We start from the raw sequence: 239,498 nt of genomic DNA, 5'->3' as shown, positions 1-239,498 counted from the left end.
ACTTGTACCCATTTTTGTGTGTCTTCCCAGAGAAAACATGATTGCATATTACATAATTACATGTTACTTATAAATAGATATATTCTTTAATTTATACTATTTATTATAAGTTAAAGAAAAAAAACTAAAAGTATTTATCCCTTAGAGATTTTTCATTTTAGTATATATATAACTATATAAAGTTCAATTTAGGAAGAAATTTAGGTTAAGATGATTATAAAAAATCAAGTTAGAAATACCCAAATACTGGATTGGCAGTTTCATTGTTATCTGCCTAAAGGGACTTTGTTGAAATCATTGGAGTAGATAAGATTTTTCAGGGAGTATAATGTGGAAAGAAAAGCAATAGTTCAGAGGGAGAGTGAAAAAGCAGTACCAACAGTTGTCCTCTGTGAAAAAAGAACAGCAGTGGAGTTTGGTGAGACCAGAGAAGACTCTTAAGATCCTGACCCCGAAGTCAGAAGGCACATTTTCTTGGTGTTGTCACATTATCTCATATAATCGTTACATGACTATGAAATTGGCCTTGTCACAAAAACTTAGGTAGCTTTTCTGAGGCCATACTTAGCAAGTGGCTGACCTGGATTCAAACCCCACATTCTACTCCAGAATGCATTTGCTTTATTATTACATTGTGCTATTTCTCAAGTTAGTAAGAAAGTTTAACTTAGAAGAGAGCAGAGAGCCTTTAGGTAAGGAAACATCACCAGTTTATATCCTCTGAAGTTATATAGCTTTTGTAACTTTCAAGAATCTTGCAAACATCCATAAATTCTAAGTTTATTATAAAAAATCCTTAACCAGCTATGAACCACTAAAAGCATTCCTTAGATAAAAGTCCTCTTAGCAAATATCATTAGGCTATTTGCTAATAGGTCCCAGTTTTTAGCATGTTTACAAGGAATTTAGAACTAAAGTTTAGCTGTTAGCTTCTTTCCCATCTCCTTAGACAAGGTGAATGTGAGCAGAGAAAAACATAAAGGAATGATCATTACAATATAGTTTTTAGCATAAAAAATAGAAATAACCTGAAAATCCATTAACAGGAAAGAATCTTTTAGTCCACTAAAAGGAAATTAATACCTTTCCCACAAAACACCATGTATTGTCCAAGTTGGTCTTTTCCCTTCATAATTCAATATCCTGTAGTCTCTACTGAATCTTCCACTAACTCAATTTTTCATCTTGATCTTAATTTTTAAAGTGTTCATAAGTCCATGTGCATGAGCAAAACATGAAAAAATTTTTTAATATAAACAAATCAATCTGAAAACAGATTCCAAAGTCAAAGCATTCTTCATGCTGTTCCCAATTCCTTCCCATTTGCAACTTGGTGTGGTTCCCTCATATGTGCCTGTTATAGATAGTTTCATGTTGCACTGCATATCCCTTTTTTTCCCATAAATTCTGGAAAATATCCCAAGTTTTTATATATTCAGGCTTACTTCATTCTTTTTGATCACTACATGGTATTTTATGGGAAAAGTATACTGTAATTTCCTATTAATGTACTTAAAGATTATTTTTAATTTTCTTCCCTGTTGATGGATTTTCAGATTATTTCTATTTTTTTCTCTGAAATCTGGATGATAGGACCCAGAAGAGAGATGGAATCTAGAACCTTATGTCAGTGATCAATAATTGTCATGGTTAACTTTTTAAGTACTGCAGAAACAGGGTACCCAGGCAGCTGTGGAATGATCTGTAGGCTTTTCTCCTTGTTTATGACGGATGCTGGCCAACAGGAGCCACATCAAGGCAGGGGCAACCATAGTGTGGAAAACTGCAAAACTGCTTCAAAGTATGAAGCCAGGGCAAGGCCAGCCTTAGCCCCCAAAGAGACTCTGCAAAAGCATGTAGGTCAGAGATCTCTAATCTGTAAACCCTGAGTAATAAACCCTCCCATCATTACAGGAAATTATTTTTTTCTGGGATTTAAAATATTTTTTAGTACAGAATTTTGTCTGAATCTTCCTAGAAGACTAAATAATTTTTATCTGTTTGCTTAATTCTTGAGAAACAGTGCATTTCAGAGGTACCATTTCCACCAGTGAAAGCCACATTGCACTGAGGCAAGTTTTATGGCTTTTCATGAATTCACTTATCCTACACATCACTGTCCACCCTATCAGTCTGGTAAGTAGAAGATTGAGATGCTTATTTTTATTTTATTTAGAGCCAATAGTTTATCTTGAAGTTAAAATCATATTTAAATGTGGCATAAACTTTTTATATTTACTGAAAGAGAGTTTACAGTTTAGTAGGCTGGAAAGAAAATATTGCAAAAAGCTATGAATGGTAGAAGGTGTTCTTCAGAAATCAAAGGTGATTGTGCTTTCAGTCAATTTGTTGGAAGTAATTGAACTGGTAGACCTAAATATCAAAATCTATTTTTGTCTTTAAATTTTAGAAGTTTCATGTGTCTTAGCATGAGTTTCTTTAAAGTTGAGGTTTCTTGGCTTCCTATTTGAGGTTTTATACTCAAGGATAAACAGGCTTTATCCTGTTTGAGTTTTCTCAACCTCCTGAATCTATTTTGTGCCAAATTTGAGAAATGTTTAGCCATTATTTCCTAAGCACTTTTCAGGTACCACCTCATTCTCTCCTTCCTGGACTCTGATGACAGGAGTTTTCTTTCAGTATAGTACCACAGGTCCCTGATATTCTGTTTTTTACCCATTTCTTCCTATTGTTTTGATTGGGCACTTTCTTTTTTTCTGTCTTCCAGTTTACTAATCATACTTTCTCTATTCTCCATTCTGCTATTCATCTTATCCATGGAATACATTTTACACCCCCCCCCCACTACTGGCAAGTGCTGTACCATTGAAAAATTTTTATTTTTTGTTTTTAAGACAGGGTCTATTAAGTTGCCCAGGCTGGCAAGGAACTTGTGAGCCTCCTGCCTGAGCCTCCCTAGTAGCTGAGATTACTGATATGTTCCACTGTGCCTGGATATCAAGAGAGTTTTAAATTTGATTATTGCATTTTTCCTTTCAAATGTTCCCATTAGTTCTTTACATCTTCAATTTCTTTGACTTTCTGTTTTTCTTTTTGTTTTCCAGCATGTTCATAGTTGCTCACTGAGGCATTTTTATGATGGCTACTTTAAAATCTTCCTCAGAGACTTACAACATTTGAAGAGATTTGAAGAGGCATCTGTTGACTGTCTTTTGAAACAGAAAAATCTTAACAAAACTTCTAGTTTCCTTTGCTTTTAATTACAATTCTGAGGTCATTTAGCTAGCACTATACACCCTCCCATCAAATTGGCTATAGATAACATCTCTGATATATTGGTCAGGATGGTAACAGTTGCCTAAGGTGTCATTCAGGAACCCGATAGCCCCAACCTAGCTCCAACCGGTTGAAATTATTGCCTCTTCACTCGATGGGTGGCCTTTTGATATCAGAGGGTTAAGAACACCACCCTCATAGCACTCTAACATCACTATTTTCTGGAAGCACGTCTCAAGTGCGCTGGTTTGATCACGCATGCGCAGACCATTGATTACGTCATCTTTCCTTAACCTCCAATCACGTTTCCCCACGCTTGAGACCTTGGTGCTGCTGCTTCCGTAAATACCCCAAATGCTGTGGTCTAGGAGACAGAGTTGAGACGTGGAACTCCCATCTCACGTTTGCCACCCTCAGGAATAAACTGTGTCTTGCAAAACTTGTCCTTTCAGTGATTGACAGACTGTAGCGGGCTAAATGGGTCTGGGTCCGTAGCATTTTCTCATTCAAGCTGAGATTTTTCCCGGTTCTCTGTATGAGTGGTTTGTAAAATTGCATTATGGATATTTAATGTGTATGTTATGAAACTATGAATTTTAGTTAAACTTTCTTCCTTTTTAGTTAAAGTTCTCTCCTGACATAATTCTGGTGAAGAAAGAGATGCTGTGAAGTGGGGGTGACAGTCCGGGATCCTCCGTAGCTTCTGTTGACACTGGGGGTTCTCCTTAGAGCTGGCTGGGTCCTGTGTCCGGACTTCCACAGCCCTCTGTGACACCACTCTGGCTGGGAGGGGGCACTCTGTTCTGTTTCCCGAGGAATCTCCCTTGCCACTGAGGAGGGAAAAGGGAGTCTGGTACTATTTGAAAGCCCTGAATGTTCTGACTTCCCACTGACTTGCAGACACTGCCTAGATGGGACACTGCCTCCTAGCCACTAGGTGGGGCTGGAGGTCCAGGATCTCCACACGTGGCCTCTGGGGATACCGTCAAGGCACTCTTTACTGCTGGCCACGCACCGCCTAGGTACCTCACCTGGCTTTTGCTGGCGCAGGTCAGGGTAGAGTCAGGTTTTTCTGCGGTGTTTGTCCAGGATTAGATAACTGTTATCTAAAAGTTCTCTGTCTTGTTAGGCTGCTTCCTTTGTGGTTCTTTGGCTGATAAGTACACACTTTTCAGTTTTCTTTGGCATTTCTAGGCTGCTGGCTTCTCTAGCATCCAGTCCAGGATATACTACATTATGAGAAAACCCAGAGATCTCCGCATTGTGTTGTTCCCTGGGTCTCAAGGTCTCTAAATGACCTTCCTGTTTCCTTCCACTTTGTAGGTTTTTAAGTTTGTTTAGCTATACTTAGCAGGAGGAATTGGGAGGAGTTCATCTACCCCCTCTTTAGTCTTGCTGATTGTTCTTTAAGTCTATAGTTGCCAGGCTTCTTAAGTACATCTTATGGGGTTTAATTATATTAACTTAAATGACCCTTTCTATTCTGGAATGAATTTTTTTCCTTTAATCATCTCCTCCAAGATACTTCCTGAAGTCTGAGTTTTTTTTTTTTTTTTAATTGCCTTGGCAATTTTGGCAGCTTACTAGTGAGGTTGATTATCTTCTAGTGTGCTTTTTAGTCCTATGTGAGTTCGATATTTGTGTACTTATATCTGTTTTCCAATTGTCCTTATTATTTGATGTACAGTTGTCCGTTAGGGACATAAAGTTTGCTTTGTGGGATTGCATCTGCACTCAACTCCTTTATCACCTGTGCATTCTTTAGCTACGAATTGAATATTTTACTAGTTACACATAGATCTGTTGGGAGCATTAAATGGGACAACAAATGTTAAAGCTTCAGACAAGTATTAGAACACAGAGTAAATTCCTTATAAGTATTGTTTATTGTAGAATTAACTGCCCAAGAAAATATGGACTGAGGCACGTATACATTTGACCAGGCTAGTTGTGTCCCCCTAATAAACTTCCTGCCCTTCCTCTGAAGTAGAGGTTGTTGGGAATTTGAAAATGCCTAGAAATTTCCTTAACAAAATAAATAAATAAACAAACAAACAAATAAACAAACATAAAATAATAGCATTTCACAGAAAATATTAGTAATACTATAATTTTAGAGTTTCCTATTCTCATTAATGTCTTTTTCTTGATATCAGAACTTTCTTGAGAAGTTAAAACAACTTCTATTTCTATGAAAGGATGTTTAAAGTGGATTTAATCTGGCTTCTTCTCAAAGTTAATTTTTTATGTGATTGAAGTAATTTTAAAAAATAACATGTAATTCACAAGAGTCAGAGGTTTGCCTAGTGTATAAAGTTTAATAAAATGTGAGACTTGACTGGAAAAATGAAGACTTAGAGGACAGAAAATTTATTATTGTGGGCACACTGTAGATGTTGTATATTACTTATTATTTTGTTCACTTCTTGAAAATGTTATGTGCCCTTTGGGACAAATAAATGAGGTCCAGTTTGCTTAACTTCACTTCCTACTGTTCTTTGAAATAAACAGTATAAGGAGAGACAGCTTCCAATCTGCTGGTTACAGGTTATAGTAGGAAGTTGTAATGAAATCTTGAAAAGACACAAATCCCAAAACAATGTATTCTAAATCAAAGAAAAGATTAAAGTGGATGGGAAAGAAGTACAAGAGCTTTAACATACCAATAAAACAAAGGAAATTTGAAATGTAGGAAATCTTATATGAGAAATCTTCTGAGAATAAAAACTGAAGAAAAACCAATTGATCAAATCATTCACCCACTTTTTGGTTAACAGTTGAAAAAGGCATAGAATAATTACAGAAAACACTGTGGTACAGAATGGTAAGCTAGGAATAAAAAGACAGACTTGGATATTAGCTCTTTGCTACAACTTAATTCTCTTTTTCAGACTTCTTTATTACTCTGAACCTTTGGTTTCCTGATTCGTACAATAAAAACAAAACACTGAGAGTTTTTTTGTGATGTGAGAAATTCTTAACCTGGGCCATTCAGCTGTGAGTTCCTTAATGAAAGGAACTAGGTATTGCTCAACTGAGGAGAGGATCTTTGGACACAGTTGGTCCTTAATAATGTTTACTAAATGAATGCACATCAAGCCAATTAAAATCTACCAGTAATTTGAGTGGGTCTGGGATAAATCCTAGTAGGTAATACTAGCAGATCTTTAAAGCTCTTTTCACAGAGTTCTAGTGTAGCAGGTGTTAAAAAGAATTTATTTTATCAGGTGATTCAGAATGCCACTGGGATAGCAAATGTTCTCATTTTGGAAAATGCTTTGGAAGGCATGGATGGCCAAGATTGTAGTGATCCTGTTTCCCCACAACAATACAGCTTTTAGCAAAGCTCATGGCTGATCAGATTAAATATACTTCCCAGCCTCTCTGTGTCTGTGACTGGGTTCTGGCAAATGGGGCGTAAGCAGAAGGTTTATAGTAGCTTTGGGGAACCACCCCTAGGAGATGCTTGGCATATGCCTTTCACTTCTTTTCTTTGTTCTATTTTCCCTCCACCTGCCATCACCTCAGAGCTTGAGGAAGAAAGGCTTAGAGTGTGGAGATCTAGGTACCTGATAGTCTTGTGAAGAAAAGGTGTTTACCATTCCAGCCCTCGGCTACAAATATTCCAATTTCTACAGTGAAGTTGAACTTTGTGGCAATGCTATTTTGAGTTTTCTGTGGTAGGAGAATTTAATCCTCATAGGTGAAGCCCTAAGGGAATTGATTGGTGGGAAATGATAACAAAGAGACGTTTGTTTAACTCAGCATAAGAAGGAATTACAGCAGGGCTCCGGGAGAAAGTGGACAATATAAAAGACCTAAGATGGTTGGCTAGTGAGGGTTTTTAAGCTGGGACATCTCCCTGCAACCCTAAAAATGGTTCATAAAGCTGACTAAATTTCTTTCCTTCTTCCTTTCCTTTGCTTCTTCCTTTTTTCCCCCTGTTCCTATGACTTCATTAATTTTTTCCCCTCTCTCTCTTTTTCTGGGTGTTGAGTAGGAATCAGGGAAAAGGAACTAAATCCTGCATCCATATCAAGTAGGAGAAAAGTAAAGGCAACTACTTCAGATGAGAAGAAAAAATGAAGAGCCCATCAAAGGCAGGAAATTGGGTTCAGGGGTAGGTACCTAGAAAATTTAAACTCTTAGAAATATTCAGAGATCTTGATGAGGGCATTGGATGCTGGAACCAAATTTATAAGATAAGCAGAAAACTACAACTGACCACTAAACTTACATGAACAATTGTATCACTCCAAGTCTGAGATTCTTAGAATATCAACACACATCAAAGAAAGAATTTGAACAGAAATTTCACACACACACACACACACACACACACACACACACACACACACTGTCTCTCTCTCTCTCTCTCTCTCTCTCTCTCTCTCTCTCTCTCTCTCTCAGGCTCAAAGGAAGAGAAAGAGATTTTTTTCCAATGCATCAGAAATTTGCTTCCTAGAGTTAACTTTTTTCATGCCCCCATCTCCCCCTCAAACTCACTCCAGCACTTTTCAAACTCCACAGCATCTGAATGTAAGGGCTGGTTTACAAAGAAGGAATCTTTGGGACATATTTGTGAGGTGCTGCAGTCAACTCCTATTGGAAATTAAATGCATTTCCCACCCATCTCCATGTTTAAAGATGTCAACACCCACCATGAGAGGAGTATTTAAATCAAGGAAATTAGAAACCACCACCAATCAGGAAATCAGAACCCCTTTTCCCTCCCAGGATCTACCAGCACACAATTGAACAAATTTCTGTTCTTGATGGATGGTCATTTTAAGTCTTTACTACTTTCCCTCAAAATTAATTTTGTTACACTGTGAATTTTTGTTTGTTTGTTTTCAGAATGGGAGATGAACCCAAGAACATTCTACCACTGAGCTACATACCCAATGCTTTTTATTTTTATACAGGGTCTCACTAAGTTGCTTAGGTCCTCACTAAGTTGCTGAGGCTGGCCTGGAACTTGTGATCCTCCTGCCTCAGCCTCCTGAGTCAATGGAATTCTAGGTGTGCACCTCCACGCCCAGCTGCTACTGTGGATTTTTTAATGCTATTAGTACTCATGATCAGGTCAGGGGGAAAATTTTTTAGTTACCTCTCTATTTCTTAACCAAATATGTTTTATGTGGAAGAAATATATGCATATGTTACAAGATTCTAACATCAGAGAAGATGTCTTAGTTCATTGGTATTACTATAATAGAATACCCCAAACTGGGTAATTTATAATATGCAGAAATTTGTTTCTTATAGTTCTGAAGCTGGGAATTCTAAGATCAAGACACAGGCATCTGCTGAAGTCCTTCTTTCTGTGTCCTCACATGACAGAGAACAGACAGGAGATGGGTGCTCTGTCTTGACACAGCAAAACAGCAGCAGGGTGTGAGCTACATTTTATAATGGCATTAATCCATTCATGAGTGCATCCCCATGACCTAAGCACCTCCCTGTAGCCCCACCTCCCAACATTCTCATTGGGGATTAAGTTTCCAACACATGAATTTTGGGCAACACATTTGGACCGTAGCAGAAAGATATCAAATATCAAGTGAGGAGTAAAAGTTTCCTACATTTGGGGAAATATGAGGACAGAAGGAATATTTGGTGATATTATACAGTTAACTTTCTTAGGTATGACATTGATATCGTGGTTACATAGGGGATGCATCTTATTCTTAGGAAACCCATGTTAAAGTATTTAGAGGTGAAGAATTAGGATATGTGCAGTTTACTTTCAAATACTCAAATATATAAATTATATATAAGTATTTTTGAAGTGAAATACTTTAAAACTATTATCGCTAAAAAATGTAAAAATAAAAACATTATTGCTCATTCATTTGGGTTATATATAGAGGTTACAATGGATCTGGAAAGGGATCATCACTTAAGTCTCTGATCTTAGGAAGTTCAGGATACCTGCTGCCTGTCTCAGGTCCCATGTTGCTGACATCTTCAAATTTACTCCAGAGCCTTTGTGGTGTACCATTGTCCAGTTGAAATTACAACCTCCGTGTGCTCTTTCATTTTCTTAAAGCTGTGATGGAGAGGTGGTGCTGGCAGAGACTCTCTCCTTTTACTAAACCTAAGTACAACTCCTCTGAATCCTTTCTGAGGAGGCCCTGACTTCAGGCTTCCCTCTGTGTCCTTACTGTAGAATCCTGTTTGAACAAGAATCCTGCTAAGTCAATTTAGCAAAACTCCCCATCCTTGGTATCTGAGTACCTTCCCTTGGCCTGACTTCAGCAAGAATTCTGTTGAGTCTGTCTAGCAAGAATCCACCTTATCCTTAATGTTTCCTCCTAATAATTTTCCATTTGCTGCCCCTCCATTCTGCTACTTGGTTATAAATCCCCATTTGCTCTCTCTGGAGTCTGATTCAAGCCTGATCTGTCTCCTTCACCATGGTGGTCTCTATACCTATTGCAATAATTTCCTCTTGAATCCCCCCCCTTTTTTTGGCACCAGGGATTTAACTCAGGGGTGCTTAACCATTGGGCCACATCCCCAGCTCTTTTTATTTGTATTTTATTTAGAGACAGGGTCTCCTTGAATTGCTTACAGCCTTGCCAAGTTGCTGGTCCTCTGCATTCCTTATAGGAATTCTGGCTTTCAACTCCTGATCCTCCTGCGTCAGCCTCCTGAGCTGCTGGGTTTATAGGCATGCGCCACCAATGCCCAACCTTGAATTTTCTTTACCAGCTTTTATCTATCTATCTATCGTCTATCTATCCATCTATTTATTTATTTATTTTGAGGAATTGGTGGCACATGGTAGGCATGTGCTCGTCCACTGAATCATGTCCCCAGCTTTTTCTTTATCATCTTTAATAAGTGTCATGAGTACTTTTTTTTCTTTTAACAGTGCAAATCTAGTTCTTAATGTATCTGGGAGGATCTGAGGAGTTGCTGTTCCAGATGGAAGTAAAGGTCTTGAACAGATTACCCAAATTAATGTCAGAAAAATATTCAGTAGGGAACCTCTAGACCTCACAATGGAGATGAGGTAGATGCCTGACCGGCTGGTAGAAGACATTGTTGAAGACAAAGTGGACAAAAGACTTGAGCGTGTGCTATGGCAGAATGCATGTGGATCCTTGAAAAGCCCAAGAACTATTGTGTGACCTGTTGGGTTGGACAGCCAGCTGTGGACATTATGGTAACTCCTTTCCTGCTCAACTGAAATGCAGCCTTGCAACTGTGCCTGTCCTGAAAAGTTATCTCCCTTTTCTATGTGGCTCAACATGGCAGCATAAGCTGTATTTTTTTTCTCCTATTCTATATCAGGATCCCTGTGAGTGGTGAGCTTTAAGCTTTATGATGATTCATGTCGATTTCCCGAGTCTTCACTCACATGGCCATCCTGGACCCTGTTCACCCTGTTCTTCACTTACTGCTTCATCTGTTTATACCACTGCTAAACACTGTGACAATCTGAACTTTCTGCCTTGTTGAGCATGGCTTGGAATATATTTTCTCTCAGGGACTCCACAGAGTTATTAGAAGAGCTATTCTTGAAATTTGCTTTTTGTCATTTCCTCTACCCACCACTGTTGGGTGGAGGGGGGGAGCAGTTTTCTGTGGTTCTCTTGCACATGTCTTGCAAGGACAGCACTGACTACCTTTATTCTGGGCTATCTTTCCAAGGATATCTGGAGAGAGAACAGCCTTGGCAGACACAGAAATTGCCTTTGGAGTAGACAGCAGATTCACTTACAACCTTAGAGGATGGAGATAGTGCTTCTCTCAGGAGCAAAAGGCAGACTTACTGCTCGTTATAAAATATTCTGGTTCCTTAAATACAGGGTTCCTCTCCTGTATTGCAGCCCAGAGTGTGTGAAGGTATCATCTGGTCCTCTGCATTCCTTATAGGAATTGGGGTTGAGGAACCGGCACAAATGCTAATACTCTGACTACTCACATTGCTATGAATAATGTGGTTCTTTGTCTAACCCAGGAATTTTTTTTCTTTCTTTTTTTGTTTTTGGTACTGAGGATTGAACCCAAGGGTGCTTTACCACTGAACAATCTCCCCAGCCCTTTTAATTTTTTATTCTGAGATGCCAATCTCACTAAGTTGCTAAAGCTGTTCTTGAACTTGTGATTTTCTTGCTTCTGCCTTGTGAGTGTCTGGGATTATAGGTATGCATCACTGTGTTCAGCCTAACCAGGAATTTTGTCTTCTTCATTTTCATGAACCTCACAGGCCAAACTCTTAAACTACCTGCGTCTGTCTCATTTGCCTCATGCTGCTTCTGAGCCCCAGTGTTAGAGATGCTCCTCTGCTTTGGGTAAATATAGAAATGCTCAGAGAAAAGTCTGGGTTGGAAAGGCAGTATTCACTGAGGACGGATGAAGGGCATGCATCGCTAAATGTTACCCATGGCACATGTACTTTGGCTCTGGGACTTGTATTAATTGTGCTTCTGTTTTTTGCCATCTGCCGATTTTGATGGACATGATAAGAAAAAGTGATGTAAAATTTACTGTTGTATGTATACATCATTGGGGTATTTTCAAGGGCATTGACTGTAACATTATGCAGCATCTTCTTTGTAAGGACCCATGGGAAAAATTTGTCTCCAGTATTAGGAAAAGCTGCATTACTGTGGAACAGCTGTAGTGTTTTTGTCCTGTGGACACTATAAATCTTGTAACTGATTGTGTATCTCTATTGTCTCAGTATCTTGAAAGACTAGTGGCAAATTTGTGGTCCAGTTCTTAGAATTAAAGCCAGACAGTATGCATTTGAGAGTACTAAGTTTTCTCTGGTTTATTCTTCTTTTACTAACAACATTTCCTCATTCACTTTTACGTTTTGTGACACATATATTTTAAAATTTTGATTTAATCAACTTTTGAGGTTGTGATAATTTCTGCAGACTTCCCACCTATCTACGTCTCCATGCTCCCTGCACCCTGTATCTTCCCTTCCCTTGGTTTAAATTCTTGCTTTGGTGCCTGGAGACACATTTCATGAGAGAAAATGTGTCTGTAAATGTCATTAGTCTATCATCACACTTAATGGAGAATTTGCCAGTTGTGAAATTCTGGGCTAGACACAGCTTGTCCTTAGACCTTGGAAGGCCTCCTCTATAGGCCTCTAGGTTCAGAACTTCCACTGTGATGTCCAAAGCTGTTCTGCTGTGTCTGGTTGTTGGTCTCTGGAGGCTTCATCAGGTCTTCTCTCTGTTCTGAACATTTTTAAATTTCAGGAAAATGGTGTGCTTTTGTGGGTGTTTTTACACTCCCTATGTTGTGCATTTGTAATCTGGGAATTTATGTCATTCACAGGCACAGTTCTTCTCTGGTTGGCTCTTTGATATTCATAGTCTACCCAGGTAGAGATGCCAAACATGGCACTGTGCAACGGGCATAGAGAAGGACGGCTTTACAGTGGCTTCCTTCTAGTTTGAGGGAATTGGTGACAGCAGGATCAATTATAGTCTTTCAACAAAGTAAGGAATTACATGTGGAAACTGGGCCCAGGCAGCTGCCTGCCTGGCTTGCCCCTGGTTCTAATCTCGTCCTGTGCCTTTGCATGTGCTACCCTTCCTTCCTGGGGCCCAGTGTCTTGATCCTCTCTCCTGCACCCTATAAAATAGCTCTTGTGACTTCATTCACACCATGGGATTAAGTTTTTTTTTTTTTTTATTGATTGTTCAAAACATTACAGAGCTCAAGACATATCATCTTTCATACATTCGACTCAATTGGGTTTTGAACTCTCCAAATACATAATACAGACTCACTTCTGTTACATACTCACATTTTTACATAATGGCATATTAGTGACTGTTGTATTCTGCTACCTTTCCTATCCCCTACTATCCCTCCTCCCCTCCCCTCCCCTCCCATCTTCCCTCTCTACCTCCTCTGCTGTTGTTCAATTCTCTCCCCTTTTTTTGGGGGGATTAAGTTTTAACATGAGTTATAAATGATACAAATTCCTAGACCATAGCAGTAGCTTTGAGCTTTTTTTTTTTTTTTTTTTTTTTAAATGAAACAGTTCTACATATGAGTTAGAAAAGTGTTTTTCAGCCTCTGTACCTTTGCATTCTAAGGTGCTGGACAATGTCTGACTGGGAGACCTTTGTTCCTTAAGGGCAGGGCTAGGCTTCCTCCTGCCTAAATTTCCAACACCAGCCCTATACCTGATAGGAAGGGGATGCTCACCATAGTTGTATCAAATTGATTTGGAGGACAAAAAGAAAAACATATTCAGATTATTTTAATAAATATGAAGTATGATTGAAAAAATATGTTTGTTAAAAGATAAAATTATAACAAATCTAGTTTTATAGATTTTAAATGGCTTGCTTTAATTTGTGATTCTATAATGAGGCATCAGTTTAGACCAAAAATGGTTTAGAATTCTCTGCCATACCACATAGGCAGGTTATATCTATAGCCACAGGAGAGGAAGGGACATGTGGAACACAGGAGGAAGGTAGAGAGAACCTGATAGGTGACAGCTCTCATCTGTCTTATTTGAACATGGTTTGAACACTTGATCACTTGGGATTGGTTGAGACTCGGTTACTAAATATTAAGAGTAGGTTACATTTTGGAAATCAGTATGGAGGTTCCTCAAAAAAATTAAAACTAGACCATTTGATCCAATTCTGTCCCTCCTAGGTCTCCACCAGAAGGAATCCAAGTCAGCATACATAGGTATCTGCACGCCAATGTTTCTTGTGGGCCTGTTCATAGTAACCAAGTTATGGAATCAGGTGAGATGCCCATCGAGGGATGAATGGATAAAGAAATTATGGTGTATGTATGTGACTGTGTGTGTGTACTATTCATCCATAAAGAATAAAATCATGTTATTTGCAGGAAAATGGATGGAAATGGAGATTATCATGTTAAGCAAAATAAGTCAGACTCAGAAAATGTTGTATGCTTTACATGAAATCTAGGTGGGGTAGGAAAGAAGGAAAATGTGAAAATAGAAGCAGGATCACGAGAGAAGGAGGAGGGGTCCCAGGGAGTGGGGAGGGGAGAAGGAGAAAGTGATAGGAAGGGTAACCAAAGTACATTATAGGCAGGTGTTAAAGTGTCACACAAAAACCCATTATATTGTACAATTGATATACCCTAATAATTATAATAAGAAGAGTAGGTTACAGTCTATTTGCATGTCACATTAGGTTACTGTTTACTATGGACAGAGAAAGTTTTAGGCCAAACTTAAAAATATGTACCTAGGCAGATTTAGACCAAATTTGACACATGAAAACTGTAATTAGAGTATAGCATGATTGCAGGATGCAGAGAATATAGAAAGCAGATTCTGGTGATTCCCTTTGAATTTACTTTCTGTTCTTGTTTGATTAGATTGCAGTTGAAGTTACTTGAGTGAAGATGCAAAGATTGACCTTTCTCTTGTTTCACTAAAACCCCCAAAACTCCCGGGCAGAAACTAGTCTAAAGTTGCATGTTTTTACCCTGTAGAATGATTGTCCACCCTGCTTCTTTTGGATGGCACTTGCTAAGGGTGGAGGCCAGTTCTAGGAGCGACTTCTCAAGTTCAGAATCTCTGAGGATCCTTTGACCAGCTTCCCTTCATTCAAGTCAGTGACTGTTGTCACAAATGCATAAGAGCTGTCAGTAAACTCTCACTTAGGGACAAGGAAACTGACCTGTCTTAGATGGGTAGTCTCAGCAACCCTACAATACAGGCACAACATTATTACCACTTAACAGGTGAGGAAGCTGAGTTTCATGTGATCTTCTGAAGTTCAGCAGCTAATAGTAACAGAATATAGATATTTTAATCTGCCTTTCGAAATTTCTTTTATTTTCCATCAGAGACATGGTAATTGACAAAGCATTATTTTCAAGAAGGTAAAATCATAACTCTCTCATAAATATAAAATGAACATGTCAGAAATTTTTCTGCAACTCACTAATTAATGAGGGACCCAGTAAGACCCTAAAACTAAATAGTACTTGGAACAGGATATATATTAGTAGGAATGTCCCCCAAAGATCCATTTATTAACCGCTTGGTCCCCAGCCTATGGTGCTATTGGGAGGTCATGGGACCTTTAAGAGGTGGGGCCTAGTGGGAGGAGCTTAAGTCATTGAGGGTGTGTCCTTGGAGGGGATACAGGGACTGTAGCTGCTTCTGGTCTGTTCCTTTCTTCCCAGATGCTATGATGTGAGTGGCTTAAACAGCAAGCATTCCCACCCTTATGTGCTACATTGCCAAAGACTGAAAAACAACAGGCAGATCAAACACAGACTGAAGCCTCCAAAACTGAGCCAAAACAATCCTTTCCTCTTCATAAATTGATTATCTCAGGTATTTTGTCACAGTGATGTAAAGCTGACTCTCCCAAAGGTATTCAGGGGTAATGTTGGGACAATGTTAGTGCATTGGATACAAAACTGGTTAATGTTCAACAGGATGATAAATCTTTGGGATTTGCATCTACTGAAAAAAAAATGATTTACATCTCTATTGGACAAAAGTCTGCAAATTAACCTCTGCCCCCAGAAGATTTGTAAAATATCCTAGTCAATAGAAAGTCAAGAGCAGCACAGAATTATCTTATAGTTATTTTTGCCTATTTCCAATTATAAATAATAATCAGATTATTTTTTGGATATGAGTTGCTTGAGTTGGACAGATACAACATGTTTTGTTTCTTGAAGGAAGAAGGTACAGGTACTGATACCATTTGATTTATAACATATAGCTTCTTATGCCATATGTGATACATTAATATCCTTGTCAGTATGGCACATGCTAATTTAAAACCTTCAAAAATGCTATTATCTTTCTTATGAAAGATGAAGCTGTAAAAACCCTTCACACTTTGTAGAGAAATGACTTCCGAAACTCTATGATTCCTACCTGCTATGGTTCAGGCATGGTTTATGTTCCCTAAAGCTTCATGTGTTGAAAACATGGTCCCCTAGTGTGACAGTGTTAAGAGGTGGTAGGCCCTTTAAGTGGTGGGGCCTAGTGGGAGGTCATTAGGAGATTGGGAGCACTCTCCTCAGAATAGATTAAGGTAGTTTTCATGGAATCTTGGTCATTTCTCTAGAGAGGGTTTTTATCAAAGAGGAATACTGGCTCTTCCCAACTCTTTCTAGTTTCCGTGTATTTGTTTCCACCATGACTTCTGCCATGATTTCATGCCTGGAAGGAGGCTAAGTGTCCTTACCAGAGCTGTGAAGATATTGGTGTTATGCTTTGGACCTCCAAAAGGATGAGCTAAATAAATATCTTTTCTTTATAAAGTACCCAACCTCAGGTATTTTACTAAAGCAATGGAACAGACTCATACACTCCCTTCAAAATCTTATACTTTTACAGTATCTCACTGAATTCCAGATTAGTTGAAATTCCAAGTACAAAAATGGCTATTTCCCTATATTAGACAAATAGTGTTTTACTAATTAGTTTTCCTTGCTATAGTGAAAAGACAGACTAGAGATGGAATCTCTATGCCACACGGAGCAAAATATCCAAAATACAACTGGACCACTTTTGAAATAATTTTAATACCAATATTAGCATCTTGATTAATCTAAATTATGTGCAGTAATAAATATTCAAATTTAGAAATAATTCAAAATTATTGCATGAATTTTTAAATATCATGCTATTGGGATATAATTGGGTCGATCAGTTAGCTTTAGCTGATGATAGCCCATTTTTAAACTGCTTCATATTTTTTTTACAGCTCATGTTATTGAAAGCTGATATTGTGTGTGTGTGTGTGTGTGTGTGTTTTGACCTGCCTGATAGATATAACCTCAAATATTGTGGTTTTATTGCTCTATAGCAAGTTAATTGTTTTTACATCTAACTTGACATTCCCATTTCATCATGCATTTTCCCCATGCTTACATCCCCATTTCTCAAATCCTGTTCTTTCCTAGTTCTTTTGTCTTTCTGTTTGGTTCCCTCATTATATGGTTAAGTAAAACTTTGTCTCATGTTCTTGATTTGTAGAATTAGGTTTCACCAAATTGAGAATTAAGCTTTTAACAAAACAAATAGAATCAAAGAAAAACAACCACCCAAACCTGATCCCCAAATACAGTGGAGGTTTTTGTTTTGTTTTTTTTTGTTTTGTTTTTTTTAAAGAGAGAGAAAGAATTTTTAATATTTATTGTTTTAGTTTTCGGCAGACACAACATCTTTATTTGTATGTGGCGCTGAGGATCATGCATATCAGGTGAGCGCACTACCACTTGAGCCACATCCCCAGCCCTACAGTGGTTTTTACTGAATATTCCCAGAGTGCATGAGGTTGTCATATCATAACATCAAAGTGTGGCCTGTGAATTTCTCCCCAAAGTCACGGCCTCTTAGTTAATTGCCTAAATTCTCTGTCTCTCTCCTGAGTCTCCCCCCATCCCACAGGTCCTCAGAGTCTGCTCTTTTCTCCTATGCCAGCTACTCCCTAAGGTCACTCCCCAGTCCTCAGTGAATTAATTGCACTCTAGTATAATCTCTTCCCTGGTTAGTGTGGGAGGAGCCTGTGATAGACTTCTAACCAATAGAATACAGTAAATGTCAATGGGATGAGCCTCTCTCAGCATGACAGTGGTTCGTTATGACCCTTTAAGACTCTGCCTGAGATGTCTAAGTCTCTGTCTTAGCATTTTGGAGAGGGGGACTCTCCTTCTAGCCTCACAGAAGAAGTTGCTATCTCATGTGGCATCCGTTGAATGGGCCACACTGTAGGAAACCACAGAGATTCTCTGGGAGCTGAGGGCCTTAATCTCACATGCGTAAGGAAATGAATTCTGCCAACACCCACAGGAGCTTGGAAGGGACCCTAAGTTCCTTCAAAATCCCAGAAAGAAACAACCTGGCAACATTTGATTGTGAGACTATGAACAGAGGACACAGCTAAACTATGCTGGATTCTTGGTCTAGTGATGAAATTAAATGGGCGAGGTTTCAAGCTGTTTTTTATGGGTTAAATTGGTACATAGCTATATCCTATATTCTTCTTGGTTTCATTGATTGGCATCCCCATGGACCACCCCTTCTCAGTAAAACAAAAAGAACTCCCTTAGTATCTATGGTCTTAGAAATCAGGGTGTATGTGTGTGTGTGTGTGTTTGTGTGTGTTTGTGTGTGCGCATGTGTGTGCTTTTGCCCACTTGTGTGAGGTGAGCATGCATCATAAAGAGATTGTTAATTACTCATTCCCTTAGTAAAATCCATTGACCCACAACCTTTGGAGGCCACTGCTCAGAAATAGGTGTATGCATTACTGCTTCCACAAACAAATGTCAGAAGAGCCAATAGTGTTTGTTCCCAGATCTGATCATACCAATTGTTATTGCAAATGGCATATTGTAAATGACATATTGTAAAAGACACAGTCAAATATTACATAAACAAAAAGTCCAAAAGATATTTTTTTCCCTCTGAGAACTGTGGGATTCTAAAAGAAACTGCTGCCAAGAGTTTGTGAGGGGAAAGGGGGAAAAAAAAACAACAAGGGAGAGTATAAAAAGAAAATAATAGAAATCTAGAAGAACATGGTTTCTGAGATTTTTTTCACATGTGTCTTTAAATATTATCTTTAGAGACCCAGATAGTGCACATTGGTTGCTTATGTAAAAAAGAAGCTATGAGGTTGTATAACTCATTCTGCAGACACCTGCTCAAAGAAAGGCCTGTCCTTACAATGCATTTGATGAATTAAGTGGAATATTTGAGATGTATGTGCAATCTTTTATTATGCTTTCCCACTTTAATTGACTTTTTCAGTTAATTGATTGTGTTAGATAAAAGGGTTCCTTCTGAAATTTAATTTTAACATTTTACCCCTGTCACAATATGATTGCATACAAGAAATTCTGTTTTTAAGAAAAGGAATGTTTTGAGTTCTCTGGCTGAAAGTATTTTAGGAAAAACTCTTAAGTCCTTGTCACAAAGCTAACTCTTGGATTCTGCTGTTTGTCACTGAGTGGCAGAAAGCTAAGCTGAAAAGTTAAATGATAGGTTTGACAACAGAATAGAGAAGTCATCTCCAGGCAGCTCTTGACATGTTTTCAAATGAATAACATAACAGGATTGAAGATATGTCATTGTTGACCTTGACAAAGAATTACTGGCAAGGGGAAATGAATTTATAATAGGCAAAAAATAAACAACTTCTATGAAAATTTCCTCCTTCCTTCTCTCCCTCCCTTCTTCCCAGTCTTCTTCCCTCTTTTTAACTAACTTATAACCTACATATATCTTTAGGTATAATAAGATCCCAGTCCATTTCTGATGGCCAGTACAGACACGTGCGATGACCATCTTCCAGGCACTAAAAGTCCAGACAACTGGTTTACCAGTGGGTTAGACTAATTGAAAATGGGACATGAATTTCACTTTCTCCTATGGATTTATATCAAGAAAGGGTTGTGATTGTTTCTAAGAGCTTTAAGAATCTGAACTTGGACACTGCCTGAAAGGGGAGCTGTAACATTTCTATTCTGTTCCTGTGCAGGCCTTTGGTGATAAAAGATATCTTTCTTCTGAGAAAGTCTTTAGAATCCTTCTCCAAGATCCTCAGATAGGAAGCTGTTAAGAAGTGGGAAGAGAGCATCATGGGATTGTCTTCTTTATGAGGACTCAAGACAGTGGCTTCTAGACAACAGAATTCCTTGGACTTCAGGCCCAAATATCTACCTCTCTTTTTTTCCGGTCCACTTTCAAGCATGTGCCTCCTCTACAAGCCCAAGGGGAGGTATCCACCCACAGCCTGCATCTCCCTTTCTAGACCATGCTCCCGATACCAGGTACTCAAAATTCCCTGTCCAAATGGCTGGAGAGTTGAGAGTTGACCCTCTCCCTGGGTCATCTCTAGGGTCAGCCATCATATCTGTGCTTCCTTGACCCAGAGGGGTGGCCGTTCATTGGGCAGTGGCCAAAGAGCTTGTGAATGTGGCTATATTCTGATACAGAATTCCAAGAAGCCCAGGATTTCTACAGTCCAACCTGGACTTCCAGGTCATTATGAAGATGTGTTTATCATGGCATTTGAATAGAACACACACACTTTATATAGCAGCTTATTAGCTTAATATATAACTTTCATGTATACTTTATTTTTATGTAAACGGTATATGGGTCTTCATTGCACTGTGTCCTGGACCCTGCATATAGTTGCATAGATAGTGAGAAATACTAACTAGCTCTAGAGAAGGACTGAAAGGAGCTAGGGTCCCAATATCCCCTTAAAGGGCAAACCACCAATGACCTATCTTCCTTCTAATAGACTACCTCACTAGGCTCCCCAACCTCCCAATAGTGTTACTGGTTGGGCCTTTGCAGCATATCTGAGATCCCAACTACAGCATATAGCAAATTCTGAACAAATAGTCGTTGCCTGTTCTCATTTTTAGTTGTCTTTATTTCCACAATGGTTACAGCTTTTCAGAGCTTCCTAATTCTCATACTTGACCCAAAAACTAAGAATGATTACTCAAGGGGCTGGGACTGTAGCTCAGTGGCAGAGCTGCTATATAAAGTGTGTATTTTCCATTCAAATGCCATGATAAATGCCAGTGCCTGTGAGACACTAGGTTCCATCCTCAGCCACATAAAAATGAAATAAAAGTACCTACTTCCCCTCTCTTTAAAAAAATAAAAAAGAATGGCTACTCAAAACATTATTTTCTTTAATATTCACTCAATACATTCAAATGGTATTTAAAGTCTTCTGAGGATTAAATGTATTGAATATATAGATGTTTATGTTGATTCTTTTAAAAATATTTTAATAAAACATTTAAAATATGTTTTAACATAAACAACGACTATCTCAGTCTAATGGTATGAATCTTACTTTACTACTATTAATTTGTAGAACTGTTTATAGAAATTCGGGTAGGAAGTCAATTCTTGAGGAAATCAATATTGTCAATCACTAACTTCTTCCAGGTGAATTTATAATTTAGCTGAAAGTGGTACAAGTGTATATGCAGTTTCCAACTTTGCCACCAGATGGTGACAAAATCTTTTTGAATTTTGGCCTCGCCGCTTTGTGTCCTCTCCATTGGTATTTGAGAGATTGAAAATACTGGTTACTTACATTCTTAATGGAATACAGGTCTTTTAAAACTACGAATTCAGCATTAGATGTAGTTAAAATGTGTACACAAGTGTATGACATTCTTTAGATGTCAAAGAATTAAGCAGCATGAAATGAACGGAGAACTATTCATCTCTTGTAACTAACCCTACCTTTTAATTTATACAACTCTCAAGTACCAGTTTCCACAAGTTAGTGCTTTCAAAAAATTCCATTTGCTTGCCATCTGCTGCATCGTGGACCCCAGCCATTTAATATTTCTACTTGCTGTGGAGCTGCACCCTTCATGGAGTAATTTGCTCATCCTCTGCGTGGGCAGTGTGCACCTAAGCGGGAGGCAAAGTGGAAGTCACTCACCCACTGTTTTCCTGGTGGAATGGAGCAGGGCTCATGCATACAGATTCCCTTGCTTCCTCCTCCTCGACTCTGCTCATTTGTTTCACGGTGTCTTCCAAATAAGAGCAGTTGTAGTTTTTCCTCCTTAAATTCTATATCCTTGAGACACAGGACTGTCTGGAGGGAGCAGAATGCTTTGCCTAGAAACTGCACTTCTTTGTTGGAAAATGACCTCCAACTCACTGATATCAGAGAATCCACTCAAAAGCAACCATATCAGTTCCCATAAACTTTTAACACAAATTGAAATCATGTACAGGATGTAGTGAACTGGGTAAAGGGAATTTATAAATCATCAATAAAACAAAGGTGGATTCACAATCCCTTAGCTGAACTTCTTGGCGTCAGATCATATAGGATAAATAAAAATTAAATCGCCTCATGTCAGGTGAGGTCAAGTTTTGTGTCCAAATTAGTCATGAAACAAATCTTTGGTTGTCAGAGCTGCTTGGATTTTAGGAATAAGGATAAGGTATTGTGGACCTGCACTAGGTGCTTTTCATGTATTGGTTCATTTCATCTACATAGAAGTCTTATATTAAATATAAGGATATGAGAATATGGGGAAACTGAGGGCTGGGGTTGTGGCTCAGTGGCAGAGTACTTGCCTAGCATGTGTGATGTACTGGGTTCGATTCTCACCACCATGTATAAATAAATAAAATAAAGGTCCATTAACAACTAAAAAATATTAAAAAAAAAATGTGGGGAACCTGAAGGTGAGAGTGGTTGAGTAACTTTTCTGAAGTCACACAGCAAGAGCCAACACTCTAACCATGGTCTGACTGTAAATAGCAAAATATTACATTGCTTCTAATACTTACTAAAAATACCAAATATTCTAAAATGCCTAAGAATACTTTGACTTCCTTGCCAAAATTTGGCTTTTTACCCTTATTATACACTAGTATTTATTTTCTTTGGGATCCATGTGAAAGAACATGATGGCATAGTGAACTCTTCCACCCAGATGGCTGGAGGTAAAGCCTCTGACCTGCACCTTCACAGAGTGGCCTGGCCTGCCTGGAGGAGAGGGCAGGGTTACAGCACTGGAAAGCAAAGAATCAGCACCCCAAGTGTGGGATTTTCCAGTGGTTGGAGAGTCCTGTTGTGCACTGATCAGCCTTGATGTTCTCTGCAATATAATCTCACATCTAATTAATGTCTCTTGATTCCTTTTGCAAATTGTTAAGGGATTTGATTCTTCTTCTTTGAATGGGGACAGCAGAAGTCACTTAGCTTCATAAAATTGTCAGAAGGCCAGGGAGGAACAGTTGGCTTTATAGTGCACATTTTCTCAGGATGGGAATGAATTGAAGTAGTTTTATTTTAAAGTCGTGCTTTCAAGGTAATTCATGAACTTAATGATCTCCCTTGTTTTTTCTTCTCTCTTGTATTTTTCCCTCTTCCAAATTATAATACTGTTTATAGTCTAAATTTTAGCAAGGTACAATTTTCTTCCCCAGATATTTTCTTCTTGTAATTAAATCAATAACTTAGTAAAAGCATAAGACATAAAACTCTTTTTATATGCCTGTAAAAATATTGCAGGCCACAATAAACCATGTAACATTTTAATGGATTCTCTCAGTGACCTTTTATAGACTTTTGAGATTTGTAGAAAAATGATACAACTATAGGATACATATATCAATATGTCATTTCTAACATGCTAACAAATGTCCCCCTGGATGAAATTTGTATGGAGGTGAACAGCAGACATGGGTATTCATGCATTCATACATCTAACTTCCCATTGTCCATAAAATTTGCATACAATGAAATACACAAATCATAGGTGTTCTGTTCTCTGAGTTTTGATAAGTGCACACATCTGTACAGCTCAAGTTATTATCATAATAGTACCATCACTCCAGAAAGTTCTTTCATGTTTCTTCCCAGTCAACTTCCCTCCTTGTTCGCTATAGTTTTCTGATTATTTTCAACACAGATCAGTTTTGCCTATTCTAGAATTTTACATATATATATACATATATAAACATGTATGAATATATATTTACTCAGTATAATTTTGAGACTGATTTATGTTGTTGGAAGTGTCTGTAGTTTGTTTTATGTTGCTGGGTAGAATTTCAATGCATTTATTCTTCAGTTGATGGACATCTGGATGGTTTCCAGCTTTCAGTTTTTATGAATGGAGCTGCAATGAATGTTCTCAGGCAAGTCATTTTGCAGAAATATGCTAATCAATACTTAGGAGTGAACTTGCTGGTCACAGGATAGAGTTATAAGTAGTTTTATAAGAAACTTTTCAGAAGTGCTTAAAGGAGGCTGGACTTGTAGGTCAGCAAAAAAAAAAAAAAAAAAAAAAAAAAGCAAAGAGGACTTTCCCAGCATGTGTGATAGATACCCTGGGTTTGATCCCCAGTACTGCTCCATGCCAAGTGCTTTACATGAGAGTTTCAGTTGCTTTACATCCTTGTCAGCACTTATTGTTGTCAATCTTTTCGTTTTTAGCCATTCTGGTAGGCTATAATATCTCCTTCAGATTTTATTTTCATTTATTTGCCTGATGACCAGGATGTTGAGCATATTTTCAAAACAAAGCTTATTATGTTATTTCATAACAAAGCTTATTTTCATTTCTATTGGCCATTCATGTAAATTTTTTTTAAAAATTTTGGTCATGTGTATGTTCAAATCTTTTGCTCATCAAAAAATATTATTGATTTGTAGGGTTCTTTTTTTAAGAAAGTATCTTCAGTTGTAGATAGACATAATAACTTTATTTATTTTATTTATTTATACTTATGTGGTACTGAGGATTGAACCCAGTGCATCACATGTGCTAATGGTCACCACTGAGCCACAACTCCAGCCCATTTCTAGGAATTAAGTATGATTTGTGAATATTTTTTCCCCATCTTTGGTGTTTTTAGATGAGCAAAAGTTCAAAATTTTGTCCAATTTAACAGAATGATGTTAATTGTGTCTAAAGTCTAACATCAGTTGTTTTCATTTTTGCATGTTGTATCTGTGTCTTATCTAGAAAGTTCTATTTACTCTCAAGTTGTGAAGGTATCTTCTTATGTTTTCTTCTGGGAACTTTTCATTTTTGAGTTTTTACATTTAGATCTTGGATTCATCTGAAATTAATTTCTATATATAATATAATATAGAAGTGGAAGTTCATTTATCCATAGTAACATCCCAATACCACTTAGTGAGATTTTTTTTCCTTTAAATTTCTTTGGCATCTTTGCAAAAGAAAGAAATAACTATAGGCAGGACACAGTGGCACACACCTGTAATCCTAGTGGCTCCGGAGGCTGAGGTAGGAGGATAGTGAGTTCAAAGCCAGTCTCAGCAAAGGCAAAGCACTAAGCATCTCAGTGAGAACCCTGTCTCTAATAAAATACAAAATAGGGTTGGGGATATGGCTCAGTGGTCAAGTGCCCCTGAGTTCAATCTCTAGTACCAAAAAAAAAAAAAAAAGGAAGAAATGACTATAAATGGAGGTTTGATTCCATACTCTCTGTCCTATTCTATTGAGTTATGTGTCTCTCCTGATGTCAATAACAATATCTTGATTGTTGTAGTTTTACAAAAATGTTTTAAGTTAGGTAGTAAAATACCTCTAGTTTTTCTTTTTCTTTTTCCCCTGAAGTTGCTTTGGCTACCCTAGGTTCCTTGATTCATTCTTTATTTTAGAATCATTTAAAAATCAATTTAAAAAGCCTCAGAGATGATATTTAGGATTGAAGTATAGATCAATTTTAGTAGAATTAACAATTTAATAATATTGAGTTTTCTAATTTATGAATATAATATGTACACATCTCTATTTAGGTATTGTGTTTGATATAGAGAACTTATAAGTTTTTTGGTAGCTTTGCTTCTAAGGATTTTGTGTTTTTGATATAATTTTAAGAAAAAAATTCACTTTCCAAATATCTGCTGTTGTTTGTTGTTCTATAAAAATTACAATTGAATTTTTGCGCAGAATGTAGTCTTCTCTTTATTAGAGAATTTGCTTTTTAAGAAATAACAGAAATTGCAAATATTTCGACAGCCATGTATAAAAATTTAGTCCCAAGATAATATTCTCGCATGAAGATTGACAAGAGTTAGAAAAAAAATTGCCAAAATTCAGAGGGTGGCCTCTCTTCCTGCCTCCCGTCCTCTCTTCCTCCCTTTCTTTCTTCCTTCTTTTTTGTTTACAAAGAACCAATGTGGAATTTTTAGCAAGTGAGTATATATCTCCAGTTACCAAATTGCCTTCAACTGGTTAACTTTTTTTAAAAAAAATAAGCATATATTTTTTCAGAGTAGTGTTAGATTCAGAGAAAAACTGAGTGGAAGATAGAGAGTTCCCCTATACCTTCACCCTCACCCCAACATACACAGCTGCCCCAGCTGTTGACGTTCCTTATGGGACTGGTACATTATTGGTTATAATCAATCAACTCACACTGACACATCATGATCACTCAAAGTTCAGATACTAAGTGTTTGATTTTATTCAGTTTGAATCTAATAGGCTGAGGTGCAGATTTTTGACATTGACATCCCTCATTTTTATGACATCACTCTTCTTGTATTATGGTTGTGTGTGTGTGTGTGTGTGTGTGTGTGTGTGTGTGTGTGTGTGGCACCTTCTGCATTTGTCCTACAGTCCTTGGATATGCTATTTCATGTTTTTTTTCTTTTTGTTTTTCAATTTTGGAAGTTTCAAAATTCCCTTTTCCTCAGCTGTGTGGTCTATTAAAGGGTCCATCAAAGGCATTCTTCCTTTTCATTAAGTGTTTTAATTTCTAGCATTTCTTTTTACTGTTTCTTAGAACACCCATCTCTCTGCTTACATTACCCCTCTGTTCTTGCATGTTCTCTCCTTTTTCCATTAGAGCCTGTGTCATAGTAATCATCACTGTTTTAAATTCCTAGATCAATAATACCAGTAATCTTGTCGTATCGACATGTGGTTGATGCTTGCTCTATCTCCTCAAACTGTTTTTTTGCCTTTTAGTATGCCTTGTAAACTTCTATTGAAAGTCAGACAAGATATACCTTATATTCTTTCTCTTGGAAATTTCTGCTCATGGGCTTCTGCTTTAGTAAGTTTAGTTTATCTGTGTCTGCCTCTCTTTTTCTGATTTTTAGACATTGGGTTTTCCCTTTGACCCCAATTCTCTGAAAGATCTAAGAAGAATTGTCGATTTTCAGCTTTTTATGTATTGTTGGAATAGAGAGTCAACATTTTAAAACAAGTTTGTTCTTTTTAGATATACATGACAGTAGAGTATATTTTAACATAAACACATGGAGTATAACTTATTCTAATTGAGATTCCATTCTTGTGGTTGTACATGAGTTTCATTGTGGTGTATTCATATATCAACATAGGAAAGGTATGTCCGATTCATTCCACTGCCTTTCAAATTCCCATCCCCCCTCTTTTCCCTTCATTCCTCTTGTCTAATCCAATGAACTTTTATTCTTTCCCTCCCACTCTTGTTGTGTGGAGTGTCAAGTTTTAAACTCCTTACATGCTTGATCAGAAAACAGACGTCTCAAACTGGGGATATAACTCGATTGGTAGAGTGCTTGCCTCACATGCATAAGGCCCTGGGTTCAATCCCCAACAACAACAACACACACACACACACACACACACACACACACACACAATTACCTTTATCTAATTACAAATGAGGCTGAGTTTATTTTCATATTTGTTTATATAAGGGATATTTGATATTTGATTCCATTTTCTGTGGACTCAGCCCATTTATACCCTCGGCCAATTAAAAAATTCAGTTGCTGGACTTGTGCTTGAGTTTCAAAAAACTCTGTATCATAGAGAATTTAGCTCTGTCTATGAGATGAGCTGCATTTTCCTCTATTTGCCATTTATCTTTTGACCCTGCTTAGGTATGTTTTTTGCTTTGCAAAACCTTTTACTTTTGAGAAGAAAATCTATCAATATTCATGGTTTCTGGGTTCTAAGTCAAATATGGATCTGTTTTAGAACAGTTTAGAAATGCATAATGACAAAGAATTATTATCATCCTCCTCCTCATTATTATTATTTTATATACCATTTTCCACAGCTACTTTTGTCCCCCAAGGGAGTAGCGTATGTTCTCTTCAGAGTAGATATTTTCACAGACTCTACTAACGAATCATTTAATGTAGAAAGATAGACCTCAGAGGAGCAAAGTAGAGAGAGGAGAAATAATTCGTTCTGCACAATGAAATAAGAATGTAACTTTCAAGGAGGACCTCGACTCGGGGCTCGAGAGAGTGAAGGCAGAGGAGGAGAAATGAGCTCTCAGATATTATTCATCAGCCTGATGAATTGTTCCTTTTGCAGAGACACATATACCATCCCAAAGCTTTCTCTTATCCTTGTTTTTAACTGCTGTGCCTTGCTGAATCAAAATAGCTGAATTGCAAACAACGTCAATGTTATTTCCTTTAAGGATTAACTCATCTTTCTGGGTTTGAGATACTGAGCAAGCAACCTGACCTCACTTGAACCCTGCAGATGTTTTTTTTCCACCCAGGAAATTTCAAATTTCAATGAGAGATCCAGTCACCTGAATAACGACATTAATGGGAGGTGCACATACCCACCCAGTCCTCGACTTTTAACAGAGCTCCAGAGTGACACCCTTGGTTGTATTCGGCACATGGCCACACATGTGGGCAGTAACCGGTTCCTTCCTATTATCCCATCATTTGTTAACCCAGAGCCTCTTCTTTTTCTTTTTAAGGGTAGTAAGTTTTGCACTGACATAGTTGAATTCCCTCTGCAGGGTTCTTCTAGGGGTCCTGCACAACTGTGTATCCTATTCATGTGATGCTGATATTTTCTGGAACATTGATGGTCTGATTTCTGAGAATGGTCTTCATTCTTGTAGCAGATATGGCTAAAAAGCACACTCCCTTCTTCAGGAAGGTGGGATAGACTGGAGGCTAGGAGCCAGATGGCTTAGTTTCAAATTCCTGATTCATCACTTATGAGACCAGTCGTCTTATTTTATTGCTCCCAGATCCCATTTCCCTATCTGTAAAAGTAGAGCATTGTGGCAGACCAGCTGTAGACAGTGGTTGTGAGATAATACATGCCCTGCACTTGCCACTTAGCCCTCCGGAAGCACTAGCTTACAGTGCTGGGAGACCAGTATCCTTGCTCCTATTTAAAAAAGGATATAACCAAAGTGTAGAGGCTTAAGGTCTCCAAAACCTGTGACTTCCTGAATTCCCACTGATTGTGTTTTTATGTGTCAGCCAGCTCCAGGAAGTTATAGGACAGTTTTATTCTTTTCATGAAACTTGGATGAGCCTGGAGCCTCTACTTATTCCTCAAAAGCCTTCTGCTCCCCTGGCAGCCTCACTGGATGTCCTGACTTCACCTGATATTTACAGAGCTACAATGTAGAATTCACTGTAAAAATATTAACACCTCAGGGCCTTCTTGAGCCTATGCAAAGTGTACATCTCAGAGGGCAGAGTCCTGAGGTGAAACTGCAAGTCCCCAGGGTCTACAGGGTCCTGGAGCCAGACAGATGGTGGAAGCCCTTGATGTGTCCTCTTGCCTATCTGCTGAGGTTTATTGACCGGAGCTTTGTGAACCTGGGAGTTACATTAGCAGGGCTCTGAAGCTGAAAGGGCTCCTGCAAATGCTCCAAGTAATTAATTAAAAACAAAGCAGCCAGCCCGAAGCACAATGCCCGAAGAAATCTTTAGCAAGCCTCATTGTGTGCGCTTTATTTCTCCGCTGCATTTCCATCCATCCAAGAGCTTCAGAAGTGTAATCCTCCTTAACGACAGATTCATGATGATGAGGCCATTATTTTTTGATATGGCGGTTTTAAGAAGTGACCCAGAAAACAGGCTTTAAAAGCAACCTCTCTCCACCCCCTTTTACTGCAAGCAAAGGACCAGATTAAAAGAACCCTAGCTTGTATGAATATTTATACTGAAACCTCTGCCAAATCAGATTAGGGAAGTTCATCCCGGCGGGCAAACAAGGATTCTGTACTCAGATTTAATGAGAAACGGACATGTTAATAGCATATTGATGCGTCCGTCCATTCATCAGGAAATCCATACTACAGTGAACATGTGCTGTGTGTCTGGGAGGGGCTGCCTTTGTGTTTTACTTCTACCAGGGAAGCTATTGTCACCAGGAAGAAAGTTCCAAACACATTCTGCTTACACCAAAGAAGAGGAGAGAGTTGGGCACTCTACTCTGAATATGCCTGGGAAATTCCTCTCTTGACAAGGCCAGGAAGTGCATTAGACAGAGGCTAATTCCCTGAGGCAGCGTCTTCCAGGCTGATGGGATAGATCGAGAGGCTGCAGGGTGCTAATAGGTATCAGGCCAGGAAAGAGCTCCGGGTCAGAATGTTGGCAAAGGGATGAGCTGTGCAGGCTTCTTGACCGCAGGCCATCTATCCTGTGACCTCCCAGGAAGCTAAAGCATGCAATGCTTTTAAACTTCCTAGACCGTTAAGTTCTTTGTCTAAAGGCACCACAACCTTCTAGCACCCTGCACCCTGTTGGTGGGCCGGGAAAACTTGGGAGTCCCTTCTCAGAATAACATTCTATTTGTTTGTGATTCTTTTTAATCAGTGCATTATACTACACATAATAGTGGGATTCATTGTTACATAGACATACATGCACACAACATATTTGATCAGTTTCATTAGAATAACATTTGAAAATGTGAACAATAAAATAATAGGATTATAAAAGAAAACAACTCCATTCAAATCAAATATCAAAATATTCTTAAAAACTTTGAAATATTTAAAAAGGGGGTACACATTTAAAAAATGTGCTTATTTTTGTATGTTTTAAATAACAAGATCCAGTGGTGGCTTTTTTTTTTTTTTTTGGTACCAAGGATTGAACCCAGAGGCCCTTTACTGCTGAGCCATATTCTCAGCCTTTTTATTTTTTATTTTTGAGACAGGGTCTTGCTAAGTTGCTTAGGACCTTGCTAAACTGCTTAGGATGGCCATGAATTTGGGATCCTCCTGCCTTAGCCTTCCTAGTCACAGGTGTGTACCATATGCCCAGCTGGTGGCTCTTATAATTACAATGGTTCTAGAGTATTGATGACCATAATCTTGATATTTCAAGATATAGTGGCTCCTTGTTATTAGGAATTGTTTATTTGTGAATTTGTTGACTTGCTGCAATTAATCTGTAACTCCAACTTAATACTCATGGTGTTTGCAGTTATTCATGGCCATGCTGAGCAGTGAACACGCTGAGCTGCCTGACCTGCTTGTTCCCAGCTGAGGTCTTAGGTGAAGGTCCACCTGCTTGTTTCAGCCATGGCACTGTAAACATGTCCTTTTCATGCTATATTTAGTGCCACATTTTTATGCATTTTTGCATGTGCTTTCATTGTTTGAAAGGCCCCAACAAGCTGCTGGGTGTTCCTTGGTCAAGGCTGTTATGTTCCTTAAAGAGAAAAATACCTGTGAGAGAAGGTTCGTTGAGACATGAGTTAACGTGCTGTTGGCATTGAGTTCAATGTTAAGGAATCAACTCAATCTTAACTCAAGTGTCTTTAAACACAAACCGAACATACGACAGGTTATGCTTTGATCGGTTGACAGAATGTTGTGACTGAAGACTCAAGGGCTTCTGACCTGCCAGCAAAAATGTTGGCATTGCCCCTAAGAGCAGCGATTTAGTATTTGCTGACCCAGCAATAAGGACAACATCACAGAACATGACTACCTGAAAATAATAGTGAAAAAGACAGCTACTAATTCAGCTGTGTTTTTTTGTCCACATTCATGTTGAAAGGAGATGCTAAATTTTAGCTTGAATATCGTGGAGACAAGTTTTTTTTTCCTGTTCAAGTTTACAGACATTCTTAATTCTGGGGGTCTCTGTGGTCCTCTGTTAAGAATATCTTACCTATGGGGCTGGGTTGTGGCTCAGCGGTAGAGCGCTCCCCTAGCATGTGCAAGGCACTGGGTTCGATCCTTAACACCACATAAAAATAAATAAATAAAGGTATTGGGTCCAAATACAACTGAAAAATAAATATTAAAAAAAGAATACCTTAACTATGGGATAAAATCAGTGAGAGTATAGATTGGGGAAGTCCTTATGGATTCCTGGGGGACTTAGGACCTGCTACATGTGTATCTGTACAAGTCTCACACAAAGACTTTCAGCTAATCTGCATTTGCTGTGGGGTTTAAAAACCTTTTGTTATATGACTTGACCCCCAAATGAAAAATGCTTAGGAATGGGTGGAAATAAAGGTACTTGGAAATTATTCATGTAGAAAATGATAAACTCCATTTCAATGGGGAAGGAAAGACAGATTTTTTTTGATAACAGAAGAAACCTAAATTATCTTAGAGTTTTGGAGTATCTAGATGAAGACCCACAGAAAACCCACATCCTTCCACCAGGGGTGCCTGAAGAGAAGGCAGCATCTCAATGCACTGCTTTTCTTTTTCACCCTTCTTACCACGAGGAACATGATCCAATGGGTCTAATTCAAATGTGTCAAAAAAGAGACCAATTATATTTATATGTCAAAGAGTAATACTATATGATCTGGACAGCAGGTCCATTCATTCGTTCAGCACTATTCTTGAGCACCTGTAGTGGGCTAGGCATTGATGCAGAGGGCATGCATGGACACAGGAGTGCATGTGACTGGCAGGTTCCTATTTCAGCTTTGGTTTAAGTTCTGGCGATTCTCATTCCCAGGAATGGGGCATAGTGGAGAGAGGGGTGCAGGCCACCCAGGAAAGCCCTTCAGGTGCCTCTCAGCATTCACCCACTATGATTCGAAAAACTCAAGGACAGCAGTTCCAGGGGCACCAATATAGAAATATGGAACAGAAGCTGTTCCTCCACAATTAGCCTATAAATTCTGGGCACCTAGAAGTTATAAGAATTACTCAGCAGATCTACAGATTCAGAACACTCCCAAACCATGGAGAAAGATGGTCAAATCTCAATGGAGGAACATGTCTGGGTTGGTCAGGAGAATAGAAAGTGGAAACAGAACTACGTAGATGGGCCCCTCTCAAGGCTCCTGACCCAGGTGAGAGGGTCTAACTTCAGCCTCCGGTTCTCCTGGTGACTACGTTGGTATTTATTTTTTATCTGAATTGAGTACTTATTTTATGCACTATTGTTGTTTTCTCAAAAAGAGAGGTGGTTCACCCCTTTTTTTCCCTTGATTACTTGGTGCTATGCTCCAGGAGTAGGGTCAGGGTTTAGGACTCAGGCATCTTTGTCCTCCTCCATGAGCCTGCTCAGAGATGGCACTGGTGGCTATAGTTTGGATGCTGAATGTCTCCCAAAGGTCATGTGTTCAAGGCGTGCTATTCAGGGTGGTGCTCTTTGGAGGTCTGAAACCTTTGAGAAATGTGGCCTTAGTAGGAAGCATTTAAGTTGTTGAGAGTGCTTGGGACCTGGCACCCTTCCTCTTTTCCTTTTTTGCTCCCTGGCTGTGTGATGAGTGATTTTGCTTTGCCGTTTCCTCCTGCCATGCCGTGTGGCCTCGTCACAGGCCCAAAGCAATGGGGACATCCCATCATGGACTGGAGTCTTCAAAATTATGGCTAGAGTTCTTAACTAAAGGAATATAGTTTTGAGTGCAGCATTCTCTGGGTTTATTGAGACTGAATGATTAATATTTCAGATTAAAAAACAATAACTAAATATTAGGGTACTTTGGTGTTTAAAAATAACCTGAGATGCTGAAATAACAGAGTATGTTATGATTACCAAGATCCTACAAGAGGACACATCCCTCAGGAGGTGGATATATGAGATTTCCACAGCCCAACACTTCTACGTCTCTTACTCTCCAATTCATTCCCCTTGTTTTTATTTTCTGCTTAAAATAGAAACCTCCTGACAATGTGCTGTTGCCCTTTGTTGACTTGCCTCCAGGGGACATGTGCTGGTTATGCTAAATCAAGAGTGCTGCTCATGTGACAGAAATGAATGGATGCACATTTTAAGCCTGCTAGCCCCCCAAATTGAAGCTGACATACCACCTGGCATATTAACCTTGTGAGTGGAGGTGGATCTACCGCAAGTCTAATTAAGTCTTAGAGTGTCTCCCAAAGCTGGGAAAAGCCCCAGAAATGTGTCCACGTGGTCTTATGCTTTGTGAAAATTGCAAAAGAGAGATATTTTAAACACAATTGCTTTTTGTGTCATCTTTTCTTATAAGTGGCCATGGAAATTTTGGGGATTCTTCCTTTACTTTAGCCAATCAGAAGTTGAAATGGAGATTCATGTAGATTGGTTTTATATGTTAGTCCCATTTTCATCACTGTAACAAAATACACTTAAAGGGAAAGAAGGTTTATTTTAGCTCATAGTTTCAAAGGTTTCAGCTCATGATTAGTTGGCCCAGTTGCTTTGGGCATACGGTAGCATAGTATATCATGGTGGGAGTATGTGGCAGAGGAGGTCTGTTCTCTTGGCAGCAGGGAAAGCAAGAGGAGAGAGGGAGAAAGGAACTGGGGTCCCAACATCCCCATTCAAGGCCACACCCTCAATTACCTAACCACTACCATTAAGCCCTCCCCCCCACAAAAAGATTGCACTGTGTACCAATAGTGCCACAGACTGGGAACAATCCTTTAAAACATGGGCCTTTGAGAGACATTCAAGATCCAAATGGTGGCAGTTTAGGTTAATATTTGTGTATTTGCAGGTGTTTCTCTGTATAGTTAGGCTATTGCTAGTTAATGTCCACCAGTGTCATAACAAAGACCAACAGTCATATTGCAATTAGAAATATGTGGCTCATGGAGGACAAATGAGATGAGAGATGAATAGAACCAGAAGCCAGTCAGTGGCAATGGCTTCCCATCATCAGATGTGCACGGTGAACAGGAGGTGTTTTGCACTGGTGCTCAGCACTCACAGTTAAGAATATATTCAATGATTGGGCTGGAGATGTGGCTCAAGCGGTAGTGCGCTCTCCTGGCATGTGCGGGGTGCTGAGTTCGATCCTCAGCACCACATAAAAATAAAAAATAAAGATGTTGTGTCCACCGAAAACTAAAGAAATAAATATTAAAAAAATTCTCTCTCTCTCTCTCTTAAAAAAATATATTCAGTGATAAATCATCTGTATCATCTGGAGTCAGCAATTGGTATTCACGGGTTCCACACCTGCAATTCAACTAATCACAGATTTGACCATTGGCAGATTGTTACTGTATACTTAGGCCTATGATGATTGTTGTCCATAATGAACATACACAGACATTTTTCTTGTCATTATTAAATAATACAGCCTAACCACTATTTACATGATATTTGCATTGTATTAGGTGTTATAAGTAATCTAGAGATTAAAGTATACAGAAGGATGAGTATATGCAATTCTCTTTGAGGGCATGCTCCCAGTCACCTAAAACTCATTAGTTCCCACTTCTTAAAGTTTCCACCGCTTCCCAATAGTGCCAAGCTAAGGACAAAGCCTTTAACCTGTGGACATTTAGGATCCAAAATATAGCACTTATAATATCTAATGAAATGTAAATGTTATGCAATAGTTTCTGTAGTGTATTATCCAGGGAACAATGACAGGGAAACAATCTGTATATATTTAGTACAGTTACAACTTTTTTCAAATATCCTCAGTTGAATGAATTCACATGTGCAGAACCTGCGGTCTGGAGGGCCAACCATACTAGAAATGGAGAGAGAGTCTTTCACAGCTTACATTCAAAGGAAACCTGACAGAGGTCTTCCTACTGTGCAACACTCCTGAAGATTTATACAACTTTGCCAATAATTATTCGTGTCACTGAAAGAAACTCTTTTAGGGGCTGGTGTTGTGGTAGAGCACTCGCCTAGCATGTGTGTGGCCCAGGGTTCGATCCTCAGCACCACATATAAATAAAAAAATAAATAAACATATTAAAAAAAGAAACTCTTTTAAAGTTTCAATAATAAGCTACAAATTTTAGTTTTTAATTCTTTCTATAGACAATGATGTCACAAAATCATTGTTATAAGGAAGAGACAATCAGATTATGCAGCTTTAGAATGCAGGGGAAGCTTTAGAATGAGGCTCAGTGGTAACAGCCCTTGCCTAGCATGCAGGAAGCCCTGGGTTCTATTTCCAGCAAAAACTTCTAAAGAAAAGATGTTTGTCATTTTCATGGACTTTGTGGGACTTATGATACTTGTTGACTTTTAATAGTTCTTAATTTGCTCTGATATCTTTTTTTCTTCTAAATAAGTATTCAAGTTTATGCCTAATTTTGTATTTATGGTTTTGTGTGCTGTTTTTATTTTTTATTTTTTTGGGGTACCAGGGATTGAACTCAGGGGCACTCAGCCACTGAACCACATTCCCAGCCTTACTTTGTATTTTATTTAGAGACAAGGTCTCACTGAGTTGCCTAGTGTCTTGCTTTTGCTGAGGCTGCCTTTGAACTCGAGATCTTCCTACCTCAGCCTCCTGAGTCACTAATCTCAGTCATGTGCCACCAGGCCCAGGTTGCATACTGTTTTTAAAGAGGGCCCATGACAGTTGAATGTCTTGCTTGTGCAAGCCCTTGGCAGCCATCCAATAGCCTTTCTAGGAGAAATCTCAGCTTTCTGGGCCATCTTTAAGTCACCAACAGGGGCAGGGCCAATCCCTGACACACCAAGACCATGTGCAAATTGCTGAACATCACTGGGTGGTTTAGGTTTTAAGAAGACCCCTTTTTAGAATGACCAACTGTTGTAGGGCACAGAATACTCCCAGGCTGGAAATCATCCTCAAACTGCTTTATTAAGGGTTATTTCAGGGAAAGCTGAAGGGGAATTGACCCTGGAAGAACATGGCACCACAACAGTATTCAGCTCTTCTCTTGAGGAAAGAATTTTGCAAAGATGCTGCTGCAGAGGATACTTTGGCCTGTGACATGGGGACCCCTGAACACGCTGCTGATGAGTTGATCCAAGTTTCTGCCTCCCTGTGATCCTCAGGTGTGTATGCCTGAGACACTCAGTGCCCACCTTGGTCTCCAAACACCTGCTCAATCTGGGAATTGAATGGATTCTCCTTTCCCAGGACCTGGGGCCACTGGAGCTGCACTTTCTTCCAGAAATTCTCTGCCAGCAGGAACGAAGCCACCTGCAAGAAATAACCCAAAGGAGGAGGAAAGGGGAAATTATAAAAGGGAAATAATTGACTAGCAAGATTTACTTTATTCTTTCTGTGATTGGCAGACCCTAGAACAAACAAAGTGGGTGTGAACACAGTTCTTCTCCAGTTGAATCTCCAAATGAGAACACGGTCTGAATCACTCACCTTGATTTTAGTTTTGTGAGATCCTAAGGAGAGGACCCCATTAAGCTATAACATACAGAAATGGCAAGATAATAAGTGTGTATTGTTTAAATTGCTGAAGAAATTTGTTATTTGATACTAGATGATAAATACACATTCTCAGAAATCACTTATGCATTTGTCTGTGGACAGTTAACATTTGCTGCAGGCCTGAGGCTTGGGTTTGGAGATGACCATTCCTCCCCTCCAGGAACTCCTAGCCTAGGGAGGGGACCAGGAATACAAAAATGACACCACCAAACCCCTAGGGAGGGCTGTGATGATGAGGTGCACACCAGAGGGGAAGGGTATCAACCCTGTCTAGTGGGAAAGGGGCAGGAGGGGGCCATAAGCTGCTGTGGGGAAACAGTGAGCATGGAGGAGGATGTAGCCTGTGGGAGGGAGATTCGTGTCATGGGACTGTGAGTGCCTGAGGTGAGGCTGGGCAGGGCACCTGGGAGGGGTAGGATCCTGGAGGAGGCTGTGCGTTAGGCAGTCAGGCTGGAGGGCCAGAGCAGGGCTTTCTTGCTTAATGCCTAATGGGCTGAGCTCTTGATCTCCTATGTGACCCTTATTCTCTCTGATTCTGTTGCTGCGTCTCAAGTTTTCCTTTATTCACATTTGAGCAGAATCCTGTGTTGGTTGTCTAGTACTCTGGCTTGTCATCGGCATCTCTTGGAAGAGGAGACTTTTTCTCTGCAGATGGCAAATGAGGCCTAGCCAGGCCTTTGAGCCCCAGATGGCTCCATCTCCACAGTGAATTTTTAAGGTTGAATCATAAGAGGAATGTGATTGCTGAAGGCCTTAGGGGGAGGTGTCTGACTTTATTCAAAAGCACAGGGTCATTTCCCTACAAGGGAGTTTACAGTTCACCATTTTGATAGGCAGTGCTGTGTGACATTGAGCAGCTCGCTTGTACTCTTTGGGCCCCAGATCTCTCATTTCCACGGTGAATGAGCTGGAGTCATTGATCTAAAGTCCTTCCTGGGTCTAAATTGTGTGTAACATTTTAGTAGGTGTTAGAAAAACTAGAACTGATTTAGTCATGGCATTAAGTATCCTCAGCATTTTGATGTGTTCCAGAGTCTTCTGAGGTAGACCTAAAATTTCATCTAATCAAACACATAATTATCTAACACCCTGTAGTCCCTCCACATATCAGCACACACCATACATGCTACACACACCACATACATGCACAGCACACACTGGCCCACCCACATGGCATACTCCTATAACATCTGCAAATGTACACTGTCAACATACACTGTCACATACACACCAAGCAGAGTGCGCACACACTCTCTCTCTCACACACACACACACACACCACATACACATTCACAACACCCCCCACAGCACATCAAATCCTCCCCTCCCCCATGCACTACACACACACACACACACACACACACACACACACACACACACACATATTTTGTACTTAAAGCAAGAGGGAGTCAAAAGTTGCCTGTCAAGCTGAGCGTTCTTCGGGAAGGGTCAGATCATCTCCCATACAAAACAATCAGTGTCTTTGAAGACAGAGGCCTGGTCTTGTGTCTGTTTTCCCTGCCATTTTTCAATGAAGGAGGCTGCCGCCAGGTCTGTGGAAAATTAGCAGATCTTCTGCTTTTTTTGTTGTTGTTTGTTTTTGGTTTTTTTTTTTTTTTTTGGTTTTGGCTTTCAACTTGACACACCTAGGCTATCTTTCTAACAAGTCTAACATCCCAAGCCACCTGTGGGCACTTATTTCATCTCTGTTCGTAAGGGTGGAGACGGGGGGGGGGGGGGGGGGGCACGGGGAGAGTAAGAAGAGGAAAATGAAAGAGCTCATTTGAGCATGTGGCAACTGTTTGGTTTGAAAGCAATTAGATGACTGTCACTCTAAGAGATTACAATATTTATGAGTGTGTGTTGCTAAAATATTGTATCTCAAATGAGAATTGTTCGTGATGAAGAGACCCGCTATAATTGTTCCTTCATCCCTTCGTGTGACTTGTATTTGCTGAGCACCCCTGGGGCTTCTCACGTGAGCAATCTGCTGTCACACTCCCATGGTCCACCACACAGGAGAGGCCCAGCTGTCCTTCTCTCCTTTTCTTCCAGATCAGCCCTTCTTGAACACAGGTATTCTTTTGTGCTTCTCTATTCAGTTAAAAAAAGGTAAAACAATATCTATTCATTCTGGGAAAAATGAAGGAGGAAATTCAGCAAAAAGAGAAAACACAGAACAAAAGCTATCTGTAATTAAAATAGAGGTAGCTTCTCTAGCATTGGGTGGAGAAGCCTTTCTGATTTTATATCCAAGACACACACACACACACACACACACACACACACTGAACCCCTCTGAGAATATCATTTTAAAATCTGCGCACATGTGCAGTAAGGGGATCTCTTCTCCGTGAATAGTTCCATGAGTGCTGACAGATGCGCACAGTTGTATAACTGCCCTACAATCTTATTTGCTTTGCTATTACCAACGTTATCTGTGTTGGTGTATATCCTCAAAAAGATGGATCTGCTTCATTGTTTTTATTTGATGCGTGGTGTTCCAGCAGGTGGATGCAAGCTCATTTATTTTACAGGTGGAAGATTTTTTTCCACACATGTCCATAGCATTTGTCCTGAGGCCAGAGGACAGAGACACCTGCTTCTGCCTGCTCACACAGCATTTCAGCACGGGAGGGACTCCTAGGCTGCCTGGCTTGTTCGCTTACCCTGCTGCACATATGTGTGGAGTACAATCTAGTCCAGCAGAATGCCAGGGAGTAGGGGTTGGGGCGGTTCTAGTTACATGAGTTCTTCTGGCAAAGGAGTTAGGCCCTTCTGTGTTTCTTCCTTGACAGTTGAAAACCTTTCAGGGTCCAATTTCTTGCTTTCTTGCATATAAACATGTCCAGTTCATAACATGATAAAGCCAGAAGCAGTTTCTGAGTTGATCAAGTCAGCCTCTTGTAATAGAACCTGATGTTTTATTTAATTGCTTGGTGAGTTGGAATTGTGCCAAGCTATTCTTCTATTGGTCTGTGACCACTGCTGAGAATTTGATAGGAGATGGGTGGAGTCTATACTGACTCTAGGATGCACTTAAGTTGGATTTCTTAAATGAAATCTTCTCTGATACAAGAATTTGCCTTGTGGTCCCCTTTGTTTGGTCATTTAATGGTGATGATGATGATGATGATGATTTGCACTAGGAATCGAACCCAAGGACACTTTAACACTGAGCTACATCCCCAGCCCTCTTCTGTCTCCTTTCCCCCTCCTTCCTTTCCTCCCTCTCTCTTTCTCTGTTTCCTTCTTTCTTTCTCTCTCTTTCTTTCTACAGGGTACCAGGGATTGAGCTCAGGGGCACTCAACCACTGAGTCACATTCCCAGCTCCATTTTGTATTTTATTTAGAGACAGGGTCTCACTGAATTGTTTAGCACCTTGGTGTTGCTGAGTCTGGCTTTGAACTCCTGATCCTCCTGCCTCAGCTGAGCTGCTAGGATAACAGGCATGTGCCACCGCTACCAGCCACTCTTTTCATTTTTTAATTTGAAATAGGTCTTGCTAAGTTGCTGAGGGTTTCACTAAGTTGCTGAGGCTGGCCTCACACTTGCTATCCTCCTGCCTCTCAGCCTCCTGAGTCACTGGGATTACAGGTGTGTCCTACTGCAGTTGGCTAGATTTTTTTTAAAAAAACACAATCAGCCTAAAGATCTTGCAAGTTGTTTTTACTTTGATTTTTTAAAAAAATATTAATGTGGAGAGACACAATATCTTTATTTATTTATATATGGTGCTGAGGATTGAACCCAGTGCCTCATGCGTGCTAGGTAAGTGCTCTACCACTGAGCCACAACCCCAGTCCCTGTCACTTTGCTTTTTTTTTTTTTAATCCTTCCAGAACAAACTTTTCAATAGTTGCTTTTTCTTTTCACTGGGATTACAGCAGAGTTAGCATTATATTTCCTAGTCTAACATCTACATGATGTCACTATTTTCCAACGCTTCATATCTTTGGTATTGAGGGTAAACCTTTCATCACTGAGCATGTTTCCTGGGCTCTCCCATGAGCTCACTGGAGAGATCTGAAGGGGACATAGGGAACATGCATTTTAAAGTTCCTCACCCTCACCCAGGCTCAGTACTGTTTGAGCACTACTTCTTACAAGACTCATAATGTATTTCTGGGTACTAAATTTTAAGTTCTGTGATGTGAACATTGGTGGCTTTTATTCAATTTAGTATGTTTGTCCAGTTGATGGGCCCATTTGGCCATGGAGACTGAGAAATATAGGAATAATTGAATATTCTGCAGTAGCTCAGGCTTCCTCAGGCACCTCTGCCTGAGTGAGGCTAGAACAGAGTCCCTGGGTAATAAGGACACTGTTTCATGAACTCAGTCGGCTCCCTGTTATTGCAGAACCTCGGCCACAGGGCCAGGTGGCTGCTTTATCCTGGCACCACTGCCATTTCTATCTGGTGGGGCCCCTCCTCCAGGGACACCATGTCTGACGTGGCGTGGTACCTCTATGGGGCGTCACCTGCACACCTGCCCGCTACCATTCTGAAGCCAAAACCATGTGGTGGTCATTGGTCCCCTTGGAACACTTTGCTACTCTTTAAAAGTCTCATAGAAGGAGCAACAAAGCAGGACAACTTAACACCATGTTGGTTTATGTAAGATTTTTGTGGAATGTTTTTATTCACAGCCTCTGATCTCCCAGGAATGGGGAGAAGAGTGGAGGATCATGAGGTGGTGAGGTTTCTTAATCGGGTCCTTGTCAACAGCTGCCATACACTTCAGAATCTTTCCTGTCTTCTGATGAACAATTTCAAATTAAGGCACATTTCTTGAATCAACTATATTCTACTTATGAGGAGTGCTTTTTTGGGAGGTTTTCCAGTCCTCTAAGAAAACACACTGATGTCAGGAACACCCCACAAGTTCATGAGACACACCAGGATAGGGCAGTGTCCCAGCAGCTATCAGAGTTGGCTAGGATGTAGGGAGGAGGTCCTCCTCACTCTCGCCTCAGAAGCTAATTACTTTTTTTTTTTTTTTTTTTGGCTACTAAAATAGAACTCCTTAGTGAAAAAAATCATAAAAAAAATCTTAAATAAGAATGAGCTTTCTGTAATCTTTTAAAAAAGAAAATGCAAGATTACACAGATTTCACCAAAAAACTTAAAATGGCTTTTGATACCTTTTAAGTTGAACTCCTGCTAAATTTAACTCTGGGCTTCTACCAGACCAAAGGTATAAAATCTGCTCTGAATGTATTTCTCCCACAGGAAGCACGCTCCAGGGCTATCTTGAGAAGACTGCTTTTAAACACCTGCGGGAAGCCCTAACCACAGGAAGGCAGAGCTGTCTTCCTCTGCCCTTCTCATTTTCACAGGAGCACAGTCTATTGGACTTGGTTATGTTTGGTCCTGATTGATTTTAAATCCGCAAACTGAAAACGGAAAACACGACAGTGGTGTAAGATGTATCTAAACATTAACATTCAAGGAAAAGTATCAGTTCCCTATCAGCTCAATCCCCCTTGTGCTGACTTGGTGGGGTCATCACCAAACGATGGTTGCAAGTTGGTACATAAAACAAATTAAATAGACATGGTCCCTGCTCTGTGGTTCCCTGGCTCAGATTCCCTCTTGCCCTGTACCATTGCCAGTGCTCTTTCTTCTTCATCTTTACTTTTATTATTTTTTTAGGAGCTCCATAAGTCTTCCCAGGACCCTTGTTTCCCAGGGGCTTACAAGTCGAAATGAATAGAAATCTGGAGGCTGTTAACCTCTTTGAAACAAATCCATTGATTATATGTGCTATGTCTGTCTCCAGTAGCGTGCAGGGTTCAGGGCTGAACAGGGAGGAGGGAATTGATTCATGGAAACTTCCTTGCTTGCAGTAGGAGTTTGAAGAGGATGGTTTGAGCTGCTGTCATCGTGATGAGAGGAGAGGAGGTTGTTTTTGCAGGGAGCGTGGCTTGGTCGAAGCTTCCAAGGCAGGAGGTGTCAGGGATGTTGACAGGTGATCCCCGAGGTGCCAGGGTAACAGAGTTTGATCTATGTCTGTGGCTCTTTTAACACTTTCTGTTTCCTGTTATCTGATTTAAGGCCTGGAGGTCTTTTGAGTGACTCTTCAGATGCTTAACTTTATTTACAGAGACTGAAAAAAGTAGATGCTTAGACAGGTAGAATCCTGCAGCTTTCATAGACAACAAATCTGGGTCTTGGGTTTTTGGAATTTTGTTTCTTTGCTTAGACAAAAATTTCTTTCCTTTTTTTCCCCAGTCCCCTGATCTGATCACACCAAAGTATTCTTCACTCGGCTACTATGGGTATCTTTTAAGAACATAGGTCTGTTTTTTGCTTAAAACTTGCAGTGGCTCCCCATTTCCTGCAGGAGCAAGACCAAGCCCCGTGCTGACTTTACAGGGTCTGGCTCCTGATTTCTTCCCTCTCAGACCCACTCTCCTACTCCGTGTCCAGACTGTACAAAGGCACTTTGGATTCCTCCATGGTCCCAGGGTTTCTTTCATATTCAGGTCTGTGCCCACACAGTTTCCTCTGCTCAAAATACTTTTGCAGCCCACGCCCATCTCTTCCCTTTGCTCTCGTCACCTCCTCTGGACAACCTTTTCTAACACCTTTTCCTGTTTCCATGCTGCTCCCGAGGCATGCTGGGTTTGCACGCTTGGAGGCATTCACCACGTTATATTTGTCTGTTTGCTCATTGTTCGCCTACTTTATACTCCAATCTCAAATCACAGGGGCTTCTTGTTTACTTGTGAATTCTCGCTGTGCTTTGACACCTGGGAAGGCATGTGCTAAATATTTTTGGATGGAAAGTTGCCAATCTGGACTTTTCAGCTCACTATAGAGCATGATAAACCGACAGGTTTGGGCCTGGCCATCTGTGCCTGCCCACTTAACTGTGGCTGTACCTCCACAGCCCATTTTACCACTGGATACCAGGATGCAAACAAGTCTTGCAGGAATACATGAGATTATGACATACAAGCAGCTTCAGCCTTGACTTTTTGAACAGCCAGGTATAGCAAAGCTGTTTGAGCACAAGCTAGACCCGCAGTTTGACAGACCTTGAACCCAATATTATTTTAAGAGTCAGGGACAGATTGATCATTTGATAGTTGAGACAAATATGCCCCAGGGACAAAGTATAGCTGTCTTTGACAGTTTCTTTTTTCTGTTTGTTCCTAATTGACACCCTACCTATCTTTTCATATGTTCACTCTCTATAGAATCCAAATTCTCTTGTGTGCAGAGAATAATGAGAACTGCTGTCTGGAGCAGGTGTAGTGGTGACGTGCCTGTGGTCCCAGCTACTCAAGTAGAGGGAGGAATTCTAGAGCCTGGGTAACACAGCAAGACTCTGTCTCAAAAGAACTATTACGTCTTTCCCCATTATTGGCAGGAAGAAGGGCTTCACATTCACTATTCTGAAACGAAAGACACTATTTTTTTTTTTTTTTTTTGCAGCCAGACCCTAATATGCAGGATCTTGCTAAGGACATTTCCTCCTAATATGTAATCAGCTTCCAGCTAATTATTCTCCAATCATCACCCATTTGATACACAAGAAAGTTAGATATTCCAAGGTACATTTAAAAAAAAAACTTAAAAAGTGAGGTGGGCAATTAATATTCACTTTAAAATTTACCCTGCCTTTCATTTGTGGGCTCCACTGTTTTTTCTCCCATTAGGAAGTATACCCTCTGCCCACTGGAACTTGTAGAGCCTAGAGCTGGGGTCAGTGAGCTGTGGTTCTATCCAGGATCTCAAGAGGGTGAGAAACCCTCCCTGTGGCCTAGCTGACCATGGAACCCAAGGCCACCAGGGGGGCACCTCCAGCAGTGCTCTCAGGTTTGTAGCCCTATCATTGCCACACCAAACTTACCAAAGCCTGGGTCAGAAAGACAATGGAGATGGAGGATCGCCTGCCCCAGACGGCCTGTCTCCCCTGCGGAGGACAGCTTTCAAAATTTTGCCTGCGGTCAAGTACTCCCACACGTTTTCCTTTTCCTTTTTTTAAAATACAGAAATGTCAGGAGCAAGTCCAGTATACCTGACAGATGAAAGTGGAGCTTCTCTGATGGAAGCCAGGATAATAGGTTGGGTGGGGACAGGAGGGAAGGGTCCTGCCCTCCAGCTCCCTTGCTTTGTGAAGAGGCCAGACAGGAGCTGCTTTATAGAGCTACACTCTGGAATATGAGATGAGAAACAGCTCAGACTGCAGGATCTTGCTAAGGACATTTCCTCTTCTCCTACAGTGTCCTTTCTAAAAGGATCCATGGAAAAAATTTCAGACAGCTCTTGCTTCCAGGAATCATTATGCTTGTTGATTTTTTAAAATATATTTATTTTTTAATTTTTCGGTGGACACAATATCTTTGTTTTATTTTTATGTGGTGCTGAGGATTGAACCCAGAGCCCCACGCATGCCAGGCCAGCACGCTACCCCTTGAGCCACATCCCCAGCCCCGCTTGTTGATTTTTTATAAGTGGTTGTTTATGTTTTATCTTATGGAGGTTATGACTATCTCATGGAGGCCTTAGGCCCTGGCTGCTACACAGCCTTAAGCTAATCTCATAAGCCTCCTCTGGCAGTTTCTTAGGCTTGCCCTGCACAGATTCTACAAACTCTAGAAACCAAGTCAGGAACCTGGGTATGATTTCTACCTCATTTTCCTTTGCCCCTGATTTTCACTGCATTTTGATTGAATTGTCTTACACTGTGATGCACACTACCTCAAATCCTTTCTGGAACAAAACAGAAGAAAAATGAACACATCCATGAATAAGTATATTTAAAAAAATAACCAAGCCAGATAGCTGTCAGATCTGACTGTGCTTACCTCGTTGGGGTGGAATCCATCTACGGGTTCAATGAGCTGCCAGGGCTGTCCACCTCTCCTTCGCCACTCCTCTATGACTACAGGACACACAACCAGAGGGTTACAGATGCCCTTCCACAAAGGTCAATGCCGAGGGCAAGGACCGAATGAGATGTCATCAGGACTGCCCTTTCCTTCCCAGGCCATGGCAGTCTCTGAGCTGTTGTCTTGGGCTGGGGATCTTTTGGGACAGAAATGATCTTTCCATGGAGTGATTTTTCTTCTTCTAACTCCAAAAGAGAATGTATGAGCCTGCTGGAATGAATGTGATTTGTGTAGCTGGGAATGCAGGGGAAAAAGGGAACTCTAAAATATTCAGTGATTTAAGTCCACTTCATTTTTCAGTGGACAGGAGCACAGCAGTGCAGGGAGGGAAATTTAGCATTTTGTGAACATCTCCTCTCCCGGGCTGCCATTTGCAGACACTGCCTCCATGTGTCAAGCCATCACCTTGAACAATCCTACAGCATGTCAGAAATATAATTACATAAAATTATCTCAACATCGCTTTTAGAGAGAGTGTGGCTACAGAGAAAATATTATGAGCCCCAAAGTGATGAAAAGCAATAAAACTGTCCTTCAACAAGGATGAGAGACCAAAAATGTCAGTTGCTCCAAGGCAACGGTGCAATTAACGCTGTGTTGTACCATCCCTTAGCCAGTAAGAACTCCTGAAGGAAATTCCAAATCCCTAGAGAACCTCCAAGGAGACTTGTGCTTCCTGTCTGGTCATCGCCCTTGCTTTCCTGGTGTCCAGTGAGGGCAGAAGACACAGCTAAGATTCCTCTGGTTCTTTTCTCTTCATCCCCTAGAAAATGCAGGGCAGAGGTCTGTCCCTCTTTTTCTCCCCCTATTACTCCAGGGAAGGATGGAGATTCTATCTGGGGCTTTGTCTGGACAAGGGAAGCTGGACTTTCCCAGGGCTGAATCAGTTAGAACTCAATTGCTTCTGCAGTTACTCTGGATACTACAGCTTGCTTTCCTCACTTATTACCCAATCTCTGTCCCCTGAGAGGCTGCAGATAATGTTGCCCTTCTCAGAGTTTAGGGAGAAATTCGTGCCACTGGTTTGGAGTCCTGTACACTGGATCATCAGTCCCTGTTAACTTATTTCCTGGTAGAATGGCCACCACTGAACAGCTTTTGCATGATATGCTTCTGGGTGTTATTGGAGGTTGATAGAAGAAGCAACTCTTGGTAAGTGGGCTTTGCATTTCTCACAAAACTGAGCTAGCAGTCTACTGTGTCACTGTGTCATGAGGTGTCCTCCACATGGAACCTCAAGGGAGCAATTGCTTCTCACTGATAAATGCCCCCTCTCTCAAGGAATGGTATGCATCTGCTCTTCTGATAGGAAGCTCAGAGCTGTCTTGACACATTTGTTCCACTAGGTCAGCTTGCAGCCCTCAATAATTTCTTTCCTGCTGTGGCCATAGTATCCTGTAAAAAGCAGAGTCTCAGGGAAGTTTATCTGCCTCAGTCTCCAGTTCTGCCTAGCCTGTTCTGCTGTTTTGGGGACATCACCTTGAAATCAGACTTTCTGTTTCAGGTTCAATTATGTCTGCTCTGCCATTTCCTCTGTATCTCGCATTTCAAAACTCGTGTGTGGATCCCAGATTGCCCTCCCCGGTCACAATGCTGGCTCTGTATGCTCTGTGACCCTGTTCTAGCCCATTCCTGGCTCTGACTGACTCATATGCCATGACATTAACTTATGCTCATTTTAAACTCTTTGTTCTTGCTCTTGCCTGGCAGGGGATAGACCAGTTTCCTTCTTCTCTATTGGGTCTTACTTTTCTAGGTTTTTATTTTTTATTTTTGATACTGGGGATTGAGCCCAGGAGCACTTTACCACTGAGCCACATCCTAGTCCATTTTACTTTGTTGAGACAGGATCTCACTAAGTTGCTTAAGGCCTCACTAAGTTGCTGTGGCTGGTTTTGAACTTCCCTGCCTCAGCCTTCCAAGTCTGTAGGATTATAGGCAAGTGCCACCATGTCTGGCTCCTGCTTTTCCATTTTCTAACTTTATGTTGGTACTTCATTGGAGCCACCTCCATGCTAAACATCCAACAAGTTGCCCTTAAAGGAGAGCCAGGCATTTAGAAGGGATTTTGCAAATATGGAGACAAAATCAATTCTCTGTATCCCCATTGATGTGCTTTCTGATCTCATGGTATTTATCTCCTCCTCTCTCCTTGCAGTCCCACAAAAATCAACAAGGAGGGGACAAGCCTTATCCAGGTCAGATGTTGCCTTCCAACCCCTCAGACTTCAGAGGTAACATTGCTTCCATGTGCCTGTATTCCTTTCTACTTCCCCCAAGTTGTCAATGAGATTTTTATCCCTTTCCTGCATCCTTCTTTATTTCTGATATTTTTTTTTATTATGCCATATAGATGTCATCAGAAGAATGAATAAAAGAAAATTCCAACAAGATGTGGAATGGCCTGAATGTTTGTGTCCCTCCCAAATTCCTATGTTGAAATCCTTGCTCTCCACCTCCTCCATGATTAGGAAGTGGCCTTTGGGATGTAATTAGGCCATGATGGTGGAGCCATCATGAATGGGGACCCTTCCTGCCATGTGAGGATACAAGGAGGAGTTGGCAGCCTGCAACCTAGAAGAGCACTGTCACCAGAGCCCAACCACGTGGCACCTTGATATTGTGCTTTCCACCTCCAGAAGTGTGAGAAATAGAGCTCTGTTGTTTATAAGCCATTCATTGTATGGCCCTTTATTATAGTGGCCTAAGATAGAACCCTGATGCTGTTCATCAGGGGGCTCTGATGAACAGCTGTGTTTACAAGCTCAGCCAGTGGGAACTCAGCCACATCAAGACCTCAGATAGAAGCAGCTAAAGAGTTGCAAAGCACTGGATGGAGAAGACCCAGGCAGAGACATCTTGTATTAAATAGATATACAGCAAGTCATGGAGCGGACCAGGTCCACTTAGTGTCCTATGGCCCAGTGGAGTGGGAAGTGTCACACAAGACTTTTTGACTCTCTATGTTTATAGAGAAGGTTGAGTGACAAGTTCAATTGCAACCTGTCAAAATTCAGAAAAGAATTATAGTGATCAGAAGACTTAGAAACTCCAGAGTGGAAAGCAGATTTGGGCCTGTGAAGGAAATACAGCTTAAGCCCAGGTTGTGTTCCATGAGAGGGAGGTTTACTTGGAGCCTGGTATGAAAAAAGGTCAGATTTGTTTATACACAAGTTTTCTCCAGTGTGATTCAGTTTTGGCAATGTGATTAGTTTATTCTAAGCTTTTTTTTTCCATTTTGAATTTTCAAAATTTGAATTTTGAAGCATCCATATTTGAATTTTATGTGTTTTACTAACTGCTAAACTAAAAAACTATGGTCCTTAGAGAAAGGGAGAGGTGTTGATAGATAACTCTAAGGAACAGCATAATTCAACCATCAGTGATGATTTTCAAAATGAGAAGAGATGGTCAATCCCTTCTGCATAGGTGCAGGCTTGAGCAATTCCATAAATGTAGAAGTAATGAAAGAAAAACTCAGGAATAAAAGCATAAAGAGAAGGGAAAGGATATTTAGTTGCCACGTTTTGCCAGGGAGCAGCTGTATACCCTAGGTGGGGTCAGTGGGAGAGGGCTGCTTTTTAGTATCACCAAACTTGAATATCAATGATAGCCTATTCTTCCTTACCAGGAATCTTATTCCTGACTCTAAATCTCTCTCCTCTATATCATTAGCCACTATGAGGGAGTCTAGCCTTCAGAAAATCTAACTTGCCATATAAAATAATACAATGAGTATTGAAAGAAAATGCCATGAGGTTACCAAGGCTATAATAAGTCCATTCACAGTGGAAAATATCATTTTCTCTGTGTCTGTGAAGGCAGTATTGGTCACCACATAGGAATAGACGTCCGGACTGTAAAATTTAAAGGTAGTCTTAGAAACTCATAGTCAGGAGTATAAGGTTTTATTTGTACTTTGAGTATTCCTAGGCAGAATGATACTTTACCAAAAAAAAAAAAATCTCAGGATGAAATTCTACTTTCTTAGGAGAAATGCAATAGCAGACAGTGGTCTTTATTTCTTTTCTGATTGATTTCAGAGCAGGAGGGCCATTCAATCCAGGATAACGTAGTAAGTCGGTCAGTTTCCTTCCTATCCAGAACCATCATTCAAAATGAATTACTAATCGTTCTTCAGAAGACATGAATTAAAATGGAAAGATCATGGACCATCTGTTGGGATTTGGTGCATGATATGTCTTTATCTGTAAAGTCAGAGGAAGTCTGCTAATGACCAGCTTTTCAAAGATGTGATGGAGATGGTGGAGGAAGGCTCACAAGGCACTTGGGGACTCTGATGAACAGCAACACTAGCAGGCATTTTAAGGAACTGGTTAACACGGAGTCACTGGCTGGTTTTACAGAAGTATTCAGGGGAATGGGAAACCAAAGACAAGATTTACTTGGATTGAGTTGTCTTGGAAGCTGAGGGCAGCTGGAGGTATATTTAAAGTGTTGGTGTAAAAGTGGCCCTATCAGCCAGCTGGCATTTCCTTTCCCTTTCTGGAGAGGTGCGATACAAAGAAAAAGGACATCACCTGCTCAAGTTGGCATTTCCTGAAGGCAGAAAAAGTTGCTTCCTATGCTTAGTTCACAACCCATTAGAAAAGGAGTCAGCAAAAGATAAAAAAGAATCTTTGGAGATGAGCAATCATCTTTTCAGTGCTGGACCGAGGCTGTCAGAGTGAAGAACAAATAGGTCTTATGCCTACCCTCAAGTGACAGGGGTCCTCAACAGCAATTCTCTCGGTCACCAGGATATGAAATTGGGAATTTCGGTGTCATGAGAAATGAGTATATTTGTGATGCAATAGTCAGCTCAAATATAGTACTGAAATGAGAAGAGGGGTTTTCATGGGACTATTAAGACTGCATATTTAATAAGTGACTTTACCGAGTTTTTAATTCTGATAGAGAGTGCAATGATAAAAAGCCACATTTCTACCATATCTTCCTCAAAGTGACTCAATGAATTCTCAGCATGAATGGTGATGGGAGGTAGGCTGGATATTGAAAGAGAATTAATATGTATCACCTGGGAGAATGCAGGAGCTGCTTTATAAACGCTGATGATGGAGGCAGTGGGAGATGCCGGCTAACAGCCACTGAGTCCTTAGACTTGACAAGCTTTGGTCTCACTTCATCCTCACATAAACCCTATGGTTTAGTTACTGCTACTTTACATAAAAAGAAACAAAATTTGAGTGTTTTTTTTAGTTTGCTTGAGGGTACAGAGCTTCTCTGCCTGAACTGGGGTAAGAACACAGATGTAAATTCTGGGCTTTTTCTATAACAGCACATTACACCCACATGAGGTAGATTTCCAGGTTAATGTGCTGTTCATACTGAAAAGTTACCCACAGAAATGGATCTGAGTGGATGATCCCTGCACTTGAAATGCTAGCATATCAAGCTCCAAATGCCCTTACTTGGGCTTAAGTCAAGTCATTACCTGAATTCCTGAAAACTAGATAAAAATTCTAGCTTTTTCAGAGGTAGACATGGTGGCACCCATCCAATCAATGTGGGCTGCTGCACCAGAAGTTTGTGAAGGCAAGTCTAGAGCACCGTGTGTCCACTCTCCTGTTCATTCTGCTCATGTATCCTCCCCAGTGGGGTGCCTACTAACTTCACATAGAGAAGATGAAGAAGGTCCTGTACCAGAACCGAATCTTCAGTTATTTATTTTTAACAAATGGCAGGAGATTGCAAAATAAGAAATTCCTTGAACTGTGGATGTGAATTTTTAAGCACAGAGAAATACCTGGGAAATTACAATCATGTTGATGAAGAATATTCAGTTCAATTTAACTGAGATATCTATTTTTGTTCTGCATTTATTGTTGCCATGAAGACAGGAAAGAGCTGGCAAGGCTTTGTTTCCAAGCTTTCTAGTTCACCACTGGAATGCTGTGTCACAGATAAAGCTCTTTCTTCTCTCTATATTCTCTTGGAGATAATTCTGTTTGGTTGACAATGATATTCCAAGCATCTACACAGCTCTTGGCACAGAGAAGACACAGTTAAAAAAAAATCTGATGATTGAATGACTAAGCTCTTAATCTTGGGGTAGGAGATCTATATATAGGTCTCCTACCCCAAGATTAAGATTGTTATTAGGAAGATCTGGAGTGAAGCCTGCCTTCACATTGGCTCCCAGGTGGCATTCATTTTGCTCATCCCAAACCATACAGGAAGTGGGAAAGTCATGACTATGGTACTCTCTCCTGGGAACAGGTTATGTAGCACAAGCATAGCGTTTATGAGCATGACACATTTCAGATAATTATCACAAAGATTGTTAGGTAGATACTGCATCCCCACTTCCAGGTCTAGAAAGGGGCAGTTAGAGTTGTTCAGAGAATTGCCTACCATCTCATAGATAACAAATGACAGGGCCAGCGATCACCCTGAAAAATATAAAAGTCCCATGTGAATGTTAGACAATATTATATTTTTAATAACTTTATCTATATTCAAGGTTGGTGATGATCAAAGATCACTTGGTGGTGCATTTGTTTACACCAGGAATTCATTAACCAGTCTTTAACTCTGCATTTTAATGAGAGGTTATTTATCAAAATGTCTCTCCCCATGAGAGAATTGTGTATTATGCAGGCAGGAAATCTAGTTAAGGGAGATCAGTCTTGTTGAAAAGATGTTCAGAGTTGAAGTACTAGGGTCTGAAATGCACAATGTGTCAACTAATGTAATATTTGATAATTCATGATGGCCATCTGCTCTATCCCAGATGCTTGGGCTGGAGGAGCTGGTGGTGGTGGGGGGGATAGAGACGATAAACTCTGGATAAGAAATCTTCCACCCTTTGCATACACTGTAAAGCTTTTCATTAGCATCATCTCAGCTGGCAGTCAATCAACGGGGGGCTTTCTCTTGTATAAAAAATTGCTTAGCAATAAAAATGAATCTGGAAGGATTACAATGAATAAATAATACTTTTTTCAGAGTCAAGATGTAAAGGATAAATCCATAGCTCTAATAATCATGCCTGTTTTTGTGAGGCCTCTCACTAGTGGACAGAACACTCAAAAAGAAACTTGATATTCTTTCCAGAAAGTTGGGATGTAGGTTGTTTATTTCCCCTGACACAAACTCTTTGGTTCCTCCCTTAGTGATTCTGATTAGGTTGAGGTTGAGGTTCATCCTGACTGGGGCCTGGGAATCTGCACTGCAACTGAGTCCCTAAGTAATCTTGTGTCCCACTGTGAGAGGTATTGTCTTACCCCTCACTTCTGGTACACCCATCATTAGCCTGTAGGTAAGAAGGACATTGCTGAATTGGTAAGAACAGGTTAGGTGATTCCATTAGTTCCAAGGCTCCCAGTCTAAAGCTCTCTCCAAGGATCTGTTCTATTCCTTTCAGAATTCTGAAGTGATGGCAAAAGTCAGATGGCAGTCATCAAAGATACAAACAATAATTCATACTGCAGAGGATGTGGAGGAAAAAGAATCCTTCTACACTGTTGGTGGGACTGTAAATAGTACAACCACCACTGAAATCAGTACGGAGGTTCCTCAAAAGACTAGAAATGGAACCAACATATGACCCAGCTATATCACTCCTTGGTATTTACCCTAAAGAATTGAAGTCAGCATACTATAGCAATGCATGCATACCCATGTTTACAGCAGCACAATTCACAATAGCCAAACTATGGAACCAGTTCATCAGTGAATGAATGGATAAAGAAAATGTGTCATATATACACAATGGAGTTTTAAACCTACCATAAAGAGAAATGAAATTATGTCATTTGCAGAAAAATGGATAGAACTTGAGACTATTATGTTAGGCAAAATAAGGTAAGCTTAGAAGGCCATTTTCTCTCACGTGTGGAAGCTAGAAAGAAAAAAGGAAAAGAAAAGTGGAGAGGGGACGGTATCTCATGAAAATCAAAGAGGAATCAGTTTAAAAAAAAAAGGGACAAATAGGGGAAGTGCTGAGAAGTGCTATTGGCCAGATTATATTGTTATATTGTGTGCATGTATGAAGACATAACAACACATCCCACCATTACGCACAGCTATAATGCACCAATAAAAACTGTGGTAAGAGGAATAAAAAAGAAAAAAATAAAGTGATGAAGGAATGCTGAGCCCTAGCCCATTCAGAAAGAGTCGCATGCATTATCCTTTGACAATATGGAGAGCTACTAGTGAAAGAATGGGCGGAAGTAACCCTGCCCAAACTGCTGCTTTATTAACTCAGTGCCCTGGAAAGCTCTCCATTGCAGCTGCTGTGTTTGTTTTCTGTCAATACCAAAACCAAGCAACTTACTTTCTTGGAAGGCAAAATCCATGTAGAAAAGATTGAAGTTCGTAAATTTCTCACTGGTCGCAATTTTTTTCAGTGTATTGGAGAGTTGTTCCGCTCTCTGAATAGGAGGGAAATAGGGAGAAGTCCATAACACCTAGACTTTGACTTTCATGAGATAATTCAGGCAGAAAAAAGAAATCGATTTTCCCCTCCCCATTCCACCTTCCTTTCTCCAAGCTACCAGCAAAGAACAGCTCTGCACATTAAATTCTATTCATGTGCAAATGACCAGTGAGCATATGAAAAATGTTAGCATTCATTAGGAATCAAATCAGTGCAAATTAAAGCAATAAGATAACACTTTTCCCCCATGGGACTGGCATAGATGGGATGAAAACCTTGAGAACATAAATGTCCAGGGCTAGATAGATGAGAATGCTGATTAGTTTCATCATTCTGGAAGCGATTTGATGATATGGGTCACATCCATAAACGTGGGCATGGCCTTTGACACAATAAATTTATAGGAATTTATCTTAAGGAAGTAGAGATGTCCTCACAACATACATCTTTATATGTATAATTGTTCATTGCAATGCTATTTATCATAGTAAAAACTGGAAACAACCCATATGTCAAACACCAAGGGATGCAATAAATCATGGTATATTCATAGGCTGTCTATTTTAAAATGGTTGTGTTATTATGATGTGAAGAAACAATATATAAAAATTGGAAAGCAGAAAAGAACATGTGTATTCTCATACTGTGTAGGCAAAACCCCAAATCTCTATTTATGGAAGTGATAATGAAAGACATATACACATAGTAACTTTGGGTGGTAAAATTTGGGGTGATTTTTGTTATCGTGTATTTTCTTTGTGTATTTTTATGTTATTTGTATTTTAAAAAATTGAATTATTTTTATTTTTTTAAAAAAAGATTCAATAAATAGTTCACCATCCATGAAAGTAGTTCAAACCATTTTACTTGAACAATGGGTTCCCTCAGAGACATCAGGAGGCTCCTCATTGACCTCCAGAGAACTCCAGGGATACACAGGCCCAACCTTGCTCAGCTTTCCACTTCTATGACTATATATGGGGCATGCTGTGTGTGTGTGTGTGTGTGTGTGTGTGCGCGCGCGCGCGCACATGTGCATAGGGGAATGATACTGAGAGACACAGTGAGAGATCCAGACCCAGAGAGAGGCAGAGGGAGATAGGCCACCCCTGTCTCTTGGTGCCTCCAGCACTCTGGCAATTTGCTTTTGTTATTCATCATTGGCTTTTCATCCTATTTCATATTAACACTTCTCACACTCTTGATGACCATCATGCTTCCAGATCCACCCCTAGTGAAAACTGCAACAAACAGAGGGACAGAATGATCCAAGATGGTCCCAAAAGACTGTGCCAGTCTTACCTCTGAAGTGAGAGTCCGGAGCGTCTTGTTGGAAGTCAACCAGCCACTGCAGGGGCTGACCTGAGAGCAGGAAAACACCACTTTGATTAAAGGGGAGCAGCAGTGGGTAACAGGTGTGTGTGCGTGTGTGTGTGTGCGCACGCCCGTGTTTGTGTGTGTGAGTGAGAATTTGTGATGTGGCCTTGCAGCAAGTGTCAGTGAGCTCACCTGGAGGCAGCCCAGGAAGGAGTAGAGCTGTGCGTAAGTCACATCTTTATTTAGCTGGCCTGGAAAACAGAGAGGTTGGGCATGTTGTGTGTACTCACACATAGCAACACTTAGAGACATTCATAGGTGCCTCGACACTGCCAACCGGACTTTCCCTGACTTGTCATTTATCACTGCCTCTAAAGTTCAAAGCCAGCCTCAGAAACTTGGCAAGGCCCTAAGCAACTCAGTGAGAACCTGCCTCTAAATAAAATATAAGGACTGGGGATGTGGCTCAGTGGTAAAGTGCTTCTGAGTTCAATGCCTGGTACCAAAAAAGAAGAAAAAAGAATTCCTTTCCTTTCCTTTGCTTTACTTCTTTTTGAGCCCCTAGAGATTCCAGGTTGGGGGAAGGGATTCTGAGGAGTTTACTTCCCATGGAGAGCTCTTGGCCTGGGCAGGGACAGGGCTGGATGGCTGGCCTTATCGAGACTCCAGAAGCACTCTGCAGAGCAGAAGCTTTCTCCTGGCAATGGTATGAAAGGCCAAGTTCCTGTGGGGCACAGGGAGCATTCCAGGTGGGAGCTAACTCACTCCTCCTTCCCAAGTTCACGAAACACTCAGGTCTGACCCAAGTGTCCCAAGCTAAAGACCTGGCAGAACATTTTTTTTTTTTTTTGTAAGTAGCACTCTGGTTTATCAGCACATTTTACACATACTTAGGCAATAGAATGTTTAAATCTACAGCAACGTAGAGGACACACTACTCTCCAAAAGAGAAACAAACAAAACAGGAATGTCTGGCAGAACATTCTGAGTCTCTGAAGCTCTGACCATGGAGAGCCCTGAAGATGAACTGAAGGCCTCCCAATGTGGGTGGGATGGGGGAGGCCAGCACACAGTGTCCCCTTCATGGCCCTGGATTGAGGTTTTCCCGGTGGGTATCTTATTGGAGCTCTAATTAGTACATATACCCTATGCTTATCTGTGGGTGCAGGCTAAAGGGGTATATAAGAATGAAGGGAAAGTGCCATTTGGGGCCCATCCAGAACTTTTCTGAACATCAGCCATAGACCCAGAATCTGGGGGGGGGTATTTCTCTTCCAATACTCCCCTCTCTCCCTCCTTCCATCTTATGACGGATGCTGTATCCATTAACACTTCTCACACTCTTGAAAAAAATCAAAGGAGATAATAGGCCCTATCTCTGAGTGAAGAGAAAGATTGAAGGTGATGGAACACAGCCTTATTTTTCATTTATACCTCGGATCAGTTAGACTGAAAGATAAATTCCACTTGCTTGTCATAGAGGAAAAATATATTCTCTGTGTGAGTGAGTGAATCTCAGGACCAGAAAGCCATAGACTTATTACTGCTATTAAAGTCACAATGACCCGCCAGCTCTCTCTTCAGCACAGAGCTCTGCATCTTCACATTTAAATGACTCCCAAGCCACTAGCTCCATCGCATTGGCCCAACATGGAGCCCTGAGCTCCTATCTTTCCCCAAGTCTCTGCTTTCACCCACTGAGGCTTCTTTGCCCTCTCCTTTCCTTGTCCCTTTTGCAATTTGCCCCTTCCTCTGTGTTCCGGCCTGTCTCAACCCAGTGCAGCCCCGCTGCAGTGACTGAGGCCTGCAGCTTCCACTCCCCACCCTGGCCCTCTGCGCCTCTCAATGACTTTTCCCCTGGGGCAACTGCCTCTGAGCAGCAGCCTTGTTTCTGACTGCCCTTTGCTTTGGTACCTTCTGCCATCTTGGGACTGGGGCTTCCTGATGAACCCTAAGTGGCTTTGCTAAGGCTCTGACACCTTGCTGGGTCCTGATGTATTCCTGGCTATAAGGGATGGCCTGCGTCTCTTTGCTTAATGGCTGAGGTGTCTCCATACCAAAAAGAGGTGGCATCTCATGCCTGACCACAAGTAATGATCCTGGACCCTCCCTACCTGCTCCGTTAAGTGTGACAGCTTTGACATCCAGAGGGACTGGAGTTTGTCCTGTTCTGAGGACACTGGAGATCAAACCACTGGATGCTCCGGTCACAGCCTGACTCCAACCTATCGTACTCACCTGTCCCTGCTGTCCTACTCCTATAGCCCAAGGTCCCAGGTACCTTGGGATGAGACCATGATATATTGCACATGGAAAGAGGTTCTGTCTGTGACTCCCTCATCAGATAGTCAATCTAGTTAAGAAAGCTGATCAAGAATGCTCAGGAATAGGGGCATAATAGATTAGAGGGACTGTCACATTGTCCAGGAATTATCTGTGTGTGTGTGTGTGTGTGCACGCGCACGCAAATGGCATGTGTTAGGGAACGGTGAACTGGCCCAATGGCTGCCATATGTTCCCTCTGAAGATTAAAAGATGTGTTCTACTCTGGCTGGCTAGAAGGAGCAGTTTGTGTCTCAGTAATTTGTAAGTTCTTGAGGACAGAATCTGATATTCATTTAATGCTGGGAACATAATTGAAATCTTAGATACTATAAAAGCTTAGTACCAGCGAAGATCAGTCATACCTCCATGAAATACCATCTAAATGTATTAAACTACATTAATTCAGACTGGGAGAAAGCTGGTAATGTAGTATAAACTACAAGGAATTTTAAAAGACATTGGTTTCAAGTGGAGGAGTAATGGGGGCAAGACTGACTTGCTGATTTATGGCAGAGGCCCTTCAGGGAAGGCTACGTGCAGACTTCTTGGTAAACAGCAGACCCTGAGTCTCAGTCACACTCGAACCTTCTGAACAACTTCCAGAATGCCGATAGCTTGTATGCTGACCTTGGCACTGGTGCTTGTCACTGTCGGGATCTACACGCTCTCTCCCCAGCGGAGCTGTCTTTTCTCACTCATTTGAGGACAAGGACTCCATCTTATGTCATCTTTTTGTCATGTACTTCAGACATATTTCTAGAATGACTATCTTCCTCTTATACCGTAGCTGAGAGGACTTATGACTGGTCAAGCTTGACTTTTCTTAAAAGCTCTATGCAAGCAGAATCCTGATATGTGACTTGCTGTCTGGCAGCTCCTCACAAAGACAATGAGGAGTTCTCCCCAGGAATTTCAATTATTGGTGGAGATCGTGGGGTTGTCCCAGCTCTTGGCAGCTAGTCATTAATTGGCAGTGACTCCCAAACATGGCTGGAAAGGAGAGACACTAGGAGGGGTCCATCACTCCTGCCTCCCTATCAGGAGGAAGATGGGCACCCACTCTTGATCTGAGCCTCCATCCCATGCTACTCAATGCTGTGGCATTTAACCTTTGCAGAATGCTCAGGCTGTGTTCTGCTTGACCTGTCCAGGGGGAATGGAGGAAGTAGAGAATGTGTCATTGACCAGGGGTTATGTCCCTACCCCTCTGCTGTCTAAACTCTCCTAATCCTCAAGAGGTGGTTAAGGTCAAACCCAGAGACCTATCACTATGCTTCTAGGCTCAGATATAGAAATGAATAGAACCCCACCCCCATCCATTGATTTTTGCTGTGCACAAGTCTTGGCACAGTGCCCCAGGAGTTGGGCTCCAGTGTTTGGCTGTTGATGAGGATGCGATCTGCTCAGTCATGGAGAGTGACCAAAGCTGGAGGCTGGTTCCTCTTTAACCCTGCTTCAAGGCTGGCTCATGTCCAGTGGGAATGGAGATGCAGAGGTTGAGTTTGAAGTGAGAGTAGCAGAAAGGGACAGCTGGGTCACAGTCCTTCCTTCAAGGCTCTCCTCTTATGTGAGTTGTGAGCCCTGCCAAAGGAGGACTGGGAAGGCTGCAAGAATCTCACCTACCTCCCTAGTCTTTCTAGGAAGGACCCTGATGCTTCTTCGAGAAATTTATAACTTATTTCCCATGGCAACCAGGCAGCAGGGATAATTTGGGACGTGAATCATTACTTAAACATATTAAACAAATTGTAGATGATTTCAGACTTTTCCCTAATTGGATTTTTTTTTTCAAAACTAGGGTTTATATAGAAAACACTTGTTTCACCTTTTCCTTATTCCTCTTTTGTGTGGTGAGATGCCACTCATGACTAGTGGCCAGAAAGAGGCTAAAATTTCTCACTGTTGGTGCTACTGACATTCTTGGTTGTGGGGGGCTGTCTTGTATATTTCAGGATGTTCAGCAACATCCCTGAAGTCTACATCTTAGATGCTACTAGCAATCTTCCCTCAATCCTGCATTGTGACAACAGGTGGGGTTGGGGGGACTGTTTCTGGTTGAGAACTTCTAGTTTAGAGAATCTGCAAAGGTAAACAATGAGTCTCCCAATCATTATTTTTTCTTCCATCACTCCTTTCCAAGTTGTAGGGAGTCATTATTATTTACTGTTGTTAGATTATGTAAATCATGGAGTATCTGAAAGAATTTATGGAGGCCGGGACGGTGGTACACGATTTAATTCCAGCAGTTCGGGAGGCTGAGGCAGGAGGATCCTGAGTTCAAAGCCAGCCTCAGCTAAAGTGAAGTGCTAAGTAAGTCAGTGAGACCCTGTTTCTAAATAAAATACAAAATAGGCTGGGGATGTGGCTCAGTGGTTGAGGGCTCCTGAGTTCAATCCCTGGTCCCAAAATAAACAAACAAACAAACAAATAATTATGGAGGTTATCTACCAGAAGTTTTTAGAAAGAGAATGGGATTTGAAATCAGAAAACCCAAAGTCAATTCCCTTCTGGTGTGATGAAGTAAATTGGGAGCACACTTCCCCTCCCCTAACTTCCCTTCTCCAAGCATTTCTTAGCATTAATGGAATCTGCTGGAGAGACTGTGATTTTCGTATCTGTTGGCTCAGAGATGTTCTTAGCCTGCGTGATTGTCCTTAAGGCCTTCAAGGCAGCTCAAAGTGGGACAAAATTCTCCTGGGTGTGTTCACACTGTTGTTTCTAAGGGGCGAGGTCAAAATTGTGTGAACAGGCAGACTATGCTTTCCTTAGGGGAAGTGGGAAGGTGTTCTGCTTGGATAATAGCGTGTGTGATGCACTTCAGGATGTCAAAAGGAAAGTGACTTCATCCTCAGTGACAGGGAGTCAGAACGCAGAGAGGTACCATTTTCCCCCAGTGAAGACTCTAGAGCCCTTTGAGAGCTGGCTAAAGGACACCTGCTCTTTTCTCATGTGAGCAGGGGTAGAATTTCCTGGGAGAGGAGGAGAAGAGGTGGGGGTGGCTTAACCAGGAGCTGTGGGAGGTCAAGGGAAAATGGAAATAACCCAAAATCATATACGCAAGGGCAAGCTCTTGATGGCCTCAAGTGTGAAGTCTCACTCTCCACCTTGATCTCTCAGTAAATCACTAAGGAATGTTTTGCAGGTTTTGCCCTCTCTTTGCTCCTCTGACTCATGAAGAAAGTGCTTAGATCTCCAGCATAATTTAGCTTGGGTTGGTCTTGGAGGCAGGAAGGGTAATACGGGGAAGGACAGCCCCTTTCTCACTATTGCTGGACCCAGGTGCTATCAATTCAGGGCTGAGGGGAGGGAACCCAGGCCTCTCCTTGTAGATGCTCATCAGAGAGGATTGAGGCCACCACTCCCCAGCCCTCTTCCCTGTTTAATTTTCCTCCTTTGGTGCTTATCATTATTTAACATGCTTTTAGAGTCTTTTCCCCTTTGGACTATAAGCTTTATGTAGGCAGGAATTTAGAAATATTGTATTCATTGCTGGTTATTCAGTACCTAGAACTGTGTCCTGGCACATAAAGGCACTTAATAGACAGTTTTGAAAGGACATTCTCCCCTGAAATATAGAAAGCAGAGCCCTTTTGAAACACCAGCTTAGTATTCAATGCGCTATGCAACATTTGGTGAGCTACCTAACCTCTCTGAGCCTTACCTGTTCCATCTATAAAATGGAATTCATTAGTAAAAACATCTACTTCACAGGGTTGTTTAAAGGATCAGCATGTCAGCTCTTCCTAATGTGAATGATACCACTTTCATATTGTCCGTACAGTATCTGGAGTGGTAAAGCTGCATTAGAAGTTTCTAGGGACTTTAAAGTCTTTCAGAGTCTGCAAGAGAGATGTAGATATAGGGAGTTAGCAGCCCAGAGGTCTGTGGTCTACAGAGTTCTAGAAAACTAGAAGGCACATGAAGGCACCCACACTAAAGTTGGGAAAAATCCCTCTCTGACTCAGGACTTTCTGTCTCCTGTTAGAACTTCTTCAGTTCATCCTACATTTTGCCTCTGTCAAAAGAGTTTCCTGATTTAAACTGTTATCTTTCAATTTTTCCTAATTCTTCATGAACCGCTTCTGCCCTTTCTGGCTTTGAATCTGACTCTGCCCACTTTTGGAGAGTGACTCTCAGATGCTGCACAGGAGGGCTCGTCTCCTTCATCCGTTCCAACTCACGTTCTGTACTAGCATTTTAGGCATCTTCCTATAAGGTTTTGATCATATGTACATTGGACCACGTATACATTGACATTGTTGAAGAGTAAAAAGTATTTGCAAACCAATACCAAGAGGATGATATCTGTTGTGCAAATTATCCCAGAGAAATGTGCCATCTGGCAAGCCATATAAAATGACATGGCTGCCATTGGGCAGGTGGGAATTTAGATACTTCAGAGTCTGCATGACATTGGAGTACAGCTTCTCAGGAGTGGTCATTCTTGGAACTGGGTCAGTCTGCCTGTTGGTGGAAGAAACAAAAAATGTCTTAGTTGATTTCAAGGAGCAATGCATGCAAATACAAGATAACACACACCCCCATAATGTGGTTATTTGTTCTATTTTCTATTTTTTGAAAAATGTTTCTGGCTTTCCATCTTTTTGGAACATAATCAAATTGTACCCCCTAACACCTTTGTGAGTGGGTATACCATGTGATCAGTTCTGGCCAATGAGTTGTGAGCAGTTTGGTGGTGTGAGAGCCTCTAAAAGGGTCTTTTTCTTTGCCACAGCTATGGGCAATATTGTAGATAGCTGCCTTACCAATCTGAGTCCTGGAGCAGAGTTCTTCCATAATATCTGATGGACATGTTCAAGGGTAAAATAAATGTTGCTTTATGTTACTAAGATTTTAGGGATGTTTGTTTCTGTAACATAGACTCACCTATCCTAACTTAGACTAGTTAACGAAACCAAAGGGGTCTGGCTTTGCTTATGATTTGTTTGACACTTCAAGTTCTGAAACTTGGTCTTGAAAACTTGGCACACATGTATCACAATTAGAAAAACAGAACCTCACTGAGAAATGAAGTTATATTATGCATCTACACTGTATTTTTTTTTTTTTGGTACTAGAGGTTGAACCCAGGAGCACTAAACCACTCACTAAACCACTGAGCCGCATCCACAGCTCTTGTTTATATTTTATTTAGAGACAGAGCCTTGTTAAATTTCTTAGGGCCTTGCTAAGTTGCTGAGGCTAGCTTTGAATAACAATCTTCCTGCCTCAGTCTCCTCAGCTAGGATTGTGGGCCTGCACCACCATACCTGGCTTCAGGTTATATCTTCTTTTTTATTCTTTTAGTTTCTATACTGAATTTGAACTTTAGTGCTTGTCTTGTTAGATGCTATATCCCTACTACTCTATTTGCCAATCATTCATTTTATACCACTATCTGTCTTCATATAGTAGTGGTGGTGCTGTGCTCTACAGAAGATATTCCAATTTTCAAATTATATTTTTCTCTTCTTATTTCATAAAAGTTAGTAAAATAGGAAAAGAAGGAGCTGGAAGTAGTTATAAGAAGGACAGGCCTAAGATCAAAGCACTTAAGAGAGTGTCAAGACAAAAGTTAGTAGGCACTGTATGTGACTGCACCAATGACACAAGACAGGTATTTTCAAGGTGGAAATCAGAAGTAAATTACAAATCTATAGCCTCATTTAGAAAGTAGGGTGCTCTCTGTGGCTGGTGTATGTAATTCCACACAATGTAATGGGTTTCTTGGACTTTCCTAAGGAAAGAAAGAAACTTGTCTGATTTTTACAAAACCTCAGCATGTAGAAATGAATGCTAAATCCATGCTTTTCATTGCTGTAAAAAAAGCTCATATTACTTTTGGAATAAAAATCTCCCCAGCCTGTGTTACAAGCAACTGCAAGGATTTGAAAGTAGGTTGCTTACCTCCTGGGGGCATAAGGCTGGGCAGGGGCTTTGGCTTGATTCATGTATGTATGCAAGCAGTGCTAGAAAGACCTCCGCTTACAAAGGGGATATGGGCTGCCTTGTAGGTTGATTTGGATGGAGAGAACCCAACCAGAGTAACCAGGTTTTGTATTCACTGTGTAGCTGGAGTGCAAAGGCAAGGCTGAAATGAGAAATGAGTTGGGTGTCTATTATACCTGTCTTGTGTCATTGGTGTGGTCACATACTCTGCCTGCTAACTTTTGCCTTGCCTTTCCCGCCCCCCCCCCCTCTCTTTGTTCTGCTGACACAAAAACACTTTGGCACAAAGCAATTATACTGATCTCTCCAGCCACATAAAGGTAGGATGAGTTAAGATGGAGCAAAGTCTCCCAAACTCCCTATTTAATGATTTTTTTGATTAGAGACACAATCTTGATTATACATAAAGAATCTGAGCTAATTTGTATCACTTATGAAAGGGCACCCTCCAAGTTAAGCAAGCATAATCAAAATGACTAATTGCTAAGTGAAATCAAAATGGAAGCCCTGGTATCGCAAATGGAGCATTCTCCAGATATCTGTGTTCTGCCCTCTAGAGTTGTGTAATTTACTGTGTGCACTGTCAGTTAAATCCTTTGCCATGCATGTCAAACAGCAACCAATTCTTAATTCAGGTCCCCCATGCCATATGCATAAAAAATGCTTCTGGTTTCTGTCTCTGAAAAATTCACAGTGCTTCCAGGTGTGGTGGTGTGTGCCTGTAATCCCAGTGGCTTGGGAGGCTAAGGCAGCAGAATTGCAAGTTCAAAGCCAAGTGTTAAAAAACTCAGTGAGACCCTCAGCAAAAAGCAAGGTGTTAAGCAACTAAGTGAGACTCTGTTTCTAAGTAAAATGCAAAATAGGGTTGGGGATGTGGCTAGTTGAGTGTCCCTCAGTTCAATCCCTCGTACCCCCTAACCCCGCCCCCCCAAAAAAAGCGCTGGGGATGTAGCTCAGTAGTTAAGTGCCTCTGGGTTAAATCCCTGGTACTATAAAAAACAACAACAACAACAACAACAACAACAACAAAAAACAGCGCGCCATTTGACTACTCTTTTTTTTTTCCTGGAAATTTAGGGTAGGGAAGAGTTAGTATTGGCATTCTGGGGACCAACGAGTGAGTGCTAGTGGTTTGGGAAAAATCTCATAGGTTCCTCACAACTAAAGCTTAACAGGCTTAGCTGAAGAGATCTAATATTTTTTTAACCCAGGTATATGTGGTGCCATGTCAGCGCCACCTGGATTTTCCTGCCTACCCCAGTGACTGGGCATCCCCCCGCCCCCCATACTGATGAGCTCAACCCAGACACTTGAGACAGAAGGGTGAGAGACTGGGAGTGCACAGCAACAGAGGGAAAATGTGAACACCAGTCCAGGAACACGATGGTTATACTTGGGGCAGTAGTGACACAGAAGTCAATGCCCACTGATGTATACTCTGGCACATGTAAGGAACACATGGCCAGACTGGGAACAGCGAAAGAGCCTCACCCCTTGGGGTGGCTCAGAAGCCTGTTCTTGGCCTAATGAATTGTGACTGGTCATGCAAAATAAGCCTGTTTACTAGGGTGCAGGGCTGGCCACAGTCATTTCATTATGCCTGCAGATACGCCAGCCAGATTTCCCCTGGCTGATGCCAGAGAGAGGTTGCCCCCTCTTGAAGAAGAAGGCAGACAGTTTCTGCAGAAAGCCATCCTCCCCGAGCAGAGCTGATGCCCCGCCACCCGTCATGATCAAGTGTGCAGACCTTACACGCAGCGGGTGCACATGCTTTTGCATCATCTAACTAAGAGTTGGGCACTAGCCAGTTGCAATCACATCACCAGGCTCCTATCACCAGGCTCCCAACCCCCTCAAGGGAGCCTCACAACACAGGCTGAGAATGGGGTGGGAACTCCTTGGCTCATACTCCCCTCCTCTTGGAGATGTATGGAAAATTCCTTAAGAGTAGGCATGGCCTGGAGAAGGCTGTTTGGTTGGGAAATTCCTTAATCATTCCCTTTGTCAGCCAGGCCTCTGATTCTGAGAGCATTCCTCTGAGCAGCAGGAGTCCTCTCTGTTCCTTCACTGATGGTCTTCCTACCATTTGGATCCACAGCATGGCTTACCCACTAGCTCAGGCTCCCTGGGGCCTGTGACTTGTCAGTTCCTCTCAATGCAGTGCCTGTTACCTGTAGTGGGTGTAAACTTAAGCACTGGCATTGCAGACAAATAATAGTTGGAGATGGGAAAGCACAGACAACCTGTATGGGTCTCCTGGCTCTCTCTCCATTGGGTGCAAAATGTACCATTTATGTACTCATACATTGCTGGTGGGACTGCAAATTGATGCAACCACTCTGGAAAGCAGTATGGATATTCCTCAGAAAACTTGGAATGGAACCACCATTTGACCTGGTTATCTCATTCCTTGGTTTATACCCAAAGGATGTAAAAGCAGCATACTACAGTGACGTAGCCACATCAATGTTTATAGCAGCTCAATTCACAATAGCTAAACTATGGAACCAACCTTCAACAGATGAATGGATAAAGAAAATGTGGAACATATACACAACAGAATATTACTTAGCCATAAACAAGAATGAAATTATGGCATTTGCTGGTAAATGGATGGAGCTGGAGAATATCAGGTTAAGCAAAATAAGCCAGTCCCAAAGAAACAAAGGTCAAATGTTTGATATGCAGATGCTAATTCACAATAAGTGGGGGGCTAGGGAAGAACAGAAGTACTTTGGATTAGACAGCGGGGCGTGAAGGGTGGGGAGGGGGTATGGGTGTAGGAAGAATAATAGAATGAATTGGACATTATTATCTTATGTGCATATATGATTACACGACCAGTGTAACTTTTTACATCCTGTTCATACTCCATCTATGTAAGATGTGTCAAAATGCATTCTACTGTCATGTATAACAAATTAAAGAAAAGAAAAATATATATCATTTATAATTTCTATGCCCACTGAAGAAAACAGAGCCATGTCAATGGGTGTGACTAGCATTAGATGTTGTATAGTTCTGTGTCATTTCCAGAAATTCCAATATTCTTTCCAGAGATGACCTGTTAGGATGTTGGGGAAGGGCTGTCACTGGCCTTTGTGACTGGAGGCTGTAAGCCATTTCCATTTCCCCACCAGTGCCTCCACTACCCAAACATTCTACCACTGTAGCTCACCCCATTTGCTGTTTCTGGGAATTTTTCTCCTGTATTATTCATATTAAATAGCTTTCCAGGGTAGTGATAGGTGAAGCCCAAGGAAACTGAGTTAGCAGAGGTAAAATTGAATATCATTACAATGAGAAAGTTAAGTACATTCATATTATCTTCCTTTGGGAATTGCTGATACTAAAAGCTATCCTCCAGTCATGGCCTTCATTCACTTAGGTAGTATTTAATGAAAAACTGCGTGAGTTTAGAGAGTTGTGAAAGAAGCACATAGCTGTATTGTTTCAGTAAGAACTGGCATCACCACGAAAGAAAAAGGATGAAAAAAGTCAAGCAAGTATCCTAGAATAAGTTCTAGGACAGAATTATTATGCAACTCCTGGCTGGCTCAGGCTTTATATGAAATCCCTTTGCTCATTTTGGGATATCTATTCCACCTTGATGTTCTGGCAGATTGGGGAGGTATGTTGCCATCTGTCTTTATTTTTCTAACCCCTCCATAGGACATCACAAAGTGGGCACTGCAGGGACATCTCATACTGCCAACTCTGTTCTTTCACCCAAATGTTTGCTGCTTCTCTGCCCAGATCCCAAGCAGGGGGAGAGGCTGGCACAAGTCTCTGGCTGATATCTTCCTGCTCTTTGGTTCTTTGGAAAAAGAGAAAGCAGGATGGGGCTTAGGGGTCCCCTGGGTCAGCAGGATGCTCTGGAAAAGTACAATTTCTGGAATTTTGGCTTTTGGAGTCAGAACCTCTTTCTGCAGGTGCTTTTTACTCAGAAAAACCCACGTGCTCTCTGTTTCTCCCCGGGTGACTTTAGATGGGGGCTGGAGAGACAGGGTTTGTTCTCTTTTTGTGATGGGGTCTCGGGGCTGCTCCTCAGTGCTTCTTTCTCTGTAAGCTGATTGAGTTCAGGGACTATGACAACTTTGCCATTGAATTCAGAGCTTGTCCCAGTGCTTGGCATATGGTGGGTACTTAACAAACACTTAAAAAATTGACTAGGTAAAAGGAAGCAAAGAAGTTCACAGTGTATGATCAGAGCGCCTGGCTTGGCTTCAGCCTTGCTACTTGATAGCAGTATAAGCAAGTTTCTTAATCCTGTGAACCTCAGTTTCCTTATCTGTGAAAGGTAGGCAATTCTACCTGCCTCTTAGGGCTGCTGTAGGGATGAAATGACATCGAGTGGCATAACGCTTGGCTCATGGCAGGCCTTAGGAACATTTGCTATATACTGGAAAGCCCCAGGTAACTCACCATACAGGTAAGGACCTTGGATGGTCTGGGGTTCTGGGGAAAAAGCAAAAAAAAACTTAGAGTGGGAGTGGGGCTGGCCCATCATCTCTGAATCATGAAGTGGTTTCTACTGCCCTGAATTCGTTTCATTGATTATGTCTACACCTCCTTCACCATCAGAGTTCTACAGAGGTATCTGTGAAAGAAAACACACTTTAATATTATTGGACATGGTTTTTAGCACAGGCTTGGGAAACTTGGTGAGTGAAATAGGGCAAGAAAAGGCTGGGCAGTGAGCAGGGTGGCCCACTTCCTGCTCTGCCATTAATCAATTTGTGTGACCTCAAGTGCCTCATGGAACCTCTGTTGGTCTAACTAAAACAGTGGATGGATGGCCACTGGGGAGTTGCTCTAGGTCCTATCTCCCCTTTTATTTATTTATTTTGGGCCAGATGGCATTCACACAGCATATTCTTAGAGGAATATGAATATTTTTATAAACCTCCCCAAATGTTGAGAGGGAAGTAAGTCATTTAACATTTTAAAATCATTACTGATATTAGCATTTTAGCAAAACTACTTTTTTTTTTCCTACTCTGGGTCATGGGTTGACCCATATATAGGATTGCCTATGAATTATATGCATCTTCTTTACAAATAGTGGAAGTCTATGCTGTCTCTTCCACACAAGAAAGTAATCAGAATACAAGTGAGACAGGCGTTCTTATGGGATAACTATGCTTCATTTTATTTAAAAAGCCATCAGTTTTCAATCTGGGATTCTTGGTTAGGAGTATCCTATTTCTTGTGATATAACTCATGATTGGTCCTGACACACCAATTTGTTGTAACCTCAGAATTGTGCATTAATGGATCAGTTACAGTACTTTCAAAAGAGGCTTTCAGCTTCACAGGTTGTTTCTATTGATTTCACAGATCTAGGACTGGCTTCTAAGATAGAGAAATTCATTAACAGCAAGCCACGATAATAGAGTGGAGTTGGCGTTGAATAGGGTTGGAAAAAGGGGACCCAAAAACTTTTGAAAAATTTTCTTTCTCAGTAACTCACCCATTGCAGACATCATTTCCAATCATGGCATATATGACAATGGCTGGATGGTCCAACAGTTGGTTCCTAGACAAGCTGAGAAGCCATAGATAGACAGAATCTGAGTGTCAGACAGAGCTTTGCAACCAGAGATAGGCTGGGCCTGGGGGGAAATCTTTGTGTGATTGTTCTCTCTCTCTCTCTCTCTCTCTCTCTCTCTCTCTCTCTCTCTCTCTCTCAAAGGGGCAAATAATGAAAGGATATGTCTTAATATAAGCTCCTTCTATGGGCCTTTGTTGCCTTCTGATGGTTAGATGACTGCCATGGGGTACCTTATTTAGGCTCATGACCTTGATATCATTTATAATGAGAAAATGAGACCAATGAAGACCACCTTGAAAGAAGGGTGACCTTGAAATGGACTGAAAAATTCAAAAGGTGCAGCTTGATTTGAGGGCTTTCTGGCAGATATTTCTATTTTCTTAAAGGTGCAAAGAAACAAAAAGAAACTCATTGATTCAAATGACTAATATCTGTTGTATGTCTACGATGGGCCGGGTACTATGTTAGACCTAGAAATACAGTGAATGCTCTCTTGGTAAGCTTTCCTCTATTTCTCTTTCATTCTGGTATGGCCAATCACTGTTCCCATTTCCCTTCTTCTCTACAACCTTTAGCCCACTTTGCCATTAGAAAAATACCGCATTAAAAGGAGTGCATTGGAATTCCAGATATATAGGCACACCACCATCTTCTTAGCATCTTTCAAAGCCCTTTGTCATTAATAAGCACATGAGTAACCTGGGTGACTTACGTCCAGGCTCAAGGACATCCTAACAGTTGTGGTCCTATAGTCAACTTCAAAAGGGCAAAGCTTCCTAAGACTTCCATTCAGGTCCTCACTTGTGAATTTTAAGCCTAAAATGACACAAAAATATTTTCTTATTCATAAAGCAAGAATATGAGATAATTTTTTTTGTCTTTTTAGTTACTTCGGTTGTACCTAAGTTTCACCTAATTTGTATGCATTTTTATGCTTCTTCTTTGAGAAACCTACATAAATTAATCACTTCCTATGCTCACTGGTCTGAGAAGCGATATACTTGTGTTTGGATGATGACTAATGAGTTATTGATGCTCAGTAGAAATGATTATCAGGTAGCAACAGAGAGTTTTCATTCCTTTTTCAAAATGAGAAACCAAAAGCAATTTCTTAGATCCATTTTCCACTTACCTCTTTATAAATTCCTCCAGGTTATGGGAAGATGCACCTGAGTGATTAAAATTAAGAAAATAATAATTGTTAGTGAGTTCAATTTAACATTATCAAATTGAGTATGAGAGTCTAATTGGGTTGAATTCATGGAAGTAGAAGCATTATTGTACAATCTTCAGTCAACCAGATCATCACACTGTTGGAGGTAACTTGCTTTTGGTGAGTTTCTATAGTGTTTTATCCTGTAGCTCTAACCTTCAGGGGTTTTCTTTTTATTTTACATTATATTAAGATAGTCAAAAGCCCTTTGGATTCATGGGTCTCAAGAAATTTCCTAAACATGACTGAATGAACATTTTAGTTGGTATGAGAAAAACGTATATATCTATCATCAAAGAGACAAACTACTCCAAATTAAGTAAGGAGTTCAAGGACCAGAAAAACAGTGAAAAGGATTCTTTGAGAACTATGCATCTCCCTGGAGAGCTCTATTTAAACTCCTCCTAGCTTCTCTGCTCACTCCTGAGGTTCCTTCAGGCTGTTTGGTGAGTGCAAGGTTCAGATTGTAGAGCGCATATAATGGCATGTGACCATCAATGTATCTCTTACATGAAATAATGCTTAATAAATATTTATTTTATTCTACATATTGTTAAACACTTAGTTCATTTAGACATCAGAACTATTGTTGAGTTAGGGACCATATTATTCCTATTTTTAAATTTTTAATTTTGTTTGGTACCAGAGATAGAACCCAGGGGCGCTTAACCACTGAGCCACATCCAAAGCTCTTGTTTTTGGATTTTATTTAGAGACAGGATCTTACTGATTTGCTGAGGGCCTCGCTAAGTTGCTGAGGCTGGCTTTGAACTTGAAATCCTCCTGCCTTATGCTCCAGAGCCGCTGGGATTACGGGTGTGCATCACTGAGCCTGACATTATTCCTATTGTATAGATGAGGAAACTGAGGCTCACTTGTGACTGGCCCATAGTCACACAACTACTGATATGTAGAAACACAATTTAAACCAGACCCTTCCATCTGCAATGCAGAATTCTGATTTCCTGTGGAACACTGCTCCTCATCCAGAAAGAGTGAATATGAATAGGTTTATTGCCTTTTTATCTCTGGGGGGCTAGTCTACAATAGCTAGTAGTCCTCAGACAGGTATGCAAATCAGTGGATGAGAGCTGGAGAAAAAACATCCAGTTGCCTCTTTCCATGGGAAGTTTCTCCTATAACTTCCATCCTTGGACGCTTGGGAGGCAGGTGTGGGTGCTTACAGATCCACCTGGAGAAAAGGGCTGTGCACAGCCAGGAAGGGCATGCCAACCAATGTTCCCTTGAGCTGTGTAACCATTCAGTGGTACCCTCTTTGTCACATAGAATTAGTTGCAAATTGTATAAGCAATGTTAATGTTCTCTTGGCTGAATCAGGAATGTTAACACACTGGTACCAGGGATTGAACTCAGCACTTCCAATTGGAAATATACCCAAAATATTGGAGGCACTAAGGACATACATTGTTGTATAACAATCGCTGCTATCCAGCTCCGGAACTTTTCCATAATCCCAAAGTGAAACTCTGTAGTCAGCCTTTAATGACTGATAGCTCTAATCAGTACCGTTTTCTCCCAGTCTCTCTGAACTTAACTGTTCTGGGTACTTCATGTAGATGGGTCATGCAATTTGTCTTTTTTTGTGACTGATTTATTTTATTTAGCATAATGTCCTTGACTTTCATCCATGTGGTAGAACATAGCAGAATTCCTTTACTTTTAAGATGAAATAATATTCCAATATAGGCCATATTTTCTTTATATACTCATATACTGACAGACATTTGGGTTGTTTCCATCTTTTGATTATTATAAATATCAGTTTCAAATTTCTGCCTCCAATATTTTGGGTATATTTCCAATTGGAAGTGCTGGCTTATGTATTCATTTTTTTGAAGACTTGCCCTCCAATGTTTATATTTCATTTTTGGAGGGAGGCAGTATTTATTAAAAATGCACACAGTCAGCATATAAGCAGGTGGTACATGCTTGTAATCCCAGCAGCTCTGGAGACTGAGGCAGGAGGACTATGAATTCAAAGCCAGCCTCAGCAAAAATCAAGGTGCTAAGCAACTCAGTGAGACCCTATCTTTAAATAAAATACAAAATAGGGCTGGGGATGTGGCTCAGTGGTTGAGTGCCCCTGAGTTCAATCCCTGGTACCACCCTCCCAAATGTACACGGTCATATAAATTAAGGGTAACCAGTCATCTCAGCATGCATGCCTTCCTTCATTCCCTGCATTCCTTTGTGAGCACTGGCTACAAGCCTGTCATTTAATAGGGGAGTAACAAATGAGATGGATGCAACCTCTGTACCCGAGGAGTAGTGTCTGTGGGGGTAGATATATAATAGAGTGCTGGGAATGATTTTTAAAGGCTAGTTCAAAAGCTTGAATAGAGGAGAAACCCAGTGTAATTGGGAGGCCTAGTATCACCACTGGGAGAAGATACCTGATATTACAACACTGATCCTAAGTGTAGAGACTCAAAGTATTTCTGAATGTTCAATTGCTCTCTATTTTCCTCCAGAGGTAAGAGAAGTGTGGCCCCTGCATGCCGATGTGGTACCCTGTAATGCTCACTTGTCCCCAGGCTTTTCATTCCGTTCCATCCCATGACTCTCCACTTCCCATTTTCAGTAGGATAATAAATCAGGAGGTGTTTAATTCTCACTCCTTGATTTTTCTCTTAATGAGAAAAGGAAATTAATGAGGGCTCAAGCCATGAGTGGGGAAAAAAATTAGAGGACCTGGTTAGGCCAATAATTTTCCTCATTATCTAGCATAGCACTGGGAATTTGAGGTGCAGAGCACCCACAGAGCTTAAGGAAAACAAAATGAAAGCTTGTCATGGCATACCACTGTCAACATCACCTATGTCCCTTTGCTACTCCAGACAAGGACAGGAGACCAATGGCAACTGGTTGTAGTGGATTTAAAAAAAAATTACAAATAGCCACCCAAGGAGCAAGGAATTGCCTATTCTTTTACCCGAGTGACTTATTTATTCTGATAGGTGTTCACACTATGAGCACAGAATTCTCTTTGCTCCAAAATTTATTCACCGTCCATTTCCTTTGGGAAGTCTCAGTTTTATGAGATTATCTAATTAGTTTGTCACTGCCCTATTACTCTCTTTTATTAATTACCCTTCTTTTTAATTTTTTTCCTAGTAGTTTTATTATTCTTTTGCCAGACTCATGGGCATTTTTTCTTTCTCTTTCTTCCCAACCTCTATTGTCCTTCTTCTGTATATAATCTTCTCCCCAACTGCTGATTTTGCTCCTGATGCTGCCATTTGAGAAAATTTCGAGAACTGGAGGAAGTGAGCAGGAAGGAGAGCTTGTAGACAATGGGATGTGGCAAAAGAAGGCAGACGTTTGAGGAGCTCAGAGTTTGTATGCTGGTCTCTATAATTATAATTCAGAGAAATGGAAAAGGTTTGACCTTAGAATAGGAGCATTCAATTTATTTGTCAAGGTGCTCCAATGGAGGACTTATCTGTCCCCAATTAAGGGAAAAAGACGGTCTATGTGGGCCTTTAAAGTCTGCACTCTGGCCCTTTCAATCTCTTTTAAATAGGGCACAGCACTCTGCAAGCAAAGCAGGGTCTCCCATGATCTCAGCATTGGTTAGCCCTCCCTTTGTAAATGAATTTCAGCTTCCATTTCCTCTGCTGAGTCAGAGCTGATCGTGCCAACAAGCACCTCATATTCTGTGCATTCAAATCAATTGGTAAGACAATTTCAGTGGTCTTCTACATGAGCTTGTAACTTTCAGTGCTTGGCTCAGAATAGGCACTAACGCTCAAATTCTTCATGAAAAGACATGTGGAATATTAGCTAAAAGTATAATCGGTATTCATGAATTAATTCATTAATTCATCAATATTTATTAGGTACTTACTATGTGCCAGGCATTGTAATAGGTGCCATGGATGCAAAGATATATAAAAAAGACACGATTCCCCTTCTTATGAAGCTTACAATTATTTATCCAGTAACAAACATAAAGTCTCAGAGAAGCCCTGAAGAAGGAGTATATTAAACTGAATCTCAAAAGAAATTCAGATGTTTCCTAAACTCCTAAGATAAAAAATTGTTAATTAATTCCCAGTGAAATACCCAATGTGGTCTATACACTAGTTAGAAATAACTTTAGTTTAATGCTACAGTTGTTATAATCATCTGTATTGTGTAGGGCGCATCCAGGTTTTCTCAATTCTTGTACAATGAAGGGGATCCTCTTTAAGAAAACAAACAAACAAACAAACAAACAAATCAAAACCCCCGAAAACCACAAAAGAAACCCTGACATTACCAGGTGAGGTGGCATTGTACCTATAATCCTGGTGACTCAGGAGGCTGAGGCAGGAAGTTTGTACTTCAAGTCCAGCCTCAGCAAACAAGAGAGTTCCCTGGGTTCAATCTCTAGCATCAAAACAATACAAACAAACAACTAACAAGCAAAAACAAGTCCTGACATTCGTAAGAAGCCAGAGTAGAAAGAGAGGGATCACGACCAATTTTGGTAAAATATCTTATGACTGAAAACTTTATGAAAACATGTGGTCAGCAAGTGTTTGAGGAACCCTCAAGCTCCTGCACCATTAGCTTCAAAACGCTGCCTCCTAGCACTCTTTAGAGTCAAGGAGCTTCATGGAGCATTAGCCCTGAATGGAACCTGAAGACATTTGGTCAGGTATCCCATTTTACAGATGAGGCCCTGAGAGGGAAAGAGACTATGTCATGATCTTATAGCGATTGAGTAATGTCTTCGCTAGTGATCCATTTCAGAGAGCTATTTAATCATTGTAACGTCCATTGCTAATAGACAGTCATGATCAGAAATAGATTATTGTAGTTCTTTCAAAAGAATCTTGGAAAGAACTATGAGATGCATTTTAGTTTACTGACTGCAAATGCTCAAACAAGTCATGAAATGGCCTGAAGCAATGATCTGGATTAAAGGTAACAAGCTCAGACACTTGCAGAGCTGGCAGGTGAGGTACATAATTAACCCTGTCTAGAAAGAGCAGTCACTACTCAGTCCCGATAGATTTGTGCCATTCAGAATGGAGGGCTAGTGTTGTCAGATTTTCTGATTTCACAGTGGAAGGTGGAAATCTGGGACTTTATGTGAAATATGTCAATTGTAAAATGTTGCCAACTAATCCCATAATGGTAAAAACTGTTTGGGGTCATGTTTGCCCTCAATCCAGTTGTGTCCTCCCATAGACAGTATAACATACAATCAACTTATTTAAAATAACTTTAAAATTTCCCCAAATTTTGTTTGAGGATCATAACAGGGTATTAATTATGTAAGTTTTAAAAATTATTAAAATATTTTTATTTGATAAAAATGATTAGCAGCAGTTTACAGTATGTGTTTAGTTCAAAATCAAAAAGCAAGAGAATTGGATGATTGATCTTGTGACTACTCCCCTCCCTCTCCTCCTCTGTTTTACTTCTTTCTGATAAGATGGTGTATGTGTGTGTGTGTGTGTGTGTGTGTGTGTGTGTGTGTGTATACAGGGTATAAAATGAGAAAAGAAAAAGGAATCATGAAAACGAGGCAAGATCCTTCCTCTTTCTTTTCCCCCCTCAACATCTCACTTATCCACTCCCAGACCTTCTTCTCAGGCCTTATAAAACTTCTGCATAAACACCTTTACAGTTTATATCAGTAAACATTAATTTTCTCCCTTTCTTCGCCATTCATAGTACAGTAGATGGGGTAGAGAGAGAAGATGGGAGGGGAGGGGAGGGGGGATAGTAGGGGATAGGAAAGGTAGCAGAATACAACAATTACTAATTGGGCATTATGTAAAATTGTGGATGTGTAACCGACGTGATTCTGCAATCTGCATTTGGGGTAAAATTGGGAGTTCATAACCCACTTCAATCTAATGTATGAAATATGATATGTCAAGAGCTTTGTAATGTTATGAACAACCAATAAAAAAAAAAAGTACTTAGGAATACTTTGACCTATGTCCTTTGACTTTTTTTGGGGGAAGGGAAGAGTTACCAGGGATTGAACTCAGGGGCACTTGAACACTGAGCCACATCCCCAGTCCTATTTTGTATTTTATTTAGAGACAGGGTCTCACTGAGTTGCTTAGCACCTCGCTTTTGCTGAGGCTGGCTTTGAACTCTCGATCTTCCTGCCTCAACCTCCTGACCCACTGGGTTTACTTGTGTGCACCACCACACCCGGCACCTTTTGACTTCTGATCATCATCCATATGGTTCTGAATAAAACAGCAATATCTTTATTGCTTATGGTTTTATTTTTTCTTACTTTATGTGTATATGACTAATCCTGAAATGAAGGAATTTTTCCTGAAACACTAGGCACAGGGCACGTGTTCATTAGTGAATTTATTTGGCATTGGTTTAGAAAGGAAACTAGAGAAAAGACACTGAGGACTGTTTCTTGGGAGTTATTCTCTTCTGTTGTCTGCTAATGGCATTGTGCTTTTCTGCTTCTCCTCTTAACTCTGATCAAAGACATTCTTTGATCCATTCATCAGTGACCCTGCATTGTTTCTCCTTCATGCTTCCTGTTTCTTTTTTGACGCAAGCCCCCAACTTTGGTTTTCTTTTTTCATCCTAATACTTATTCCTTGGCAAGACCATACTAATTCATGATTTGAACTACAGTCTGTATGCCCCTGCTTTCCAATATTCTGTTTGAGCCTGGACCCATGCTTCCAATTGCTCAAGGGACACTTTTCCAAAGATGTCCCCTAGAATTCTTAGATGGACCATGGTCAAAATTGAACTCCATTTCCCCCAACTCTACCCAGTTTCTTTTCCCTATTCCCTGTCTGGGATAAAACACAATGACCTGCTTGGCCTACTAAATGAGATATTGTGCCATTATTCTTTGTTCTTCATCACCTCTTGACCCAGACATACAATTGATTATAAAGTACTCTTGTTTCTATTTCTTTTTTGGTACCAGGGATAGAATACAAGGGTGCTTTAACCACTGAGCCACATCCCACCTTTTTTTGTATATATATATATATATATTTTTTTTTTAGAGTCAGGGTCTCTCTGAGTTGCTTAGGGCCTCGAATAATGGCTGAGGCTCGCTTTGAACTCATGACCCTCCTGACTCAGTTCCAGAGCTGCTGGATTATAGATGTGCGCTACTGCACCTGGCTTGATTCTACTTCTTAATAAATCTTTATTGATGGGAGACATTCTCTTCCATCCAATCCACCTTAGGTTAGGCCTTCCTCACTCTCCCCTTTACTCTTGCTATGGCTGCTTAAGAGTCTACAAGAAACCACTTTTTCCCCTTTCTCCACACATTCCTAAAAGAATGCCAATAATGTACCTGTTATTGCTAAAAAAAACTTCCATGGAAGTGTCACTGCTAGTCAAAACTATCTCCAATAGTCTATGAGACCTCGGTGTGTAGGATTCCTTTTCTATCATTTTAATGTCTGTGGGATCTGTAGTAATTGCCCTTATTTTAATCCCGATTTTGATAATTTGTTTTTTCCCTTTTTACTGTTAGTCTCGAGGTTTATTAATTGTATCCATCTTTTCAAAGGATCAGCTTTGGTTTCATAAGTTTTCTCTATTATCTTTCTATTTTCAAATTCAATTCTATACTTATCCTTATTATTTCTTTTTCTACTGCTTGCTTTGGATTTAATTTGCTCTTCTTTTGCTAGTTTCTTGAGGTAAGAGCTTAGATTATTGATTTAAGGCCTTTATTTCTTTTTTTTAATATAAACATTTTAATGCTATGCATTGCCCTTCAAGCATACTTTTGGCTGCATCCTAAAAACCTGGATATGTTGTATTTCCATTTTCATTTTCATCCAATTAAATTTCTAAATTGTTTTGAGACTTCCTCTTTGATCTGTAGTTATTTACAAATATATTACTTAATTTCTAAATGATTGAAACTTTTCTGTAATGTTCTACAATTGAGATCTAGGTTAATTCCATTACAGTGACAGAACATAGTTTGTATAATTTCAGTCCTTTTAAATTTGCTAAAGTTTATTTTATGACCCAGAATATATTCTTGGGGAATGGTCCATGGGCAGTTAAAAAGATTGTGCTTAGTTTTTTTTGAGAAATGTCAATTAGAATCAAGTGATTGATAGTTCTATATCATTATTGATCATTTGTTTCCTTGTTCCTTAGATTACTAATAGAGCAGTGTTGATGTCTTCAGCTGAAATTATAGTTGTGTCTATTTATTCTATCTGTTTTGTCAATTTTTTCCTGATATACTTTGAAGCTCTGTTGTTAGGTATATGTACATTCAGTATTGTTACATTCTTTCGGCAAATTAATCCCCTTATGGTTATGTAATATCTTTCTTGGTTACTAGTAATTGTCTTGGCTTGGAAGTTAATTTTATCCGATATTAATATAATAACTGCAGCTTATTTTGATTAGTGTTGTCTTGGTATTATCTGTTATATCATTTAATTTATATTTAACATTGTATTTGAAAGGAGTTTCTTATAGATGGCATCATTTGCCTTTTTCTTTTCTTTTTTTCATTTTTGTGTGTTTGGTGTTAAATATTGAATTCAGAGCCTTGCGATGCTAAACCAGTGAGCTCCAACCCCAATACCAAGTCATTATTTTAAAATCCATTCTGGTTGTTTTTAATAGATATGTTTAGCAATTTGCATTTATTGTAATCACTGATATATTTGAATTTAGGTCTACAATTTCATTGTTTTATGTTCATTTCTTGTATTTTGCTCTTATTTCTCTTTCTGCCTTGTTTATTTAAATTTTCTTTTTAGTATTTTAACTAATCAGTTATTTTTTTTCACTATGAATTTTTTAACTGCTCCTTTAATTATACTCTAGTTCTGCGTCAGTTTGGAATTGACATCTGTTGATTTTCTTTTCTAAATGTAAGTGGAGATTTTTCTGGTTTTTCATATGCTGAGTAATTTTGGATTTTATCTTGGCCATTTTGAATATTATAAGACTCTGAATCTTGTTTAAATACTATAAGTAATATGAATATTTTCACCTTCCTAGTCAATCAGCCCTGTTAGGTTCAGGTGACAGATTCTAACTAGTCTTGGGTGAGGTTGTGATTTTAATGTCAATTTCATTTTCAAAACCTTCACAGTGTTATTTCAATTTGTCTCATTTGCATGCCACAGAGAAGCTACTCTAACCTGGGAAGTTGCCTGAGTTCAGTTCTCAAAGTCTTTGGTGTGCTACTTAGGATCAGATTCATGAATGCATGGTTCAGGAGTTCAAAACGATTTTAAGGAGTTACTTTTCAAAGATGCTCCCTCTCCATGATCTCCCTGGTATTTTCTGGTTCCCTGGGTCCCCTCTGTGGTCCGACAGTTAGAAAGTTGTGGCTTTAGTTATCCCACTCTGTTGGGCTCCTTGTACAAATTTAGTCATGGTAGAACTGAGTGATGGGAGGACAGAGTGACAAAAAAGGCAACGGGGATTTCCCCCACTCTCCTGCAATCACAATTCTTCCAGCTGGAGAGGCAGTGTCCACCCCAATCCTTCACAATTCTAGGTACAAACAGGTCTCCACTGTTGCTGCTGCCACTGTTGCTGCTGCCACTGTCGGGAGACCCATTTCCTGTGTTACAGTGATAGCAGAGGGTTTTTCCTGAGGCGATCTCTCCTGTATCGCTGTCTCCTTTTGCATTGCAGTCTGCCTGGACTCCAGGCTGAAGATATCAGAGGACCACAAAAGGCCAACCTCACTGCTGGTTTGCTGGGAATCCTAACTCTGGTTTTCTTCTCCAGTCAGTCTGCTGGTTACTTTTCAGAGTCCTCCAATAGCTTCCAAATATTCTGCTCAAGTTTTGTAGTGGTAGTCAGGGGGGAGAGGGAGTGTGGATTGTGCACTAGCTTTCCATAAGGTGACAAATTACCTGAAGTAATGAAATTATAAGGAGGAAACATTTATTTTGGCTCACAGTTTCAGGGGTTTAGTCTGCAGTTGCTTGACCCTGTTGTTTTGGGCCTGTGGCAGCATAGTACCCTATGGTGGGAGAGCATGGCAGAGGAGACCTGTTCATCTCTTGGTGGTCAAGAAACAATAAAAGAGAGGAAAGAACTAGAGTCCCAGTATCCCTTTCAAGGGCATCCTTGAATGATCTAAATTCCTTACACTTGGCCTAACCTTCTGAGGGTTCCACCACTTTCCAGTAGCACCCAGACTGGTGACCAAGCCTTCAACAAAAGGGCCTTTTGGAGACACTGAAGATCCAAACTATAGCAACTGTGTTTACTCTATTGTACCTGGAACCAGAGCCCTGAATGCATTATAAAGAGTACAAAAAAAATTAATGGAAAATATAGTGTCATATATTGACCTAAAATAACCTAATAGTATTTAATATGAATTAGATTAGAAGTAATGCATACTTTGTTTGCATTTTCTTAATTTAGAAAGCATGTTTAGAAGAATGATTTGTATAATCCAGTTGAAAAAAAAACCTATCATGAGAAATTTAAATTCCTTGTTTCCTCTAAGAATGTTTGCTTGCAATGAACAGACTAATATATTGACCTTGAGCTCAGAATAGTAGATATTTAATAATTGTTTGTTTTGACAGTTTTGGATGGTGTTTCTACTAGTGAAAATGCTTTTAAATTCAGAAGTGTGATTCTAAATTTCAACAACAAACTCTGTCAGTGATTCCTGAACACATTATTTCTTAAAAGAATGTAAGAATCTCTTCCCACTGTGTCTCTAAACTACCTCCCAGTCTCAACACTCGACACAGCCCCACAAGTATCCTTCAGCTATGTTGGATTTTCCTCTCCCTCTTCCCCAAAGATGTTTTTCCCTCAGAGCCTCCCTGCCCTGAGTTACCATCTCTCTGTAACTTTTTTCTCACTTATTTCTGCAGGGCTCTCTGCACAACTTTTCTGTGAAGTCTTCCTCTACTTGTCCAGGCAGAATTAAGTGCCTCTCCCCTCCAGAGACCTCAACCTGCTTCTACTTTAGTGCCACTTTAACAGGACCATAGTTATTTCCTTAGTTGTCTCTCTTTCACTTCTGGTTATGATGTCCTTGAAGGCAGGGGCTTTGTCTTGCTCACCTTTCTATTTCTAGCACCTATTGCAATATGGGAGAGAAAGAAAGAGAAGGAAGACCAGAGGCAAAAGGCACCTCCCAGGATGCTTTGGGGAAGATGTAAATGCCAAGTTCTTTTCAGTTATCAATACAAGTAGTGGATAACTTTCTCCTTGGTATCTTTTATCTAAACCTCTAAAAAAAGAGAGTATTGAAAGGAAACCCCTTAGGATTCAGGATCCCTGGCCATTACATTTTTAAAAATGTAAGGTATTTGCTTCTGAATTTTCCCCCGGCAGGTATGCTGACACAAGCCGCACAGATGAACATCTTGACAAAACAGAGATCAGAAGTCCATACTCTTTATATTATAATCTCTGTCGTGGGTCCTGCTCTGACCTAGATGGGTTGCATGAATAAATTCTAAGAAATAGTCCCACTTGAATCAGACTATCTTCATCGCTTAATGACCCTTTGAATCCTAAAATCTTGCAAGAATGAAAGATGGGAATAATAAGTAGTAAAAGGGTGGATTGTGTCACTTTTAGATGTATCATATTGGGATATTTCTCTTTTTAAAAGTTTCTATTATAATTAAACACTGAATCTTGGAGATAAATTTGATCCTGATGAGAAATAGCAGCTTTTGACACCTGTGGGCATTAAATGTGTCTCTATGCATTTTTTTTTTAGATCAAGCATTTCAAAATTATTTCTAAAATCTGTCTCTGTCACTGTGACCACACTGTGTCAAAGCTCCCCAAACAGAAATGTCCTAGTTGTTCTGTTATAAATAATTCTGTCATCGTCTGTCAAGGTTTTGGATTGAGACCAAATACTCAACCCAGTAGCTGGGCTCACCACATACTTTCTGAAGGCCTACTTCAGCTTGACAAAGGTGACTTCTGTGCTCCTCTCCAATGCTCCCCTGTGGCTCTTAAAAAATTGTTTTAAATTTTTCATTTTGATGTAATTGCTAAAAGTCTGGAAAAATAGAATAAAGGATTTGCACATACCCTTCACCCAGTTTCCCTAAATGTAGACATCTATAATAATCATGATACAATGACCCAAATCAAGAAATTAATATTGGTATTACTGTCTTATCTATAGACCTCATTTAATTTTCATTAATTGTCCATTAATGAGCACTTTCTTGGGATCCAGGATCTAATCCAGGATTGCATACTGTATTTAGCTCAAGACTTTTTAGTCTCCTTTAATCTGGACTGATTGCTTAGTCTTTATCTTTTGTGACCTTGACACTTATGAGCAGTTGAGCAGTACTATGCAATTCGTTGTGTGAAATGTCTCTCAATCTGGGTTTTTTTTTTTTTTATGTGTCCTCATGATTAAACTCAGGTTATGCAATTTCTGGAAAGAATACAATGTCGAAAGCTCAGTTAGCTTGTAAAAGGTACAAAACTTGTTTTGTTCCAAATACAGACCACGGTGATGTCTTAAAATAACTGAATTCAGCTAAGCCTGGCTTAATATATATTTTTTTCCAGTTCATTTGCAGTTTGTCTGCTTATTCTTCTTTTACTTCTTTTTCTTGCCTCTATTCCTTTCCAAGGAGATGAGACTACTTTCGACAAAGAGAACTGGCATAGAACGTTGGGTGAAGGTGTCTCATTCTGACACTCAGCTAAGTCCAGGTCAGGTGTTGATTATCCAAGGCAGCAAGGTGGTGACTTTTAAGGCCAGAACCTGAAAGGGGGTCAGTATGGCATGGTTGGGACCATAGCATTCAGCGTGAGACACATACAGTTGAAGATTTGCTACCGATGACCTAGTGGACTGTAGTTACTTAATCTTTCTGAGGCTCAGTTTTCTCTTTTGCAAAATGGAGTTATTTCATAGATTAAATGTGGGTAGAGTATGTAAAGTACTTGTCATAGTGTCTTAGAGAAGATATTTAGTATTAGCTAAAATATATAAAAAATATAAATGTGATAATATTAATAATAATAATACTCATACATCTCTGCAGTTGAATTCACTCACACTGTTAAGGATGAGCTTGGAGAGTTGGATCTTAATTCATGGTCTCTGGCAATTTTCCTAGAAATATGTGATTAACTGACTAGGTTCTGAAAGGACATCAACCTGTTTTTTTTTTTTTTTTTCCCTGGCATGGAGTAGTGGTGTTTCTGTGCACAGGGCTAGCTCCTTTGACAATACTCTTGCTCACTGGGGAAGCATGCTCCTTTGTTAGTTTTCTTTAAGTCTAGCAGCAGAGTGTACTACTCCTTGATGTACTCAGAAGGCTTTCAGAGGCAGCTTCTCTCTTTCAGCTGGACGCTGCAGGAGAGAGACAAGATCTTTTCCTGAACCCAGCTCAGGTTCTCCACCTGGGGCCTTATACAATCTACCGGCCAATGACAGATTTACAAGAGAAAATAGGCAGATGTATATTAACATGTGTACTTCTTGGGAGCACATGTACACATGGGAGCAGCTAACAATGAGCAATACAAAGGGCTGGTTAGAACTTGGGTTTATATACCATTTTAGGTTAAAGGAAAAAGAATTGATATTTGGGTCGGGGAAGCAAGTTATGGGAATGTGATTAGGAAGAGCTGTAAGCAACTCTTTTTTTGTGGGTGAGGGTAATGGGGATTGAATACAGGGGTACTCAACCACTGAGCCACATTCCCAGCCCTTTTTTGTATTTTATTTAGAGACAAGGTCCCTGAGTTGCTTAGTGCTTCACTGTTGCTGAGGCTGGCTTTGAACTCTTATAGGTGTGCACCACCATGCCTGGCTGTAAGCAACTCTTTTATGCAGGTTTTACTGGAGGTCTTCTCCACTAATACAGGTTGTTAAGAGTCCTCTTCTTAATGAAAATTTCCTTAATAAATGTACATTTCCTGTACATAAGGAAAACTTATGCATTCATTGCTTTAGACTTTTTCTTCTGTCTGCAAGTTCTCAAGTGGCTATTAACTCAAAATAATCCTCATGCTGAAGAGGCACATTTTGAAATGGTGTATCCAGTACCCTCAACTCCTAGGGTCTGGTCTACTCTCTAGAGTTATCTTTATTCTTGGAAGTTTTTCTAACTTGCTGGGCCCTGAAGGCCTTGTCTTGCTTTCACTTGAGTAGCTTCCAATCACTTCCAGCCACTTGGGAGAGGGTTGAAAATTCAAGTGGCCATAGGGCCCAACAGCTAGGTGTACATGAGCAGAACAGGACTGCATAGCATATACTGTACCTCAAGGGAAGTCCACCTCCCAGCTCCCACCAATTGTTGCCAAGCAAGAGTGTGGCCCAGTGTTGCCAGAGCTAGTGATATTTTAAGATGAACAGAAAGCTGAATTTTTAGTAATATGCTTAATTTTTAAATGACAGCAACAAATTAAAAAGCAAAAAAAAAAAAAAAAGCATTGTCTGAGCCTATGGCTTGCTAGCTGATATAGCAATCCAAACTCATAGAGCTTGGATGAAAGTTGAGACTCATCATCAACTATAAATCCTTTATTTTACACATAGGGAAATTTACAAAGAAGAAATGACTCACAGAGTTCATAGAATCAGCCAATCAGAGGTCAGGACTTAGAGATCAAAGCATGTGTTAACATTAGATAAAAGTCTTTTTATCTTCTGTGCCTGTTGTTGTTACTGGTGCTCAAAAAATATTAGCAGAATTAATGATGCTATAAAGAATTAATGAATCTAGGGCCTGTGTGCCCCCTGGTTTTTCACTGGAGAGAGATAAGAGTGAGTTGTCCTGTGTTTGTAGTTTACAGATAAGGTAATGTAATTTATGCTGATGGAAACCTTGTCTGCCAGCAATCTCCTGTGGCTTGTGATCAGAGCAGCGATGTGTTGGGAAGACAGTTCAGGGAGCCATCAAAAAGGAGTACTGGGCTCTCCTCACAACATAGCTGTCATGGTCACACAGTTCCCTGCTTCATGCAAGAATCCCCTTTCTTCTATCTTTCCTTCCCTCCAGGGCCTTCCTACTCAATCCCTCTTAGAAATTCTCCCTTCACCTTTCCCTGCTCAAGTTTCTCTCCCAATATTTTCCACGTAGTCTTCCCAATACTGTTTTCTATATATGACCCCATGATGGATTTCCTAGACCATCTTGAATTTTGCCCCTTTCTCCTAGTTTCTCTAGGTCTGTTCCATTCTCTCCCATTCTCCAGATGGATTAACCAAACTCTGAAGAAGGGAACAAGCCAGATGAAGTTTTTTTCAGAGTGTGGAGTGTGGGGCTGGGGGAGGGTAAAGAACCTAAGAGGTTCGAGACCAAACTTAGTTTGAGGCAAGGGGCTGAGGGGTGGCATGGATGAGGGGGTGAGACCTCAAACACTGTGCTTGAGCAGGGTGTTGCAGTTCTCCACTCCTCATCTCTGTATACTTCAAGCTAGTCCTCTGCCCCCCCCCACCACTCTCCTTGTAAGTGCACAGAGAGGGGATGCCTTTCTCTGTGTGGATGGGAGATTGGTCCTGGGAAAATATGCATTTAAACACTTTTGAATTTCTGAAACAAATCCTCCCCAAACAAATGTTTACAAAAACATTTTGCTATATTTGCCAAACCAAAAATGGGAAAAGTTGTCACTGAAAAAGACATAAGATTCCAGTGAAGTCTCATGTGCAAACTAGAGGGCCATAAACCCACCACAGCATCTTGCTCTGCAAGTGTGTGTTGCGGTGGTGGAGATTCAGGACTGGGATTTGTTTGCTTTTAAAAACAGATGAGTCTTATTTATTTTGAAAGAATATGCCTTATGGATACTTTATACTTACTTTATTTGTATTTCATACCATTTTAACAATTTGCTTTCCTTCTACCCTTTATTTTATCTTTTTGTTTTGCATTTATCTACTTATTTTAAATTTTATTGTGGTAAGAACTCTTAACAAGGGAATTACCTTCTTAAGGAATTTGTTAAGTGCACAATACAGTATAATTAGCTAGAGGCATGTTCCTGCATGGTAGCTGTCTAGAACCTAATCATCTTGCATAATGAAATGGCGCTCCTGTTGAATAGCAACTCCCCATTCCTCCTCCCTCCAAGACCCTAAATGACCAACTTTCTACTCTTTGCTTATATAAGTTCAACAACTTTAGATGCCTTATAAAACTGGAATCATGCAATCCTTCTGTCCCTGGCTTATTTCACTTAGCATCATGACCTTAGAGTTCATCCATGTTGTTGCATACGGCAGAATTTCCTTCCTTTGAAAAGGCTGAATAGTGTTCCATTTTGTCTGCATACCGATTTTCACTATTCACTTGTGTGTTGATGGAGAGTTAGGTTGTTTCCATCTCTTGGCTATTATGAATCATGCTTCAATGAACTAAGTGCAGATATCTTTTTAAGTTCCATTTCTCAATTCTTTTGGATTAATATTCAGAAGCAGTATTATTGGATCATATGCTAGTTCAATTTTTAATTTTCTGAGGAATCACTATATTATTGTATAAAGTAGATACACTTTACATTCCTACCAACAATGCATGAGGGTGTGTTTCTCCACATCCTCAGCAACACTTGTTTTTTGATAACGGCATCCTAACAGGGGAAAGTGGATATTTCATAGTCATTTCTACCCTTTATTTTAAATGAAGCATAATCCTGCCAGTTGTGGGTTTTGCCCAGCATGGGGTATTTAGGTTGGCAAAGGATTATTGTTCACATTTTATTTCTCTGCATAGGTTAAATGTAACTACTGAGAAACATTCAGGTTAAGAAGGTGTGTGACCCTACTATGTGCATCAGATGTTGAGCTCAGGGCTATAAATACAAATGTCAGCCCCATGTGGCTCCTGTTCCCTCTTCAGCTGAGAAGCCAGTCTTAAAGCAAATAACTCAACCACAAGTTCAAGAAAATGCAAGAACATAGGCATGAAAGTAGGGTCTGAATGGAGTAGTTGGCCCTGTGAGTTTGGGGATGAGGGAACATTAAATCAGGCAAGGACAAGGAAGAGCTCATATTTACTGAGTCCTCACCAAGTAAGAGCTCATATTTACTGAGTCCTCACCAAGCAAGAGGCTCAAGAATAGTGCCCAGGTCCCAAAGAGCAGAACATATTGCTTAGGTATGAGAGATGGCTTAGGGCTCATGTTTGCCCTGATGGCCACGAAGGTGGGCTGGATATCTCTGGCACTGCCTCATTTGTGGTCTGGTCTCTGAGGGGTGAACATCTTTGCTGGAGAGAAGATGAAGACTCTTATCTGCTTTTCCTCTACCCTTGGTCCCCAGTACAGTCCAGAGCTCCCAGTTCAGCCAGCCAAGGTTGCTCCCCCCCCTCCCCCGGCCTCTTCCTTTCCTCAGCTCCTTTACCATTAGAGATTCAGCCTTTACTCCTTCCCTCCTTAGCCCTGCCTTTCCTTTTGATTCCTTCAGCTCCTTCAGCGGAGTCCTGAATTCCTTTGAAGCTGAAGCCACATTCCACTACCCAGGGCTCCCTCCCCTGTCCTTTGCCCCAGCTTCCCCATCAGTCTCAGAACTGCCATCGCCAATTTCCTTCACTTCTCACTCCTATCCCAGCCCAGACTTTTCCTCTCAGAGGGAGCCCCTTCTTGAAAGATACTCCAGGTCTGTCAGGCACTTCACTCATCCTGGTTACCTTCCTGCCTGCCATTGTCCCCAAGGGCCTGGATGCCCAACTCTTGATATCCTTCTGCTGCCCTCAAGCACCGGGAGCTGTGCCTCTTCCTACTATTCCTGTGTGTGTTTTTAATATGTGTGTGTGCATATGTATATGTATATGTATATTTATTTAGTTGTAGTTGGACACAACACAATATCTTTAATTAATTAATTTATTTTTATGTGGTGCTGAGGATGGAACCCAGCACCTTACACGTGCTAGGAGAGTGCACTATCACTGAGTCACAACATCAGCCCCTATTCTTGTGTTTTTAAAATTGATTCTTATTTTGTTTCTTTGAAAAATTATTAATATAGAAAAAAATGACTGATTTAGAAAATAATGAATAAATGAAAGTACAGGTAGTAAGAGGGAGCTTGCAACAGTCGTTTCAGTGGCACTCCAGGGGTGGACATTTAGGAAGCCCTGTGGCTTCTCACTCAACCCACAGCAGCCCCGTGCTGTTCGGGTATATACTGTCATTATCCTTGTTGTGGGTGGTGGCCCCTTCTAGCTCTATCATGCACCTGGTTTTGTGATGCAGTTACAATGTCATGTGCCATAGTTTAGGAAACTGCTTCAACAGAGTAGGACTGCAAAAAGAGAAGGCAACCGTCCCTTCCATTCCCCTATCTCGGTTTGAGTGTAACCTCCTCCTTCCCCCTGAGAAGGCCAAGTTGAAGAGGGCCCCCTCAAGCTGGCTTTCATCTAGCCAATCCACAGTAAGATCCAGGTGGTCTTTGGAAACTGTGCTTACTGAACCAGGATCCCCACTTTATGGATGCAGCAGCAGGCTAGAAAGATTAAGTGCCTGACCCAAGACCCACACCCATTCCAGGGACAAAATTCAAAGCCAGTTCTGTTTTGCACTTTAAGGAAAGAAGATTTTATGAGGCAATAGGAGAGGGAAACCTTTGCTCTCTGTTCTCTGGATCTCACGTTCAGGGTAGTAAGGGGGTGTTCTGTAGGGAGCCGGCCAACTCCACAGCATTTTGACCCTTTTCCCCTTCAGTGCACTGGCTGCCTCCTTCCCCAGGCTATTTCATCTTGTTGGAAGCTATAAGAGCCACTGCCAACCATGTCCTTTGCTGATCATAAAGATAACTTGGCAGGAACCCGATCATTCTTAACCCCCAATGCTAGGAAATTATTCCTGAATTAAAAATGACTTCTATATTTTACAGTTTAAAATGCTCTATAATCCCTGGCAATGATTCTATAACAGAGAGGTTGCTATAGAAAAATCTTATATAAAGGTAAAGAGGAAAATAGGAGCTGTTTCCTTTAATTCTTACTATACAATTTTTAAGAAACGTTTTAATATTCCATTCAACTCTTTCTTCCCTTTTTCCTCTTTCTCTCTGGCTGGTTCTAAAAAATCAGTGCAGCACTATAAATATGCAGAATGTGGAAAGCTGATTTTTCCTATATCTAATAAAAACCTTGGGGAGTAATTGAAATAACTTGGCGTGGGTAGTCAGGTTACATGCTGCATAATATCAAAAGAAAACCCAGAGCAAGGAAAAGCAACAGAAAATAGGAAGAGGGGCTAGAGAATGATGAAACCAGGGCATCAAATAATGAGTAACTACGAGAATCTAAAATAAATAAATAAATAAAAAGAATCCTTTTAGAATTACATTCTTAGAAAAAAAAGTCAAGAAGCATCTTCAAAGAAGTAATACTAGACAAGGTGCACATTTTTATACATTTCTTAAGGTTGCAAATTCAAAGAAAAGGAAAGAAATATCCCTTCCTCCCCTGTATCTATTCATTAGATGAAGTCTGGCAGAACACACAGGTATCCATCACATTTTTGACATGTTTTCTCCATGAGATCCTCCTCCCATTTCCATTTTCTCTCCCTGTATTATCCAATAGAATTTTAAAGGAATGTTGTCAGTATGACAGGTCACTCAAGGAGAACCCTCCATTATCAATTGTCCAGGGAACCTTTTGGAGTACCTTACTCTGGTCTTGATTTTATAAAAGGCTACTATATTCATTATGGGTAGGAAAGTGATGTTGACATGCCTGGGTCTCAGGAAAGAGAAATGTGGGTATGGAAGCCGCGTGGAGAGAGAACAACCTCCAGTTTGCATTTCTCACAGAATCTTCTGTCTCAGTATTCTACACTACCCAGCTTGTTACCCCTACTGTTTCCAGACTCAATTTATTTCCAGGAGTTTAAACAGGTTATTGCTACAAATAAATGAAACCTTTTGGAAACAGAAAAGTCGGGAGGAGGTAGTAATCACCTATATTTATCAAACATAATGGATGATACTGATGTATTTTCTCTCAATCTTTCTTCTTAGATACAGCTGGTTTTTTTTAATGTGGCAGAAATTGAAGTATGATATCCAGTTTTATATTTTGGCAAAGTTTTATTCTTCCAAATAAAAAAAATAGACTGTTAGCCATCATTTCTAGAGTTGCATAATATTCCACACAGATGAGCTTTTGCTCCTTTTGTTTTTTAGTCTGCATTGAAAGACAGTGTTTGACAGCATTGGGGCTTTTGAATTTCTTACTAAAGGAAAAGAGAATGTACTGCCGGGGCTCATACCTGTAATGATTCACAGCTAGGATCGATGGTAACTGCCCAGAAATTATCAGCTAGAGAGGTTAAGGTCGACTTCTTTTTAAAGATCATCTCAGGTCATAGACTAGTGGTTGATTATCTTTGTTGGTGTCTGAGTCAAGTTAGACAACCAGGGTAGACGATCCAGTCCTGTAACTTACTATCTCTGTGACCTGGCACAAGATTATCGGCCTATCTGTGTCTCCATTTTCTCAGAGGCAACAGTGTGAATAGCCTCATAATTCCTCCATTCTTAGAAATAAATTTTAACACACTAGATCATTGGGTTGAGTTCTGCAATCAATGTGAACATTGCAATTTTTCCTTCCCCTTTCCCTGGCTCAACACCCCCCAGTGCTCTAACAATCAATGGTGTCTTAGCACTGAGGAAATATAATACTACTTGTCTGACAGTGTTTGCAATGGAAAGGATTAACTGAATTATACATAAAATGTTCTCAGCACTTGGTAGGGGCTCAGTAAATGGCAGCTACTATTTATTCGTTTTTTTTTTTTTTTTAAATCTGTTATTCTTAGAATGGTAGAACATTTATTTGGAGGAGAATATTTATTTTAGGAAATACATTAGTGGTAGGTAGCATATTTAGTTAAAACTCATGTGGCTTGGAAAATTCCTCCACATCTTAAGTTAATTAGAGATGGCACAGGGGTGGCAAATAGGTTTAACTTCATGTGCCAAGTCTAATCTGTTGATGATGATTGTCAGACATGCTGCGTGCGTTGTGAGACCTGCTTAGGCAGACTCTGGGTGTAGCAGGTCCAAGTGCCAAGGTTGATTAGAGTGTGTTCCCCAGGCTCAGCAAGATGGAGTAGCACTGCACACACTGTTTGCCATCTCTGTGTTCTGGTGTCACAAAACATTACATGGCAATTCATTAGCATTAGCTAGGCTCTAGTTTGTCAGACAGGAGTTTCATCAAGTTCCTGTAGCAATAGACCCATCTCTAGGTCCAAGATGAGAGGTGGAAACCTACATGGCTAAAACTTAAAATTCCAACCTTGGCAGAGACCTGGGGGACATGCACCATTTTGAAAGTAGAGCTTTTGCAATGACCTTGACTTTGCTCAGCCTTTGTCTTGCTAATGCTTATTTAGGTCTTGCCAGCTGGGCTTGGAATACCCTACATCTTGGCCTTTGTAGAACTTTGCTATTAAATTGACTGAACTATCTCTTTGACTGCATCTTGTGCTTGTCCTCCTTTGCTGTAGATAGATGGCTGTTAGCCCAGGGAACTTTGCTCAGAAAGGGCGATAGAGTTGGAAGGGAGACTGTTCATTTTATCCTTATCTAATTCTCAGGTTTTGTGGCACCTACAAAGTAAAACCAATGATTACAGCACTTTATTGAAGGCTTATGTGGAAAGCTACATACCATTTCTTGAAATATTCTGGTAGTCCCTGTGGTTACAGTGGTTTCTTCTCCGTAAATGAAGGTAAATAGATTTTTCTTCAATTCTGAAACAAATATATGTATTTATGTATTTACTGTCAGGACATTTAATGGTGAAGTTCAAAGAAACTTATTATTATTGTTTTTTGGTACCCAGGATTGAACTCAGGGGCACTCAACCACTGAGCCACATCCCCAGCCCTATTTTGTATTTTATGAGAGACAGGGTTTCACTGAGTTCCTTAGAGCCTCGCCATTGCTGAGGCTGGCTTTGAACGCGTGATCTTCCTGTCTCCACCTCTGGAGCTGCTGGGATTACAGGCATGTGTCACAGTGCCCAGCAAATAAACTTATTTTTTGACATGATTTTTTAAAATATGGTGAACATGAACTCAGAAGATCAAAATTTCACTGACTTTTTTTTTCCTAAACTGTGAATATCTTATTGGGAGTTATAAGAAGCAATTCAATGAAATGAGTGCCATTGATATGGTAAGAGTACTGCTAGAGACATCAAACTTATTTTGTATGAACCTTTGGAATAATCCCTTTCTAATCTTTTTACCAACAAGTGCAGTAATTTTTTTGAGGAATTATTCATCTTTATAAATTATTTTGTTTTGAACCTGACCATATTTTCTTTCTTCCTCTGGTTGCTCTGAAACTCTGGCAGACTCCTGTGTCCAGATCCATTCTCCCCTTGGTTCATTGCAATAGAGGTTTGAGCAGTACCCATGTCGGCTCAGAGTGAAGATGCATTCCCCAGTTTCCCTTGCAGCTAGGAGCAGCCATGTCACAAAATTCCGAATGATGCAATGGAATTAGAAATATCCAGTGGCAGTTTCTGGAGCATTTCTTAGGACACAATTAGAAGGTAACTCTTGCTATTTCTTTGACCTCTTTTTCCATCCTGGAATAAGAATGCTGCAATCTTGGACTATGGAGAAAAGGTCCACACTGGGAAAGCCGTGGTCAGTGGGAAGGAGCCTGGATCCCTGGGGAGTGGGTGGAGTTAAGCTCCTATACTAGTTCTTGACTGCATGTTTCTGTATTTTTCTGTGTAAGAAAAATAAATTCATGTACTATTTTATTTATACCACCCATCTGTTGAATCTGTTTTACTTATAGTTGAATCTAATATTAATGAGCACAGAGCTAGAGCCAAATTTGACGAGAGTATCAGGCTATAATTATACATATTTTAAGCAATTTTCTTGGCTTTCCTTTGCCTCATCTTTGATTTTCTAATTTCTTTTGCCAAGCTTTTAATTTAAATGTAATTTAATGTTATGTTGTCTATACTTTTATAGATTTCCTAAAATTCTTTTTGAAACAAGATCAAGTATAAACTAATGAATAATAATTCAACTTATAAATATTCCATTATTCTTCAAATATATCTTTTCTTCATTCTGATAAGCTCATATCTCACAACCTTATGTAAAATTACCCTCTATTTTACATATTATGAAAATCTTAATAATTGTATTACAATGCTTGGCAACTGTCTCAAATACTTCAGAAAGGTAAGAATGTACTACGTTTGGGCATTTGGAATATATTGGTAGTAGAATTCTTCTTGAAGTCTGAGAAAACTAATGATAACACTTCTTAGTAGAAGACTAAGATGTCTGAGCAATATTCTAAGTACAAGATTTTTGCTTTGTGATAGAATTTTGAAGTGAATGATACATTTTTTAAATTATCATTATCATTATTATCATCCAAGCTACTCATGCACAAAGCTTTAAAAATAAAGTTTAGGAGAATGTTTGTTGAGCATATTGTATGGTCCAGGCACTGTTTATTGTAGGCAATTGGGTTATATTGGCAAGTGAAAAAGACAAAAGATTCCTGCCTCTGTGTTGTTGACATTCCAGTAGCAAAAGACACATCAAAAGCACTAAATATTAGAAATAGCTAAACTATATTCTAGAAAAAAAGTAAAAAAAATAAAAAGTAATAAATTCTATTTTAAAAAAAGGGGGAAAGGAGATTAGGATTAGAGTGGCCATAGGAAGTCTCATTGAAAGGTGAATTAAGATAAAGATGAGCCTCATAGAGCCAAACCATTTGAATGGTTAAGACTTGCAATAATAAACAGCAATCTCATACTTTTGCCTCTTTCCCAGTTCCCAGGGGCAACCAATTTTAACCTTAATTGGCTGAGTCTTTTGATATTGTGGGGGTGGGGGGGATTTTTCTTTTTATCTTTAAGTGACATACTTTAAAAAACTAAATTTTTGGTCTTTTTAAATTCTCTTTGCATGATTTTTTTTGTATTTATCATTAATTCATCCTCAAATCTTTTACAGTTGTTTGTAGTGCATATTCGTCTCCTTTTGATATGCTCTGTATGTCAGATTGTTCATTAATTTTGTCATCTTGTGGAAATGTCTCCTAGAGCCTGTCGGTTTGCTTTAGTTTGGGTTTGTTGTCTTCACCCTGGTGCACAGTGGGTAGCCTGAGAGCTCCCTTCTCTATCCTACTGGGTTGTTAGACATCTGATTTCCTGGAAGGCTATACTTTTCTTATTTTGGATGGAGAACACTTTTATATAACTCTGAGAGGTGGATGGAAAGTAGTTTCATTTTTTTTTTTTTAGCACTTGTATATCTGGAAATGCTTTTATTCTTTGACTTGCTTGCTGGTGAGGTGTAAGGTGGAATCTGGAAACATAGCTTACACTGTAATATAAATGTTGGTAGGATTCATGGGATTTGGTGAGAAAAAACTTGAAGTGAAGAAGTATCAGAGTTTACCTCTTCCCTGAACTATCATCCTATCCAAAGGTGTCTTAGGACACAGATGAACTCCACACCTCTGGGACAAGAACCTCACTCTTTGGCATTCTACATATATTTAGGAAAAAAGAGTTGAAGTATTTCTAAGTCACTCTGATGATGAAAATGATGACAATGGTGATAATAACAACCACCAATAATAATAAATTTCCTATATAGGCCATTGCTTTGTAAAAATGGGGGTGCCTCATACATGATGGATCAGCTTTTTTTTTAATATTTAGTTTTTAGGTGTAGATGGACACAACACAATGCTTTTATTTTTAGGTGGTGCTGAGGATCAATTCCAGCCTCATGATGGATCAGCTTCTTGCCAAACTACCCCAAAGGTGAAGGAAATTAGCCTCCAGGACCATTAGAATTTGGAATTTGGCCATCTGACTTTATGTGGCAGCATGAAGATGGTCACATTAGCCTCAACACCTCTACCTTTGAATGTGGGCTGGGTTGACTTCTTCAACTAATAGAGTATGATAGAGCGGCACTCTGCAGATTCTGGCTTTTAAAATTCCTGGCAACTTTTGCCTTGTGGAACTCTGAACTGCCATATAAAAAGTCTGACTGCCCTGCTGGAGGGGCTATAAGAAGATCCCACGTTGGAAGCAACCAAGATGTCCTTTGATAGGTGAACAGATAACAAACTATAGTGTATCCATACAGTGGGATACTCAGTGATCGAAAGAAATGAGTTGTCAAGCAATGAAAAGATGCAGAAGAACTTTAAATGCGTATTTTAATTGGAAAAAAAGTCAACCTGAAAATACTGCATATTTTGTGATTCCAACTATAGATGCTCTTTGATGTACAATGAAAATATGACCCAGCAAACCCATTTAAAGTTGAAAATACCATAAGTCAAAAAATGCATTTAATATACTGAACCTACCAAGTATCACAGCTTAGCAACACAGCACATGATAGAGTATTGGTTGTTTTTTCTTGTGACTATGTGGCTCATTGGGAGCCACAGCTCATTACTGCTGCTCACCTTCACAAAAGAGCATCAAATCACATATCACCAGCCTGGGAAAAGATCAAAATACAAAGTGCATTTTTCTTTTAAATGCATATCACTTTGGTACCATTATAAAGTTGAGGAAATTCACAAGATGAACCATAGTAGGTCAGGGACTGTCTATTTATGACATTCTGGAAAAGGCAAAACCATGGTTAGGGTAAAAAGATTAGTGGTTACCAGGAATTTGGGTGGGAGGAGGAAAGATGAATAGGTGGAGCACAGTGGATTTTTTAAGGAAATGCTAATCTGAATCAGTATTGGCTCTTCATTTCTAACAAATGTACCACATTAATACAAGATATTAATAATAGGGGAATTTAGGGAGAAGGCACAGAGATATGTGGAAACTCTTTGTACTTTCTGCTCAATTTTTCTATAAGCCTAAAAATGCTAAAAAAGTAAGGTCTTAACCTTTAGTTCCCCTTTCCCAGGTACCAGTCATGTGAGGGAAGCCATCTTGGATCCCCCAGCTCATCCTGGCCATTAGGTGAATCCCAAAGAGTAACCAAGGTCAATGTCATATGGACAGGAAGCACTGGCTAGCTGAGTTCTGCCTGAATTCCTGACCCTCAAAATTATGGGATATAATGAAAATGGTTATTGTTTTGAACCACTAAAATTTGTAATATTTTGTGACACAAAAGATGTCCAGAACAGTTTGGTTGTAGAATTTGGTTGAGATAATTTTCCCAGAGAACTCTGAAGGAATGTATCTGTTAGTTTCTAGCTCCCCGGTGGTCAGTCTGAAGCCATTCTGTGTCTCAATGTTTTGCAAGCCTGTAGTAGCATTTTGTTCCAAGTGTTCTTGTTATGATTTAGATATAAAGTGTCCCTCAAAAGCTCATGCATTAGACCATGAAATAAAGTTTAGAGGTGGATTCATGTAACATTATTAAAAGAAAAATATTTGGCAATGGAATAAGCAAAACATTCAACTTGTTTCTGGAACAAGAACAAAAAGTTTAGAGGTGGAACAATTGGGTTAGAAGGGCCTTAACCTAATCAGCACACGAATCCACTTGAATGGATTAATGGGGTGATAACTGTAGGCCTGTAGGATATGGCTGGGAGAGGTGAGTCACTGGAGGGTGTGCCTTTCTGGTATATATTTTGTCCCCAATGAGCTGAGCTTAGTCTCTCTCTGCTTGCTGGTGGCCGGGTCCTGAGCTGCTTCCTTCCATCATGCGCCTTCTGCCTTGATGTTCTGCCTCACCAAAGCAATGAAACTGGCCATCTATGATCTGAGGCATCTGAGGTTGAGTGTCAAATTGTTCTTTTCAGGTCTTTTGGTCACAGTGGCAAAAAAGCTGACTAAACAGTTCTGAAATGCTATGATAGCAGACGGTGTTGGTGTGGTTCTATTTTCATTCAGTTTGGGGCATCTGATGGAATCTTTCAAATCTTGGAAGTTCACGTTATTCAATTCCGAGAGATGTTCTCGGATTATTTAATTCATGACATCCATGTTTCTTTTTTAGAACTCTTTTTTTGGATATTGAGTTATCTGAACTGGTCTTTCAGTTTTCCTAGTTCTTCTACCTTATTTTCATTTGTCTTTTCTTCTCTACTTTTCTGAATGTCATTCTCAATTTTGTCTTTCAACTCTTCCTTTACAATTATCTGCTATCTTGTATTCGTTGTTTAGGAGAGCAGAAATAGTCAACACAACAGCCACCATCACAGAAGTGACGTCATCACGGCATATGCGACTTATTGAATCAACGTGCTCTCACAAAAACGTGAACTTGAGAAAGTGTTATTCTATTGGCATTTTCACTAAAATAGGAATTTGTTTCCTTTAGTACATCCAAGGAGAGCTCATGATCCTCAATAAATTTATCTATTAAAAAAAAATTCTCAACCGCTCAGGAGGCTGAAACAGGAGGATCATGAGTTCAAAGCCAGCCTCAGCAAAAGCAAGGCGCTAAGCAACTCAGTGAGACCCTGTCTCTCAATAAAATACAAAATAGGGCTGGGGATGGGGTTCAGTGGTCAAATGCCCCTGAGTTCAATCTCTGGTTCCTCCTCACCCCCCCAAAATTATCTGCTACTACTAGTGTAATTTCCAAGTACTCATTTTGTTTTCTGAATATTCCTTTATCACATGTTCTTGTTTTATGAATGTAATTTCTTATGTTTTCAAAGATAATTTTAGTTATTTTTATAAGTAGGCTGTTAATTAGAGGGTTTTTTCCCAACTTTGGTACTGAGGATTTAACTCAGGGGTGCTTTACCTCTGAGCTACATCCATAGCCCTTTTATATTTTTTATTTTGAGATGGGGTATCACTAAGTTGCTAAGTTGCTAAGTCTGGCTATGAACTTGTGATCTTCCTGTCTTAGCCTCCCAAGTTGCTGGGATTACAGGGTGTGCCACCATGGCCCTAGAGTTGTTTTTTTTTTTTCAAGTCCCCTACCTGCTGCCACCTTCCTGCACCCACAAGTGCATAGTTCCTCTCTGTCATTTTCCTTTGTTTTCATGTTGGAGGTTTCCCTTAGATGTCTGATGATCTGATGGCCTTGGGTTATTGGTTTATATTTAAACATTGAAATGGCACACCAACAAGCTGATTTGGAAGTGGGCTGCTGGGTGTGCTTTTTGAGTATAGTCCTGGCTGTAGGGTGAACTGGCTGGGCCTTTCTCAGGGAACTCTGCGGTTAGCATCTTGGGGTCTCCTTTTGGGATGTTCACATTCCCAGGGGAAGAGCTGTCTAGTCTGTAGCCAGGACAGTAGCTGCTAGGGCCCAGTACTTGGCCTACCTAACTGCTTTTTCTGCAATCTTTTAGCCTTACTTCCATTTCTAGAGTGTAGCCAGTCAGTCCTCAAGTCTTCTGGGGGTTCTGCAGTGTAAACCAGGTTGCTGCTGGGTGTTCCCCACAACTAGCTCAGGATGCAGCTATTCTGAAACTGCTCTCAGCTACAGCTTGTCTTTCTGCTTCTGGCTTCCAACATGTTGTGGCTGTTGGCTCTTCCTGTTCTCTTTGTCCTTGTGGACAAATTCATTTACTATTTTTTAAGTAGAGTTTCCCAAATATGAGAAGTAAATGTTTGTGTTTAATCTGCTATCTTACCCAGAAGCCTGAAACAAATACTTTACATACTGAATGGTTTACACCCTGTGCCTTGACTATTTTATTATATTTTGGAATAGCAGATAGGAAATGGACGTTAGATCTGAGTTCAATACTAAAATAATTTCATGGTCAATAAAGTAGGTTTATTTTCCTTTGGGAAAGTAATTGTTATCAATACTTGGTCATAAATGTATTTTTGATAATTCTAAAAAAGGAATTTATGTACTGAAATATGGTTTTGCTCATGACCTGCCTCTGGAGAGCAAATAGCATGGGTATTAATCTTATAGGTACAGCTTGTTTCACATTTCATTACAAGAAACATTGGTATCTTTACCAATTGGCAACAGATTCATTCATATTTCTAACTACAACTAGTGCCTAGAGGTCTGGGGATGTAGCTCAGTGGTAGATTGCTTGCTTAGCATGCACAAGCTCCTGAGTTCAATCTCCACTATTCCCTTTCTCCCACAACATCTAGAATTTGGGGATTAAGTTCTTCTGCCAAGCACTAGAAGTATTTTATATAACTAAAACACACTATTTTCTTTCATCCTCATCCCAAATAAATAATCTCATTTTAGGAATTGAATTTCCCAAGGAGTTCTCAGGAATTCTGAGCCTAGAGAGGAATCAGTGGAATATTTTGAGATGCCTACATGTTCAGAGGATGGCTCAAGAGAAAGTTCTCTAGGTGCAAGGTCTGCTGGACTGCATGAACAGGACCATGCTAGGTCACACTGCATGACGAAGTCAAACTGTGATGACTGTTCTGGTCTCAAATCCTCCTCTGGTTCTCCTATTTCCACTTGGAATTTTTAAGTGTCCCAGTGTGGTCTTTTGTTACTCTCTTTTCATTGTGTTGCACAACAAAATCCAGACCAATGGGCCTATAGAAGAGGTGACTGCTTTAATCTGCACTTTGTGGGATGAAGAGGAAAGGTAGTTGAAAGCCTCTTCCACACTTTGTCCAATGCCTGAGTACTGGTATCTTCAACACCAGAAGCAGGCTTGGAGGTTTAACCATGTGAAATTTCCAGATTTATCCACTCCATCTACTGGAGGGCTCTGTGCAATACAGGCACTGTATGCAAGAACCCCTGATTACTAGCCAAAATTCAAAATAGATAAATCTCAAGTCGAATGGTTACTTATTGCTTTGCCCAATGCTGGTTCATTTATCCAAAAACTTCTCTCTCTGAGAGTCTTCTAAGACCCTCATTCCATTAAAACAAATCAAAACAAAGTAAAATCAAGAATGGACCTCACGAAAAATAATGCAGACAAATATAAAGATTGATTTACAACTAAAGAGAAAAAAAAGAAAAGGAAAATGGTTGTCTCCTATATTGACTCAAAGGAGAACCTGGGGTTTTCCCAAAGAGTTAGTAGCCTGTCAGAAGTCTTCAGGATGAATTGAGTGTGATATGTTTCAAGCAATAGTGACATATCATGTTCTGGCTTACTTTCTTAGGCCATTTCTGACTCTCTCCAGAGGGACATCTAGTTTGGGCATAAATTCTGAGGCCCTATTAAGTTAAATTTTAGATAATAAGTCACAGAAAAGAGTGGGACTAGGAAGGCTGGCAGCAGGATGGTGAGAGATAAATGGTAACATTTGATATGAAGGGTTAGGGCAGGGCAGGAGATTAAGATAAAATTGGATAACTTACAGACTAGACAGACTCTATCTAGGGACCTTTTCTTCTAGAAAGCTTTGAGAAAAGGGTGGATATTTTTCTTTCTGATGTGGATAGAAGTTAGGCCAGCATGGGTCCAGGGAGATGGATTAAAGGCCTTTCAAATTTTCTTCTAGTCCTTTGTTAGTAGCCAGAGAGCCCCGTGTAACTCCTAACTCACTGCATCACAGAACAACCAAGATTCAGCCTCTGAGAATGATAAACATGCAGATCGTGACTTGTGTATTCCGAGAGACCAGCAGTGTGCTAATTTCACAGGGTGAGGATGACTGTATTGAGGAGGTCCTGGGAGTTCAGACATGCAAACATTAGCAGGACAGCGTGATAAATTTTGAATTTGGAGCAGGAAAACTGTACGGGGAAATAGACTTCATGGGCACTGTGTTCAATAATTCATGAGCTGCTGGACTTAGACTATCTGCCTACCTGTTAGGTTAGCCTCTCACTAAGACAGCTTCCTCTCCTGTTCTCTGAGGGCAGAGCCATTTTAACTCTCTCCATCCTGACCCTTAACCAGCTCAGGATTTGATTCTAGGCCAGTGGATGAGGGTGAACATGACAGTGGGAAAAAACTAAGAGACTTAAGGCAACGGATGCTTATAAATTTGAAAAGATCAGCTGTGACATAGACGATCATTTTAATAATCAAACAGCATTTCCCAAAGGATGTGCTGTGAAGCAACAATTTCTGAAGATCTATCTTTTTCATAAAACAAGAATATGGAATTCACATAGTTCTGCAGTCAAATCAGTTTAGGAAATATTTAATAATAGCAGCAAAATGGACTAAGACAATGTTGTACTCCTCTCCTTTTTTTTTTTTAGATATACAAAGTTTTTTGGCATGTAAAAGCTCTGATAAGCCTTACACTGAATAAACTTGTTTCCCTTTATTTAAATTAGCATATCCAAAACTTATTTCACTTAATGAATCTTTTAGAAAATGTGCATAATACCTTTTAACATTTTGTGGAACTGATATTTGACAGAATACTTTTTGAAGAAAATTGATGGAATATCTCTGTGATCTTTATTTGAAAATTGAGATGTTCTAAAGTATCATGTCCTGTTGGTTATAAGAATTCTACTAAAGAAATTTGGAGAGTGTTCATTTGCTTATATCAACCTAGATTACAAAAATCACATCATTCTGTACAAAAAAGTTCACGTGGAGGCTTGAATTTATCTATTATTGATCAAATTTACTACTAGCAAAACTTCTTTTTTATGTTTTCTGCTTGGCTACTGAGTTAATAATTTTCTTTTAAATTATTTTTTTCCAATTTGTTGATTGTAAGATGAATATTTTAATATTGATTATGTGATTTAACATTTTAATGAATTTTGCTAATTTCTTATAGAACAATGATTATAGGACACCCTTAAAAGTCCAAGAGTTTGCTATGCTGATTTACTTTTACACATATAACATCATGCAGCTGGAGATTCAATTCATGCTGTTTATACTCCTTTTCCTCGTCCCTACCGTTTCCCATGAAATGTTAGTTCCGGCAAATCTGATTTGATTTGGGCAATTTGAGAAAATGTATATGAAGGAGGTTTGTGGATTGTAAAGCATTCTAAAGTGTAAAATTATATAATGAACTGGTTCAGCAGTTCTGTTATGGCATACCTGCTGTATGCCACATGTTGTGCTGGGTTCTCAGGCTACAAAATGAAGTCACCTGATCATACTTGGGATGCTCACAGTATGGCTGCAGGGCAGGTGGAATGGAAGATAGTGAGTAAATGTGTTGGTGGGCCTGATTCTGGACCCTCATGGATGAATGCTTATTATTTTGTTCATTGTGCAGCAGAGAAGTCCTAACACAGAATGCTATGTTTGGGGACAAAGTGCTGTCAGAACACTGGTAAGTGCAATTTCCTTGCTCCTTTGACAGAAATTTATTCCCTATTGGTACAAGGTCAGCTTTGATGGCAGTTTCTAAACTCTTGGTGTCTGGACTCCCATAATATGATATGTTGTGTATCACCTCTGGCCTATCATGACTATTATGTGTAAATTGGCATATACCCACCCTGAAAGCTATATTTTGCTGCACAATAAAGCAGAAACAGTCCTCTGAAACTGTCTCCAGAGGGATTTCTCTGCTTCCTCAAGCTCCCCACAGTCGATGCTGGAAGTTCAGGTCCCTCAGCATAAATGACTGTGATAAGTGAGGAGGGGAGATCAGATAGACCAATGGGGGTTAGTAGGAAGAGACTGTCCGTTAGCCATGGGTTGTGACCCACAGTAGAGGGTAACTAGATAGAACAAAAATGAGATAGATGCTTATGAAGAGATGCTTAACTCAAAATGACAAAATATTGTTAAAGTGGAAAAAATTTAAAAAGATGGACAATATCTAGTATTAGCCAGGATGGGATGAGACAAGTATTCTCACACACTAATTGTGAGAATATAAATTCGGATAGTCCATTTGGAAGACTTTTAAAAAATTAAGAATATATATATTTTGATTCAACAATTCTTTTCCCAAAGAAGTCCTTATACATATTCATAAAGATATAGTACAGAATATTCATTGTTGTGTTGTTGGGAATATTGAGACTTCGGAAATAAGTTTAATGTCTCTGACAGGGGAAAGAAAAAAAACCCACACACACTACAAAGTACTGTGTAGCATAAAACAAGAATGGAAAGTGCTCCAAGAGGCATTGTTGAAACAAAGCATAACTTTTACTATGTTATGCATGATGTTTAACTTGTTGGAGAATCCCAACAAAGTGTTTACTTCATCAAGTACTAATACACGCATGGAAATACCTAGAAAGGGTCTGGGTGGAATCATGCTGAACTGTGAAACGGGGGGACTTTTAACAAATACATTCATACTTTTGTGAAATTAAAATATATTCATAATCTGAGTAATTAAAAATATAAAAATGTAAAATAGCTAGAAGCAAGAGGGAGTCAAAAATAAGTGGAAGCAAGTCATTTGATAGTATTTGGCAGGGAGACTCTTGTCTTTCAGGAGCCACTGAATCTATAGAGGTCCTGCCCATGAGTGGAGCCTCTGTGTGCTTGGATGCCATTCTTTCTTGCCTTCTCAAGGATCTCATTCCTCTCCACAATCTCTTTTCTCTCTCTCTCTCTGGGAACATCCCATCACCATAGTATGTTGTAGGATTTCTCATCTAAAAATAAACTCTTCCTGATCTGTTATTCTCCTCCAGCTTTCCTCTGATAGCAAAACTCGTTGGAAGAGTTGTCCGTGCCCACCTGCACTCACTGCATCACCTCCTGAACCTTCTCTCCAACCAGGTTTCCATCGCCACCCACTGACAGGTTTCTGGGCTAAGTGTCTCCATGGTCACCATTGGTCTTTCTCAGCTCTTGCCTTCCTCTGCTTCTGGCAGCATTAGGCTGGTGTGACTTCTCCTTCAGAAATACTTGCTTCACTTTGTCCCCAATCATCCTAAGCCATTTTAGTTTATACTTTTAAGACTGTCCCTTCTCAATCTTCTCTTCCCAGATCTCTAAATGTTGGCATCATCCAAATTCTGTCCTTAGTCACTCCTTAGAACAGAGGTGGCAAATTTTTGAATTCAGAACCATTATTAAAATTGTTGAGGACCCTGGAGAGGTTTTATTTATGTGAGTTAGACCTATTGACATCTATTATATTAGAAGTTAAAATGAGCAAATTTGAATGGACATTTCATTAGTAATCGATTTTAAATAATGATGACTCTATTCCATGTAAGCATGACTTTTTTTTTTCTGAAAAAGGTAGATATCTTAATAGAAGACAGCTGGATTTACCTACTTTTGTATTTAGTCATTGTGATATGTCATTTTGGTGGAAGTATGTAAAGAAATTCTGGCCTTACACATACATGTAGCTTTTGGAGATAATTAAGGGATAATCTTCTTTGATTATTCCCAAACTATACCCAAACTCAATCAGTAGTAGTTTCTTGAAGATTGATTAATTGCAACGTATACTCTGAAATTGTATCAATGAACATTTTACACCTGGTTACATTAAAATGCATTGGTCTATCTTGAATTTTTAGTGGCTCTTTTACCATATATGATTTTATCACATGCTTATCATTTAGAAAAAAAATCTGTTATGCAGATATTCCAAATATTTATAGATCTCATGATACAATATTGAAAAATTATATTTGTTCCTATTGCTACATATTTCATTAGAAAATGAAAATTTCAGTGAGTATTAGGAAGCTGTCAAATTCTTAGTAGAAGAAACACATTTTCTAAAACTCAAGTTTTTTCTTTGAATCTGGGAGTCATGGTGCACGCTTACAGTACCAGCTGCTTCTGAGGCTGAGATGGGAAGATCATTTGAACCTACAGGGTCTTAAGACCAACATGGGTAACATAGAGACACCCTGTCTCAAAAACATCATATGACAAAATGAAACAACCCTTCCAAACAAAAAAGCAAAAAACTCCAGATTTTCCTTTGAAAGCCAAATTTTATCATTAACACCAATGTTTTCACTTATTTTCCTTGAAACGAACTTATTTCATTCATTTTAGATCAAACATCTTTTATATATATATCTGAAAAGCCATAGTTTGTTTCATAGCCAAATAAATAGCTTTTATTTGAAAATAAAAATTTTCAAATTTTTGAAATAAATAAATAACTTTCTATGAAAAACTGATTCAGTTTTCAACTCATACCTTGTTAATGTTTTGTTATGCAGCAGAAGTGTTTTTTTGCATATTTTGCATGTTATTGGATTAAATTATTAAAAATTATTTATCCAGCTTAATAAAATTAATATTTTTTGATGCTCTGTGGCATTAAAAACTTTTTTTAAAAAATTTTCTCATTAGTTATACATGACAGCAGAATGCATTTTAACTCACTGTACACAAATGGAACATAACTTCTTATTTCTCTGGCTGTACATAATGCAGAGCCATAGCATTTGTGCATTCATACATGTACATAGGATAATAATGTTCATCTCATTCCATTGTCCTTCTCTCCCATCCTCTGCACAATCCAAAGTTCCTCCATTCTTCCTGCCCCCAAATTATGGATCAGCATCTGCATGTCAGAGAGAGCATTTGGCCTTTGGTTTTTTGGGACTGGCTTATTTGGCTTACCATGATATTCTCCAACTTTGTCCATTTATCTGTAAATGTCATAATTTCATTCTTTAAGACTGAGTAATATTCCATCGTGTATATAAACCACATTTTCTTTATCCATTTTTCTGTTGAAGGGCATCTTGATTGGTTCCATAGTTTAGCTCTTGTGAATTGAGCTGCTATAAATATTGATGTGGTTGTGTCACTCTAGTATGCTGATTTTAAGTCCTTTGGGTATAAACTGAGTGGGATATCTGGGTCAAATGGTGGTTCCATTCCCAGTTTTCCAAGGAATCTCCATACTACTTTCCAGAGTGGTTGCACCAATTTGCGGTCCCACATAGGTGGCGATTTTGAGAAATGATGCCTATCTCTTGTTTCAAACTGAGAGTTGAGAAGCTGAAGAACATACCAACTAATGTAGTTTGTGCTAGTGCTCTGGTGCATGCTAGCATGTTGGCAGTTTTACCTACCATTGATTTTATACCTTTAGTACAAAGGGCTACCATTGGTTTGAATCTTGAATGTCCCCCAAAGGCCATGTGTTGAAGATCTGGTCTCTGATGCAGCAGTGTTCTGAAGTGGGGCTTTCAGGAAATGTTTGGATTGTGGAGACTCTTAATTTCATAAGTGGATTAGCTCATTGATGGATTAATAATTTGAATGGACTATTGGGAAGCTATGGAAAATGCAGGCGGTGGGACCTAGCTGGAGGGAGGAGGTGCCTTTGGAAACTCTATCTCATCCCTAGCCCCTTCCTCTCTCTCCGCTTTCTAAATGCCATGAGGTGAGCAGCTTTCTTCTGTCATACCCTACTGCCACAATGTTCTGCCTCACCTCATCCCAAAGCAATGGAGCTCGCTGACCATGGACTAAAACCTCTGAAACCATGAGCCAAAATAAATCTTTCCTCCCTTAAGTTGTTCCACCCCCGCCTCAGGTATTTTGTCTCAGTGATGAAATCTAACTAATACGATTACACGGTGAAAAGAAAAATGATATTTTAGTATTGTTGCGCAAACAACTTTACCTTGTGGGCCCCCTGAAAAGACCTTAGGGACCACCCACCAGAGGTACATGAATCACAGTTGAAAAGCAGATGGATTCTGTCCCACTCCAGTCAGTTGCACCCAGCTTCAGTTGATCACCCCTCTGATTAATCATTTGTTTGGCAAAGTATAATTATGATAGGGCTAATCATTTGCAATTATGTCATATGCAATTTGTGAATAATAGATTTAATAAGGTTATTAGTGTTTAGTACTTACATGTCTTTTTTTTTTAAAAAAATATGAAATTGGGTTAAAAATCTTAGCAGCAAATCCCTACTCTCCAATTTTCTTGTTTGAATGCCCCAAGTGATTTGGTTTGGAGTGAATACATTGCTTTTCAAAATTGTTCTCTCATATAACATCCACTGGGTGGGAGAGAATAGATAACCTTTTACATTCAGAATCTAGGACACCTCTCATCAAAGATGTGTTAAATGTCCTTAGATAGTTTTATTGTGTCGCTTATAACAATGGCTCTGTCTTTTGCTTTCTAAGTGTTTGCCATGTCTCTGGCCCAATATAACATTTAATCTAGAAAATTCCATCTGGTTTGCATTCACATGTATCAACTTGTTGATCTCACTCTAACCTTTCCAGCTTGACATGGTAACTGTTTTTCTTTTGACTTTTGTAACTTTTATGGCTAACTTCAACCTTTTCTTTTTTTTTAAAGCTCTGATTGCCACCCTATCCCCTCAACACTCCAACTTTAAAGAACCTATCTTTTTTTTTTTTTTTTTTGGTACATATTACAGAATGGTGTATTTCCTTGTGGGATATTGGGACATGCACATAACATTATTTTATTGATTTCGATCCCTAGTAACTCCCCTTTCCCTCCCCTGATGTCCTTTCTCTACCAATAATGGTCATCCTTCTACTTTCATAATGTTCTTTATCTTTTTATTTTCCCCCTTTTCCCTTGTAATTTCCACGTTAGAGAAAACATATAATTCTTCCTCCCCCCCCCCCAAGTCTGGCTTATTCTGTTTAACACAATGCTCTCCAGAACCTGTTTGCCATTTAGCCCTGGCCTGCAGATCTCCTCTGACGACTGACTCTAGCCCCCACTTTCTGAGGAAGGGGATTAGATAAGCCATAAATGCTCAGCTTAGATGTGGTTGGTTTAGGTAGCTATTTTTGTTAAGGATTTGGGCACATCTGTTTTCCTCTCCGGGATGAAATATCATACACAAGGGGCAACAATAATAATAACAAATAATAATAATAATAATGGAAGGACACTTTTATTCACTAGCTGGTCAGACACCCAACATCACACAGTGGGGGCTCCCTGTGCATAAGCCCATCCTTTACTGCACACTAACTGTGCTTTGGCCACATGCGGCTCAGAATGCTTCAGGCTTTGTGCCATGAAATTAGTCTGCCTTGTCTCAAAGGACAGGCTGGTTAAGGGGTGGAGAAAGGCATGTTTGGTAAGGACAGAACTGCAGGGGCTTCTCTCCCCAAGAATTTCTCCAGTGCTGCTGAGTCAATGTTATAGGGTTTGGATACTGGAATGTCCCTCGGAAGGTCATGTGTTGAAGTCTTGGTCCTCAATGCAGCAATGTCCAGAGGTGGGACTTTGGGGGACTGATTGAATCATGAGGGCTCTAACCTTATAATTTATCTGCAAATGCCATAATTTCAATCTTTAAGACTAATATTCCATTGTGTATATAAACCACATTTTCTTTATCCATTCTTCTTTTGAAGGGCATCTAGACTGATTCATAGTTTAGCTATTCTGAATTGAGCTGCTATAAACATTGATGTGGCTGTGTCACTCTAGTATGCTGATTTTAATTAATCCCACTGATAGATGTATAATTTTAATGGACTACTGGGAGGTGGTAAAACTGTAGGCAGGTGGGGTGTGGCTGGAGGAAGTGAGGCACTGAGGGGCATACTCTTGGGGACTATATTTTGTCCCTGGGACCTCTTCTCTCTCCCCCTTTTCTCTCTCTCTGAGTCTCTCTCTATTTTCTGGCTTCCATGAGCTGAGAAGCTTTCCTTTACCATGCCCTTCCACCACCATGATGTTCTGCCTCCCTTCAGGACCAAAGCAATGACCATGAACTGACCATGAACTGAGACCTCTGACCATGAACTGAGACCTCTGAAACCATGAACTGAGACCTCTGAAACCATGAGACAAATTTGTTTGTTTGTTTGCTCAGGTGTTTTCAAAGCAATGAAAAGCCGATTTACACAACCAAGTAGCATCACAAAGTAGGGTACATCATCCTGTAACCAGTAAACTTGAACATTGGAGGGAACTTCAAAGATCAGTTGGCTCACCTCAATTTCACCAGATGCATAAGATCAAGGGATGCCAAATGTTCCACCCAAGATAACATAGAACAAGTTTCCTCATATCTGTAAGTACAGACTTCCTTCCTCCCACTCCACTATGGGGCTGTGGAATTTCAGATACTACTTTCAAATGAGGAGTCTCTCCTTTCTTATTGAAGTTTTGGTATTGTTTCTCAACCTTCTGCCAATGGTATTAGAACTTGGCTACTTAAGAACAATTTTCCTGTTTCATGAATTACTTTTGAAAGTGACCTGAATGTGAAGTACTATTTTTAGCCTTTTAAAAATACATTTTTCCTCCCATGTAGTTATAGTTCTCTTCTCTATTGTCAAACTCCCCCAACCCCAATGGGGAATGTTTTTTTTCTGCTTTGACCTACTCAATTCCTCAATTTCCTATTGGAAAAATACAAAAACACACTGTTTTAAGGGATATTACTTATTGAATTTCCTGAAGCGTCAAGCACAGGTTTTGTTAATGTTTACTCAGATGAAGGAACTAAAGTTTGTAAAGCCAAGGAATCATATTTGTCTTTCGATGAATGCACATAATTTCAATTAGTGTTATTCTCATCTCATGCAAGAGATTAATTTTGAGAGAACGAAGAGTATAGTGGAAGAAGGGAAGAAGAAGAATCATTTTCTCTCCCAAACTGCATCTTTGTGCTTTCATGAAGTGCATTCTTCTTTTTCAGGGAGGGGAGTACCAGGGATTGAACTCAGGGGCACTCACCCACTGAGCATAATCCCGGCCTTATTTTTCTATTTTATTTAGAGACAGGGTCTTACTGAGTTGCTTAGTGCCTTGCTTTTGCTGAGGCTGGCTTTGAACTCTTGATCCTTCTGCCTCAGCCTCCTGAGCCTCTAGGATTATAGGCGTGCGCCACTGCGCCCGGCATGGGGTACATTTTCCGGTGATCATTGCTCATGCTTACGCCAAGAGGCTGATCCCAGATCGCAGGAGGCATATTCTAGAGGTCCAGTTGGATAGAGAAATCCATGAGACATTGTGTCGAGAAGCATCCTTACTCAAGGGACATTTGCCCAAAATGCCAGTGGAGGCTGTGCACATGCCTCACAAGTGCTGTTCCTAGGTCTGGATTTTCATTTTCCTGATTTCACAAGAACAGGACCTCTCTCATATGCTAGTCTCTCTCTGATATTTTGATATACCTTATAGTTTTTTATTACTTTAATAAAGAGATTGACCTAGCATTCGTTATCTGCAGGTACAACTCACATGATGGTGTGTGAGATGGCTTACTTTAGTATGACTCCTCTGAGGACATGTTGCATAGTGACATGCAGGGAGTGCCATACCACCTGTGCTTCTGCTTAACAGGGGAATCATTGCAAGTCATACTCCAAACAGAGAATTTCCTTTTCTATCAAAAGAAGTTGAATATAGTCTTCTCCATTCTAGCCGAGTGGCAGAGAACACAGGCATAGTACACAGAAACAGCTGGCAAAAACATAGCTCTGGGCCTAACAGACCCATGGACAGAAAAGCTCCAGGAAGGTGAACAACTAGCTGTGGTGTGCTCGACACCTTAGAAGGATAGCAGATAGGACAATCCTTAGCGTCAACCAGAGCAAGTTGCATAAACAGACTGAGTAATATATAGCTTACTATGAAAAGGTGCTCAGTCAACAGATTAGCTCGGAACAGTGAGGATTTTTACATAGACCACACTTAGGGGGCCACTTCCTTTGTGAGACAGTGCTGTGGTTTGACTGTCTCTCTCAAAAGTTCATGTGTTGGGAACCTAATCACCAGATGCACACGTTGATGGTATTTGGGGGTGGACCTTGGGGACATAATGGAGGAGTGATGAGGTCATGAGGGTGGGACCCTGGGATGGCATTAGTGGCTTTATAAGAAGAGGAAGAAAGACCTGGGCTAATAGGCTGTCCTGTTCTAGGCACGTGATGCTCACTTACATGTGAGGATTCAGCAAGAAGGTCCTCACGGGATGCCAGTACCTTGATATCACACTTCCCAGCCTCTAGCACTGCGAGAAATAAATTTCTTCTTTTTAAAATAAATGATTCCAGGGGCTGGGATTGTGGCTCAGTGGTAGAGCGCTTGCCTAGCACCTGTGAGGCCCTGGGTTCGATCCTCAGCACCACATAAAATAAATAAATAAAATAAAGATATTGTGTCCAATTACAAACTAAAAAATGAATATTAAAAAAAAACCACGATTCCATCTGTGGTATTCTGTTATTACAGCAGAAAGTGGACTGACAGAGTCAGAATTTCTCTGAATAATGGTTATAAGAGTTACAAAACAGCTTTTCCTTCTTGCTTCTAAAGAGCCCCCAAAGGGCTCTGATCAGGATGGAGGTGGAAGGTGGTGAAGGAGTGGAGAGCTAAAGGGATTTTCACTGGCCAGGAAGCAAATCCAAGTGCCAAGATAGAGGTGCAGATGCAGAAAGGAGGCTGGTCTCCCTCTTGTCTCCCAGTAAAAATGAAAAACCACTGAACGGAGTATTCTTGGGGGCAGGACTAAGTTTGGGTAGAATTTGGGGGAAAATTAAATTTAGGAGAGGCAGGACAGCTATTGGTGTGTGTGAGCAGTATGTGGAAGCAGAGGAGGAAACGAGTTCTCATCCTACCTTTTACATTCTTTGAATGATTCCAGTCAAGATGTAAACTACTTGATCATTAATATTAAAATTCAGACTGGGTTTTCTTCATGAGGTCAAAAGGTGGCCAAGATTTACAGGATTCACGTGTGAATTTAAGCTTCCACTGAAAGATCAGGAAACTGTGTTCTTCTCATTTAAAATTCTGCTATTATCATAGAAGCCTTGATTAGAGAAACTCCCAGATATTTTTATAAATGGATAACTGGATAGTCATTTCCCTAACCCACAGCTGTGTCCCATATCTAAGGGACAAAAGCTAGAGGGAGGCACATGTCTGTACTCTGAATGCAAGCAGCACTTAAAGGCTATGGGCTGTGGGTAGGAGGGCCCTCACCCATCACGTCACTGTCCTTGTTACAGTTTGACCCAAGTTCCATGATGACACATTCTACTACTTCTAATTAATCACATGACTTGGTGAAGTTTCTTAATCTGTTGGCTTAAACTTAATGGCAAAATAAAAAAAAATAATACCACTTACCTCACAAGGTGACTGAATGATATCCTCTCTACAGGACACCCAGTACAGTGCTTGGCATGTAGTTACTTTTTGTTTTTAACAAACCTTACTTCATACTGTCCCTATTCTTGGTATCATTAGTGTTTTTCCACTAATGACAAGAACTAGGTTTTTGGTTAAGTTTGAAAATGGGACCTAAACTTAAAAACACGTCTCCTCTGCTTTCCTTATATTCACAGATGATTCCTGTAGAATTATGGGTATGTTTTCTCAAAGATTTGTTATCTTTTCCAGCTTTTTCTTTACCCCCTTTCATCACTCCGATCTCCTAGGCACTTTGGGGTTTGGGCCCCTTCTCTTATACCCCAAAAGGAGAGGGCTGTTGATTACTTCAGTGAGTGCCTTCCCTACGGAGCCGTTTTGTGTGAGACCCGCCTTTGACACACCTAACTTACATTATCAATATCAGTACATTGTCATGTCTGCCTTACTTGATCATAATTGACTGCAGAGGCAGGATAAACTTTATTCACCTTCAAAATACCTATGCATCTGTGCCTGCTTTTGTGATAAGTATTAGTAAGTATTTTAAAGTGAATGAGTAAAGACAATAAACCACAAGATTATCGACCATTTGCAATGTCCTTTGTTAAACAAGACAATTGTGTGTTGAAACTCTAAATCCTTGTCCTTTGGGTGTTCCTGCTCTTTACAGATTGGGGTGTCAGGCCCCAGGCACACTTGCTACGATTTCCATGGCTCATCTCACGGGGCTTCCTCTCTCTCAGGTGTAGCTACCTCTGTCAGAGAGGGCGGGTTGTGTCCTGTTAAGACCTAAAGGCAAAGTTCTGTCCTTTCTTCTGTTTTACACAGGAAGCCATTCATATGCTGTATTTCTTTTACCTTTTATTTTTTATACATTGTTAGGGGATGTTGAAAGAGATATTCCTCTCACCCTGTGACTTTCTATCATGTTGGGACACTTGCAAAGTCTCCCTAGCATCACAGGTGTGCCTGCTAGGCTCAGGCCCTGGGGAGCATAGCCAGGCCCTAGGTCCACACAGGCCCAGTCACGCATTGCAGATAGGTGCAGTCTCCTACCCACAGCACACAGCCTTTAAGTGCTGCTTGCATTCAGACTGTACATCAGGTGCAGTCTGTTCACAAACCCAGAGCATTAAAATCAGGATGATTCCAGGACCTTGAGCCTTGCAAATTAATTTTAGCCATTACCTTTGTAAATATAATCAAAATCAGTGATGTCTTTTGAGTATTTTCCATTTGTAGTAAACCACAGGTCCCCCCCTCTCCCATGGCAGGAACAGTCCCTTCTTGCCAGCACTGACATATGATGTATGTTCCATCACACTGCATGAGTCGTGGCCTCGATGCCAGTGGTGGATTGCATTGCATGCCATTCATATTCACAAGCAATTCATTAATAATTCTGGTTTCAGCATCTTGGGAGTGAGCCCCCCTCCTGTATTCTTTCATACAGTGATATACTAAAGTGTTTGAGAGTGTCCAACACCATACCTGCTTGTGGAGTCCAGAAATCCAGTAACACCAGAGCGTTGAGGCCAGTCAAGCTCATTGGTAATTGCCATTGGCAAACTGAAGAAGGAATTCTAAAGAAAAATAATGATCAATTAGAAATTATCCAAATGGCCATTTGTTTTTCTACAGGTAGTAAGTCTATCTATGCCCTGAGCATTGTTGCGTGGCTATCTTTCTGTCTCTCCCTCTCTTTAAGAGCTTTTGGCTTCTGAGGCAGATGACTCAACTCTGACCTTCACCTGAGAGTTCACAATGATCAGCATCACCCACGAACTAACTGGCTTCCAGTCAGTTCCTGTGAAACACATGGAACATAAGGAGGCTTTCTGAGAGGGATGCTTCATTGACAGGTAAACTTCCCACTCTTAAATTTTCTGAGATTCCCTCATTTTTCAGTTTAGATCATCAGATGATTGCCAGAAAGGTAATTTCCCTGAAAAAAATAGTACCCAAGACCCCTGCAAAAATGCCTTTGCTGGGTTTAAACTGTGCTGTTAGTCAATAAGATGGTGCCCCTGCCCATTCTGGCAGCCTCAGACACTTTTGGGAATTGAATGATGGTTTATATCCCCATAAAGATGCACCTGAAGCCAGTATGGCCTGTAATTTTGGGAGGTTTATAGACCCCTCTATGGTTTGAATATGGTTTCTCCCCTCCGAAACTCATATTGGGGTTGAATCCCCAGAGCTGGGTATTAAGAGAACAGAAACGTCATCAGGCTATGGGGCTTAGAAGTGGGATTTTTAAAAGGTGATTAGATAAGGTCATCAGGGTGGAGCTGTGTGATGGGATACTGTTGGTTTTATAAGAAAAGGAGAGATCATGTGTTCTCTGTCTCTCACCAGGGGATGCCCCGCACTCCCTCAGGAATCTCTGCAAGAAGAACGACATCGGATACAACCTCTTAATCTTGGATCTCCAGAACCACGAGCCAAAATAATCTTCTTTCTTTTTAACTTACTAAATCTGTGGAATTGTGTTATAAGCAACAGCAAATAGACTAATGAATAGCCCCTGCAACTAGTGTACAGTCAAGAACCCCTGACTTGGAGTGTTGACAACAATAGGATTCATTTAAGTCACATTTCTATGGCTGGTGCAAAAACCACAGGAGAAAAATGTGGTCAGCTTTGACTTCTTATTGTTCCTTTTATAAGTGCCATCTGGGACAAATCCCTCCTGTGGTCTAATTTTTTTTGAAAAAGCTTATCTACTGGTATGTTTGGAATAGCTTTGTTAGATTTAGTAAGTAAAAGTACAGGATGCTCAGTTAAATTTTAATTTCTGGCAAAGAATGAATAACATTTACTATATGTATGTCTCATGCAGTTGTTGGGACATAGTTATACTAAAACGTTTATCAGTTGCTTATCTAAAATTCAAAATGAATTGGTTGGTCTGTGTTTTATTGGGGAATCTTACTTTGGTTAGAAACCCTAAAAGTCAATATTTCCTTTTAGTCTTGACTAACAGGAAACCTGCCTCTCTCAGTATTTAAATCCTGTCTCTTTTTTTGAGGTAAACATGAAAACCTGAAGTCCTCCTTTAATGATAATTTAAGACTTAAATTAAGACAAATCACAGACTCCTGTCTCCTGCTATTTTCCCACATCCATGATGGTTCTTCCTGTGTCCTACAGAGACGGACTGCGGAGGGAAAGTTAAGCCCCTTGAAAAATGCCTCTTTATAGTTCTTTCTGATGACAAAGTAGTACATGCCTGTTCATGTCTGTTTGTCATAAATGTGTTTTTATGTCACCATCAGCACATGCCTGTTATAAAAACTCAAATATTGTCAGGTGTGTGGTCACACACACCTATAATCTCAGAGTCTTGGGAGGCTGAGGCAGGAGGATGGTGAGTTCAAAGCCAGCTTTAGCAAAAGCGAGGCGCTAAACAACTCAGTGAGACCCCGTCTGTAAATAAAATACAAAATAGGGCTGGGGATGCGGCTCAGTGCATGAATGCTCCTGAGTTCGATCCCTGGTACCCCCTCTAAAACCTCAAATATTATAATAAATTACAATATAGAAATAGAGAAAGGACAATATAGAAGCCCTTCATTGCCATTCCCAAGAGGATAGATACTGTGAGATAGATACTGTTAAGGTACTGTCCCATATATACAGTATGTATAAAATAAAATCTACCATAATCTTACACTACCAAAATCTTTACACTTGGAAAAACTCAAGCAATCTTCCTACCATCAGAGTGTTAAAGAATTAGGACTCCAAATAAATAAAATAAAAATATTTACTTCTCAATTGTGGACTATTATGGGTTGAATTTTGTCCCCTCTCCCCTAAAGATATGTTGAAGTCCTAAATCCCAGTACCTTGGAATATGACCTTATTTGGAAATAGAGTCATTGCAGATATAATTGGTTAAGACTAGGTCAATCTGGAATAGGATGGCCCCCTAACCCCAGCTGACTGGTCCTTATAAGAAGAAGAGAAGGAGACACGGAAATGTAGATACAGGGAAGGCCACATGTTGGCGGAGGCAGAGATTGGAGCTACATTCTGGGAAGCCAAGGAATACCGATTGCCAGGCCATCACCAGGAGCTGAAGAGGGATGGAGCAGATTCTCACTCAGATCCCTTGGAGGAACCAACACTGTTAGCATCCTGGATGGGATTTGTAGCCTCCAGGTCTCAGAGACAATTTTGTTGTTGTTGTTTGCAGTCACCCAGATGGTAGTTCTTTGTTAAGGGGGTCCTAGGAGACCAGCACATGACCCAAGTTGGACAAGTCCCTTCTAATTCTTATTATTCAGGGAACTAAGATTTGATTACCTTGTCAAAATAAATCATATGACATATACATGTGTTCCAATGTAGCAGTTGTCTATAATGCCTGCGAGACCTCATGGGTCTCTGCTCCTCCTTTCTCGCTTGACTCCTTCTGTGTGCGGAAATTTCCATCCTTATCATTCCCGAAGCATGCTTCCCAGGGGACTGGAAGCAGGAAGGGTGATCAGGAAGGAGGGCTTCCTAGGAGATATTGTCATAAAATGTGACATCTCTCCTCCAAAGGAGAGGAGGAAGCTCATTGAAAGGAGGCCTACAAGTGGTTTCAGGAGTCCCTGGAGTCCCAGTGACTGTGACTTTCATTCCTCAGGAGTTTGGCACCCACCACTTTCTGCTCAAAACTCCACCTCATTGCTGTGGCTCAGCCTCTCTCTGTTCCGGTTCCTGCTTTTCCTGCCACTTCCCCTGCCCTTTATCTTATTCCCCCCACCCATCTTTCTGCTTACAATGTGTGTTTGCTGTAGGAATAAAGAATATTCAGTTCTGCTAGAGAAGACAAGAAAAACAAATAGAATGGATAAAACTTATAAGCTGTGTTAGGCAGAGATAGTGAGTAAGCAAGAGGATTTTGAGGTGTAGGCAGAATTTATGAGCTGTATCAGGTCAGTCAGTAACCCGTAAAACATGTTAAAAGTTAAGAGAACAATACACTCCTTCCCCACCCCACTCCTTTACCTCCTTCTCTGTTGTCTGCACAGTGGGGCCTGAAGATTTGGAAACCAGACATGGAACTAGGGTTCTGAATCTGGATGGGATTGTTCTCCCTTCTGCAGGAGGAGGAGAGATAAGAACTCTGCTGGCATAGGGAGGCATGTCTAATTTCCTCTGTAGTCTGAAATATTAGTGATATTAGTGGTAGTTCTGAAATGTGCCAGTAAAGTAGGGAAAGGAATCAGATCTGTTCTCCATGATGGACTCTACAAGTACATTAAAACTCATAATTTGGACACAGTGACATTGGACATGGGGCTCTATTTTCCATGCAGCTCCCATTCTCAGTCAAGTGAGTGATAAAGTTCTTTTCTCTGTTGGGGGAGAGAAGATATTGAAGGGTAGGGAAAGTGAGGAAATGGCAGGTAACTGTCTTTGAAATTGCCTCCAGTGTTTTCTCAACTCAATTCCTCCGAAGGAAATGGATCTCAACTAACTGGGAGATTCCTGGAAGCCTCGATACTATCAGGGAATTCTCAGTGCTGGAAGAATCCCTGGGTAGGATTTAAACTGTACTGGACAGCGGCTGGTGCTGAATCGCAGCTGGGCCCGGGGTGAGTTTGCATTCCGCAGCTATAGCCCTGGAAGGCCTGAGCAGGCCAGCTGCATAGGTTTATCCTGCTGATTTGATTAACTTCAAAATAAGGCAAAGCTATGTTTTCCTGATTGAATGTCTTAGACTTCACTTACAGTGTCATGGTGAGGTTTTAGTGTTTCTAACTGTGCATATCAGGGAAGAGGTAGCTTTAACAGTATTCTTTGTCTCAGTATCTCTGATGACTAGAGGAATATTACCTTATCTACTTCAACAGCACTGTTGGGAAAATCAAAAGACGTAGTCAGCAATGGATTGACAAGTCAGAAGCCCTGTACTATGAAAAGGATTGAGGTTAAGATGGACCACCTGGTGTTCCTTTCCAAAAGGATTGTCCCCGGTTTAAGTGTAGTGTAGTTTATGATCAGATAACAGAAAAGATTTGAGCAGACTAATAGCAGCCTTGACATATCTTTTCTTTGTTAGTAAAATCAGTAGATAATAATGAAAAGTAACAGCCACTAATAGAAAATGTTTTATAGAGCCTAACCAAATAAATAAATAAATAAATAAAGATAAAAAAGGAAAAGAATGTTTAAGTCACATTAAATACTAAAAGCCTTATTCACGCAACATTATACCCAAGGTATTTCAGGCATTTAAGGCAGGAAAAATGCAAATTAAGATTTCCCTGATCAACTCCTACTTATTGCTCTTGAGCATTCATGTTCTTAGGAACTCATCTTAAATGTACATATGTGTAAAGATTTAATATTTACCTAGAAAAAAATTTCAAGCTTAAAGAGCCTAAGCAACCCAAAGAGGGTGAGGTCAACCATTAAATTGCCCCCAATTTTTCCACTTTCATCAATGCCATAAATGTGTTTTTATGTCACCATCAGCACATGTATGCTATTTTGTGTAATATTTTCCTTTAATATTGCTCTGTGTATGTGTGTATGTATTTCCATGCATTGAGAAAATCCACTGGCACTTTCTCTCTCTCTCTCTCTCTCTCTCTCTCTCTCTCTCTCAGAAAACAGATTTATTTTTCAGTCCCATGGCTGCAAAGTCCAAGTTTGAGGGGCCCACATCTAGTTAGAGCTTTCTTGCTGTGTCATCCCCTGGCTCATTCTCGTGTTTTAATCAATATCTAGTAAATAAAATAGTTTGGAATTTGGATATGTTAAGCCATTGCTTCAACAAGCAACTGATGTTAGGTGAGAGAAAGAGTAATGGCATCAATCACACAGTCACTGGATTGTGCCCATCTTCCAGTGAAAAAGGGAAGATCCTTGGTGGTTTTATTTCACTGTTTACATTTGGGCCCTCCCTGTACAGAAATGCTGTGGAAAATTTGCACAGTGTATTCCCTTCTCTAATACACTCAACTGGGTTAGATCTGAATTGATTATTTCCAAACAGTATAAAGTCATTTGGAGGAGTTTGCTGGTAACTGCTGTTGAAAAAAGATATGGAAAAGAATCATCCTCAGTTAAATAAGTAATTTTTATTTATTTCCCAGGAATTAAACTCCCAAAGAACGTTATTTTTGCCAAAAGAATAAAATAGCTCTTGGATTAGTGTTTGGATAATTCTGCGAGTCTCAGGGCTGGGGAATTAGAGACAAAGGCTGTTTGGTGTTGGGACCACAGATGTTGCAGTTCTGCTGCTGTGCGACTCCTTCACTGTCCTGCAGGTGGTGCATGTGAGACTTAATTGCTGTTTCATACCTTTCAGTTCCATAGTCCTGTTAAAGTGTCACCTCATGGCCTGCCTGCTCAGGTCCTCTTCCCACCCACCCAACTGCGTTTCACAAGCTTAGTGCCTTTTCTTTCTTTTTAATGTTTATTTTCTTAGCGCCTTTTCTTTTTTAAAAAATTAATTATTTTAAATCAGTATATATGACAGCAGAATGCATTTTGATTCATTGTACACAACTGCAGCACAACTTTACATTTCTATGATTGTACACAATGTAGAGTCATACCATATGTGCAGTAATACATGTACCTAGGGAAATAATGTCCATCTCATTCCACCATCTTTCCTGCCCCCATACACCGTCCCTCCTCTCCCTCCCCTTTGCCCAAAAGTTCCTCCACTTTTCCTATGCCTCCCCCCTCCCTGTTATGGATCAGCATCCACTTATCAAAGAGAACATTTGGCCTTTGGTTTTTTGGGATTGGCTTACTTCGCTTAGCATGATATTATCCAACACCATCCATTTACCTGCAAATGCCATAATTTTATTCTCTTTTAATGATGAGTAATATTCCATTGTGTATATATACCACAGGTTCTTTATACATTCATCTATTGAAGGGCATCAAGGTTGCTTCCACAGTTTATCTATCTATCACCATGCACAAAACTCAACTCAAAGTGGATTAAGGACCTAGGAATTACTCTAGAGACCCTGTGCCTAATAGAGGAAAAAATAGGCCCAAATCTTCATTAAGTCAGATTAGGACCTGACTTCCTTAACAAGACTCTACAGTGCAAGAAATAAAATCAAGAATTAATAAATGAGATGGGCTCAAACTAAAAGCTTCTTCTTAACAAAAGAAACAATAAGGTGAAGAGAGAGCCTACATCCTGGGAGCAAATTTTTTCCATGCACACACATCAGGTAGCACTAATCTCCAGGATATATAAAGAACTCAAAAAACACCAAAGAAACAAACAACCCAATCAATAAATGGGCTAAGGAGCTGAAAAGGCACTTCTCAGAAGAAGATACATATTCGATCAACAAATATATGAAAAAATGTTCAACATCTCTCGTAATTAGAGAATGCAAATCAAAACAACTCTAAGATTTCATCTCACTCCAGTCAGAATGACAGTTGTCAAGAATACAGACAATAGTAAATGTTGGTGAGAATGTGGGGAGAAAGGCATAATCATACATTGCTGGTGGGATTGCAAATTGGTGCAATCCCTCTGGAAAGCAGTATGGAGATTCCTTAGAAAACTTGAAATGGAACCACCATTTGACCCAGCTATCTCATATAGTGCCTTTTCTTATACGAACATCAAAGTCTGAAACTTTAAGGACTCTCCTTGACCTTCACATAAACTTTCCTGCCAAGGTCTATTTAGGCTTTGCTACAGTAATAAGTCCTACAAATAAATTTGTACCCATTTGTGATACTTCAAAGTGCTATTTCCTAGGTTACTTTTACATTTGAAGCGTGAGGCGGGAGGAGAATCAATATTGAGTTCCCCTTATGTGCCAATCACTGAGACAGGAAACTTGCACAAATTGTATAACTTTATAACACAACTCTGAAGCAAAGATTTTTCTTCCTCTTTCTCTGCCTTCCGAAAGCACTTTTTGAGTAGTCATCATTTATCAGATGCTGGATATTATTTCTGCAAAAATAACAATCACCTTCACTTAAGAAAGGGCAGTAAATTAAATGACCAAGCCCTAATTCAATGAGAGCTACGGGGAGAGCCCTGTTTATCATGGGCACCTCTGGTTGCTGGATGTGGCCTGAAGAGGATTTCCGTACTTTACATTGGTGGAAGACTCTCTTGACCAGAGCAGTGCAGAGCCTAGAAAAGCTCTGCTGAATAGAACTGGAAGGGAGTTTGGTTGACTTCTAAGATCACAGAGCTGTAAACAATGGGGCTGGGATTTGAACCCAGTTCTGATGGAACTAGGAAAGGGACAGCTTGGGATAGCCTTCAACTTTTAGTAGCCCATTTTTATATATCTGGTTTTTGCTTTCCTCCCCCACTGACAAATCCCAAGAAGTCACAAATTGGCCAAGCTGGGTTGGCTAGTTGTTGAAAATGAGATTTCTGATGGCCTGTTTAGGGAATAGTCTCCTAGATACTACCTTGGGTAAGAAGTTCAGAAATCTGCAAGTAACCTGAGAGTTGCCCCCGTCTTTTCCTTCTCTGTTTCTCTTTTACGGAAGCACAATTTCATCCATAAAGAGAGCAGAATGAATGTTTGAGGGATAAATAGGAAGGCTATATGTAACCCTACATACTCACACATCGCTCAGCATGCCAGGGCCCCTTCTGGCCTTACATGCACTGGGAAAGGCAGACCCTGAGGGCTGCACTCTGCCACCCTGGAGCTCTGCCTTCCACAGGACTGGCAGGTAAAGTCCAGGAGAATAGAGAGGGAACAGAGCATCTGGAGTCTGCCAGTGCAATCTCAGGCCTAACTAGATTAGGCGGCACAGCTCTTATGAACTAATGCTTTGCAACAGACAACTTCAAGAAGGCAATTTAACTCTGTGAGTTTGAGTTGTAAACCTTATAATTCCATGTGTATGAGATGAATCTCACATTGAGAGAAGATTTCTGTGGCCTTATACATTACAACTTACACATGCATGTGTGGGGGTGTGCACACACACAGGGAGAGAGAAACACCCTGAGGACATCAAGGATTAGTCTGCACTGGGCACCTCTGTTGAATATCTCCAATATTGTACCAGGCAGCTGTGGGCTTCTTTCTCTAGAAATCACAGTATAAAGAGGCACAGATAGTGAACAATCCCAACCAAGTGGCCTTGAAGACATTCCTTAACCCCTCTAGGCCTCGATTTTATTACCCTCAAAAGTGAATTAGTAATGAAACTTATCTCATTGGTTGGGTGAAAGAATTAGAAAAGATAATCCATGTACAAAGTTTCGATTGTAAATGCTCAATAAAAGTTGGATGTTTATAGTATTAATAGGGAACCCCAGGGTGCTGTGGCAGTACATGGAAGGGACACCTAAGTTACATATGGAGATTGGGAAAGAGATTTTGGAAAAAGTACTATCTAATGTCAGAAGGTCTGTGCCCCCTCAAAATTCATATGTTAAAGGTTAGTACTCAATGCTGGGAATGCTAAGAGGTGTGGTATTCGGGACATGATTAAGACACTAGGGCTTTCATCCTCATGATTGAGAGTTGAGACTTTATAAAAGATTCTGGCAAACTCCCTTTTCCCCTTCTACCATATGGGACACAGCTAGAAAGTGTCATCTTTGAATCAGAGAGCAAAACCTCACCAGGCACTAAGTCATTTGTGTCTTGATCTTGGACTTTCCAGCATCCATAACTGTGAGTAATATATTTATGTTGTTCATAACTTACCTTGTCTTAAGATTTTTGTTACAGCAGCCAGAACATACTAAGACAGTCAGTCCTGTCTTAGTAAGAGGGAGCCAGGCAAAGAGCGGTAGGGGGGAAAGTAGCTCAAACATTGTAATACCACATACAAAAACCTCAAGACTAAAGTCATCCTATATGTCCAAAGAAGACCAACAAACACCACGCACATCAGCTATCTACTTACACATAACAAATCATCCTAAATTTAGCAGCTGAAAACATGCTACATACAAGCATACAACAACTCAGCGTCTGTTATTATGCCCATTTGATGTACATTTAAACTTCAACTTCAGCCAAATAAGTAATTTTCAGGGAAAAGGTATAGCATCTAATCTTTGACCCTACGCCAGTCCACAAACTTAAGAGCAATGAAGAAGTAGTCAAATAAAGAATTCTAGTAAAATACAGCCAGTAAATACAGACAGAATGGCCGGCAAAAACTCAACCTTTCATCATCTTGCTTTCATATACCTTTTTTTTTTTTTAAAAAAAAAAAAAAAAAAACCTTGTCAGCTTCTCTTAGTTTCTCTCTTTCCCCTCTTCTATTATTTATTACTTAAGCTCCAAACCTATGATTTATTTATTTAAGGAATGAGTCAAGGGATGCATTTATCTAACTGCCTCATACCAATGAGTACATGCTGTGCAGTTGGGACTCTTTCTACCGATTTCCATTCCTTCCATCACTTATTTCCCAGCGTGAAGAAATAAATGACGGAAGGAATGGAAAACTGTACACAGACTCATAAAAGAAAGAAAACAAGAGTTTCAAACACAAAGATAATCACAAGTCAATTTTTTCATGGGGCCAGTGAAACAAATTTCACAAACAGAAAAAAAAAATTAAATTCCTCCAAGGGCCAAAAATGAACAAGGAAAGGTGAATATTCTCAGTGTTGACCCTTCCCACGATATTTGGTTACTTAAAGGTTTGATTGTTTCTAAAGCAGTCAGGCTGTGATTTGTTTGGGGTGTGGATAGTTTCTCTTTTCTGGGAAATGATTTCTGGAGTTTGATTCCAGAGGAAACCCAAGTTCACAGTCAAGTTACAGAGGTGAGTGGGGAGGAGACCTCACTGGGATCGCCTGATAACCAAGCCCATGTTCACTCCCCACTGTCTGGGTCATAAGGAATTATTTCATTTTCTTCTTCTCCTTCTCTTTATCTTATATCAAGAGGCTGTCACATGAAACCTTGCTGCCATACCCTCCTGGAGGTACACTTATAGTGGCCTTGGGTCATTGCCACAGCCTCTGGCCCCGCCGCCTCACTCTTCTCTGTGTCCCCTGGAGTCTCATGGAGAGCTTCTTTAAAATACAGAGACTGACTCAGTTTGTGGTGGGGTCCTAGATTCTGTCCAAGTTTAGGAAATGCTGGTCTACGGGTTACTGAAGCTACGCTCTGTCATCTCCCACGGGACACCCCCACTTCTCCAGCCTCTCCTCCATCTCCCTCTCCTACACTTCTCATCCACCTATGGTCCCCTGAACCTACCACTGCCCTTCAGACTTCTAGTCCTTGTCTTTATTGGCCAGTTGGTACTCATGAGTCAAGAGCTAACTAAATCCTAACTTCCCTCTGGGGTTCTTCCTTGAGCACCTGCTTTCCTCTGTTAGGTTCCTCTTTCACGTCCCTTTTCCACCTGTGCATGTTTAGCTAACTGCGCCTCATCTGCTGGCTTTAGGACAGAGTTGGCCAGCTTTTTCTGGAAGTGATTAGCTAATAAATTTTTTAGGCTTTGCAAGCCCTTTTGGTCTCTGTTGTGGCTACAGCTCTGATGTTGTAATGTGAAAGTGGCCATAGACAATATAAATAAATAATACGGCTGCATTCAAATAAAACTTAATTGAAAAAAAAAATTGGTGGAAAGAAGCCAGGGTCAGAGTTTCTGACCACTGTTCTGAGTCCCCACAGACTCAGTTTATATTTGGGTTCCATGTTTAACTCTATTACCTTGAATAGGTTAGACTCTTTTTCCAAGTCTCAGTTTCCTTATAAAATTTACAACACAATAGGGACTTTTTAGTGTTATCTTTGCTTGAACTGCTATAACAAAATGCCTTAGACTGAGTAACTTATAAACAACAGAAGTTTTTTGTTTACTCTTCTGGAAGCCAGGAAGTTCAACATCAAGGCAGCAGGAGATTCAGTGTCTGGTGTGTGTGTGTGTGGGGTTCCCTGTTTGCTTCATAAGTAATGCTTTATTATTGGATCCTCTCATGGCAACAAGGCAAGAAAGTTTCCTGGAATCTCTTTTATAAGAGCACTAATTCTTTTCATGAGGGTAGAAACTGATGAGTTGATCACTTCTCAAAGATTCCCACCCCTTTAGACTGTCAGCATTGGTTAATAGCTTCCAAATATGAGTTTGCGGGGACACCAACATTCAGGCTATCACATGTATTAAAATGAGATAATGCTAAATATATTTGGTAAAGACCTGCTAATATTTGCTTTGAATAATAATAATAATAATAATAATAATAATAATAATAATAATAATTTGCTTATTTATATTCCCAACTAGTCTTGAAGTTCCTTGAGGCTAGAAACTTTGAACATGAAAGCCCCGGTTGTCCATTCTTATCTATGTTCTCTGTCCAATAATAGAGTTGTGGTTGTTGAGCATGGGACTTCCTAGTGAGGGACTGATCTCAGTCTCTGATGCAGCCTGGTGTGGCCATGTGACTAATGGAATGGGGGGGTGGGGGGGAGAGAGAGAGAGAGAGAAATCTGGGAGAGATAGGTAGGTAGGTCTTTGCCACTTCTGTGCCAAGTTCTCCCCAGAGAAGAATGTCTTTAGTTGATCCTTTTTTTCTTACTTCAGGTGGGAAATGGCAGGAACAGGAGCAGCCACTTTAGATCCAGGACCTTTTCAGTCACTGAATTTTGGACTCTTTGTTATGGTAGCTGAGCCTTTACCCTGCCTGACTAATCACTAGTCTTTTTGAGAAGGACTGACTCAAAAAGCCTGATTCATCTAGTCATTCTTCCTGGCTCTCAAATACATGTTACCAACACATGACCTCTTTGCTACTTCCTGATCTCTTTTATTTTGAGCTCTTTATCTATTAGGATTTGAATTCTTGGCATGGGAATGCTGTCCTAAAATTCTGTCCCTGGAGTCTTTGGAAAACCTTGTACGTCATACATGCTCCTCTTGATTTTCCTCTAGGAATTATGGTCTAGCCCATCCCTCTGACTAACCTCTACCTATTGCCTTCGTAATAACTCCCCAGGAAATCATGAAGAGGCCAGTCTTGACCCCCAGACTACAGCTCTTCTCCACCTTCCACCCCCCTCCCCCAAGAAGTAGCACAGGAGGAATTAGTTGGAAAAAACTAATGAATGACAGGAGTCCAGTAATCAGTCCTAACTATCCAAAATTATTTTAAAATGCCAATATATTTTCTCTTTCTATATCCCCATAGATTTGAGATTCTAACTGTTTACCCGGTGATGAGTTAGTTCCATGTGACCCATTTTATGGCTAACATGGGAAAGAGTAAAGCAAAGTGATAGATATGATTAACCAGAGGGCAAAAGAGTATCCTCCAGTTGTTCCAGCACAGGTGTGGACACACTCTCCCTGCCTAACTATGCGGAAATCTCCATCTCAACTGCTGGGAGGGCAGGCATGTAGGCTGGGTAATTAGAAATGCCTTTCAGAAGTATGGGGCTTAAAATAATTTCGTCTTGTAGTTTTTCATAACAATGGACATTTGGCTTTTTAATTATCTTCAAAGGCAGCGAGGGCTAAAATGATGGATGCTTTCAGAAGAATGAACTTGGAATTGCACCCCGCTTTACTGGCACCTGGGAGACCCAGATGCTCACCTTGAGCTTGTCGAGAAGGGTGTTAGAATGATCAGAGCTCAGGAACAGACTGTCTCGCCTGTGTTCGTGAACAGGGAAAGAGAACAGAAGAACGTTCTGTCTCTGGTGGCCTGATGACTGTGGGAGAAAAGAATTCAGCAGTGTGGACATAATTTCCTTTTCCTGACAATAAATGAGAAGCAACCAGGATGGAGGTTTCTCTTCTCACCACGTAGCATCTTTAGCCTGCTAGCCTGTGAAGTGTCCAAGGAGCAGAAAATGTAATTTTGTCTAGTTTTACTAAACAATAGACTTTCCTCATCTTGAAAAAAATAATAAGAAGTACTCTAATGCTTAAATATTTTTGGAGTTAACTCAGATATAATTTCCATATTTTAGGTACTTCATGAATATCTGCCTTTATGCTTAGTGGAAAATTTAAGTGCCCTGATAAATCCAGAGAGTGGTAAGCGAGGCGGGTTAGTGAGAGTAGATTATAGCTCTGATCTTGCCTGTTTGTGGGTAATAAAGAGTAGCCCAACTTGATAGAATCATCTCAAAAAGGAATGAAGCATAGGGGCTTGAAAGACGAGAGCTGCTTTGCTCTCGGGTGAATATGCATTTTCTGCTGCCAGATTAAGGATTCATTTTGTCCTTGACACAGCACGAAATTCAGTCTGTGCCTACTTACCCTACAGACAACAGCCTGCCAGGGGTCGTGCGAAGATTTTATAATAGGCCAGGCAACAGTCTTCGGGAGAAAAATAAACATTTGGGAAATTGTATTTCAGAATCGCTTCTCTCCCTCCACCTCCTTCCCCAACCCATCATGCAATTCTGGTTCAGTGAAATGCAGCATTTAATATTTTGGAAAATCATTCTCGAACAGATGGGGGAAGAGGTAGGAGGGCAGCATCCGCTGCTGTCCTCCACGATCTCTCCACCTCCCCTTCTTTGCAACAAAGCAATTCAAGCAGCGACTGTTTCTCCTTTGAAGGGGGGTCGGTGGGGGAAAGGAGGAGCATGATTTACTCTTGGCTTTTCTTTGAGACCTTTCTAAGTTGGAGTCTTCCATGGAGTTCCATTTGAACCTGACTCCTAAGGTTTAGATGTTTGGAGAGAAGCGAAGGAGGTGGGGGACAGGAACATTTTTCTGTCCCTTAGCAGAGTGAGGCTCAGAACCCTTGGTTTCCGTGGAACGGTGAGAGTGAGACCCTTCATACTCTCTTTCTTGAACTACAAATATCTTTCCACATGAAGAAGCTCCTAATCTAATTAGCTGTAAACAGGCCTCTTGGGTGCCACACTACTTAACTAGAGGATGGCAGGAGCAGGAGAGAAGGGGCTGCTGGGGAAAGATGATCCACAATGATGGATTCCTTTTCAGTGGATATGGTTGGGATGGGGTGATGGACTCATATTTCTTTGTGAAGATGTTGGGAAGTTTCTCACTGAGTAAGTTGGCCTGTGATAAATACTTGTTTTTCCATAGTGTTTCCTGTCCCTTCCAGACAGCATGATCACGTTGTTTGGGCAGCAAAGAAATACTACCAAACACATTTAATTATCCTGAAGGGCCTCAATTTGTTATATGCTTCCCCACTGACAGACCCCAGTTAAGACCACATAGCCTAAATGTTTGTCTTGGAATAGGAAGTCAATCACCTTAGAGTTTTTTTATGGTGTGGATACAAACTTGTGGAGAGATTACATGCAGGGGTGGGTCCTTCCTAGTCTCACTGCTTGGACTATAGAATGCATATGCAGAACCTCTATCCTGTAGAAGAAGTCAGGGCAAGGTCACAGGGCCTCATTTAAAAAGATGGCTTTGGTTGATTGTGCTCTTCTGGTCTGTTTGGAAAGGTTTCCTAAAGGTTCTGGGTTTTGGTAAACAGTGGCCAATTTGGGGTGAGGCAGGTCCCAGGGTAATAAGGTGATGAAGAAAGGAGGCTGTAATTGGACTGATGAATTGAGAACAATCAGCCAGGCCTCAGATGCCCACAGACCAAAGCTGCCCTGTGACTGCTGTCTCCAGGCCACTTGCTCCAGCCTTCGGCCACCTAAAGTGCTTGGTGACTCTTCAACCCGCTCTGCCTCCCTCCTTTCCTACACCCTGGGGCGACACCCACAGCCTCTAGGCTTCATCCAAAAGGGTTCCAGCAGCTCATGGTGGGTAAGCAATCACCCCTTAGCTCCAAGCCTGCAGTTCTGCTCAGCGATACTGAGTGGACCCTGCCCACTACACTTCCCAGACTGTCTGTGGGATGCACCTGCCAGTGCAAGGCCCAGGAGGGAGATGGGAAAGGGGGAGGAGGAGGGGGGGACTATTTCCTGTCTTCCATTCCAGGACCCCATCTTCCTTTGCCCCTCCCAGCTCTGCCTCCTGGTGTCTTCTGTGGTCCCAGCAGCATTTGACCTGGGTGCTCTCATCAGTCAGACTACACCCTGTGCCCAGGTCTGGGCACCAGCTGCTAGACCTTTATGGAGGGAGACCCTGCCTACAGTACCACTGAGAATGGTCAGAACCAACAGAGAGAAGAGCATGAGCAGTTGTTGGGCCTCTGTGATCTTACTGCTGCTTGGGGTCTGGCAGATTCAACCAAGGGCACAGTGAGAGGGTGATTCTGTTCTTTCCCCACTGCCCACTCAGACTGCAGTGTTCAGTCATCCCCTGCCCCTGGAAGAAGTCCCCATCAGCCTGATTAGGCGTGTGCTCATTTCCAGATAACGTGCATTTCTCTGATTATGTTAAATTTTATTTCAGAAAACAAAAGCATCTGGTTCTGGTAGTCTGGTCCTCATAATTTTAAGTAAAATTCCTTGTTCCCAGCCCATCCCTAGCTTGAGGCTGGATAGCTGTGCTCAGGAAAGGGAACGTGGTCCACTTGGCCAGCCTTTCTTTGCAGTTACTGGCTGAGGCTTCTGACCCCTGGGGATGGTGGTGGAGGGAGAAGAGGTCCATTGGGCTGAGTGCCTCTGTCTGGGAAGATGACTGGATCTGGCTCTCTGTAGTGTGGGCTGTCCCAGGGCTCACGACAGAGGCTCCCCTGGTGGAGTTGGTGCCTTCCCCCCCCCCCTCAGTCACTTTAGTCTGCTGTCTCATCCCTGGTCAGTTGAAGGCCAAGCCTTGTGAGGTCACCTTCTCCTTCAGGCTGTCCTCTCTGGACTGTCCCTTCCCTTTCATGTGGTCCTTTTCCTTGCCCAGGGCACTCTTTCTGCTCTGCTGCTTCTGTCACTGCCTTTCCATTCCTCACAGGGTGTCACACATCAGCCCTCTTGGCTGCAGGCTCTGGTGACCCCATCCAGGTCTCTGGGTGGCTTCCTTATAGGGGGTGGGGTGGGGGGAGGCATCTGCATCTTCCCCCTTGGGGAGGGCTGGGCCCCACTGCCATCCTAAAATTAGCTGTCCCTAGCCTCAACCCCGGTGGACCCTTGAGGAAGGAGTTAAGCAACAGGCTACAGACCTGGTTTTACTCCTTCTTTTGCAGGTCCTAGTATTTTAGAGGTGCTCTAACATTTCACTTGGAAGAAATTAGATGGAGGGAAGGCAGGAATAGTTGGTCCTACATTTTGGTGGCCTCAGATAAAAAGGAGGTAGAAAGAAATATTTCAGTTTTTAACACCCTATCATAAAAACTATCCTAAATGATAGCCATCATTATTTATATCTTACAGACAAGGAAATGAAGGCTCAGAGTCAATAAGTAAATATAAGTGGCTAAGCCAGGATTTGAACCCAAGCTGGACTCAGAATCCAAGTGATTATACATACAGGTACACTAGGGGCTCGGACCTCCTCTCTGGATACCGCTCCTGATTGTGGAGTCAGCTTGGCACACAGCTCTCAGACTGTCAGTGGGGGTAGCTGTATATTCAGATTTGTTTGGGCCAGCCCAGGTTTTCCTGGTATTCGTTAGTATCGGTGTCTCTCCTATCAAACAGCCCAGTTTGGACAATAAATTAATTATGTGCTCATCATAATGGTTGGGGCTTGGGGAGTGCCATTTAGAGGGACCAGAAGCATCAGAAGTTTCTTGGGGGGGGGAATAGACTGTTTTCTGATGATGACCTCAAGGAAGCCTCCATTTCTCCTTCCAGCATTACCTTTCTCTCTTCTGGGTAGCTCAAAGCAACCTCTAGGGACAAGCTACTAAGTAGGAGTAGTGGAATTTCGGTGTTTCCATTTATGAGTTCAGTGCCCTTATAGTTCCATGTAAGATTGGAACTATCCAATATAAAAATGAACATAATCTTCCTGTGGGTTATTTAAATTTTTAATTTTTTTTAGAATGACATCACATGGCAAAGAGAAAAACACCTTGACAAGGTGAGAGGAGACTGCTGAAGAAAGCAAAAAGCTTTATGTTTGGCACCTTTAATGGAACTTCCCCCTTGCGTTTTGAACAAGGGCATCTGCATTTTTAATATTCATTGGGCCCTGCCAATTGTCTAGCTGGCCCTGAGCACAGGTTTTGGTGCAGTCCCCTGTGACAACTGTTAGCCTCAGGTAGCTGAAGCTGCAGATGATCCATCTGCTACTGCTGCACCCCCTGCTTGGGTGTGTGGCATTCAGACTGCTCTTTCCTGTTCCCTCCCATGCTTTGCCACGTAATTTCCCCAGGTCTTTGCAAAGTTCAAGGGGAAGATAATGGCCCTCCTGATGCTGTGTTAGGTGTGTTCTCTGATGATGACCTGATAACATACAGAGCTGCCTTCATAGTTCTACCCTGTACAGTCATTCCTCAGCATCTTTGGGGGATTGGTGATATGACCTCCCTTGGGTCTCCAAATCCATGGATGCTCAAGAGCCTTATGTAAAATGGCATAGATCCTCATATGACCTGGATACATCTTCTGATGCACTTTAAATCATCTCTAGATTACAATACCTAACACAATGTAAATGCACGGTAAACAGTTGTTATACTACGTTGTTTAGGGAATAATAACAAAAAATCTGCATGACTTCAGTACAGATGCAGCTACAATGGGCCTAACTATGTTGTCTATCTGCAGTTGGTAGAATTTATAGATGCTGAACCTGCTGATATGAGGGGTGACTCTATATAGGTTCATCATCTAAGTAACACACGTGAATCCCTCTCCAAGTGCCGGATGCCTGATAAGAGTCAACAAAAGTTGGCTTCCCTTCCCTTTCCTTTCCTTCCATGAGTCTGTACTTATTAGTGCTTCTGCCTTCATTTTTTCACATAAACATCTTCCAGCTCAATCCCGCTGCTCTTCAGGGAGGAATGGGAGGCTTGACTGTCCCCTGCTGCCCTTGGTAGAGCACAATGGTGGCCATCAGGGGCCAAGCAGTCTGCTGCCCAGCCCCATCTTGCTTCCTCAGACAGAATCCAAGCTGGAGCAGCCCCAACCCGCTCCTCTGACCTCCATGAGAAGCCAGGGGTTGCCTGTGCCCTCTCTGTGCACTCGCCATTTTTCTTCTTGTCTCCACCTGCCATCTTCAGGGTTCTGGCAGCAGCTGGACTGACATTGGAGAGTAGGAGAAACCCTTTGCCTCCGTTTGCCTAGAACTAAAATGGTTGTGGATATGCCTTTCATGGCAGATTTTGCTGATCAGGGAAATTTGCACCTGTTTGGAGTTGGCATCACATTGAGAGAGAGCAAGGGAAAACAGAAACAAAGGCCAGCGCATCCGGAATGATGACTGCCAAAATTACTTACCACAGACATCTGCGAAGCTGTGAGCCATTCCGGAGGGATGTGAAAATGAGCCCCAGCTGAGTCTCCCAGCAAAATGATTCCCCTGGGCTGTGAACCTAGGCAGCACAATTTATTTACATTATTTATGCACTCAAGTGGTTGGGAGGCTCCAGCTTGGGTAGTTATGAGAGCAGATAGCCTCGTGTTATTCTGTGCACAGCTCATCGTAACAGTGATGCATTACCACTTTTTGTGTGTCGGAGGGTATGAGGGGCACAGCATTTAGGAGCTGAATGAAATTTCTAGGCCATTGGAACTGTGAGCTGAGCTATACAGATGCAGGTGTGTTTCTCAGCTCAGCATAAAACTGACTGGTCTACAACATCCTGAGTGCATTATGGATGAATAAATGAATCAAGACTTTATCTGGACTCAGAAATATGCCCTAAATTTTGGTCCTGGAGATGGCTTTCTTGGAAAATACACCAATTTCTGTTACAATTCACTTTAAGGGTTAATGACCTCATGGAGCAATTTTGATTTTTTTTCAAAGATATTGTGGTCTCTTAAAGCCCTTAATCCATACACACAAAAGCACTGGATGGATGATTCTGGCTGATTAATGGAGAGATGAAGATAGAAAGGTCTCTATGTAGCCTGTATGTCTGGAGGTAAGAATCACTTAATCTGATTCTGAGGCCCATCCACACAAATCAGTCATCTATGGATATACTCTTCCGAATCCCGAGAGAAGCTGGGAAAGTCAATTGTTGCCTCCCTGTGGCAGAAAGGGAAGTTTCCTTTTCCACCCCAAACCCTTCCAGTGAAGCCAGAGGATGGGCCCAGTCTTACAGTGGTGGATTCCTAGTCTGAGTGTCCATGGAAACTTCAACTTGGTCATACAGATGGGAATTGAAAATAGCCAGGATATCCAGAAGGGAAGAGGGGAATCCATGAGCTTCCCTCAGTGACTCCAGAGGGTCTAGGGTTTCATCTAGATCTGCATTTTTATTATTATAATTATTTTTTTCACAGTGCTTATTTTTTCTAAGTTGCATACATATGTCACAGGATTTTACATTTCCTATCCTCCTTTCTGCCTCTCTGAGAGCCTAAAGGTGAGGACTGTGGGGTTTTTTTGCCATGGAAACACTGAGCCAAGTCTAGCCCTTGGTACATCACTGGAATAGTTGTCCAGGAAATACCTATGGAATGAATGGGTGAATGACTGAGGGAGTGAGAAGCTTCTGAAAGTTGGGAGAAAAACGCTGCTCAATAGATGCAGTGATGTGACCTCAGGATCTGTTTCCAGGAACGTGTGGGTGGTGAGCTTTCTCTCAGCTGTATTGGTGGCCCAGATATTTATGGCATTGGACACTTAGAGTACAGATCTTTTGCTCAGTTGCTTTGGGAAGCCCCTGCAGGCTAGAGCTTGGCGGTTGCCCTCGAATAATTCAGATTTGTATCTTTAGCCCAGTGGACACAAGAACTTGTTCCATCAGTGCAAGTCATAGTGTCTGAACTTGTAGTGCATTGAGAAGGACTTCCCAAGGATGAAACATTTCAGTTGGTGCCTCTCCATGTTTTCTTATTTGGAAAAATCCCAGATTTTTTTTTTTTCATGGGAAAAATTCCATGACTCTCTTATCCATCTTGCAGCCTCTTCTAAAATTATCATTATATTTTGTAATGAAACAATTAAGTTTTGCATTTTCTAGACTCTGCTTTCTTTTCTATTTCTTTCTCAGGTCTTTTTCTGATTTGTCATGAAAACAAATATAATTAAATATATAATTATATATAATATAATTAAAGTAAGTTCTTTTTGACTTAACCAGAAAACAACATTCTGTTGTGATAAAGCACACTGACTTTTACAATTCATACCTTCACAGAATTTCTTCTCATATGGAATTCCATCTTTGGGATCTTTACCCTTTAAAAGAGAAATGATGAGATTAGTAATTTACAAAAAAATTATGAGACACATACACTAAATCCTTTCCAACTGACTGTTAGGAGTAAAAAAGCAAATCAATAAATAAAATCCTTTAAAGTCTTTTATGTATTTTTAGTCTTTATATATATATATGGTAGTAGAGTATATTTTGACACATTATACAGACGTGGAGTATAACTTATTCTAATTAGGATCCCATTCTTGTGGTTGTACAGATCAAGGACCGAGGCGTTAAACCAGAGTCCCTGCACCTACGCAAAGAAAATGTAGGCCCCACTATCCATCATGTCAGCCTAGGAACTGAATTCCTCACCAAGACTCCTCAAGTGCAAGAAGTAAAATAAAGAATCAATAAATGGGATGGTATTAAACTAAAAAGCTTCTTCGAAGCAAAGGAAACAATCAAGAACATGAAGAGAGAGCCTACAGAATGGGAGGAAATCTTTGTCATCTGCTTCAGATGGAGCATTAATCTCCAGGATAAACAAAGAAACTAAAAGCTAATATCTTTAAAGTCTCTTGAGTCCCTAATCCAACATAGCAACACTGTGAGAGTAAACTGGATTTAAGAGGAACAGGGGGTGGGAATAAGGAGAGATCCAGAAACTGGGTCTCCTTTTTCAGAGGGTTGAGGGCAGTATGTTGGGGGAGAGGTGCATGAGCTAACGGTCTCCCTTCTTGGAGCACTGAGGGCCCCATGAGTGTCACACAAGAGCAGGGCAGGTTCTGCAGTCCCTGAGCTGGAGACCTAACTGTTCTGGCATCTCCCACACCTAAATATTGATGCTCCTAGAGCTGTCATTTTCAACCAGGGTTGATTTTCCCCAATACCTTACCATCTCACACTCAACCCAGGGACAATGCTAATGTCTGGAGGCAAATTTGGCTGTCACAACAGGGTGGGAGTCACCCTGGGACCTAATGGTCAAGGCCAAGAAAGCTGCTAAACATCCTACAGTTTACAAGACAATCCCAGCAACAAAGAATTACCTAACTCCGATGTCAATAGTGCCTAGATTCAGAAACCTGAAGGGGAATTTGAGTCTGTGAGGGGGACAGAGTTGCTGTAGCTGAAGCTTCCTCACATCAAAAGCTTCCTAACATCTCCCTTCCAGGGACATGAATAGTAAATATGCCAAGACAGAAGTGCTGGGTAGTCAGAGATGCGCTGGAATTAGCATGCCCACTCTCCTGGCCTCTGGGGGTTCCCAGTGCATATTAAAACATTAAAGATGCTGAGTCCAGAAGGAAAGAGAACTCTTCAGCTTCACTGGGCCCAATGGCTCCCTATACTTAACCAGATGATGGAACCCCTCCCTCCATGCCTATTAATATCACACTCAACACTTGATCCTGGGGACGCAGTTGGGACGATGTTGGCTCTGATGGTTGTGAAGTCCTCTCCTTGTTCCCGATTTTGTGATTCTGTGAGTCATTTTTCTGCATAAGGGATAGGTAGCAAGGCGATGCATCTCTCCCATTATTGAGTTTTGCCCCCCTGAGCTCATGTTGGGTTTCCTCTGGTCTTTTCATGGCCCTGCTCTTTATGCTCTTTATGTAGGGTGGCACACCATGTCAGAGGCAGTAGTGGAACCATGGAATGAGGATGGCAGCCATGTAACCTGATAAGCCCCCATAGTACCCCAACATGAGAATGAGACTTGGTTTTATTTGAGTAAGAGTTGAGTTGGGGTTCTCGACACCTCAAAGCTCTAGGGGAGATGACTTCTCTTCCTCCACGAAAAAGCAATGTGACTGAGAACAGGGTGGGAGGTGTGGGCTGGGATATAGTCATTGCCATGCTTTTCATATCCCAGAAACCACAGGCCATTTGTGTCCTGGGATAGGGAAATGTTTATGGCAATTTTCTCTTCCTCATCCATGCAGGTTTCCTTTGAGATCAGGGAATCTAAAGCTTCAAGGGTCCTTCTTTGTATAGCTCCTGCCAGTGTGAATGTTGGGAGTGGCTGGGAGCTACTGAATGTTCTAGGTGAAGAGAGGAGGCCACGTTATTATAATCAGGACACCTTTCCATGTAAGCACTTCTGGTTGGTTGGAAAAGACTATATCAAAGGGTCTAAAATTTCTAAGCTTCTGTAATCTTTTAGGATTTCTTTTATTGTACTAAATAATTATTTTCTTTCATATTTCATTTTATATTTGTAAGTTGGTATTTTTTTTTAATTCTTCACAAGGACCTTTCAAATTGTGTAAATTTAAGAATGCAAAACTCGAGTCTTCTGCCATTACTGTCCAAGGAAAAGTACTTTGTTGGCTTTCCTCCTTCCTTCCCTTTCTCTACCTGGGAGCTGTAAGCCCAATATTCACAGGGAGTTGAAGACACCAACATCAGATGCCTTGAGGTGTGGATAGCGAGGTAAATACGGGGTAAGTTTCACTCTGCCTGACTGTGCTGATGAAACAGATAAAAAATGGCTGCCAAAAATGGTGACAGCATGGGGTTTGCTCCAACAGCTGTGTGGGTTGCTGTAAAACTTTGTGAACACCACTCTCATTTCACTTCACAGTGTTCAGACAGAATGAAGGCACTGAACACGGTGACCATGAGCAAAGCTGAAAGGGCTGTGACCCTGAGAGCCTTCATCACGGATGCTTTTCATGTGTGATGCAAACTCTCTACCCTCCTGGGAGCAGCTGGAAGAGTTCTCGTGGGCTGCCATCTCCTTCCTCACCTGTGACTAAAGCAAATGGGCAGTGGGCTTTGGGGGAAGGCAGAAAGTAAGAGATAGTGTTAAACTTGAATTTTATTGCTTACCCAGATGCCATTACAATTTGAATCCTGATGAATGTCCCAGTTGTCTGGCCTAAAAAAAAAAAAAAAAATCCACATTGATTTTGATCTATGCTTATCCCTCAGTGAATGTTCGTTTTACGAATAAAGGAATGAAGGCTACACAAAATGCCACTGAAAGTCAACCATGCCCAAGAGCATTCCCCTGCTGCTGGGTGTTGTGACACAGAAGCCTCCGTGGGACTGCTTGCGTTAAACTTGGTTTGGGGTATTTACTGGGAACCCTGAAACAAATCCAGTCATTTTTCATGATTGACTATACTCATGGACTTCTGGAATGGTGCTGGTGAGCATAATGAACAAATCTGCAAGCCATTTTATATAAATCGGTGAAGCTGCTAAAATAGTGCCTCAAGAATGCCCAAACACTTGGGTAATTCAATGCCAATGTAATCACAGCACAAGTGAAGGTTGGCATATCCCTTTTTTGAAGTTTGAGAAGTGATTGGCTTAACATCAGCTCAGGACTAAAGTCTGATGTGATTTCCACTCTTTACTCCAGTGGGGACAGACCTCTATTCCTGGGCCCAGCTTTCATGTAGAACTTTCATCTTATCTACTCACTTGGTTCTCCCCCTAAACTGTAAGCGCCATGACCATGAGAAGGGAGGTATATATATATATATATCTTTCATTTACCACCTAACATGATGCAAAGTACTTTGCAAATCTTAGGTGCTCAGTAATCATTTCTTGGACAGATCAATGCATGAATGCTATTTTCTTCAATGAGCTTTACTTCTATTGGGCACGATGTCCCTTCTGCCTGTAGGTAGGAGTCCCTTAGGCTCCAAGAAGGAATTATGCCTCCTGCCTCCTTTTTGGAAGGTAATTTTCAAAATCAGTGACCAGTGGAGAGTTACCTTCTGCCAGGATATACTGTCTTGTCACTGTCGTCACAGTCTCTCCCTCTCCAGTGATAGCCCCGCAGCGTCTGCAGTTGAAGAGCACACATGGGAGGTGTCAGGCTTGCTTTGATGGTGCCCACAGCAAAGGTGAATTAGAGCTATCTTGGGTGTTTTGACATCTGCACTTTTTAATTCAGAGATAGTCAAGGAACACTAAAGAACATTAAGAAAATCAAGATTAATATGAAAGGACATGCCATGTGAGGTGAGATATAACACCAGGATCAAAAACAGGTGGTACTATGTGATGTGTGGATATGTGTGTTTATAGGTGACACTAGGTGTGTGCCAATATGTGGGTCAATTGAGGAATGTATGTGTGCATGCACATGTGTGTACATGGGGTGTGTGTACATGCATGTATTTATGTGTTTGCATGCTTCAGATTGTGTACATGCATGTGTGTGGCTCATTGTATATGTGTTCGTTCATGCATGTGTGTTGATGTACATTTCCAGAAATAACAGGACCACCCAACTTTCTAAAATTCCTCTGTTAACCACCAATCTTCTCAGGCTCTAAAATAATTAATATATTTAGCCAAATGGCTAATTACTTTATTGGACAACTTACAAATAATATAGCTCAACTATTAATCATGTGGATTTATATGTTTGACTTGACTGATTTGAAAGAATCGGGAGTTACAATAAGCCTGGCATTGGTAGCACACACCTGTAATCCTAAGGACTCGAGAGGCTGAGAAAGATGGACTACAAGTTTGAGGCCAACCTCAGCAGCTCAGCAAGCCCCTAAGCAACTTCACAAGGACTCAAAATAAACAACAGCAAAAAAGGGCCAGGGATGTGGTTCGGTGGTTTAAGCAGCCCTGATTCTATCCCAAGTACCCCACCTTCCAAAAAACAGTTTTAATTATGTCCAACAATGTTCTTGTTTCCTCCATTCCCAAGTAGAAGAGCTGAGATCCCTCACACTTGGAGGACTTTGTGACATGTCACTTGCTTGTTTACTTTCCCAGAAGACAACCTGACATCCTCTGAGTTCTCAAATGAACTCACACCTACACACTCTTTCTAAATAAGTTAAAGTAGGCTTAAGAGCTTCCAAAGTAATTCACAACACCTCTCAGGGTAACCATAGTCCCATGGAAAATTCCAGCTGGCAATGGGAACAAAGAAAAATAGAAAGCCTGGGCCTACGACTTGCTTTGATGTCCTGTGTATTGTCACGAAGCCAAAATGTTCTTAAGAATCATGAAATGATGGATTGTTCATCAAATTAATAATGCATTCAAATGAAATTCTGCCTCATCTTGTTAAAGGGAAGAAAACTGAAGGAAGTGATGTAATATTCAGCGAACATCTGGTTATTCTTAACAATACTTACTGGGAAAACACTGTATTTGTCCGAGTCCATATCTTTGTACGGCACAGAATTTGTTATAGATCTAGAAGAAAAAAAACAAAACACCCAGTGAGCTGAGATAAAAACAAACAAACAAACAGGTTTGTGAAAACAAACAGAGACACTTTCAGACACGGCTGTGTTGAGTTTAGACAGAGGGCTGATCTAAGAAAAAAATTCAGGATCTGCATGCTGCATCGGAGGACCAGCTAAACTTTGCCAGTCTTTGCTCTCCATTCAAAAGACTGTCTTCTTTCTGTTATTTAATGTGACCCTGTGGGGAAGAGAATAACTGAGTTGTGGGGATGGACATTGCTGTTGAGATCCCCAGGAAAGAGGAGACTGTGCTATGGGTCCAGTCAAGGAACTCAGCACTGCAAGTTGAATTTGTTCCACATCCTGTTAAGAAGGACTTTCCTTCATGTTCACTCTTTTCAACCACTCACTCTGAGGATCTTGGGCATAACTGTCATTAGCTGGCAGTTTCATTCTCAGTTGTGTAAGTCTGGGTAACCAAGGAGCCTAGGGATGACCTGACCCTTCCCAGTTCTCAACGGCAAACACTGCTTTTCATTTAGCCATTCTCACTTAGAGAGTGGCTAAGTAGTGTGGTCATGGGGCAGGGTGAGATTCTTCTTGGAACTTAAATTTTAGAGTTAGTAATGAGGCCCTGTCCAGGATTTACTAAATGGTGTTTTGAATCAAGGGCATCTCAGGAGTTCTGAGAACCTGAAGGCAAATGAATGTGGCCCGAGACATTTAAACCTACTTGCTCATCTAAAGAATCAGACTAAGAGTCCAGGGGCTCAATGAGAACCAGGTGCTGGGTCCAAAGTCAGATTTATCCATCACCAGCTCTGTGACCCACAGCAAATAGCTCTTTTGAAAGGGGACGATAATGATGCCTGCCTTATAAGATTGCATTTATGACAGTTTTTGTTGCATAGACACCAGATAATTTTAATCATCCTTATTATTACTGAGCCACGGATTGTTTCAAAGAATAAACGAAGCTGCATGTAAATATATTTTGTAAATAATAAAGCACTGAACAAATTGCGATCTGGTGCAAATTATACTCGAAGCACAATGATTTTCATAAAGAAGAAAAGCATGCTGTTTTTGCTTTTTTTTTTTTTGAAATAAAAGAATAATTTCCCTTTTAAATTGGGCCAAGAAAAATCCCTGGCCACAGATGCTCTTGAATTCAATTTTTCAAAGGTGGTTCAATTAAAGAGTTGTCACTGTGGCACTGTTAAGACCCACTGGCCCATGGCTAATACAGGAAATGCAGTGATGCATTCATCAAGGAGGGGACAGTGGTCCCACTTCAAGGGACCAAGATATGATGAAATGATGGGCTGCCCGGGCAGCTGGCTGCACCTCAGCCTCTCAGCATCTTCGTCCACGTCTGAGATTTCCCCTCTTCTTCCCAAATCCTGATGCCTCTTCGTCTACCCCATTCACAGCACGGGGTGTTGCCACGGTTTCTGGGATCTAAGCCAGCACTTTACACAGCTGGCTGCTGGGGCTCTTGCTGACAGATGAGCCAGGAAAAAGTGTGTAACTTGTGGATCCCTAAGAGAGGATCTGAATGTGGGTCAGAATCACAGCTGCATCCTCCTCACCCCAGATATTTTCACAACAGACTGGAGATGTTCAGTGGATTTAGCTCCCAGGAAGCTCAAGAGGGGAAGGCTGGCAGAACCTAGAAAACGTGTTTGCTGTGAGTGGGATTATGTTCACCCAAAGAGAGATGTCCTGATCCCCACTCCCCGTGAATGTGGCCTTTCCCCAATCTGGAAATAGAATCTTTACAGATGTAATCTAGTTTGAGGTCATTAGGGTAGGCCACAGTCCAGTATGTCTGGTGTCCTTATGAAAGGAGACGATGGACACCCAGGAACGATGGCCCCATGGAAGATGAAGGCAGAGGTTGTGGTGGGGCTCATGGAGGAGTTTCCTTCTACAAGAAATGGGAATGATAATAAACCCTGCTGCATGAAGTTGTGAGGACCAAATGAAGACATGTATTGAAAATCCATTACTGGAGACCCAGAAGAGCGCCCCTAGTGCAGCAGCAGCAGCATGTTAAATGTCGCTGAGGCTATAGTTTGGGTCCAGAACGTCCTTCAAAGGCCCATGTGTTAAAGACTTGGTCTTTTGGAAGGAGGAAAACCATTAATAGCTGGGACCTAGTGGAAGGTTTTAGGTCACTGCAGGTGTACTCTAGAAGGCGACTGTGGGCCTCTGGTCTCTCCCTCCTTCTCTTTCTTTCTCACTTGGCCATACACTAAACAGGTTTCCTCTAGCGTGATGTACAGTTCTCCTGCCAGGATGGACTGGGCCATCACAGGCTCAAAGCAACAGGGCCATTTGGTCTTGAACTGAAACTTCCAAAACTCTGAGCCAAAATAAACTTTCTTCTTTTTAACCTGATTATCCCAGGTATTTGTTACAGTAATAGAAAGCTGACTACCATACTGAGGAAGGAAGGATCTATGCTATTTTTTCTTTTAGTCCAGTGTCCCTCTCGAGTCACTGTTTGTCTCTTAACATATTGAACAGCGATTCTATGATATCTAGTTTAACTCCAGATGCCAAAGGGAGTTGGAATATGGGATTTGAACTGAGATAGTGGTGGTGGGCAGTATTGGGGAATTCTGACACTGTCTTTCTGTTTGGAATCCTACTCATATGTATGAGCCAGACTGTTCGGGTTGAACTCTATGAAAAACAGCCCCCTTCCAAAATCATGAGTGCCTGGCAACTAAAGATGCTCAAAGAGTCCCAGCCACAACCCATGGCTGACCTGCTCTGTATCTTACATGGCAAGAAGGAACTGTCCCCCGTTGTCATTCAATAAGTGTTAGAGCTGCACAGAAAGCCTTACTGGCACCCTGCATTCTGGCATGGGGTAAAAAGCAAGCTTTCAGATTCAAAGGTACTGTTCAATACAATCTATTTCCAAAGTGGTTTTGTTTGGAGCCAATTTGTCTTGTGGTTTCGGTACAAGGCACATTTTAAGCGAGAAACACTGTCACCTTTAGGAAGATGACATTTAAATATGAGTATCATTTTAATCACTAGAAAACAGAAAGAAGCAAAGATGTTATCATAGGCTTGGGAGGTAGAAAAAGAATACCTACAATTTAATTTTCTGACAGATCTTGGCCAAAAACGGGAGTGAACAAATATCGGAACCACTTCTCGGATATTGCTGGAGAGAGAGAGGATAAATAAATAAATAAATAAACAAACAAATAAATAAATAAAGTTGTTTAATTCAAGGAATGGTTCCCCACCTAAGGTCTCTTCAGTGGTCGTGATTTCTGGACCTTCCTTCTAGAATCTGCTCCATTTCACTTATCTAGATTTACCTCTTGGTTCCTGTCCTCACACCCCATATTCATCCCACCTCCTGTGCCTTGATCCATGCTGGGACCTCAGCCTGAAGGGCCTAGATTCCAGCCAGCCATTCCCACCTTTATGGCTGCCCTGGTTCTTCACCTTTTTCCAAAAATATCTGGCCTGCCTTGATTGGTTCTAATGGAACAATATTCCTTTGCCCAAGAGCTTTGAAAAAGGGTTTGAAAAAAAAGCACTTTCAAATAAAATATTCCATCCTAATAAAGGTTAAATGAAGACTAAATGGAGAGACATGCTTGGAGGCTTGAGATGAAGGAAGGCCCTTTCCCCAAAGAAGCTGCGAGTTGTGAAGAACAGGGGATTTTAGATAGTAGTTTCCATAAGAACCCAGATGTGCGACAAATTAAAACCCCTGGCTTTTTATTAAGCAATACTTTTAGAAAGATAGCAGTTTCCATGATTATTAAAGAGAGAGAAGGCTACAGGGTAGAAAACGTTGGAAACCAGCAATTATCAATGAAGGGAAAGATGAGTCAATTCCCACCAGCCCAAAGAGACCTTTAGATGGCTATGGGGTGTATGATGGGTACTGGGGATGCTCTGCCTCTGGCAAAGGAGAACTGGTAACCTTTTCATAATACCAATGGAGTATGTAAAGGTCTTAGCGATGCCTGCCCTTCCTTCCAGGAGTAGAAGCAATCCTGACTAGGCCCCCATCTCTATGCAAGGCTTAGAGACAGGCTGACTTTGTCTTTAGCCCACCATCAAGTGAAGGGTCTGGGTGGATGTCCTACTTCTTGGCATTCCTTATGGGGTGCACAGAGGTGGAGGCATTATCAAGGTTCTCTAGGAACCTGACCTAGAAAACCCAGATGACCCAGAAACCAGGAAGGAAGGAGGCAGGTAGGAGGTAAGACACAAATACCCTGAGGTTTTGCGATGCCAAGCACAGCCCACAGCCTTGCTAGAGATGCAAATCCTCAGTGGCTTCCTCCCAGATCTACTGAACAAGCTGCGGTGGGGTGGGTCCCAGGAATCTGTCCTCTCACAGCCTTAAAAGTCATTCTGATGCTCACTCTCCAGGATCATTTCCAATGCCCACTATGGTTTGAGAACCACTGCTTTGGGGTCCCAGTTGCTCAAGGTGTGATGATGGACTAGGAGCATTAATGGCACCTGGGAACTTTAGAAATGCAGAGTATCAGGTCTCCTTCTCCCATCCTCAGACCTATTGTAATGCAATCTGTATTTCAACAAGGTCCCCAGAGGGCACACTAAAGCTGGAGGAGCCTGGATCCTGGCAGCAGGAGCACCCCACTCAATGCTGGGGAGGTGTGAGAAAGTTTGGCATCTTTCTTAGGAGACAGACAAACAATCAGCCTGGCTGGAGTGTCTGAATCATGGAAGAAGGGAGGCATTATGTCAGGCTAGGATGCACCCAAAGGGTACCCTGAGGACAGTGGAGAAGCCTTAAACGCATCACACTGGGCAGAACAATCACATTTGTATCTCAAAGGGATATCTCTGGGAGCAAAAGATGACCTAGAAGCAAAGAGATGGGATCCTTCATCCCATTAGAGATAAGAGGCCCTGAGAGATAAGAGATCCTGATCCCAGGGTTCCTAACCTCAGCACTATTGCCCTAATAGTTCAGCCTCCACTGTGAGGCTGTCTTGTGTACTGTGTAAAGTCCTCTACCCATTAGATGCCTCTAGCACAAATCTGTCTCCAGACTGTGATGAATGTCCCTCTTGGATTGGGTGTGAGGGACAAAGTTGCCACTGGCTTGGAAACTTTGAAGTAAAATCAGGTGGGGCGCAGAGGCAGTGGGAAAAAAGAAAAGGGTGTTTAGAGGGTTAAATTCAAACACTTGGCGTCCAATTGAGATCAGGACTGTTGACACCCTATAAATCAAACACTAGCATGCGATTATGCAAAACATTGGTGGAAGTTCATAAGTACAGACACATTCTGAGTCTCAGACTCCAAAGTCAGGTTACATTTGAATGTTCAAGCTACTTTTAATATCTACTCTGAAGGCCTTGATCTAATTAACCTAATGACAATGTAGATTTTAACACTGATGATAACCAACACAGAAAAAACTCTATTGAACGGCCTTATAATTACAATACAAGAGGTACAATGGAATAAAATTTTATAATTGCACAGCTGTTCACTGTCAAAATCCAGCCTGAAGGCTTGACGCTGTATTTGATATTCACAGTGCAGAAATTTGGGTTAGGAAGTAGGAGATAGATAGAAAATAGATGATTTAGTTTGCTCAGGGATCCCCCCAGAACACTTTCTGTTTATATAGAGGTTTGGATTAGCTGGTCTTTTCATCACATAGAAAGGAAAAGGCAATTGTCGCCAAGCCATCTTCCCTACTCCGGACAATTTACTTGCCAAGCAAACCGAGACAGATCCAGAGCAACACTGCAGCAGTCCTTGCTTACCATTTGCCAGTTCCCTCTTTTCAATTTGAACTTTGCTGAACAGCCAAAATGTGGGCTGTTATTAACTAAGGAATGGATTTAAAATATCACATCTAGCTGCATCTGATCCCATCTAAAATGAGTCTCAAAACCTGGACCGTCCCTGGGGACAGGTGTACTACCCCATCTTCACTTTGCAATCTATTTAACCAGCATTCACTTGCTTCCTGAGCATCCCCACACATCAGGATAGTAAATGAATGCAAAATAACAAACAGGGTTTGAATAAAGAAATTAGGGTGAATGGCATAAATGGAAGGTCAAAGGAGGAAAGCTAACCTGAAATTGAATTTCTGCATGGTGAAGTGCGTTTCAACCTTTTTTTTTTTTTTGTGTGTGTGTGTGTGTGTGTGTGTGTGTGTGTGTGTGTGTATTATTGGATTAAATTGGTCTATGATGGGGTTTGGATATGAGCAATTTTTAAAGTCTTCTCATAGGATTCTATTGAGATTTGTGATCAGGGACCTCACAAATAGCTGCACAGGCTGTTCCCTGAATGATTCCAGTATCAACACCACCTGTGGCCTGACTGGTGCTCCCTGAAGTTCAGCCCTGAGGAAATCTGATTGGAGCTATTGGCACAGTGGAAAGGATATTGGTATCTAGCTCTGGATTTAAGCAATGGTTTTCTCATTTACTAGCTATACAAAGTGAGCAAATTATGGACTTTTAGTCCTACCATCTGTAATGAGGTTGATAATAATTTTTTTCTTTTTGTGGAAATGAGAATTAAATAATAAGTTGATTCCATAACACAGGTCCTCTGAACCCTTAGAGACTTGGTGCTCTTCCAAATCCAGGAAAAGCCTCGCAGAGCCTGTTAGGGCCTCGCTGAGATCAGACCTTTTCTGGAGCATTTGATTCTCTTCAACAATATATAACTTTTCTCCAGTCTGGATTCTTACAGTCTGACAGGCTTTGCTGAAAAGATGTGCAACCTACCATGTGTTGCTTTAAATGTCCTGGTCAGCCTGCAGTTATATCAATTGTCACATGGAATTCATTGCAGCCAGTATTTTTTAATCAGAGACCATTATTTGCATTTTGCATTTTCTGATTTTTTTTCCTTGATAGTTTTAATCTGGAGAGTAAATAAATTGAGGGAGGCTTCTGGAGAGTTTTTTTTTTTAATTGTTGAATTGTTCAGTAGATTTTTTTTTGTTCTTCTTGGAAGTAATTATTGGAATCTTGCCTCACAAATTATTCTTTCAATTCTGGTGACAGAAATTAAAAAAAATTGTAAAGTCCTAATTAGCCTTTGAGTTAATGCCAAGGCAGTTTGTGCTAGTAAAATAAACAATGCTCTGAAAATAAGTTTTTAAATTCACATTGAGAAGAACAAAACACAAATTCTATTACTCTCCATTTCTGCTCAGAGTTCTGAGGTGGTGGTGGAGGGTTTCTCATGGTATTTCAATTTCTTCTCGAATAAGTTAAGCAGATTAGCTGAACTGGCTACTGTCAGCCCTTAATTATTCACTGAATTGGATAATGACTGGCAAAGCAGACATTGTGATTGATTAACCAATTATGAAGAAATGCCTGCATGTTGCCATTTAACAAGAATCAGCCTTGTACATCAAAACCCATATGACCCCTACGCACAAGGCTGCCAGATAAAAATATTGTACCAGACATGCTTACACTAAAAATTTAGTCCTTTTTCATCTGAAATTTTAAGTTTTCCTGAATATCCTATATCTTTATTTGCTTAAACGGGTAAACCTCGATGTAAGTGATTTTCCTCCCCTTCATTTCCATTTGTCAAATCAATAATATCTTCCATGCATTGCATCAGGGTGAATGATGAGCAGGCTAGCAAGCAGAGGGAGGAAAAGGACCACACTCTCTGCCTCTGACCAATCCTTCCTTACTGCCAGGGTCTCCAGAATTGGGGATGATGCTGTTCTTTAAAGTTCTCCTTTTGTCCTTCCTCTTCAGCTAGGGCTGATTTGCCATCAGAGTCTAAGTCAAACATTTAAATCTGCAACCATTTATTTAAACTAGGCATTCTATTTGCTAAATAAGTGTCATTACAAGGAGGACAAATTAGGGGGGATGATTAGTAATGGGGATGATCTTAACATTTATAGAATACTTGGTAAGTCCTGGGGATGGAGCTAGGTGCTTGGCATGCATCAACTCGATTAGTACCCCCATCAGAGGACACTATCACCCCATCTTACAGAGAAGAACACTGAGGCTTAGTGAATTGAGCCCCTTGCCTGAGATCACATTCTTAGAAAGCAGAGGGGCAGGGAATGAAATCTCCTCCTGAATGGTCTACTGGAGCAGTGGTTCTCAATTGGGGTGATTTTTACCCTCCAGAGGACACTTGGCAATGTCAGGAGACATTCTTAGGCCTCACAGTTGGGGAAGGGGGGATGGTACTGCAGGCATCTAGGGGGTCGGGGCAGGGATATTGCTAGACAGTACAAAATACATAACAGCCCTTACAACAAAGGATTTATCAACCCCAAATGTCTGAGGCTGGAAACCTCTGCTACAGAAAGAAGGCAGGAGAAGAAAGTGGAAGGAGCTCAAGTTCCTACTTCTACCCCAATGCACCGTAGCATGTGGTGGGCTTGTATCCAGAGTAGCCCCTACCTTTGGGGTGCGAGAGCAGGACTGTGGGAGGTCAGGATGGCAAGGGAAAGGCTGGCATTCTACCCTCTGATTGCTTACCACAGTGGAGGATTTCTTGACAATTTGTCTTGCCTTCTCTAGTGTAAATTTCCATGGCTCCTATAAAAGCAAAGTTAGACAACATTATAACTTGTTTCACCTTTTCTTTCCATGCCTTTCCTAAAGTAAGATTTTTTTGTCCATAAGTTTGCAATAAATAAACTATTACATACGTTATGATAAAATAATTCACAAGAAAGCAAATTTGTGTGATTAAAGACTTTAGTCTGTACCAGAGGCTGTGCTAAATTCTTTGCAAACATTATCTTTCTCAATCTTCACAGAAGCCCTAAGAGAAAGGACCATTTTATAGATGAGGAAATTGAGATGCAGAAAAGCTAAGAAACTGGCTCAGGGTTGGGTGACAGAGTCTGGTAGAGAGGTGATCTGAACCTCTGCTGCCTATAGCTGTGCTACACTGATCTCTCTGGTAACTGGTCCTTGTGTCTAGCAGCCCCACCAGCAGGAGGCTGTGAGCAGCCTGCTCCAGTGTCTTGTGCCTCAGCACTGAAGAATGGCTACTATCACTGCCATCCAGCTCACACTCATCTCCCACTCACCTCCTCCTTTCCTAGTTCAATATCCTCAGTCCTCTTCCAACCATTTCCAGAGCTTCTATCAAGCATACAAATATTGCAAGCACAAACAGTAAGTTCATTATTACCAATAATGTTTGCTATGAAACACTCTAAGGACCACTATGTTTGTGTACTTGCAGGAGGCTGGGAGAAATGTAACCCAGGAGTGGGATGGGGCTGGGGAGGGTTGGCTCCAGCACTGCTTCTCAGAGCTTTTATCCCCCACTCATTGCATACATGCCTGCCCTGCCTGTCCTTTCTTGGCCTGCTCCTGGGACAGTCCTAGGGTAATCCTCTGCTAAATAATTGATAGATACACTGGGAAACTGTTATTTTTAATTATTTTAAAACATTTATTTATTGCTCCCTTTTTGGTTATACATGTCAGTAGAACCCATTGTGACATCATTATACAAGCATGCATTATATCTTATTCTAGTTAAGATCTCAGTCTCATGGATGTACATGATGGTGGGATTCACTGTGATGGTTTCATCTATGTAAATAGGAAAATTATGTCACATTCATTCCACTGTTTTTTCTTTCTCCTTTTTAACCATTATTTGTATCTCCCCCAAATCAGCAGGGAAGCTGGGATTTGGGGGTGGGTGCCATAGTTATCACTACGGGTAAGCTGAGAATGTTGTCCCTGTACATATCAACTCGATTAGCCCTCCCATCAGAGGACACTGTTATCCTCTAGACACAGCTATCTTTCAGCAGCACAGCAGTGTTTCAATGTTCTTAGAAGCATATCCTATACCAGGACATCCTGGCAACCAAGCCCACCTAGAGAATGTCTGGATGTAGACATAGGGCTTTTGGGATAGAGGGTCATCAAGAGAAGTTCTCTTGGGAGATGTTGGCTTGCTAACGGATGTTCAGGACTCAGGTCTTTATTGAAGTCTTGTCTGTTCCTCACTCTTTGAGCTTTCTTTCTCCACTCTGGCGCTCTGGCGCTATGTTGAATGAAAATGTCAGAAGAGGAATGTTAAGATTTGGATATGAGGTTTCCTCCAGAATTTCCTTTGTTAAAGGAGTTCAAGTGATTAGATTATGAGAAGCATAACCTAATCAGCATATTCAAGTTTGAATGGACTAACTGGCTGGTAGCTGTAGGTAGGCGGGGCATGACTGGAAGAAGTAGGTCACTGGAGACGTGCCCTGCCAGGGTTCATCTTCCCAAAGCCCTTTCCCCTTTCTCTCATGCTTCCTGGATGCCATGAATGGAGCTGCACTTCTCCACCATGCCCTTCTGCCGTTATCTTGGCCCCGGAGCACTGGAGTCAGCCCACCATGGACTGAACCTTTGAAAGTGTGAGCCCAAATAAGCTTTTCTTCTTCTAACTTCTTGTCAGGTATTTTTGTCACAACAATGTAAAGAAGATTAAAATAAAGAAAGAAGTGTCCAGTGTAAGATGGAGTTGTTAGAGAATCTTCCAGGAGGAGCATCTAGAAAGAGGGCCTCAGAGTCAGCCTCAGCTCATCCTCCATAGCAGACTCTGAAACCATTTCAAATTATGTTCCTTTTGTTCAAATTATATTCCTTTTGTTCAAGCTCAAAGGACAGCAAACCCTAAGACTCTAAGGTCAAAGGCAGCAGGTTGGCTAATAGAAGAATGTACAGAAATGACTGGAGAATAGAAGATATTCTCTCTGGGGGAGTTGGTTGCCAGGATGCCCTGATACAGGGTGTATTTTTTAGAACATTGAAACACTACTGTGCCAGTTGGTGAGCAGCTGTGTCCCTTGCATTTTGAATGTCCCCTACCTTTTACCTGGCCACCCAATCTCTTCCTAGGACTCCCCAACTCCTCGTGATGGTTCAATTAAGGGGTCAGTATGATGATACCACACACCGGGCACCTCTAGGCTGTGTTCCAACATTGCATCCAGCAACCATTCTGATCTGTTGGCAAGCAGGTATAAAAAAATTTGATGACAATCCTCACTTTTAAAACATGGATGTCTTTTAACAGAAAGCCTGTTTAGGGGATGGCCCCATTCAAAAACAATTACTTTGGCTTTTCCTGGAAGTTCTCCTGTCGTATATAATAAGCCTCTCTGACATGCCCAGTGTAACAGGGACCAGATAAAGAGCTAATTTCTCTTTTTGGCTACTCTTGTTAGCCTTTAGCTCATTTCCCACCTATGGGAACTTGAAGGGTGTTATTCATTTATCTTCATTATGTGTCTCTGCCTCTCTGTCTCAAAATGTTGCCTTGCATTCTGAGGCCCCATTTAAACATCTACAGTGTCCAATATGGTTCCTGATACATATAGTAGGTGCTCAATATATAAGGAAATAAAAAGTGAAAGAAAACACATATGCTATTACCTCATTCAAGGAAAATAGGCCACCAGATTTCATACACACAGGAAAAACAAGAACAGCAACAACAAACTTGCAAAGGAATGTGCCATACGAATTTTGGGTGATATTTTTTTTCCTTTTTGTTCTTTCTTGTATTTTATAAATTTCCAAGAATGAACACCAATACAATAAAAAATAGTTTTGGTCTAAGTGAAAGGAAGACCATTAGAGTAGAGGAGGCAGATCAGGGGGAGGGAGGAGGGAAGGGAAGAGGGTAATATTGGGGATCAAAGTGGAGAAAATTATGCTACATGCATTTATGAATATGTCAAAATAAACCCCACTATTATGTATAACTATCCTGTGCTAAAAAATAAAAAAGAGAAAAAATACTTTTGGTTTAATCCATGTGGCTTTTATTTCTTATTGATAAAGAAAATTATGTGCCCACAGCATAGATATACCAGTGAAGGCCCTGGGGATATGGTGATGAAGGACACAGACACCTCTGTTCTCCTCAAATTTCCAGTCTGCTAGGAGACTGACCTTGAACAAGCACAGAAAATAGAAGTGAGACAAAGCTAACGTCCAAGAGGGAGTCAGTAATATCTTCCTTGTAGAGGATGCCTGGATCCCTTTGAAAGAACCAATTCAATTTTAACCAACTCAATTCTCCAGGGCTCAATGTTCGTTGGGGGATGAAAACCAACCAACCAACCAACCAAACACAAAAACACATCAGGGCAAGAGCCACCCTGGAGGCCTTGACCCATCCTTAGTGCTGGGGTGTGATGGGCTCTGCCTATGGTCTTCCTGATAAGTAGCAGATGGACATGAGCCATTGGAACACAAGGCTAAGGGGATAATTCTGTAAACTGGGTTACAATTCAGACCTCCATACATTTTCTCTTAAAAAAAAAAAATTTTATCCCCAAAGCAATTTACCTAAAGCCACTCCAGCTCTGCTCTGGCTTAAATCAATGGGATATGCCACATCCCCTGACAAACAACCTATTATCTGCCCAGCTATTCTCAGGGCCAAGAAATGCTGGTCTAAAGAATCTGTTGTGTCTATGAAGAGAATACAGGTTACTCTAAAGGGGGATTTCTGTGACCTTTATATAGCCCAAAGACTCCATGGCTCAGGAGGACAGGATGATTAAAAGCAAAGCCCATGTGAAATGTGTAAGAACAAGTTGCAATTAGAACCAGAAAGCCTGGGCCAGAGCAAACTAGAGTGCCTTTCAATCTTTAGCATGTCATGATAATAGTGAAATTCTGCCTCTGGCCCACGGGTCTTGCTAGGGTAACTGTGGGGAAGACCATGTGCAGTAGGGACTTAAAGATCTGATGCAATTTTACTGTCAGTCAAGAGTGGGGAGGTGTTACCTGGCAGGACTCTCTAGAAACTTCCCTGACTCTCCTCAATAAAACCAGGGAACAAAGGGGAGCCAGTCGATCTCTCAGAGACAGCCCACACTCTCCCTTGAGGGTGTTTTTCTTTCTTTTCGAGTAAACTCTGTTATATTTCTATAATACTTCATGTCTTGCCTGAAATTTTCTCCTGAAAGAACACAAAAACTGAGATATGGAACGTGACCCCTGAATTACCCTGGTAACGTTCCTAGGAGGCTGATGGCAGGTTGGTACATGTGGGGTAGGTGTTGGGGAGCAGAGGTTGGGGCTGTAGGGAAACACACCCTTCTGTGTGAAGGACGGGAGTCAAAGCATCCAGGATCAGGAACAGCATCATGGGCCCAGATGGGGATCCCAGCTCACCCATGTACTGAATACCCACTTACAAATTCCAATTACAATGACCAGAAGGAATGTCTAGATTTCTGCTGAAAATTGGACAAGGGCAGGAGGACCAACTAGAAAATTTAAAACATTTCTGCAAGAGGCAGTTTGGGTAACACCAAAGTGAAGCAAAGAGGGAGTGGCTAGGTTTTCAACACATTCACGGGGGTTAAGTGTGTCACCATTAGTGGGCCCAAGGAGGTCTCTGCAGAGGCAGAGGAGACCACTATTGAGATCTTCCAGGCTTTTGACATGTTGCAGAAGAAAAGAATTTAAGGGCACACCAGGTGTTCACTTTATTAGAAAGTAAAAGGTGAAGATGCACATGCTCAGAGCAGAATGCGAGTTATCTCCAGCGGGAGAAAGAGTGCTTTGGGGGTCTCAGGTTCCTCTTTTAAAGGAAACTTTGTAAGGGGTGGGCATGCAAGGGTATGTGGGGATGGCATCAGCCTGGTGATCACAAGACGATTTACAGTGACCTGGGCACCCTCAGTATTTTTGGTCAATATTGTCTCTTCTATCAGATCAAAAGATAATGGTGGGAATGTACTCCATGTTATAGATTTCTTAAACTATCACATCTCCCTGTGGTGTATCTATTCTAAAAATATATATGTTAGCACATTGCATAGGCTAATTAGCAGTGCACAGGGCGATTTTTCTAACTGAGTAAATTTACAGTAAAATTTAAGATTTATAGATTTCTTAAGGATCTGGGAACTACAGACCTGGGAGAAAAATTGGCCTGGGGAGAAAAGATGAAGAACTTTAGCAGAATGCTTTCAGATTAGTGCTTTTTCTTCTTCTTTTTTTTTCCTTGTCCTACCCATCTTTTATTTCTTTTCTATCCCACTTCAGGTGAAGGGTCCTGTTAGCATTCCTAAGCCTGGAGATGCACACACAGAGGGGTAGGGGGTACATGTGGTACATCATGAGATGTGGAGGAGCTCTCAGATCTAGAGTCTGCTGCAGCCAGACAACTCTGGCCTCAGCAGAGGCTGTCCTCACCACTGGCCCTCAGCAGAGGCTGTCCCTGGTATTTCTGGATGGCAGTAGTGACGAACATCTCTTGCACTTGTTTCTACATAAGATTGAGAAAGTGGCAGTTGACTTTATCTAACAATGAAGTAAGCAGGGTGTGGAAGCACCAGGAGCTACCCTCGGCCCCACCCCTGCTCATCACTTGAAGCTAGAAAGGGCTCCTGCCTGGCTGACTTGAAGCCGTGGCAGTAGCTTAGAAAAGGGCCCTCAAGAAGCTCATGGCCATGAAGTGCCAGAGGCTGGGTGAGGAAATCAGTGATTTGATTTCAGGTGTAGAATGGCATTAGGCAGGTGTTGGGTGACTACTTACATCATGCTGGGGGCTTGGGAAAGCTTCTTAGAGGCCATGTGGCTTGAGCTGGGCTTTTGCTCACCTCTCATCACCCCAGAAATTGCACATCCTTCCTGTTTTATAGCAGGCTGCACTCAGATGCTGGGCAGCTCGGTTAAGATCATTTTGTGAGTTGGCAAGGTCGGTCAGGAGTGAAGCCTGGAGCTTTCACTCTTCAAAGTCTGTGCGCCTTCCCCCTCTTCTATTGTAATCTCAATGATAACAAAAATGGAAGAATCTCTGGACTTGGAAACTGAAGGGAGATCATGGATTCAGAGGGACCTACCTAGGACCTGCCATTCTGGGAGGCACCCCACTGGACAATTTTCCAGCTGCAACACGGATGTCTTTCTTATATCTTCCATGTCTCTGAAGCTCCTAGGAGCAGGTGCTCAGTGCTGTCATTTTAGGGTCTCAGTGGTACAGTACCCAGGTTGGGGAGGCAAGGACCTGTGGACCTGAATTCACAAGACCATTAAAGAGACTAAATGGAGCCTGGGAAAGGGCTGTGGTTTTCAGACATCCCTCATTCCTTTATGCTGTCAACCTTCCTGCTTCCAAGGCAGCGTGGCAGGTACTACAGTAAGGAGTGTTACCATCCTCATTGATGGGGCAGGGGAACAAGACAAGCACACGTGGAGTACATCACAATGAGGAAGGAACACAGGAAAGAAAGGCTTCACCAGGAAAAAGGGAGAGGCGAGAAGGCCTCAGGAGAAAGCAGCCCTTGTGCTGGGCTTCCAAAGGCAGAAGTGGGTGGAAAGGGCAAGAATATTCTAGGCAGAGGGGACATCATAAGAGTCTGGAGATGCAATATTTGGGCCACAGTGTGATGAATAATCCAGACATTCTGGCTTCACCAAGAGAAGCCTGGACAAGTGGATGATGGTCAGAGAGTGGGAGGTGTGAGGAGTTATGATCAAAATGTGGTCTTTATTTCATAGGTGGCTGTTTTCTACTAAGAGCTTTTGAGCAGGGGTGTGTCGGGTTTAGTGACAAATACAAGTTAAGAAAATTAAAATTGAAGAAAGATCAAAGCACCATTTCCTCCCACAGTTACTAATTCAAAATGCATTATTACCAACATAAAACAGAAAATGTAGATAAAAGCCTACTCATTTTTTCCCCCAGAAGGAAATGGATGTAAAAACTCAAAAACATTTGGAAAAGTTACTTGGTTTGCTTGTCTTAGTGATGAGCACTTTGCAAGAAAAAAAAATGAAAATAATTATTATTTTTCCCTGATAACCTTTAAATATTGGCAACTTGATGTTTGTCTTCATTTAAAAGGTATAAGGACTACTATTTCATGTTACAAAAAAATAAAAAAATATATATTTGTGTAATTCTAATGAGTGGTTGGAGAGAAAGTTTGGAAAGGGATGGTGAGCTGGGAAGAAAACTTTGGTGCCTGGAAGACAGAATGATGTTTCTGACTCAGCTAAAGCAATGATCTGAGGCATAAGCAGGTTTTCCATCAACAATGAGGGACTTGATTCTGGAAACTTCTATTTGATCCTGCCATTTGGTATTGTCAAATCTTTTCAGATGCTCATTACTTTCTTCATTTGATTCTCATGTTTCCTTATTTCATCTTCAAATCCTTTCTGGAGTCTACTTATTTCACATCCTCATGAGTGGATCACTGAGAAAGTATCACACAGATCCACACAGATATATGTCCTCATCCTGGAGGATTATGGTCCAAAGAACCTTGGACGTTAGATTGGATTTCTTCACTCAAGAGCTGGGAACATGACCAAGGGAAGATGGCAGCAGTCTATAAAAGAGAAAGAAGATCATTTGCCCCTTAACAGGACACACTGTAGCATTTAGCCATGGAGGCTAGCTAAAGCACTTTTGTCTAGAAGGATTCCACAGTCCATCCAAACCAGAGACAGACCAAAATCTTCAGGCCAGAGGAGACACTTGCTGACTATGGACTGATGTCATAGGTTATAAGTGTGTCCTACCAAAGCTCAAATGTTGAAGTCCTAATCCTTCAATGCCCTAACATGTAACCTTATTTGGAAATAGGGTCATTGTAGAGATAATTGGTTGAGATGAGGTCATACTGGAGTAGAATGGGCCCTAATCTTCTCTGGGACTGATGTTCTTAAGTAGTAGGACATGTGAAGAGAAAAAGATTTGTGTCCGAGGAAGATGTTGTGAAGACACAGGGAGACGCCACTTAAAAGGAATAGCAAAGATTGCCAGCCACCGCCAGAGCAGAGGAGCAAGGAGCACCTGCCCTCTCAGGGTGTCCTTGATCTTGGATTGCGACCTTCAGAACCAGGAGACAATAAAATTTCCCCAAGATGTGGTGCAGCCTCGGCAGACTATTGTAACTTCTCTCACTCCAAGAGAGATGATGATGGTTCTTGACTCTGACCCAAGAATAATTGGGATGATGATGCAAGAGCAAGGGCTAAGTATGTACTGCTATCAGTATCTTGGGCAAAGGGTGCCCTGGTGGGGCTCATCCTCTGCATTTTACATCAGCCAAAATTGCAGCTTAAGGAAAAGAGAAAAGTCAAATCTAGCAGTTCAAATGTGGACAAAATTTCCATCTTTAGTTGAAACTCTTTAAAGTATTGTATTGATCATTATGCCACAGTCTCCACTGTTAATTGACATTTAAGATAAATTTGGATCACAGAGTATTTGTGGGTTTGAGTCCTGGTTTTGTCTTTTTTATTAGTTGTGGGTCTTGGGGCAAGCTACTTGAGCATTCTGAGCCTAAGTTTTCTTATCTGTGAAATGGGCATGAGCATAGCATTGTGGTGAGATTTGAACAAGACACTCCTAGACATGAACAAGACATGCATATAGTGAGCATTGAATTAGTATCCATGATAATTGGTGTTTTTATTTTTGGTTGTTATGTTACCAATAGACAACTGTTAAAATTACAATAATTACAACATCAACCTACATAAATGCAAGCAAGCTATTTTTCAATGATATTGAAAACTTCCCTGAGAAGAAAGTTTTATTTTCTACACATCAAAGATTAGAAATCCAAGGCTTGGAGAGACTACAAAATTTAACCAAGGCACGTCTGCAAGCAGAACCAAGATTGATACTCAGGTTATTAGACCCCAGCACATTTCCCACCATTGCCACACTACAAGAATAAAGTAGGCTTGACATTTTAACCTAAGCAAGAAAGTATGACCGATGAGGTTTCACAGGAGAATGGAGAATGTAGCTTCCAGGGAGTAAAAATGGTTTAACGCAAAAGGTCAGATAGGGAGACATGTAGTCCTGATGTCAAGAAGCCACTCACTGAGTGGAGAGTCACGTGCCCTGGGCATAGGCGTGGTTGTAAGCACAGGATTGGTAATGAAAGGAGAAAGGCATGTCTTTTCCAATGGTCATTTCTTTGCACAACATTCGTTCATTCACAAGTTCTTATTAAGCATCTTTTCAGTGTTGCTTGATGTACTCTTTGTTAGGGGCATAGCAGTGAATGAGACTTCAAGGATTTTTTCAATCAGGAGAGAGAAATCAACAGTAAACTAATTAGAAAATAGTGTGGAAAGTGTTGAGTAGTAGTTACTATTACCCCTCTTTTATAGATGAAGTAAGCTGAGACTCAGAGTGAATAATACCTTGCCTAAAGTCACAGAACCAGTGAGCAACACAGTCTAGATTCAATTCAGGCTCATTTGGAACTTGATCCAGGCTTTTAACTGTGGTCTGGGAGATGTTAAGGAGTGTGCTAAAAAAGAAAACTTTTTTTTTTAAGTTAAAAATGTGTGGGAAATCTGAGCACTGAATCCTGCTCTGGGAGAGCCACAATACACATGATTGTATTAAAGCCTTTTGGCCACTATTAGATTGAAACCCGAAGGTTTCAGCCAAAGTCCATTAAGCTCTATTGACTGATGGGGGAGCATGTAAGGAATACAGTACATCATGTACAGGAGTTCTTAGGGACTCATTATTATGTCCCTTGACATTTTAAGAGTATTGGTGAAGTGGACAAGACTCACTCATTTATTGGCCCTTGGGTTCTCTGTTGTTGAAGAATTGAATTCTGGTACAGTTAGGAGTGGAGGAAGAAAAAAAAATAGTGTTTTTAGGCATGGGTTTCTACAGTGAACAACTTTCAGTGATCAAGTTCTCTACGATCAATTATAGCAGCCGTAGATTTGAAAAGTACAGAAAGTGCCTTCTGTTCACTTCACGCTTTTGACAGCAGTGACAGATTTCCACAAAGGAGAAAGCCCCTGGGAATTGAAATGATGATTTCAGATGGGTAGGTTTTCTTTTTTTTTTTTTTTCTTTCTTTCATTTTTTTTTAACTCATCAAAGAGCATGTATGAATCAGGGTGGGGACGATCACTCATTTATTCTGGATCTTTATGAGGATAGGTGGATCCTTACCTTCAAATGAAGTGATACAAGCTGATTTTAGAAGTGGTGCAAGATTTGGAAAATTCTATCTCTGAGTGCTTTACTGTCCCATAGGGGACAGTAAGCAATTAACCACATAAGACAGTGCAAAGGGATTCATTGTTCATGTCCTCTACAAATTTGAATATTTAATCCCTAGTCCCAGTGTGATGTCATTTGGAGGTGGGACCTTTGGGAAGTGTTTAAGTCACATGGGTGGAGCTCTCCTGTTGGGATTTGTGCTCCTATAAGAAGCCTGATGGCTAGCCATCTCCACTTTATGTGAGGACACTGTGAGAAGTGGGCAGTCTGCAACCAAGAAGGGCACCCTCACCAGTCCTCGACAATGCTGACAAGGGCACCCTCACCAGTCCTTGACAATGCCGACACTTTGAACTTGTACTTCCAGCCTCCAGAACTATGAGAAATAAATTTACAAGGCACCCAGTGTCTGATACTCTGTTACAGCTGTCCAAACTGACTAAGTCAGGCAGATCGGAAAAGCCAACAGAAAAGTGCTTTGAGATGATTTCTATTTAAGTAGAAAGACAAAGGCTAGAAGGTCCACTGCTTTTGAGTTTCTATCAAACATTGTCCTGTCTGGCCTTTGGGTGGAATTTGAGGGCCTATTTCTTTTTTAGGTTCTTAATTAATTTTTTATTTATATATGACATCAGGATGCATTACAATTCTCATTACACGAATAGAGCACAATTTTTCATATCTCTGGTTGTATACAAAGTATATTTATACTAATTTGTGTCTTCATACATGTACTTTTGATAATAATGTCCATCACATTCCAGCATCATTTCTAACCCCCTGCCCTCTCCTTCCCCTCCACCCCTCTGCCCTATCTAGAGTTTGTCTATTTCTCTCATACTCCCCCTCCCTAGCCCACTATGAATCAGTGTCCTTATATCAGTGAAAACATTCTGCATTTGGGTTTTTGGGGATTGGCTAACTTCACTTAGCATCATCTTCTCTAACTCCACTCATTTACCTGCAAATGCCATGATTTTATTCTCTTTTATTGCTGAGTAATATTCCAATGTGTGCATATGCCACATTTTTTTATCCAAATTCATCTATTGAAGGGCATCTAGGTTGGTTCCACAGTTTAGCTACTGTGAATTGTGCTGCTATTTCTGTGTTCCACTGTATCTTACAGTGATTCTTTTCCAATACCTAGGATTTAACCATATCAAAGCCCAATTTGGTTTTCATGTTCTAACACTTTCCAGCTCTGATGGCCATTTCTGACTAATAAGTCAAAGGAAGAAAATGAAGTCAAGTTTATGCCATTTTCTTCTTTGGGAATGAAAAAAATATAAAAAAGTAAAAGGAATAAAAAAGCCACTCCTTTTAAATGCATTCCCTTTTATTGTTGAATCTCTCTTCTTCACACATATTTTATCATTAGCTGCATTTTCTTCTTTCCTTTTTATAGGCTGATTCTGCATTGTATAGCTATTAATATCACCAGTACATTTAATCATGTTATGCAATATTCTTTTTTACCAGACAACACCTTTTTAAAAATTATTATTCTAAATAGCACCATAAAGACCCTACTCCTTTTAATTTTTTTTTCAGAACAATTTTTTTTTTTGGTAATGGGGATTAAACCCCAGGGGTGCTCAACCACTGAGCCACAGCCCCAACCCTTTTAATTTTTTTATATTGAGACAGGTCTTGCTAGGTTGCTTAGGGCTTCTCTAACCTGCTGAAACTGGCTTGAACTTCCCATTTCCTGCCTCAGTGTCCAGAGTGGCTGGGATTATAGGCATGTGCCACTGGGCCTGCCCATGCTCCTTTTTCTGCCATTAATATTCACTGATTTTACCACCACCACCATATCATTTTGCCATGGAAATTTTATACATCAAGTGACCAATATGGCAACCAATTTTTCTAAACTTTATCCTAACTCTACAAAGTATGGAGTAACGATTTTTTATTCATATTTTGCCAGAAAAATATTTTTTATTTGGTATTCACAATATATTTCTTTAAACATTTTATTTTTGATTGTCAAAATAAGTATAAATTCATATACAGTTATAAGAAATGGCATAGAGAATTCCCCATGTGTCCTTTATCTTGTTTACCTCAATAGTAACATCTTATACAACTGTAGTACAATATCACAAATAGGATATGAGCAAATATTACAGTCAAAATATCAAACAAAGGAGTAACAATTCTAGACCCCACTTTATAGATAAGAAGCCAAGACACTGGGCTCTTAAGAGAACTTTCAAAGCCTCATAACTGCTTCCTTTATTCCACTTGACTCCCTCTTCCTTAAAATCTGGCCTCACAAATAATCTCTCCAGTACTGGACTTCGTGGTGCCGTCCTACAAATAAAATGTTGTTCTGTTCTTTAAACAGATGATTTCTGGCAAATAATTGAGTTAGTCAGATAGTGGGTATGTTTCAGTTATGAGGTTGTTGTAAGGTCAATTGTTTTGTAACATGGTATTTTAATTTTTTTACCATTTTTCTCTTTGCTTTCAGGTTGTTAGATAAATCTTGCCCAATGTTATAGTAAAGAAATTTATTTGTATTAGTTAATTTGTATTAATTGCTATAACAAATGACTACCATCTTTGTGGCTTAAGACAATAAACATTTATACTTTTGCAGTTGTGGAGGTTAGAAATCTAGGGCTAAAACTAAGGTGTTGGCTGGATGGGGTCCTTCTGTTAAGGTTCCAAGGAAGAATCTTTCCTTCATCTCTTCTAGATTTTAGCGATTGTGCATATTTCCTGGCTGATGGCCTGGTCCCTTGGACCTCTGCCTCTATTGTCACATTTTCTTCTCTCACTCTTATCGTAATATACGCCTCTTATAAAGACCCTTGTGATTACATGCAACTCACATAGTTAGCCCAAGATAATGTCTCCATCTAAAGATATTAAATTAAATCACACCCCGAAATTTCCTTTTGCCACATAAAGTAACATACAGGCTTGAGTATTAGGATATGGACTTCTTTGTGTGTGGGCAGGTGAGGGCACTGTTTTTATTTCTCTCTACCATGTATTCCTTCATCAAATAATTATTGCGCTATTAATATATGCAGTGAACTGTGCTGGACTTTGGAGAAGTGCAGAGAACAGCACTGAGTTTGAGGAATAAAACAGCCAGACTATCTGTGCTCTCATGGAATTTACATCCTAATGAAAGGCCCAGACATTAAATACTAATTTTGTGATTTTTTACATGCAATTATAACAAGTGCTAGAATGGAGGAGTGACAAGAACAGAGAATACTGGAGAGTCTGGTATAAATTGGGGCATCAGGGAAACATGGAGGAGATGACTTCTAAGCTCAGCTCTGAGGTAGATTATTAATTAGGTGAAGAGGAGGGTCAAGAGTGAATGTCGGGAGACCAGTGATTAAAACATTAAAGTTCAAAGGATCTTCTAGAACTGTTCAAATTCATTAAGGTCATTAGCTTTTCTTGAACTAAGGGAAATATTAAGTACATTCTCAAGAGAGAGATGTCATTTCCTGAACTTCTCAAAAGCAGGCAAAAAACATTTTTGTATCTTGAACATCATATATACATCTTCCTTGGAACAAATTGTTTTCTTCTACTAATAGAAGTTAAGGGTAACTTAAGATTTGCATTATTATTGCTGTCCTTTGAAGAGTCTTGCCATCTCCATGAGTTTAATGAGCCCCAAATAAGTATTTTGCCAATCTAAGTATATACCAAGAGTCTTAGTAGATAAGAAAGTCTAAGTATGGAGCCTACATCCTGGGAATAAGTTTTTACCCCTCACACGTCAGATAGAGCTCTAATCTCTAGGGTATATAAAGAACTCAAGTCCTTGGCCCATTTATTGATTGGGTTATTTGTTTTCTTATTGTTTAATTTTTTTGAGTTCTTTGTATACTCTGGATATTAGGGCTCTATCTGAAGTGTGAGGAGCAAAAATTTGTTCCCAGGATGTAGGCTCCCTGTTTACCTCTCTTATTGTTTCTCTTGCTGAGAAAAAACTTTTTAGTTTGAGTGAGTCCCATTTGTTGATTCTTGTTTTTAACTCTTGTGCTATGGGTGTCCTATTAACGAATTTGGAGCCCGACCCCACAGTATGTACATTGGAGTCAACTTTTTCTTCTATCAGACGCAGAGTCTCTGTTCTGATATCTAGCTCCTTGATCCATTTTGAGTTAACTTTTGTGCATGGTGAGAGAAAGGGATTCATATTCATTTTGTTGCATATGGATTTCCAGTTTTCCCAGCACCATTTGTGGAGGATGCTATCCTTCCTCCATTGCATGCTTTTAGCTGCTTTATAAGATAGTTGTAATTTTGTGGATTGGTCTCTGTGTCCTCTATTCTGTAGCATTGGTCCACCCGCCTGTTTTGGTACCAGTACTATGCTGTTTTTGTTACTATTGCTCTGTAGTACAGTTTGAAGTCTGGTATCGCTATATCGCCTGATTCACTCTTCCTGCTTAGAATTGCTTTTGCTATTCTGGGTCTTTTATTTTTCCATATGAATTTCATGATTGCTTTATCTATTTCTACAAGAAATGCCATTGGGATTTTGATTGGCATTGCATTAAACCTATAGAGAAGTTTTGGTAATATCGACATCTTGAACAGACACTTCTCAGAGGAAGACATACAAACAATTAACAAGTACATGAAAAAATGCTCACCATCTCTAGCAGTCAGAGAAATGCAAATCGAAACCACCCTAAGATTCCATCTCACTCCAGTAAGATTGGCAGCCATTATGAAGTCAAACAACAACAAGTGCTGGCGAGCATGTGGGGAAAAGTGTATGCTTGTACATTGCTGGTGAGACTGCAAATTGGTGCGGCCAATTTGGAAAGCAGTATGGAGATTCCTTGGAAAGCTGGGAATGGAACCACCATTTGATCCAGCTATTCCCCTTCTTGGACTATTCCTTAAAGACCTTAAAAGAGTGTACTATAGGGATACTGCTACATCAATGTTCATAGCAGCACAATTCACAATAGCTAGATTGTGGAACCAATCTAGATGCCCTTCAATAGATGAATGAATAAAAAAAATGTGGCATTTATACACAATGGAGTTATTACTCAGCACTAAAAAATGATAAAATCATGGCATTTTCAGGGAAATGGATGGCATTAGAGCACATTATGCTAAGTGAAGCTAGCCAATCCCTAAAAAACAAATGCCAAATGTCTTCTTTGATATAAGAACAACTAAGAACAGAGCAGGGAGGAAGAGCATGAGAAGAAGATTAACATTAAACAGGGACGAGAGCCGGGAGGGAAAGGGAGAAAGAAGGGAAATTGCATGGAAATGGAAGAAGACCCTCATTGTACAAAATTACATATAAGAGGATGTGAAGGGAAAGGGGAAAAAAAACAAGGGACAGAAATGAATTACAGTAGATGGGGTAGAGAGAGAAGATGGGAGGGGAGGGGAGGGGAGGGGGGATAGTAGAGGATAGGAAAGGCAGCAGAATACAACAGACACTAGTATGGCAGTATGTAAAAACGTGAATGTGTAACTGATGTGATTCTGCAATCTGTATATGGGGTAAAAATGGGAGTTCATAATCCACTTGAATCAAATGTATGAAATATTATATGTCAAGAGCTATGTAATGTTTTGAACAACTAATAATAAAAAAAATAAAAAATAATTTAAAAAAAGACAAAAAAAATGAAATATTTAAAAAAAAGAACTCAAAAAGCTAAGCACCAAAAAACCAAATAACCCAATCAACAAATGGGCCAAGGACCTGAACAGACACTTCTCAGGAAAGGATATACAATCAATCAACAAATACACAAAAAAAAGGCTCATCATCTCTAGCAATCAGAGAAATACAAATTAAAACTACGCTACGATATCATCTCACTTCAGTAAGAATGGCAGCCATTATGAAGTCAAACAACAAGTCCTGGCGAGGATGTGGGGAAAAAGTACACTCATACATTGCTGGTGGGACTGCAAATTGGTGCAGTCAATTTGGAAAGAAGTATGGAGATTCCTTGGAAAGCTGGGAATGGAACCACCATTTGACCCAGCTATCCCTCTTCTCGGTCTATATCCAAAGGACCTAAAAACAGTATACTAAGGGACATCAATGTTTATAGCAGCACAATTCACAATAGCTAGACTGTGGAGCCAACCTAGATGCCCTTCAATGGGTGAATGGATAAAAAAAATGTGGCATATATACACAATGGAATAATACTCAGCACTAAAAAAATAACAAGATCCTGGCATCTGCAGGGAAATGGATGGCATTAGAGCAGATTATGCTAAGTGAAGTTAGCCAATCCCCCAAAAACAAATGCCAAATGTCTTCTCTGATATAAGGGGGGTGACTCAAAATTGAGTAGGGAGGAAGAGCATGGGAAGAAGATTACCTCTAGATAGGGAAGAGAGGTGGGAGGGAAAGGGAGGGAGAAGGGGAATTGTATGGAAGGCGGAAGGAAACCCTCATCGTTATACAAAATACATGTATGAGGATGTGAGAAAAAAAAAAGAATAGTGTTACCTTAGATTAGGTAGAGAGAAGTGATGGGAGGGGAGAGGAGGGGAGGGGATGGGGGGATAGGAAAGATAGTAGAATGAAACAGACATTATTATTACAGTGGATATATATGTGACTGCATGACCAAAATGATTCTGCAACCTGTACACTCAGAAAAATGAGAAATGATATTTCATCTGATTTAAATGTATGATATGTCAAGATCATGTGTAACTAATTAAAACAAAAAAAATTTTTAAAGTCTAAGTAGATACTCCAAAATTACAAATATGAATTTTAACAAAAAACAAGTACAGATTAGGTTCTCTACAAGATCATTTCAAATGCTTGGGAAAAAGAACAAAGAGTAGACCTAAGTCCAAAGTGTTTTAATGCTGTCTTCAGTTCTGCTAGCATTTTAAATGTTCAAATATTCAGGGACTAACTTAATACAGTGGTCTCTGGTATTTAAAGCTTCTCTGTTTCTGTGATAATTTATTGTCTGAAGACCATCAAAGAGTCTTGTGGAGGCCAAATACATAAGAGGTAGAAGAAATCTAGTTTTCATTTTCACTTTTTTAATTGCAAGAAAAGGTGAGCATTTACCCCTAAATTTTTGGTCTTTTAATCTTCCTTTATTATAAACCAATTGAGTTTGTGGTATTTGCTCATTTTTTCCCATTTCCAACATTGAGAACTCTTTAAATCATAGAGAAAATAATTCCTCATGTGGCATCTTACAAGAACTTTTTCCTAGTTTGTCATTTGACTTTTGGCTTTGCGGGCAGAGCAGGTTTTTACCAGTCAGATGTATTAATATTTACCTTTGAGATATTTGGATCACAAATTATAAAATTGCTCAGGTTTTTCTTTGTCTATGATTGTGTTCTTTCTGATTCGATCTTTAACTAATTTTGACATAAAGAATAAACATCTAGCTTAGAAATTTCCCCCAAATGTTTAGCCTTTAGTCCTTTGTATTTGAATAATCCAGTGTTTAATCACTGATTGGAAATGCTATTTTAATACAAAACAATAATCTCAAACACATTAGGATTTATTTCTTGACACCATATTCTGTCTCATTTTAAGCTGATTTTCTACATCTAAATGGCTACATTCCTCTGTCATTTGTTTAATTGTTCATGATTTCCTCAGATGCTTAAAGAGGAACTTTAACAAAAACATTGTCAATTAAACAGCTCCACAACCAACAGATTGCTTGAATTTTTTTTCCTCATCTGTAAAATTAGGATAATGGAATAACCTTACAATTGCGGGGGAGGATTTTAGATGATATATGTACGCCAAGTACTTAGTTCCATTTCATGATGGTTGTCACTGCCTTTTACGTTCCAGACCCTAATGTGTCTCTATCAAACCATAACAGCTTAGTAAATGTATATTACAAGAATAAAAGAATGACTGTTTTTGTCTAAAATGCCTGTCAGTTTCATTCAAGACCCTTTTGATTAGTACCATTTCTGGTCATCTTTCAGGCACAGCCATGGGTTTAATTAACTGGGGCAATTTGGAAAACTTTATTAACTCTTCTAGAATATTAATGTTTCAAATAATGTTCCAAGGCTGTATGTTATTCTTTCTCAGATATATGGTCTCTTTGGAAACAACGTTTGCTTTTCCAATGGCTTATAAAATCGTACTTGAAATCAGCCCATCATTCAAGAAGGAAATTTTCTTAGCTCAAAGCTCTGGTGACCACACAAATGGCTTCTTTCTTATTTAATAATTTGTATTCTTCAAAGCCTAGAGGTCTGAGGAAACATTACTCACACACTCACCCTAGTTAAGGTGGACGACAGGGGTGGGGCACACACAAGCTGGGGAGGTTGACCAGACAATCAGATGGGGGCAGAAAAACAATTTTTCTGTCCAATTTGGGTTCTGGGCTACTATTTTGCTAAAATTGTGCATAACAGAAATCATGGAGGCTCCAAAGTAATAGATGATGATGACAGAGGAAGTAATTTCCTTTCTTTGATGTAGACATTCTGCTAAGCGGAGGCCACTTATTCATTTTGATTTTTTTGTGTGTGTGCCTGTCACAACAAAGGCAAGTCATAATTACAGGGCTGAGAGGACAAAAGCAGATTTCAGAGATTTGAATCCTAGAAAAGAGATATGGGTTAAAGAAATTTATTCCAGCACTCATACCCTGCCACACACACAGACACACATACACAGAGAGAGAGAGAGAGAGAGAGAGAGAGAGAGAGAGAGAGAGAGAGAGAGAGATGTGTGGGGTGGGGTGGGGTGTGATGAAACCTGGGACATGAGAATATTTTTATTAAGAAGAACAATAGCTGGTTACTAGAGAACATTGGTTTTAAATAGAAAAGCCTATTAGACTTCAATCCTAAACCCCAATCCTCTTGCCAATTCCATATTACTTTTCATCCATTGATTCATTTCTTTAATGATCATTTATTGAATACCTACTGGATCCCAGGAACTAGGAGGACTCTGAGAATATGCCTCCAGAAAGTTCCCATTCAAGTGCAGGGCTCCTACTGCACCCGGAGCTGTTTCAACAGGGGACGTAACTAGCAGATATATTTCTGGGGAATGGCTACGTCCTTGATCAGAAAGGAGGATTGAAAAGGACAGAATGGATGCTGACGATAAGATGATTTTTTCGGAAAGATAAGCAGAGAAGGTCTACGTCTAGATAGATAGACCAAAACATTTTCAGGCCCAGTTTGAGTCTTTGAAAAAGATGAAGAAGAGGATGTGCTAGGAGTATAGACAGGTGTCATGCAGCTTTTTATTGCTGTGAACAGAATACTTGACAAGAACCGCTTAGAGGAGGAAAGGTTGATTTTAGGCTTAGAGTTTCAGAGGTTCAGTCCTTGGTCAGCTGACCCCTTTGTTCTGGGCCTGAGTGAGGCAGAACATCATGCTGTGGAGGAAGGCTGTTCAGTGGTATCTAGGAAGGAGAGAGAGAGAGAGAGAGAGAGAGAGAGAGAGAGAGAGAGAGAGAGAGAGAGAGAGAGAGAGAGAGAGAGAGAGAGAGAGAGAGAGAGAGAGAGAGAGAGAGAGAGAGAGACAATATGAGTGGTAGTGCAGAGCCAGGGACAAGATCTAATTCCCTTTACCCCCAGTGACCTACTCCTTCACATCATGCCCTGCTTTCGTACAGTTACCACCCATAGCCCATCAGATGAATTAATCTACTGATGATTGACAGCTCTCATAATCATTTTACCTTTGAACATTTCTGCATTGCTCACACATGAGCTTTTAAGGGGAACAGCTCATATTCAAGCCATAACAAGATACAAACAAATTTTGGGAAAAAAAATGAAAAGATAAGGAGTATTATGAAGACATTATTGTCCTTATTTTATGGGTAACATTGGGTTCCAATGTAAGCACATTTATTAAATACACACTTATAGGGCATCTTTAGAGTCCCATCCCCTAGACCAAGTAGTGGGAATAGACAGCTGAGAAGGTATAATCCCAGCTTTACAATCTCACAGACGTGCCTTTGACATTTAGGGGGTCACTAATGACCTTAAAGGAGAGACTAGAAATCTAGTAAAAGAATTCAAGTTCATGAATCCACCAGGAAATGTGTAGAAATCGAGGAATGGTTGGAGAAAAGAATGACATGAGGGAGTAAGTAGAGATATGATTTTTGGGGGTGTCTGGGAGGTTACCAGATGACAAAGAGAAGGCCAGTCACAGGAGAAGGGACAATACTTGTAAGCTTGTTGACAATAGCTTTTAGACTTAGGCAGAAAACGGCTTCACACTATAAAATAAGCTAAACATGCATCTCTCAAGGGAAGAGTTGAAGCAAACATGTTCAGCAGTGCCCTTCACATCGGATCTCTCAGTCAACAAATCCTTCGAGGCACCTACTATGTACCAGCCCCAGGAAATGACAGAGTAAGAAATATGAGGTCTCTGAGCTCAAAGGTTATGAAAGAAACAAAGAGCTGTGAGGAGATGGGAAGGAGGCCTTCTGCAGACAAGTCAGTCAGAGAAGGCCTGGGCAAAATGGACCCACTTCAGCAGAGACCTGGAGGAGGGGAAGGTGTTGGCCCAACCAACAGCCGGAGGGGTTCTAGGCAAAGGGCCCAGGCACAGTGCTGAGGAGGCGGGACTAACGTGCTGGGCCAGCTCTTATTCTCTCTTGAAGACACTTGGGAAGGCTTAGTCACCGCCACTGCTGTTCTCCCTGAGAGAGCTCAGCCTTCTTCTGCTGGGGTTCCTGTTTCTCCTGGAGCCTCCTTCAGCACACTTGTTTCTTTGTCATCCTTTGTTTCTAAGCCTGCCTTTCCAGTAGAATCACTATTTGCATTGATTTTGCTCACCACCGTTGATAGAATACTGTTCTACATAATTCATTCTACATAAATATTTGCTGGCTGGAAAAAGGAAAATAATTATTTTTGTAGAAACTATAGGACTCAAGGGAAGCCTTTCCATTCTCTAGGTATTTATTGGTAGGCCTGTTTATACAACAGGGCTGTCATATCTGTTCTGCAGACCTGTAATGGGATAATTTATGTGGACAACCTGGCTGTGGGTTGGCCCTTGGTAGACACTCAAGGGGAAAAAAAAGGTTCCTTGAGGCATAACTAAGTGAATGAAAGAATACCTGGTTTAATTGGTCCTGAGAAAGTTGGAACACTTGTGCAAGACTCTTGGACATTAAGCTTTTCAGGCTTTTTCGTCAAATCTCTAAAACCAAAGCTGCCTTTACTTCCCACTGGCTCTGAGAAGTGGCTATTCCAAATGTGCTCTATAAACTAGGCTCAGCACAAGTGGTGATGACGTGAAGAAAACTCAACCTGAACAGAACTCAACCCTGGGCCTTGAGCTCCAGATCTCTTCACGTCATCACCACTTGTGCTGAGCCTAGTTTATAGAGCACACCAGTTACGAGGTTTGTATCAGGACCCTAATCCTCAACTGTAAGCTATGTTTGATGATGAATACCTATAAAAACAGGGTTTGACCCTGTGGGACTGGATTGAAATTGGAGACATCAGTATGAACTCATGTACACACACACACACACACACACACACACACACAGACACACACAGAGACACACACAATGAGAAGAATAGACACAGAGACAACTACAGATACATGTGAACATGTGAGTTGTGTACATACATACTTTACTTAGTTGTCCACTAAGAAGGACCAGGAGCAATGACACCCCAGCAGCAATGAGCACTCCAACCTACATCTTGGTTTCTAAAAACCATTCTCCATGAAATGAACCATGAAAGGAACCAAGTTCTTTGGAGAAATGGTTTATGCTAGAGTTGGGGGAACAAAATATATGACACAACAAAATGAGCTTGGATCATCTGCTCATACCAGAAAGGAAGGAAGTCCTTAAAAAAAGATGCAGGCACGTCAGAGGGACACAAGAATCCACCTGAAAAGCTCCCAATGGAGGAAAAACTGGAAAAACTTGGGCAACAAAGTAAATAACATAGATTTAGATTATAACTCAAAGCATAAAATACATATGCCTGAGCCCATACTAACATAAATAAATGATTCACTAAGTAACTAAAGGAGGCGAAGAGACTTCTTTATAGAATTGCAAATAATATTCAGGAGGTGGTGGAATGGTTCTCCCTGGCCTCCCTAGGCGTGGGCTGAATTTAGAGACTCACTTTTAGGAAGCAGAATACAGGAAATGAGGAAAATAGTAACTTTACAGTGGGCAACCTGCAAGCAGCACCTTAACCACAGGATGAAGTTTGATCTCACCAGTGATGTCATGTGGCATTGTGTACCCCTAATAGGTAGTGATAAGAAGGACACTGCCTATCTGGGGTGTTCTTCCCCAAACTCCATTATCTAATCAAAATACAAACATCAAACAAGTCCCAACTTGAGAAACAATTCACAAATGTACTTAATTCAGTATTCCTCAAAATTGTCAAAGTCATGAAAAGTAAGTAAAGATGGAGAACCAGAGACCACTATGGAGACAAGACAACTAAATGCTGTGTGTAGATCCTGGAACAGCAAGAGGACATTGATGGAAAAACTGGTGATGTCTTAATCAAGTCTGGAGTTTAGTTGCTAGTAATAGATACAAAATAGTAGTGTTGGTTTTTAATAGGCAATGCGAAGACGATAACATGAGCAAAACTGAACTTATGTGAAGGGTGTTCTCTGCTGTATCCTTGTGACTTTTACGTAGATGCAAAATTACTGCAAACTTTTTCAAAAGTTTATTAAGAAAAATCAGAGTTTGGGGAAGACTCGATGATAATATCTGAAAGCACATTATGAGCTCACAGGGTAGTAGGCACACAGTTATGAACACAAAGGGACGGTCCCTCGAACTGAATGAAATTTAGTGATTAATGAATCTTAGAAATGTTCAATTTCCTGTCCTCTGTGATTTTTTCCCCTTAAGTTTTGCTACCTGAGACCTTATATTAAAAGAGATGCTTTGACGCCTGATGTTTAAAAATTAAAAATAAATTCCTGAGGTCAGCTTGTTTATTTCCCAGTTGAAAAAGAATTTGTCACATGTCATTTTCTCATAATAAGGGTAAAAACTCACTCATTCCCAAGTTCATTTATGTCAGCTTCTAGGGAGTTTGGATTCCAGGGAAATACAAAGTCCTTGTGTATACATATGCTCCCATACACTCAGCACCAGAGAGTTGGGTTCTACAGAAACTGGATTCACTGTGTGAAAAGCTGCTTTATGGTCTGGTGGCTTTCTAAAGTCAGCTGTTCTCCCTCCCAGAAGTTTAAGTGGGTTGGAGGCCCTGGAGAAATGAGAAGAATCTATCTCCATGCAGAGCATACATTCTAAACATGATTCTCCTTTAATATGGATCAGAGTGGTGTGAAGTCAGTCTTGAGGGTGCCTGTGAGATGCTCATAAACACAGCATTCTCTCCAGCACATCCACAGTTAGGAAGGGAATGTATTCACAGTTTCAAGGTCTGCCTGGGGAATCTCAGGGTTAGGAGATCTAGGAGATTCCTGAATAGAACCCAGAAGGCTCCAGGAGGCTCCTGAACCAACTTGGGCTTTTACCCTGTGACACTAGGATCCCAAGAAGACAGGCTTAAGGAGTCACAGGGTACACATGAAGAAGCTGCATTCAATTTCAATTTGTGAACTGTGCTGTGAGAATCATGCTTTAGTACACACATGTACACATGCAGGTGCACAAACCAGCATCAGTCAATGTTCTGTGAGCAAACGAGGGGAAGACTGGTAAAAATAATTCCTCCAGGGTAGGTAACACAAAATCATCTCAGTGGACATTGTAATGCTGGCTTGCTGATTTTTTCCCCTCTTCCCACCCTTCATCTCCCTCTCTCTCTTCCCGATGCTTGCATCCCATTAAGGCAATCTATGTAATTCTAAGACCTTTGCATTTCTGTACCTCATTTTCCTTATCTATAAAATATGGACAATATCTACCTCATGATATTAAATGGATTAATAAATAGAAAGCATTTAGAAGAGTATTTGCACACTGTAAATACTGAAAAAGTCATTTTATGAAAATAGTTGACAGGAGATTTAACATTTTATTGGGAGAGTTAAGAATTATTTTATGGAGAAGGTGACAGTTGAGATGAGCTTGTAAATGCATTTACTGCACCTAACCTATCAAACATCATAGCTTAGCCCAGCCTACCTGGACAGGCTCAGAACATTTACATTAGCATACAGCTGGGCAAAAATCATCAAACACAAAGCCTACTTTATTATGAAGTGTTGAGCATCTCATGTACACACAGATGGGTGTTTGTAGACATGATGGGATGTGAAAACACAATATCCCCAAACACTGGCAATGCAGAGGAAATTAATAGGAAATTTCCTATTACAGAGGAAATTCCTGTAGTATGTATCCCCTCTGGGAACTATGGCTCCCTGTTGCCACTCAGAATCTCAGAGAAGGTTGCAACCTCATACCAAGAGTTATGGAAAATTCAAAATGTGACTTCTGCTGAATATGTATAGATTTTGCACCATTGTAAAGTTGAAAAATCCTAAGTCAAACCACCTTAAGTTGGGAACCATTTATACTGTGTAATTCTATTTAATGAAGTTTGGGAATAGAATTTTATATCAATGAGCTAATCTATGGAGAGATTTCAGAAGAGTAGCCACTTTGGGGCATTGACTGGGAAGACTTGTGGTGGGCTAGAGATGATTTATATCTGTACCTGTATGTTTACCTGCAATTTAGTGGGTAGGTAATTCATATGTGTTTTGTAGAAGTGATCTATGGAAAAAAAGGTTTACTATGTACCATTTAAAAACATGTGTTCAAAATTTAAGGTTAAGGAGGAAAAGCAGGGCACAAAACTAAACATGCTCAAAACAACCTTGAATGAAATGTAATCTATTTACAAATTAAAAGGAGAATAATGAACATTTTAACATTGGTCATTTCTGATAGGGGGGGATTTCAGTTTGACTGTCTAGAAGGAATGCCCCAGAGGAGTTTCCGAAACACTGACTCAGTGATAAGACCCCAGCCAAACTCTCTGAGCAGAGCGACAGAATGCCAGTTCTGTTCTTTCCTAGGGGAGTAACTTTAATCAAGTTGCATAAACTCCTAAACTCTCTCAACTGTAAATGGAGTTACACTGATTTGAATACCCTAAGGTTGAATGGGGGGCTAAAGAAGATGAAGCATGAACCTCTGCCCAGCATCAGGTGCCCAGAGTGCTCAGGACATGCCAGTTACTGCTGCTATTAAAGGAAACAGAGGCGGAGGAGAGTGAAGCTTGTTCAGGTTCACTCTGACTGTTCCTCTTTTCTGGATCATCTGAAGAAATGGAGGCTACTCAGGGGGATTTAAGAAGAGGAGGAAAGTCCAGAGCAATCCCCAAAGGAAGTAAGGGGAGTTGCCGAGGAGGCAGGCGAAGGCCCACCAGCAGCACTGGCACCCAGCTGGGGCAGAAAAATGAGTGTTTCTAGGTGAAATCCTTCAGCTCCCTCCCAAAGAGGATGGCTGAGATGTTCCTGAGTTGGGGATTGTACTGGGAAGTCCAGGTTTGAAATGTGGGATATAAACTCCAGAGAAAATAAATGTAAAGAATGCTATTTTAACTGTGAGAGTTTTAAAGTTGAGCATTTTGTATGTATATGGCTGGGATATAATGTGTATATATAACATGGCATTATTTATGAAAATCACAGAAGTCCAGATCACTGACTTTCCTACACAAGGAAACACTTCCTCCTTGTGATATCAAATGGTGATTATTAGAATACAATACTCGCATGCCATTGGACACATAATGTGGTTTTTTAAAATTAAAGACTTAAAAGCAGCATACAACAAGGATGCAGCTACATCGATTTTATAGCAACTCAATTCACAATAGCAAAATTGTGGAACCGACCTAGATGCCCTTCAGTAGATGAATGGATAAAGAAACTGTGGTATATATACACAATGGAATGACTTGGGATTAAAAGAATAAAATCATGATATTTTCAGGCAAATGAATGGAGTTGGAGAATATTATGCTAAGTGAGGTAAGCCAAGCACAAAAAAACCAAATGCTGAATGTTTTCTCTGATATGTGGAGGCTGATGCATAATGGGGATGTCTGGGGAGCATGGGAGGAATGAATGATTAGAGAGGGCAAAGGGGAGGGAGGGAAAGGGAGGGGGCATGGGGGTGGGAAAGACGGTGAAATGAGATGAACATCATTACCCCAAGTATATATATGAAAACACAAATGGTATAGCTCTTCTTTGTATACAACTAGAGACATAAAAGTTGTGCACTATATGTGTAATATGAGTTGAAATGCATTCTGCTGTCATATATAATGGGTTAGAATTAAAAAGAACTATACAGGCCACCTTGTAAAAAATAAAATAAATAAATAAAAATTTAAAATTAACTAACTCTGTTAGAAACTAGTAGAGTCTACAGCTTCTCAGGTGGAATTAGGGGAAATTTAATTGGTAGTCAATAATGGATGAAGCATGAAATATACACATACTCCAGGCATTTGAATCCTTTTTCTTACTCAGGGAGAGAGGCTTATGATATTTAACGCTGTCAGTCAGCAAAATCATGTGCATTGGTTAGCCTGCAAAGAATTAGAATTGACTTCTAATTTCAATGTGAATAAAAAAATTATAATTAAAATAGAAACAGAGGAATCACGATGCTGGGAAAAGAAATCAAGAAATTTTTCTTATAGGAAATTTGTGAAAATCATATTATGAGGCCTAATAGGATTTCATATTATACTTTCATCTGGAGTGTGGGGAGGGAATTGTGTCAACATCCACAGCCTTGTCTTTGACTGCAATCCAATTAAAAGTTGCTCGAAATGATATAATGCACGCAGGGTGTTCTGAACAGCTGTCTCTGAATAATAATGATATTTATAATAATCCCATTAGCTATCATTTTTATTAACACCTTTTTATATAGCAGGCAGTGTGCTAAGCATTTTATGTTCTAGCTCACTTACTTCCCACGATAAATCTAGGAGGGAGGTATTTTCTTTTACACATTTTATGAGTAAGGACAACAAAGCTCTGACTAGGGTGACCAACTGTGTAGGTTTTCCCAATATGTGGGACTTTCATTGCTGATCCTAGGAAAGTCCTGGACAACCTGGGACGAGCTGGTCACTCTTTAAGAGTGACTTGCTTGGTTTTTAAGTAGTAGAGAGATGGATTTAAACTTGTTTTCCTTGATTGATTAACTCTCCTGCCTTCTGCCAGCCCAGCTCAATATTACTGTCCACAATAGCTAGAGAGCAAAGACATTCTTCGTAGCCTGAGAGGAGGCCTCGGTCTAGGTTGAAACTAGTGAATATTAGTTCACATGGAGTAATTGAAAATGTCATCTTGACTTTCCTGTCCCCACGCCTCAGAGTAAGTGAAGTTGAGCATCCTTGATGACATTTTCAAAGGGCTTTACTGTCACTGTAGACAACATTCAGGGTGGAGCCCACTTACCTTGGGAAGGGGGTAGAGATGGCACTGCGGTTGGCCAGTGTTCTGCTTACAAAATTCCAGAGTGTGACACACCACATCAGCATTCATACCCGCCTCAAGCCTAGAGGGAAATGGGACAAAACAAAGGCTATTAACGTCTCTCAGGAAGGAAAGACTAGGAAACCGAAGCTATTTCAGAGAAAGATGAGTCTCCAGAAGGGATTCTAATACCAACTACTTGGGGCAGCCTGGCCTTCCAGAGCCTCATGTGGGTAGCTTCTGGATCATAAGGATTTCTGGCTATTGCTCTCTGCTCCATCTAGAATAAGGTCTTAGGGGCAGAAAGGGCACACACCGCCCTCACCTGAGTCAGCTTTCTCATGAGTTTTGAGGTTCTGTTTAGATGAAACCACAAATACAATTAGAAAGGTCCTGGGTGTAATTTGAGGGAAGAATATTTTGAAGTTTGCAGGCTAAAGCAAAAAACAAACAAACAAACAAACAAAACATTTATGATACACTCTTCAGCACCTAAAATTATTTTCTTTTTCTTTTTGGTACCAGGGATTGAACTCAGGGGCACTCAACCACTGAGTCACATCCCAAGCGCTATTTTGTATTTTATTTAGAGACAGGGTCTCACTGAGTTGCTTAGTGCCTCACTGTTGGTGAGGCTGGCTTTGGACTCACATGATTCTCCTGTCTCAGCCTCTAAAAATGATTGTCTTAGGTATAATTTAAAACATCTATTTTCCTTTAAGCAAAGAAAATATAATATAGAATTATTTCTTTCCCTGGGATGTTGTAAAGATAGAGCTCTTTGGTGTACATCTAGATGAACTTTCCATATCCATTTTCTCTTTGGCACTCCAAAAACTGCTTACCAAAAAAAAAAAAAAAAAAAAAAAGAAAGAAAAAAGAAAAAAAAGAGTATGATGTGCTGCTTTGAATGAAGGAAAAACTATGGATTTTTAGTAAAAAATTTCAATGATATTATTGATTCAAACCAAGCCAAAGCAGGAAAAACAAACAAATCCAACAACTTTGGTTGGTAATACCAAAGATAAATTTTTTGTATTATTTTTGAGATAAATCTTTGTATTATGTGGACAATGATGGGTTCTAGAAAACACTTTATGGAGTTTCTTCCAGGCCACTTGACTTTCCCCTTCAGCTATAGGGGTGAGCTTCTGGTAACCATTTTGATATATTAGTCCCCCTTATCTTTGGGGGATATGTTCTGAAACGTTTGGTGGATACCTGATGCAGCAGAGGTAACAGGTTTATACCAAACCCTGTATATATCATACTTTTGCCTATACATTCTTAACTACCATACAGTTGAATTTATAAGTTAGACACAGTAAGAGATTAACAACAATAATGACAAATAAAATAGAACAGTTCCAATAATATTTCATAATAAGAGTTATTTAAAACTTATAAATTATTTCTGGAATTTTCTAGCTAATATTTTTGGATGGCAGTTGAGTGCAGGTCATTGAAACAGGACAAAGGGGAACTCTGTACCTTATAATTCCTGGCCAATTGATTGAACTTCATCAGACAACTGTTCCAAGCAGAACCAATCAGATGCTCTCTTAGGAAAAACTGGAATTGTTAAAAAAAAGTTTGACTTTGGTCCAGACTATCCTCAAATTAAAAGGAGCTATAGTCAGCTAGGACTGTAATATAGTCATCTCCCAGCATGTGGACTGAGTCTCTGGAAAGCGAGTCTGCAGGAAGGGGTTCTGGGGCAGAATACAGAAGGAATGAGGAAGCCCAGGGAGAGCACACCAGGGTTCCTTTGGTTTCCAGGTTCAGTCTCCTTTAGATACCTAGATATGTCCCTGCCCTTGAGTTTCATGATTTATGCGCTCTAGGTTCCTTACTTCTCTCCCTATCAAACCATTACAGTGAGGACCTCCGTGTCTATTACTATTACTGCCACCTTTCTTTTCCTCTCCCTGACCCTCCTCTTCTTCCTCCTCTTCCTTCTTCAAAACCCAGGTCAAAGAACCAATAAAATACAAATAAATAGATGAGCAAAAGGAAGTCTATTAGAGAGCAAAGGAAGGAAAACAGGGGGCGGGGGAGGAGGAGTAGGAAAGAGGGAGGGAAAAGAGGGACCAAGTATTAAAATCAAATTTCACCCACATATGAGTTTGTCAGGATGAACCCAACCACTATGTGTAACTACAAAGTTCAAATAATAATAATAATAATAATAATAATAATAATAATAATAATAATAATAATCCATCTCAAGGTCAAGTTGTTTCTTTCTTGCAACTGCAGGCAATTATAGTCATATGTGATCCAACCCTTGAGAACTAATGGTTAGCACTGGAACACTTGGCCAGGGCCCAAATGTAAGTTATTGAATCTGCTCCTCACTCCATGCCCATCTCTGTTTATTTCCATGATGCTCATTTCACAGACCTGGGTTATCCACCCATCAAAAGGAATTTTAAACCTGGATGTGCAGAGTAAAAAATGAGATTTGAAAAGGTAAAGCAAAAATGAAAAGCAAACAAAACATTCTGGTTTTCACTTAATGAGTGAGCAGTGCTTTTAATGGTTGCTGAACATCATAATAATTTTAAAATCTCTAATAATTTTATCTTTGAACTACCACCCCTTCAAATGCTGGAGGGGACCTTGAGGATTTATTTATACCATGCATCCTCCTGTAGACAGAGCTGCCTGCTGTATTATCAAAACCGTGTCTTATCAAAGCCCATCAGAGAAACAGGTCCACCTTAAAATAAATCTACCACGACACGAAGATAGGATGTGACCATAAGCCTTCAAATTTCATTCCAGCCCAATGAGACTGACAACGTGGTTGACATGATGGCTTATCAACCTTGTGCAAGTAACAGAGTTAAGAAGGAAAAACAGTTCATCATAGTTCATCATGAAAGTCACCTGCTTAGCCCCAGAGTCCCTTCATGGGAGGTGTATGTGTGGGATGTAACTCAAAGTGTTAAAGAAAACCAAGTCTTCTAAGCAGCAGGCCAAGCTGTTTGTTACAGATAAAGTCAATTGCCAAACTAATGTCTACTGAGGGTCAGTAAATCAGGAGAGGGTGGCTGTTTTCACACATCTGTTCTCAACTTAATGGTTCATTTGTTTAACTGATGACTGCTGTCTTTATAGGGGTCTGGTATTTAGTGGACTCAGGAGAGTGATAGATGGGGCTCTGCTTAATCTTTGTTTTAAACCAAAGGCCAATATCCCATCTGTGGCAATTCTGGACCACCAGAGCCAACTCATCATACCGCATCCAAGATCTGTTCTCCTTTACCCTGCAAGAGAGCAGAATTTCAAGTGCATGAACTTGAATGTGGGAGTGGACATGGAGACCACTCAGTCAAAGAGTGAGGCTAGCCCTCTCTGATCTGGGGAATAGGAGAGGGGAACTGGGCAAGGATCCTCGAAGATCCTTTAAGGTAGGACTTCATCATCAAAGACTTAAAGTGAGAAGTACTCCTCTTGACAAAAGGATAACTTACTGAGCCCCATAAATCCACACAAATTTAATATCATTAAAATATGCAAGATGCATGAGAAGTAACAAGGTAGCACATTCCCTCTTAACTAATCTTGGGACAGAAGGTGTAGACTAGACATAATATATGATATCTTTAGGAAATACCCAAACTCATGAGAACCATTTTCACCTAACCATTTTCTTTTTTCCCCTGAGCAGCAAGTGAGACAAAAATGGTTGCATTTTTTTTTTAACTTTTTTTTTTGGCTCACAGAAAATTTGAAAGAAACATCTAGAGATTTCCCTCCTACTCCTGCTCTCACACATTCATAACTCCCTCAATATCAACATCCTCCACCAGTGCATTTGCTAAAATTCATAAGCTACAATGACATTTAGATGTCATCACTATTATTTAAAGTCCATAGTTTACACTGTGGTTCACTTTTAGTGTTGTACATTCTTTGGATTTGGACAAATGTGCAATGACATGTAGTCACCGGGTAAGCATCATACAGAGTATTTTCACTGTCCCAAAAGTCCTTTGTGCCATGCCTATTTTTCACTCCTTCAATCCTAAATTTTGGTGTCCACTAAATTTTTGCTGTTTCCATAGATAGGTCTTTTCCAGAATGCCATATATTTGGAATATCATAAAGTTGGAAAAGGGAAAAGGAATAAACCCTTTTCACTTTGCCTTCTTTTCTTCAGGAATATGCATTTGTTTTTCCTCCTTGTGTTTTCATGACTTTATAGTTCATTTCCTTTTATTGATGAATAATAAATATTTCATTGCATGCTTGTACCACAGGCTTAAAAAATCCTACTGAACGTTATGTTTGCTTCTAGATTTTGATGATTATGAATAATGCTACTATAAACATTCATGCGCAGCTATTTTCATGAACATAGTTTTCAGTTCAGTTAGATAAATATTCAAGAGTATAAGGGGGTATAGGAAGGGAGGGGGATAGGAATAGGAAAGACAGTAGAATGAATCGGACATAACTTTTCTATGTTCATACATGAATACACCACCAGTAAAACTCCACATCATGTACAATTACAAGAATGGGATGCTAATTAGAATACGTTTTATACTCCTTGAATGTATAATATGTCAAAAATATACTCTAATGTCATATATATCTAAAATGAATAAATAAAAAAAGAAAAGAGAAGAAAAAAAAAGTATAATTGTTGTATTGCACCGAAAGGCTATAGATAGTTTTTAAAGAAACTCGCTGTTTCAGTTGTTTTGAAATTTGGTCATTCTAATGGTGAGTTATGGTATCTCCTTGTTCATTTAATTCACAATCCCTTAAGAGCATATGATGTTTAGCATCTTTACATGAATTTTTCTGCTATCAGTATATTTTCTTTGGTGAAATATCTGTTAAGTTCTTTGTATCATATTTAAAATAGGATTTTTTTTATTATTGAGTTTTAAGAGTTGTGTTACTTATCTTTTTGTCACTCATAAGAAAATGCTCAAGATAACTAATTCAAAAGGAAGTAAGGATTATTTTGGCTCATGATTTCAGAACTTTCAGTCCATGGTCATTTGATCCTGATGCTCTGGCACAGGACCATCATGATGGGAGTATGTGACAGAGTGGGCCTGTTCACCTCATTGCTGCCAGAAAACTAGAGAGAGACAGGAAGGAGTTAGGTTCCCAACAGCCCCTTTAAAGACATGTCCCCAATTACCTTCCTTTCACTAGGCTCCACATCCTGAAGGTTCCACCACCTTCAAATAGTGCCACAGGCTGGGGAATAAGCTGTGGATTTCAGCTTTGGGAAACACTCAAGATCTAAACCACAGCAAGAAATCTTTGTGCATTTTGAATAATAGTTTTTTATCAGGTGTTTTTATTTTGCACGTAGTTTCTTCATTTATGTGTTTGACATTTTCGTTTCTTTGGCATTGTCTATTTGTAGAGTAAAAATTTTAATTTTCATTATATCTAGTTTATCAGTTCCTTATTCATGGCTCATAACATTTAGATCCTAAAAATTTATCATCAAACCCAAGGTCATCTAGATTTTCTTCTACATTGTCTTCTGGGAGTTTTATAGAGTTAAGCCAATTTGAGCTCCATTTGAGCTCATTTTTTTTTTGTGTGTGTGAAATCTGTGTCTACTTGTTCAATCCTAGTACATAAGAAAGTAATTCAATTTTGTATATTAGCCTTTTATTCTGCAACCTTGATATAATTGCTTATTAGTTCCTGGATTTGTTGTTGTTGATTCTTTTGGATTTTCTACATGGAAAATCATATCATCTACAAACAAAAATGATTTTATTTCTTCCTTCCCAATCAGTTTGCATTTTATTTCCATTTATTGTCTTATTGCATTGGCTAAGACATCTATTATGCTATTGAAAAGTATTAGTGAGAGAGGTGTCTTTGCCTGGTGCCTGATCTTAGTAGGAAAGATCCTAGTTCTCAGCATTAAGTATAATGTTAGAGTGAAGTAATATTGGCCAAATTATATTGTTATACTTATGCATTTGTGAATATAGAACAAATCCCATCATTATTTATAACTATAATGTACCAGTAAAAATGGTATAATTTTACTTTTAGGTTTATTGTAGTATTTATCAAGTTGAAGAAGTTTCCTTTTAATTTCCAGTTTACTGAGAGTTTTTATTGAATGGAGGTTGGATTTTTTTCAAATGATTTTTCTGTATCTGTTGATGTGATCATGCAAGTTTTCTTCTTGAGCCTGTTGATGTGATGAATTACATTAATTGATTTTTGTATGTGAACCAGCTTTGCACACCTGTGATAAGTTCTACTTTGTTGTGGTATGTGATTTTTCCTCATTATTAGATTTGATTTGCTAATGTTTAAGTTTTTTTTTTCTCTATGGTCTTGAGAATAGAAAATATTATTCTGTAGTTTTCTTATAATGTCTCAGTCTGGTCTTGGTTTTAGTGTGATGCTGATTTCATAATACGAGTTAGGAAGTTTTCTCTTAGTTTTTCTCTTCTGAATAGATTATACAGAATTGTTATGATTTCTTTATTGAATGTTTGATAGAATTCACAAGTTAGTCTATCTGGGCCTGGTGCTTTTTATTTCAAAGGTTAAATATTGATTCCATTTCTTTGATAGATGTAGGCCTATTCGTATTTTCTGTTTCTTCTTGGGTAAGTTTTGGCGGCTTAGGGTTTTCAAGGAATTGGTCTATTTCATCTAGTTTATCAAATTTAGAGGCATAATGTTATTCATAGTATTTCTTATTTATCCTTTTAACATCATGGGGTTTATAATGATGTTCTCTCTTTCATTTCTCATATCAATAATTTGTGTCCTCTCTTGTTTTTTCTTACTTGGCATGGTTAGAGGTTTGTAAGTTTTATTGATCTTTTTAAAGAGCTAGATTTTGGTCTTATGGATTTTTTCATATTAATTTCTTAACTTTAATTTCACTTTTTGGCTCTAATTTTTAAATTTATACTCCTTACTTGAATTTGATTTCTTCTTCTTCTTCTGTTATCATAAGGTAGAAGCTTAGATGATTGATTTTAGATCTCTCTTCTTTTCTAATATCTGCACTCAGTGCTAACAATTTCCCTCTAAGCTCCACTTTCTCTTTATTTCACAAATTTTAATAACTTGTAATTTCACTTTTAGCTCCTTTAAAATATTTTAAAATTTCTCTTGAGATTTTTTTCTTTGATCTGTGTGTTATCTAGAAGTGTGTTGTTTAATTTCCATATGTTTGGGATTTCCTGTTTTCTTTCTTTTGTTGATTTATAGTTTAATGCCACTGAGGTCTGAGAGCAGTCATTTTATGATTTCTATTCTTTAAATTTTGTTAAGATGTGCTTTTTGGATCAAAATGTGTTCTGTCCTGGTGAATATTCCATTGAGCCTGAGAAGAATGTGCATTCTGCTACTGTTGGATGAAGTAGTCTTTAGATGTTTTTCCTTGCTTTGAAGTATGTTTCCATCTAAAATTAATATAGCTATTCTTTCTTTCTTTGGATTAATGTTAGGATGGGATATCTTTATTCGTTCACCTTTTGTTTTTCAAAAATCATCAAAAAAGAGTATATTTAACCATACTCTGCTCATTATAGAGCAAATGGATGAACAGAATAATTCATAGCATATTTACTGAAATGGTAAGAGAGAAAGTGGGTCAAAGGAAGGCAGAGGAAATTTGTCTTATAGGAATCAAAACCAAGGGGCTCCATAATCATCTGGCATCTGCTCTATGTTGTACCTGTGGTTAGAAATGTACATGTAACGAACTCCAGGGATCTTCTAGCTCTTTGTTTAAGGTCTTGGTCAACTGGATAGCCACGATGCAACATTTGTATTGAGTTACTCTTTGTATTAAGCAGTTACCTGCATAGGTTCCTTTGTGTGTGCATGGTAATTGTTTATAAACCATGGATCCTTAGCGACCTTATAGCCACTCAATACTCCTGCCCCAATTTCTCAATTCCAGCTATTACACAAACAGTTATGTAAGAGATACACTTGGCATTTTACAGACTGCACTAAGTCCAATTTGGTTTTAAGGGAAAAATTGATAAAGTTGGTATCAGTCAGGATGTGAGAAGGTGGACCCAGCTGTGTGTTACATTGGAAGAATATGCAGGAAGGGTGGTGGGGGACTTCCCTTTCCTGCAGTGCACTGAGATCATCTTTCTTTTGTTTATTTTTAGATTTGGATCTTACTTTTTGTCAAGCCTCTCATCTCTGAGACTAAGCATTCACGTCATGGTCACATATTTCCTTGCATTTTTTTTTTGTTGTTGTTGTTTTCCTGTGTTCACCATGCACACCTGTTTGTTCTGTATTCTTGTCTATTCATTTTTCATCTACATATGTTTTCATGTTTATAGTGATTTCCTTCCAGATAACATATGGTCAAGTCTTGTTTTTGATCCACCCTGACAATCTTTGTCTTTTAACTGGTGCTTTTAGACCACTGGTGTCCAAAGTGTTTATTGATATAGATGGATTAATACTGCTATATTTGTTACTGTTCTTTATTTGTTGCTCTTGTCCTTTTGTTTTTCATTTTATTTTCCATCATTTTTTCTGCTTTTTTGTGGTTTTATTGCTTTTTATTATTTATTTATTGGTACCAGGGCTTGAACCCAGGGGTGCTTAACCACTGAACAACATTCTCAGCCCTTTTTATATTTTATTTTGAGGCAAGTCTTGCCAAATTGGTTAGGGCCTTGCTAAGTTTCTGATGCTGGCTTTGAACTTGTGACCCTTCGGTCTCAGCCTCCTGAGCTGCTGAGATTACAAGTGTGTGCCACCACACCAGTTCTTTTTTTAAAAAAATTTTTTGTAGTTGTGTATGGACAGCATGCCCTCATTTTATTTGTTTATTTTTATGTGGTGCTGAGGATCAAACCCAGTACCTCACACATGCTAGGCAAGTGCTCTTCCACTGAGCGATAGCCCCAGGCCTGTGGTTTTAAGTGAGCATTTTATATAATTCTATTTTCTCTCTTAGCATGTCAATTTGTACTTCTTTTTTTCTTACCTTTCTTAATAGTTTCTCTAGAGATTGTAATAAACATTTACAACTAATTCAAACCCACTTTCAAATAGTACTATTCTGCTTCAGGGTACTGTGACTATAATATAATAACCAAAAAAAAAATCCTAATTCCTCCTTCCTGTAGCTTATAAAATTGCTGTCATTTCCCACCTTCACACACACACACACACACACAGCCCTCATACACAAATTTATGCAAGTATACATAATTTTATATGTTGGTGCTATTACTATTTTTAACAAACTGGTAATTGTTAGGTCAATTAAGAATAAGAAAATAAGAGTTTTTGTTTTGCTTTCAAGTTTTCTTTCTTTGGTACTCTTCTATGTGAATCTGAGTTTCTGACCTATAATTTTTTTTCTCTCTCTAGATAACTTCCTTTAACATTACAGGGAAGGAAAGTCTATTGGCAACACATACTCTCAATTTATTTTAGATTTTGTTTTTGTATAAGAAAGTTTTTATTTCTTAATTTTTGAGGGCTTGATTTTCAGGGTATAGAATTCTAGGATAGTGGTTTTTTTCATCTTAAAACTTTAAATAGTTTACTCCATTCTCTTCTGGTTTGCATTGTTTTAGAGGAGAGATCAGATGAAATTCTTGTCTTTGCTCCTCTGTAGGTAAGATATCCCCCCTTTAGACCTCTTTTAGGATTTAAAATAATCTTTGATTTTTATATTTGAAAAATTTTATGCCCAGGTATAGTTTTTTGTTTGTTTTTTTTGCTTTGGCATTTATACTGCTTGGTTTTTCCTGAGCTTCCTGGATCTGTGGTTTGGTGTCTGATTTTGTTTTGGGAAATTCTCAGTCATTATTTCAGATATTTTTTTCTGTTCCTTTCTCTCCTTCATTTTCTTTCTGGTACTCCTATTGTACATATTTACACAGTCCATGGACATTCTGTTTTGTTCATTCTTTGTTTCCTTTGATTTTCAGTTTGGGAGATATTTATTGATATATGCTCAAGTTCAAAGATTAGTTCTTCAACTATTTTTAACAATAAATCCCATTGAAAGCATTCTTCTTCTTCATTGTTATTCATTTGATCTCTAGCATTTTACAACCTGGTGTTAGCTTTTCATTGCTGTGACAAAATACCTTAGGAAAAACAAAGGATGAAAGATTTATTTTGCCTTATGTTTTTGTCCATTGTCAGCTGGCTCCTTTGTTTCTGGGCCTGTGGTGAGGCAGACCATCAGGGTGGAAGGTCATGAGGAAGCCAAGTAGCTTAGCTCATGATAACTGAGAAGCAGAGAGAGGGCAGAAGAGGGCTGGGGACAAGAGATACCTTTATAGGGTATCCCCTTGGTGACCTACTTCTTCCAGCTAGTTCCACATCCTGTGGTGTCCCACCACCTCTCAATAGTCCATTGGATGAACTCATCACTGGATCAATCCATTGATGAGATCAGAGCCCTCATGATCTAATCATTACTCCCTAATTCCGGAACATTGATGTATTTGGGTCAAAGCCTTCAACACATAAGCCGTTGGGGAACATTCTAGTTACAAATGGTAACACACCCCCATGGCAATGACCTCTGGAGTCTTAACTCTCATATTTGACCATATCAAGCACGGATCAAGAGTACAGTTAAGGCTTTGGTGCTCCACTACTGGTTTGTTTCTGTGGAAGTTTTTTCTACTTCTAGGAAGTTGTGATTCTCTGTTTCCACCTTCTCTCTCAAGTGTTAGAGGCAGTGGTTTGTCCAGTGACCTTATTTCTCTTAAGAATTTTAGATGAACTGTTGGTTTTTCAGTTTGTTCAGCTTTTTACTTATCATAAGGACCAAGTGGTAACTTCTAAGCTCCATACACACAGAACACATCCTATATTAATTTATTTCCTTTCACTACCTTTATAGAGTTGCACAGGAGTGAGGCATGCAGGAGAGAGCCTTCAACACATTTGGTGGAAACAACTGACAGGCTTAATTAGGATCATGGTGAATTATATTGATGACGATGATCATTATCATCATAAATCTAAGGAAGAGAGTTGGGGTTTCCAGATGGGCAAAGTAATAGAACCTACAGAAAAGATTCGGGGGTAGGACTTTTTTTCACTTGAATATGCTCAAATTCAGACTTTTGACCTTACTCTCAAATGAAGTTTGATATAGTAATTCTAAGCAGAGAACATGCCAACAGAATTGAAAGATCTTCCTCATATAATTTAATATTTTACCCCATTTTTGGACCACATTCCTTAGAGTATACTATGAGCTTAATAGTTTCTATAATTATAATTATCTTGAGAATAACATAATTACATTGCTTTATATTTTTGATGTCTAGAAAAGCCGTTAGTTATATTTAAATTGTACATAATTGTTATGAATTCTGCTTTGCATTTTTCTTCTAAAAATGTTAACAGTGTAGGCTTTTCTAATGTCTAAGAGCTACTGGTTTGGGGACACAAGAATTTGTGATTTAGAGGAAAACATCAATAGATAACAAGAAGCAAGATGAGACTGACAGGACCCAGAGACAGGTTTTCTGTGGCAACACTGGGAACAATAGAGGTCAGGACCTGATAGAGCACATGGACACTGGCTAGAACTGGACTTCTTAGCTAGCTCCTCCTGATATGCTATTGCCTGAAGGTTGAATTCCCCCCAAACTCATGCTGAAACCCAATCTGCAGTGATATCAAGAAGTGGGGCCTTTAGAGGTAATCAGGTCACAGGGGCAAAGCCTGCATCATGGGATTATGAAAGAGGACCAAGGGAGCTTACTTGCTCCCTCTGCCGTGTGAGGTTACAGGGAGAAGGTGGCTTCTATGAAGCAAAGAGTAAGCCTTTGCCAGATAGAATCTGCTGATGGTTTGATCTTGTACTTCCCAGCCTCCAGAACTGGGACTGATAGATGTCTGTGGTGTATAAATTACTCCATTCTAAGGGGTTTTGTTATAGCAGCCCAAACACACTAAGACTCGGCATGACCCAGGTTCTTGTGGGAATGCATGAGTTTTCAGGTGTCCTACTTCTCTAAAGCATCCGTGGTTCTGCCTGTGGGTAGGGAATGTAATTGATGCATAATTAGTCCATGAATTATTGAGAACAGACTGGTATGAAATAATAGGAATGATGCCCTCTGGGTTAGGAACACATTTAATATTTTAAGGCTGATATTCAGGTAAAGCTAAATCATGTGGTTGTTATTTCCAGGGCCTACATTGACCCAGAGCTGTATCTGATTACTTAAAACATAAGAAGAACAAACCATATGAAGAAATATTCCTGTCAGCACGTAACTAACATGGGTACAGAAACATTATGGACACACAAAACAAGAGGAGGACAGAACCATGAAAAGGAATAATTTATTGCAACTGTCTTACTTAAAAATAGCCCACTTGGTGCTTATGAGAATTATTTATCTTAGGAAAATACTAGCTTCTTCCTTCCCCACTACCTACTCAGGAGTAGGTCCTTCTTTTGGTGACTTCTTGGGCTGATTCTTTCTTAACAAGCATGTACATTTGTCTGTTGTATAGTTCACCAACTGTAACTACAATACTTAGTACCCTGTGTTTCCTTTCTCTGACCTTGTGCTTAACTGGCTCTTACACCAGCTACTCTACAGCCTGCTACAGAAGAATATTTTGCATGGCAGCTGCTCTTTGGTACCCATTTTGGTCATGGGTATGTATTGCCTTTGTTCTCTCTTTGGCTCCTGTGACTGTTTCCAGTTGTCTGTCTGGTGCCTTGATCTAAGTGCCCCAGGGTTTCTCTGCCTAAGCAATGTTTCTTCCAACAGCATTGGCTAGCACTAGTTATAAACAGACTCATTGACTAGGATTAAAGGTGTATTTCTACTTTTATATTTTAATTTTACTATCAAATATATTTTCTTTGGAGCAGTCTGGTCATGGCTCAATTGAAGTAATACTTTTATTTATTTAAAGATTTCATTAGTTAACAAACATGAATTGAAGATTTTATATACTCAAGTATTACATCAGATCCCGGAGATGCAAAGTTCTCTCCTCCTTCCTGCATTCCCTCCTCCTTTTCCTTCCCTTCCTCTCTAAGTCCCTCCTTCCTTCCTTTCTTCTTTGAATAGTCAATATTTTGCTAAGTACTTGGAGATATAAAAATGAGTGCAATGCAGTCCTAGTCCTCATAAAACTTTCAATCTAGTAGCAACTCAGAAAAGTAAAGGGATCATTAAATTACAAATAGGTGCAATAAATGATGTGCTAGAGGTTTGCATTGGTTCTAGGAGATTGTGCATGTGTGTGTGTGTGTGTGTGTGTGTGTGTGTGTGTGTGTGCACGTGCGCCTATGGCCTATGTGTAGTGGGGATAGCATGTTCATATTAACTTTCATTTGCTTCCAGAAGAGGTGACCTGGAGCTGAGTTCTGAGAGTCGAGGTTTTGCGTGTGCCAAGCTTGGAAACATCTACAAACATCTTAAGGCAAAAACCTTCTTGGTGGGTAAGGAGAACTATAAGTGGAGTAGATCCTGTGGGGTAGCAAGGGATGTATCTGGAAAAGTCCTCAGGACCGCTTCATGAAGACTTTTGTGCACAAGGGTAGGAAACCTGCAGAGTGCTGACTTTGAGGAATGTTATGCAAAGGGAGTGCCATGATTAGCTTTGCATTCAAAAGATAATAGTCTAATAATATTGTAGGTTATGGCATTGCAAGACAATGGGCAAGCCTGCACATCTGGGTTCCGGTGAGGAGGTAGTGGCAATAATCAAGATATGTGCTGAAAAGCCTGGGTATCTGCCCTTGAACACTCACACTCCAAGGCTCATGATAAATCACTGTAATGGAGCAAGCTGAGTATTAGTAGAGGCAGGAATACAGCCCGGTATAACACCGTTTATCTCCCTTGTCTTTTTAATTTAAGCTCCTTCTGACTTTAAAATTCTGTGGCTCTAGGCTATCTGTTGTGGAGGATGGTGCTGTCTTCTGAGCCTCTCTACTTTAAGGCTAATGGCACATCAAAGAGGAACCATGTGAGAATGTTCCTAGGAGCACTGCTCACAGAGGGGAAACAGGAAACAACTCAAATGCCCATCAGAGGGAGAGGGAGCAAACTGACAACTGTGGAGACACCAAGCAATATTACATATGGTTGGAGTGAATGAACCACAGCCGTGACACAACTATGTGAGGGCATCTTAGACATACAAACTTAAGTGATAAGTTCCAAAAGGTCTATAAAATGTGATACCTTCTCCCTAAAGTAAGGAAACAGCTAAAATAAATTATATGCTTTTAAGAGAGATACATGACCTACCTATTATGTAATTTACATATTTGTATATAATTAAACTATAGAAAGAGGACAATAAGACAAGGATGGACAGGGAATCCTGGATGATGTTCCCGTGGGTGGGAAGAGCATGAGAAAGAAAGTGAGGGACCATGTGGTTAGACTAAGTGATTGTCAAGGTTCTGGACTTCAGTTTAGGGTGCTTATTACATTATTCAAAGTGATTAAGTAAGTAACGACATCTCATGTACAGGAAAGCCATTTGTGGCGGTAAAAGAGTGACGCAAATAGGAATGTGGTTTAACTAATATAGGGCCCTGAGCTGAAGAAGGAAGAAAGGTAAAAAGAGAAAAAGAACCAGGTAGTGATGATGAAATGGAGCTGGGAAGGTGGAGTGAGCCAGAAAACAGTGAGGTGGGTTTGAGGTGGCTAAGGAAACAAAGCACCAGGCAACCCATACCACCTGTCAATCAGCGGGGTCTCCTGGCCAATCCTGGAAGGACACAGATCTCAGCAAGATCACCCCACCAACCACAGGAGGACTCCCTTTCCTGTCCCAAGCCCTCTCTTCCTGCAATAAGCCCAATAAAATTCCAATCCAGCTGAGCCTGGGTTCGATTCCCTTGATCGGCTCTGTTGGACTAGAGGGTCTTACTGGGGAGCACATCTCAATAAAGCCTTGTTCAGCAGCTTTTAATCTGCCTACTTTTGATCAACTGTGCCTGACCTTACAGAAACCAGCCAGTGTGAGGAGAGAATAGGGGTTGGGAGGGGAGGGGAGGAGTGGGCACAGGTTGGGGAGCCCACAGGTGATGGGGGCAAGTGCTGGTGTCAGCCAATAGAATAGTGTCATCTGTAGTTAGTAAATTCCCTCCGAAGGCCTCTTGGAGAAGAAGTGACCAGCTTGCCACACTGCAATTCAAGGTGAGCCTCACCAGAGTGACAAAGGAGCTGAATCTGGTTTCAATTTTCCACTATTACCAAGACCTTGAATATCAGCTCAAGTCCTTGTCTGGTAAACCCATAAACAAAGGCTCCTCTCTCCCAGTTTCCCTGCAGGCCTGAGCCACTGACTCAACTTCAGTGCCATGTCATACTCACAGTTTTATGATGTCTGATCCAAACTTGTGAACCATTAAATAGCAGGTGGTTTGCAAGAACAGTTTTTCTAAGAAAAAATAAAGAGAGCAAATAGAATTCATTTTATTATGGTGAATTTAAAACACAAGTTAATGATGATCTTAATGAGGAACAAAGGTTGAGTAATTAATTAATGAAGAATGTGAGTATTTAATTTTAAGGCTTTGGTAATTTTAAAGTGAATGTATCTGTTAAAATATCATTTCCATCTCAGGTTTACATGCATTCCACTTTACTATACGTGCTAAAGACCAACAGTTTATTATGAAAACAGTTTCACTTTGGGTTTTCATTTTCTTTATTGACACCAAGGAATATCTGAAATGTGGGCTTAGATCTCATTTGTTGAAGTTAAAAGAAACACAACTTGTGTGAAAGTCAATAATCTGGAATGTGGATCAGACAGAGATATTCAGGTCTACTTTTTGCTATTACCATCCTGGAGCTACAAGATCAACTCTTAACCGTTGTCCCTGCACTGCCACCTGCATCCCGAACACAGACACACAGGGCACAGGTACACCCTTCAACAAAATATCTTAGGAGGATCAGGGATGTTTTGTGGATGAATCCATCTACATAATTGCCACAGCCCGGCTGGCTGGGCAAAACAACCGGGGGGTGATGAACAACTTGTGTACTTTGATACAGCAGGAGAGGGAGCTGTTTATTGTAGGACAGGAGGGGTATATATACATTCCACACAGCTCATCTTAATTAACATAAACTAGATACAGCAGTCAACCAATAAGGAATCTCCACACTTAATGGCTCGCGGGTGTTACTTCATAAACCACTCCCTCTGGCAAAATGCCAGGCACCATCCTATCTTATTTACAGACCTTAACACATAATATGACTAGTCAATTCTTGTCCTGCTTCTCCACTTTGTGAGTCTGTTGTGGAACCCTGCTAATTAAACTTTGGGTCTTATAGTTAGGGCCAGATGAGCTGTCCTGAGAAGAGATGACTGAAGCGAATTGACCTTGCCATGCTCAAATTGGGGGACCCAGGCCTTGCCTGAAGCGTGAGTTGTAACAAAAACAAAAAACAGAAATAACATAATAAAATAACAGAAAAAATATAGGGGACTCTCCTTGGTTCTTCAATTTCACTTAGAGGTAAGTGATATTAAATATTATTTTTGTATTAAAATACATATATTACATGGCTTTTTAAAAACAATAATGGACAACTTCAAACATAGTATGTTCTTGAACTAAGCAATTATACATGTGTCCCCACATTACTGCTGAACTTAATGAAATAACAAGTTATAAGGGAATACTGTTATTAACTGCCTAGCAATAAATTAGATAACTGAGATGAAATGGGGAAATTCTAGAAAGACAAAAATGCCCAAAGTGACTCAAGAATAAATAGACAATTTCCATACATATAACAAGTAGGAAGATTAAATTAGTAATAAAAATCTCACAGGTCTGCGGTTATGGCTCAGTGGTAGAGCGCTTGCCTAACACAAGCAAGGCGCTAGGTTCGATCCTCAGCACCACAGAAAAAACTAAATAAAAAAATAAAATAAAGGTATTGTGTCCAACTATAAAAAAAAAAAAAACCCTCACAAATAAAAGCCCTAGACTAGAAGACCTCACTGGTGACTTCTACCAAGCATTTAAAGATCAATACCAACTCATCACAACTTTTCCAAAACCTGGAAGAGAAGACTCCATTTCTTAACAGTCATAATGACAGGATTACTTTGATACAAAAACCAGGCACATCCCTTAAAAAAGAAAACTATAATCAAATTCTCTTATAAATATGGCCACAAAAATCCTCAATAAAATACCAGCAACATAGAAATAAGTTTTATACTGTAATCTTGTAAAATTTATCCCCAAAATGAAAAAGTTATTTAACATCTGAAAATCAACAAATATTTTACATCACATCAATAAAAGACAAAAACCATATAATCATTTAATAGATGAGAAAATATTTGTCAAAACACCACATTCCTTCATGAATTAAAAAAGAGAGAGAGAACAAAAACAAAAAAGTAGAAATAAAAGGGAACTTCTGCAACATGATAAAGGTTATCTACAAAAATGTCACAGCTGATGTGATATTTAATAGCAAAAGAATGAATCATTTCCTTCTAAGATGAGGAAAGGCAAGAATGTTTGCTGTCACCACTTCTATTCAACATTATATTGGAAATTCTAGCCAAAAAGTTAGGAAAAAGAGTAGGGGAGAGAGAGAGAGAGAGAGAGAGAGAGAGAGAGAGAGAGAGAGAAAAGGCATCCAGAATATCAAAAAAGAAAATAATATACTATTGTGTAGATGATATCATCTTGTATGTTCAAAATCCTAAGAAATCCATTTAAAAACTATAATAACTACTAAATGAGTTTAGCATATTTGTGGCAGGATTCAAAGTTGTAATGCAAACTCAACTGTCTTTCTGTGCAGCATAAATGAGCAAATAAATGAAATTAAGAAAACAATTCCATTTACAATAGTATCAAAAAGAATTAAACATTTAGGAATACATTTAACAAAAAGGTATGATATATTCTTTGAATCTCTATTATTAAAAGAAGTTAAAGAAGACCTAAATAAATGGAAATACACCCTTAGTTTATAGATTGGCAGACTTAATATTGTTAAAGTGGCAATCTCCCTAAATTGGCCCACAGATTTAATGCAATCTCTATCAAAGTCCTAACTTCTATGTAGAAAATGATCAGCTGATCCTAATCTTTATGGGGAAATTCAAAATTCAGAATAGCTAAAATAATTTTGAAAGAGGAAAACAAAGGTAGAGAGTTTATACTTTCCAATTTCAAAATTATTATAAAAATAACCAAGACAGGGGGTATTAGAATAGGGATACAGATCAATGAAATAGAATCAAAAGCCTCAAATTAAATCCTAAAATGTCTAATCAATTGACTTTTGACAAAGGTGCCAAGAAAATTTCAATAGTGGGAGGAATTTAACAAATGGTGCTTGGAACAATTGGAGCAAAAGAATAAATGCATTCCCTCACCTCACACCATTATAAAAACAACTCAAGATGGACCAAAGACCTAACTGCAGAAGCTTCAACTATAAAAATCTTAGAAGAAAATATTGCTACAAATCACTGTGTGTTTGAACTAGCTTAAATATGACACCAAAAATATGAGAAAAAGAAGAAAAAAATAAACAAATTTGATTTCCTCAAAATTAAAAAAAAAACACTTTTTTTGTGCTTCAAAGATTAACATCGAGAAAAGAATTTGAGAAGACATTTGCAAATCATATGATAGATGATTTAGCACAGGGTACTAGACTATATAAAGGACTATTAAAACTTACATCAAATTTGTGGGAGGCAATTGATTTGGCTTTTGCACTAGGCATCAAGAGACTAAACCAATGTGGAGTGTCATTGCAACATCTGAGCATTAGTTAAATACAGGAGACTCCATAACCAATTAACCAATTAAACTGGAACCAATTAAGTTGTTTCTATGACACACTTCCTTCCATTTTCTATAAATGCTATCAGATCATGTTACTAGTTGGATTTCTCTGGACCTGCTTTTGTTCCAGAGTTTATCTGATTTATGAATTTTTTGTTCTCTTCTACTTGTTCTGTTTTGTGTATAATTGCTCAAATAAGCTCTACTAAAATTTAAAAGCCTAGGGATTTTTTCTTTTAACAGATTTTGCATAGTCAGCAGGATCCAAAGCAGAACTCCAGGGACTTCTCAGGAGCACGATAGGATAGCCAGAGATAGGTGACTATTGAGTCCAAGATGCTCACTGTTTTCCTGCTATATCTAGGGATCATGGTAAATTCTCTTTAGGATTCTGATATTACTCAGATTTGTGTTTTAAACACAGTTTGTTTGAGCAAATTTTGGGTTTGGAAGTTGATTTTATAATCATGAATAAAAGATTCCTCTTTGTGTCTTGAGCCCAAGTCCATGGTTAATTTGTGCTGGGAGAGATCATATGACCCTTGGAGTTTGTGGTGGCTGAGCAAATCAGACAGGAACTAAAATGGGTTTGTTAGGAATAAGATTGGATCTTATAGAGATATCTTAAATGTTTGACTGGGTCAGAAAGAAACTAGACTAGATAGATATGATGAGTTCATCTGGGGTTGAAGAGTCCAGAACTCCCTGTTCCATAAGAGAAGGAATTATGAGTTAATCTGGATCTAATTAGTCTAGACCCTCCCACCCCCATCTGGAACTGCAGCCGATTTTCTGTATAGAGACCACCATTTTCTAGAGAAATGAATGAGACTTATCTTGGCGTTGCAGTAGCCACAGTGGGAAGGCAGGGACTCCATTTAGGTCTGCAGATACCCAATGAGTAACTAAAAGCAGGATACTGTTACTGGGCAGCCCTAATGCTGCTCAGGAAGAAAGAGGCTGGGCCATAATGCTCACTGCTTCAGAAATATTCAGTCAAATTGGTAGGAAAATAGATTTCATTCCAAACCACCTTTGAAGGAAGATAGAAGAAGCTTAATTGTTTCAAAGGTTCTATCTCCTAAATTCCTGAGATTGAGCTAAACCTTTGAAGGGGAGAAGTCAGAGGAGAAGTGACAGTGGCCAGGAAGTGAGACATGTACCAATGCAGATGGAGTTGGCCTGCCTTAAATAGGCCTGACTGGGCACAATCTTCATCCCCATCTTCTTTGGAGCCTTTCAGGGTGGGGGGTCCCAGCCCCACCACTCCCTGAAGCCTCCACTCTCGGCATAAGGAAGCCATTTCCAATTTCAGATGGGGCCCCCCAAATTCAGTCTGTTTCAATGCAACTTCATTTTTTAAAAAAAATCTGTCTCCTTTATTACCTTAAGCTTTTTGACTTGCTGGGCTCTACATGTTAATCATTTAAGGAGTGATCACATAAAAGCTAGTAGTACAGTTTATTAGCCCTAAACTTACCTATCTGGTTCCCTTTCAAGACTGAGATGAGATGTTCAGGAACATTTGACTGTTAGCTTTTACAACATCCTCTTTCAGATCCCTGGAGAGGCATCTAGGAATTTTCAGTCATTGCTCTATCCCTTCCAGGGAATCACCCCCTGATGAGACTGCCACCCTGACTCAGTCAGGAGTGATCATCGCATGGGAACCAAATTACCATCTTCCTGGATCATAGGTCTGACAGATAATCATCCTGAACAACAAGTAGAAATGGCCTCCCCAAGCAATAAGGATTTCTCCAGAGCCACCTCATAGAATCAGAAATGAGAGATGATCAGCCAGACCCACAGTTTGACTAAGACCTGCTTAATCATGCAGACCTCTCATCGCTGCCCCCGTGCTTCCTCTTTTTAAACCTAATGCTTCTGTTATAACCCCCAGAGATGGGGCTGAGGTGCTGGATCTCACTTTGCCTTCCTAAGATGGCCACATCAGTTTAAGTTTCTTCTCTACTTTTTACCATTACCTTTGCTCTTTGTGTTTTAGGGCAAAAGGCTGTAACCTGGTTGGCTGGAATCCTTGGAGTCAGACCCCTGGCCTAGGACTCTGGTCACAAAACCCTTCCCCTCAGACTTCTGTTGACTGCCTCTTCTTCCAATCAAGTGCCTCTTCTTGTCCTGGTCTTTGCTCTGCCCCCCAAACTCTTCCTTGATAATAAAAGAAGTTTAGAAAGGAAATCTCCATTTGAAGGGGCATCTCCCTCTCATATATATTCATATATATGAATGATCAAGAAAAGGGAAGATCAGATCATGGGAAGGTTTTTTTCACTGAAGAAGGCAAAGACTCAGGTCTGTTGAAACAAACTTCACCATTGACCATTTCCAGTCAAGTCTTGTCATTTTCTTGGCGGGTACTGGTACTGAAGCCTGAACTCAGACTAGTCATCCCAGCTAACAATAGTTTAGAGCAATTTTTAGGCAGGTCAGTTAAGAAAAGAGGAAGAGTCCTTTGACTCAATTCTCTCATGGAAGTAAATGAGGTGATTAGGAAGTTTAAAAAAAATCTTCAGAGTAATTGGGGGAATATGAATGGATCCTTAGAAGAGCTGAAGATGAGTTTTAACAAGTTCTTTCTAGGTGTGGTCAGTTTTCTATCCTTTCTAACTCTGATGACTTGATAAACATTAATTTTTCAGGAGATTGATAGCAACCAAATTCCTTTGGAGGATTTGTGTTTTTGCAGATTAGAGCCTAGCTCTGTTTAGGTAGTGGTAATTAATACACTATAGTGACATATTTTGAGGTGATATTTCCTGAACTCTTTTAATGGCTAGGTTTGTTTAATGAGAAATTGAAGCATAATTGTTAAGAAGGAGTAAATTAGTTGACTATAAACAGGATGAAAGTTTGTGGATGAACTTTGAACTTAACAATAAATAAGGCATAGTCTAATTTTTAAAAAATTGCAATGGACATGAACAGGTATATTGCCAAAAACTATATATAAATGTCCAATAAGCATCCAAAAAGGTATTCCATATCATTAGCTATCATGGAAATATAAATCCAAACCAAGATGAGACACAACTTTATGCTGTCACCGGCATCCTAGGCCAGAGGCCTAACTCCTGGGGTCCCAGCTAACCAGGATACCACTGTCCCCAAAAAACAAACAGAAAATGTTGTGGTGAAAAGCAGGAAAGGAAACTTTAATCACTATGGCCACATTGGGCAGGCAACGTGAGATTCTGTCTTTGGAGTGCTGACAAGACCTTCAGGTTTAAATAGAGAAGAATTGGGGTATGGGCTGAAGGTCTGCATAGTCAACAGTCTCATTCAAACTGTGGCCTAGTTGATCATTCTCTCAGTTCTGGTTCCTCAAAGTAGCTCCAGAAAAGTCCTTATCACTTGCAGGAGCAATTTCTACTTGCTCAGGATGTTTATTCATCAGAACTGTCATCTGGAAGGTGGCAATTCAGTTCCCATGAGAGGATGGCTCCTGCTGATCCTAGAAGGAGTAGGACAACAATTGGAGATTTCTAGTGCCACTTCAGGGGTCTGAAACAGGATGCTGCAAATCTCCTTGCAAATCTCTCCTCAGTCTTGAAGGGGGATGAGAGGTTGGGTAAATTTAGTGCTAATAAACCTAGATTAGTAGTTTTTAGATAAATACTCCTTAAATGATTCCATGCCTACATGCAGAGATAAATAGGGTCTTGACCCCAAATTTAATGTAGTAAAAGGAGACAGATACAAAGTGAAGGCTGAGATGCCAACTTTATAATTTCACTTTGACCCCCTTCAAAATATTTTAAAATTTCTCTCTAGGGCTGGGATTGTGGTTCAGCGGTAGAGCACTTGCCTAGCATGGACGGGGCCTGGGGTTTGATCCTCAGCACCATATAAAAGTAAAGGCATTGTGTTGTGTCCATCTACACCTAAAAAATAAATATTAAAAAAATTCTCTCAAGATTTTTTTCTTTGATCTATTTATATTTCAGAAGTGTGTTATTTAATTTTCATATGTTTGGGATTTCCTGTTTGTTTTTTTCCTTTTGTTGATTTCCAGTTCAGTGCCACTTGGGTCTGAGAGCAGTTACCCATTGGGCATCTGCAGGCCTAAAGGAAGAGTCACTGCTTTTAGCAAAGGTAGCTTCTCTAAATCTTAGATACAATACCTTCTAGGATATCCTCCAGTTAAGAGAAAAAGTGCTGAGCATGTGGAAAAATTAGAAGCTTCATACAATGCTGGTAGGAATATAATATAGTGTGGCCTCTTTTGGTAATCAGCCTAGCAATTCCTCAAATTGTTTAGCCTATGATTGAACAATTTGCTACATGGTCCAGCAATTCTTCTCCTACATCAAAACCTGAGAGGACTGAGAGTATCTTCAGACAAAAACTTGTGCTCAAATATTCATAGCAGCAATTATTTATACTAGCCACTCAAAGTGTTCATCAACTAACAGACTAATAAACAAAATGTTGATATGCATATAATGGAATATTAATTCCCCCATGAAAAAATAATGAATGAATTATTCTACAACATGTGTTCACATTAAAAACATCTTAAGGGTTGGAGCTGTGGCTCAGTGGTAGAGCGCTTGCCTAGCCTGTGTGAGGCACTGAGTTAGGTTCTCAGCACCACGTATAAGTAAATAAATAAAATAAAGGTCCATCGATGACTAAAAATTTTTTTCAAAAAAAATCTTAAAACATTATGCTATGTGAGAGAAACTACTATGCTAAGTGAAAGAAACCAATCACAAAAGATGAAATATTTTATGTTTCAATTTATAGGGAATGCCCATAAAGGGGAAATTCTTAGAGACAGAAAGCGGAGCAATGTTTGACAGGGGATGGAGAGTGTGTGTGTTTGGGGAGTGACAGCTCAGGGTTATGGAATATCTTTTGGGGGCAAGAAAAATGTTCTAAAATTGATTGTGGTGATGGAGTATACAAATTGATTATAGTGAATTTATAGAAAGCCACCAAATTTATACTTTATATGGGTGAATTGGATAGCATGTGAATTTTAACTCAATAGACACGTCTACAAGCATATTCCCTCCCCTTAGATGATCCTTTTTAGCATGCTGTTGAGGAGATTGCCCCCCTCCCCGAAAAAAAAAAAAACCTCTGATGTCACAGGACTCTGAAACCCCAGTTCCTTAGCAGCTCTTTGGCTTCTGACCTTGGGGGAAGGTGTTTCTCTATGTGAACTACAATTTCCTTCACTGAAGAATGTGGCAATTATATTTGGTCCCCTTTCTTATAGCATCTTGTAAGTTTAGAGAATTTTATATGAGACATTCAAAATTAAGTGAAGGAGAGAGGCAGATTAGAAGCGAGTTTAAAATATTGTTAACGCAGAACTAGCATAGCCCAGAGCAGAGCAATTTAAAAACTGACATTAGTAAGTTCTTTGATTAACTTACATTACCAGCCGAGAGAGGCAGAGAAAATTCATCTTCTATCCGGTAAGATAAGAGGTATTTGTGTGTTTCTTAGAATTCTGTTTTGCTCAAGTCAAAGCAAATGGCTACAGGGTTCTCCCTCACTCTCAGAGCAGGACCAGCCATTTGAACAACCATTCTCCTCAAATGAATTCTGTGGTCGTAAGCTTGAGAGGCCCCTGGAGCAATGGTAGATGTAGGGATATGAGTTGGCCTTCTGAGAGCTAAATTCTAAGATCACATGGAAGGGTGGATAGCAGAAATATACAGCCTCAGGAAGGAGCAGATATCCCCAGTAGGATGAGATAGGAATCTGTTACTGATACCAATGAAGAAATGATTGCATTAGTGTATTGATAGTAGCTTATCTTCTATGGTTGGGATGTGTCCACCAAATATCATGTGTTGGAAAATCAATTCTCCCTGTGACAATGTTGAGAGGTGGAGCCTAATATGAGGTGATTGCTTTCATGAATGGACTCATTTGTTATTGCAGGAGGGGGTTAGCTATCCTGAAGGAGGGCTTGTTACAAAAGCAAGTCTGGCTCCCTCTTGCTCTCTCACTTATTATCCTCTTTTGCCTTTCTGTCCTCTGCTATGGGATGACAGCATGAAGGCCCTCATCAGATGCCAGTGTCATACTCTTGGACTTCCCAGGAATAAATTTCTGTTCATTATAAATTACTCTGTGCTATTTTGTGATAGCAGCACCAATGGACTAAGACACTATCTAAAGTAAAAATTATACTGTTGAACACTGCTTGTGACCAGGAAGGTGATTTCTACACATCCAAAGAATGGGAACTTGCAACAGCACAGGAAAAAAGAAAATATGTCCATTCCAGAGGGCAAAGGAGACTTCAGAAAGGACCCGTTCAACAGTCATCATACATTAGGTGTACACCTGTGTGTGCAACAAAACCTAGGATGTTCCAATTTTTGTCACCTTCATGTTTTCCATTGCTTTCTTGCACCTAAGATACTTTTGAAGGAGCACTTATTTTTATCCTCATTCTATAGGCAAGAACACTGAAACTTAGAGAGCTTAGATCACATACATATTAAATGGTTCAGCTGAGGTTAGAGTCTTTTACTCTAAGAGCCAATGTTATTTATAGTGTACATTTGGACACACTTAGGACATTTTGTTTGATGCCTTGTCTATCTCAGGTCAAGCAGGTACTGTTATACATTAATTATTAATGAGAAACTTGAAGCACAGTCAGACCTATTGATCATGTAACTACTTTTGAGGCTACATATTAAAATTAAATTGGTTCATTATAATTATACGCAATACTAGGATACATGAGTTACCTTCTTCCTTCTAAGACTCCATGAGTTTTTAACTATCCTATTCCACAGAGATGAGATTTCTGCATAGGTGACTCAAGGAAGTTCTGGCAAGACACTCAGGGCATGTGATTCTGTTGACCCCTAGTGAGAATGATTCCATTAATCATTTTTTCCATTAACAATTCTGAGATTCTTCCAAGGTGTTTACTAATGAGAGCTGGAGGCAAAAGCGGCGGGTGAAAAGGAAGGTCAGAAATACTTTGCACAGTTTGAAAAAACTGTCTGCCCAGGTACCAGAAAGGGCAACGTGATTTACTGAGTGATTCTTTTCAAGAATGTAGCTTATTTGCTTTCTCTGCTAAGGTCATGTGCTTTATTCTTGGTTACCTTTAGAGAGAAAAGGAATACTTAAACATAGTTTCAAAAATAATTTTGTGTTTATATACATAATTTCATCCTTCTATCTCCCATTTTTTTGTGGCTTAGAAGACAGAAGGCAATACTGGGTTCAGTGAGGCATTGTAGACCAGTTCTATTATGTTTTCTAAGAGAAACCTAAGCTAGGAGATAGTCTATCTTTGTCATCCCATACAGTTCATGTAACCATTCTGAAAAAAAATTCAACTGGAGCAATTTCAATGGCTTAGGAAGGCTGTTTGGTTTTATTTTCAGTTTATCAATTACTGCTTTGCTTGCAGTTGGAAACCAGACATTCAGTACAGGTTAAAAGGTCATTACACTTGACAGATGTAAAAGGAGGTGGACATTATTGTTCCCACTTTATGGATGAGGGAAACAGTGCCCAGAATGGTAGGCCCATAATTGAAAACCCAACTATATGCCTTCTTCCCTTAGCAAAGTGACAACTTCCATTTCACTAGAATCTGACTTTCAGCCTCTCATTTTACCATGTCAGACAGAAATTCCCTGTGGATGAAGAGTCAACAGGATGCCTAAATACCAGTAATCTTGTTTTGGAATATTTTTTTGATATTATAGAAAAAAAGAAGGGCTAATCTAGAAAATGGGATTTTTATTTAGTCTTTTACCTTTGGACAACACATCTTTGCCTAAAAAGAGAAAAGTCAAACTCAAGTTGCAATGGTTAAATTTGTCAGTCGGGTCTATTATACACAGAAAGGGCAAACAATTTAAACAAGACTTAACAATAACTATGACTTTTCCTCACTTTTGTGAAATTGTAATAACATTTTCCCCTTTTTCTGTAACTTAGAGATGTGAAAATATAAAGTCTGAATTCTTTTGTTTTCTGTTCCTATAACAAAATATTCGAGGTTAGAAATTTCATAGCAAAAAAAAAAAGGTTTATTTAGCTCTCCATTTGAATGAGAGGTTAAATATCTAAGATTGGGTGGCCCCATCTGTTCAGTTTCTGGTGAGGAACCCACTCCCCTATCCCACTTTCTTGGCTGCATCACAACATGGAAGGGAAATATGCAAGAAGAAGAGAGCAATCACATGGTTGAATAGGAAGCAAGAAGGGGCTAGATTTGCTTTCTTTTCTTTCTTTTTTTTTTTTTTTTTAAAGATGGGGTCTAACTCAGTTAGCTAGGCTGGTCCTAAACTCATGGCTCAAGTGATACTCCTCCTTCAGTCTCCCAAGTCATTGGGATTATAGGCATGTGTACCAGCCTTGCAAGCTTGCTTTAAGAAAATTAAATTGGTACCTTATAATTGTACGCAATACTGGGATTTATTGTGAAGGTTTGCTCTCTTTCTAACAACTTGCTCTCTCCCTCTAGACCAGCATTAACTCCTTCCCAGAGGATGCTTCCATGACCCAGTGACCTTCTTCTGGGCCCTATCTCTTACAGATAGCACTAAGATTTATAAGAGATTGTAAATGTCTAGTAATAGGGGATAAGTCAATTAAAATATAAGACATTTATATGGTGAAGAACTATAGGGTAATTAACAGACTTGACTTAGGTCTATATGTCTTCTTGTGTGTAGGTCTTAAAAACAATGTTGAGTGAAAAAGGGAAGCTGCAGAGCCATGCATGCTGTTGCTCGCTGAAGTCAAATTTCAGCCTACACAAAGGAAAATTATAGAAAGACGATGGCAAAAGCAGCAAATTTTGGAATCCCTTTGAATCTCCACATACAAGAAAAGCACTTGGATAGCAGAAACCAGAATCCACAGACAACAGTTACAACAAAACAGAGTATCTCCATGAACCCCCATGTACTGTTAGGTAAGCATGGACATTCACAGCCACAAGTCCTGTGGCTTATCAATATCTGTACCAGAGAAAGTAGAGGGAAGCAATTGATGTCAGACAACCCCGGGAAAAGAGAATCCCCAAAGGGCTGCAGGCGTTGACTAGAAAACATGCTTGGTGGGCCAATAGAGGACAGCAGTTGAGACTGGAAGAAGAGGTTTTGCCTACAGCAATAGCAGGTGGGTGCCAGTGGCTCAAGGTCAGAAGGACTTAGGGTCTGGGGTCATTTGGCATCTGTAAGATGTAGAAACTGACCCACCAAAGCTACCTTCCAGGACAGGGCTCACACTGAGGAGAAAATGCTACACATGGAAGCAAAACTGAGCCAAATAGAAATTAAGTCTAAAGAAACTCCATATAAAAGTGGGAAGGGGAGAAGAGTCACAGAATCTCAGAAAAGAAGAGCTCACCTATGTTTTAAACACTATTCAACAAGAAGAGCTCTGTGCATTTAGAAAAACTCTCCTCAGCCACCTCTTTCTAAGAGTTCTTAAAAACCAATTTCATATAAAAATAAGCAAGAGAAATGTATCTAGGTCAACTCCCATACAAAGTTATTATAAGAAAAAAAAGAAGGAACAGAATAGCATCTTTACAGATAGTAAAAGCATGCCAGGAAATAAGGTGAGAGAGAGAGAGAGAGATTAAAATATAATATAATATCTCATGAAAGAACAGTAAAAATGAGAATGAGAATAAAACTCAGTCATGGAATAAAAGAATAGAAAATCATTGAGAAATGAATTTAAAAGAAATGAACACAATATCAAGTGAAAACAATAGGTGTCTTAAGAGAAATAGAAAGTGAAAGGAGGGAAACTTTTATAGATTAAAAAATAAGTGAAGAAATGAAAAATAAGAGACAAGCAAAATATCAAAGACAGACAATGAGGATTCAACAGATGGTTATAGAAATATCAGAAGAAGAAAACAAAGCAAGAGACTGAAGAAATGCTAAAACTTTTGCTGAAATTAGAAAATATATGATCTAAATCACGCATTGAGGTAGAGAGAGAGAAAGAGAGAGAGAGAGAGAGAGAGAGAGAGAGAGAGAGAGAGAGAGAGAGAGAGAAAGCATGCACACCACATGCCTGACAACATCAAAATTCAACAATTAACACCAAGACATTTTCTAATTAGATGGCTAACCTTCACAGTAAACAAAAGAAAACAATTCTTTGAACTTCTAGGGGAAAAATAATGTTGACTTACAAAGGAAAAGAAAATTAGATTATCATTAGGCTTCTTAATAACATATTTAAGACGTTCAGGGAAATAAATTATGCCATGGATTTTTATATCCAGAGAAATGCTGACTTTCAAGTACAAAGGGCATAGACAACATGCTCTCAACATGCAAGAATTCAGGGAATATTGTTCCCATGAGTCCTTCCTGAGGAATGAACTTTAGATAGTAAGAGACATCCCGAGAGAGCTGGGGTTAACCTTAATCACAGTTGTGAGTGGAACTTAGACTAAATGAGGCTAACAGGGGGTGGGTGTTCTATGTGCTCAGAAAAAATAGAGATCAATGATTTAGAAGGGTGGAAAAATGAGGAAATCATATAAAAACAATTTTAACTGCTCTCAATAATTACAAAATATGTTAATGATGGTAAAATTAGAACTGATAGTCTGAGAAAGTTTTGTGTGTAATAGGGGATAGGTGAATGAGCAATTATGGGCTATTTTAATTCTATCACTTAGTCCTTGGCAATTAGGACTCTGTGTAGAAAGACTTTGGAAAGAAGGAGCAGAGGATACTAAAGAGATTAAGAAAAACATTCTGTAGTTCCGGTTTTTAATTAGAAGTGTCAGCATGAACTCAGTAGTAGAAAAATCTACTCCCATGAAGTAGCATTGAGTTAAAAAAAAAAAAAGTTGACCCTAAAAAAATATTCTCAAAACAATGTATTCATGATTGTTCAAGGAACAATATTCTATAAAGGAATAGAATTTTCTTCTTTCTGAGACTGAAAAAATTCAACTTGTCTGAATCACTGTTCAGTTCCTTCTTTTGTGGGGTAGATAGGGGAATTTATTGAGAACTAATTGAAATCAATGCATGGTCCCGATTATTTTCCCATTTGGGGTTTTGAGGTTAGTCATTTCCCCAGGTAATAGTGGGACCATCTGTGTGTCTGGGTATGTGTATACAAGTTAACATAAAATCATTGAAAATTTTTCATTATTTTGATTTCTTGGTACTTAAGGCAATGATCAGCAGGTGGGCAAAATCATTAATGTGACACATAAACCAGCATTGGCCATTTAACAGTTTATTCTCTAAATGTCCCCAGCAATTTCATCCTGCCATGATGGAAAAATGAATGACAGGAAGAAACTGCCTGGAGTGGCATTTTAATTTTAATTTTTATTAGCCCCATAAGAATATCAATCTGTAGAAATAACACAATCAGATTCCATTCCATAAGCCCATGCGGGTGTAAAGAAGGCAAGCAGATACACAGCAGCGCCAGACGGTCTCCATACTTACTAGGCAGGTAACTACACAGTCGCTCCATCGAGGCCTGGATCGTAGAGTTGTGAACTTGAGCCAGCTGTTCGACCACAGATACCACCAGCACACACCCTGCAGGGAGCAGAAGAGCCCATCAGCAGTGCACACAGAAAGCTGGGCCAGAGGGTGAAGGCAAAGGGAGGTGCACCTTAAGAATACAAGTCTTTCCAAAAAAAGAAAACTTTTCTTTGCTTTTTGCCTTTAAAAATCTACTGTGTGCATAAATGCACTATGCACTATGAGTCCTAGTAAAATGTGAGGTGTGTTGAGAAGAATATGGGTTCGGGGGTCAGAAAGTTTCGGGTTATTTGTGGTCAGTTTTGCCACTTGTGATGTCTGTGACTTTAGGGAAGCAATTTGATCTTTCCTAATTTGTGCTCCTGTCTGGTCACGTAGGAGAAAGAGACGATGTTTAAATGAGATAGTGCAAGGAAAACAGCCCATACAGAGCAGAAGCTTAATAGATATTTGTCCTACCCTGCTCTCTTTCCCTCCTTTCTGCAGTAGATGGTTTTGTTATGCAGGATCATCCCTATCCTATGCATTTTCAGCCTATGACCCAGGGTTAGGTTCCTAATTTTGGAACAGAGGCAGAAATTGCCTAGAAGACCTGGCATTAGTTTGATCTTGTAATCCTGGACTCACCGACCCATCTTTCTGAACCTTTAGTCTCCTCTTTACAAAGTAGGTAATAGAATGTTTCCACAGGGCTGACATGATGATTCAATGAAACAATAATGCAACAGAGTATGCCTGGGAAATCACAACACACAAGTCAAATATTGTATTTGAAGCTACAGAGCACACTTCTTGAAAAAGAGTACCAATGTGATGAATATCTAGAAGCAAACTTGGATCAAATCAGAAATTTAAATTAGGAATTAGGAATTTAATTCTTTTACCTCCTTTGTTAGGTGGTAAGTGTGAATGTCCAAAGCTGCTAGGCTGACAGTTCTATCGTCTGAATTGCTGGAAGTCCAAACCTAGTTTTTCAAGGGGAAGGGACTCTCTTCTGAACACGCATACTGTAGTTGGTCAAAGATCCATAAGTGTGTGAAAATAAATCATTAGATCCCATCGAGATAAGAGAAGTGGGAATTTTTCCAGGCAGAAAGAAATAAAACTTTCTATAAAACGAGAGATTACCATTGAAGAAATGAGAGGTATCCGCCTCTATAGGAATTGCAATGCCTAATGATACTTTGTTCTAGATTGTTCTGTCCCTTCTGCTGGGCAAAGAGGGGCTCATGAAACAGAGATAGTGAGATCCTGTTGTTCGTGGTCTTGTTGGGCTCTGAGGGTACCTATATATTTGCATTTATCACTGTCAACCATTGAGTCAATTGGCTGTTTTTAACTTAATACTTGGCTCTTCAGGGTGTTCTTGCATTGCAATAAATTAAATAGCTGATACTTACCAGCACCTTATGGTCTAAAAAGCATTTATACACACACATATATATTCTTTATTTAAAAAATAACTTTCAACAATATAAACACAATGCAAATCCATTTTAGAAAATGTTTTAAATATAGAACAGTATAAAACAGATCATAAAACATTACTCAGCTCACTTAGAGATAATCAATTTTTAAAAAATATATTAAATATATTTAACAAATATGAATATCTTCAAGATTTATTATCATAAATAATGTATTTACTTTTATACCATGAATTATGTCTCTAATAATCACTTATTAAATTAGTTGAAGCCAAATAAATTTTAACAACTAACTGCAACTGGAAAACAATAAGTAGTGCTATTGCAATGTGATAAGAGGATGAAAAGTGGCTTAGTAGGAAAGGAAGAGGCTTTGAAAAAGAAAAGACAAAAAACTTGATTTTAGGAGCTCAGGCCCTGCCCAGATCCGGCCACATTGACAGTAGGCCCAGGTCCATCCTGACACTGGCAGACACTGCGGGAGATCAGGCTCCAGCACAGGACCACCTCCAATCAGCGGAATACTGCAGGAGTCCAGGCCCAGCCCAGGTCTGCCTACACGAACATATGTGGGACCCAGGCCCTGTGGAGGTCTGAGTCCACCACCCCCACCACCACCTGCGAGCCCAAGCCTAACCCACTTCCATCTTGGGACACTGAAGACATCACCATAGCCTTCTCCACAGAGTAGCCCCCATCTTTTGACAACAGACAGGGCCTAGAAACAGCTGCATTTCAGAGCAGGCCCATCCTTTCAGCCCTATCTCTATAAGACATTGCATCCATCTTGGGGCACCCCCACTATTATCTAAAGTTACTTCAGCTATTGCCACCGCCATCTTGAATTGCAGTAGTATACATTGGGGGACATCAGCAGGGTCTGGAAGCCCAACATCAAGGTGAGGTACACTTAATCTACACGGATACTACAAGAATATAGGGTAGAAACTGTAATATCTCAGATCCACACTGCAAGAAAGGAAGACACATAGACAACATGAAAAAATAATGGAGGAAAGTGTCCCAAACAAACCAGGATACTACAATAACAGAACCCATGGACAGCAACGTTGATGAAATGTCAGAGAAGGAGTTCAAAAAGTTCATAATTAAAATGATCTATGAATTAAAGAATAACCTAATAAATGAGCAAATACAGGTAAAAAGTGATCACTCAAAGAGAGAGAGAGAGAGAGCAAATTCAGGTAGCAAAAGATTGCTTCAAGAGAGAGATAGAGACTCTGAAAAAAAACAGGCAGAAATCCTTGATATGAAGGATTCAATAAATCAAATAAAAAACTCAATAGAAAGCATAACCAACAGACTAGATCACTTAGAAGAAAGAATATCAGATAATGGAGACAAAGTATACACTCTGGAAAAGAATGTTGACCACACAGTGAAGATAGTAAGAAACAGAACATCCAAGAATTATGGGACAGCGTCAAAAGACCAAATATAAGAGTTATTAGGATAGAGGAAGGCACAGAGTTTCAAACCAAAGGAATGCACAATATCTTCAATGAGATAATATCAGAAAATTTCTCAAGCATGGAGAATGAATTGGAAAATCAAATATAAGAGGTTTACAGGACACCAAATGTACAAAATTACAACAGGTCTATACCAAGGCACATTATAATGAAAATGCCTAGCATGCAGAATAAGGGTAGAATCTTAAAAGCTGCAAAAGAGAGGAATCAGATCACACATAGGGGAGACCAATTCATATCTCAGCAGATTTTCAACTCGGACCCTCAAAGTCAGGAGAACATGGAACAACATATACCAAGCTCTGAAAAAAAATGAATGCCAACCAAAAATCTTTTCTTAAAAAAATATTTTTTGTTGTAGTTCACAAAATATCTTTATTTTATTTATTTTTATGTGGTACTGAGGATTGAACCCAGGGCCTCGAATGTGCTAGGCAAGCACTCTACTGCTGAACCACAATCCCAACCCCCAAGAATCTTCTATCCCATAAAATTAAGCTTTAGATTTTATGATGAAATAAAAAAAACTTCCATGATAAACAAAAGTTAAAAGAATTTACAACTAGAAAGTCTGCACTACAGAATATCCTTGGCAAAATATTCCATGAAGAGGAAATGAAAAATGGTGATGAAAATCAGCAGAAGGAGGTATTACACTAAAGGAAAAACTAATCAGAGGAGAAACCAAGTCAAGGTAAATACCAAAAATAAACAAAAATGACTGGGAATACAAACCATGTCCCAATAGTAACCCTGAATATTAATGGCCTAAACTCATCAATCAAAAGAAATAGACTATAAGATTGTATTTTTTAAAAAAAGACCCAACAATATGCTGCCTCCATGAGACTCTTAGGAAAAGATGTCCACAGACTGAAGGTGTAAGTTTGGGAAAAATCATACCACTCACATGGACAGCAGAAGCAAGCAGAGGTTTTCATCCTCATATCAAATAATGTAGACTGCAGGCTAAAGTTAATCAAAAGGAATAAAGATGGACACTACATACTGATCAAGGGAACAACAGACCAACAAGACTTAACAATTATAAATATATATGCCTCAAACAATGGAGCATTTACATTCATCAGACTCTTCTCAAGTTCAAGAGTCAAAGAGACCACAACACAATAATTTTGAGTGACTTTAACACACCTCTTTCACCACTGCGTAGATCTTCCAACAAAAGCTGAACAAAGAAGCCATAGAACTCAATACAATCAATAACTTAGACCTAACTGACATATATTGAATATTTCACTCTTCAATGAGTGAATGCACTATCTTCTCAGCAGCACATGGATCCTTCTCTAAAACAGACCATATGTTATGCCACAAAGAAACTCTTAGCAAATGTAAAAAAGTAAAGATACTACCTGCATTTTATCAGATCATAATGGACTGAAATTAGAAATCAATGATAAAATAAGAAATAAAAGCTACTTTGACACCTGGAGACGAAATAATAGGCTACTAAATAAACATTGGGTTGCAGAAGACATCAAGGAGGAGATTAAAAAATTTTTAGAGGTGAATGAGAACACAGGTACAACATATTGAAATCTCTGGGACATCATAAAGGTAGTTCTAACAGGAAAGTTCATTGCATGGAGTTCATTCCTTAAAAGAAGAAAAAGTCAACAAATAAATGACTTAACATTACATCTCAAAGCCATAGAGAAAAAAAGAACAAATCAACACCAAAAGCAGTAGAAGACAGGGAATAATTAAAATCAGAGCTGAATTCAAAGAAATTGAAACAAAAGAAACAATTGAAAAAAAATTGACAAAATAAAAAGTTAGTTCTTTGAGGAAATAAATAAAATTGACAGACCCTTAGCCATGTTAATGAAGAGAAGGAGAGAGAAAACTCAGATTACTAACATACATGATGATAAAAGAAATATCACAACAGATACTACAGAGACACAGAAGATAATTATAAATTATTTTGAAAACTTATATTTCAATAAAATAGAAAATATTGAAATCATTGACAAATTCCTAGAGTCATATTATTTGCCCTAATTTAATCAGGATGATACACACAATTTAAACAGAACAATTTCAAGCAATGAATTACAAGATGCCATCAAAAGCCTACCAACCAAGAAAAGCCCAAGAAGAGATGGATACATAGCTGAGTTTTACAAGACCTTTAAATAAGAACTAATACCAACATCTTCAAATTATTTTGTGAAACAGAAAAAGAGGGAATACTTCCAAACTCATTCTATGAGGCCAATTTCACCCTGATTCCCAAACCAGGCAAAGATACATCAAAGAAAGAAAACTTCAGACAAATATCTCTGATGACCTTCCTATCCCCCCTCCCCTCCCCTTCCCTCCCATCACCTCTCTCTACCCAATCTACTGTGACACATTTCTCTCTCTCTCTTTTTTCCTTCCCCCTCACACCATCATATACATTAGTATTGCTGTATGTATAAACGTGGCTGTATAACCAATGTGATACTGCAATCTGTACACGTGGAAAAATAAGAATTCATACCCCATTTGAATCAAATGTATGATATGTCAAGATCATTGTATTGTCTTGAGCAACTAATAAAAAATATCTCTGATGAACATAGAAGCAAAAATTCTCAATAAACTTCTGGCAAATCAAATACAAAGACATCAAAAAATTGTGCACCATGATCAATTGGGATTCACCAAGGGATGCAAAGTTGGTTCAACATACGGAAATCAATAAATGTAATCATCACATCAATAGATTTAAAGATAAAAACATATGATCATTTCAATGGATGCAGAAAAAGCATTTGACAAAATACAGCATCCCTTCATGTTCAAAACACTAGAAAAACTAGGGATAACAGGAACATATCTCAACATCATAAAAGCTATCTATGCTAAGTTCCAGGCCAACATTATTCTCAATGGAGAAAAACTGAAAGCATTCCCTCTAAAAATTGGACAAGATAGGGATGCCCTCTTTCACCACTTCACTTTAATACAGTTCTTGAAACACTGGCCAGAGCAATTAGACAGAAAAAAAGAAATTAAAGAGAGACAGATAGGTAAAGAAGAACTCAAATTAGTACTATTTGCCAACAATATGATTCTATACCTAGAAGACCAAAAATTTCCACCAGAAAACTTCCAGAACTAGTAAATGAATTCAGCAAAGTAGCATAATACAAAATCAACACCCATAACTCAAAGCATTTCTGTATATCAGTGACAAATCCTCTGAAAGGGAAATGAGGAAAACTAACCCCTTTACGATAGCCTCAAAAACTAAACAAAACAAAACCTTGGGAATAAACTTAACAAAAGAGGTGAAAGCCCTCTACTATAAAAAGTATAGAACACTAAAAAAAGAAATTAAAGAAGACCTTAGAAGATGGAAAGATCTCTCTTATTCTTGGATAGGCAGAATTAATATTATCAAAATGACCATACTACTAAAAGCACTATACAGATTTAATGCAATTCCAATCAAAATCCCAATGACATTCTGCATAGAAATAGAAAAAGCAGTCATGAAATTTATCTGGAAAAATAAGAGACCCAGTATAGCCAAAGCAATTCTTAGCAGGAAGAGTGAAGCAGGTGGCATCACTATACCAGATCTTAAACTGTACTACAGAGCAATAGTAACAAAAACAGCATGGTATTGGCACCAACGTATACTTGTAGACCAATGGTACAAAATAGAGGACATAGAGACTAACCTACAAAATTACAATTATCTTATATTAGACAAAGGTGCTAAAAACATGCATTGGAGAAAAGATAGCCTCTTCAACAAATGGTGCTGGGAAAACTGGAAATCCATATGCAACAAAATGAAAGTAAACCCTTATCTCTCACTATGCACAAAACTCAACTCAAGGTGGATCAAAGACCTAGGAATTAAACCAGAGACACTGCATCTTTTAAAGAAAAGTAGGCCCAAATCTCCATCATGTCAGATTAGGTCCCAACTTCCTTAATAAGACTCTTATAGCAGAAGAATTAATATCAAGAATCAATAAATGAGATGGCTTTAAACTAAAAAGCTTCTTCTCAGAAAAAGAAACAATCGGTTCAGTGAATAGATTGGAAGCCAATTTGTAACACTTGCACATCAGATAGAGCACTAATCTCTAGGGTATATAAGAACTCAAAAAGCTAAATACCAGAGGAGCTGGGGTTATGGCTCAGCGGTAGAGCACTCACCTCACACATGTAAGGTCTTGGGTTTGATACTCAGTACCACATAAAAATGAATGAACAATTAAAATGAAGATATTGTGTCCAACTACAACTACAAAAAAATAAATATTAAAAAAAGCTAAACACCAGAAAAACAATTAACCCAATCAATAAATGGGCCAAGGAACTGAACAGACACTTCTCAGAAGAGGATATACAATCAATCAACAAATATATGAAAAAATGTTCAACATCTCTAGCAATTAGAGAAATTCAAATCAAAACTTCTAAGATTTCATCTCACTCCAGTTAGAATGGCAACTGTTATGAATACAAACAACAATAAGTGTTGGCGAGGATGTGGGGGAAAAGGCTCACTCATACATTGCTGGTTGAACTGCAAAATTGTGAAGACAATATGGAAAACAGTATGGTGATTCCTTGGAAAACTTGGAAGGGAACCACCATCTGACCTGGCGAGTGGTCTATACTCAAAGGACTTAAAAACAGCATACTACAGGGACACAGCAACATCAATGTTTATTGCAGCAAAAATTCACAACAGCTAAATTGTGGAATCAACCTAGATGTCCTTCTGAAAATAAATGGATGAAGAAAATGTGCTACATATACACAACAGAATATTATTCAGATTAAAGAGAATAAAATCATGGCATTTTCAGGTAAAAGGATGGAGTTGGAGAAGATAATGCTAAGTGAAGTTAGCCAATCCCCAAAAAACAAATGCCAAATGTTTTCTCTGATATAAGGAGGCTGATTCATCGTGGGGTTGGGAGGGGGAGCATGGGAGGATCAGACAAACTCTAGAAAGGGAGGGGAAGAGAGAGGGCATGGGGGCAGAAAAGATGGTGGAATGAGATGGACATCATTATCCTAAGTACATGTATGAAGACACGAATGGTGTGAATATACTTTGTATACAACCAGAGATATGAAAAATTGTGCTCTATGTGTGTAATATGAATTGTAATGCATTCTGCTGTCATATATAACAAATTAGAATAAAATATTTTTTAAAAAGCTTGTGTTCAAATCCTGGATCATTGAAAACTGTACCAAACCACCTACAGTAATTAAAATGCAAATTTTAACAGGTTACCTATTCCTCTGGAACTTCCTTTTTAGGAGTTCAGAGGGAGACCTAACTTCCCTGAGGACAGGAATGAGTTTCACGGTCTCTAATTTTGAGTGCCTTACACAGTGCCTGGTTCAGAGAACAGGGGCAAAAGTAGCCTGAGGTGTGTTCACTCAAAAGACATCTGAGTGACATTTCCATTGTGGGGGTCTCTCTGGGAATGGGCCAATAGGTGTGCCTATAGTTGCTTCCCAGCTCTGTGATCTCACTAGAGTTGCTTTCTTTCTCCACTTGTGGACACAGTTCTGTTTCCCATTCTGTGTGAAACAATAAGGTCCTTCACTTGAGCCAAACAACAGATTTTCTAGCAAATGGTCATGATGCACAGCTCATAATGAAACAAGAGCATGAAGGAGACTGGCTGAACCTGCATTGAAATGGTGTTATATAGCATTTCACCAGGGAGCTTCAGCATTTTGGAATCAGAGTAGATTTTTAGAATGGTAAATTTAGGCTTTTAGAAATAATACCAGGAGAGCTGGTACAGTCACCAAGCAGAGGAGATTCTCCTAGGAAATATACGTGACATTTAGCCTGTTGCTACTATGATTATAGACACCTTAAAAAGAAGTGGGAAACCATTATTACTCCAGACCTAGTTTGGTACAATTTTCAATCATCCAAAAGACTTTCAACCTGCACCTTCATAGGAAGAACCAAGTGACAAAATAGCCTAAGTGATGTAAGTGACTGAGGAGGAATAGGAGCATTTAGGAAACACCTAGAATAATCCTAGACACATTGTGAAGGTAGGATAAATCGATGTCAAAGGAACAAAGTCAGGGAGTGAATTAGATCATATACCATTTTCTTTTCCTTTTTTAAAATAATTTTTTAAAAATATTTTTCTCTTATTTGTTGATAGATCTTTATTTTATTTATTTATATGTGATGCTGAGAATTGAACCCAGTGCCTCACACAGGCAAGGCAAGTGCTCTACCACTGAGCCACAGTTCCAGCCCATATACTATTTTATTATGATAACAAGACGATGAAGGAGCAAGCAACAGCAATTACAGGTGGTCACGCTGCCCTCATTCCTCTAAGTGATCAGCTCTGGAGACACTGAATATTTGGAGGGATCAGAAGTACCCCACACTGTGTAGTGAGCTCATATTATTTTCACCACCCCCTCAAAAGGCAATGGTTTCTATGTGATCTTTTCTACCTTCTCCTCCTTTGCTGATGATCATCTGTGAATCAGTCAAGATGCCCTTCCTCAAGTGAATGGATAAAGAAAATGCAGTATATATATACACAATAGCATATTATGTAGCCATAAGGAAGAAAGACTTTATGACATTTGCCAGCAAATGGGTAGATCTGGAGACCATCATTTCAAGTAAAATAAGCCAGTCCCCAAAAGCCAAAGGTTGAATATTTTCACTGATATTTGGAAGCTAACCCACAGTAAGGTGGTGGTGAGGGGGAAGAGTAGAAGTTCAGTGGGTTAAACAATGGGGAATGGAGGCAAGGGCAGGGGCATAGGAAAAGAAAGACAGTGGATGACTCTGACATAATTTTCCCTTGTACAGGTATGAAAACAACACAATGAATTCCACCATCATATACATCCATAAGAATGGGATCCTGTAGGCAGAATTAGTATAATCAAAATGGCCATACTACCAAAAGTCTTATACGGATTTAATGCAATTCCTGTAAAAATCCCAATGCCCATTTTTTATAGAACTAGAAAAAGCAGTCATGAAATTCATTTGGGAAAATAAGAGACCCAGAATAGCCAAAGCAATCCTTAGCAAGAAGAGCGAAGCAGGAGGCATCACAATACCAGACCTTAAACTATACTACAAAGCTATAGTAACAAAAATGACATGGTATTGGCACCAAAATAGACACGTAGACCAATGGTACAGAATAGAAGACAGAGAGAAAACCCACATAAATACACTTATCTCATACTAGACAAAGGTGTCAAAAACATACATTGGAGAAAAGATTACCTCTTCAACAAATAGTGCTAGGAAAATTGAAAAGTCCATTTGCAGCAAAATGAAGTCAAACTTCTATCTCTTACTCTGCACAAAAATCAAATAAAAGTGGATCAAAAACTTGGGCACTAGAAGAAAGACCCTGTGCCTAATAGAAGGAAAAGTAGGCTCTAATCTTAATAATGTTGGCTTAGAACAAGACTTCCTTAACAAGATTCCTAAAGTGTAAGAAATAAAATCAATAATCAATAAATGGGATGGATTCAAACTTAAAAGCTTCCTCTCAGCAAAGGAAACAATCAATAACATGAAGAGAGAGCCTACAGAGTGGGAGAAAATTTTTACCAGATGCACCTCACACAGAGAACTAATCTCCAGGATGTATAAAGAACTCTAAAAACTTAACACCCAAACAATAAATAACCCAATCAATAAATGGGCTAAGGAACTGAACAGACACCTCTCAGAAGAAGGTATACAATTGATCAATAAATATTTTAAAAAATATTCAACATCTCTATCAGTTCAAGAAATGCAAATCAAAACTATGATTTCATCTCACTCCAGTCAGAATGGCAATTATCAAGAATACAGGTTATAAGTGTTGTTGAGGATGTGGGGAAAAAGGTATACTCATACATTGCTGGTGGGACTGCAAATTTGTGCAACCACTATGAAAAGCAGTGTGGAGATTCCTCAGAAAACTTGGAATGGAACCACCATTTGACCCAGTTATCCCACTCCTCAGTTTATACCCAAAGAACTTAAAATCAACACACTACAGTGACGCAGCCACATCAATGTTTATAGCAGCTCAATTCACAATAGCTAAGCTATGGAACCAACCTAGACGACCTTCAACAGATGAATAGATAAAGAAAATGTAGTCTATATACACAAAGGAATATTACTCAGCCTTAAATAAGAATGAAATTTTGGCATTTGCAGGTAAATGGATGGAGTTAGAGAATATCATGCTAAGCAAAATAAGGCAAACCATAGGCTGATTATTTTCTCTAATAAGTGGATTCTGATCTATAATGGGGGTGGGGCATGGGGAAGAATGAAGAAAATTTGGATTGGGCAGAGGGGAGTGAGAGGAGGGGAGGAGGTGTGGAGGTGGGAAGGATGATGGAATGAGATGGACATTATTACCCTATATACATGTATGGTTGCACTACCAGTATACCCAGCCCCCCTACTTTACTCCTAAGACTTAACACAATGTGAATGCCATGTAAATAGTGTTTTACTATATTGTTTAGCGAATTCAACAAGAAGAAAGTCTCTGTTTTTAATACTGACAACATTTTTTTAATCAAATACTTTTGATCCTAAGTTGAATCCACACATGTGGAACCACAGATATGAAGGCTCACTATACTTATCACCTTGGACTAGTATTAAATCTTGCTCTGATTTTCTCCCTCATGACACCACCTTCCTGGAGCTCAAAATCAGTAATATTCCCGTCCACTCAGGTCTAGCTCTATGCTTGGTTTAAGAACTGTGCCCACACTTAGTATGTGGATTAGTGGAAGAAAACACTCATGCAAAGAAAGCATGCTCTGTGCTCATGGAGAATGGCGCTGTCTCTTCAAGGAGACACACATGAAGGAAACCACGTAAGGTTCTGTGTGCAGCTCCAGAAACTCTGACAGTTTCTCTCTTTTCTCCGTCTTGTTGGCAAAAGCCTCACACCGATTGTCTGGATGTCAGAGAAGTTTACAACGCTGACTTGAAAAAAAGGAAGCTTGAATCCAACCAACACTGTGCTAGGCTTCGATATAATCCCTGTCCTTAGGGATCTCACAATCTGCTTCCCAAATTCACACAAACCAGATGGTAGGTACCAGTCAAATGCCTTGTGAAATGTGACTTTGCAGAGACTATGGCAGAGCAGGCGGGAGACAAGGTATTCCCAGGAGAATGCCTTTAATTAGCGACAAATTTCCTTTCTCCTTGGTAAGTAAAATCACAGTTCTTACAATGAAAGGCATAATAGACAAGATGAGATACAAAAATTGGATGCCTGCATTCCGTTGGGTGTAGCAGGAATATTGTGTGAGCAGGAGGCATAAAGTAGCCCTTCTTGGAATTTGACCTTGTGAAGTGTGTCCCTTCCAGTGACCCTTCCAGGGATCATCCTTGCCCTTTCCTGAAAAGTCACCTTCAACCCACATTTGTGCATGTTTTAATCTATTCCTTAGAAGAATGAGTTGGACTGCTGCAGACTAATCAGCTTCTTTGTACTTAAAAACCCAGGTTTTTCTTTTGAGTTTTACTCAGAGAGATACCATCAAAGATAATATGATTATCGCAGCTCCTGAGTACCACTGGCTAAAACTGAAAAATCATTAGGCAGATAAAAAGGAGCCAAGAAACAAGCCAGCTGTCTCTGAAGACCAGGTGAATCTTACTACTGTCACCACTTTGCCTAGTGAAGAGTTATTATGATCATAAGAACCCTGCCGGGAAGCAGGCGATGGAGTTTGAAATTGTGAATGCCCTGGCGAATGCCCAGCTTTGATTTGGAGACCACCTCTATCCCTTTCCAGTGGGCTCAATTCCCCCTTCCTGTTGGATTCTTATTTCAGGGTCTGCAGTGAGGTGTCTCTGCAGCAGGAATGGAAGAATTGACTTTTCTACCGTTTCTAATAAGAAGTATCACTGCCCTGACAAGATAACTAATGTTTTCCCTGGGAGAGATGCATGGGCTAATTCCTCCCATTACAGATTATTCTCTAGGTGCTAATAAAAGGCAGGGATCTGCTGAAGTGAGTTTGTCCAAGCTGCTGTTCATTTAAGAAGTGTGGAGAGAGTGAGAGCTACGCATTTCGCTCCGTAGTTACCATCTGAAATCTCACATATGGAAAATCTCTTCTCACCTGGTATCTGAAAATAATAAGCATAATAGAAACAGACACTCCTGAGAGTGTAGGGAAAGAAGCAAACGGGCCTGAATAGAACCACCTGCCACAGGGATCCGCTTCTGGCCACCTACCTCAGGTAGACTGCAGACTGAGCCATGGAATCCTTTTGAAATGAAACAGAACCCTTGAAACTAATTATAATCCTATCTGTGCTGGCTGGAAATGCAGCCAACTGCAGAGAGCCGTCTATCAGATTCCCCATTGGTCCTAGGCTCACGCTTCATTGAAAAGCCTGGAAAACAGCTGCAGTTGTCAGAGCCAGAGTCAGCGTGACTGCACTTCCGTTTTGACCCCGAGGAGGGGCATAAATAATTCATCACATTGCTAGGGTACGTGCAACAGTTTTTCAAAGTGCTTTTGAATACAGTATTCTCTCATTCAAAACTTCACAACAGCTCCTGGATGTAGGAATGATTAGTCTCATTTTATAGATCAGTGTGTGGAGGCTCAGCATGGGTAAGTAAGTGCCTTGTCAAGTTTATGTGGCCCATAAGCAGGGGAGCTGGGACTTGAACACAATATTTGGTGGAAACAAAAGGAAACAAGAAAGAAAAGTATGAAAATTACCACCTAAAGTTGTTTATCCTACTGCCAGTCTTGTTTCCCAAAGAGACTAGTTATTAGGCAGTGATGGTGGCATACATAGCCAGTTTAGATCACAATGTACCTCTGCCTTTTTCTTCTACATCCTTCTATCAGATTCTAGACATGGACAGGGCAAGAGAAGGAAAGAGAATGGAAGGGAGGAAAGAGAAATCTACCTGAGATGCAAAAGACAGTAGAATTAGGGGGTCAGAGAGACCCAGGCTCAAATCCAGTTTCTATTATTTATAAACTACATTTGCTAGAATAGTTAATCTCTTTAAATATACATTTTTGATACCCTTAGAATGGAATGAGAAGGCCCATTTGCATGAGACATTAACATGGTCTGCAAAGTTTTTGCACTTTCTCTCATGAAGAGTGCTATTTTTTCCCAGCTCTTTGAATCTGGCCTTTTGACTTGCTTTGACCAGGAGAACATGCAGGAAGTGATAGTGTGTAAAATCAGAACCCAGTCCTCAAGAGGCTTGGTAGCTCTTCTTTTGCCCTCTGTAACACTGCAACCGTGAGCCTGGGCTAGCATGGTTGGAGAGATCCCACGAAGGAAAATCAAGGTGTCCCCAGCTAACAGCCTGCCAACTACCAGATTTGTGGCAGATCGTCCATCCCTGCCATTCTATCATCTACCAGCTGGTGCAACTGCAAAAGTGAGCCCAGGGGAAATCAGCTGAAGAATTATTCCGCTATACCCAGCCCATAGAATCATGAGCTCATAAATGATTGTGTCTAGGTAGGGGCGGCCTGTAACATTGCTGTGAGGCTGAAGTGATCAGCCCATTACAGGACATTGGTGCCTGGTACAGAGTGGATACATAATAAATGCTAGTTCCTCTCCCACCCACTGAGGTCACCACAGGGGAGAGACATATTCTCCATAAACATTTTTGAAAACAGAAGCTCAGAAACTCAATTTTGAAAAATGTGTGGTGTTATCAACATAGTTAAACTTTTCTAGGTTGAATTCTATTGCAGGTTTCTGGTATTTTTGCTTTGTTTGGGTAGATTAGGCTCTGTGGCTTAACCTAAACACCACTTGGAATAGGATTTTTCATGAACTGCCAAATTGGCCAAGGACATTGGCAATGCAGGAAGCACCGTATTAATAGGTAATTACTGGTGAAGATGAGGGCTGTAGGCATTGAAAGGCCAGCATAGCCCAAGCAAGGCAGTGAGAAGAAATTAGTAGGCTGTGTTGAGAGACTGAGGATGACAGGGTAGCTAAGTTAGAAATATATTAAAAATTAATCATAAAGAAATGGGAGTCAAGATGCTGTGAGCTATCAATCCTGTTATTTATTCAACAAATACTTCTTAGCATCTACTGTGTGCTTAGAAGCTGAAGGATACAGAGGTGAATAAGAGAAGTCAGAGATTAGTAGAGAGAAGTCTGATGCCTAAATCAACATTTAGACAAATGTTAATGCAGAGATGATGGGGTTGGGGTGGGGGGAGAAGACTTCTTGGAGGAGCTGAATCTTAAGGGGTGAGAGAACCTCATTCATTAGAAGGAGGCAGGACAGGTCTTCCAGGGACAAAGTCATAACATGTTTTAATACTTGCAAATGGGCAAGAGAAAAGTTGGCCAAGTGCAGAATTCAGGGTTTGTAGGAAAAGGAGAGTGAGAGAGGTAGGAGGGGCTGGATCCTCAAGATCCTTGAAGTTCTTAGCATAGAGTGTAGGCTTCTTTGTTGTAGAGTCTGGAGTTGGTTTTCAAATAATTTGCTCTGTCTTCCCTAAAAGAAATTTGAAAAACTGTGTTTTCTTCTATGTTTCTTTCACATTTTAATGGATATTAAAAATTATTAATTAATATCAATTTAAGCAGTTGCAAAGGATCTAAGTTTGGGCAGACTGTAGATATTGCAATAGATTTGTAAAATTAATCTTCTGTGTATCCAAAGAAATCTAGATGCTATAGTGATTTGTACTTATGGTCATTCACTTAAAAAATGTGTGATTGTTATGTTTAGATATGAGGTGGCTACTCAAAACTCACCTACGAGACAATGTAAGAAAGTTTTGAAGCAAAATGAGAATCTTATGAGAATCTTAACCTAATCAGTACATTAATCCACTTGAGTGGATTAACTGGGTGGTAACTGTAGGGTGTAGCTGAAGGAGGAAGGTCATTGAGGAAGGGTGCTTTTGTGGTATATATTTTGTCCCTGGTGAGTGAAATGCTCTCTCTGCTTTCTGACTGTCAATGTCCTGAGCTGATTTCCTCTTCCACTATGGGTTTTGCCTCACCTTAGGCCCAGATCAATGGAGCTGGCCATCTATCAACTGAGAAACCATGGGCCCCACATAAATTTTTCCATCTCTAAAGAACAATTTAGTCAGAGAAAGCTGGCTAAAACAATGATTAAAGTCTTAATTTTATCTTGGTAATTCTTCACCTTGAATTCTATTTTAATGAAAAGTCTACTTCCTTGAATTCTTCCACCAAATAATTTTATCCCAATGTAATATATTTTTATGGTTAAAAGTATTTTATTGATTCCAATCTTATATCTCTCAACACTAAAAATGTATCAAAAGTTTAAATTAAAAATGTAAATTTTCTACAAATACAAGGCTCTGAAATTTCTTTTTGCGGAGGTAGAGTTTTCTTTATGGGTAACATTAAGTTATGTAAACAAAATATACTGCCAATTTGATAGTGTTATTGAAAGATACAGGTAACATTTTATTGTAATTATACTTCTTAATGAATTGTTGGGTTCTTTTAAAGTATACCATATCTTTTGAAGATTTTTTTTTCATGCATAGATACTATACTCAATAGCACTTTTGTTCCTATTCTTCATTTTTAAAAATATAAGTTCTGAGATGGGTGTAGTGGTGCAGGTCTGTGCTCCCAGTGATTCAGGAGGCTGAGGAAGGAGGATTGCAAGTTTAAGGATAGCTTAGGCAACTTATCGATAGCCTATCTCAAAATAAAAAAATAAAAAGGATTGGCATGTAGTTCAGTGATTAAGCACCCCTGGGTTCATGCCACAACACTGCAAAAATAAATAAATAAATACATGCTGAAAAACATGCTTATGTAAATGGATGGGAATGACAGTACTTTTAGTAAAGCAATATCTTTGAACTCTAGTTAAATACTAAAAATATTAGAGTGATTAATTATTGAAAATTATTTTAAAGCATTTTTTAAAATTAAACTCCCATAATTTTTGTTGAGGGCAAAGAACTAAAAGTCAACTCTCTCACAAAAATGTTATCAATGAAGTCTTTTACTTTCTCAGTTTTGATAAATATACCCTCATGTTTACTAATTCTTACCTTTTAGACATATGTATTACTATTTTTCTTATACCCTGTTAAAACTAATATACTAAGGAAAAAATTGAGAGTTGAAATGTTGTTCTTTTACATTCATTTTTGCCTAACACTGTTTTAAATAAAAATTTTTAATCTTTTTTTTTTTTATTGCTTGGGATGAAACCCAGAGTGTCCCGCATACTAGGCAGATTCCCTACCACTGAGCTATACCTCTAGCCCATAAAATGCTTTTATCTTAATATATACTCTGTGTGTGTGTATGTGTGTGAAATGTTTGAGATGCAAATTTAGTTCATTAAAGTTTTGATAAATGTCTTCAGTATGATTCTAATTGCAAACCAGAGCTTCCCATTAAAGAAATTAACCAAATTATATTTTTCTTTGCTCAAAACTGTGACTTTGTTTTTCAATTTACTTCAATATTTGCCTTCTAAGGTAGAGATAGACGTAGAAGATGGACAGACAGCTGAATAGAAAAATGTATGGATAGGTGGGTGGGTGAGTGGATAGATGATTGGATGATGGATAAATGAATGGATGGATAGATAGGAAGGATGGGCAGATAAAGGGTAGGTAGGTAAGTAGGTAGATTAGTAAGTCTTTATTTACAAGCCTTCTTGCTAGCTTAAAATGTTTGTCCCTGCCAGAAAATGCTTACTACTGCCAAAGTTCTTATAAATGTTTTTTTGAAAGAAAAATATAGCATTTGTTTTAGGATTATCTATTTAATGACCCAAAGTTAGAAATAAAATAATAAAAAACAAGATCCAAAACCCATAAACATACATCTACACAATTCTAAAAGGAAATATGTAAACATATGATTATGAGCCTCTGGATTTTAGGACTATAATTTATTTTACTCTTTAATAATACTATTTTACATATAAAATTTCTATGAAGACCATGTATCTTTTATGATCAGGAAAAGCTAATTCTATTTTAATCAAGCAGTTTCTTATTGACTGAGTGTTTAATAACTGTCATCTACCTTAATAAGTTTTAGGAAACCATAAAATTATATTTTCTAGAAATACCTTCTGTGTTTCAGGGTCTCTGTTAGGTATTTTGCAAACTATGTCTCATTTAACCTTCAAAACACCCTCATGAGGTCAGTACTTCCCATTTTATAGATGAGAAATTTGAGGCCCCAGAGAGGCTAATAAATATACTTAAAGCCCTTCAGATAAGCAAGGGCTGACTAGTGATTCAAATCCAATTTATTTTACCTTGAAATTTATATTCTTAGTGTCACACTGCATATATTAAAACATTGTTGTTTGAAACTGAAAATTATCAATCGTGTTAATTAAATTATCATTGCTATACTAAAATATATAATTTACAGTTATTGCTTCTCAGTCTGTGACTGCTCTTTTCATTTTCTAATGCTGTTTTCTGGAGAGCAATAATGTTTAAATTTCATAAAGTACAGTTTTTCAATGTTTTTCTTTTTGGATACTGTTTCTGATGTCATGGCTAAGAAACTGCCTAATCCAATGTCAAAAAGATTTACTTCTAGAACTTTTATAGTTGTAGCTCTTACATTTAGGCCCGTGATCTATATTGAATTCATAAAAAAGGAGGAGGAGGAGGAGGAGAAGAAGAAGAAGAAGGAGAAGGAGAAGAAGAAGAAAAAGAAAAGAAAAACAGGAAAAAAAGCTTTTGCATATAGATGTCCCATTATTTCAATGTCTATTTTCAAAAGACAACCCTGTCCTCACTAATTACTTTGGAAACTTCGAATGAAAATTAACTATAAATGTGTTTTTATTTGTGGGCATCCTATGTTGTTCCATGTATTTAAAACTAGACTCACACCAGTATTACAGTGTTTGGGTTAGTGTTGTATCAGAGTTGGTTTCAAAATCAGTTAGCAGAAGTCCTCCAACAGTGTTCTTCCAAATTGTTCTGACTGTTGTGGCTTTGTTTAATTTCTATATAAATTTTAGGATCAGCTTTCCAATTTCTACCAAAAAAGAAAAAAAAAAGGACATTAGGATTTTGGTAAGATCCATCCTGGGAGAACTTCATCTTAACACTATCGAGTCTTCTGAGCCATCAACATAATTCATCTCTCCACTTCTATAAAGCTTTCTTTAATTTCTCTCAGCAATGTTTTATTGTTCTCAGAGTAATTACATTTCTGTCATCAAATTTATTCCTAAGTATCTTCATTATACTGTGAATGGTATTGTTTTCTTAATTTTAATTCTTGAAAGCTTGTTGCTTTTATAAACAAATATGATTAATTTTTATGTTATTTGAATGTATTTCATGTGTTAAAAATATTTTTATATATGCTACAATTTGAATTTTCATGTAATCCCTAAATTCATGTTTTCGTGGTATTTTTAGGTGGGAACTTCAGAAGATTATTAACATTAGCTGAGATCATGAGGTTGGGGCTGCCATGATGGGATTAGTAACTGTGGGGGTTTTTCTGTTGTTGTTGTTGTTTTTTGATACCAGGGATTGAACTCTGAATGTAGGGGCTCTTAACCACTGAGCCACATCCCCAGCCCTTTCTTAATATTTTACTTAGAGACAGGGTCTCGCTGAGTTGCTTAGAGCCTCAGTAAATTGCTGAGTCTGGCTTTGAACTCAGGATCCTCTTGCCTCAGCCTCCTGAGCTGCTAGGATTACAGGCAAGCCACTGTGCCCGGCTGGGATTAGTAACTTTAATGAAAAGAAGAGAGATTTAAACTCTCTCATCATGCGAAGTCCAATACCACATTATGATGCAGTAAGAAGGCCCATTTCAAATGCTGGCGCCACAATTTTGTACTTCACCGTCTCTAGCACCAAGAGCCAAATAAACCTATACTCCTTATAAATTAACCTTTCTCAGACATTTAGTTATAGAAATAGAAGACAGACTGACTATATTAATTTTGAAACTGAAAACTTGTTAAACTCCTTTGTTCTAGTAGTTTATTTTTTGCAGATACCTAAGGATTTTCTATGTTTAGAATTATATTGTCTGAAAATAAAGTTTTATTTATTTCTTGCCAATCTGCATGCCTTTGTTATTTCCCTTTCTTTAGTTAACCAGATGTAATATGACTCCAATACAATGCTGACTAGAATTAGTGAGGCTGGACCTTCTTACTTGTTTTTGAATTTAGGAAGAAAGCATTACTAAGTCATTCATTTTAAAGTATGAGGTTATCGATAGGGTTTTCATTGATGTTTTTTATCAGGTTGAGAAAGTCCCCCTTTCTTTAATAACGTGTTGAGTGACTAACATGACTGGGTGAAGGCTTTTGTCAAATAATTTTCCAGTTTATATTGGGTTGATAATGTAGTTATGGCCTCTATTCTACTAATTTGGTGTATTTCATTATTGATTCCCAGATATTTAAGCAATCATGCATTTCTGGCATTAAACCCTACTTGGTCACAGTATATTATGAATTTTCTATGATGCTGAATCAATTGTTTAATATTTTATTAAAGATTTTGCATCTTAATTTTTATAAAAATATTTAATATTTATAAAAATATTGTTGTTAATTTTTTTCTTATAATGCTTCTGGATTTGGCTCTAAGGTAAAACATAACATGAAGTGGGATAAAATTTATGAAAAAAAGTTGATTGGATTTGAGTTATTTTTACTTTAAGTAGTTTATAGAATTTACTAGTGAAGCTTTGTAGGCTTAGTATTTTCTGTATTGATTGAATAGTGTCTCTGGAAACACATCCTTCCTAGAATTTCATAACGTGCCTTATTTGGAAATAGTATCTTCATAGATATAATTAGTTAATATGAGGCCATACTAGTATGGTGTGGGTCTGCAATCCAAGGTGATGAGTGTTCATATAAGAACACACACTGAGGAGAAGGTGGTGTGAAGACACACAGAGGAAGATGGCTATGTGACACTGAAGGTCAGAATTGGAGTTTCACAACATGGAAAGTGAAGGATGGCTGGTAGCCCCGGAAGCCAGGAGAAAGAACTTAACATCTAATTTAAGACGTCTGATCTCCACAACTGAGAGAATAAATTCCTGTAGTTTTGGAGCCACCTAATTTGTGATAGTTTTTTATAGCAGCCCTAGATAGCTAATACAGTTTCTAAATAGTAATTCAATTTCTTTACTTGATATAGGTCTATTCAGGTTTTCTATTTCCTCTTGAGTCATTTTTGGATACTTGTACTCCATTAAGAAGTTGTCCATTTATCTAAATTCTCTACTTTCTTGATACAAAATTGTTCATGATATTCTGTTACAATTGTTTTAATTTCTTTTAGGGTACAGTGATGTTTCCTGTTGTTTTACTCTTGATTTTGATGACTATTTTTTTCCTTTTTTTCTAATGGTTGGTATATTTAATAGTTTATCCATTTTATTGGTCTTCTCAACAATATTTTGGTTTTGTCAATTTTCTTTATTGTAATTCTGTTTTTAAAATTAATTTCTGCCATGATCTTTAATTATTTCCTTTCTTCTACTTAATTTGGGTTTGAATCATTTCTCTTTTTCTGCCTTTTGGAAGGGAAAATTTTGCTCATTGTCTTTATATCTTTATTTCAATGTAAGTGTTTAAAGTGTTACATTTTTCTTTTCATACTCTACCTGCATTCCACAGACTTTAATAGTTTCTGCTTTTATTTTCACTTAGGCCAACTATTTTCTAATTTCTCTGTGACTCCTTCTTCCTTTTTGTTCTTAAAAAAAAAGCATGTTAAATTACTTTTATGTGCTTTAGCATTCCCAACATTTTCCTATTATTGACTCTTTTTTTGTTGTTGTTTGTACCAGGGAATGAACCCAGGGGTACTTAACCACCAAGCCACATCCCCAGCTCTTTTTTATATTTTATTAGAGACAGAGTTTTGCTGAGTTGCTTAGGGCCTCACTAAGTTTCTGAGGCTGGGTTTGAACTTGGAATCCTCTGGGCTCAGCCTCCCGAGTCACTGGGATTACAGGGATGTGCCACTGTGCCTGGCTCCTATTATTGACTTTTAATTGGAGAAGTATTTGTCTGATTCCAGTCTTTTAAAATGGTTTGATACTTGCCTTATTGCATAGTACATGGGCTGTTATGTAGAATGTTCCACAAGTTGTTTTAAAAATAGTGTTTATTTTGTTATTAATGGATAGAGTGTTTAATAGATTATTAGCTAGGTCAAATTAGTTGTTTGCATTGTTTAGAACTTTATATCCTTTTTTGTCCAGTCGTATCAATTACAAAGAAAGGAGTATTAAATATTTCAATTGCATTGTTGAATTTTCTATTTTTCTTTTCATTTGTCAATATTTTGTCCCCTATATTTTGAGGCTCTATTATTAAGTTTATATACAAAATTAACATTAATGATCATTATAATATTAATATCTAATCTAATAATTCTTAATTTTTTATTGACAGAGTGATTGCTTTATTATTATAAAGTATACCTCTTTGTCTTCAGGATTATTCAGTATCTTATGAGTATATTTTGTCTGATTGTGATATATTTCACTCAATTCTCTTACTGCTATTTCTATAGCATATATCTTTCTATAGCATTTTTTAATTTTCAATCATTTGTGTCCTTTTTTTTTTCTTTTTGGTGTTAGGCATCAAACCTAGAGCCTCATGCATGTTGGGCAAGAGCTCCACTACTGAGCCACATCCCCAGCCCCATTTGTGTCTTTAAATCTAATATGTATCTCTAGTAGCCAGAATATAGGTGGATGTTGCGTTTTTGAAACTCCATTTGATTAGCTTGTCTTTTTATTGGAGTGTGTAATCCATTCACATAAAATGTTATAGGACAGAGAGGTGGGAGGGGGGCAGGAGGTTAGCAAGGATGGTGGAATATGATGGACATCATTATCCAAAGTACATGTATGAAGACACGTACCAGAGATATGAAAAATTGTTCTCTATATGTGCAATATGAATTGTAATGCATTCTGCTGTCATTTATTTAAATAAATCAATAAAAAAATTTAAAAATGCCATTTTATATTGTTCAATATACATTGGCCTTTAACCTTTAGCACTTTCTGCATTTCTTATGTTTTCTCCCCTCTTCTGTATTTATTGCTTCCTTTTGTGAAAAACAAGGTTTTAACATACTATTATTTCCTCTGATTATTGGTATTTTTCAGTTGTGCTGAGGTTACAATGTACAACTTCAACTTGTCAAAATCTATTTCAGTTTAATACAAATTTAATAATAGCAAAACATTACAACCTTGCTCAAATATTGTTCCACTTCCTCACCTCTCCTTTGGGTTGTTTTTTCTTACATTTTATATCCACGTGTGTTGTAAACCAAATAACAGAGTATTATAATTATTTCTTTGAAGACATTTTCATTTTTTTAAAAAAAATTAAGTATGTATGTGTAAATATATATTCTTCTACATTTTCATGCATATATACGATTTACGGTGCTTTTCAGTCCTTCTTATGGATCTAAGTTACCATGTAGTATATTTATTTCCTTTCTCTCTGAAGAACTTCTATAATTTTTTTTTATATAGCAAGTTTGTCAGCAATGAATCTTCTCAGTTTTATTTTCCCATTCTTCTTCATTTTTAAAATGATAGTTTAATTTGATAATCCTTTGATAATCCCTTTCCCCCTTCTCAGCTCTTTAAACATGTCTTTCCACTACCTTCTGGTCCCCAGAGTTCTGATGAGAGGTCAGCTGTTTGTCAAACATTTCTGTTGCTGCATTCAAGATTTTCATGTTGCATTTGGTTTTCAGAAGCTTGAATATGAGGTATTGAGACTCATTCCTCTGTGTTTATGCAGTTTGGAGTTTGTCAAGTTTGTCTAAAACACCTTCCCCTTTGTTTCTTTCATCTCCTCCTGGAACATCCTTTTTACTAATGTTGAGATACTGAACACTGTGCTACGTGTTTCTGAGGCTCTGCTTATTTTCCCTTATTTTCCGTCAAGCTCAATTTTTCACCATTCTTGTTTTGGATAATTTCTGTTGATCTATTTTCAAGTTCACTGATTCTTTGTGAGCTCAAATATTCTGTTGAGCTTCTTGAGTGAATTGTTCATTGTTATTATGGTTTCTCAAATCTGGAATTTCTATTTAGCTCTGATTATTACTTTATATCATGGTTGAAATTCTCTATGCTTGCTCAAAATTGTCATAATATTTTCCTTTAAATCTTTTACTATGGTTTTCTTTAGTTCTTTGGATGTATCCATATCAGTACTTTGAAGTTTTGCTAGATTCATTTAGATTCAATTTTTATTGATTGTTTCCCCCCTAAGTATGTGTCTCTATTTTCTGTTTTGTTGCATGTCTAGGAAGTTTTTTTTTTTTAAATAGCAAACTGGATAGCTTAAGTAATCTATTTAGTAACTCTATATCCTGTTTTATTTTTCTGATGACTGTTAGTCCTTCTTTTCTAGTAATTTTCCTGCTTTCAGCCATAGATCTGTTTTCCCCAGAGCATAAAGCCTCTGCTATCTGCTCATTTTTTATTTTGGTGTTGTAAGGTTCATACCTGTGTCTGTATAGCTTAGAGCCACTAAGCCATTTGGCTGTGCTGAAGCACCTCAAACTCATAACCCCATCCTCTATCCATCTATCCAAGTGTGGGTTAAAGAGCACATTCAAAGTTGCCTCCATTTTCCAAGTCTCCCTTGGCTTTTACCTTCAGGTCTGCCCCACCTGTTTATAAACAAAAGGTATGGTGTTGGAGCAACTTGTTTTTCTTTCCACATTCACACAGTGTGAAGTGCAAGAGGAAAAACTTGCATATGTAAAACGAACAAGAAGAACAACAGTAAAATATGAGCCAAAACAGAAAACTTACTCAGTCTGCAACTTACTCTTCATCTGTGAATCTCCATTACGTATTCATGTCTATTCGTGTTTATTTGGTGAATCACTTTGGGACTTAGCTACATAAATTCTCTTGCAATATTATCACAGTGTTTAATTTGATGTCTCTTTTTTCCTTTTCTGAGCATTTCTATGCATGGAAAAAAAATTATGAGACTTCTGCCTCCTGATATTCATGTCTCAGTGAGGGTGGGACCCATGGCTGTGGCTGGTTATTACTTCCATGATTCGATTCCATTATATAAAAATGACTAAAGGAATTTTTCATATGTCATTAAGGATTATAATCAATTTAAGTTCATCAGGATTTTCCTGTGTGGGCCTCACACAATTTGGAAAGTTTGTTCTCACTGGTGTTGGACAAGAAAGAAACAGTGAACTATTTCTTGTGTTGCTAATTTCCTGTGCAAAGAGGCAGGCTCTACTCATGGGACCTCAGTCTTGTGCTGGGAGGAGCTGGATTCTGCCAACAATCAGTGAACTTGCAAGAGGACCAGAGTCTTAAATCAGTTGAAGCCCCAGCCAGCCTTGCAAAATCCTGAACAGAGAACCCCATGATGTTATGGCCAGCCATCTGAGCTGCAGAAATTGGGAGATAATAAATTTGTGCTGATTGAAGTTGATAAGCGTGTGGCAATTTATTATATAACAATGCCAAACTAAGACACTATGAAATCTATTTATAGAGGAATTTTCCCTGAATTTGTATTTGCACAAGATGTAGATTGGCATGTAATCATTCAGTTACTCAGAACTCTTTAATTTGCAATAGGTTTAATTTTGGGACTTCTAGAACAAAATTTCTATACATTTCTGTCCTGATTTCCAAAAGAATAGATAATCATAACCCCTTTGAGTACTTCAGGATGGACCCAGCACAGTTCTCAGACTACCATGTGTATTTACTTGTTCAGACCTTCACATCACCCTGTGTCATTCTCAATTTGCAGATTAGGGAAAGAAGGTGCAGATAAAGTTATGTCCCTAAAATAAACAGGATAGCAAAGCCAGGGTTCAAACCTAGGCCATCTGACTCTAAAAAGAGCCCAAGTTTTATCGCTCTTAAACTTCATGCCTTCCTATTGCTTCCACAACAAAATATGGAAAATTCAAAAAAGCACTAAAAAAAAAAATCACCAGTAACGTTGCCATTCAGAGTTAATCATATCATCGCTGTAGACTAACGTTTGAGTGTTCATTCTAGCTAAGAAGATAGTTATATAGATGGCGAGATGGCATATTATAACTTAATGGGTCTTTTACTCTGCTTAACACTCTGTACTTTTCTCTTGTTTTCTTTCCCACAGTACAGAACATTTACAGAAAGAAAAGAATCATTCACTTTCTTCATGAAGAATAGCATGCTGTCCTCCTGGATGCTTCTGATTTTGCTCACTGTGCCGCCTTTGCCCAGTCACAGACCTTCTCACCTCTGCAGTGTTTTTGAGGTCTTTCTTTTCAGGGTTTTTGTGGTTCTTTTCTTTTCAAGACGATCAAGGAAATAAAAAGCAGATGGAGTGTGATAAATTCAGATGATTGGGAAAGTACCATTTGTGCTAAGGTCAGAGTTAAATTCAAGGATAATTTAAAAGTAAACTTAGAAGATTGAAGAGAAGAGAGTGTGTAAGGAAACTGTCAAAGTGAAGGGCAAGTAGAGAGGTGGCAGCCAGGGAATCAGGTGATCTGTCTGGACCTTGAGGATCTACCTGTAAAGCCATTGAGGGTGGAGGTGAGACTATCCAGATTGCTCTACTGAGAGGAGTCCAGCAGCCATAATGCCTCAAATATGACTGTAGGAGCTGAGGGGTTGGGGACAGAGCCCTCCCCAAAGACCAAGAACTGCAAATGTCAGAGTGATACTCTGCTCTGTCTCAGGAGAGAGATCCACTCTCAGAGGAGGGGAGGAAGAGAACCTGAGTTATCCAGAGGAAAATACACTTAAACACATAAATGGCAAGATGAAATGTTTTCTACTATCACAGAAACAGTGTCTTATGAACAAGTGTTCAGTTACAGAAAATAGAGAAAGCGAAATTTCTATCTAAATTGTGATCATAAATTTGCACCCTTCTGTGCTGGGTATGTTTAAATCTTTCCTATTTTTAGCAGAGACACTGTCTTTTTTCACTTGCATGCGCTTGAAACTATAGACCACCTTTTTCTTTTTTTTTTTCTCTTTTTTTTTTATTGGTTGTTCAAAACATTACAGAGCTCAAGACATATCATCTTTCATACATTCGACTCAATTGGGTTTTGAACTCCCCAAATACATAATACAGACTCACTTCTGTTACATACTCACATTTTTACATAATGGCATATTAGTGACTGTTGTATTCTGCTACCTTTCCTATCCCCTACTATCCCCCCTCCCCTCCCCTCCCCTCCCAACATCCCTCTCTACCTCCTCTGCTGTTGTTCAATTCTCTCCCCTTTTTTTCCCCCCACCCCCTTGCCCCTCATAACCTCTTATTATTTTGTGTATCACTGAAGGTCTCCTACCATTTCCATATGTTTTCCCTTCTCTCTTCCTTTCTCTCCCCCCATTCGTCTTAGTTTACTGTTAGTCTTTTCCTCATGCTCTTCCTTCCTGTTCTATTCTTAGTGGCTCTCTTTATATAATAGACCAACTCCAAGACACATAATTATGAAGATAGCCAACATACAGGACAAGGAGAGAATATTAAAAGCTACCAGAGAAAAGAGACAGATTACATTCAGGGGTAAACCAATTAGGTTAACGACTGATTTCTCAGCACAGACTTTGAAAGCGAGAAGATCCTGGAACAATGTATTTCAAACGCTGAAAAATAATGGATTTCAACCAAGAATACTGTATCCAGCAAAATTGAGCTTCAGATTTGACAACGAAATTAAAATCTTTCACGATAAACAAAAGCTAAAAGAATTTGCAGCAAGAAAACCAGCACTGCAAAGCATTCTGAGCAATATATTACAAGAAGAGGAATTGAAAAATAGTGCCCAAAACTAACAACAAGAGGTATCTCAGTAAAGGAGGAGGAAAATAACCAAAAAAGTAAAACTAGCCAAACCTTTTTCTCTTTATCACTCAAGCCCTAGAGACATCTCTGACTACTCTGTGTGGGATACGTGGCTGGAGAGAGGTATAACCTGACTGTAAAGATGTTTTATATACTTAACATAAAAGGAATCAGGGGAGGCATGTGTTTTTAACCCTTTTAAAAAAAACTTCCCAAGCACTTTAAAATATCCCAAACTGGATGGATTAATTTAAATGCCAATGACTGAGAAACCAAAAGGATTAACTTCCCATAAATCATCCATGTAAAGAAAATAATGCTTTACAAAAGTGAACTTGCCTTATTGATTCTATGGCATTTGAAAAATAGCAGAAAGGCAAAACCTGCCCAAGCACTGTTGAATCAGCACTTGTTTAGTGACCAAATGGGATGACTAGTTTGTTGCTTATAAAAAGAGGAGACTGGAGAACTGGGATTCCAATAGTTCTGATGTTGGCATATATTCAAGACCATGTCCTCAGGTTTGCTGGTTGGTTCCCTATTGCAAAGCTTCTCTGGGACTGGAGCTGGGATTGGCTATTTGTCATGGGATGTTGACTCAATATCCTGGTAACTTTTGTGGTGGTTCTTTTGGAGAATCTCTTCAGTCACACCCTCTCAACCCATTTTGAGGAGCCATATATGTCCCTTGAGCTCTTCTCACTCCCACCTGCCTCTTATTCAGTGATATGAACCCGTCTCCCAGATTCTCTCTGCTGGGAAGTTAGAATTGACAAGAGAAGGTGGGCCGGCTCTGTGAAGGCTGTGCCATCACATGCAAACTCAGAACTGTGGGAATGAATTGGCACAAAAGAGTGGATAGCAATAAAAACAGCTCATCTGCAGGACAGAGAGGAGCTAGTGCTGATAGTCCAAGAGTAAGAACTCCCTGGATTCTTGGTAGTCATCATTTTTTGGTTCCTGGCTTGATATTTAGGTCTAACTATTTTTCTGCCTTTTGACTTCAAACTTTTTTTCTCACATTCTCAGTAAAAAAGTTTTCTCCTTTTATTTGTTTATTTTTATTTTTTATGTGATGGGGATGGAATCCAGGGTCTCATGTATGCTAACACAGACTCTACTATGGAGCTATATTTCCAAACCCCATTTGATTCATCTTACTTGCAAGCCTAGGTATTACACTCCTATTTGCCAAAATGGTGGTTAGGGATTCAGTGTCTGGGAAATAAGATAAAGGAATGGACATAAGAGGAAAACAATAATAGCAACTACCATTTAAAAAATGAGTCTTATGGGCTGGGGATTTAGATCAGTTGGTAGAGTGCTTGCCTCACATGCACAAGGCCCTGGGTTCAATTCCCAGCACCACAGACAAACAAACAAACAAATGATTCTTAGATATAACATCAAAAGTACAAGAGAAGAAAAAACTAAATAGGACATCATCAAAATTATACAAGTTTGTTCTTGAACGGCTCTTATCATGAAAGAGGAGTTAATTCACAGAATGGAAGAAAATATTTACAAGTTGTATATTTGATAAAGGACTTACACCTGGAATATATAAAGAACCTCACAATTCTATAACAAAAAGACAAACCCAATTAAAAAATGGACAAAAGAAGACATTTCTTCAGAGAAAATATGCAAGTTGCCTGTAAGCATATGAAAAGATGTTCGACATCATTATCATCTGGGAAGCACAAAGCAAAATCACAATGAGATCCTATTCCACTAGCCAATAGCATAGCTCTAAGCAAAAAAAGATGGTTGATCATGAATGTGAAGAAATCACTACCTTCATAGATAGCTGGGGAAAATGTAAAAGGATACCACTACTCTAGAAAATAATTTGGTAGCTCCTCAAAATGTTTAATATGGAGTTTTCATATGTCCTAGAAAGTCTGCTTAGGATTGAGGGATACCTGGAGAAAGTAATAACTGGCATTGTTTTGGGGGTGATGAAATGTTCTGGAATTAGATCTTGATAATCAATGCACAACACATGAATATGGTAAAAACTATTTTAAACTTTAAAATAGTGAACTTTATGGTGTATGACAGGCTTCCCTTTCCTTCTTCTCTATCCAAGAACAGTCCTTGAAAAGTTCCCCTGAACACAAATTTGAGTGAAGTTCCCCATGGAACCAACTTCAATCAGTGAGACACCAGTTTGGACTATTTTTAGAACCTGGCTTAGTGCATAGTCAGTACTCAGTAAATGTTAACCACTTGAATGGACTTCTCTCAACCCACCTTTATCACCCAAAGTCACCAAAGTAAGTCACCCAAGCAGAATTAGCCTGAAGTTGTGAGTTGTGGGAGAAATGGGATGGCAGACATGCCAGTTTCTAGATCCAAACCTTGAGAGACTGGTGGCTTCTAGTTCTTGTCCTTTGCAATGCTTTCTCTGGGATCCTTGAGCTACACTGGCACTGCCATAGGTAGGCACTCTGATGTACATTTCCCAGTGAACCAACCATTTAGCCATATCCCATTCCCAAGGTGCCAAAATATAAATAAAGCTGTTCTGTGGAGTCCCAAACCCATGGATCTGCCATATGAATACCACCTAGTCACCTTGGTCACCCATGTGTGGAGCATAAGAATCACGAGCCAGACTCCGAACAAATTCCTGACTCACAAAAACATAAACAAAATGGTTATTATTTTGATTGGTTAGGCACCAGAAGAAGAGCAGAACAACCCATCCTGGAATGCCCTCAACACCTCCTGCCAACTCTCTGTGGCCTCACTGGGAATGAAGCAGGGGAAGAAATAAATATTTCATGTTCATTTTGCCAAGATAGAGACCAGAGGAGCTCAGGTAGATAACTAGACTCAATCCAAAGATTTAATAAGCAACCAGCCTAGATGTAGAACTGATTTTACTTGAGCCTCTTTCAAGAATATTTCCATTTGATAGGCTTTAAGGTTTGACTTAGATCAAATAGAATGTTAGTAAATAATGACTTAAGAAGAAGAAATCCTGAGTGAGAATGATCTCCCGGGCATGGTTCCAAGAGGCCTTAGACGTTTGCTTCTAGGTTTCTGGAAAGTAGATTTCAAGGGATTTTGGATCTTTGGGTTTTAATTTAAAGATTTTAGAAGTAGAGGTGTTCCCTAACAAGTAGAATGATCAGATGTCTTGAGTTTGGGAAAAGCAGGATTAATTCAGCTATTTTCCCATACAGTTTCCAGAGGGAATCCATGAGTATCAGAATCTGCATCCCTATTTTCCATCTGTAGCAAGAGTAAGGCCACCATACTTATGCCTAGACTTCTTTTTCTGAAACTTAAAGCCAAGATATATATATATATATATATATATATATATATATATATATATATATATATATATATATATATTGGTGGTGGTGCTGGGGATTGAACCCAGGTCCTTGTGAATGTGAAGCAAGTACTCTACAAACTGACTTCTATCCTCAGTCCCAGGATTCTATCTTATTACTAGCTTATTGAACAACTGCTACTCAGTTCTGACCCTTTGGTGGCTCCATGTACTGTTTTATCTAAACTTCCACCATTGTCATGGAGGCCCCATGTAAAACATATATATCAAAGGTCTCACTCTACCTCCAACTCTCCTACAAAATAAACCAAAGATTCCAAATCAAAAAATTTTAATTTTTTTTAAAAGCTAGGAAATAAAACCTTCAATAAAATGAATCAAGAAGTCAGATGTTAATCTCATTTGAAGCTTTCATTTGACCACCAAATCTGGATTCCCTGAGAGACTGAAGGAAGCTAAGATAGTCGAGTCCTTAATGAGTACAAATATGAAAATTTTACATGAACATTTCAAATCTCACAGTATCCCCAAATCCCCATGATATAGGCATTATTAGCTCTGTTTCAATGATAAAGACACAGAGGCATGGGGAGGGTTAAGTAACTTACTCAAGATTTTACAGTCATTAAGGAATAGGCAAGGAGAAGAGAAGGTGGGCAGAAAAATCAACTCAGACGTTTTAGGTCAATGCGCATGAAAAAGAGTAAGAATGTCAGGCTATTACAGTTGTGTAACCAAGAGGAAGAAAAAAATCCAATCACAAACAAAGCAGAAGACTTTAATGACTAATTCAAATCAGCAACTATATTATCACACTTCTTTGCACATAGAGGCATATAGTGTAAATGCTTATCCTTAGACTCAATATTTGTCTATGTCTGTGAGGTTTCCAGTGCCTTATTTGGAATCTCACAAGTATTATGTCATTAAACAAGAAAGACATTTGCAAGAAAAGTATTATAAACCATTTATTTGTTGACATAAAAAATATAAAAAAATATTTACATACCTACACAGGTGTGACCATTGGAGTGACTGGTGCTGTGCTGGTCAATATAGGATACTGCAGAGGCCCAGGAGTGAAGGGTCAGGAGAAGGAGCAGCGGAGCTGCTAGGAGGGCTTTCCAGGGGGAGCTCATCTCCAAGCTGTGCACTCTGAGTGACCACTTGGCTGCAGAGGCGGCTGATTAGTGGATGCTGAAGCTCAGCCTGCAGAATCAGTCTTTCTCGCCTCCTCTTGTTCTCTCTACTTTGCTCTCCCAACATACACATACACACTTTTCAGTAAGTGTGATGCATAAAAAAAAAAAAAAAACATGCACAAACACTCACAGGCCACGTGGTCCTGGGGCTGGGGAGAGTTGAAAGGAGTCCTTGGTTTGCAGTTCCTCTTAGCTGAATGCAGCAGGAAAAGGGAAAACCGAAGTTGCACAGTGTAGGCAACAGCACTTCTGTACTCCCTAGCTGAAGTGGGTGACCTTAAACCACAGGAGCCTTGAGCCTGTCAGAGTCCTTCTGTTGGGTTGGCTGGGAGGCCCTTCCCCTTTCATTCTTGCAAAACAAAACAAAAGTAAAACCAATCATGAAGATGAAAAACGCTACACAACAAACACACAACTCTTGAGCAATTTATGATCGGCAGTGCCCACAGAGTGTGGAAATTATAATTTGTTATATCCGAAGCTTAGCTGTGCTTTAAATGGCTTTA

The 239,498-nt window shown here is 39.6% G+C and overlaps 1 protein-coding gene and 2 pseudogenes across 1 annotated transcript; all 3 read right to left on the bottom strand.

Moving 5' to 3' along the window:
* Positions 1 to 28,015: 28,015 nt before the first annotated feature.
* On the bottom strand, positions 28,016 to 28,592 carry LOC101978447 (large ribosomal subunit protein uL6 pseudogene; annotated as a pseudogene).
* A 7,878-nt stretch (positions 28,593 to 36,470) lies between these two features.
* Aoah (acyloxyacyl hydrolase) lies at positions 36,471 to 239,268 on the bottom strand. Its single transcript, XM_005319198.5, has 21 exons — positions 238,800 to 239,268; positions 206,608 to 206,703; positions 191,679 to 191,745; positions 176,326 to 176,425; positions 148,376 to 148,435; positions 142,973 to 143,043; positions 139,806 to 139,866; positions 138,414 to 138,484; positions 137,515 to 137,563; positions 134,666 to 134,714; positions 132,800 to 132,894; positions 114,084 to 114,175; positions 92,358 to 92,440; positions 70,667 to 70,703; positions 69,454 to 69,528; positions 62,323 to 62,495; positions 55,899 to 55,957; positions 55,692 to 55,751; positions 54,288 to 54,384; positions 45,902 to 45,978; positions 36,471 to 36,834 (listed from the first exon to the last, which is right to left on the bottom strand). The coding sequence occupies exons 1-21, from the start codon at positions 238,927 to 238,929 to the stop codon at positions 36,706 to 36,708; spliced, it is 1,731 nt and encodes a 576-aa protein (XP_005319255.2). The 5' UTR covers positions 238,930 to 239,268; the 3' UTR covers positions 36,471 to 36,705.
* LOC101968785 (rRNA-processing protein FCF1 homolog pseudogene) lies at positions 183,994 to 184,556 on the bottom strand (annotated as a pseudogene).
* Positions 239,269 to 239,498: the final 230 nt, after the last annotated feature.

Source organism: Ictidomys tridecemlineatus, chromosome 2 (genome assembly GCF_052094955.1).
Source record: "Ictidomys tridecemlineatus isolate mIctTri1 chromosome 2, mIctTri1.hap1, whole genome shotgun sequence".
NCBI classification, from domain to species: Eukaryota; Metazoa; Chordata; class Mammalia; order Rodentia; family Sciuridae; genus Ictidomys; species Ictidomys tridecemlineatus.
This window is presented reverse-complemented; position numbering and strand designations above follow the sequence as displayed.

Excerpts from the sequence above, each read along its gene's own strand:
- Aoah (XM_005319198.5), bottom strand. The coding sequence starts at position 238,929 with ATGAGCTCCCCCTGGAAAGCCCTCCTAGCAGCTCCGCTGCTCCTTCTC. Across the intron at positions 132,895-134,665 it reads TGAGAAGAAATTCTGTGAAG|GTTCACAGCCCAGGGGAATC; the intron begins GTATGAATTGTA and ends TGTGCTGCCTAG. Across the intron at positions 62,496-69,453 it reads GGAAATGATGTCTGCAATGG|GCAGACTGACCCAGTTCCAA; the intron begins GTGAGTTACTGA and ends TTCCACCAACAG.